The following is a 222,315-nucleotide window of genomic DNA, read 5'->3' as shown; positions in this document are numbered from 1 at the left end:
ACTTGGCATAGAAATGATATGTCTTGAATTGTATGCTCACTTTGTGTAAACAACAGTCTTCCATTAATTCCCTAGACAAGCCAACCTTTATTCATGAACAGGCAATTGTTGAATTCCAATCTTTCATAAGAACATGAATATAACTGTTTGCTTCTAAATATTGCCAACAATTGCTGATGAAAGAGTTTGAATTCACTCGTCCATCAACCCAGTTCATGCAGCTCATTGGGGTCTAGATCGCAACTGCAGTCTAAGCAAGGTAGCCCGCATGTCCGTCTCCCCAGCCATGTCCTCCACCTCCCCACAACCTCGGTATATTCCGAGGCCAGGTGGGATTTAATCCCTCCAGTGGGCTCAGAGTCTCCCTCCAAATAAACATGCTCTGAATACCTCAAGAGGGGGACATCCACAGGGCATCCTCCTCCGAAGCCTGAACCACCACAACAAGTTCCCTCTAACACAAAAGAGCATCAGTCTCACAGCTGAACCCCTTGAATCGGTTAGGACAGCAGCTGGCTGCCAACCTGAAGAGGGCAATCCACCATTTTCCGGCAGAGGACCATGGGCCTTGGGGGTCCTTATGCTCATCACAACCACTTCACACAAGGCATTCTAAAGGTCACTGTCACTCCTTGGCCGCAACCTCATATAGAGATTATCTTAATTGACAATTGGCGCTAATGCACAACCTTGGCAGGTCCCATTAACTAGAGTATGGACACAGCTCTAACTCTGGTTAGAAGCACACTTTATCAACGGCCCTGTCACCCAACAGCCTATATTCCCACAGTCCGCCCCCCCCCCCACAAAAAACCCAGGGGGACACATTCACAATCCTTTTCCAAATCCATAAAACACATGTGGACTGGATGGTTGAACTCTCATGAACCCTCAGTATCTTTGCAATAATACAAGGCTGATCCACTCTCCCATAACCAGGATGAAATCTCTATTGTTCCTCCTCAATCTGAAGTTTGACAATCAGCTGGAGGAACCTTTTCAGCGCCTTGGAGTAAGCTTTCTGATGGAAGTTGAGCAGTGCAATACACCGATAGGCCTATGATGGATGCCTGCTAAATTGGTCCCCAATTTAAAAAAAAAAAAATGGGAACCACAGCCCTCATCTGCCACTCCATTGGCACATTCCACAGACGTTTCTGGCTACTTAATCGGGCAATTTGGTACAAGATGACACTTTAAAACCAACCTAAAGTCCTTCAATGTGTCTGCTGCTTCAAGAGTCAATTAGCACAACCGGCCCTGTACTGTATAGGAGGAGAAGGAAGCCAGAAATCCTTTTTAGCCAGGCGTTTACCACTGTAGTTTAACATGTTTGCATGCATTTGCTAATTTACTCAAAACGAAATACAGCTAAGGTGGGCGGGAATGTCCATAACTTTGCAGGCATCTGGACAAATAAATTCAAAGGATCAAAACTGATGCAACAAAAACAAAGATATTTTCTTAATTATTCTTCATCCCTGTCAAAACCTGGCACCTACATTACCCACAATGCAACTTGACAGACCCAAGTGACATCATTTGAGGCAATTCAACAAGTTTTATGCAACTTCCGCTGGAAACACAAAAGGCTTTAAACAACTTCTTCACATATGCGGTAGTATTCCCCAAGACACGTAAACTGACTTTGATGTTTAAAATCAGAGGTGTTCCCCTTTAAGGGATCGCCAAAGTTCAATTCATCCCCAGGGGGACATTACTGTCTGCATCAAATTTCATGGCAATCCATGTAATAGCTGTTGAGACACTTCACTCAGAACCTCCTATAGGTGAGCTGACCAAGGACAAGATGTGAGCTGACCAACAGACTGAAGGAAAGACGTTGCCAGGTTTTTTTGTTGTTTGCAGCATAGACCTTTCATGGCATTTCAAGCAACTCCACGGTTGTTAAGATTATATAGCGGGCACCACCTGCTCGCACTGAAACTTGTCAGCATTTTTAGACCTTAAGAGAAATGAAACCAAGCAGTTATAGGACACTCGTTGAAGGTCCTTTTAGGCAAATTGTCACACCTTGCAAAATATAAATCAGACAGCTCACTTTATAGTCCCTTGTTTTATGTGATTTAACACCCGCCCCCCCCCCCCCCCCCCCCCACCCCCCACACCCCATGTCAAAAATGAGGCTACCTGACAGGGAGAATATCTGACACGTCAGCCTAAAGCGAGGGGATAAAGAGAAACAGATACATGGAAGCACTACAAAGGGAGCAGAGATGTGTAATGAAAGAATAATGAAGAGAACAGATTAGAAGTGGAGGAGGGGAGAACTTTAATTCCAAAGTCAGGGAATGGGTAACACATAGCCTCGGGGAATAATAGCAAAGTATAGGCGGGGAGAAAGAGAAAGTGGGAGAGATAGAAAGCGAAGGTAAGCTGTAATCTTGCACAAACTCTGATGTCGGGGCCCGGCATTGCAGGGAAGACTGAATGAAAGATTTGCCGAAGCTCCATCCATCCTTCGCATCCCCCCATGATTCTTTGATCTATCCCTTTGTTTCACTCTTTTCGTCTCTCTTTCTATATGTGCCCTCCATCTCTGCCCACTCTAATCTCTCCCTATATCTTTATTCCCCCCCAGGCTCTCACTCAGTCTCCTTCTCTTGCCTCTTGGCCGAGCTACAGACGATCACACAGCTGTTTTCCGGGCATTGATACATAGCGGAGCGTGAGTCACAGGGCAGTGATGTAGCTATTCTCTGGGAAATTGACCCTACCGTGTGTTATGTGGACAGCTGTACATTTGCAGCCAATTGGCTCCGATGATCAATAGAAGTCACTGAAATGAACTAATCATTGTGATTCATCCTAACATCACTATCTGTTTTCTATCCCATTGGTTTTTACCTGCCTTAGATGTAATCGATTGGATCACTCGCTGGGCAAAACAACAATCACTGGTACAAAGCTTTGAGCTCACCAGGCTGTGTGCATTTGTTGTGTTGGTTGTAACAGGATCAAATGAGCTGCTGCTCTTTGTTTTTGTCCCCCGAAGACTTTCCCCGGGACCATATCTTTTACTGTGTGCTTGTGTCTATCGCAGTGGATTGTGCCTGACGGGATGCCAGGCACAATACCACCCACTCTCACAGTAACTCTGTGGGAGGGAATTCTGTCATGCTCACTATAGACGGGGCCATGCTGCAGGAAATGGTGCTGAACAATATGGGAGTCACACACCCGCCTCTGTGCCTATGGAGCGGGTCACTGCATCATAAAGGTTATCTGCGTGGTCAACTGGCAGCACAGTTTACAAGAACTGGGTCATATTCAACAGGAAACAACTCATTTATTCACTCAACTTTCACTCAACTCCGAACACGAAAGCAATGATTAAGCTGGGATATGGGGACGCTTTTCTGATTCACAGCTGTAAGCTCTGCATTCCAATAAAACTCATGTAGCCTAATATCTCAAACAAAAAAGTGTCTGATCCCCTCAAGTCACTCACTAATTCATTGTCATAGAGCTGTCCCCCAAGCCTCGCACAATATCCTTTTCAGCACAGCACAAATAATGCCTTTTATAAATCTATTTGTTCTATATAAATTTGTTTTGTATTATTTGTACTACGAGGCCCAAGACAACAGCTGTAATCCGATGAATATCACCTTTGTTTTCTTCAAAGACTAGCCCAGCTTTATGCATGTTTTATTCTTACAAATCACTATTTAATAACATCAGTGTCAAAACAGTTTGCCATCCATTTTAATACATGGAAATAGATTTGTGATAATATTGTTCAGTCTGTTTGACCCATCCTTGTTATACCAGGATAGCTTTTAATAACGGCTGGTTGATATACTACGTCAACTGTGGATACAGTTCCTTCAAGTGACTTATTCGTTCTGCAGTTGGTCAGAGGCTCATATCACACCATCAACGGACTACATTGTGTCTCCTGGCATAAATCATGATGCTGTGATTGCCAGCCTAACTAAAAACAGTGAACTACTGATGTAAACACCAACTTTGTACTGTCAAAAAAAAAAATCACCAGACGAGCCCAATGTGAATTCAATTTCAAGGAAGATTTTCCCTTTAAACGTATTCAAAAGAGACGAGCATCATTAAGAGGCAGACTGTTGTAATCATCCTTAACAGAAGTGGCTATTTTAAATATAATCTTAATCCACATCTTATTACAATTCAATTCCCTGCCATGTTGGGTGTAGGAATGAAGCCAGATCTTATTTCTTAATTCATTATGCAGTCTTCTCAGTATATTTTGCCAGCAACAATCTGATGTGAAATTACAAATGGAAGCTTATCTGCTTAGCTTACTTTACCGTAAAAAGTAAAAAGACGAACAGTTTAACGAGTTTAATGAGTTTCCTATTCAGTATGAATAGGACTTTCCTACAAAACTCTGAATGAATCTACTTTCATGTTGTTAGTCTTTTTATGCAGCTTACTCTTTTAAGCTCTTGAACCACAGTTGGCTTTTCTTCATACGTCTTTCTGTAATGCATGTAAATGTAGCATTCAGAGGAAAATTAATTAGGAATCAGCTTTTTGCCTTCAAAGTCTCCAACGTCTCTGCACTGCACTTTCTGTTGCTTACAAACACACACACACACACACACACACACACACACACACACACACACACACACACACACACACACTCCTCCATGCCCGCTGGGCTATGTGGACTTTATCGGGCCTACACCAACTCAACGTTGGCGTCGTCTCTGCACTCAAACCTGCAGGCTTTGAATATGAATACATAAATCATTTTATAGAATATTAATCATCTTTCAACCACTGAATGAATTGCAGGCAATTGCATTTTCTCCGTGTCTGCCCAGGGGCTTACAGCAGGAATATGAAAGTGTTAGCACCTCTGTCAAACTTAAATGGTGCGGTTACATGTCAGCCCATTCTCATTTGCATGTTTACTCTATCCGGGTGGGTTTTCTGATGCGACCTAAAGCAATGTTATCCTCTAACCTAAAGCTGCTGTGTACATTCCCAAATATACACGGTGAACATATTTAGCCTTTTCCATTTCTATCCATAATGCCATCTTCAGCATCAGAGGATACCTGCTCTGACAGAAATTGATTGATTGTGACATTAAATTGCAAGAAGTTAACAGAAATTATCTTTTTTTTTACAGATCCTACTATGTTCTCTGAAACAGTGAAAGGAGAAGCTGAATTAAAGCCGCCAGACACAGATACAGTCATATTTCTTTTCTATGATTTTGTAGCTTGTAAGTAAGTCACGGTCAGCAGCTCACTGTCTGTGTGTCTGCTGTAACCAAAGTGATGGGGACCCATCTGTGTGTGTCCAATGGTGCCTGAACCATTAACATCTCTACTGACGTGGCCCCCCCACCCACGTCAGGAGCCAAGAACAGGACGTCCCCCCCCCCCTGAGACGCACACTCCCAGACGGTCACTCTCTCACACTCACACACACACACAAGTCTTTCAATCCGATTGGTCTGCTGACCAGCATTATTAATCCGTAACCAGCTTTCGTTCTTTTCATCTCTGTCAAACTCCAACATCTTGTCCCTCACTCATCACTTGGCATCCAACTGATCTTCTCCCCTCATCCATCTCTCCTCACATCCACTCCCCCCTCTCTCCCTTTGAAACTACCTCTCTTACCCATAATGGGGGGTAATTATGGCATTACAGCCCCAGCGATGTGCAGTGGGGGCTAAGGAACCGTGACACACGCACAGAGTGTTGCCATCGATACAGACTTCTGTGACTCCACAGGAGGGCATTAAGAGGGCGAGAGAAGGAGGAAGGGAAAATTAAAAATGGAGGGGGCCAAAAAATACGAGCGGTTGGGAAGAAAGACAGCAGAAGGTGGCTGTCGGAGGTGTGGAGAGTCAATTAGTGTAAAAGGAGGATGGAGAACAGGAAAAGAGATGTGGGCTGCTCAGAGGTTTTATGGGTGGAGAGAGAATGAAAGACGGAAGGGATAAGGCGAGTACAGCCAGGATCAAAAGATTGAGTGAAGGGAAAGAGAGGGGAGACACTGGTGTGTTTCAGTGCAGCAAATCGACCCGGGGCAAGAGACGGAGAGAGTTAAGGAGGAAGGCGAATGGCCAAAACAGAAGGTTGCTGTCAATGAAAGCAAAAATGAGCACTTGCAAACCGGTGGACCCCTCTGACCGGCCGTGCAGTTTGTCTTGCTTGGTCTGCTGGGCCGGGCAGACCGCTTGACGTAACGAGATTTAATGCAGCTCTGTTGTGGGCTGCTCGGGTTGCGAGGCTGTTTATCACACCGCTGTGGCAGAGCAAGAGGAGCCACCCACGTGTGGAGGGGGGGGGGACTTTCAATTAGATAAATTTCTAGCTGATTCACCCACACAGACAGGGGCATGCCTTTTTATTATTTGTGAATTTAAAAAGGGGCAAAAAAAAAAGTAGTAATTCAAAGACTGTACGATGACAGTCGCATTAAAGATTAAAATAGCCGTATTGTGGTCAACATATTTAGCCACACCTCATTGCGTCCTTATGAGTGAATTAATTCTGCTGCCCAGCTTGCCCGTTCAAATCAATATCAGCTTTTGTAATCAATTGGCAGCAGATGGTTTTTCCCCATAAATGGGATTCGACTGAAACTTGAGTGGCCGGCTACACAGCACTTGAGCAAGAGTGCATTAGGGGCCCCGTCCCACAACAATAACATCAATTAGAGTGCGTGTTCGAGAGTGTGTTTGTATCTGCGCCCCTTATAATGGATGCTGCCAGTGGATCATGTGACTGCGCCAAAGTCCAAAAACAATCCTCCGCATTCACAGATCGTCAGTCCAATATGACTCAGCTTCTACCGCTAAACAGAACTCTGATGTCATCAACAAGGGCCTAGATGACCTCGTGGTCATTTGTCATCACTGTCAGGATATGAGGGAGGGTGACGAAGCACTTGACCGCTGGCAGGAATGAACAGAGATCGTCTCTGATCATAATGTGTCATAAAGCGCACGAGTGAGTCGGCTTCGTTTAATCCTGTACAGAATTGATTATTCAAAAGAAATCATGGTGAAGGTTAAAGCTTCTAAGCACTTTGAATTACAAAGAACACAGAGCTAAAAACATTTTCTGTTCGTCTTATCTACACTAAATTCTTGCAATCAGATTTTGAATTCACACAAGGGCACATTGTAATATTTGATCGGCATGGAAACAGTTTGACTCACTAAGTGAGCAAAATCTTAGCTTCATCAACATGTATTTAAGAAATACTGTAATGACAATGTTTGGTATTTGAATCTCAAAAAGAACTGTAGATAAATTATGTCTTGATTGTCTGGATTGCTATGTTACTGCTACTTCCAAAAAAAGACACAATGCCAACCGCTCTTACGTCTCACACACTGCCCGCCTTACTTTTGTTGCAGCAGCACTGTACTGCTTTACACTACTTTGTCTTGCCATGACCTGACGTTTGATTGACAGACTGCGTTTTGTCTTGTTTTTGTTCTTCTGTGGAGGCTGTTGTGACCCGCTGACACGATTCATCTCTCCCTGTGCACTTGTGTACGGTTGAATGACAATGAAGTTGAATTTTCCTTCGCCAGTAACTGTTGCTGCTTTGCTTCAATACATAATCTTTCATTCTTCTACCTCTGCTGCCCCCCCCCCTTCTCTCCTCCCTCCCCTTCCCCTCTCCTGTCCATCTCTTGTCTGAATGAACATTCTGGAAAAAGTCAACTCTTGCTCATCTGCATGCAGAGCGCCTTGGTTCCAGCTGTGAACAGAGGATTGAAATGGAAATGGGAGTGGGAGAAAGAGCAGATTACACTCCTCAAACGGCATGCACTGCCTCCTGGCTGGCCCACCAGCTGAGTAGAGAGAGAGAGAAAAAGGAATATGGGGGGGTGGGTGTATGATGGAGGCTAAGAGGGAAACATGTAGGAAGCAGAGTTAGGCAGCAACACAGTGAGGAGAGGGAGAGTAAATGTGGGGAGAAGAAGAGAAATGCCGGTAAAATCATTTGGGGCAAAAGTAGAGGATGGAGAAGAGAATCGAAGTGGAATAATTGACTCTGGAAGGACTGCAAAATGGTGTAAAACTAGATCAAGACCATCTCAAAGACACCCAGTGTTCTTTCTCAGACACAAAGGCGCAAACCCTCTCACACACAAGCTCTAATTGGAACAGACAAGATCCATGTGAAAAAACTCAGGCTGACCCTTTGAGATGGCCAGACCTTGAACTTCAGTAGGTGTGGAAAGGCAGACAGACAGCGGCTGAAGGAGATGAACAGCCGTGAGTGTAACATTGTACATTGTGCTACAAAACAGCAGAGATAGGCCACACGTCTGAATACCCGGTTTGTCTGAATGATATTGGAGCTTACAGCACACTTGAGACATGGTACTGAGAAATGTAAAAAAAACTGCTGAAAAGTATTGTGATGGGAAATTTAGAAATTATTGTTTTTAAATAAAGTTTGCTTTACATAATCAAAATATTGAAATGAACTTCAGTTTTACACACACTTCCCAAATGTCAGGGGGCCCGCCAGTTTGGCACATTGCTATTCATGAGATTTCTGTCCTGGTGCCACAGCGGAGTATTGGGTATTGACCTCAGCTGGAACAGCCAGATGAGAGAAAGACGAGAGAGAGAGAGAGAGAGAGAGAGAGAGAGAGAGATGGGGGGGGGAATAAACTGTGTAATGGAAAATGAAAAATGAAATAATGAGAAGAGAAAATGAGACAGAGAGAAACCAGGAGAACAATTTATCTATCAGGACCCAGAGAAGCATGACCCTGTGATTTGCTGCCTGCCCGTATTCAGCAGGCCCAGAGGCTAGTGCATAATGTTATCCTAATGTTGTACCAAACCTCTGCCACGCCAGGACCCGGTCGTCAAATTAAATGCCCTCTTGAAAGACGGGTCCCTGTGGTGTCCCTGGATTTCCACGGAGGAACAGTATGATTGCCGTGACTGTTGTCGGCGGTCAGATGCTGCGTTTGGTCTCAGCTTCCCTCCCACCCTGAAGTCATGAATCCAACAGGTCCCAAACGGCACCTAATCACGGCTCACAAACCAGCACAATACTGTCACCCGTGTCATTATGTGAAAGTGAAAAATAATGTTTCTTTTTTTTTTTTTCTTCTTTTTGCCAAATGTGCACATCTGCATTTTTCACTATTTTCAATGAAGAGAAATCACTTATTCGTGGAAGAAGAAGATTCTCAGGAGATGTGTTGGCAAAGAATTGTGGGTAAAGAGGAGAGGACGCTTTGAAAGCAGCTCAGCAGTTAATAAGATTTCTGCTAACAGCCGCACCTCTCCACCGCACTGTTCTTGCACGCACATTTACACAGGCAGTGTCTAGGGTTCTCCCTCTCTCTCTCTCTCTCTCTCACACACACACACACACACACACACACACACACACACACACACACACACACACACACACACACACACACACACTCTCTCACACTCTCACACACACACACACACACACACACACACACACACACACACACACACACACACACACACACACACACAGAGAGAAGACAGTAGCCCATTGACAACACCGAAGGATTGACTAGTTTATCTCTTCAGGAAGGGAAGGTAACAAAACAAAAGCCCATTGACTGACAGACTGTTTCCTGAGTCCAAGGTCACGTTTTTTGTTTTTTTTGTTTTGAATAATAGTGTGCTTGAAACGAGTAGCAAAGAAAGAAAAATAGAAAACGCAGAGACATGCAGACAGTGAGGGGGGAACAAAATCTGTTACGGGAAAGGAAAATGATAATAATTATATGGCAAGTGGGTGAATATAGAAGTAGAACAGTTGGGTAGGAATGTAGAAAAGTAAAATGAGGAGAGACGGGAGAAGCAGTCAAGACGTTGTGGATGCTGAGAAAATAAGGGCATGTTTGTCCGTAGGGAGGGGGGAGGACATTAGATTGAGACGTGGCGGTCACAGTGTATAAGAGACGAGTACAGCAGCCAGCAGCAGCCTGAAAATGAGCTCCCTGACCTCTGCAGCACAAACACACTCACATGCGTACACACACACAAACAGCACACCAGGGTTTGTGTCATGAATGAAAGTCTGGCAAATAGCACATGCACAGTAACTACAGCCAATCTAGTACCCACTGCTACATCTGTGAAGCTCTACAGCTTCATCTCGTTACTCCCTAAAATTCAATTGAGAAACAGGTTAAGAAAAGTCACGAGATAATCACAATGAAGCCCCACACACACACACACACACACACACACACACACACACACACACACACACACACACACACACACACACACACACACACACACACACGGGTAATGAGTTACTGAAGGTATTATATATAGATTTAGAAAAAAGCCCAAGAGGGAAAGAGACAAGCGCAGTTAGAAGGCTCCAAGGTTTGCCAAAACTGAAAGAGGAAAAACAAGCAACTGTGTTGCTCAAACATCAGGGTTTAAAGACAGACTTTCTGGTGTATTGTACCTGCTGTACTTGTCTTAGTTGTGCAAACATGGTTTTCATGAGCAAAGACAGAATATTTTCACTGCACTTGCTTCGGGTTTCACTTTCGTATAAAGTGATTTATTTAATCTGGCTAAACTGCTGGCAATAATCTTATAATTTACTCCTGTAAAAGTAGCAATACCTCAAGGTAGAAATACTTCATCACAAGTACAATTCCGGCATTTAAAATTTTACAGTCCAAGCAAAGAATTATCAGAAAAATGGAAATAAAGTATCGGAAGTAAAAATGTTCAACGTCAGCTATTGGTGTCATATTATTGATGACTGAAATATCGCTGTGTGTGAAGCCTTTTAAGTTGAAGCTGGTCAAAACAAAGATGCTACTTTTAATATTAACAGTGCAATATATTTAAAAAAATTATCAAATAGCTGAGAACAATACTATCATAATTGTCCAAAACTACAAAAGCCACAGCTAATAATCACAGCTTATATGATTAACTTAAAAGAAAGATGTCCCTGTTAGTTATTAAACGTGTACTGATCCACTCTGAACGAACAATTCCCGAATATCCTTCTGAGACACTTATCACATTTTACTGATGACACTGGCCAATCAACTCAGTTTATGCTTGCTTTCCATGTATTGCTTTTAACGCATTCATGATATCTCTCCATACATTGATCATATCAAGAGAAAACATCTGTATCCACATTGGATTCCATGTGTTGTATGACTTAAAGAGGTGCAGGGATTTGTAGAAAGCAGAGAACCTCTTTAGTCGAGGCAAAGCATGACACCAAGGCAATGCCAGAGGCTCAGGGGTTTCAGCCTCGATAAGGAATGGTAAGGCTGGGGGAAGGGCAAGAGGGCAGTAATGGTGCCAAGGGATAAAGCATGAAGGGTAATAGGGGAATAAGATAGCAGGAAGAGGGGGAACACAGGCATACAATAGGAAAGGTTGAAGGGGGAAAGGACCATTAGAGCGATGAAGAGTGTGAGGGATTGTTTAGATTGAATGAGAGAGAAAGAGCCATGGAGGGGAAACAGATGAAAGGATGAGGGTGAGAAGTCAGAAAAAAGTTTCCTTGTTTAACTGATACTCAAGTCTCAAAAAGTGGAGTATGCTGAATGAAACAAGATTAACCACCATACTATTGACTACAAGACATAGCAAGTCAAATGCAGTATGCCAAAATGACCAGGATGTCCTCCTGCATCCCGTCACATTTTTGCAACACGCAAGCCAGCATGCTTTTAAGGCTATTCTGACCCACAATCCTTTGCACAGCGGAAGGTACGTCACATCAGCTGAACCGCTGAGAGAGCACAGACAGATTGACAGCCTGATGACAACTCATTCATAGAAGCCGCTGGGTATAGAGCAAGAAGGGCAAAGTTCAAAGGCACCATGTCATGACGAAGTAGTTTGTTCCAATTGTGCGCATGCTGCATGCAGCAGAACATACTTTGTAACGGCAGCTGCAGTGCGTACTAAAAGAAAAAAAGCAGAATGCAATATGTAGCGTAGCCTCAAAGTCTACAGCCATGCCAATCGCTTCAGAGTCTGTACTTTAACACACTTACATGCTTGCAATGCATTTGATGTGTAGCATGTGTAATGCTTATCATGTTGGTTTAGCATGTTAGCATGCATAGTTGCAAACATTTGCTAATTAGCACCGTAAAGTACAGATGGAATGTCTGGAGTTTTGCAGTTATTTGTTGATAAATTGTTAGATGAAAAAGTCAGGAGGTCATAGTTACTACAATTCATCCCCAGGGGACTATGAATGTGAGTACCACATTTTACAGTAATCCAATCTAAAAAGATATTCCAACAAAGAGTTTACGAGGTCCACCTCATGGTGACCCGAGAGGAAACGTGAAGAGGATAACCAAAGCCGGCAAAGACACATCCTTAATCCATGAAGTCGATGTTTGAGATTTTTGACAAGATGAGTTCAAAACTTTGACATGTTTGTGGCTCTGGAGTAAAAATCAGGCGATCGCAAAAGTTTGTACTTTGCACTGTGGGGAGAAAATACATTTTGTTGTGCTTTCCTGTGTTATTTTTGGTTAATAACTGACATGTGTAAGCCCTAATGTTTAAGGGCCACAATGATTTTACACACACAGAAAGGTCTAGTGTCTTGTCCACATCATAGGCCACGCTAATTAAATAAGTCTTGGTCTGGTGTGTTTCAGATGACCGTGGAAGTAAAATAATTAAATTACATCTCACTGCTACTAAATTATCACGTCATGTAAGAACCATTCCATTAACTTTAAATCACGCAGTGGCAAATAGCTGTAGACATTGCTTGTAGATAATTAATATGTTGATCTCGATTATTCAATGTAAATGTATATACTTCATTACATTCTATGATCTTGCAACACTAATCTGTCACAATATTGTGATATTTGTAGATATCCTACAATCAATTTCCTCCAGTCTGTCACTGCCACGAGCCTGAAGTGAACAGTTTTCCACTCAAGCGCTCGTGTTTACAGTAAATCCAACATGACACGGAACTCAGCAAAAAGGTCACAGAGTGCAACGTTAGCTCATCTAATCATTGTAAATGGAGCGCGCTGAAGAGGATCTAAGTGAGTCGAGGCGGCTCTGTTGGGCGAGCTCATACGTGGCTTGGCCAGTTTCGGACACCTCTGCTCGCCATCTCTTTGGAGATTTCTCCTCCCTCCACGGAGTGATAGGCGGTAGACTGCGAGAGCGATATAGAGATGTGATGAAGCACAGAGCTACAAACGCACACTTCCTCCTATCTCAGTCTGTCACTGTGTCAACTATCTCCACAGCCAGTCGGTGTCACACTGGTGTCTCGCTGTCTCCCTCTGTCACTCCTTTGTTCTGCGCTGAAGAAAAGCGCAGGGCCGCAGCATCAAAGTGTGAATGACTTGAAAGCTCTGATCTGAATGTGCACACAAGCACGGCCACATCATAGAAGTAATATGGCCCCCACACACACACTACACACTACACACACACACACACAGTGCATTTCAGTGAGTTCGGCTGGCTTTGTAGACTGCATCTGTTCTGGGCCCCGTCATCCTCCCTTTGCACCCCACCCTCTGTGACAGGTGGAGGGGATTCAGAACCACAAGCTATGAAGAGAGAGACACATACACACAAACACAGACACACAGACACACACACACACAGAGACCCAAAAGTCTCACTGACACATGGTTAGTGTTTCGCCCACACACACACACACACACACACACACACACACACACACACACACACACACACCTGCTGAGGGGCCGAGCTACAGTGCCCTGTGGTGCCAGGCAGGCTGAGCGGCACGTCGCATGTTTACACCACCTGCTTCTCAGGCCAAGCAGAGGATGAGGGATTAGCGCTGACAGCACACAGAACAGCAGCAACACATACAGTAGACGGATGTATATGAAACCATTAAACTATCCAGGAAGTCAACAAGGTCAAACATATTCATTATTGCAAACAAACACACACACACACACACACACACACACACACAAACCCATCCAACTATCAGTATTAACCCACCCACTGGGACAGACGAGTGTGTAAAGCAGGCTTTTTGTAGCCCAGGAGTTTTCCCACTTACAGACTCTACTAAAAACACTGACCTTCTGGCCTCAGACTAATTTCTATAAACAAATTCTTGCACACTAGGGCTGACCCTCGCCGAACAGCACCAACAAACCATGCGAGGCCTCTACGCCGCATCTCCTTTGTTGGTTTAACCGCTGGCTTGTACAATAAGACTTAATTAAGGCTTAAGTTTTGCTACAGGACAAGAAATAAATACCCAAGCTCACTATGATCAGTATTAAAAAAAAATTAAAAAAAGAGGATGTAACACAAAACTGAATGATTTGAATGTTGTGATGGTCTATAGAAACAAAGGATCACGGTTTTGCTCAGAAACAAATGTAGTTTATGAGGAAAGCATTGTGTTGTGCGACAGGAAGGGCTGATATTATCTGGGCTGAGCCAGGAGCGTATTCTGTGGGATCAGTGCCAGCTTTTCCCAAGAAAACCCAGTTAATTCAATATGCCAGAGACTGGGAATGCTGGGAAACTTTCTGAGGTGTCTTGTCTTCTGGGGGAAAACATGCCAGAGGGCATGAAGCTGTGGGTTGACAGTGTGTGTGTGTGTGTGTGTGTGTGTGTGTGTGTGTTCCTGATAGTGGTTCTATTTTAGAGAGACTTGTGCAGCAGAGACATTTCTTAGTTATCTGCAGTTTCCAGCCCTGAGGAGGTGAGAGGCAGGTCCGCATCCATTCTCAGTGTGATCAAGCTGAGCTGCCAAAGAATCGGGAGCGCGAGTAGGTGCAGCCACCTACACACACGCGCACGCACACACACGCGCACGCACACACACACACACACACGGCAAACCACTTGGATGTGCATTTGTTAAAGTGGAAATTGTTCCACAGCATTAATTGCCATAGTGCAGCCTGCTGATAATTACGCTGCACACAATGACAAATCGGTGCACAAACAAGTTGACTGACGGGAGTTGAAATCACATTAACACAAAATATGGCTGCAGGAGGAGTGTGTGTGTGTGTGTGTGTGTGTGTGTGTGTGTGTGTGTGTGTGTGTGTGTGTGTGTGTGTGTGTGTGTGTGTGCGCGCGCGCACGCGCGCACGCACACACACACACACGCCAAACCTCCTCTGGCGGATTCCACACATTTCTCTCCACCACTCAAGGACATGTTTATTTCTCCCTCTCCCAAATTTAAAGGTAGAAGAAAAAGAGAGATCATGAAGAGGAGAAAAAAGGGGGGAGGGAGAGAGGGATGGGCCAGGAGAAGAGGGAGCCTGTGGGTTCAGGTGTTTAGGAAACAGCTGGTTTTCAAATGGAAAAACAAGGAGATGGAGATGAGAGACGCGTATAAAAAGACCAGAGATTAATATTTCCTGAGAGACGTGCAGAATAATTGGAGACTTTTGTGCTCAGTTCGCGGGGCAGCTCACCACACTGCATTATGTGTGCCGTGTGTACTGTACATACAGACACAGTGGATGACAGAGTGGCAAACACAGCAGGCTCGTTGTCCAGGGATCTGGCGCAACACACGATATGTTGCAACACAGGACCAAGTATAATCTCACTCTCACACAGTGAGCACAGCAGGCTTTGTACAACAGCTCTGCTCCTGGGTAAACAATGCCTTCCGGTTATTGTTCTTCAAATTTCAACATGTATTGAGTCAACGATATAAAAGCAATCTATATTACCGCAAAGGGGACACATGCGTGAACGCTGCTCCCCCTCTTCTCATTTGGTTGTGCTTGTAGTTTTGCTGCCCCCAAGGCTAGCTGAGGAAGGAAAAGAAGCCAGCACATGAAGCTCCACTTTGCCCAAATTGAAAATGAGAGAAAACAGATTGGATGTTTTACAGTCAATTGGCTCAACGCATTACATTTCGCTGGAACGCTCCTGAAGCCGCTACGATAAACACAATTTGAAGAGTTGTATCCGGCTTGTAATGAAGCTCAACAGAATTGGGGGGGGAGAAACTGCCGGTAGCAGACATTCAAGTAACCCGTAGTATTGTACGCTCCCGTCTCATCTAGAATAAGTGACTCCTTCACTATTCCCTAGAAACGGGCTGAAGCCATTAGATCAAGAAGTGCTACTGCTTTTAGTACATGAGTAGGCACCTCTGAGGCCATCGACCCAAAGTGCATATAGTCATGATAGATATTCTATAGGCTTTGGCACCATCTGCAGGATTTCAGAAGCACCGCCAAATTAAATCAGTCAAATGCTCTCACTGATTGAACTTTGGGCAACAGAACACTAAAGTACATCTCCTTAGATAAAGCACAAGACATTGCATCAGCTCGAGCAAACTGAAAACCAAATATTTAAAGACATTTTAGAAAAGATTTTAGATTAAACTAAAGACCAAATACTTTAAGGTTCTTTAATGAGATAAATTAAGAAGCTCCTGAAGTAGCAGTAAAGGCCTACTGTTAAAGAGAAACACTTTAGAACATACCAACAGCTGGTTTCTTGTGACACCGCTTTCCCAAATATCAAAGTTATCTTGGCAGTGATGGTGAAAATAGTAAAAAGGTAGAGTGTTTGTTAAATGACACGGTCGAGGAGTTGATTAAAGAAGCTGATGTTGGCCGTTTCGGTCTCTAGGTGGCACTGTGGCCCTGAATTAAACTGCTAAATCATGACATCATTCCTTACCAGCTATTGAACCGTCAACGTCGTTGCTTAAGGGAATTTAATCTGCCTTTATTAACTGAACTATTATCCATGGTTGTCATAGTATCACAGATCAGCCTGTAGACCTCATCTGACGCACTAACAGCGGCAGGGCAAGAGATTAACATGGAAGCTGTGTGTTGTGACTGAGGGTCTTGTATGTATTGGCTCAGACTGAAAAGGCTTCCTAGGAGCTGTTCAGCCCGCTTAATGAAACTGCACCCTGTAGTGAGCTTTTACTGCTAGAGGATATGAGGATCTGAAACCACAACCAGTGGTCATTAGCTCCCCCTTTGACTGAATTACACAAGCTGTTTTTGTGGCTAATAAACGGCCTATTTTAACCACACAGACGGAACCCGGCGGAAGATAATTTGAAGCAGTAGCTTGCTTTCCTCAATCCAGCTCAACTCCAAGTGTTCGTATTTTTGCGGAAAGTAGCTGATCAGGTCAACCATCTCCACCTTTTAAATTTTCCATCCCTTGAAGGTAAAATTGGCTCAATAGCAAGAAATATGAGGCCATAGACCCAATCAAGCAATTTTCTTTTCACAGACATGGTGAGTACTTCAGAAATACTGAGCAGACCATTAAAGCTCTACGGTTCATCATCACATGCGTTGGAAACAAAGAGCACACAATGTTTGACTTTCTCCAAAAAAGATTTATTGAACAGTTTTCTTGTTTGCAGCTGCGACCTGTGGAAAAACAAAAACATCATGAGGCATATTCATAAATTAAGTCCAAGAGCAGACGAGGTGTTGCAGTGCCTTTGAAAACTTTTGTCGTCTTCAAAACAAAATCCAATTACTTGCTGTGGGGGGGGAATAAAAATAAAATTCTAATGGTTCATCATGTTGCCATAGCGTTTGTATCAATAGCGATCAAATGAAACTTCCCATCTGCTTAATATTCCATTTTCTTTACTTATAAATTTCTTACCACAATATTGAGTTTGAACAGGAAATGTGCAACTTAAGGAAGTAAGATGCTATCAAAATGCAATTTCATGGGGACTTGAGCTTGGGGGATACGATTACGAGGAGAGACTGTTTTCTGTTTTAGTTGCTGCCAAAAACACCACGAGTAGTCTACCGAAATGACATGCAGACGCCTCGCTTTCAAAAGAAAGCACCAATCTCCTAAAAAGCCGTCAGAAACCACAACACAGAGGGGATTTGTGAGGAGTCAGCGGAGCCACATCAACGTGCTTTGTGCCGGTTTGTGCAGCAGGTAGGCGGGGCCCAGGTCTGCTCATCTGCATGCTGCTCATTAGCATGGGTAAACATGGAGGAAACTGGTGCCATATGGCAAACTTGCCAAGCATGAAATTCCCTCCACATGTTTACCCCCTTTACCCTTGGATTATTTCAACACTGCTGCCACTCTGCTGATTTTTGACAAGACCCAACTGCGATTTGTTTTTAAGTGAAAACGAACAAACAATGCCAGTAGCGTGCCACACAAGACTCATAACTCACTCGGCTGGCAGAGGGAAAATTTGCCCAAGGACAAGTGGTTTAAAAAGCCTTGCATGCCGAAGTGACACCGGGGCTGTGTACTCCCAAAACAGACAAGGTGTCGCATCAAAGCAAAGGGATGGCATTTGTGTGATCACACACGCTTACGGCACAGCCCGGAGTGAGTCTGAGCGTCATAAAATGGCAGTGTGACAAAAAGTCACCGAAAAAAAAACAACAACCTTTGCCTGGCCAGAATCAGGCGGCGAGGATATTCGGTCAACAGCATTTAAATTCTAGCAGTAGGTTAGACCAGGCTGTAGCATACATACTAAGACTCCACAGCACAATGGTTACCATTCAAAGCAGTGGCAAGTCAACTCCTCGTTTTTATTACTGAGACAGTAGGAAACAAGCATAGGCTCAGAGGAGACGGGTCTGGTGGGATTTAATTCTCAGCCAATGGAGGAAAATTGTCTTTACCGTTACCACACAGACCTCAGCTGCATTTAGGAGATGCTATTACTGCAACAAGAACACAACTAAGGCCACAATCAGACTACACATAGCTCGCCTGACAGAAACAACTCAATCTCTTAAATGTACTGCATGAGGGTCAGCGAGGCTCAATGATTTTTGTACACGGGTTACAAATATGAACCGAAAGCAACGCAGTGGCACGTTGAAGGTGCAACAGGACCGAAAATCTGTTTTGTGTTACAACTAACATCCGAAGTACAATAGTTTGTGTGTAAGGATTTGAAGCAAAATACAGGTTCAGTGTATTACCAACCGCATCGCTCGTTAGTATTCATACAGATCAGTAAACGGATTTGTCACGTTTCAGACGCACACAGGTGGAATGACACTGTCCTTGGGTAATAAACATCTTTAAAATATATATTTTACAACCAGATTCTATACCCTCCCACTGTTTTCTGTCAACCGGTATTTTATTTTCAGTCATGCTCAGTTTGTCAGGCATTTTAACATCACCGGGGTATCACAGAAAATGTTTATGTAAAAATGCATATAATAGCAAGCGACACATTCATGCGTTTCGTTCATGTGTTTTTAGGTACACTACTACAACAGCATTAATTACTCATTCATGTGTACTTTGATCAGTACACTGCATCAGCTGATCTACTCAATGGCACTCAAAGTAATGATGTATTCATGACATGCGTAATAACTGAAGTATTAACAACAGGAAAAGTTAAGCCTCCATGTAGGATTTGGCTCAGACTTTTTCCAAATCAAAGTCCTCGCATAATTAAGTTACTTTTTTGAAGTTCAACATAATTATTGGAGACAGGTTAGTTTCTCACCTGGCCAGCAATTCTATCGAGATCTCTGGTTCCCTGGGCGGTAAGTCTGCGACCACTGAAAGAAACAGATCCGCACAAATTACAAACAGGACAATAGAATACTTCAACCTACACAACTTGGTCAAAAATCAATACAAAAATGCTTACACCTCCAATAACTACTTAACGCCACATTGACCACAGTATTAAAGTTAGGAAAAGCCACATATTGATGTACCGTCCACACACGTTGGCAAAATCACTCATCAACCGTGAAACAAAAGCAATTCTAAATGGAAACTCATTTTCTTCTGACTTTAACTAAATAAAAACCAAGCTAATCAATCCTCTACAGGGAGATTACATCTTTACTGCAGACTTGCAGAGAGAAACTCAATCTTATGAATTTAGAGAAGTCACAGTCATCAGCGTTACATCAAATGAGTGTTTTACATCACGGTTCTGCAGAAATAACAGCAGTATTGCCAGCATGAGTGACTGCATGTCTAACGCAGGACGTCAACTACTCCGTGCCCACATTAAGTAAAAACCAAAAAAACACCACATCCAAACTGTTAAACATACTAACTTACAACTAGTTTGATAATTGATTTATCCGTTTATTACACTGATTAATCAAAAAAATATGAATTCTTGCATTTTAACAAACAAAACCTAGTCCTTATCCTTTTGTTTAACACTATTTTACAACAACAAAAAATAAATGAAATGCATGATTACAGGTTGAATTAAAAACCAACGGAGAGAAACACCTTCGGTCTGTTGTCAATGTGTCCTTGAGCAAGACACTTAACCCCAAAATGTCTCCTGTAGCTGCGTCTACGGTGTGTAGATAGATACTGAATTGTAAGTCGCTTTGGATAAAAGCGTCTGCTAAATGACCGTAATGTAATTTAATCTCATAATGTAGCACAATTTATCAAATATGAAATTAACCAACAACCATTTTTAAAATTGATTGTTGCAGCCCTAATCAGAAACAGTTGATTGGCAAGTTACACATACAAGAAATGCGGCTTGGTATTGTATACAAGGCGCAGATTAAAAAATATATATATAAAAAAAAACAACACAAAACCTCTTCAAGGCAATGCTGAACACAACTGTGCGTCTGAACACTTAATTGCCACAAAGTAATTAACCTGACTACCCTTTAATGCCAGATCCTATCTAGTGGATCCAATGAAGAGAGGTACTCACCCATTGGGATCCTTCTCAATCATCTTCAGCAGCTCGAGGGACTGCAGCACCTTACGGGCCACGTTCTTGGATCCTACACTGTAATGGGCAGGGCACACACCGTTCCTCTGGCGACTTCCATAGATCTTGGTCATGGAACCAACACCAGCACCTCCACGGAGGTACAGATGGCGGACTGTGGATGCTGTGGGAGCAGAGGGGACAAAGGTGTTACGATGCAGCGTCAATAACTGTTGCCTCCAGTGTTCCCTCTCAACATGGTAGAAGAGTCGTTTGGGGAAATGGACTTTTTTTTTTCCTCAGTAAGGAATCAGGAAAGGAAAATGAATAAGTAGTGCAGTTTCATATTTCATAAGCAAGGCATTGGAGAATAAAGATAAACTTGTACATCACCAAGCAGTGAGAGTCTTAAGCACAAATTATCTTCCTATCAAAATCTTTTGCTTTTCATGCATCACCTAAAAAGGTCTGAATGCAAAAATATTTTGGAATATAAGCCCTGGTACTGTCACCAGTAGTTATTACGAGTCATGCCTCATGGCAGACAAAAAACTGCAGTAAAAAACCCAAAACTATTTGCATGACTAGACATCACCAGGGAAGAGTGGGGTATCTGAGGTAAGTTAAATCAAGGTATGTTCTTTACAAAGGCTGTCAGTCATTCCAGAGATTGGAAAGGCATTCAAAAAGCCACCATTCAATCGTGTATCAAATCACAGCAGGGTTTGTGCTGACATTTTTAGAGCAAATAAGCCCACGCTGCACTCAGACAGCCATCGCTACCGTGTGAAATCTACAGGCTTCTAAACATCTCTCTAGTGACATCAAATTTAGGGGGCAACAGAAGCTTCCAACACCAGCATGTGAATGAAATGCATTGCTCTAACAAATTAATACTCATTTCCAAATAAAGCTTTGTATTTCTAGCATCAAAGAGAAGAAATGGACAGATGGATCAATTAAGCAATCTTTGGACTTACCGGCTCTGATGTAGTACCAGTTCTCATCACTGGGGGCCAGCTCCTTGTGCTTACCCAGCTTGACGAGGTCCACCCAGTCAGGCACCTTCAGCTTTCCTGACCTGGAGACAAGGAGGGAAGTGTCAGCGTGTACTAAACCACAGAACGGGCCGGCTGTGGAGGAACTCTCAACATACACAGCACTAGGGCTGCAACAACGAATCGATAAAATCGATTAAAAGCAATTATTAAAAGCGTTGGCAACGAATTTCATTATCGATTCGTTGCGTCGCGCGATTATTACGCCACCCAATAAGTCGCGGAGATGTTTGAGTATATAAAAAAAAGTTGAGTCGAGCGCGGAGGTTGAGGAAAGACCATCAGAGAGACCCATAACATTGTTCTGAAACACACGGCGGAGGCAGAGAAATCAGTACGACCTAAGTCATCCAAGGTGTGGGAGCATTTCACACTAAATAAATCAAAAAAGTGTGTTAATTGCAAGATATGCAAAAGCAACATGGCACGGGAGCGCCACGGTGATGATTCAGCACCTAAAACGTAAACATGTTGGAGTCCTTGATGAGGAGGAAGGGAGTTCAACAGCAGGATAAGTCACTACAGAATCCTACTGTTGTTCCGTTAAGTGAGGAACGTAACGTCCCTCCAGTAGCTCTTCTGGTGTTTACAAGTTATCCAGATGACAAGTTAGCGTTAGCTCGTTAATAACAGTAGTAAAGTGAACCACGTGAGGTGAAGATCAACTGTTACTCAAGTTGATGGCAACTACACTCATTACTCTAAGTGCAATTAAACCGTTGCAAGTTGGGTGTCCGTGGCTAAGTGGAGAGCAGGGCCGCCTTTCAATCAGAGGGGCGGCCCGGCTCCTGCTCTGCTAGTCTCATGTCAATGTGTCCTTGAGCAAGACACTTAACCCCAAAATGTCTCCTGTAGCTGCGTCTACGGTGTGTAGATAGATACTGAATTGTAAGTCGCTTTGGATAAAAGCGTCTGCTAAATGACTGTAATGTAAAGTATAAAGCCAATATATCAACACACACTCTAACTAGCATAAACATGTAAAAGTGACATTTTAATCTGCTCTGTCCACAGTCTCTCATTCACAACTATGTTAACACAAGCACTGCACCCTAGATCAGCTAATAGCAACAAGTTACAAACAAGATATTTTGTTGACTTAATTCTTAGTGCACGCTATTTTTAACATTATAGTTTTGTTTTCAGTGAGACAGTCAGTTCATACATTGTTAACACTACAGTTGCTGCTCTAGACACAATATTCAAATCTAATCCACTTTACATGTTGGGGGAAATCAAGTCCACCGAAACCTACATTTACAATATGTTGCCCCAATGTCAATAAAAAGCGTGTAGAAAACATTATACTCACTTCTTCAGGAAGGCCGACAGGGCACGGACAAACTCCTGCTGGTTGACGTCTTTCACCGTGACACCAGGCATCTGAATAAAGATGGGAGACACGTTTCAGTGATGTTAAAAACAGTACAGACACACTGGAATAGTGTGGTGGTTACTCATTAAGTAAAGTAACCGCTGTTTTGTTCTTTCCGGGACGCTGTTCACTGTGCGGATGAAATAACGTGTTGAAAGCTAACATTACACAGAACACGCGAGAGGCTTAACGACATCAGTTGTTCGGTGTTATCACATCCGACTAATACGTGTGGGTAATTACTAACGAGATTACTATAACCGAAATGCCACCAAAACCAGCACCAAACCATCAATTTAGTGCCGATCTAAGCGTTAGGGATCTTGGTTACACGCTGTAGCAGCGTCTCTTGCACCAGGGAAATAAGCGCTACAAGCTAACTTTCACGGACCCGTTGCTAGATAAACCCCATTTAGTTGGGAATACTAACCATTTCTAAACACCCAACTTTGATCACAGTGACGTTACCCTTTGTAGTGATATCAATTTAGGTAATGTACACACTTCGGCAACACATACAATGCTAAATTGGGCCAGCTAGCCACTAGCTAGCGGGCCACAACGCGGTAGCATGGGGGCAGCCATTACAAACAGAGCTACAGTGTAACCGCTTCATTCTAGTAAAATCGTTGTAAGAACAAATAAAAACGTCCAACAACCTCGCGTAAAGCTCAACCGATCTGTTAATCTGTACCTCATATCCTATATGACCACGTTTCTGGGGAAACGCTTCAGATTTATAGCAATTTAGCGTCAAGTAACAGAGGAAGAAATCTAGCGCTTTACCTTGCTTGTGGACAGCGAAGGGAAGAGGGTGGAACGGGGTTTCCAACTGATGTTAAAACGGGCAAATCTCGTTCTATTACCGCGAGACCGGAGCGTTGTTTTTCGCATCGCTGCCGCTCATCACATCTCCCGAACACATGATAATAGTGAATGAGCAAAACTTCGAGAGGCACAGCACAGACCAAATTCGTTAATCTTTCACATTCACTGAAATACAGCTTTTATTATCTTATTACCTTGAATACATCTAGATTTTTAGATATGCTCTTTTAAAATGAGAGGCAAATTAGTTCATTTTGAGATAGCTCACATTCTGGTGCCACAAGTATTATATTTAACCTGAAGGAAACATTCAATGTAACAGTGTTTACTATTGGTTCTGCTTGGGTAATCTGTGTTCCCCCTTTTTGTACTCCTTAGGTTCCCACTTCCACAATCAACCAACAAACATTCTGAAGCTGTATTTCAAATTTGCAGCAGGCAGAGGTTACTCTGCAATTCTCTGTATTTGATTTGTATTTTGGGTTTGTTTATGTGGGGCTAAATTGGGCTCAGTGTGCCGTGCCTGGAGTTTGGCCCCTTTGGCAGACCGTGGGAGAATGATTTGTAGTATGATATGCTTGGGTGATTTTTTGGAGATATATGCACATTCTCCAGGCCATAACTGTCAGCCCTGCAGTTCAATGAAGCTGATTTGCATTTAAAAAATAAAGTGAACAGTTTGAGGATGCAAAATTCAATTCTAAACCGATTTTTAATAGAGTGGCTGCAGGCTTTTATCTCGAGTTGTCAGTAGAGTTTTATACATTTCTCTATTTGCTGGAGAGTATTACTGAATGATCTATCTAAGATCACAGGAATAACATGGATAATGTAAAGTATAAGCCTAAAGGTAGATTCTTGATTGAAGGCAAGTATTCCCCCTGCAGGTACCCAAGCAATATAGTTCATACACCGGTGTCTGCTTATTTTGTTTCATGGAACGATGCCTAAATAAGACTCTTCTTTATCACCTCCAGCTCAAATCCACTCCATCAAAAAGCAAATTACCTTCGGAGTTAAGAGTTACCTCTTATTTTCCTTGTCTCTCTCCAATTAAGAGGAAATGTGAGGAGTCTGAGCAAATGAGCAAAAAAAAAATCGGTGCAAAGAATAAAACTTATTTCTGTGTATTTGTCTATGCTCATATGTGTATATGAGCCTTATTTACATTTTCCCCAGCTGGCAGTGGTGGTGTTGCCCTTTGCACATCCCCGATGGAAAGGGCAGCCATGCTCCAACATTGACACAATTGATATGTTTGCAGAGACAGGAGAGAGAGGTAGAAGGCAGGTGGATAAGCAGAGGTTTATGAATCAGGTTTATACTCTGTCAGTGAGGGCAGACAGTTTAGAGTGAGAGAGTGAGGGATAGAGATCCTGGAGGGAAATAAAAAGGCAGCAAAGTCATCCAGAGGATAGATTACAGAGCTTTGTATAAACTATCTGTGTCATCGTTGGGCTTCACAGCAGGTAACTGTACCTTTTTTTAATCCATAATTTACTTCTTTGATATCACATCAACATCCAGGCACCATTGACTTTTCAGCGCTCTCAAAAGCCCTGACCATGCTGAAAGGCTTGGCCCTATATCTTGAATGTTGTTTCAAAGAGCTTGATTGAATAATTAAGGCAATTAATAACACTGGGAGTGACCAGCCACCAATTTGAATTGAAAACTCACACAAGGTGGATTAAACTCCATTAATTACTTCACTAAATCAATTTTGCTGAGGCCCTTCAAGTGGTGAGGCAGGAGACTACTGTGTAAAGCGATTATGAAGTGGTATAAAGAGGTTATTTCAGCCAGTCACGATTATTATGGAAAAGGGACGACTAACACCGAACGTTCTGAAAAGGTCAAACTAATTACGTGGAATGGACAGGTGTCATATTGCTCTGGCAAATCTGTTATTTCCATATCCATCCAGTCCACTTTATGCAAGACTATTTTGTTTGAAAATGCACTAAAATTAGCTGTCAATCATTTTTTAAACAATTTGCTGGAAATTACTCACTTGGGAGAGTGTGCGCTTGTGTGATTGAGTGCGAGTGTTCGAGTATTTACGTATAACTGTCTAGGCCTATTTGTGTTTCAGAGAGTATGAGTGTGTGAATGATGCATGGTGGGCCGGAGGGAGAACAGAGGCAAAACAAAGACCAGCAAAAGAGGAGAGAAAAGAGAGCGTTAACACTGTGTTGCCACCCAGCTTGGTGCTTGTTGCTCTGTGTTTGCATGGTGCTCACATCCTCAGTGGAGAACTTCTGTCAAGTCTGGTCTGGCCTGACCTTTTCACTCTCCAGGCACGTTTACAGCTCTCCAATACCTATCAAAATATCTACGCTCCCCCTGCCCGTCTCTCTGCCACTAGCATAAACTTTCATCACATTTTCTATCCTTCCACATCTGTGCTTTCTGCCTCTCTTGCTGTGTGTTTTTAATATTCTGTCCCACACCCCGATGTTTAACTTCAAATTTCCCCCAGCCTTTGTCACTCCGCTCTCATTTGTATTCCTTCTATTCTTTGTCCTTCTCTAAGTTTGACCATTCCTTTGACAATGTAAGTTAACGCTGCAGGGGCAGTCTGTTGAAAGTGCCACGTGGGAACATAGGGCAGAAGTGGCAACTAAAGTGGGAGTGAACAAGGTTATATTTGTTAAGCATCGATGCATTTGTTTTGCTCTTTCACATCATTATCAGTAGACATTTTAAACTGTATCCTTTGCCTTTCTCAGTGTCTGTCTCTCTCCTTTTTTACCTCCCCCAGACATGGAATTCATCTGGCTGTACTCTCTGTGCCAGTGCATCCTATCAGTATCTGTAATTGTGGTGAGTGTGAGGTTGTGCATGGCTGTCAGTGGCAGTGGTAGAGCGGCCGACGTCCAGGAGGGAACCCAGGGGGCCAGGCTCCAACCCGGGAGCGTCTCATGCTGTCTTCGGCTGTGCTTGGGCTGGGTGGGTGCTGCGGGGGGTGCAGTCGGGATCCCCGTGAACGTGTTGCTCAACCTGCGAACCCCACAGTGCCTGTACACCTGCATAACCTTGGTGTGTTGCCCCCTGCTGGTCAGGCAGTTTACCATGTTCCTGTTAATGATCCTTGTGCTGGATGCCCACCTGCAGCATCACTTGGCGGACAGGTGAGTGTGGAAGAGGGTTAAATCAGTTTAAGCAATTTAAGCAGAGAAAGGATACAAATCAGTGCAATAAAAATTGGATAGTACATGTCAAATGTTAAGATAGTACCGATTGCATACCTTATATACATACAATATTTTTTTTCAAATATGATATAGCATTACATACTGTCAATTACAATGTACACTGTTTTAATAGTATCTTGTAAATGTGTGGGTGAGGGTGAATATGTGGGTGGCAAGAGTCAACACTTTCAAGCATGCTGTTAGCAATAAAGCAAGAAAATCAATATGATAAAAAAAGCAGCAAACATGTCAAGATTTGCCACTGTATGGCATGCTGTTACATCAATATAGGCTGCTCAGTGATCATAAGGTAGCTTTTTATCACACACTGCTTATAGTAGCCTTCTGAGAGAAACAGGGGTGAGTAAATATCAATAGGCTCTGAGGCTCTTTGATATTTGATAGACAGTGACCTATCCAGCCTTCAGCGGAAGAGAGACAGTAAGCATTACATATTTTTTGAACCAGCTGGTGTAAGTGAGGTGGGATTTTTGTACACCTCGTTCAGAAGCAGATTTCCTACAAAAGTCAGAAAATAATTTCTATTTCGGCATTGTGACATCTTGGTGTCATTGAGAAGCGAGCGCCGAGGCAGTGCAGGACTGTAAAAACTGCTCGTGCTCATTTCATTCTTTAATATGTCCACATCCACATGTTTGTGAATGCCAGGTACTCCTCAGTGATCACCCATCAACGAGCTCTATGCGTGGTTCTGCTCTGCTGGGTGGGCTCCGTTCTATCCTCCTTCGCCCAGTTCATCGGTTCGGACATCCTCGACACCTGGAGAAGTGACGGGACTGAGCCGGGAACAGCTGGCCTCGGGCTGTATGGCAACTGGACGACCTCTTTACCCCATCTTACCCCTTCCCCGCCCCCTAAGTACCACCATGACCGCAAGGTCATCGGGAAGTATCTTCCATACGGCGGCTTCCTGTCAAAGTTTTACGTGGAAGACAAGCACAATTTCACCTACGCTGAGATTCACAGCAGCCACTGGGGAGTGTGTGCCCCTGACATCATCCTCAGCCCACAGTTCCTAGTCTATGTGCATGGGATGACAGTGTTCATGCTCCCCTTGCTTTGCCTGCTGGTCATCTACCTTGACCTGCTATGCATCAAGCCCAGGAAGACTCCTTTTAGTCATGCATACCCCCCTAAACATGACTCCTACCGGGTCCGTTCCCTGGCTTTGTCCCTTTCCCTCTTAGTTCTGCTGTGCCTGCCGCTCCACATTATCCATGCCCTCTTGCTTTTTACCCCCAACACCAATCTTCCTGCCTGGGCTCATGCAGTTGCCATGTTCCTCTTCCAGCTGTATAGCCTCGTGCCCCAGATTCTCTTCACTCCTCCCAAGAAACAAGTTGGGGAAGCAAGGGCATCCTTTCCCCTTTCTGTTGCCCACCTTCCCCCTCCAGCAGCAGCGTCCAGAGGGAAATCTGTCCGTATGGCCCTGTGTGAGGCAGTGCAGGCAGCTCCATGGTCTTCAGCCAAACACTCACTTAAAGCCAAAGTGTTCCCAGAGGTCTGAATTCTTCATAATTGAAGAAGCGGGCTGTTGTTTTCCACATACACTTGTCATCATCTTCAAAACAATGTTCCTTCCGTGTGTTGTGTGCATGAGAAAAAGCAAGTGTTTGAAACAGCTTGTGGACTAAAGAAGAATAAATATAGGCATAACATGTTCCTGTTTGTTGTTTGCCTGTTAACTAATCAGCAACCTTGCACACAGACGCCATGAATAACTGGTAAATGAAAAGACCAGTTAATTATCAGGTCCCACACCAAATGTCAGTGAGAAAATTAAGTCTCTCGGTGATGACTACTATCCTGATCACAGATGTCTGTTTTCTTTGACTGCTCTTCCTGTGGGTCGTATTCTAAGCCCGTTCTAAGTCTCTGCTAAGCCAACCACCAGTGATGTAGATATATGAGTGACAGCGTTTAATTAAACATTCAGTAAAAATGTGGTCCAGAGAGGACGCAGCATCGTAGGGAAAACATCATCAACCTGGTTATGACACAATCTTCATGGCTGTTTTGATTAAACTTGTAAATACAACGTGATGCACTCATGTAATAAAAAAGGCCTTGCTCACTCTAATTGGATTGTTCATCTTGAACCGTGTTGTTGAAATCCATCTCTTTCTGCATGGGACATTGACATGACATTTCTCTTTTCTCATGATTGTAGAGCAGCTCCTTTCTTCTTCTTCGTTTCTCTCCCTTACTCTCAGGGTTTGGATTTGTTGCTCGCAATTTTTGTCAGTTGCCTACTTTCCAGCTCTTGCCACAGATCTTGTGTCTATTTTCCATTTATTCTCAGACTCGTTATGTTACTTTCTGCTTTCCATCTCATTTTTACGTTCTCAAAAAATACACAGAGTACAGTATGTTGAACAAAAAAACAACAAAAAAACCCTGACTGAAAGACATTATTGATAGAGAAATCTGGATAAAAAGATTTTCCCCAGCTTCCCTGGCGTCTGCCCATTCAATTGTTCTCTCTGCCTGAAAGCTCTCTGCTTCCTGATTGTGGGCCTCGACACACTCAAGCACCTCAATCAATGCCTCATGCTCTGCTGCCATGCTGTACACCCCTGCTTGCCTCGCTAGGGTCAAAATGCCAAGACCGGTGAACATAAGCTGCGTTCACCATCCTCAGGTCACCAGGGTTGATTTTACAGATGGATAAGACTGTGTCTAATCCACCATGTAGCCAGCAGAAATACAAAGAGTTTGTGTTTGGATGGCCTGTGATATCTACTGCAACTCGTAGAAATGAAATATGACCGCCATAAAAGGGTCATAAAGCGGGAATTATCTAACGTGAACCCGTTCCAGGACGTTAAACGGTGAAACTAGCATCAGGGAGCAGCCACGTGAGTTATTCATAGACTTCTTGCTGTCATTACTGGCGAGGTTATGCTACATTCCCTGTATGTCATAAACTGGGGAGGAATACGACCAACTGTTGTCTGGCTCGTCCCAATGTCATTCTTGCTTATGTCTAATGATTGGATAATCATCATCTATGTTCACAGTGGTGGTCTGATTATCATTAGGTCTAGCAGCTGAATTATATCATTGTTATGGCCGTATTTCCCAGGATGCACCATCAGTTACGGCGTAAGCAACTACCCTACAATTCTTCCTGTGAAAAGGGATTTGATTGAAATTTTTTTCTTTGTAGAAAACACACAAAAAGTGCTTGAACTAGAAAGTTTACTTTTCTGTTTTTTTTTGTCCTGTGAGGAGAAGCAGAAATAGCAATAGCCTATAAAGCAGCAAACAACACAACCAGAGTGCTGAGAATCGAACAGGAAAACAACACGTGAAACCTCTGTTTGAAGGACATGCGCTTTTGAAGACATTTAAACGGACAATATTCTGGCTTTATTACTCATCGACCACGGTTGGTCCGATAGCAGCAGCTTGCTGCCCTACTTTTGCGTCATCTCGTCATCATAAACTGAAGATATGTCTGGTGTCTACTTGTGTATACGTGTGTATGTGTGTGAATTGTTTGTTGTCCGGAGTGTCAACTCATGCTGGTAGCGCCTGGCAAGTCCATTACTTTGATTGCCGTTTGACAATCTGTCTTTATGACAGGCGACCGTGGAGCCTTGCCATCGATGGTAGAGAAACACATCGATCTATCACCCGGCGACCTCCGGCGGCTTTCAAATCTAGCCCTGTGCACAGATGGACACGTTGAGTGCTTCCCGACAGAATCGGGTATTGATTGTGTGGAAGTTAATGGCAGAGTCATATTTTTCTGTATGCATCTGACTCAACCCTCTTGTCACCCTTTCTTCCCCGTTATCTGTTCTTATGATTCATTAGCGGTGCCACAGAACCTTCTGTTTTGTTTATTCTATTTATTCTGAATGAGCTGCCAGTTACAACTGGCTCAATTTCCTTCATCTTTATCTTCCCCGCTATAACTCCACTATTCCCCATTGATCGAATCATATGCTCCATCTCCTGTTCTCTTTTCACAGGATTTCAAAAACACCACCTGCTAATTACACAGTAAACACACACAAAAACCAGTCCGATCCCAGAGGTTATTTTTGAATTCTTTTTAATTTTGTCGTGCTTTGTATCTTTCCCCTATAAAGAATAGTTAGCTATATATCAACAGTTACACATGGACTCTAAAATAAACAAGAGTGAAAGACAGGAGAAAAGACGACTAGGCACAGAAGACGAAGAGAGAGAAAGACTAGGAGAGAGAGGAAAGGTAAGAGTGAAAAAAGACAGCAATTTCTCTACAATAGAACCAAAAACAAACCATGGGAAGTGTACATTTCTTTAACATTTACAAGTATAATAATAACAACGGCAATAATAATAACATTAACAACAATCATAATTGTTCAAATAATAATAATAATAATTAATAAAAAATTCATAAGACCTCTTGTTTCTCATAAAGACAAATGACATTTTTTTTATTCTTTTCTTTATTTTCTTTAAAGATCACTGGACAGTGGTTTGTTCGGCTTTGCACCTCTATAGGCTAATATTCTGTGTTAGTATATTTGCTTCATAATGCGTTTCAATAGTAAACGTTTTTTTTTTTATTTCTTAAAAGAGTCATTTAATTTATGTTGCTGTTCTTTTTTTATACAAATAAGTAGTTCAGAGATATGTATACTTGTTCTGTCAACATGTTTACTGTACGTATGAATGTGTGCATGTATCTGCATGTCTGGTAGCATTCAGAAAAAATACCCACCCATTTTATTTCCTTATTCATTCACTCCCCTTGCCCTTCTTATTAAGACTTTTAAACCTTTTTATCCTCTTAATGACATTCTAAAATAATTAAGCTCTTCTTTAATGCCGTAGCAAGTCATATTCCTTTCTTCTTTGTCGGGAACGCAGCCCAACACTAATCCTTTCATTAATAGGAGCCAACAAAGGAGGAGCGATAGAGGGGGACAGACAGAGAGAAAGAGAGATATAAAGGAGAGGGGAGAGGATGGTAACAGGTGAACGGAGAGGAAGGAGGAGATGGAGAGTTAATTAAAAGAAAAGAGAACCATTCTCTTCACTGTTGCAGAGGAGAGGAGATAAAATCATGAAAAGATGATTTCTTTTCACAAATTATTGGAAGGCCACCTTGCTGGGATAGCAAAACAGGACAGTTAGCTTGTCCATAAAGACTGGATACCGCCGGGGACTCAGGGCTGAAACACTCCAGTGTTGTTAAAGAATTATAAATGAGTTGCTCTATAGCAAAAATGCTCTGGCAATTTTAAAATTTTCAATTTTCTAGCTCTCAATAGCTCTTGCTCAACCCCCTCCTTCCTCACAAGCAGCTCCCACTGTCTCCATCAGTTATAGATTGAGCTTTGTGAAATAGATGGTTTTCTCAAGGCATGGAATTATAGCAGTCATCTGCCCCTAATTCCCCTTCTACTTTGGCGGCTGCACGGGCAGAGTGCCGATTTTCTTTGTGCTCCCTGCTTCCCTCTCGATCAAAAATAATTATGGCATCATTTCGTTATTGTCTACATTCACCCTCTCCCCAACTCTCTTGCTCTCCATTTTCCCCAGTTTCTCCGACTTACAGTATATGGCACAGTCGTTAATAGCTGCTGGGTCTATAGGCTCTCTTTTTCTCAGTCTGTCACTGGGAGTGTGTGTGTGTGTGTGTGTGTGTGTACATGGAGGACATGAAGCGGGATGGAGTGGGATGGATCGGCTATGTGCAGTATCTGTATACAGTCGTTTTCAGAAGGCCGCCTGTTATGGCGCTTTGTATAGAAGTGTGTGTTGTGTGTGTGTATACTGTATATAAGGTGAGAGACAGGGAGAGGAAGGGATAGGGGGGATGAGGTCAGAAGAGGAGGGGATAAGGAGGGGGAGGGGCTACAGTAGGTACTCCTTCTTGCCCTGGCTGGCGTCGTTCCCATTGAGGAAAGCCTCCTGCACCTCACCATGTTCATCCAACCCACTGGCCTCATGGGTAAGATAGGAACCTGAATGAAAAGAGACAGAGAGAGAGAGAGAGAGAGAGAGAGAGACCAAGAGGGAGATTGGAGGGGGAAGGTTAGGTGGCAAAGCGTCATGAACACTGCAGCGCCATGCAGCATTATCAAACCAACCAGCGCCAATATTATTGAGTTCCATACCTGTGACTGATTAATTCATTAGTTAACTGATTGTTAGGTCAATACCAAGCAAGAATAGGCTCTCGTGTACGGTAGGAGCCTACCGGCGGAAATTAAAGGTAGGAGATGGATGTGTGAATAGAAGAAGCAGAAGAGGAGGGGAAGGTGGAGAAGATAATAGAGAACAGAAGACAGGGAAGGAGGAGAGATTGGCAGAAAAAAAGACGGAGGGAAGGTTAGGTGCAAGAGAACCATGGCACGTTTGCGCCACTCACAAAACCCACCATCAAACACATTTTAACATCCCTCGGGTCCGTATGATTAATGAGTCGTGCAGTACAGGTTACACAGAGTGCAAGAACTGCTCAAGTCATCTTCCTGCTTGAGTGTCCCTTCACTCCAGGGGTGAGTGACACTCTAATTCTCCTTACCGAAGTTGACTGGCATACTGCCAGTCACGTCGGGCCAAAGACAAAGCCTTAATGGCTCTGTCTCAACATGGCTTGGTTGTAATGGTCCTGTCTATGTGCTGATTGGCGGTCAGGCCATACTGAATGCTGACTGACGGCTTGTCTGGCCATAGGGTAAGTAATAGCTGGTTGCCGGTTGCTACACTGCTCCTGGATGATTTCTTGGCAGCTGGGGCACACAGTTGAAGGCTGCCAAAACAGGGGCACTTAAAAAGATAGGGAATGCAGGGAGGCTGCTTTTAATAGATGGACCTTGATACACTAAGATACAGTCATAAAACACGGGGACCACACCTACATTTCCCACCCCACCCTATCTCTTCCGTTATTCTGGCCAAGGTCGTCCATCACGGACAGCGCCCGCCTGGAGAGAGGAGCATCCCATCCTGTCTGCTTTGCACTGACAATTTTACACCTCAGTTTAAGAGATTATTTTCAAGGATTCTGGGTGTAACGGGCCTGCAATGATTTTTTTTTCACAGCTTGTTATGCCAGAGAGTGGCGCAAATGAGAAAAACGCGCCCGTGAAAGACGTGATAAAAATACTATGATTGCCAGACATGTCCGCTTGCTTGTGAAAGAAACTTTTGTGTGCGTGTGCGTTACCTTTCTGTCGAACGGAGCACCAGATGGTGACGATGAGGACACAGATGACGGTGAAAACCAGCAGTGCCAGAACGCCACCTATCACTGCATATGGTACTGCACTGTGAGTCTCTACCACTGCACCAGGATCTGAGAAGGAACAAAAGAGACAAATAGTGGGTGTGGGTAGAGTGTGGGGGTATATCAAGGAGAATATGGAGATGAAAGGAGAGAGAATTGCAGGCAAAGAAATAGAGACTAAGAGAGAACTGGATAAAAAATGAAAGCAAGAGAGATGTAAAGAAAAAAAAGATATAAAAGTGATAGAAAGAAAGCACATTAAAACAGCAGCGTGGGAGAGTACAGGGAGCGAGACAGGAGAAAACAGAAGTCAATATCTTCCAACCAACTTGCATTATCACCTTTCATCACCCCCCACTGCACAGAACGCCAGACAGTCCAAATGGGTGAGAAGAAGGTGCAGAAATGAGGAGAGTGAATGAAAAGAATAACCTCTAAAAACCTACTTCAGCCAAGCACCTGTCAAGACCACAATGCATTTTGAATGAGGGAAACTTTGAGTGTGCTCACACCCTGAGTAGTGCAGCCCTGGGAAATGAAATCAGAAAACTGAGTGAAGAGAGATGAAAAGATAAAAAGGCAAGCTAAATTCTGTGACATTTACAAAATTGCAGCAGTGGTAAGGAATTATTCATCATGTCAACCTCACCTTTTACCAACTTTACACTGCGTAAGTAAAGAACAAATACTAAAAGAAGTGTAGATTGTGTAGATTGTGTTGAAAGTCAATTAAACAAAAAAATATTTTAGTCATTGATTAATTGTTGAAGTCATTTATCAAGCAAAAATGCTAAATATTCACTGGTTCCAGCTTCATAAATGAGGATTTGCAGCTTTTTCTTTGTGTTTTGTCACTTTAAATTGAATAATTTGAGCTTCGAGACAAAACAACCAATCTTTAGACATCGTCTGCGAGCTCTGGTAAATTATGATGACAATTTATTTTGTTGTATTTTCTGACATTTTGAGAACTAAACAATGAATTGATCACTTGAAAAAATGATCAACAGATTAACTGTTTGTCGCAGCGCTAACATACATTATAAGGCAGGTTTAAGGCCAAGCATGTACCTGTGTACAGTTTCACCAGTAAATACTGTCTGACAACAACAAAAGCAGGTGACATAGAAACAGAGAACTAAGTGGTTGGTATAGTAGGAACTTATCTGTACTGCAAAAAAACAGCTCTTTGAGTCCGTATTTACAGTATCTGAGTCGCTTACAATGACAAAAGTTTTTTTTTGTGGATGTAGTGTAAAAGCTGGGAACGCCAAATAGGAGACAAGGACATTGGAGTTATTGATGCAGCTCTTGGACCTTGACAGAGCCGAATTAAAACATGAATCATTAATTGAGTGCTAACACAGAGATCAGGAGAGAAAGAGGAGGCAAAGGAAAGGAAGAGAAGGACGTGGAGCTGGGATTGACAGCTGAAGAAAAGAGGGTGCATTCTTGCACATGCATTTCATGGACAAGCGTCTCATTGGACACTGTGACTGTGAGTGCATCATATTCCTGCGTATGTATAGGATCAAATCTGTGAGACATCGGTGCATCTGTAGGCACAGGGACACGTGTGATTCGACTGTGACTGGATCAAGCAGCAATATTTCACAGTGGGATAAAAAAGCAAGCACTATACCTTTACCTCACGCCACCCTTGTTTTCCACCGCATCCACCGTAGCCCAAAGCTCCACAGGAAATGTATGACAGTGCAATGCGGCGTTTCTCAGAGGAGCCCCTCAGATGATACATCAACATCGACTAAGCGTTCATCAAATTGTTCAACCCGCTGCTTTTCCTACGACTCTTTATGACATCTCCACACACGCCCAGCAGGTGAACAACCTCCACCTGCCACAGACGGCGGCAACGTCAACGGAAGGATTCTGCCGCTCCCTTTGCTTCATCTCTCCTTTTAAGTAACAGACAGGAGACGGATGTATGGAAAGTAAGGAGGAGGAGAAGAAGAGAGTGTGTTTGTGTGAGTCTATGTATGAGATCAATATATTCTGTAGATATAAAGAGAGGGAAACCAGTGGATGGGTGTGCAGTTTTACACACACACACACACACACACACACACACACACACACACACACACACACACACACACACACACACACACACACACACACACACACACACACATGGTAGCAAAGTAGTGCCAAGCTATGGGCCAAAAGGTCAGAGAGGACAAGACGCACTTATCAGTCCGATAAATTACCCAAATAGCTGGATCGGGTGCCGTTGGCAACGGGCTGATCTAGTATCAGATACCATTAATTTAGTAAATAACAATTCAGTAAAATTATATGAATGTATTTATTTGTTATATTTTGTTTTACGAAAATGGAAAAGTCATTTTTAATTTAAGCCCGAGGTTGCGTTATACATAAAAGAAGGATCCCGGTCACTTCCACGCAGTGAGGCATACAGCTTGTTAATTAAACACTGGTATCAGATCGGTACTCAGTGTCGGCCGATACCCAAAGCCCAGGTGGCAGTATTAGGACTGCAGTTCACAACGGTGCATCACTACTCCTAACACACTGGCGTGTGTGTATCTGTCTGTGTGCGCATCCTGCGACTGCATGAGCACACGTTTGACTCTTAAACCAGGTTTCAGCTGCTAAAAGCAAATGAACACTGTTATTATCGTGGCAGGAGAAAAAACAGCTGTTTATCTAAATGTGGGACACATTAACAGCCTAGTTTGACTCATTATTGTTGTTTTTTTCCTGTTTTGGTCATTTATGTAGCTTTCATTTTTAACAACCGTTTTTTATCGCTTCAAGAGCTTCCATTTTTTTTTTTTATATGACAGAAATTATGCTCAGTGTTGGCGCTTGGCCATAGTAACGTAGCAGTAATGTGCAGGTCTACAGAGCCCAATGTCGGCAAGTCAAACCCAGCCTCAAGCATGTTTTCTTCAGCTTCTAAATCACCATTGTCTCATTATATTTCATGCTGCATGAGGACATCATTCCTTATAAGTATGTCGGCTAACTTGTTTTTTTATTTTAATCTTATGCTACAGAGAAAAGAAGCCTGATTAACGGTACGACATTGAACATTAAGCCAAATCCAGCATAGGGTTCACAGGTTCTCTATCAACTAACTGTATATTTCAGCCGTAAATCATAATGGCACCGTCTAATCTGTCCATTAAATGCTTCTCTGAAATTATGAACAATGGGCTTGATGCACAAAACAATAGGATATAACTCCCCGTTATATCCTCCGTGAACCCTTTCCACCCTCCATAGCCAAGCAGCCTTTCCCTCTCCTGCTGTGTAACATCATCATCAGGGAGAATACGACTAGACACACCTTGATCCCTGATCTTCCTCTCTGTCAGAATATATGTGTGTGTGTGTGTGTGTGTTTGCAGATAAATGTGTTTGTGTAGCATCTCCCTGGCCCTGCAGAGGCCAGTGTCAGTCGTTTCCAGTTCCTTAAACTCTTAATGTAGATTCATTAATAGTACCCACCAAGCATCAAAAGACCCACCAAAGACCATACACACACGTACACAAATGCTGACTGGGCAATGTGTGTGTGTGGGGAGCATCAAACAGCCAGTGATAAGAAAAAGGGAGAGAGTGGGAGGTTGTGCTCGGTGCACACCAAAGCGTCTGCAGGCACGTACGCTCATGTAGATGCAGGGCAAAGGAAGGTTGCAGCAGAGGAAGTGTGTATGTGTGTGTGTGTGTGTGTGTGTGTGTGTGTGTGTGTGTGTACAGGCCACCTGAGAGTTATCAAATGACTAGGGTAGTGAAAGACACCAAAGGAGAGCAGGGAAGGACGAGGAGAGAGATGGAATGTAGCAGAGGCAGAATAAAAAGATGTGTGTATGTTACCTTTTGGGTCCGGAGCGAAGCTGGGTGTTAGGAGGGTTGGGGTGGTGGGATGGGAGGTGATTTGTTGGGTGGTGGGAGTGGGAGGGACCGTGGTAGTGACTGACACATTATCTACAGACAGACAGGGAATGGGATAACACACACATACACAAATGCTATTATCTACGACATGCAGTGACATTTCAACAAAGGCGTTGCAGAGTTTCGTAGCAAAGTTACTACAGCCTATAAAACATGACACACACTTTATTACTGTGAATATTAATTGAGTTTCTTGGCTGCTCTACCTCAGCATCCTACTCGATAATCATTGGACGTAGTCTCGGAGACAGTTCGTCTCTTCCAATGAGTTTAGAGAAGGAGGAGAAGATGTACGAGAACTGCAGGAAAGACTTATTTCAAACACGCTGATCAGCAACTGAGGCCGATGCCATTTCGATACCAGAGACAAATGTTACTAATTATTTCCCCCAAATTGGCCGTGTGTGCAAAATGGAATCGATCTCGACCCCTGACAGGCGATAAGGACAAGGACTAATGATGTTCTCTGGCAGGCCTGTATGCCAGCTATGGGGGTTAAAGAAGACGTTTACAATGGTGAAGACATGCTTGAAAACAGAAGGCTGAAGGGAATCATACCTAGCAGACTGACATTCATCTACGAGGCAAAAGGAATATATAGGAACACATTCTCTATCACTGACAGATTTTCTATGGCACAATGGCAGGAGAGACAGAGACATTGTCTGTGACAGATGCATTCCCAATGGAGCAGTGCCATGCAGGGACTGTCTTATTCAATGCAGAACAATAGCTTGGATCTTGACACATTCTCAGAATCAATGGCTGAGACACAATGGTAGGTAGAGAGGTAAAAAGAGACAAGTTCATTTTTGGTTAAAGACCAAAAAATAATGGCTGACAAGAACTAAAAGGGAGATGGAAGAGTGGGTGTGAATGTGTGTCTATGAGTGCATCAGCACTTTAAGAGTGAATAACATGCCACTTCATCAAACAATCTCTATCAAACCGCAATGTGCGAGGTAGTCAATGCACTCCAAGTCTCAGGACACACACACACACACACACACACACACACACACACACACACACACTCACACTCACACTGAATCAAGACTTGTGCGCACACATACCCAGACCACGTTTGTGCACTTTTACACACATATGCATAATTGGCTATGCAAAGTCACATACAACACAAAGGCAAACAGAGGAATACAGTACAAGCACACACACACACATACGCGCACGTGCACACACACACACACGCGCGCACACACACACACACACACACACACACACACACACACACACACACACACACACACTGCCCTTTCTGCTCAGGAGTAATTTATTGGTAAGTATTCCTCTGTCTCTTCTCTCCCTTTCTCCCAGTGGCCCTGAGATCATCAATCTCTTTTTGCACTCTTCTTATGTCAGCACTATACCTCCCCCTCCTGAATTTTTTTTTTCTTCTTCAAGCCCAGCCTTGGTCTCTTTCTCTCTGCGAAGAAATATTACATGATGTGTAGTGTATTTTGCGGGAAAGACAAAGAGATGAGCAGAGTTTTCTGTGAAGTGAAGAGTGAGAGAGAGGAAGGAAAGGGAAACAAAAAACTGGACCAGATGGAGAGAAAGTGACACTTATGTGCGTCTGTTGCCGCTCTCCTGTTTGAGTGCATATATGTTGCATGTGCGTGTGGATACCAGCATGCGTGCACGTGGTTGTCACTTGAGCCCGAGGATTAATGGCCGGGGTTGCTGCACTAATTAACTGGACGCTGATTAATTTCTCTTGGCTTTCACGAATGACCTAAAAAATTGTTCTCTCTTACTGTGTTCAACTTTTTCTTATCGTTCCGCCGTCATCCCTCACTTTTTTTTTCCTTGTTCTTCTTCAACCAAACTCTCCGCCCCTCATTTGCACCCCCTCCCTCCTTTACTATCCTTCATTCGGCTGCCTCTCTGGTTTCACTCCTCTGTGACTACGTTCCCTCACTGCCTCTCCTCAACTTAATTAAGGAGAATGCTATACAGCTGTCGTCCTCTTGGCCGATAGCGTCCTTTTTTTCCCTACATCATATTGTTATTCATTAACACTATATGGCTGCCAATCAGGCACACAGCCCATGTTATTTCCAGGGACGGATGTGGCGGCACTTGGGATAATGACGTTTTCTCCTCGTATCTCATTCTCGCAGAAGTGCGCCTGAGGATACTGCGCCGCCATTTTGGATGAGCCCCGTTATTCTTTCATGTTCGGTGTTCCTGATTATAAGGGCTTCGCCCAGAGCAGTGGTGGCTATAGCTGTCAATCAGTGCACTGAATGCTGGACATTGGTCAGGGGTCCACTGCGGAGGCCATCAAGGTCGACACTGATTGGCTGCGGACTTATTCAACATTCACTTAGACGCCAATAGAAGTGCATTGTCGTGTGTGGAGGAAAACTGCCAAAATGAACTTTGCGTTATCTCCGTCTAGCTTCCTCTGTCACTAGCCCCACACCTTTTTTCACTTTGATTCTTATTCCATGTTTTTTGAAAGTCTTACTTCATTAAATGGAGGACTCTGTTTTTCATTCCAATTATCCTGACGGCTCATTACAACAGCCGAGGAGACACAGACTAATCCCTGGTCACCTAGCTTCCCTCTCTATCTCGCTGCGTACCCATCATTTCATCTTCCCATCACTCCCCTATGCTTTCTATGAAACTTTCTATGAAACCATTAGTCTCTCTATTCTTCCTGTGCTCCCTTCCCTGCTCTGTTTTACCAAAATACACACACACACACACACACACACACACACACACACACACACACACACACACACACACACACACACACACACACACACACACACACACACATTTATATGTGTTACATATATGCAAACCAGAAATGTGTATGTCCTCATCTGTACCTCTCCCTCGTACTTTTTTCTCTCCATCTCCCACACTCTCTCATGCAATTCAATTCTAATGGGTTTTATTGGCTTGGCGATTCATCTGAGTGCAGCAGCTCAGTTCAATTACATAAGGAAGCCCTCTGGGCTTTCACCAGACAATCAGCAACACTTTCCTCCCAGTCACATGGACATTCACGTGCACCTGTGCGTATATACATACATACATAAAAAAAATAATAAAAAAAATCCAATTTCTCCTTAACAATGGTGGCACAGAGATGAAACTACCAACAGAGGCCTCATCCATTTCACATTCCACAGATACTTGCTGTGTGTGTGTAATGCGTATGTGTGTGTGCTCTGTTATTCTGTTCAAAACAATTTGTCACATTTATATCATTAGGGACTTTCTGAAAGTTTCAAAAAGTAAATTTCATCGGAACATGCACTCTTTCTCTAAATCATAAACACAAAAGCGAATGCGCACACACTCACACACAGACTTACATGTACAGTCTGTGTAAAGCATGTAAAGCTCAGGTTTAGCGCATCACGTCTTCGCCACGGCCCCGGAGAGCTTCCCACCTCTCACTCTCTGTTCTCCTGCGCCTCTCCTCATAAAGTGACAGTGCCTAAAGCACCTGAGACAAATTGGAAGGCACGTTTGCCTGAGTTTGTACTCTATGTACAGACCCTGATGGCAGATAACTCTCGCAGAGGGAAGGTTGACACAAAATGAGAAGGAGAGAGTCGATAGAGAGCACTGGTAGTTTTTCTGCATCCGCAATAAAATTGTTTCTTTTCTGCTGAGTCATCCTTTACAACACACATCATCCAGCACGCCCTCCTTGCCCCCCTTCCTCGCCCAGTGCACTCTGGGATTCCCTCTGGGAAGGCTAGGAGCCAACTAAACCGCCATTTTGTTTATCTGACAGGTTATGGTAGTGCATGTTAACCTGCGTTCAACCTCCATCGCCCTTCTTCTCTCCCTTTTCATTCCTCCATCACTTCCTCCCACCTTCTCTCCCCCTTCCCTCATCCCTCCATCTATCCCCATCAACTCCTCACTCAGTTACACTCACTGCTCTCCGTGGCGTTTTCTAAGAAACCTCTGCCTTCTTTGAGTAAAGAGGCTGAACTGCAGCTGAACCGAGAACAGAGGGCAAACTGGTGACAATGTGAAAAACAGCTGAAAGGGTGTGGGAGGAGTGGAGAAAGGAAGAGGAAGTGGACAGTAGGTGTAAAAGAGGTGAGAACGGCGGGCCGAGGAAAGGAGATGACAGACGTTGAGGAAAGGAATGGGGATTGGGAGAGAAAAGGGAGAGACAACGGGGGAGTGAAAATAACCGAAGAGAAGACCACGAGAGATGGACGGAGAGGTCGAACTAGTTGAGAATGAAACAAAAAGAATAAGAAAAAGTTAGGCAAAAGAAAAGCAGCAACGATGAGAGTGTATAATTTTTTCTATCGCAAGTCTTTAGGAATAAGCAAAGAGCTTTGTTACAAAATGAGATATTCACATAAATAAGACACCTACAATAACAACGTGGGTTCTAGGAAGAAAAAAAAAAAGCACTCTGTGTTAGAGTCATGAGTCATCTTAACATATTTTCCATAATGGAATCATATTTATTTTTCAATACTGACTGATGAACCTGGTATTGAATCATCAAAAAGTAGAAGTTCACTAACACCATATTGAACCATCCATATTGGTTTATTTGCATTAGCAATGATGTATCGCAAACACACTGTTTTATAATAATCTAACATTTACAAAGACACACATATCACTGGGAACATCACAGCCTGAATGAAGGAGTTCATCTGACATTTCTTGCGAGAGAATTAACACCACGTTAGTCAGAATATTAGCTGTAGCGTGGAGGAAAATCTAAAGTGACTTTCTGTCGTCTGCAGATTAATATGATGGCTGAATCAACATCTCTGAGCTCTTTGAGATAAGGTTTGAAACAATCTGCCTCGTGGGCGAGTACACTTTTTTTTTTAACTACAGCAAACCACTACTGATACGCGGATACAGCGGGAGGGTTTAAGAAGCTGATTGCTGGAAATCCGTGGCGCAGAGCAAAGGAGTTGAAGCCTGGCTTATGTTGGTTATGTGGATTTTTGGTCTTTTATGGATTTTGATCGAAGCAAGATTCCTTACTTTAAATGTACCCCTTTTTTCATAATAAAAGAGGATAAGAAGAAAAAAAAATAGCAAGATAAATCAAATTGATGACCAGCACAGAGGAACGGCATGAAATAAAAAAGATAAATGACGAAATGTAGGAAAGACGAAACGGCAGACAGAAGATCAAATGAAGAAGACAGCTCAAAAATGGTGAGGGAGGAAGCTGAGGAGGAGGGAGAAAGACAGAACATTTTTCTACAGAGGTGGCAACGCACATCAAAGCTCGACATGTCTAACCTTCTTGGATAGCAGGAGAGAGAGAGACAGAGAGAGAGACAACGAGAGAGGGGGAGTGGATGCGGATGTCACCTTTCATCTTGCCACTGTTGCCACCCTTGATGCCTGTGGAAAGCTGCCATTATGTGTGCTGTTTGATGCTGTGCTTGTACAAGAGTGTGCGATTGTTGTGTGTGCATGTGAGAGAGAAAAAATAGTGTTAGTGTGATAGATAGATGAGGGGGTGCTAACCAGAAGCAGCCCAAAAATGTGACATAAGATATCATGCTTCTCCTCCCTCCATCTGTCCGTTCAGGTGCTTGGGTGCAATGCCAGGAGCAGCCAGAAGGGGGAGAGCAGCCTAAATAATAATAAAAAAAGGTAAACCTGCAGAGTGGCAATAGTGTAATTAGGCCACGGATTGTATAGGAAACAACAGAAGCCTCTAATGATGAGCTAGCTTTGCTGCTGTCCCATTAAAATCTCACAATTCCAATTTTGTCCCTGTTTGACTGCAAGTTTACTCAGTTGTTTCATGAGTGGATTACGCAACATTAACACGCATCCAAAAACCTTGTTTCAAAAATGTGCTTCAAACTCGGGGAGAAAGTTGGCCAATTTGTCACATTTTCTGAAAAGTAACTATCGTGGTAACACGATTTCCAGTGATGTTGCAAGCTCCACTGTCGTCTTCTTTGAGCCACGGTGTGCAATCTATCTGGGTCAACCTTCATTAAGAATTTAGCGAACCACCAGTGAATCGAGGTGCAACATCTTGGAAAACTTGCAAAGGCTGACAACAAAAGCCCACATCTTCCTCCCCGTCTGATACTTCTGCTCAAGCAACAAGCAAAGTTGATTCGCCTGAATCTTAAATGCAACAGATGTTTCAGTGTTTTTTTTTTTTTTTTTTGCCAAATGTTACCATGTAAAATGCAGGGTTCCAACAGATTGCATTAATGCTTCTGTTGTCTTTGTCTCCTTCATATCAGCTTGCAGTGTGAAATTCATGTAGTTGTCAAAACATCTTGAATCTGTATTTATTGCACTTGACTGTTAAAGTTACTCTGAATTCCCGGAAGAGAGGATTGGGTCGCAGGGGACAAGATAAATTGGTTCTTTACAAGCGATAGCCTGAATAATTATGTTGGTGACTAGTATCTGAGCACGGTAGCCCACGTTGTCTTGAGGAATCAATATCTCTATTGAATTGATTCAGGAGGAGGTTTAGCAGAGGTTTCCTGCTGTGTACCGAATCAGGAAAACAAATAAAGCCGAAAGACAGATGAGACAAGCATCAAGGTTTAATGGATCTGTCGCCCAGTGCCAGAATAGCCAGACTCCAAAGACACTGGGAAGATAAAAGGATCGATAAAATTTAAAAGATTTCTCAAAACAATAACATCAAAACACAAGAACAATAAATGTAACAAACAAAAGATCCATTGAACGTAAAATTATTCTTAACAGTGAACAATTACCTGGGATACTAAAACTGGAAATGAAAACAATGGAGAAAAAATAATCAATGGAGCAAACTTTTCAAGCACAAACAAAAACTTATAATCAACTGTCAAGCCATCTACTCACCATACACCAATAGGGTGTAATGATCGGCAGCGCGTCCATAGTTGTTCTGGGCCTGGCACAAGTACGTCCCGTTGTGTGATTGGCTGAGACGGGAAATCTGAAAGGTGGAGCCAGAAATCTCTGCCCTCTCGGGTAAGGATTCATTAATCTTGGACCACTGAATGTTCCTGGGCCTGATGAGGGGACAGAGAGAGGTTTCATGTTTAAAAGCGCTGAAACAATATGTCAATCAATTCCCTTGATTTTTGATAATTGATTAATTGTTGAAATCAATTTTCAAAGAAAAATGTCCAACATTTGCTGTTTCCAGCTTCTCTTTGTACCGCTTTATACAACAGTAAACTGAGTATTTTTGGGGTTTGGGCTGTTGGTTTGACAAAAGGAGTCATTTGAGGACATCATCTTTGGCTCTGGGAAATAGTTATATATTTCTTTTGACATTTCATAACGATTAATTAATCAATTGAAAAATAAATTAATAAATTCGTTGACAATTGAAATAATTATTAGCTTTACCCGTTCAATTTAGAATTACAGTCTCACACATGCATGCACACTCATATTGGCAAATATTCAAACTTACTCCTGCCACAGTATTCAGTTCAACCTCCTCCGTATGCCAATTAAATGCTGCGATATTGTATGTTATTAATTCTACTAGTTTCTGTTTCTGTTATCTCTACAACCACACGTGTTCTGCACTAATGCAATACTTTGTAATGTGTTGACTTTTTACACTAAGTTTGAAATTTAGTTATTATATAATAGTTATCTGGAGTCTGATGGAGGGTTGATAAGTTAAGTCAGGTAAGTTTCAGTGGAGAGACTGGTTTGGTATTGTGTCTCTGCCACAAGGAGACACATGGCTGCCGATAACTACAAAGTTGTCCTATTTACATGTTTTGTCTTTTTACGTGTACAAATGTTACATGTAGCTGCTAACATTAGGTAAACCTATATCTAGGAATCACATGGTTTTGTTCAGAATTGGAGGTGAAGCCTGCAGATCACACAACAACATCCTGTCTAAATAATACTACAGTAGAATAATATTATATATATAATATATATAATATTGTACTTATGTCTTAAAGGAACACGCCACCCACAAAATGCCCATTTGTTTATCAATTACTCACCCCAAAAGCATCCCAAAACGGCAAAAAAGTCTTGAATGTAAATAAATGGGGGAATGCGTTTAACAGCAGCAAAACTATATCAAAACACATGTTTACAAACTCTCATACAAATCAGGCAGTATAATCCAAGTCTTATCTATTAAACCTTACTACCGAAAACACTTCAGACTCACACGGACGAGTAACGCACCTGCCCAAGTGTGAGACCGTGCTATGCCCAAGTACCTAAACAGCGGCCCCCATTTACTTTAATTCATTAAGACCTTTCTGTTATTTGATTCTCCTCCCACCCTGGAGGCATGTGAGAACAACAAAGTTCTCCTCAAGAATTCAAGGTAACGGTTGAGTAATTGATACACAAATGGTAATTTTGCGGGCAAAGTATTCCTTTAAACACATTTAGTAAAACCCGGAGGTGCTAAAGGGTATTAAAAATGTGCAACTAAAAGAAGACAAGGGATCGAAGCACAGGCACCAGGGAATGCTATAAAAAGAAAGGTGAAGGAGCGTAAAGAAGCCCACAGGGGAAAGTTGACATGAGAAGAAAGTATAAAAAGGGGCTTGGAGAAGGAGCCAATGGCAACAGAGGGCTGCGTCCTGACCAATTATAAGGAGATGGATGGTCAGAGGGCGGTGATGGTGTGAAAGAGTTGGCAGAAGGCAAGGGAGGGCAGATGAGAGAGAAATAGGGTGTCAGATGAGCAGAGTGGAGAGAAAAAAAGAAAGAAGAAGGGTGGAAAGAGTGTTGCTAGAGGAGGGAGATGAAGAAACGGTGTGCCGGGAGATGAAGGGAAGGAGCAGGCGGACAAAATGAATTGGTCATGAAAGACGGGAAGGCAAAGGAGACAGGAGGTGTGAGGATTACTGAGACATCCTGGCGAACAACGCTGTGTGTGTACGTGTGTGTGTGTGTGTGTGTGTGTGTGTGTGTGTGTGTCTGTGTGTCTGGCTGAGTGTCATGGCTCATGCCACCCTGGACAGATTAAAATCCTGACTCATCTAGTTTCTAATCCCTAAGGACGTCTAATTAAACCTCTTCCTTAGTCACACACACACACTCCCTCACTTATCCAACACACACTAACAAAATCTCCCTCTGTTTCTCTCTCTCTCTAACACACACACACATATATATAAGTATATGTAAGTATATATATAAGTACTCCCACACATGTTAAGTCCTTCAAACGCTAACAAGCGGGCAATTAAGCAAAATGACAAGACATCATCTCCATCTCTCCTCCTAATAACAGAAAACAATAAGTGTACCCTCCACCAAAAGGAAGTGGCATATAATTGGTCATTAATACTTAACAGGCAGTTAACAGGGCCAGGGAGCAAGCGGGAGGGCGACAATGGGACAGTAAAGTGTGTATCTGTGTGTGTGTGTGTGTGTGTGTGTGTGTGTGTGTGTGTGTGTGTGTGTGTGTGTGCAGTCCAGCGTGAGATAAGGGTCAGAGCCCAGAGTGGCCCGCTGTCCCATCTCTCACTGTCACATACTTGTGCATGCACCGCACACACACACACACACACACACACACACACACACACACACACACACACACACACACACACACACACACACACACACACACACACACACAGTCCCCAACCAGCCGTTACAAAGCTTTAGCGGGGCTATAGCCAATACACTTCTCAGCCAGTCCTCACTGTGGGATTTCACTTAAATCATCACACACACACACACACACACACACCTACACCTACACACACACACACACACACACACACATGCACATACTTTGGCTGCATGCAGCTTTACTGGGGAGCTTTGGTGGACTTGATGCCCACAGACAGACGGACCATCTAGGGGAGGGTTTAAGAGCTTAGGACCCAATACCATTCTGGAAAGTGCACAAAGGGCTGCGAACACACTAGAAAAAGGCTTTATTTCATAGCTGGCTCTTAAAAGTGTTGAATGCTGATTGGGTTTAGAAGCTCTACCATCGCACACAGAGTCCCATACAAGTTTATGATATGTTCACATTTACACTTTTCTAGTAACCTCTCTGCCTTCGTGTTAAGCTCCTTTTCTCTCTGTCCTTCATGCAATAAAATATGGATCAGGTGGTTTGTATCTGTCCATCAAACAATAAATGTCAGGTATGGGTTATATAACTTGATTTAACTTTCTCCAGTGACTTGGACAAGGTGTCAATTGAATATCCCTTCACACCGTTGGTTTGAGCTCTAGAGTTCTAGAGAGATGATGTCTAATAATGAGAGAGTCCATTGGGAAATCTGAAGTTTATGAGAACAGCGTCTGTGACCGGATACAAATGTCCATATCCTTCCCAAGATATGGTCTACATTGTTTCCATGTGGCAGTTTTTGGATTTAACATTTATTACTTTTACTTTATTATCTATTTTCTTCTACTTATATTTGTATTTCTATGTATAAATATAGATACTGCTGATATAAATGTAGGGATCGCCATAAAAGCTTGACGCTTCGCAGTCAGATGGCTCTTAAAGTCCATCAAATAGATGTTATTTTGTATGAAGAAGAATGAACAAAACGTTGTACAATGGTTCAACCAGACTGACAATTGAAAGGGCAGAAAGAGACAAAGATCCCTCTGAGCAACAGTTGAACAAGAACAGAAGAAATCACCCATCACTGCTAAGAGAAACTGGAAGCTTAGCAAATGTGTGCAGTTTTAAACGGAAGAAATATCAAGCTGGAGTATTAGTAGGTGCGTTGCTTCAGCAAAGCTATTCTTAAAATGTGACAATACAAAACAGAAGGTTAGTGTAGGATTAGCACTAATGGAACTGGATCACAGAATATCAGCTGAACATACTATGATGACTGACAAATCACAGCTTAAACCTATTCAATCTAACCACTGAGTAGTCTGCAGGGGACCCAAATAAAAACGGCTACCCAAAATAATTAGAGCCCAAATGCAAGCACTGCTGTTGTTTACAAATGATCGTGGGTCACTTATGCTTTTCTGGACTGGAAATTTTTTTTTTTAATCATTGTGTATTTTGGGGAAAAATGGTTCCGACAGTATTCTCCCCTGGCATGTAACTCTGTGAGGCTGTGGAGTAAACATAAGCTTTAATCATTTAATTCTCCTGCATTTGGGGAGAAAACTATTTGAAATGTAAATAATACATTTGGTTTCTGAATTATTCTTTTATCTATTTTTATAGAAGGAATGGACTCCAGTGTGGTGACTCCAAACTTTGGTGTTTATAAACGTTGTTTATCTCTCTCTCTCTCTCTCTCTCTCTCTCTCTCTCTCTCTCTCTCTCTCTCTATATATATATATATATATATATATATATATATATATATATATATATATTAATAATAATAATAAATATAATATAATATAACATACATATTATTATACACACACACACACACACACACACACACACACACACACACACACACACACACACACACACACACACATATTTGTATTCATGTTTGTGATGCTGATCATGCTGATGATTTACTGTTATGCTCTATCTAATCTTCAGCATTGAAAAACAAAAATGTCAGGTGATACCACAGACACAACTCTTCTGGTTGTGATGAAACACTATGCTGTCATGACTGCAAAAATATCCTGATTGGTTTGTTGATACTGTAAATGTACATGTGATGAATTAAACACCCTTGATTTGACTTCAATTATAGTTCAAGGGATGATGCATTTTGTAATTGAATGGCCCAAAGGGGGCCTTCATCAATTGTGGAGGACAGCATGTGGCCGTACTTCATTTTGATAGTCTATTTCCTAATAATTTCCTTGAAAGGAGATGATACGAAGTAGCTAAGGATGGTGCCTAGAAAGCACCAAGATATCTTGCAGTAATTATAGGGAACACATTGAAGTTGGTGGAGATTAGCAGTACTTGGTAATTACTTGAAGTTTCCAAGGAAGGCCCCTGGAATTATGTGGGACAGTAATTATACAGAGAGAGGTCAACTTAGTGTTCATTGCAACAACACATAATAAAGAGAGACGGGGTAAGATCTCGTGTATGCAGCTGGCTATTTTAAGCTACTTAGAGGGAGAAGCTCTCACTCATTTGTCTTTTTTTTGTAACCTGTGTTGAAAGGCTAATAAAGTGCAGATGTCCTCCTTACAGTGATGTCCTGCTTTACTCTCATACATTTGGTAGCCGTCCAGGAGAAATCACTGTTTCATGCTGCAGCCAGAGAAAAGCTTCACTGGAGCAGCTAGAGGTTACTCAAGGATGTTTCCGCTACAGCAACAATATTTTTTTTGTGTTAAGTGTAAAGTAATTATTGAAAAAACAGTATATGTAATAAAGCTGTCTGTGTGATATTCACAGATCATCTTTCTGATTCATCTCTGTGGTCCATAAATCAAGCGGATGATTGCAGTATCTGTGTTCTTCTGTGTTGAGACTCGGTTCTAAATCTTCCTAACTGCCCCGCTGCAATGATAATGTAAAGAACATCATCATTGGTATTATTTTCATTGTTCTTGAAAATTGCTCTGAGAAAATACAAAGAAACATTACCAGCAGACACTTATAAACACACAGCAGGACTCACAGTAGGACCTTTTGCTCTGACTTTTAAGTTTAAGCTTATTCTACACTTACACTTAAAAAAGGTGCTTTGGTTTCAATGTGACCTGAAACCAAAGCAAATAAAAAGTTTAGCCCAGAATGAAAGTAGAGCCCAGTAGACTAGTATCTGTTGATGTAGCTGCTACTTGCAAACTAAACTAAGACAGAGAACACTGTATCCATCATAATAACAGCTTTATGGTATGGAAATGGTTTCTTTCTTTCATTCAATTTGTGGAGCTGCATGTTATGACTGGTCATGTGGCCATCGTGGTTGTGGTTGTTGTTGTTGTTGTTGTTGTCGTCGTCAAGTGTATAAGCCCATGAAGGCTGTGTACCATACCAACGGTGGATAATACAATAATGAACAAATGAATCAATAAATCAATGCAGTTACCAGCTGTTCTCAAAGCAGCTCAAAACAATTTCCCAAAACAGTTTTAACGTGAATACTTGCTGTCCCATATTATCATTTTGTAAAAATGTAGTGTTTGTAAGAATTGACGTTGAACTTGGCAACCTCCTGCATGCTGCCGTCAATCAAACGCTTTCTGTGTATTCTTAAGCCGATTTGTCAGGACTCGTTGCAGCTTTTCACGCACAAATGCTTTGTTGAGACAAACCTTTTATACTTTCTGATCATTTTGTCAGGAATTCAGAGGAAAGAGAGAACACGCAATAACACATTGCTATGACATACCAAAAAATAAAGCTTCTCAAGCAGCGTTTTGTGTCAGCTTGTAAATGTGCCCTTTCCATTTCTTGTTGAAGGTGAAACTGAATGCATCTATGATTCAATGTTTTTTTCAAACTACAAAAAGCCATCATACCTCCTGAAACCTGAGATTATGGTTTTGGGTTACAATGACTACGCAAGTGGCGTTAGTTGATTACCAAAGTTATGTGACAAATAATTCAACCTTTGGCTTGAAATAACTAATAATACATAATATTACTTATGTATGGAAGTTACTTGACAAATAAATCCATGTTGACTTCTGGTTTCACACCAGCAGTGGTCTCCTGGGTGAAAGTCTGGTGTTTTGGTTTGTCCGTCAAAGCACTTTGTAAACTTTTTTTAAAAGGTGCAATATAAATAAAGTTATTATAATCATATTTTTGAACCCACCCATCCATTCCCAACCTCCTCCGTAAGTGAAGTTTTTAGTGGATTACAAACAAATTGGTTTTGTGGGATATATATGAATTACCGTGCATTACTTTTCATAGGAAGAGCTGCAAAGAGAACATCTTGAACTCGTATATATATTTAGAATAGCAAAACAGGCCGTCCTTCACATTAGAGGACAGCAATGACTTAGAGTCCAGTGAAGTGAGGTTTCCTTTACTGCCAATAGCAATACCAATGATAGCACATGTGCTGTGCGGGATGAACTTGTTTTTGTCTGTAGGTGTGCATGTGGTTGGTACCACCATCTTATCACACCAACACAAAACAATTTAGCACACACACACACACACACACACACACACACACACACACACACACTTACAGAGGGTTCCCAGAGACTGAGCAGGTGAGGCTGAGCGAGTCGCCCTCTCGCAAAATGCCAGAGGGAGGAACAATTCTGACTGTTGGTGCAACTGTGGGGAGAAAGAAAGAGATAAATGAGTGTGCATGTGAGAGATAAAACAAGAAAAGCACAATAGAAAACAAAATGGATTGGAGGGATCAAAATGGAGTGACAGTCGGAGAGAACAGAAAAGAAAATCAGGAATGAGAGAGAGACAGCGAGGGAACAAAAAGGGGGGGGGACAAGGGGAAAGTGAAAAAGTGTCAGGAGGAAGGGTCTTTAACGTCTGTTTCCAAGGCAACCAGCCGACAATCCTACAGTTGAGACACCTGTTATCATAAGCAGCCCACCGCTCCAGCAGATGCTGTACTGCACTTGCTTCAGCAACAGAGCGATGGGAAGCCAAATCCACGCTGACAGTTGGTCATTATTACCAGTTCTCTGGCTGGAGGAGCCACCAGCTCACAGATTGACAAAACAGTTGAATATTAATCGTTGTGATCTATCAACAAACATTCGTAAAGGCTACATGTGGCAAATTAATTGTCCTCAAAGACTGATGCAGAAGTACTCGCTACATATGAATAATATCACCAACGGTAAATATTTATATATGCCTGTGGGATGTTTGACTATCCAAAATTTTGGATGTAATTGTGGATGTGTTATACTGGCAGGAAAACTAATATGAGGAGAGAACAAATGGATTTATTGACTATTTGTCGACTTGTCGAATAGCATCACAGTAACATTGGTGGAGAAAATGATTATGCATACTTTTAGCATCAACTTTCATTGAAAACAAATAGTATTGATGTATCAACTACTGACTGAGAATTTCAATCTGGTGCCTCTCAATTGATGTTACTTTGTATTCTGAACTTCAAAAAGGATTTGCAGACAACACAATAACAATGAATATCATCATTAAATATGAATCATTACTTAATTGTAAGAAAGTTTTGTTTGTCCTCACAAAAAAAAATAGACAGGAGGGTCAAAACTTAAGTAATAGAATTAAACTTGACATGTGTGATGGGATAGAAGCAAACACAATGGATTAACATTTCATATTAATATATTCAATAATGAATTTCATCAGACTTTTCCAAGGATATGGATTAGAGCTGTCTGACTTTTTCAAGATTAATCCCTCTTAATTGTCCACAGATTTGAGAAATGATTGTGAATTCATCTTAAAATAAAAACATGGTTCTATCTGAACTTGTTGCCCTGAGTGAATATTAGACTTAAGCCAATAATACATTTAAATCTCTCAGTATTTTCACTGTTTGCTTTTGCCTGCCTCAAAAGGAGATTTCAAAGCACACCAATTTGTGCGAAAAAAGCATCAATCAATCCCACAAACAGTACTGGGATCATTGTACATAGCCTAGTAACGTGACCCAGGTTTTCTAAGCTGATGTTGGTGAGCTGCTTAAACCACAAGCCAGGACCCCAGCCTGGCCGCAGGCCTGATACTGTCAGCTCTCTGCATGACAAGTTTTGTAGGTATTAAGCTTTAATGAGAGCATGTCTCATACAGGGCATCTTTGAATATCCCTGTAAAAAATCCTGGACTGTGTATAAATGAGCTTCATTCTAAAATTAGACATCCACCATTTAAAAAATGAGGCTGCTACCCTGAAAAAAAAAATCATTGCTGGCATTTAAGTAAAAAACAAAAAACAAATATTTGGCAATGAACATTATGTTCCTTCAGTTGTTTCCAAGATGGATAGAAATTGCTTTGATGTGAAGTGCACACACACAAACACACTTCGCCTGAAGGATAGACTTACAATTCACATCCAGGCGGTAGTGTCGAATCCTCTTCTGCCCGGCGAGTGCTGGGTGGAACGCCTCGCAGCTCAGCGCCGCCCCGTTGTCTTTCCTCTCTACCGGGAGCCGGATGGTGCTGGACACGCTGAACGTCTTCGCGTTGACCTGCTGAGATTCCACACCTGGAGAGAAAAAAAGACAGGATGAAATGATGGAGGGAAAGAAGACTGGTGGGGGTGGCCGAGAAACATGCTAGCAGTGAAAACATGCCCGTTCTTCCTTTTTCCCTGCTGAGACATCACACCTATGGTGGGAGAGGGAGAGAGGACATGCAGGGAGGGAAAAGAAGAGACATTTAGAGGAGAGCACAGATGTAGATAGAAGAAGTGAGCAGAATGAAAGGAAGAAGAAGTTGGTGACTGATGAATGAGCTTTTTTTCAGCAGCACCAGGTACCTGCAGAGAGGAAGATGAGCGGTGGAGGACAGAATAAGAGAGTAAAAGAGAAAGCAATTTCCATCTATATTTCGTGGCAATTATGAGCGGCAGAACTGTTTGTTTGCAGATGGCAAATCAACTGAATAATTTGTGTATGAGCTTGAGTGAAAGAAAGTGAGAGAGAGAGATGGGGGAGAGCGAGGGATAAAAAGAGAGGATATGCATAACCGAATTGAGATGTTAACTGAGCCAGACACAGCGAGAGGGGGGCGTCAAAGGACCAGGGTGAGAGAAGAAAGGCAAAGGAAAGGGACGCATAGACACAGAGAGAGAGAAAGAGAGAGAGAGAGAGAGAGAGAGAGGGTAGCAAAATGGGCATGATTGATAGCGGAGGGAGCGAGACAAGTCCAGACATGAAAGAGGACGATAAGAGTGTCAAGCCAGATGCAGCGTGGAGGAAATATGCGAGAATTGAGGCGGAGGGGAGACAGAAGGAGGGAGGATGAACAGCGGGGGTGACATGGTCACGTATTGGGAGTTTGTGCTTGTTGAGGCAAAACACAACAATATTACTTATATCGCGCTGAGTTTTCAATTATTGCCGGCGAGTAAATGAGAGCAGGCCCAATCGAAGCGTGAGAGAGGACGGCGGTGGGTGCAGATGAGCAGGAATACGGCAGCGGTGGGAAGATAGTGTCTTAATTAAAGAGTGCTTTCCCCATATCTGTTGGGATCTGCCTCTAACCTTTAGTGTCACAGTTCATTTAACTCACGGCCAAAAGAGAGGGGAGGGGTGTGGGAATGGGATGAAATGAGGAAACGGGAGGAAGGGAGAAGAGATGAGAGCAGGAGAAGAGAGGAAACAGGGGGAAGGGAGAAATCTGGAGTAGAGGAAATGAAAGGAGAAGTGAGGAAAAAAGAGGAAATACGAGGAGAGCAGGAGGAAGGAAACAGGTGATGAAAAGAGTGGAGGAGAGGAAACGGGAAGGGAAAAAGACAAGAAGAGAGGAAACAGGAGAAGAACAGAGAAGATGAGACGAGGAAGAGAGGGGAGGAAACAGGACGAGAGGAGAGGAGCGATAGTTAAAAAAGATGAGGCGAGAAGGAAGAAAGTGCGGCCCCTCTCTGTCTCTTTGACTATTAAAGCCCTTTGCGACCGATAACCAAGCTGAGGAGCGTCAAGTCTTTGTCACCAGTCAAATTTAAAGGGGAAAAAAGAAAGGGAGATTAGATGAAGAGAACGGGAAGGAGCAGAGGGGAAGGACAGAGAGGGCAGAGGCAGAATGACGCTGACAGGCATGTTCTGACAGAGAAGAAGGGAAGAGACCGGATGAAAGAGACGTTGAGTGTCAGATAAAAATAGAAAGTAAAAGAGACGACGGCAAAACAGTGCTCAATGCATGTCCCGAAAACTGTTATCTCACACTATTTCATCTGGTCTGTGTGAGTTATTTGAGGGCGGTGAGTGAATTAATGAATAATGCAACACATTTGGCAGCGATTTGTACTTTTAAACTGTCTGTATTTGTTAATAATCTGAGATGAATTGAATAAAAAAAAAAGAATAGCCATAAGCCTGAGTCAGAGACGCTTTGCATAAATTAGTCTCCAAGGTTTTTCTTGTTCGTGCTCAGTCAACAGTACAAGGTTTTTGAGGAATTCTAATCAAAACGTATTATACACATACGCTGATTTAACGACGGAGTGCAAAAAAGTGATTTCTCGGGGGTTAAACAGACTGAAGGCAAGGGAAAGATCGGTCTCAGATGTATTATTGAGTGAAGTGCCCCTTTAACTGAGAGAAGTCAAGGGAGGCAGAAAGTTAGAAAGAAGGATAGATCAAGGTACCAGACTGAAGGATGGCTCATAGATTTATCAGAACCAAAGAAGTGAGGAGAGTTAGATGACGGCGAGTTAAAGTGTCTCTCTGTGAACGAGAAAAGTGTAAAATCTGGAGCGTATGTAGCATCTGTACTTTCATGAAATGGAGTACTTGTCAGATATGTGCGAATAAAACACATTTGAAATAGAATTTTCAAGAGAAAGCGTAGGGAGGGAGATGTATATATATATAGAGAGAGGGGGAGATATGTATCTGTTTTGATAGGGAGAGAGTTTGACTAGTGGACGCATTAAAGACAGAAAAGTCTTTCTAATACTGCCTGTTGTCTGCCTTCTCAACGCATAGATCAACACACGTGGATAAATACTTCCTCTGTGAACTTATGACTCTTTCTCAAAGGAATGGAGAAAGAAAAGTTAACAGAGTTCACATCTCAAAAGGTGTGTATGATCATTTGAAACTAGATCGTCTCCTATAAATATTGCAAAGAACACTTGATCAAAATCATGGAAACAAGAGGAGGGGAGAGGTTTTGGCAGCCCCGCAGCCAAAACCTTAATTTACTCCATCCATCCATCTTAACCTGCTCCCATCAACTCATCCACCATTACCTCTATTTATCCATCAATCACTCAACCATTCATCCTCCTTTTTATTCAGCACTCAATTTGTGATAATTTATCCACCCATTTCACTTCACCTGCCCTGTATTCCCCCATTAGTTTCCTCATTTATCTCTCATAATCATCTAACTGTCCATTAGTCCATTGTCAGCCATGTACCTGGTATCTCGCGGCCGTTACGAATCCAGCGCAGGGTGGCTGCCGGCTTGCTGCGCGGCGACATACAGGTGAGCTCCACCTCGCCGCCTTCCACGGCCTCCTGCTTCACCTCCACCGTGGGCGTCTCCGGGGGCACCGAAACAGAGAGCGTCGCCACCTGGTGGTGCGTGGCGTCCGTGTAGAGCTGGCAGAAGTAGCCGCCCTCATCCAACACGCTGACGTTGGTCAAGGTGATGCGCACCAGCCGTGGCGAGAAGAGCACCATCTGGAAACGGTCGTCCTTCAGGGCTGGGGGGGGGGGGGGGGGGGGGGGGGGCAAAGATAATGGAAAGAGTAGAAGTGAGACGGAGGTGAGCGCGGAAGTGACACAGCATGGGACGGGGTTGTTGGGAGAGGAGGGGAGTGGGGAGAGGAAGCCGAGGCGGGAGGGAAAAGAGAGGAGGTGTGATGGGAGAGAAGAACAAGGAGAGGGAAGGTGAGTACATCAGTCATTGGTAGAAAAGAATCACAATCTGCATGTGAAGTGAGACTTAGGTCAAATAAAAGCTAAATGCTGTTTTCATGTATATAAAGAATAAAACAATGGGGAAACAGCAACACAAAATATTTTACTCTGGGTCAGGATAATCGATTCATTGTTTTCTAATGCTTCAGGGACAGACAGAGAGCATTAAGAATTGTTTTTGTCATGGTGCTTTGCTCGCTTGAAATATATATCAGACACATACACAAGCTAAGACTGACAAAGGCAGTGTCATATATCAACACATTTTACTGGCAGGCTTTTGCTTGCTTTATTTTGAATTTGTTTTCAGATGTGAAGCACCTCAGGAAACGGGTTTTTTACCTCACTCACAATCTCATTTAGCACGCTGCAGGTTCTCTGTGGGGGCTGTTTTCTCACGCTGACAGACCATTCCTATCTGTGCACACCTAGCTACATAGTTGTATTGTATTCTCAATGACCAAAAACACAGGACCAGTCTGAATGGCCAGAAAAATCGTCCATGTGGCCGGCATTTCAGGGGTCTGGAGCCAGGCTAGCGCAAACCTGCACCACCTTTCAGGGAAGTAATATCAGTTAGGCTGACGTTGCCTTTTACGGTCCAAGAAAGTGAGAGTTGCTGTAATTGTTTCCGCTCTTCTTGCCGATATAGACGCAGTGTATTTGAGCTACAGCTCCAAAGTTGCATGGTTGGGTGCTTGCGCTGTTACTCTGTAGTTGAATGACATTGGCTGGGCCTGGTTGCTGGCCCTTTGCATCAATAACACCATGTTTGGTGTTGATTTTTCACACACACATATATATATATATATATATATATATATATATATATATATATATATATATATATATATATATATATATATATATATATATGTGTGAAAAATATAGTACATAAAAAATACATTGACCTTTACACAGGCAGTAATTGGCAAGTGCACAAGAGAAGCAAGGGCTGCTTTAATTGAGTGGTATGACATCAGCTTTGGAATCGTTCCTTAGCCTCAATATAGTTGGCTCTGTTTTAGCAAACAAGAGTTTTTTTTCCCCTCTAATTTGTGATGTCACTCCCATTGACAGCGCTGCAGCGGAAAAACTGCAAAACATGGGAGAAATAGTGGCTGTGACAGCACCGCAGACAATTTTCTGCTCTTGAATTGATAGTGCTGCTAAATCTAAAGCTCAGTTTGATATAAAAAGTTCAGAGAGAGTTTGCAAAGTCAGTCTCGATGGAGCAGCTCCAGGCTGTACATTGATACAACATAACAGATGTCTTGGTTCTCACATTTCCAGCTTTGAGGGAGAGTGTTGTTCATTTTCCCCATCACTGATTGGGCCATCCTAAACTAAAACGTATTCATTCATTCTCTTTGTAACTTGTAGCTTGCTTTATTCCTCTGTAAGCCCACTTCTAATTAGTGTCTGGCGCTTTTATTGTTGATCTTATTAGGTTTTAATCATTATTGTTTTACTTGCTGTGACACACTTGGTAACTCTTTTAAAAACTGCTATGCAAATAAAGCTTATTGCACAACCAAAAAAATCCTTTTAGGAAAGCTATTAAATTGAGTAGTGCTGCCCCTTAGAATCAGCGAGAGACATGCTACATACTTGTACACAGAATACCAAAAATTGGAAACGAGGAGTAAAAATCACATAAGTTTTCTCTCTTGCAGCCGAAATTGGACCTCAGACCAATACGCTACACGCACTAACCCCATAATGCACAAAGGAGAAAGAAAAGAAAGCACAGAGAGGAGTTGAACATGCAACAATTTTCCTTTTGTTCCCCAAGAAAAGAGTATAAATCAATGGTGAGAAAAAATACTGATAATAACAAATAACGCTAAAACAGCCTGGGTGACAGTGGCTCGATGTCCATAGATTCTCATTCGAGACTCACTTTGTATCGACTGTGAAACCTCTCCGTCACTCTCAATCTCTGTTTTATTCTGTCCCTCTCTTCGCTTCCTTTGTGCTGGCTCACGTAGGGAACAGCGCACACATCCCTGATGTAACAACCGGCCATCTCGCTGCAAAATTCATCACAACAAAGACACTACAGTATAGATATTGGCTTTGCGTGCGTGGGCATGTGTGACAGAGAGAGTGGAGGAGGAAGAAAGAATGAGAAAATTGTCTAATATAGCTACATAATGCGGCAAGCGGGAAAAAAATAATATAGATGAAGACAGAAATCCACAGGGGACCGAAAGAGAGCAGCCCGAAGCGATTGAGTCAGTCCACTGTTCCTGGAAGTACACCACACTAATCTCTCCACCCCAACCCACGAAATTTCCCCTCCACCGGATGGCAGCGAGAGCATCGTCAGTGAGCTATTCCCCACAGATAGGTAAATCTTTTTTTCCCCCTCTGCACTAAATGGCAACTAAATGTCAGACTTCTGTTCAAGTCCGAGTTCACCTTTATTGTCCTTTCTCATTTGCATGCTGAGAAGAGTTGGCAATAGGGGGGAGAAAGAGAGATATGGACCACTGAGGAGAAGGTCCATTTGGTTAGTTCCACCTCTCTATTATGGCCATCAGTCCCCGTAATCTCATAAAACACACCGCTGGCTGGTTGCTCACTTGCAAAAAAGGGCAGCCTAATTCACAGCACTTACGGCCGAGCCTCTATCTGTGCAGTTAGTGTGGAATGGCTCGGCACGGAAAAGGCCTTAGCTTGTCGGCCTGATATCTGGGCGCCAGATGGGCAATTGGCAGAAATGGAAGAGCCCTACAGCGAGTGATGGAGTAAACGTGGAGGTAGAGCGAGCCAGAGTGAGATGTAATTTACGCTCCCAGAAAATGTCCCCAATGAGGCCTTTCCGTGCTTACGGGAGCCAAATTAGTTAAGGGAAGCCATCTATACTTTATCTCTTGCCTAACCTTTGGATCATTTCCCGGTGCTGTCTCTCTTTCTCCATCGCATGGCGTTCCCTCTCCTCATTCTGTCTGTTGCTGTGACTTCCTTAACCCTCCACCCGTTCGTCTCACCCCCCCCCCTCTGTTCTCTATTCTCTCATCTTCTCTTTCACTCCAGCTCTGACACCCTGTCTTCCTCCTCACTCTGATTCGGCTTTACGAATAGTGCAAGTCAATGTCTTGGGAGAGAACATACGGGGCGGCTCTGTTTAAATACTTAATCAAACTTACCAGCAGTGCTGATCTGATAGCATTGGGGGGGAGGGGTGTTGAAAGTGAGTTTTCCAAAAGCAGCGACCTCAGCTCCCCAAATAAGGCCACCCCGTGATCGAGGTGTAGAACAAAATTATTTGAATGTTGTTTCAGTTAACAGTGAAGGCATCTCTTTTGTCTTCAGTATTTTAGTCTGATCTCAGCGTACTGCGCAGAACATCCTCAGCGACTCCAACGTTGACAGAGACGGTTCCCGAGGGGAGTGTGGAAGTCTTGCTTGTTGAATCAATGTAATTACAAGCGGCGGATGTAAGAATTTGAAATGTGAAAATGTGTTCAAGCATGAACTTTCATGTATAAAAATATCACGGCCTATGTTTGCAAATATTCATAAATATATATATGTGTGTTTGAGTTTCCAAGATTTTAGCATTTTTGGTGATTAAAAATACCAGTTAAAGTATGCTCTAGCATTTGTTAGACAGTTTGAGCAAATAATGTAATGTAATGTAAAACCCTCTCTTCATCATGTGGAGCAGTGGCATATGACGGGCCCTTGTGCACGCCTGTTACAGGTTATCAAGCATGCACACTGTGGGCTGGCGACTGTTTATAAAAAATGTAATTTAGGGAGCTTTGCTACCTTATCCTGTTATTTTCTGTCTTGTCTTTTCTTGCTGCCTCTTTTATGTTAGAAAGGCACGACGGCTCGCTCTGCTAGCAGGTGTGTCAGCTTGTCTTGACAGATTTTCACCTGAACTAGCCACCATAGGCTTATATGGTATCATCTCGTCACATGATCAAATAGAGACTTGACATCCACATACATATATTACCCAGCAATCATCATTGCATGTCTGTATGGCAAAAATACCAAAGAAAATAAGGAATTATTATTACATTATTTATAGTTTATGTAGAATAAGAATAATTTATTTATAGATTGCTGTATTTTATTAAACATATATTAAAATAAAAACATGATGAAGATAGGTTTGTTTTTGTTGAGAGGGATTATCTATTGCAAATGGCATCATTAATAAATGTGTGTTTCCAAAGTAGCAATATTAATCATTAAGTGTCCTATCTCTGCCATTTACAATGTAGGGACCTTTTTGGCACTTCTCCCTGTAATCTTTGAACAATGCTACTACACTTGAGGATGTCTAGCTACAACACACTCCTACCACTTGAATTTATTCGCCATTTTCTATACTGGAAAGATGATGAATATGCAGCCATGTTGAGGCAGTGTGAGACTGGCACTTGCATGGTCCTTGCAGCTGAGGAGTATCTATCACAGGCTCAAAGCCATGAGGCAAATATAAACAGAAATATTTGGAACTAAACTTCTGGCCGTCTGATGCCGTCGTCAGTTCAACTCAATTGAATACAATTAAACTGTTCTTGAATCACATTTCAAAAATATGGCGTGAGTAACAGCAGCAGATTGAGATTAAAACAAAAACATGTAAACTCTATGTATTGAGTTTTTCAGTGAGGGTTTTATAAGCTACTTTGGAACTCAGCCCCATTCAGCAGCTTGATTGAAGTGAGCTCAGCAAACACTCTCTGAGAGTCTAAATCATGCTGGGAAAATTAGCACCTGACACAAGTGTACCAGCAGAACAATCCTTTTCAAAATCATTACCAATCAAAACTATTTTTGGAGCAGCGTGTCAGAGAGGAGTGGGTTGACCGTCCAGTGAACTGAGAGGATCAGATCTTGAGATGTGGATATAAAATACACTGTTACAAAGTGCCAAGCTTCTCTGATAATAGGTGAGCAGGTGCTCTATCAAGAGGATTTGGTATAACCGATTGAGCTGTCTCAGCTAATGACTATGTTGGATCAATTCAACTGTGTTTTGGGATATCGTTTGGGAAAAACTGCTGTGTGAAGGAACATCAGCGCTAGCATACAATATACGTGTGTACAGATTTGTGCTCTTCCTAGCCTCATTTTACTTACAATTGGTAGCTGATTTGTTTGTTAATTGGTTACTGTTTTTATGCCTATTGCATTGTACATGTTTATTGACCATGCAGTGCCCTTTTTTTTTTTTGCATTGAATTTAACTTCAGGGAATGGGGAGCTCATTCACAAATTTTGCACAGACAGTTACTGGTATAACTGTAGCTGCTAGTGGTTTGCCATGTGGTATAAATAATAAAAAACCCTAACCAAAACATCCGTTGGGTTGTCCGTTGGTTGCCATGGACTCTTAAGCTTCAACGACCGAAACTATCCCCAATATATTCAAATTAACCCCCTTGCCGTTAACTCTAAACAGTTACAAACCACAATTTTACACCATAGCCTTTAGTTTATCACATTACCTAGGGCTTAAATAACAGTTGCTACACAACAAAACTACAAAAATTTTACTCCAATTAAACTGCCCCCACACAACATCCAAAGGCAATATTTAATATCCTGGATCATTATTCTTTTGCTCAAATGTTTCCTAGCAGCACTAGCAGAAAATTAGGCAAAGGTGGCAGCTTTTGCCCTTGATTAGTTAAGAAAAAACAAGTACTGTAGTGTTTGCCCACAGTGAGATATAATATTGGTTACAATGGTAATTTATCATAACACGGCTTTAAAAAACACGTGATTGCCAAGGCCATGCTCTAATTAGGAGCTGTAAAAAGTTCTGATCTCATCACAGGGGTTAAAATTAGATTATGGAGAGAGCTTTGAACTATGCTTTTAAAACAGTTAAAGCAGTCACACTGTTAGGGCAGAGAGGTAAACCATCATCTAAATTAACTCTGGGGTTATTTGACTTTTTAAATGTGGAATCGCTTCAAAGGCAAAGCGAGGACATTTGCAATAAGAAAAATGTAAAGTGCAAGTGTTGGTGAGTCATTGCTAATGTGTTTAAAAGGCTGGCTTCAAAATGGAACTGAGGGCAAATGCGTAGACACAGATAGATTAAGTTTGTCTGCAGGGACAAATGTGCACACACCTCGTGTGCCGTTGAAGAAGAGGGTCTGCCGGCGGGGATTCTGGATAACCACGATTGATCCATCGTAGTTCTGCAGGCGGCAGGAGATTTCGGCTGTACCTCCCTCCAAGACAGTCACATTCTCCGCCTGCACCGCCTGACAATGAGCTGAGGGACACAAAAGATGGACGTTAATATAGTGATACAGAGAGTGGGCGATGGAGAGGGAGAAACAAAAAAAGGGAGAGAAGAGGAGAGGGAACAGAAAGGAGTCAGATGTGGTGAAGAAGATGCTCATTTGCACTGCACTTGAGATAGAACCTTTCAAAGTAAGGTACTTAAAGCATCCTTCATTTACCCGCTATTCATCATATGGACACAACAAGGGAGAAACGGAGAGGGGGGAGGAAAGGGGAGGAGGAGACAGAGTGATGGAGATAAAGAGATTGAGACCAAGAGAAAAGACACTGAAGGACTCAACAAGTAAAAGTGGGTCCTTATGAACAATGTATTGTTATGATTGTAATTACTGCTATTCATCTTTTTACATGCACAAACATTCACATACAAAAAGGCCCATTGCCTCTGGCTAGTCTAACAGAATGTATCAACACACACATTTGAATACATAATGCCTTATTAAATCTCCAAGTGGCTGTCGGTCTTGTATTTACACACGTGCGCAGACACACACACACACACACACACACATGAATGGACACACTCACACAAACAGACCACAGGCTGGACTGCGGCCTTGTCACCACCTGTGTGTACATTAATAGTTTAACATGCGGCCATATCACATGAATCTTGGATCGCCTCAGTGGGAAAAGTGCAGAGCATTGGGACCAATTTGACAGCGGCGAAGGCACTTCACACACTCTCGATGCCATTTCACATCCAGGTGCAAGCTAAACCAATTGATTACACTCCATTATTCTGATGTAATAGTTCTTGTGACAGCTATTTGGAAAGTGCTCAGTGGGGGGGGGGGGGGGTCACCCACCATTTTTGGCAATGAATACGCTCATACACACAGACACCTGTATGAACATTCATGTGTTCATGCACACACTCAAGATGCACAGACACTCACAGAAACGTATGGACATTCTCTTTCAAACAAACCTGTTGGGCCCCTAAACCCAATTAGTTTTTTTTAGACAAGGGTGCAGAGCAACAGCAGGGAGCCTCTTTGATGTTGCAGACAGCCCAAGAGTCAGTAATGAGGAGGTTGATTACACTCCGATTGGACGCGCCCTCCGTGTCTGTGGGTCAGACTGTTGACACGGCTGGGCTGAGTCACACCTCTTACCGAGCTTCGCCGTCCGCAGATTCACGCGCAATTAGCCATAAGTCTCCAGCTAGCAGTGGAACGTGATTGCCTTAAAGAGAGCACCAGCTTGCCAGGTTCCTCAAACTAGTATTTACCAATTTGCATTCCCTCTCTGCCTGAACAAAAATCTTGGCCCCGGGGAGAATTTAGAGAAAGATCGACACCGATACTGAAGCGTGATGATGAAGCAGGCAATAAGAAGTGCAGATAAAGACGACGGGACCATATACATTTCACTGCCGGGTCTAGCAGTGTCTCTGAGCTCTGTAAAGCACCTTCAGAAGGCAGGAAATGAGACAAACAGATGGTGGCTGCCATAGCAGGAGTTGCTGACTTGACTGCTTTGGGCGAAAATGGATGTCTATATCTGCAACCGAGTGTGTGCTGAGCTTCAGTCTGTGTGTGTGTGTGTGTGTGTGTGTGTGTGTGTGTGTGTACGCACACATGCACAATAGGTGTGCATGTGCATTGGTTGTGCATATGCAAGGGCTGGCATATTGCAATTAAGCTGCTTTGACATCATCTGATCCCGCCAACTTCATCCAAATTTAATTCTCCCCTCGATTTTAATCTCTTTTAATGAAATAGTCAAAGCCTACATATTCATCACATCTGGGGTAACGGAGAGACACAGTGGATATTGAACTGAAGACGGAAAGAAACCAAGAGGGGATGAAGACAAAGGGGACTCTAATACTCTGTGGAACAGAAGAAAAAAAATCTTGACAATTACCACTAATTGTAGTCATTATTGCTCCTATTCTCTGCATCAATATTGTGATTCATATCGAGGGCCATCAGAGCCTGCCACTGCCATCCCAATTATTTTTCTAATGGCTGTTATTAATCATCACCATGGCAACCGGGCTAGGTCGCCATTGCTTTAAGCAGTGTTGATTGTGATAGTCCTGCTGTGCATCCCAACCAAGCTGGAGCAGCGTCTGTGTGCGATTAGTGACCCATCAGAACCAAGAGAGAAGAGACGGCTTCGAGTGGGAGAGTGACTGCCGACAAAGAAAGCGGTCAAAAGTTTGGTTCTGGGAGGAGGCCAGAAAAAACGAATTTGCTGTCCATTTGTATACCCACTTCTCCTGACAGCTGTCACCCCTTCAAAGGAAATTAGCTGCAGTGGCGTAGCAGTAAAGTGCGAAGAAAAGCGACAAAGAAAAGTAGAATAAAAAAAAATGTGTAAGCCGCTGTTGCGAGCGGCATGGCTGGCATCCGCTGTCTCCTGCTGAGAGATGCCACCCAGAAACACCTGCTGGCTGCTGGTAGATGATCAGTCTGGGCGAATGGAACAGAGGCATGGGGGTGGTGGGAGTGAAGGCTCTAACCAGGAAATGATATCAGGGAGTGAGTTAGGAAGTGATGGTTTGCGCATAATAATGCAGCTGGCGGGGGCTGGACGAAATATACGAGAGATATGACGCAGATTCTTCCACTCCCGCTCATAACGCAGCTGGGTACAGCACTTTAGTTTGACTGTAGGTTTTATAGGCTGCCATTCGCATCAAGGCCATTCGCCTGTGCTTCTGATCACCAACATAAGTATAGTACAGAGAGGGAATGAGAAGGAGGGGGAGGGAATCAACCTCTGTGACAGAGGTATTAATCTGGCCCCCATTAAAATCTATGCCCATAATAAAATACTGCACAAGCCCCGAATCATATTAAGAGAGAATGCTGAGAGCAATCGATACCGTGGTAGTGCACTGACTGCTATGATCAACGGATAAATAAAACAGGAGGGGGAACAACAACAATCACTTCTCTCTCCAACCAAGCGGGGGCAGTATTTCTTAGCAGTGAATTGGTGCTCCTCATCATTTCAGATGCCTATACCCCCGCTGTCACTGGGAAAAAGGAGCCTTTATTTACTACAGCAATACAGATCCAAGAAGGGCTATCATTTCAAAATACATAAACAAATAAATAAATAACAGGCGTGCAAATTCATAAGACAAGGCTGTTCAGGGGCCCTTCCTAATGGTCCCGCAATGGGGTTGAGTTATAAGCCGAGGGAGGCAAGGGGGATAGAGGGACAGAGGGAGGGGATGAAGGGAGGTGTGGAGAGTTAAAAGAGGGGGATTTGGGAGGCAGCCAGGTGGACTGCTGGCTCACCCTTGGTCACGGTAAATTCTAGAAACTGCCTCACTGGTGCAGGGTTAGCGGGCTGAATTACCGCCTTGCTGCGTCTCTCTCTCCCTCGGTTTCACTCTGCCCTTATTTCTCTCTCTCCCCACGTCTCGGAGAGTGAGGGGAGGAAGAGGGAGAGCAAAAAGACAAGCCACATAAGAGATGAGCCGTCTCCGTTTGCCCCAAACAAGGCCCCATGTATCCTTGAAGTAGTGCAGTCACTGTCTCCCTATTCATTATCTCTCATTATCTTTCAATTGGGAGCGGGCCAAGAGCTTGTGTTTTCTTTGTATGCTGGCCACGTATTTACAAGGGAATCGATGCAGGAGAATACAACCCCGTATGCTATTACTGTTTTAATTAAAACAATAACAGCATCTCATACTTTCCAGTCTTATGGGGTCGTCCGTTGGCAACTTCTCCATCTCTTCCCATCTGGATGTACATTTTTTTCAGTTATCCCCCGAGTCTACGAGGCGAGCCGTTTTCCACAGTATGTATGCAAATTAAGTTTGCAATGTTTATGTGTGTGTGTGTGTGTGTGTATGTACACTCGCTCTAGGTTAATCACAGAGTTTTGCGGTGTACTGACTATAAAATAGCTGACTTTGAGGTTCTTCTCCTCCATACCTCCGTATGCAGACCCACAACTCCATTCCCTCTCCCCCCTTTCTCTTACCAGTCTAAAATTATCACTCCATCTATCTGGGGGAGCCAGAGCCTACCAATCAAATCCAGTGCAAGAAAAAAACTCCCTCTATAAATAATACAAAACCCTTAACAATTCTCACTCTCGTCTTTCTCTTTACCTTCGTCGCTTTCTCCTGTCCTCCTTTTCTTCCCTAATTTTGAGCGAACCCCTCCACCCCTGCTTCCACTTAGTCCACAACTCATAATTCACCTCCCCCCGCTGCCTTCGCGTCTAATTTCATTCTCACCATCTTCCTCATTCTCCTTTTATTTAAACCCACAGTATCTCGATCCCTCTCCTCCCCACCTTCTGTCTGATCTAATCCTTGATTCATCTTCCCTTCATCAGTCCCTTTCACTTTCTTCCCATCTTCTTCCTCCTTCTCTTCTCCCTTATCTATTATTGCATATTATCCTCATCAGCGCTGTCCTAAAGATCCTCTGTCTCCCTCCTGGGCCTCAGGAGAATTGTTGCAACTCTTTTCTATTTCTCTCCCGTTAGCTGCTGTCTCACTCCTGTCTCCTTCTTCATGTTGTCCTCCCCCCCTCGTCTTCAATACTTTCCTTCCAAGCTGCAATAGGCTTTCATCCCCCTTGCAATCTTTCTCTGTCTGTCTCTCTTTCTCTTTTTCTCTTTTTCTGACTCAGTGGGAATTTTTTCCTGCCTCTTTGCTGGTTCTATCTCCACTCTCTCCTTCGCTAAATGTGATTTGTTCTGCAGCTCAAGTCTGCAGCATAATCGCTCTGTTTTTATAGTGTGTCAGGAGAGCGGAAGCGAGGGAGCAAGGGAAAGACAAAAAAAAAAAAAGTGAGAGGAGTGAATGGACAAGAGGACAAAACAAATGATTGGAGCGGGAAACTGAATATCTCCGTTTTTCCTCGCTCTTTCAACTTCTTCACTACTTTTGCTTCTCTTAATTGCCAGTTGTTTAGCTCAGCCCTCTCTCCACTTTCTATCCCTCTTTGTTTCTCTCTCTGCCTGTGCTTCTTAATCTCTCTCTCTCTCTATTGCTCTCTCTCTCTCTCTCTCTTTGGCAGGAACTTCCAACCCTCTCGCCATCACCCAATGGTGTACTGTGAGCACTGCACTGCTAATCAGCAAAATCAGCATAACACGGTCTCCATTCACTCTTGACCTCTCATTAGAAACATTTACTTTCACATATTTATATATTTCACATCCTGTTTTTAACACTCTGACTTTGCTCCCCAGTCACACTGCCTCCATCCTCTGCATTGAATTATGTTTTCTTCTTCCTCTCAGCACCTTTCCCTTTTACCTCCTCCCCTCCCCGCTCCAGCATCTCTCGTTTTGACCTTCGCATCTTTATGTCTCTCCGGCCCTTCGGCGTAGGCCTATTTCAATCACCTCATCCCTCTCTTACTCCATCCCCTCTTCTTTCCTCTCCCGCTGCATTGCATCTCTCTGATCGCTCTCCTCTTGTCCACTCATCCCATTACTTATTCTGCTCTCTTACTCACCTCTTCTTACCCTTCACAAACCGCTATCATCCTCTCTCTTTCCTGTCTCCTCTCTCCCGTTTTCTGACAGCTAAAGCTGGTTAGCGCTATCTACTGTGCAGTGTTTTATGGCCCGGGTCTGTCACAGCCCCAACAACAATGGCCACCACACACACCCCCCAACAGCAGCTTAAAGGAAATTTACAGGGCTATTACGCGGTGGCTACCACACTGGAGATTCACCACAGCCAAAAAGAACTGGCCTTCAAAATCCACGACATGGCTGCCTTCCCTTTTGGTGTGTATCTGCGGCACACTTGTCTGAGTGTGATGCTGATGAATGTGTATGTGGGAGAGCGAGGAAATGCACGGGCGTGTGTGTATTTGAAATTAAGAGTGCATGTGTGCTTGCACGTTAAATGCATACCAGAGTATGAGTGTGTGCATGTGCACATTCAAGGCCCAACACAAAACTGCCCTACTGGCAAGAATTACATTACCACGCTGACTGCCAAGACACAAACTCATTCTTCCTCTGTATCCCGCTCTCCCCTATTGTCACCCCCACCCAGCATCCCCCTCAACATCCTACAAAAACACAATGTCCTTCTGTTGATCTAATATGCAAAAAAAAAAAAAAACGGAATTGAGATTTTGGCTGGCACAGAGGGGAATGAACGATGCACAGCAGCACAACACTTGTTTAGCAATGAGCAGCGGGGGGAAAGAACATCTCCTTGTATTAGATGCATGATAATAATAATGACAGGAGGTATTAATAGCAGCTAGCAACTCTGCCACTGATCCCACTCCACTTCATGTACTGCTTTTTCTCACCGTTGCTGCTTCATGTTCAATGAGTCTTATGACTCTTGGATCAAACCTCGACCTCATACAGCTCTTTTTGAGGCCTAGTCTCTTGTTTTATCTTCGTCCCCCCCCCCCCCCTCCATCTCTGTCTTTCTTGCACACACAACAGGCTGCGTTGTTCTCCATCTCTGTCTCACTATTTTTCTATTTCAGCCTTCGCCGCTCCCTTGCTTACAGTCCAAGTCTAGGTCCTTCTTTGCTCCTGTCTGTCAGTCTGTCTGTCTTTCAATATATATTGGTCTGTTTCACTGCACTCCCCCCATTCTCTTTCTATTTGACAACCTCTCCATACAGCTCCCTGTATCTCTACCACTCTGAGGTTCAACTTTCTTTTATAATATTCTTCAGAGGAGAGCTGAGAAAAATACTTCAGCCACTCTTCTCTCTCTCTCTTCTCTCTCTCTCTCTCTCTCTCTCTCTCTCTCTCTCTCTCTCTCTCTCTCTCTCTCTCTCTCTCTCTCTCTCTCTCTCTCTGTGTTTTCATTTGTGACTGATTCCCTTCAAGTCTTTTGGTCCACTCTCTTTTTCTCCGCCTGGTCTCTCATTCCCTGGTCCTGTCACCTCCTGGGCATATGCTACTCTCTTCCCATTCACCCTAGACTTTATCTTAATTACCAATTCTAACTTAATTACCAGCATTTTGAACAATTCATCTGAAGCTCTCATTTTGTGATTCAATCACAAGCTATTCCTCCCTTGGTCATGGCACTGCGCTGGATCTCATTCTGTATCAATTTACACCAATTAGTATACTTAACACTCTTTTTATTTATAATTTTTTATATGACATCACATCAGAACATCTAGAGAAATATCTGCAGTTTAAATTACACAAAATTGCCACATCCTTTTTTGTGACATATTTGGTGTTTAATGACACCTGAGTTTCCCTCTAGAATCCAAACTGCACGTCTCATTTAATCTGTGAGTGTGTGTGTGTGTGTGTGTGTGTGTGTGTGTGTGTGTGTGTGTGTGTGTGTGTGTGTGTGTATGCACATGTGGGTGTTGATGTGTGCATGACTTACGAGTGATGCAGAGCAGGACCAGGACCAGGCTGCGTAGGGCCAAAGAGAAAGGGGCAGGGAGGAGGCGGCAGAGGACAGAGCTCCGGACAGGCCTCATTGTGTACTGAGAAGCTGTGTGTGTATGTGTGAGCGTGTGTGGATGTGCACGTTTGATCAATGGCTCCTCTGTGACCCTGGCTGCACTGCTACAGACAAACTAGTCCACACACACACACACACACACACACACACACACACACTGATTTGTTCTTAACTGCAGTGCTGCAGACACGTGCACACGCTAACTGCCCACATTTACTTCAGTGCAATCAGACAGAAGTTGTTGTCTGAGGACAAACCTTAAAGAAAAGACTCTTATGTGCTCCACTGCATCACAACACATGCAAAGAAAGGGATTTAGCTGTTAAGTGAGATAGAGATGAATTGTGGCAAGGGCTTGCATGCAATCCACAGACGTTTGGACAAAGCTCTGGGCGCTAACAGAGCTAGCGATTTAGACACTATATGACAATGCACAGATGAGTTTAGAGCAACAAAAAGTTCCACTGTTGACTTTAGAACCATGTGCTACTTAGAAAGAACTTACGACGTGCGTTGTCTTATAGTGTAGAGGCTTTGCTGCTACAAAGCAGTACAGGAGCTCAGTCCCATCTAAGCAAAACGAGAACAAAGCAAACCCTGCTAGGCTAGCTATTTCTACCACAGTGCTCCGAGCCTCCTGAGACCAAAGAATCTCAGATCAATAAACCACAAAAAACTACACCAAGATGTTGCCAAAGCAGACATGCAACACTATGTCCTTTACCAGCAAGAGTATTCAGCAATGGCAGCTATCCAAATAACCAAATAAGAGGCAACTTAATTAGCTCATCAGTAACTGTACACTTCAGTGCCAAATTGGGAGCTAAGCTAGCTCTGAGTGGCGTCCCAACAATCAGCCACACAATTAACCACAACAACAGACTGCTTGTCTCGTATAGGTCAAACCACACTGCTCCAAAGGAACTGAAAACATCAATAATACTATATTTCAGTCAGATACAGGCAGAGAAACTGTCTTCCGAAGCAAGTATCTCTGCTGATGGTGACTGAATGCTACCTTTTGAAATAGAGCTACCTATGTTGTTGTGCCCTCGAGGACAGAGAAAACCAGGGCAACAATGTTCATTCCCAAACACATTGTATTTCAATGAATCAAACAGGGTTTTTTCTGCACTTCTCACCCGACAGATCGTCAGGAAGAATTCGATGTTCCTTTGAGCTATCACCAAACCGGCCAGGCCTCTGGAGAGATGGAGACACTTTCTTACTACAACTCATCTGGAGATAGCAAAGGTTAAATAAAAGCCATTGAGCTTGAGTGCCGCTCTATACTGTAAAGTAGAAGTGCTTGCCCTGTGTAGAATAACCAACCGGCAAGAGGTTGAGCAAACTGCAGTCAGACGCGTTAGTTTCAGATATTACACTTTTTAGTCTGCTTTTTCACCCCAGAGACTTGCACATTGCTCACACAACGTATCTATTATTATTCGCATGAATGCCGGAACTCTTTCGATATGCTATCATGTATACACTGCGGCGTAAATGGACAGTGATTTTTACATGGTCATTTTAGACCCTCAGACTAATAACATGCTATCAGACAGTGTAATCGTGCAGCATCGACCTGCCTTAGTCTTCCTTTCCAACATGCTCCACTGGGTGCACTCCGGATAAACACTCACTCGTACACACTGATCTGAAATCCTGCCCTGTTTAAGATCCGTACAGAGTTCCACTGATTGTCAGGATCTAATGCATCGTTGGTCTCCAGGAGACTGTTGCTCTTGTGTGTCTGTATGTGCAGGAATGTGTGTTTAATGTGTGTATTTGTGTGTCTGTCGTGCAAAGACAAACGCGATGAGCTGCACCACACACCTCACTGAGCCCTACCAAGTGCGAGTGTCATCCTAAGATTACTACACACTGCCCGCTCTCTTTCTCTCACTCTCTGTGCCACTGCAAACACAATGAGCTCTAACGGCGATGGCCCCGACACTTCTGGCAAAGCCGAAAGCGGATCATTGCCAATGTTCCCTACGGCGCCGACTTCACCGGTCAACTGGCTGACGCTGAGAAAATTACTCTGTGTTGGTGTGCACCAGCAACTCAGGTCTGGCAGGTGTGGCGCCTGACAGCAGACGGACTGCAAAACAATATATACTCTATTCACTTGTTGAAATTGATCTCCTCAAATTGTGTTTAGTTTATCCATTCTGCCCTCTTTCTCTCGCCCCTCCTTTAGTCACCCAGTCAATCCGCTGTTAGTTCCTTCGAAGTTTGTCCTCCTTTCGCTTCACTTCTTTCCTGTTGATCTATGAAAATTGCTATAATCCCAATGTGGTGTAGTTGTTGATCACATCCATCTGCCTGTGGATCTGTTTTCTGTGTTCCACTTGTTTATATAACCCTGGCCACCCTCCCCTTGCTTAGAATGTGTGTGTGTCAGTGTGGGATCAGTGTCTGCATATTTTGCATACTATTTTGTGAAGGTTAGAGATGAGTGTGTGTGTGGATGGAAGCAGTGACAATGGTTCTCTTTCAGGTCAACAAACAGTGGCGATGTGTGTGTCTGAATGTGCTCGTCTGTCCAGTGTTGACTGAAGCAGAGTGTACATTTGGCTGCCTGTTTGGCCCAAACACTATCTACTACCCATTAATTTATCCTTGCAGGCACACACAGAGGCATCATAGAGCCTCTTTATGTTAAATGGCCGTTTTTATGGCTGCAGGGATGCACACGGCTGTCTGCTGACAAGAACTGTGTACATGTTTATGCGTGGCATTTGTAATTCAAAGTGGATGTGGATATAGCAGAAACAAACGGGACTATGCCTGTTTATGATTTATGTTGATGTGAACCTGGCTCAATAAAAAGGTATCAGCTCCATATTTTTACACTGATGAAACAGAAGTCATTGCTAACAGCTTGCCCAACTTGTCAGTATATTTTGCATCGACAAATCGTGCATAATGCAATTCCTTTGTACGCGCTCATTGTCACATGTACTAACATTACTGCTGTTGGCAATAAAACTGGCAATACAAAGCCAATGAAGGAAGCTAACTACAGTAGACTCTGTGTCTTTGACTTTCATTGTCCTGTAAAATGTGAAAGGCAACACAGTCTTGCTATTAGAATAGCTCCTCTACTTGTTCTTAATCAACTGATCATAAACTATCAGCTCTAATCTGCCACACGCTGTATTTACAAACATCTTCATGCATTCAATTTGAAACATGCTGTTCCCTATTATCAAGTCAAATAAAGTCAAATTTATTTATCAAGTGCTTTTAACAAAATAGGGTCATCACAAAGTGCTTTATAGAGCAACAAAGGACATAATTACAGACAAAAAGAGGAACACATCACAAACATTGCACTACTGGCAAGTGTGTGTGTGTGTATTTGTGTGACAAAGTCCCTGTGTGGGTAACCCCCCGATGGGTATATTTGTTTTTGTCGCAGTGTGTGCGGAAGGAAGGGAGGTAATGGCAAATTGTGTCCCCTATCCCCCTTCCTTTTTCTCTCTGTCTCTCTCTCACCCTCTCTCATCCAAATCAAATTTTTAATGGGCTTCATTGGTGCCACCGTGGAATAAGTGTTGCCAAAGCACTTAAGGGGCTTAAGTCAGCAGCGTGCTGAAAATATTAAGCACTCAAACAGCCTTACAAGGATCCCTGCCTGCTTAAGTATGCCAAGGAGGTCGTGCCAGCATTTAATACCAATGGTATTAAAGCGCTCCGACATGGGAGAGGAACAGAAATACAGATATATACAGTATGTACCACAACTGGGAATAGATGGGGAGATGGAGGCTGTTGTTGGAGAGAACGGCACGCGGTGGGAGACGAGGGAGATTCAAAAGAGATGGAGGGACTAACGGAGTAGTAGTGAGGTGAAGAAAAGAGTGCAACAGAAGACAAAGGAGAGAAAAGGAAAGTGAAAAGAAGAGTTGAGACAGTCCGAGAGACACAAGGGAGGAGAGGAGAAACAAGCAGTGTAGAGGAGGAGAGATGCGAGGGAATCGGGCCAAGGTGTGGGAGGTAAGGGTTGATGGGATAGCTGTGAACCAGCAGCAGAGGGGTAATGTAGAGATTCTATCGGGAGGCTTATCCAAGATTAAATTTCTCTTTGTCCTTAAGGCGCTTCTTGGGTTAGCGGAAGTGTCGAATTTATTTCTTATGTCTCCCTTGAGGTTATGCGTGTGAGTGGGATGGGAGTGTGCGTGAGCGTGTGTGAGCATGCTGAGGAGGTTGCATGTATATATGTGTCCATGTAGGCGTGAATCTTGAGGGTTTATTAGCTGGCAAAGTGTGAAGGAGGGCATGTGTTACTGAAAGGTAAGGATAAATCAAATGAACATCTCCCCAAGGATGGATCCAAGTCAGCATCCAAGTATTAGTGTGGTTACATTAACGTAGGAATGTGATCTCATATATGTATATATATATATATATATATATATATATATATATATATATATATATATATATATCTATATCTATATCTATATCTATCTATCTATCTATCTATATATATATATATATATATATATATATATATATATATATATATATATATATATATAGATAGATATTCATGAATACAGATTGTGGATATTCTGAGTGCAATTCCAATGGTAGTTTCAAGTTTTCCTTTTTTAATATAAAGTTTGTTTTATGGAGCTGCCACAAAGTCCCAGACTATCAGAAAGTTTAATCACTCACAAGAAAGTATCATCTAAACTGTCCTGATTGAGTAATCTCTTCTGGGATTCTCTCCAGTGTAAACAAAATACACAATACTATACAACTAAGTTATAGATACTTAGATCTTTAACATTTACAAGAAGAACATCATAAATACCCCATAAGCATGTTTTCTTATAGAAACTGCTATTTTGACCCATGTCTGAGTAAATTCCCATCATGCTCAGCCCCTCCCTGGCCCTCTGCTGGGCTTTTCCTCCCATCTTTCTGGTTTCTTGTTTGTCTGACTTGCTGTTAATAGCTAGCCTAGAGACATGCACTAGCTAATCCAACTGGGTTTGCTCTGAACTCTCTAATTAGAAAAGTCACAGTTCCCCGATCTATGGACACTATCAGTGACTGCATTTTCTGGAGGCACAGCTCAGGCTACTTCCTGCTCACCTCACGCTCCCGGGCACAAAGATCAATACGGCCCAATCATTTGGGTACATTTCAAGTAACACCGCCCGTCTTTCTTCACACAATTTAGGATTACAAAGTTTGGATTTTCTTTATTTTTCACAGTCTGTTGACAGCAGAGCCTGGTAAATAAATACAAGCCAATATGGCTGACATCATGACAGGCTAACAAGAATACAAAACAGATATTAGTATTTGAGTCACTGGCTGTCTGAAATTACATGTTGAATACATGAGCAGGCAGGGTGTTTTTTTCATACACTCATACTTTGCCTCGCCTCTCTCTACAGTGGCTTGGCAATGTCTTTTACATGGTTTTACAGGATGGAAGGAGAGGCATTAAGGGCACTGTGGTGGCCATTGCAGACATCCTATAATTAGTCTCATCCCAATATGCATCAACCGTGCATCAAAGTGGAACATTTTGGATCATTCTTTTCGAACATGGCAAAGAACTGAGCATGCACTTTAGAACAAAACAAGTGACAGACTGCAAGAACTGAAGATGGAGAATGCTATAGATTGCCAGGAACTAGTGTAGATGAACAAGCCGGTTAAAGCTCACTACATAGAAAAGAATATAGGAATGCTCCTCATTTAATTCACTGTGTTGAATTCACTGAATCAGAAAGAGCTGTTATATAACAAACAAAGGACTCAGAACCTTTCTCATTTGCTTTCATCCGGAGAGCTACAACAAATGTTTCAGTCTTTGGGTCATACGTGAATGCGAGCCAATTTGTCTCCACAAAAAATGAAATGCCAGTATGGACAAAAGCTTAAAGACTGTCAGGTCAAAAACATAAAAACGAAACACCTACAAATTGCTCACGCAAAAAAATGTCTAGAAATTAACCAACTTGGCCCAAATAAACTTCTTTTTTATTCAAGAATAGGATCACATTTATATTCTTGTAATGCAAAACCAAATCAAACCTTTTCGGAACACAAAAAAAGTAAAAAGTAAAAGTCCTGTGCTTTGTATAACCAACTACCTATTATAACCTCCTCCCCGACTTCTGTGACAAATAAGACTAAATCAAAACTTCCTGGACTGGAAAAAAACAAAAAACTTGCCACTAAGCATAAACCCAGCAGCAATTACTTTTCCTACAAAACGTAATTGGCAAAGCAAATTAGGATATGTATTTTGTAGGAGACGGGGTTGCAGTGTGAATGACTGAGTAGGCCCTGGGACACAGAGGGAATTATACTGAGTCAAAGCTGCCGTTCGGGGGAAATTTTTCCGAATAGTACCTTTAGTTAGTTTTAAAAGTTGCAAAAGAAACAAAAAAAAAAAGGTTATGTGTACCACTGGCAGTCAGATACAGCGGGATTCAAGGTAGCAGCAGGTTTTCTCATTTGCTGTGATAAAGAGAACTCCAGGATACAAGGTGTTAGAGTATATAGACCAACAAGGCTGGAAGCTTTTTTAATGCAGACGTGCCACTTAAATGTGTGCTTGGCCCTTGCCGTTCCCATACATGCATTCATAGAAAGGCACGCAGTTTAAGTATGAGAAGGCATTAGAGGCATATTATGCAGAACCATGCAAGGCCCCCCGATTGGGATTCAACAGAGCGCTAAGCTCCGTCATCCCTTGTTCAGTAAGATAAATGCAAACAGTGTTACCTGCCAAGTCGAGAACGTACTGTTGGAGCTTCCTAACGAGTGTTTCCGTGTGCGCTGTGAGCCACATGCTACACAGCTACCCGCTGGGACTAACACTCATTATCCGTGTGGCATCATACCTCCCAGTGACAGGCCGTGACTCTGCGCTCACTGTTTTCTCTGCTGCAGTGCATGTGTCAGTCTCTCCTCTTTGTTTTCCCTGTGCATGTGCTCCTAAACATTGGCGTGTTACCTGTGTGGGAAAGCTCCTTGATGTGTGTGTGTGTGTGTGTGTGTGTGTGTGTGTGTGTGTGACAGATAGGTGTGACAGATAGGTCGTCACTTTGGTTATATATGCACGCACCAGTTCTCTACTCTTGCTCTTTACTTTCCAGGTATATGCGTCTGATGTGTTACTGATGTGCATATCAACCCGTCAAGGCCGCAGCTTCTGATGTTTCATTTTTGCACCGCTCTGCAGGAAGATGGTTGGTGCATTCCCGTGCAGCTGGAAGCGGGTCGTGGACCAGGTTAGCCGCGTGCTGCCGGGGGTGCAGTGGGGGTGACTGGAATCTAGCGGCTATATGCCACCTCGCCGGAGGTTACGCCGCCATCCGCCTTTCCCCCATTCCGCCAATTCACAAACGCCTAACAAAGGGATAATTTCTCCCCCGCATGATATAATCTTTCCTTTCACCCAATGCCTCAATGGAGTCCTTTATGGGTTTTATCACATCTCTCTTTCCCCTCCCTCCTTCCTTCCCTCCATCTCTTTCTTTCTTTCTCACTCTGACTGTTGTTTTTCCGACCCCTCCCTGCTTGTCTGTCCCTCTCCCTATTTGCCCTCTCTCTGCCTCTGTTGCTATTTTCCGATCCTTTTCTTGCTCTACTCTTCTCTCACTCTGACCTTACAGAGGGTCTTTGCACTGAAGTCACTCTTGTTACTCTCTCTCCCTCTCTCTCTCCCTCTCTCTCTCTCCCTCTCCCCCTCTCTCTCTCTCTGGAGGAAAATCACACACTCATCAGTTTGCCAGCTCTGTTCCTGACGAGCAGGCTCGCAAGGAGAATATTAACGAAGCTCCTCAGCCAATTAACACCTAAAGCACATAACAACCTTTTATGCCAGCAGACACACTCGCATGCACTTCTGTGCACATGCACAGACACAAACACTTGCAGGAAAATACACACACATTGGCTGCCACACACAATTTGGCCTAAACACACTTACTTACGCGAGCAAAGAGGCACACATAAACAGAAACACACGTACAGGTCTCAATGCAAGGACGCGCTTTCACACATATGCACGTGCTTTTGCACACACACACACACACACACACACACACACTAATAGATTGTTCCGATGAGCGTGGGTGTAGAAGGAGGGGGACATTTATAGGCGCAAAGGGATGTAATGTGGAGAGAAAGGAGATGCAAAATAAAGTGGTGAGCAGCGGTGAGGTAGAGAGGGAGAAGGAGAGAGAAAGGTGAGAAGAGGAGAGAAGGTGGGAAGGAAAAATTGTGAGCGCGAGGAGAAAGACTGATTTATGGAGTGTGAAGAAAGGCATAAAAAAGGGGGAAAATCAGTGATAGAAGGTTAACGTGGCTTGGCTTCTCCTGACATGGTTCATGCTAATTTGAAAGATTTAATAGCGGGTCGTTGCACATACACACACACACACACACACACACACACACCTATCGGACACTGACATACACAGTTATCTTCGCCAGGACAACACAATGCATAAAACATGGTGGTAGAAAGGGCATTAGCAGCGAACCTTTGCGAGCACACACACACACACACACACACACACACACACACACACACACATTTCTGGACACATGTGGGGCAGTATCCTCGTATGCATAAAACATGATGAGAGACAGCAGGAGCAGGGGGCGTGAGGGAGACAGAGAGAACAAGTGCGAACGGACAAAAAGCGTATGGTAATGACCCGAATAACGAAAGGCTGCTGCCAGGAGAGGGGAGTCAGAGAGTGTGAGAGGGGGACAAGTGTGAATGTGGTAAAGTAATGGTGAGGAGAGAGAGAGAGAGAGAGAGAGAGAGAGAGAGAGAGAGAGAGAGAGAGAGAGAGAGAACTTTCCTCACGGCCTGCTGCTTTTGGATTGAACGGCGTGCAAATGAAAAATGGAGATGAAATAATTAGACAGGCTGACTAGAGGCGCTCATCTAAATATGTAAATGCACTTAATTTTACTTTGATTTGCTCCACTGCTCCCCTATCACTCTCTCCCACTTCTATCTCCCCCACTTTTCCGCCTTCCATTCTCTCCCTCTCATCTGTTCCCATTCCACTCTCACTTCATGCTTTTCATCTCCTTTCTCTCCCCTCACTCTCCCTCTCATCACTCTTTCTACTCGGTTTTCTCTGTCTGCATATTCGAGCTACAATATGTTGATACATCATAGGTATGTCAGCTTGATTATTCTCCGCTTTATGGACTTGCAGGAGTCAGAGAAAGAGAGTGTGTTTAATTAGTTAATTCACGCCTGTCTGACTCTGTGATGGGGTGTGTATGTCTGTGCATGGTTGTACACACAGTGACATCTATCCGTTTCTACATATTTGTAAAAAAGGATAGATTTGGATAAGTCCATCTTAAATTCATTGCTACTGTTCATACTGGCCATGAAGCAATCCCTAAAGTTCAGCTAAAGATTATATGATGCTTCAGCAGTGTTTCCACGGACACTGTTACCTGCTGAGTGGCAGAGGGATACATCGTGACATGTGGGTTGGTTGCCAGAATGCAACTACGGCAGTTATGGCAACCTAATAGCAACTGCTTGGATGAAGATACCTACTTGATTTGGCTAACTCCGACAACTGGAGCCTCCTTAGATCAAAGCAATTTTTTTTTCTATGTATATATATATATATATATATATATATATATATATATATATATATATATATATATATATATATATATATATATATATATATATATACTGTATATCTATATATAGGTTATACTTAAAACAAACATGTAGCTGTGCCACATATCATATTTAATTTACATGTCGCTTTAAATTGACAGCTTTAAGGCGAGGATTTCTCACTTCGTTAAATGCCTGTTGCCTCACCTCCTCTCTCCTTGTGTCTCTTCCTTGGCTCCTCCGCACACATCTAAGACCCGAGGAGAGAGGCGGCGAAGAAAGGAATTGAGAAGACAAGTTAGCGGAGTGAAAAGCACCCCTTGGGAGCACAAGGGCCAGCATTTCTAGGTGAAGGGCCTAGGTGAGCCCAATCAGCCATTAACCCCTCCCATGTCAGCCAGCTGAGGTTGGCCAGGACACACAACTGTTGTCACAATCTGTGTTGATTCTCCCCAAATTGCCAATATACCAACTGCACAGCACTAGCTGTAAGCCTCTGACTGATCTCAGAATAAACCAGAAACTCCATTATTTGTCATTCCCCCACAGTCTCTCTGTTTTCCTCTCATCTGCGTACATTTATGAAGCAGATCTATAAAACCTGAAATAAAGTGGACATTTTTTGCTCTAGTTGAAACACTTTTTTGAGGTCTTCGCCTATGTTTGCACCGCCACAAGAAAATTTAAGGGCTATTTGTGTCGACACGCAACTGACTTTGTATGCAAACATGCCGCCTCTAAACTTCTCCTCACATTCTGTCTCACACACACACACACACACACACACACACACACACACACACACACACACACACACACACACACACACACGCCTGTTACAGTGGAGGAGGGTATCGCTTCACGACCACTATGAAGTGGATGGATAACTCTTTCAACATACATACAGTGTGACACGTGAGTTGCATTTCAAGTTGAGAAAGATCCAAACCTGTCCTATGTTTGCATGCCTGTGTGTCTGCATGTAGGTATGACTGGAAATAATTTGACACCCATGTTGTGATTCATTTAAAAAGGTGGCTCTTGTGAGAAGTGAGAAGACAAGGAGCGACGCATTTTATTTATCTCATTTTTAACTTTCCTCTCGAAGCTGCCCATGGAGTTCACATCTCCACTGTCTTTTTCAAGTCTAATAATTATGGCAACAGTTCACAGATCCTGTTCCAATTAAACACATTGTGCATAAATTCCTAACATGACTGGTTTCTGCACCTTGTATATAAAACTGGCATCAAAGCACTGTGAAATTAAAATCCCCCCTCCTCTCATATTTTCCAAAAAAAATTAATAATTGCTTTTTTAAGTGCATGTTGACTGAACATGTTATTAAATTACATTGTGCATTTTCATTGATGTATTTGCAGAAATGTATCTTGAAACGGAGATCCAAACCTTAATGAGACCACAGTACCAAAAATAAAATAAGCGAAAAAATGAAAACGTGAGCAGTTTGAGTGTGTGTGAGTATGTGCATGCTTTTGTCTGTGTGAGTCTGCGTCTGGATTATAGATTAGAAGTCACCGCGGAAAAAGGCAGCTGTCCTTCTTAATGACAATCTGTCACAGCTCTTCTCTAGCCGCTCCTCCTCTTTCATCAGCCTGTCTTCTCTCTCTCCAACCCCGTCCTCCTCTCTTTAGTCCGACTTGTACCGAACATCCCTCACTGGGACACTCACTTCCTGTTTCTACAAGGTGACTCAGACAGCAGTCCTCCTCATTTTACCTCTTTGTGTTTCCTTTTTTTTTTCTCCTTCTCTCTGCCAGCTGTTGTCGCTCTATACCAATGTGTATATATGTTTGTTACCAATTTTTGTCAGAATAAATAATAATCGCAGTATTGTGAGTTTTTATTTGGAGATAAGAGCTTTGACATTTTGATCTATGATCTATATTTATTCTATCTTTGGGGGCGACTAGCTCACTAGGCTAAGAGGGTTGTCTGGGAACCGGAGGGTCGGCAGTTCGATCCTTGGCTGGAACATTAGCTGAGTCGAAGTGTCCTTGAGCAAGACACTGTCCCCCTAGCTGCTCCCCGGGCGCCTGTCATGGGCAGCCCACTGCTCCCTGGTACACGGATGGGTCAAATGCAGAGAAGAATTTCCCCCTCAACGGGATAAATATAGTGTAATAAATTAAATATACAGTATATTTTGTATATAACATATATATATATAATAATATATGTATCATGTTTTAATTTAATTTTCTACTGTTTGATCACTCTGTACAGCACTTTGGATGGCTTTTATATTACTTTGTGCTCCACAAATAAAGTGGTGCTTGAGCATCCACCCACATTTCAGCTTCCCACATCACAGCTAAACGATCACATCAGACAAATGATGATCAATGCAGACAAATGACTATCTCTCTAATTGTGACATATGATGAGGCTACCAATTGTGGTTTACGAGACAATGTTTGGTAAATGGATTAAAGTAATGATTGCTGATAGAAAAAAGCGAGTAGGATTTATTGGATCAGAACAAGTTTATCACTTTTCTTCAGGCTATAACTTTACTCTCTTTTCCACCATCTGTCTTTCTGCCACTGCTGTCTCAAGTCGTGGAACATAAACTGTCTTATGGGTTTTGATTTGATTTGATCCCTTTCAGTTCTTCCTTTCTTTGTTGTTGTTGTTTTTGAGGCTTTGTTATTTTCCTATTTTTGTGGGGGGTTTTATCCTCTGAGGAGATAAACAACGGTGACATTCTTTGTGTTCAAAGTTTGTTTCTTTTGTTGAAATCAAAGAGCTAAAGGTATCGGCTGCAGCATATTTTCTTCTCTGTCACTCCCGCACTAGCACTCACAACACTGCCCACATACATCAGTATTGTACTGAACAGCATGTTCAAGGTACCTATCGCTGCCTCCACAAGTGACCCTGACATAGCACAGGTTTTATTCATGAGCCCTTTCCTCCTCTTCTCCTCTCTTCATGTCCTCCAGCTCTAACAAGGGCCACCGACACCGGGGGAACGCCTGGGCCCCTTGACCTTTAATTAATCTGCAGGAATAGTTTCTCAAAAACACATAAAACGGTAAATAGTATTTGCGAGTCAAATAAAAGCTTGCTATTTTCTATCTTCCAAATTGTCCCAGGTCAAAAACAATGTTGGAAATCAGCTTTTCCTGGGCAAAAGCAAGATACTTCTAACTATCCTCAGGCTCCGATTATTCATTTATAATGCGCTGCCACTGTTTTACCTCCGTAATAAGTAGTAACGCTCTCTCGCACTGGACTGAGCAATGAACATAAGGCCGCCCGAATAAATACGGACAGATCAATCTGTGGGGGAATAATTAAGTTGACATCTACAATATATTAATTATACTTTCAATAAGCAGAGACCAAATCAGACCTTAACAAAGGCCTTAAAGGGTAACTTCATGATTTTTCATTGTCCCATGTTTTTGTGTCTAATTGGGTCCAGTATTAAGGGAGTACGCGGCAGACAGCAGCCGCTAAACAGGCTACAATGTAATTATATCGGGCAAATGCACACGGTGAATATACATCTACTGAAAGTGCTTGTTTTTGCCGCTGAAAGTCTCAGATTGCTATTAGAAGTGTCTGACAACATTATGGAAAGGACCCTACAGAGACATAAAAAAAAAAATGTCTTTCCCTTGTGCTTGATTATATCTGAATTGCCGAAATCGGCTAAATATTCAGCCAGATTCAGCAATCTTTTAGATAACACTAAGCTACTGCTTTCTCTACTACAGCACAACGACCTCTGACAACACCAGTGTCCCGTGGCACTCCTATCTCCAACTCTCACTCGTGCTTCCTCCAGGGTCCAGGTTGAAAAATACTTAACACCCTATGACATCTGCTAATGTTTGTCTACCTCACTTTTGATTGATTATTATGAGTTTGACGGTTAAAAATTAAAACTCACATGAATAGCGGTCAAATCTCTACTTCACCCTACCTTTTATAGTGACTGTCTATTCCACACAGCACTCAGCGGATCACAGCCAAGGCCAAGAGGAGCAAACGGTGATGCAGCCTGCATCCCTCTCGTGCCAAAGTGAAAGAAAAAAATTATCAATTCATCTAAGAGGCTTTCTTTCCCTACTTAATTGTACTGCAGGCTACTGAGCACTGTTTGCCTTTAACAAGCAAATACTTGTTGAAACCACTTTAACAAGCCAGTAGCACACCGTGCCTCTCAGAACACAGTGAATTCAACACACAAGCTCGCACACGCACATTCCTCTATTTACTCCTGGACGACTCTGGTCGGAGAGTCTGCAAAGCCACAGCAGAGGGACCAACCAAATGAGCTTGAAGTAGCTCGGAGCAATTAACCAGCATGAATTTTATACACCTCTCACCTCTTTTTAAGAAAAGAAAATCCTGATTTCGCATTTTATTCAGCTTCACTCTAACAGCACGGATGGCTGGAGGGAGCTTGGGGGGGATTTGAGACCTTTTAGAGACTAACCACAAGAAGAAGAATCAGACCCCAACTAGCATGACTAACGCTTGTAACACCGTTGCTATCAGGCGGTGTTTTATCAGTGAGGTTCTCAGTACACCTGTTGGTAATTCTAATGAAGAGAATAACACCCCCAGCAGGGAAGTAAATTAAGCTGCAGCAGTCATAAACAGGCCTAATAAGGCACTATGTGGGGCCTGCACACCCTAGATTCCAAGCTGTGTGTGTATGTGTTTGTGTGTCTGATATAGATGGAGGGGTTCCAATTTTATTTCATGACCTGAGGAACCCCTTCGTAACTACTTGCATAAGTAAGCGTCAGCCCATGGTTTGGTAATAATAGTTATTACATTGCTCTGCCTGCAGGAGGCTATCACAAATACACACACACACACACACACACACACACACACACACACACACACATACACACACACACACTTACACGCCATTTAATTGACACATGCACAATTGTGCAGTTCAATCAGGGGGTTATTTTGGAAGCAACCAACACAGAAAACTCTGCAAAGGCACTCATGCAGGCAAACACATTAAAAAAACACACACACACACACACACACACACACACACACACACACACACACACACACACACAACCCCCCACAGCATCCCACACACAAACACAGGCATAGTTACACACAATCACCCTTTGCAGCTGGTCCTTTCTCCACACCCAGCTCCTCATACTAACATCCATCGCCTAGCAACCACCTATCAGGAAACAGGTTCACCTCCGGACCCGAGTCGCCTGCCTCTGACAGGCAGCCAATCAGGTGAGTTGCTCCACTGGGAAGAACTACAGTGATCAAGAGGAGAGAAAGGGAGGGGAAGTGTGGAGAGTAGTCAATAAGGCTTCAGTGTCACCGGCGCAAACCTTCCTCTTTTTTTCTCTGTCAAGCTTTTCACTTCATTCTGTTATGTTCTTTTGACACAGTCGAAGTACTCAAACTCCATTCTTGCCAGCTCGACTCCTCTCCTTCTCTCTGTGTGCTTGTGTAGGAGGCACTCTGTGACTTTAAACCTATTTTGTAGATATACTGCGTCAGATACACAGCTGAGGATGGTGTTTTCTATTGTGCTCATAGACAGATTAGAGAAAGATGAGATACCACTCTCACAAAAATAAATACTGGTGACAGGTTACAGATATGTATTCAGTTTACATTTTACCAAAAACATTTGCATTGCCGAGAATTTGATTTGATTCACATTTTCTTGTCAAATCTGTCTTGAAATGTGCTCATCATCCTGGCTAATAAAGATGCCTAAAATAACAAGACATGGTTATGACAGTATTTTAGATTGTTGACAGTGTTTGTCTTGCAACATGTTTTGAAAGAGACTATCGAATCCCGCCATCGAATTGTATTTCTTCTTGTTGGTGTCAGGGGATTGACAGTAAGCGGAGCGCAGTGGTATGAAAACACTCGACCTGGGGACTCTCTAGCACAATGAGATAATGATAAAACAGAACTCTAACAAGACCAAATCAAGGCTTCAATTTTTACTGTGATGGATTTTCTGTCTCAGGCAATTTTCAAGTCTGTTGAAAGTTGTTTTTCAAGCAGGGTAAAAAATGGCTGCAAAAATGACATCTTTTGAAGGTGGAAAAATTGACTATTTTGTCTCTTTTAATACACTACTGGTAAAAATAATAAAGAAGCGAGGCACAAACTCAAACAAACAACAATGTTATCCATTGACGATAGAACTGAAACAAACCTGCTGGCTCTCTATGTGACACTGACTTTAGGACCTCTAATCTCTCAAGAACTCATTTGTTCCAATGAAACCCCAATAAAAACAACAGTGGAAGCAAAGGATCAGACTCTGCTTGCTAAGCCTCACCTCAGACAATAACAAACTCTACACTCAGATCTGCCGTTGGACTGAATCTGTCAGAATCTGGGCAGATGTTGAGTTCTAATTATCGGACATGTTTGACATTATTGGGGTGGCTTCACGGGGTTAGCTATAATTGAATCCCTCACTCTACCAGATAAATTTAGTCTGACCACTGGTCTCAATCAAGCCTTTGATCCAATTGTCTGGGTGAGAAAATCTGCGGTAAATCAGCCTGATAATCCTCTACCAGCCTTACTCCATCGCTGTCTTACACCTTTTATGACTCTCTCTGTCTCATTCCATATTGCGCCCATTTTCTTCTTCTGCTCCTGTGTTGAGTTCATTTTGGGTGTCCTGGGTTTTGGTCATACACATCCTGTCCGTCCTCTCCAAAATGTGGATGGACATGGAACGCTCATGGTTGAATAATCATAAGAAAAGAAAAGATTAGCAACTGCTTACCAAAGTATCTGACTCGTTGATAAAAAAAAAAGTCTAAGATACAAATGACATGAATGTGCATGGCGAGAAGTTCGCCTAAAAACTCTCAAAGTACATTTTGGTGATAAACAGCCAATCACTGAACTTAAAATGAAGTTGCACAACTTACAGTAAGTGGAAGCAAAAGATTACACTTAAAAAAAACACTTAAGACACCTAATACTACATTCGCACAGTTTAAATCTGATCACTTTAGGATAGTGGTTACATTTTCAACTGTGGTGTATGCTTCGTTTCCATGATGACCGACTTTTTCTCCATTGGGAAGTAGCCGAAGCTCATGGGTATAATAGTACTTCGAGCCATTCACGATAAACAAAGCTGAAATAATTAAAACCGATGACTATAACACAAAACCTATAATTACCTTTAATTCACGCAGGGCAGTGTTTCTATGTGGAGATCATTAAAAAATAAAAAAACATTTACAGTGATGACGATAACAGACAGCACCTCTGATTTCATGGGTTCCCCGCTCCATTCCTACTGCGGCCCCTAATGCTAATAAAACATGTATCTGCACAAGTGTGAGGAACTCTGGCTACAAGCTGTGTTAATATGTCACCATGTCATCATTGCAGGCAGCAGCAAACACTTCTGTCTCACTCCATCCCTCCCTCTGCCCTCCTCTATCACCGTGTCTCTATCCGTCTGTACCCAGTGCCTCAGCTGCGATCCTTCCATCATTTCTATCTCTCCCTGGTGTGCTGTGCTTTTTCGCCTCATCGCTTCACCAGCCCCTCTTCCTCTCTGCCCCCCACCCCCATTTATTTTGTTCTCTCTCTCTCTCTCTCTCTCTCTCTCTCTCTCTCTCTCTCTCTCTCTCTCTCTCTCTCTCTCTCTCTCTCTCCCTCCCTTCCTCTGTTGTTCTTCTTCAATACCCTAACACCCCTTTCCTGCTCCCCCCACCTCCATCGTGCTACCTCTCCTTGACTCCAACCTTTTTCACCCACGGCCACTCCCTCCTTCCTTCCCCCTGTCCTTCATGTCATCATGCATCATGCCATTTCTTATCTGTTTGTCACATTCTGCTTCTTGCTGTGTATTCATAATCTGTTACACTATCTCTCTCTCTCTCTCTCTCTCTCTCTCTGTCTTTCTTTGTCTGTGTCCCACGTTTCATCTCTTCCACATGACGCAATTATCTGGCTTTCATCACTGTCCTTGTCGTTCTCGTCATGTTGATGCCTCAGTGTGTAATTGCTCCTGAATGTGTAGTGTCCACATCTAATACATGTCAATACAATGCTTGTTGGGGGAGTCATTATTTTAATTTTTTTTATTTTTCTAAGAAAATGATTTCCACATGTTGTTGTTTGTTGTTTTGAATAACAGGAAATATTAAGAATGCAAAACTCTTGGGAAAGAAGCTGCATGTGCAGAATCAATATATATATATATTTCTTTCATTATATTTTTCTTTATTACTTCCAGGGGCTTTTGGAGGGCTGATCTGCAGCATAATCAGCATCTCCTCATTTTCACTTCTCCATCTATTAGCAGAAGCATATTCTGAGTTGTCTTTGCCACAGGAGGACCTTGGTTTACTGTTAACTGAGGTGAACAGTTGCCTCTGGCAGGATGCAGTGCAACTTTTTGGTGCGTGGGAACATAAAATTAAACTGAAAATCAGTTTAAACAGATCTGGTGTTTTTTTTTTTTTCAATGAAACTGTGTAATGTTTTGTTTTTTTCTGGGTGAAAATCAATGAGAACAGGAACTGTTGAGAGTGTGTGTGTGTGTGTGTGTGTGTGTGTGTGTGTGTGTGTGTGTGTGTGTGTGTGTTTCCAGAATCTAATTGGTATGGTCCTTGTGTCCGGCAGTTGTAGCAGTGAACGGTGGAGCAGAGTTCAAAGAGAGGACAGGAGAGGGGAGGACCTAAATAAGATGCGCACGCACACACATACACACACACACACACACACACACACACACACACACACACACACACACACACACACACACACACACACACACACACACACACACACACAGAAGAACCACAATTCAAAGTGATGGCTCCTGTATAATATTGGAGCACAGACACACACAGACACACACACACACACACACACACACACACACACACACACACACACACACACACACACACACATTATAGCCACACATAGATGAAATGTGAAGTCCTGGCTGATGGTACCCTACAATATACTAGAGCATGGGGACATACACTCAAGCACAGGCAGGCAGCAGGCAAATGCAAATCAAAACAGCTCATATCCCTGTGTGGAGTCACAGCATGGACACACCCGCTCACAAACACAAGCTTGCTGCATTACTACGAGAGAGCACTTTGATAATGTCACAGCCCTGAGGCCAAAACTGTCCCTAAGAGATTAACCCCCTGCTGCTTCGAGACAACATCTTTCAAGTGTTGGCATGCAAGTGTGTGTGTGTGTGTGTGTGTGTGTGTGTGTATGTGTGTGTGTGTGCTCCTTTAAGGCCAGCGGTGATGAAAGCGGCCTGCGGTGACAAGACAAGCTTCACCATGACACCAAACACACCCTGCCTTCGAGGACTGTAAACGCCCTGCAGCTCATGGACAGTGAAAGGGAGAGGACAGAATGTCCGACACTATGAGTATCGGAGAAGAAGAAAAAAACGAGCATCTGAATGGGAGATGGAGGCTGACGTGGGAGATGGTGTTGCGCTTAGAAGGAGAGATTGAGAGGGGAGGTAATTTGTGATGACAGAATGAGAAAGAGAAAAAACAGAGGTAGCAAGAGACAGAGAGAGGGAGGAAGCAGGAGAGATATGCGACGTGATGGATAAAAAAAACAACAACAACACAGAAACAAGAGAAGATGAAAGGCATCAGAGAGAGAGGGAATCTTCATTAGAGAGGAGGAAGAGGTAGAAAGAGCATTTATCTAAGCCCTAAGGGGGAGGAGAAAAAAACTGAGCAAGTGGGAGCCAGAGTATACAAAAAAGAAAGCAAAAAGAAAAGCGAGGGATGAACATGAGCAATGAGAAAAGCTGAAGAGGAGCTGCCTTTTGAAAGCTATTTGGTCCTGAGCCCCCATTAATTCAGCCCGCATTTTAGCTCTCTCTGTGAAGTGCTTTGGTAACAATAGATTCATCAAGCAGCCTGTATGATTTGAATTTAACTCCAGGAAGGGAGAAGGGGAAGGCAAAAAGGGGGTTTGAGGGGTTGGGGTGGGTGGGGTGTCTGAGTGGTGGCACAGATGCAGTTAGTAGAAGGAGAGGAGGGACGGGCCGAGTGTTTGGCGCGCCTTCATTGTGCTGAGGGCCATTCATCGTAAATAGATGCTCATGGGAAGGGTGGGGTGTCAACTTTTATTGTCACAAAGATGAGTTATTGTTTATTCACCAGGACAGACACAAAGGGAGGCAGGGAAGATAAGGGCGCCTTTGTGTTTGTGTGTGTGTGTGTGTGTGTGTGTGTGTGTGTGTCTGTGTGTGTGTGTGTGTGTGTGTGTGTGTGTGTGTGTGTGTGTGTGTGTGTGTGTGTGTGTGTGTGTGTCTGTGCGTGCGCAAGTATGTGAATTCTCAAATATGTGGCAGAGTGCAAATGCAGCGATGTATTTATTGCGAGTACATGTGTGTGTGTGTGTGTGGGCAGAATCAAACAAGTGGAAGGAAAATGCAGCGTGATTACTACAGATGGAAAATCAAAATAATTGCAAGCAATTTATTCCATAGAAAATCATGTTTAAATGTCATCGCCACCACGAGTAGGCTACTGTGCTGCATTTTCAGGAGGCCACACATTTGTGACATACCCCATTCCCCACATAATCGACTATCCACTCATCCCCTCCTCTGCATCCTTTCCATTATTCCTGACCCCCCCCCCCCCCCCCCCCTCATCTCCCTCTTCTGGGATTATTAACCATTTACAGCATCATCGGTCACTTCTGTCTCTTGCTCATCTCTCTTTCCCTCACTCCCATCTCACTTGTCAAACACAGAGGTCATTCTTTAATCTTTCCACCCCTCCATTGTCTCCCTCTTCCCCACTTGGCCTGCTCCCATACTTATCTACTGACTTTGAATCCTATTGTGGGACAGTGGAGGCCAAGTGAGCGCCACAGACTGAGATAACGGCACTCAGCTAATACAGCGAGCAATAAACAAACCAGTAAACACTCTGCAGAGTTGTTTATCCATATCACCAATCAGAGCCTCCATAAAGGCCCACCGTTTACCACCTCTGTAGTGCCACTGTTTTACGCATCAATGTGAGAAAAAGTCAGACAAATGTATGGCTAATTGTCATTGGTTCTTAACAAAAAAAATACCCAGAAACAGAAAAGCTCACGCCCATATTTGTATGTACCTTCACAGAAGTTGTTGTGGGCCCTGCGGCAAGAAGACTCTGATCACTGCTGTTTACAGTAAATGAGGTCCTTTTGTGAAGAGACGGCTCGGAGAATGTTCCGGTAATAGAAAGTAAAGAGACAAATGGGTATAGAATGCAAATGAGCTGCTGATTATGCACCAGAGTCCCACTAAGTCATAGACGAATTATGAGATGATGGTCCCCTGGGTATCGGTCTGTAAAAGGCTTCCTAACTTTGGTAGTGCAGTGACCACACAGGTTTAGACTTCTTTATTTCTTCTTGCATAGTCAAAGCACCCATAGTGCACAGTGTGACCACAGAGCAGAAGACCTACTGCAACCGTCCTACAGTAAGCCTGAGGAGACAAACACACACTAACCCTTTGAAGGTATCACATTGCTTTCATTCTTTTGCCAACTTCAAAGAGAACATTTGGATTAGTTATTCAGTTTGTCAGATTGACATTTTGCTTTTTTCACTCTACGATGTGAAATCTTACAGTCCTTTCACACAGAAGCTCTGGCTTATAAGGGTCCCCTGCCTTATTGGCCCCCCGGGCCTACACACAGTCTGCCAGACTGACAATCAATCCATAGTCTAGAGAAATACAAAAGAACAGTAAAAAAAAACCGAGGCAGCAAATGGTGGTTTTATCATCTGAGCTTCACCAGCATTTTATATTAGTGATTCGATTTAAGATAATTTGTTAAAACTTTAAATCTAACAGATTAACTGGTGGAAATAGAGGAAATAAAGAAAACACTACAAATCACTTGGATATATGCATTCAGCATACACACACACACACACACACACACACACACACACACACACACATATACAGATGCACACTAACATGCACGCACACAGCACTACCACAAACCACAACAACAGCATCAATAGAGCTTCTGTACATTAATCGAAGTTGATTGGTCCTTGTTTCGTCAGCCTGTCATCAGTCTTTGTTGACCCTTACAGACACACATACACACACACACGTGCGCACACACAAACACATACACACAGACACACATACACAGATATACACACAGACACAGATGTCTCTGTGACACAAACAGAATTCAGAAAACCCCAGGGAGGGTCAGTGCATGAAAAGGCTCTCCTCCAAATGGCTCATGTATTCAGCCCGTTCCCCCAGTGGATCTGCCCTATATTGACAGAAGAGAATGGTGAAGGCCCTTGTCAAAGTATGAGACAGAACAGTGTGACACAGTTCTCACACTACCTGAATGACACACCAAATAATACAACATTGTGTCCCGCCCTTTGAAAGGGCTATTTCCCTCAATTGTGGCAATGATCTCATTGTGTATGAGGCCAATGTGAAGCTACATTTAAGACCTTCTAAAGGTGAACAAACAACAGTCTATATTTTAAGGGAATGAAGCAGCGTCTGAAATATGGATGCGGTTGGAAAATAAAATCAATAAGGATAACACGGGGAAAGTGAAAAAAGCTGAAGAAGCAGTGAAGTGTTATTCTTACCGTGAGCTTTTATCTTGTCAACCCTGAGAGCCATACATAATGTGTCTGTGTGTCTGTGTGTCTTTTCAAATAAATAAAAATCTGCTTTGCTGCCTTTACTGATTGTAAGTACACTCATTTCATAAGAAAGGTTTACATTTGTTGTTCTCGGTAATGCACTGTAAAAGGTTAAATGTATTTGTGTAGCATCTTTATACAGCGAGTGTCACAAAGTACAACCTGAGCCAATAAAGCAGAACAAATGACAAAGACAGACTTCACACAGTCAAACACAGTCGTCACTAAATGGCCACTTTATACAAACAGCTACAGACGCACTTTAAAACTGACTAACCTAAAGGCTATAAATAAAGACACTGTAGACCCAGGGAGCCACAACAGCAAAGGGTCACTGATCCTGAAACTTGACTATAGAGAACAGCCAGTACAGCTTGTGCAGTATGTGGAGTAGCAGTATAGGCATGAGAGCCTGATTGCAGAGATAAATACAGGCTTTAAACATCTTGAAATCAACATTGCTCTGAACCAGCATTCAGGGACACAAAGTCAGGAATAGGGGTGATACAGTATGTGCCCTGCGGCTGATTCTACATAAAAAGCCTTGCTGTGGCGAACCAGCTGTAATTTCTGCAGCGCTGACAGCCGAGAGAGACCGAAGCATGTATAATCAATTCTAGTAGTTGTTTTGAAGCACAATAGGCTGCAGTTTGGAAATAGAAGAAGTGACTAGATGTTGTGTTAACAACTAAACATTATACTAACAAAAAAAGCAACTTCATTATTTTGAATAATCAATAGTCAGACTCAGCACTACCTTAAATGATAATAAATACTTGTGTTTCTTTCAGTTAAGCTGGAAGGAACTATTGGCTGTATAGTCCTTATCAGCAATTAGTCAGTCGTGTATACCACAGCTGATATGGTTCTAATGAATGCCATAGCACAGTCTCATCTGCATATCATGTAAAAACTGTTGACTGTTTAGGTGGCTAAAATTGTTGTGGTGGAACTAATTTCTTTGGATCAGTAGTTCTGAAAGTGTGGGGACCAGGGGGAAATGTGATGCAGAACTAACAAACAGAACAGTAAACAAATCAGCCATCACAAAAGCAATGGAGTTCATTCGCACAGGTAGTCTGTTGGTTTGCCAGGGACGAAAAAAAAACAAAAACAGACGATACTTTCGAGAAGAACAAGATTACATGCTTAGATTAAATGATGGGCTTTACAGGACATTGAAAATCAAATTATTATTATTTACAACTTACAGAAACAAAAAGTTTGAGAACCACTGCTTTGGCTGAACTAATAAAATGTCGCCTCTTACAAAAAAAAAACAAGTAACCCTGAGTGAGACCTCATTTTGTTTTTATCGTTTGCTCTAAGAGACAGATATGCACACACACTGCCAACGTTTATATGCCAAGAAATGTGGAATATAGCTTCAACAAGAGGTGCAAACTGCTACCTAATAAAAATTGATGCAAATCATGCAGGTTTGAAATATTCCAAAAATGTGTTATGAGGAGCGGAATCAAACACGTGTCTTTTACTGTAGTGAAGAGGCTATACAACAAACACTAAGAGTTAACATATGTGTGACGCCATGTATATCTGGACAAAGTACATTCAGGCCAAAAAAAAAAAAAAAGGTGCCAAAAACAAGAATTACTTCTATATTAAATGTGGCCTGACAAATCAACTTGAGCTCAATAACCTCTTTTTTAATCTAAAGTGTTATTGGAGTAAAATGACCAGGGAGGAGGACATTTTTCCTGTTAAATTTTCAGTCTTTTCATTTGCTGCTGATGGCCAGAGAGAACTGGAGGGGAGCGGCGGGGGCTGTGAGGTGGGAGGGAAAGAAAAGTGGTGCTGCGTTGATGGGACTTTTATGATGTCCTGTGTCGTTGGAGCGTGGAGCTGAAAGAGGAGGGATAAGGGCCAAGAGAAAGGAGTGTCAGCAAGGCTTCTGGAAGGATACGCTACAGAGTGAGCGCCTGGTGGATTTGGAGGGTTTAACAGAGTGAGACAAAGACAGTGAGTGTCTCTAACTGTGTGTGTGTGTGTGTGTGTGTGTGTGTGTGTGTGTGTGTTGTTCTTGTACACTGTTATTTCTCAACATGCAGAGTGACAGTTTTTGCACAATCATTTCTTCAAAAGATTCGCTTGGGTTTTGGCTTTAGGTTAGAATCACTGTGTTAGTTACTGTAGGTACGACGTCATGTTTTAAATCAAAAGTAAACTGAATTTCAATAAGTAACTCATTACAGTTCTTGCTGAAACAATGTTGGGGCTGAACATACAGTACAGTAAGGCAGGAATGATCACAGAAGAACAAGAAATGTCCAAAAATCTCAAAACAACTCTGCATGAAATTGCCTTCTCGCACAGTGAAATAAATCAATTCAAACCACTCATTTGTACATTTGGAATAAATGTAATCATGCCTCAACACACAGTTGTGTCTTGACAAAAAAGAAAATGCATGTACCACGCATTTAAACCCCAGAGACAAGATGAGGAGATGGTTAACTTAGTCGATCCTCTGGATGAGCACAGAAATAAATAGAAATTAAATGTACAATTTCACATTTACGTAAATGAGTCACTTACGACGAGAGCTTCTCATTTCTTTTTAGTTTAAAGAAGAGGCCATTATAACAATGGTGACAAACTATGCAATCACACTGTGCAGCAGTCCTCAACATTGCCAGCATATTACCAAATTCTGCGTCTACAAAAGAAGCCAAAATCATGCCCTGTGACACTTTGAAATGTGCCGTGTCCGTTAAGACACACCTGTGTCAATCAATCACGCATTCACAAATTAAGTTTTGGAAAGCCAGATCAGGAGAGAGCACCGTTTTACCATGTTTCCACCCAGGTTTTCAGGTTTTTATAATGGAGCTGACTTAAATGACATGTTGATGATATGGGCTCATGCCAAATAAAAATTATACATTTTCATGAATTCTTTCTTTTCCTACTTTTTGGTTGCGAAGATGACTGGTTGGGGTTAAGGCTAAGGTTGGGTTCAGGCTAAGGTGAGTGGAAACACAAATTGATGGGAAAACAGCCTTTGACGCAACACCAGCTAGTCTTATGAGAAAGTCAGAGCTAGAAGGAAAGTTTCTCTCAGTCTCATGAGAGAAGACATGTGGTATGTGTAGGGGTCAGTGAATAAGGCGAATCAATGAGAGGTAAGGATGGGTTCACAGACACAACGATGAGCATGCTACCACAATTTACCCATCAAATCATGTTCGTGTGCATCTCTGTCTACCTGTGTCTGCATCATTTGTGTTTGTGTGTTCACCCATGTGTGCATGATACAGTGTTCGGAGGTGCCTGAGTACATCTCTCGCTGTGTGCAATCTGGAGCCGGTCTGCGGTTGTTGTTTTTTTTCTTCTTTTTTTTCTCCCTTCATCCCTCCGTTGGCGCCTCTCAAATGGCAATTTGTAAAACATGGTCCTCTGTTAGCCCTCTCCCTTGCCTCAAAGCCCTTCCCTGCACGACTGCTTTCCCTCCCTCATCTGTCCGTCCACCCCTCTTCGCATCACTCGTTTTACTTCCTTCCCTCACTTACCCTCCTTTCCCCTCTCTCCCTCCTCTCATTTCCATACCTACTGTGTACTTTGCATCCTCGCTAACACCTCTCGCTGCCTGTTTATCTCCTTCCTTCGTTCTGTCTCTCCGTCTTTCTCTCATTTGCCCTTTGCAGTCCATGTGATGTTTTCTTCTTCATTATCTCGACCTCTTTTTTCTTTGTCTATCGTTGCTGCTGCTGAGAGTCATTACCTCCTCTGGCTCACCCTCGTGTGCTTATTTTATGAGGTTTTTTAGGGATCTCAATTGGCTTCTGACTCATAATGTAATTAAGAGTTTCTTTCTCTGCATACAGTATCACATTGATATGCACATAAAGATGCACTCACTGTTGAATCTCCACTTTAAACTGCATACTTTATGAACCGCTGCACACTCTGGCCCCATTCCCAACAGGAAGTGGTTGAGAACAATACAAGCGCTGCTTCCGATTGTCAGGCAAAGACTAAGAGGAGCGGCCTGCAGACTGGTTGGTTGAGACTTTGCAACCCGTTCTCATGCCCAAGTTGTCACATACGGACGCTTGATCATGACCTCCATGGCGCACTGGGTTCCTCTTCATTTTCCAACAAGCAGGGTCTACCAATAGACTTCATGTGACGTAAGTTAAGCATGTTGTGCAAGTAAACTTAACGTACGCAACCTAAAATAAGTCAACGTTGAGACAAACAGCAGTCTCCTGGGTAAAAGTCCTGTTTTTGTTTGCCCCGGATGGAAGGTAAAAGCCTGGTTCATCTCACACAGATGGTAAAGGGTGTCTTATGCGTCAGTATTAGACAACGGCGTGACAAAGCGTCTTTATTTGACAAACTAAGAATGACACAGGAATGGATGTCGTCTGTATATCACTTTGGCCTTGTTTGAAGGAAACACTCAGGGAAAGAAATACTACCTGCAGTTTTGCTGTAGCACTTATCCAAGGAGAAAATAATATATGTGATGAGAGGGACTTGTACATGGCTGCCGGTGTGCATGCACACCATTCACTTCACAGTTACAGCACCTGTTTTGCCTAATGGTGCTTCAACAGAATTAGACACTGTGGCTGTTGAGATTGAACCTTGAGAATTGAAAGAGGAATAGCTGAGGGCTGCTGAGTAGAGAAGGAAGACGATGGAAGATAATGGACAAATGGAGAGGACGCATTACCTGAAGGACGGAAGGCAAGAGGATGATGAACATTCGACATAGACTCTCTTCTCTGAGCCTCGTTTGCATCATATCACTCTCCTCCTCTCCCTCTCATTATCCACCAATAACATCCATTGTTTACCCTCGCCTATTATTCAGTTCAGGTCCATCAAATTTGTTCCAGGTTTCTCAAGCATTTTTGCATTAGCGGCCAGATGCAGCTCTCTGTCTTCTCCCTCCTTTGAGGTAATCAGTCTCTCACTCTTTCATCTTCATTAGCCGCCCGTCCACCCCTCTTTTATGCCCCTCTCCCACCCCTTGACCAATCCATCCATCCAGCCACATGCCCGCACACAAACACACACACACGTGCGCTTCTGTGAGTCACCGGGCATTTCCATGACAACGTCAACATGAAGACCGCCCCTCTCCGCTCGCGGTTCAACTCATTTGCACTTAATTTGCATGTTTCTGGAGCGACCGGCGGCATTTGACTTTGACAATGGCGGGGAAACTGGCATGACCCTGTCTGTTTCTGTCTTTCTCTTTCTTAGTGTGTGTGTGTGTGTGTGTGTGTGTGTGTGTGTGTGTGTGTGTTTCCGTCTCACTTTATCCTCTCACCCAGCATTTAACCTCTCAACTCAATGTCCGCTCATCACTCTTTTTTTTTTTCTTCCCCTCTCTCTCTGTCCATTGCTGTAATAGTCACAATGGCATTCCCTTTTCCTCTCAATTTAGCCTTCTTTAGCTGCTGTTTTGAAAACACATCGCTTTCGCTTGGCACATCTACCTCCTCCTTCTCTGTTTCACTCATTTGTAAATGTTTTCTGCCATCATTTTCCGATACCCATGTGAAAGAAGCTGCAACTATGAGTCTTTCATTGCTTAGCTGAATAAGAGTCACACTTGCAGCCTATTTGCGAATGAACAAAGATCTTGTCATCCATTTCCTTTGCAGACAAACACAGCTGCTGTTAAACACTCGTTCATATACACTTTGCTATTGACAGTGCATCGCGTAAAATTATGCCCACACACAATTACTGACAATGTCTGTAACAAAATAAAATAAATAGTGGCACGTGTGCACAAACAGACACATACATGCACACACTGAGAGGAATCCAAGAGAAACACACATACATCACTCCTGCACACACACACACACACATTCGCAAAGACGTCCCCAAGTAGCTGTGAAATTAAACTTCTTTTTCCGATCCGACATGTTGAAAAATCTTTTGAGTGGTTAACCAGACACAAAAGCACGCGCTTTACTTTTTTCCTTATTTCTTTTTTTTTTTCCATCATGAGGATTTGCAATTAAACAAATTCTCCAAAACTGAGATTAGCATCACTAATTTGCTTCCTCCACTCCACAACAAATTACATGCCAGCCTCAACAAAATGGCAAAGTCACCTCCTAGTCCTCATTTTTTCCCGGAGGGACGAGACTAGAAAAGAACACTCTGTAGAAGGCAAATCTTTTCTGGGTGTGTCCGGGGCACTTCAATATTTTTTTACATTGTCACAAAACAGTCCCAAAAAACTATTTTAACTGTCCTGAAATTAATGTAAACCATCCAAAAAATGTAAATTGCTGCATCTCTACTTTGTTATTATCATTTTAGTTGTTAGTGGCATAAAATAACACCATTAAAGTGTTGAGGAAAGCACAAATTGTATTTATTTTCCTAGCCCTATAGAAGCCCTAAAATAGATAGATAGATAGATAGATAGATAGATAGATAGATAGATAGATAGATAGATAGATAGATAGATAGATAGATAGATAGATAGATAGATAGATAGATAGATGTATACTTTATTTATCCCCAGGGGGGAATTTGTTTGTAGCAGCAGCAAACAAAGTTACACAGTAAAATACAAATATTAAGTACGGAAAATACCGGATTAACAGGATTGATTTTAAACTAATCCAGATTATATCTGAGTTAACTGCTGTTTCTTTTTGTTTTACATGTACTTTGTGTAAAGCTCTTTGTAAACACAACAGATGTAATCGTATGGTTACTTTCATCCCTGACAGAAGTTTAGTACAATGTAACAGCATTGTGCTCTTATTGTGCTCTTATGTCGTAAGAGCTTGGATTAGTTTCTCATTTGTTAAGCGTTGGTTAAGCAAAGACAGTATAAAACCGTCAATAACAAAAGTTTTTAGTAGTTGTTGTTTTTTTAAATGTACCGATGAGTCCAGCAGTATGCAAGATTAGACGTGGACAGACAGATACGCGCACAAGCACGCACACACAACCGAACACATGATCTCCTCACAGGCTTAAGCCTAGAGGAGATAATGATGTGAGGGAATAACAGAACACGACTGCCGTACGGCTCCACCTGTTCACATCCTCCGCTCTGGAGAATTTTAAAAGCCATGCTCAGGATCCCGGCCCTAATTGGTTGTGGTGTTGAAGAGCAGAAACGTTCTCAGACTTCATTACTGGCAAGCCTACATGAGACATGTCAACGGGGTAAAAATTAGACACCATCACCAGTCACTACACTGTGTATGTATTGTAAGAGTGTGTTTTGCCGTCTTTGTGAGAACCAAATGTGCGTGCTCTCATACGTAAAAGAAAGCATTACCAATTATTATGAGTCAACACAAGTATGTGTGTGGGCAATGGAGGATGCGAAGAAGTGTGTGCATGTATGTGCATGTGTGGATGTATGTTTGTGTGGAGAAGTGGAGGAAGCATTCATGTTTGAGTCTGTTCATGTGTACGTACTTACTCGCCGGCATTTGTGCGAAACAGAGAGAGGGACATTGTGTGTGTCAAAGAAGAAAGAAATCACTGCTCTCTGGCTCTCATCTGACATTTCAAATCCAGCCAGCGGAGGACAGAGAAAGTTTTATGAAAACAGATTAACTGTCCAGCAGAGATGACAGACAGAGCGACAGACAGACAGTGTGAAAGAGAGAGAGACGGGCTGACAGAGAGACGGGGGAATGAGTATTCAAAGAGTGAGACGGAGAAAAAGAAAACCCAGCGGGAGGGAGGGAAACGCATTCAGAGAACGAGAGAGAGAACGGTATTCAGAAAGTCAGAGGGAGAGGAAGGGCCTGTGCAGTTTCATTGATTTGAAGCAGTAGGAGGGGAGAGAGCTGGTACAGGGGGAGGCTCGGAGACAGAGCGGCTACTGTAAGAAAATGGCTTTATAATACAGTTAAAGAGCAGCGCAGAAGACACGCAGTCTGACAGACAGACGGGTAAAAAGGGAGAGCATAGAAGTCAGAAAGAGGAAGAAACAGGCCAAACAGATGGAGAGCATTTCATTTTTATATTTGTATGTATTGGACTTTATCTTCTGATCAACGTAAACAGCTGGAACTGTTATAAACGTCTTCCCATGACAGGGAACTCTAAATTAACAACCTGTAGTCTTTCTAACACTCCATACCTCCCACTTATGATGCCTAATTAATGTCGCAATTGCCAAAAGCAATTTGGCAATTGGTGTGTTTCACATTGGTGTGAACTCACAATTTCCACACAAGGATCAACAAACTGTCATCTTCTAAATAAAGGTCACTGAATCTCCCTGACATGCAACGCAGTGAGAGAGAACAGATAGCATACATTTGTATGATTTGTAAGGGCTTATTTATTCAATCTAAATTGAGATGTATTGGTAATGTGATTTGCACATGTGCTTGAGCAATTTGAGGAGGATTTAATCATGTCAATAAAGCATCTTCAAATTCATTTGAATTGATGCAAAACAGACAGAGAAAGACAGAGAGAGAGAGAGAGAGAGAGAGAGAGAGAGAGAGAGAGAAGTGGTGGGTTGGTTAGAGAGTGTGTGATAAAGGAATGGGGGCTGGTGACATTCTGTATTTTTCTTGCTGTAAATAAATTCCATGTATTCAACTAACAAATGTTGTTAGCGTAGCCAGAGCCTTCCTCTGTGGCACTGTTGTCCAAAAACTATTAAAAACACATTAATGAGCCACACCGTTGCACTTTTGAGTCAATAGCACATCCACCATCTTGCTGCTGTACACGCAAGGACACCGAATGTGTATTTATCCACGGCTGAAAATGATCCCTAACAAATCATTTCTTGTTTGAGTAATGTTTGAAAAAAAGACACCCTTGTCTGTTTTAGGAAATGACTTACCTATTTAAAAAATATATATTTTTAATGATTTACGACTTGAAGAGAAAATCGATGAGGCAAATATAGCCTCATATATTTGCATTAGATGTAATTTGCACTGAGAAAAGGATTCAATCAAGCTAGAATAGATTTGAATTGTGGTGAAACAGACATGGAGAGTGGGAAGAGGTTAGAAAATGAGTCAAGAGAAGTGATTTCATATATTTTTAAACAATATGGATCCATAGCTTTTGCATGTATTATCCATTTCCCTGCTAATAAAGACATCATGCAGAGTGCGTCTAACCAGATACAATGCAGAGGGAGGGCTAGGTAATCAGACACCTAAACAGAAAGACGAAGCGGGGAGGAGGTCAGGAAGCTCAGTGGAGAGAGAAACAGAGACATACAGAGAGATGAACAGATGAGCTCAAAGCACCAAGAAGTAAACAAGCCCAAGCTGCACTCTGTGTTGACCTGCGCTGACCCCGTGACAATGTGACTAATGGCCTTGAAACAGACAAGGACCAGGAGACCCACTGCTGATGGACACATAGACAATGTGCCGTATGAAAGACCAGTGCAGCCTCCAAAAGAAAACAGAGCGATATTAGGAGAGTTAGAGTGGGAGAGAGAGAGGGGGACGATTAGAGTGCTGCACGGCATAGGAGTTAGATTTGAAAAGAATATGCAGAAATATGTCTGCAACCCTCGTTTAGGTGAGTTTAAACAGTGTTACATGCACCATCGAACAAGACAGAAGCTACGCACCAGCTTCTAAAGTCCTCTGAAGCAAAGCAAGGGAACATGCTATACAACACAAAGGCTTATTTAGAAATACTACAGTCACTACAATAACAACTGAGGGCTATTGATTAAAATTAATTAATAAAAAAAAAAACATTTAACAGGGTAACCTCTGTAAAAACAACAACAGTGTAAACCCTCTGTTCTTCCAGTGCAAACTGAGATGAAGCTATCAGCGTTTGCATTGTGGCAGATGGCGGATAAACTGTAGCGCTGCAGTTTAGAACACATAATCCACTTGTATTGTGTTGAATCATTGTGTCATAATCGTACCCGTACATTGGATTCTGTCGTTGTCATTACCAGATGTCGACGTGAAGAGAGGGGGAAGAGGACAACAAGGAGGACGTTACCACATCTGGAGTCCATGATAGAATAGAATACAATATGTTTCTAATTGATGGCTTATTGAGTGACTGTTTTTGAACACTTTAAGTAGTGATGAGTTACTGAATACTTTTTTTAGTAACAGGTAGTTAACATGTCGTCCAACCACGTCTTAGTGCAGAAGTGTTTATACCTGTAGTGTCGGATTGTCGGTTTTGTTACAGAAATCGTCAGACGCTTTGTCCCAATACAAACCATGTAAACTGGCTGCTTCCTGTGTTCTAGGGAGCCTGTGGAGTTGCTTAAAGGAACCTTTGACGGAGAAGGGCTGAGTAATTGCAAGTAATTCTACAAGTAATGTATGTTCTGTTGGTATCAATAAAAAATTGAACAGCTGGAAAGAACAGAATAGAAGCAAAAGACAAAAATGAAGATACAATGTGTCGGGGGCAGAAGGCAGCGAGTCGCTATTAAATTCATGGAAAGATGGGGGAAGGATTGAGATTAATAGAATGATTGATTGCCTGAGCCAAAAAAAAAACAAAAAAAAACTCGGAAGTGGCCTATTTTTCCATCATCTTCATCTTTTCTTTGAATTTGTGTCTTTCCTTCTATCGCTCCACCTCTGCATCATTTTGCCATTGGGCTCTCTCGCATCTGTCTTTCTTATTTGTGTAACTTTGTCACTGTGTGTGCGTTCTGTGTCTCTACCTGTCTTGCTGCCTCTCCTTAATTTGTGTAAAAAATGTTAATTGTTATATTTTTCCTTTCTCTGTCTCTCTTTGTATCTCAGCCTTAGTCACGTTGCTCGCTTTCAATCTGTCCGTCACTCAATTTATACAGTACTGTCGGTGTCAGTTAGGGATGTCTCGCTCATCGCCCACGCTCACAAACACACCGTTAGCTTAGCGAGCATGGATTGTTGGCGTGCACTTACACACGCCATCAGTGGTGATCCCAGTCTCTTGACACACTCTCAAAGACACACTCACAGGGGCACGTTTCAAGCCGGTTCATGTCAAAACACGCTTTTTCAACATTTCTTCAACGTTCAAATTGCAGACAAACTCCTCCCACTCCACAACTTTCTCTTTCAGTCTTTTACAGTGCACGTTCTCCCTCTAGGCCTCCGTCCTCTCTCTTTCCCTTTGTCATTCCCCTTTACTCTTGGGAGGCAATTACAGTTTTCCCCTGGACTCAAACTAATTAGCTTAAAAACTCCCACAAATAAATAAAGCATTCTCTGTGTGTGTGTGTGTGTGTGTGTGTGTGTGTGTGTGTGTGTGTGTGTGTGTGTGTGTGTGTGTGTGTGTGTGCTCTCACTGTTTGTGCACCTATGTGCTTGCGCTTGCGTGTAAACGTGTGGAAAATGAAGTTGAATATATAAATACTAATATGGCACAGATTTAGGCGAAGCAAAAAGCCGCTGGAGTGTGCCTCCTGAAAAACGGCACTAATGTGCTGTGCATGCACACACACACACACACACACACACACACACACACGCTGTCATGGCTGTTAAGTATCGATGAAAAGTATGCATCCAAGAAATACACATCTCTGACAGCTTAATGTTGATCAAATGAGAATTGTGTACACAGCCTTACACAGAGCAGCCCATATATACTGTATCTGACAGCTCATTTTTCGCCACATGATTCACTCATATAAACACTCATCTTTTCCATCTACACACAGATGAGCTATACATATAATTGAATAATTATACTGATAATAAATTAGGTTGCAAACAGCTACACACAAACTCAGATGCACATTGAGCTCTCTTACAACAAGGCCAACCTATCACCGTGTGCTTTGGTTGCAGCCAGTAAATTGAATACATGTAAAGTAGCTAATCACACTGCTTATTTAGGCCGAGGTATGAAAAATTCACCAGCAAAAGTGTCTGAATTTGAAACCTGACATACAGCAATGAGGGAAAACAAGATTTCCAGGGTTGTATTTCCCTTGCATTTTTGAGCTTTTTGCAACAGTCAGCCCACGCAAAAGAAGAACACATATCACACACACGCACACACACATACGCTAACACAGTAAGTAACGCAAGCAAAAATAAGCACACCTATTTCTTGGAGCTTTAAAAGAAGCACTTACCCACAGGCAGGCACATACACACAGCGAGCCACACAAGTAATTCTTGATTCATTGATTCCTCCAGGGGAACACTGGGTTACTCTTAGTAATAGCACTGTCTCTCTGTAGTCAAATTGAACATCAACACACACACACATTCGTACACACAAAAACCCGTGGCACCCTGGTGGCGAGGGAAGCGTGTCCCATTTTTTAATAACAAAGAAGCTCAGGGGAGCCGTGTGTGTTGATATCTAAATGACACTTACAGGTTGATGTGCTGTGGATGTGGCAGGGAAAATAACAGGCTGCCAGGCACAAGGGGAGGGAGGCCAGGCCTACACAGGGAATTCATGCAGCAATGAGGAGCTGATTAAAGTGCTTGGCAGAAAAACTGGCAGAGCTGCAACTAGACACACTAGTTCAGGGCTAGCCAGGGAGTCTCAGTTCGCAGGGTAACAATACGAATCCATGCAGGCACAAATGTTGTGTTTTAACAGCCTGCGCTTCCACTGAGAGTCTAAAATAACATTTTTAACTTCAACAGTTCTGGAGCAATTAGAATGATAAACTAATTATAACTTGTGGGAAAAACTCTTGTTTAACTACCTGGCTGGTAGCCTACCCTACTTGTAAATTACATTTACAGCTGGTACAACAAGCATACAAAGTCAATTCTAGGTGAAAGACAATGATGTGGCTTTATTTTGTTGTTTTATTTTGTTTGTTTCACTTGTAGAAATAAGTCTTTAGGGCCCAAAGACTTATTTCTACAAACACTTGTAAAATAACCCTAAAGTTTAGGGTTATTTTATAGGCAAAGCAGTACTGAACGCGAAACCAGTGTGAACACAAGTTACTTTTAGACAAAAAAAAATGCACACTACACTCAGATACAGAAGTGAAAATGCCCAAATGTGCTGACACCCTTTCCTGTAGCTGAAAGCAGAAGCGGACGACCTCCACTCTCGCCAACATCATAGGAAATTAATACCCTTATATAAAATCAGACCTGAACCTGCGGGGGAGACAAAAGTAGAGGTGCTGCTTCACACAGCAAAAGGCAATATAGTTAATGAGTGGGGCGATTGTTTAGACTTCCTCCGGTAACTAAATTGATCACAGCAGACGAAACGCCATAAGGATCTGTCAGGCTCGGCGCAGCAGATGACAGTGATTGATCAGTCTTGGACATGATACAAATGCTTTCAGGTAATTGTTAAAAGCAGCACGTAACAAAAGCAGAAAGCTGAATTTACTCAAGCCAGGAAATGATGAGGTAAATAGTTCAATCAGTCACAATCATCTGGGGATGTGTGACGAATAATTGATTGCACGTAGTTAATTAAGAACTCAACAGCCCTGTTGGTCAGACACAAGTTATTATCAGAGTAATGGTGACTTCTGGTGACGCTGTAGAGCAATGACGTAATGAGTCAAATTGCCATTTTTATATTTAACTTATCAATTCTGCTTATCAATTTTTTGGGACCCTGAATATATTTATGTTTTTGGACTATAACAGGATTGTAAGCCTGTGAGTGACAAAAATACTGTTAAAACCTCCCAGCACAATAGCTCCCACAGCTAGTTGATCATGTTAGCTATTACGTGTATGTGTGTGTCTATTAGTCTCACTACATATGCTTACGCCGAGAAGCAGAAGGCTCAATAGAAGACTTTAACAATATATACTGCACCATGTTGGGCATTGCAAGAAACCCCAAAACAAGCATTATCAGGTTTATTGGTGCGGAGAATCAAATGCATCGCCTATGTCGAAGTGGGGAATGAGAACATGTACAGTGTGCGTGTAGATACAATGTGTATGTGACGACTGCGAAAAAGAGAGCAGGAGCAGACTTTGCTCAGCAGTGACAATGTGTATTACTCGCATCTGATTACAAGAGAGAGAGGGCAACGTGGGAGTTGGTAGAGATGGAGGGGTGAAGTGAAGCGGGAAAGAGGGAATAAAATGAAAGAATACAGAAAAAATATAGAGAAAAAAATCAAGGCTGTGTGTGAATATGTAAATGTGTGTGTGTGTGTGTGTGTGTGTGTGTGTGTGTGTGTGTGTGTGTGTGTGTGTGTGTGTGTGTGTGTGTGTGTGTGTGTTCTACTATCTTAGCTACAGGTAGTAAATCATTAGAGACAGGAAGACAAGCGATCCTTACTTACTGCTGCGTTGTCACACATACATGAACACACACACACACACACACACACACACACACACACACACACACACACACACACACACACACACACACACACACACAAACTAAGAGAGCTATTAGTCCAAAGAGGATTTTTTTGCCGTCGGTCGAACAAACACCGCTGGAATTAGCCACGTAACTGCCAGTATGGATGTTAATCTCTGTCAACATCATCATTAAATTTAACAGCATTATTATCTCACCTTGAAAAATGCATTTAATAGAGGGACACATATACACAGCGGCCCCTTTCCCCTTTCTCTCCTCCTAGCTCCACCCACGCCCCCCCACCATATACATCTCCATGGAGACTGCCGCCTGGCAACAGCTGGAGGAGAGCCAGTTGCCGCGGCGACACTAACGCCCAACGCCCTACAGTAGGGAGAAGTGATGTCACCGGGAGGTCGGGATGGACCGACCATTAGAGGCCGGCCAGAGGATGACCATTACGAGAGAACACTGTTCTTGTCCTTCAAAGCCGCCATCTATCAGCCATCAGTCCTCTTCAATGACAGACTCTCTCTGTTCGTCTTAATTAGACGTGTTTGTTGATCTCTTTGTCATTCAGTCGCTCTCACTCTCTTTCTGTTTCTCTCCCTTAATCTGTCTCTCTGTTCTGTTGTCTCTCTCTCTCCATCTTTGTTTCCCTCCTCAGGTCAGTTCAACTCAAAAAGCTTTAATGCCTCTTAACACGATTCTGATAAAAATGCAAAACGCAATGCCTGTATGCATCTCCATTTAGATTAAAACAGGCAAGGTTACATGTCTCGTATTATAAAATCATCATTATGATAATATATGCACGAGTGATAGTGTTTGTTTTACTGATCTTCACAGGCTGCGAAGGAGCTTTACACTGACTATACGATTATAGGCAAATTATTTAGATGAAAATAAGCAATGGAGAATTTCGGTCAAAAACATTGAAAAAACATTCTAATCCTTTACATGCGTAACAGTTACAATACCACACAGGTAGTGGTGGATTCTACATTTTACTCAGTCTTGTCTGCATTAGTTACACAATATACTCAAGTATCATCATTCATTCATTAATATACAAGCAGCCTTTTAATGGTGCGCCGGAACTTCATGTACTGTTGGGCAGTTTTAAGCTACAACAATACCTAATATACCTAATAAATTGAACACAATATTACAATGTAGTAGTGCTTTGCCAGTGTTTAATATGCAAAGTAACTGGTAAATAGTTCTTACTAAATGCAGTGGAATAAAAAGTAGGTATTATAATAGTGATATTTCCCTGGTCAATGTAGTGGGTTATGAATATAGAGTAGCAAAAAAAAGGAGGTACAATACCTCAAAATTGTACTTTATGTACAGTACTAAATCTACTTATGTATTGCTTCGTCTGGATTGTGTGTGTTCTAACGTGTGCGTCACCTGGCAGCTCCCTGGATCGCCTGTATGTGCTGACTGAGTCTGTGTGTCCCTTCAGCTCTGAAATGTTCACTTATGTTCAGCGTACTGCCGCCCTGCATGTTGCAAACAGGACTCCTGATATCAATCACGTTCACCACTAACATCTCTCATGTACACCTGCAGAGGACGGGACTGGGTCTATACTGTTTGGACTTCTGCTGTTCATAAAATGCACCTGCACTTGTTTGCTTTCTCCTACTCTGTATTCACCTTTGTTTCTTGTCACCACTTGTCACCACTGGCCCTGCCACCCATCACTCTCCTCAGTCAGACAGCTGTCCTACACCCAGCCTCCAAGTTCCCATCCCACCCTCCACTTTATCATGTCACCCACTCCTCTTCTCATCTCCCTCCCTGCATTCATTCAATCAAAACTGAGACCCACATCTTATTCCATGCACATGAGTTTATACACACACACACACACACACACACACACACACACACACACACACACACACACACACACACACAGAAACACAAACCCAACTTGCAAGGGTAAACACTGCAGATAATAACAGAGACAATCTTAGTGTCTAAAGCACACACAGCTGGACATTCATTACCCAGGCCCGAACCTTTTTACCAACCTTTCACTCTGTCTCGCCCTTAGCTTAGCCTCAATCTGATCCTAAACTCGAGCCTAAAACAGAGCCGTAACCCGAACACATGTTCTTATGACAAGGGTCTAAATCTCAATATAAGGTTCTCACACGGATAGAAATTCAGCACACAGACAGCTCTCTTCTTTGTCATGGTTGGCCAGTGACCCCAGGAGAAAATGAGAGCAGGCAAGGCAAGGAGACAAAGAAGTAAAGGCAGAGAGGAGAAACAGGCGTGTGATGAGAGAGGCAACAAGGCAAGACAGAGTGGTCCTGCCTCAGTTAGCGCGCTGACGTGATCTGAAATACGCCGCGCCGAAAACAGACTTAATTAATAGGGCGGCGCAGAGCCTATAGCTAAGCTAATGTTAAACGTAATGAAGAAATGAACACGTGTGCTAATGCTAGTGGAAGTGCTGCAGACAGTATAGTGTCTAGTTACTTGGGTGGAAGAGATCAGTGCTAAATGGCCTGTGAATTAAGTAATTTGCTCTCGAGTAACTAATGTCCTTGTCTCGCTGCAGCAGTGGAGTTCCTGGGAAAACAAATAGCGGCAGATACTGTCGGTATACATCAAGGCATGTACTGCACATACGCAAAAAGACACTCAAACAGGCTTAAAGACCAGTTTCTAAGCAAACATGTTCAAATAAAATGGAGGGATTTAATATTTGTCTCTCAAATTTATTCCAATCCAATATTTCCAATAGTGCAGAGAATTCTTTGAAACAGCCATTATTAGGCCGTAGTAGGGAATTAAAAGTGAATAAATAAAAACTCTTTTTACATAGTTGTTTGGTGTCTCGTCGAATACTGGGGCTGCACTGGGGGATGTTTGGATTCCTCAGTTTTTCTTCAATCCCTGATACAACCATATGTCCTTGTTCATAAAGGTCACAAGGTGTGCAATGGAGAAAACGTTTGGAAATAAACAATACTACGTGAGAAAACAGAGACGCCGATGTTTGAGGGCTCAATAGCATTGAGTGGATATCAGGGTGAACCTCAACATGTGATTTGCATGATATTGTGTGTGTGTGTGTGTGTGTGTGTGTGTGTGTGTGTGTGTGTGTGTGTGTGTGTGTGTGTGTGTGGTCGGTAACTTGTAGCGAGGCTGATTCCTGCCCCGCCTGTGAGCCGTCTCGAGGATTAAACGCTGACTTTGACTCCTTGGCCTTCCCTGACACTTCTCTCATCCCATTTTCTCACTCCGTCTCCCCCTCTCCCATCTAATCTGTCCCTCTTTCTTGCTGCCACGGGTCTTGTTTTTCCTTCCACTCCATTTGTTTTCTGTCCCTTTCGGTCGGCTCTCCCGTTCGTCTCCCATCTTCCTCGCTCTCTTCTCTCTTCTGGCTGCTTTGCGAATCTAAATGGCCTGACACAAATTAACAGAGAGAACTGCCTCCCCCACCCCCACCCACACACACACACACACACACACACACACCACCAACGGACACACACAACCTTTTCTCTAGGCTGCTGCTAATGGTGTAGTTGGACGATTGATTGCCTCCCATCACCAACATTGGTTATATGTAGATAATGGCGCAAACAATCAAGTGCAAATAACAAATACACACAAAAGCACGTAAACAACCGTCCAACAGGCACATTTGTTTTAGACACAAACAAACCGCCACTATTTGCATCTTTTTCCATTTCTAATGTCAAACAACTGAACGAGCAAAAAGAAATGATTTGATCAAAGCGCATGAATGTGATTCCTTCTTTGTTTGTCAGATCACTATTTTGTGATGGAGGAGTAACATAAAAACAGTATAAAAACTGTTTTGAGAGGCTAAGTTGACATTTACAGCGCATGATGGCAGAGAAAGTTGGAGGCAACCAAAAGTCATGTTCTTAACTTTGCTACCAGACCCCATACACGTCTAGGCGAGTTTCTGTCCAGCTACATTTTCCCTGACCAAACGAAAACCTGACGCCAGTGTATCTGTATTCATCCACACTGGAGAGCATTTTTAAAAGCTCAGTTTTTGGGTGTGAAATATGCCAACTTACGGTGGAAATAAGGCCAAAATGAAGAGACAAAGATTTGTGCCAACTTCAGGGGCCAGTATACTCTGGCAGAACTGCTGAAGGTAGGAAAGTAGCCATGGTTTCAGCTTCTCTCTCTAACTTTCTTTTTATTAGTTACACAACTATTTCTGTTTTCCTGTAAATCAAAGAAAAAAAGAGTGAAATGTGCGTAGTTATCTCCATATTTAAATAATATGACCTCTCCCCCTTTCTATAACGGTCAGCTTTTCAATTTGCCTTCCAGTGAGACCATTCGCAACCACTAGAAACACTTTTGTTTCAGACGTGGTCGGACAACACAGTGTTCAATTTCGTTGTGATTGAGCATAACCCGACCCTTATGGTGGATGTAGTTTAGCTCTGTGCTCCTCTGGTCCAAAGGTTGGCATCTGGGTGAGAACTTGATGGTTTGTTGTGCTGTGATGTCCCACAGGGAGCAAGTCCAAGGGACTGAGAGAGCAAGGCGAGCCAATCCATCTACTGTGGCCAAACACAGACACAGAGATAGTTGACTGAGAGCACACACACACACACACACACACACACATCCGTGGCTGGGCATGAAGAACGCACATACACGGCAGCACACGAAGCAATGGCATTCAAGCTTAGTTAAAGTACAGTTGACACATTATTGGAGATACAGGGGTGTGCTTAGCAGCTCTGGCGTGTGTGTGTGTGTGTGTGTGTGTGTGTGTGTGTGTGTGTGTGTGTGTGTGTGTGTGTGTGTGTGTGTGTGTGTGTGTGTGTGTGTGTGTGTGTGTGCGTGAGAGAGAAACAGTTAGAAAAAGAGAGCTGTGGATTATGTGGTGTGTGTGCACTCAATCTGTTAGACTGTTAATGTTTGAGTTGGGTGAATACACATGGGAGAGCCAGCCTGTGTGTATAGGCAAGGCTTGAAGAGCTCATTACTGCATTTGTGTGAATCAAACGATCTCTGAAAGGATGTTTGACTCCTGTCCGGCTGGGACTTCTGTGTGTGTATGTGTTTCTCAGTGTCTTTTGGGGGTGTCCCATTATTTATGAACTGATGATTTCTTTTAGTCCATTATTGATGAATGATCTTTTTTCTTTTTTCTTTTTTTTACACATGGTTTTATCTTTGTAGGGACTTCTTTTTACGGTGTGTATGTGTAAACTTCTCTTCTTCCACGGTAGCTCTCATAAGTTGTGAGTGTGTATGTTGTCATGCTGGGTAGTACGAAGGTCAAACTCAAAGCACACACACACACACACACACACACACACACACTGTTCCTGAAACAATTTTCTAATTCAAGCTCCTCTAAAAAAAAAAAAAACGCCTCGCTGTCTGTCTTTCCCCTCCTGCTCTCATCCGTCCTTTTCCCCGTCTCGTCTTCCCACTCCTCCCTCCTTTGCTTTGCTGTCTGACTGTCTTGACAGGAAGACTGACGGATGCACAATGACAAGACAATCCCCTCTGCACATTTCAAAGGCCGCACACAGACAGGCTCACAAACACACACAGACAGGCTCATGCGGACATGAAAATACACATACTGTAGGCAATGGCATGCACACGAATACAAATCGAACTTCAAGGAAGAACGCCGGGCTTTGAAGCAAATTTTACACAGAGGCCAAACTGTGGAATCACACCTTCTGGGTCCATCATGTGATGCCATTGGGCCCGAAACATTGTGAAAGAGACATCTGTTTTTGAGTCAAATTAACTTCTCAGTCTGAACACTTGACTGCTCTTACTTAAATCATTAGGTCGTAAAAGTTGCAAAATGCACTTACAGCCGAATCCACAGTTATTCATTACTCCCTTCACGTGAATAAGTCCAAGACCACGGCTGGACCGAGGGCTGGGAGGCGGGGTCAAAGGAAACAATAGTGCACTTCCTCTATGGGCCCCAATGGACGCTTAAGATCCGGGTACTTTTATCACACACATATTAAACTTGACACACACACACACACACACACACACACAAAACCTCCCACACATGCATACACACATACCATGTGGCCAGACTGAAGAAGCAGGATGAACACTGGTGGGTTGCCTACTGTGTGGGTTGGTTGGAGCGTCAGAATGTAACAGCTTTATAAACTGACCAACATGACTCGCGAAGATGAACCAACTGCTGACCGTCTGTGTGGTTTTACCAGCCGTCTCCCTGTCTCTGTGTGTCAGACAGCTAGCGGCACACACGCATGAAAATGAATGCATCAATTACTATTGTTTGTGAAGGTTTTGAATATATACGTTCATAACATCTGGCAATATGATGCAACACACCACAACAACACCAGAGAGTACTAAAAAGCCTAAAAAAATAAGCATAGAGTTGAGAGAACACGGTCTCAATAAAGATCTACACTACAGGCTTCACAATTGAACGGTCATTGAACTGGATTGCTTGTATTTCAATGTTTCCGGTACATTGCAGCAGAACACAACACCTGTATTTCTACAGTGCATAATGTTGCTTTAAATATCGCTATTTGCCAGACGTCACTCAAATTGTCACAGCAGGAGACCCGCTGGTTGTCTGTTCTGCTTTGTGCATTTGCAGCGGTAAATGAATGGTACCGCTGATACAAGTTCAACATTGTGTGCTGCACAATAAATCCAATTTGTTTGTGAGGAAAAAGGAAGTGAAAGATGCATGGGTGAAGTTGTGAGATGAAGATGTGCAGAGTTCAAGGTAAACCTTTAACATAATGCAATACCTTGTCCCTCCCTCCTCTATCTGCCCTGTGGACATGGAGAGGAAAGTGTTGCTGCAGCATCTGCTCACAAAAGATCTGTGCCAATTCTAAGGTCTGTATCTGCACACAATACCAGCAATCTTACAGGAGGAGAACATTGATTACAGGAGTTGGCCCATAGCTCAGTAAAAATATATCTGGCGATTTATCTGGTTTCTGAAAAAAAATCAAAGTGGTGTCCATCTGGCTGTGTCAATTATTTGTACATACCTGCAGTCCTGTTATCATACCATAAGAAAACATCTACCCATGAACAAGGAATATTACTCCTCAAGCACTTACTCAAGCACTGGTATCGGATTGGTACCCGGTGTCGGGTACAGCTTTGGGTATCGGGACTAAAAACAGTTGGATCGGTGCATCCCCATACCCTCCTGATAAAGCCTCCGGCAGAGCTACTGTTATTGGTCAGATAATGACTAAATGCAAAGGAGAAATACGTTTAACTGATCAAAATGTGCGATGTGCTCGGTAGCTGGCAGCCAGAAGATAGTAAATGATGATGCTGATGATGCTTAAAGTGATATCAGTGGGCCAAAACTAAGAAATATGGTATTCACACCATTGCATAATGGTATAAGTGCTTTGTTCATAAAGGATTCGCTGTTCTGTGTGCAGTAAGTATTGGATTTTAAGTGCAGAATTGCAATACCTGGCCTCCAAAGCTAATGCATGCCAGTGAGCTTCCAAAGTCATTATTGGCCCATGTCGTGTTATGCAAGAATCTCATTTACTGTTGTACTTGAGTCTGCCAGTAGTTATTGAGTAGCAAAGTAATTGATGAGGCAGCGCCGGGAGAATCCTTGAGGACATTGACAACTACAGTTGTGCTCTCTGTTAAACAGTATGCAAATTGCAACGACATATATTTTAGTACCACTGCTGCTACTACTACTAGTGGTACCATTACCAGCTCTATGATTTTTGTTTTTATTGAACAGATTTAAAGTGCAGAAAAAGATTCATGGAAAGGGGCAAAGAAGGCTCATGTGGAAACATTCCGAAAACTACCCTTGTAGACTAATTTCACAAACAATTAACACAAAGTAATCTGATCACACTGAGAGTAAGGCAATGCAAGGCAAGTGTATTAAAGCACATTTCCTACACAAAGGCATTTCAAAGTGCTTTACATTATGCATTAAAACACAAGAACAAGAAAGACAAACAATGAAATGATAATGATAAGAATGGAAATTATCAAGGAAATTACAGCGTTAAGAGCAGAGACATGAGATGGCTCATGGTTGGTATTTAAGGTTCAGTCACAAACAGTGCAGTGCCTGGATGGAAAGTGATCAACGTTGGTGCAAGTCTGATATCATTTGGAAGTTTGCTGCAGCTCTGTGGTGTACAGTAACTAAATGCTGCTTCTCCATGTTTAGTTTGCAATCTAGGAACAGTTAGCAGCCCTCTTCCCGATTACCCGAGAGCCCAGGAGGGTTCATATGGGGATAGACAGTCTGAGATGTATTTGCAGTGCTTTGAACTCTATTCTCTGACACACTGGAGGGCAGTGCAGATCCCTGAGAACTGGAGCGATGTATTCACTTTTTTTTTTTTTTTTTGAGCCAAAGTTGTTGTTTTTTTCAGGGAGAGTTGAGAAAAGACCGTTACAGTAATCGAACCCGCCGGAAATTAAAGCATGGATTCGTTTCTCTAAGCCCTGCCTGGACAAGAAAGCATCCAGTTCTTGCTATGTTTTTAACATGGTGGAATGAAGACTTTATAATTGGCATTGATGTGGCTATTAAAAGGTTTTTGGTTTTTAAAGACAGAAAGTGTAGATGAGCACTAACTCTAAGCATTCCTTCTTTTGTGCTAAAAACAATTAGCTCATTGCTGTCTGCATTTAGCTAAAGAAAGTTCAGGCACATCCCATTTATTTATTTCTTTTGTCCAATGCTCTTGCAGAGAGAATTTATGGTCGCTTGGTCACAGAGCAAGGTAAATGGGATTGCTTTCTGCATAATTATGTTAGCTGATGTTACTGTTTTGTATAATGTGGTCTAATGGAGGCATGTAAATGTGAAAAAGAAGAGGTCCACGGACTGAGCGTTATAGGGTCGGTCCACTCAGAGCAGTTTAGAAGGTGTAGAAGGTGACTCATGTTACATGTGCTTTTTATTTGTTTTTGCAACATTAAAGATAAGGTCACATTGGCTTAGTCGACATGCGTTAAGTGCTCACATGCCGTTCATGCTGAGATTCTCCGTGTGTGACTACATCAAGTTGTATGTATGAGCTACTAAGTGCTGCTTCCCCCAAGAGAAGCACTGTGATATTGCAGTCACTTATTCTCACCAGGACACACACATGCAAGCACATGCACAGAGGGGCCCACCAACTCATCACAAAAGCATATAACCCACTGCCTAAGCCTCGCTCTCTCTCTCACACACACAGCGTTGAATCCACCTATATTTTCCCATCTAGATAGAGTAACGCTACAGTAGCCTCCAATTCCATTTTCTCTCTCGCCCAACCCCTCCCTTCCACGCTGTTCCCGTCTCTCACTCCTTTTCACTTTCTCTCCCTTTCCCTCTCTACATCTCCTCCTCCGCCTCTGTATTCCCTCCATCTCCTCCCGTGTCATAGGCCACCTCCTTATTTTCTTCCTTTTTTTTTTCACTCTTCATCCCAGTCTGTTAACAGCTCCCTTGTTGCATTTACTCCCTTTCTCACTCTCTCTTTCTGTTTCTGTCTGGTCCAGCGGGGCTGTTGACAGTAACCACAGTACAGTAGGTTGCAATTAATCTTTCAGATAATTCTTTCTCGCCACAGACAGACAGACAGCGGACACATGCGGAGAGGCAGGGAGCTGAGGGAAGGGGGGGGGGGGGGGGGAGTGTGGAAGGAAGCAGAAATGCGAGATAGATGGCAAAACAAAAGCATACACCAGAGAGAGCAAGTTCTACTCGTACATTATAAATGCAATGGGAAAATAAACTTGCTCCCCATGTGTAAATGTAAGCCCATTTATTTTCTTCCTTCCATAATATTCAGAAGAGTGGAGGGGGCACAGTCGCTGGTTGCCAAATCAGCTTCAACACGTCACAATCTCAGAAGGGATAATTAATCAGAGACTGATGCATTAAACATGAAGTCCACATTTTTTAATACACACCACGGCTCCATTCTGACTTTCGTTGTTTAATACAGTGGCAGTCAATATACTTTGTTAAGCTGTTGGTGAAATAAGACATTCAAAAAAAGCTTCAATTTGAAAAAGGCATTTTTTGCAGTTCAAACAATGTGCTGATTGACAGTGACTCGAGGTTTGCCAGTTCAAAATTCTCCTCCACTGTAGCTCCTTTATTTTTTTTTTTTATTGGTTTCTGGGTGTTATTTTTACAGCATTGTTAGCAATCCTTTGCAATCTTCTGAGTGGGAAAGACAGCTGTACGCATTTGCTCGTTAAGTGTTATTCTACATCTCACTCTGGAAGTGATCGAAGGTTATTCTATAAAAATACACATTCAAAACGTCTTTATTTATCAGGGAATTGTCGACATGGCGAGGCGGTGTACTTCTACAGTGAGTGAGGTAAAGTGACATTATGCACCACGCTGCATCACAGCATGTCTGTTTCTGTCATCCCTGCTTTCCAACTCATGTACATTTGATTTGATAACTGTCAATATTATGAAGTTCAACGTCAACACCACTCACTCACTCCCCACCCACTACAAGGTTCATTTAGTGGCTTTTCTGGAGCTTTCAAATCATATAACATGAACTTCATCAGTAGAATCTACAATATCTGGCCAAGGAGGAAGTTAAAAACCTCAGCTTTTAAGCAAAGCGCTCACAAAAATATGAATCAGTTGAATGCCTAACTATTTCTTCAGGTAAAATTTAAAAGGTATTCATAATGGAAATGTGTATTTATATAGATCGCATGTTTGGGTATAATTTTGCCTGGTACGGTGTGACTTCTGATAAACTTCTGTGAAACTTGAAATAAGTCACAGACACCAAACAACACAATTCAGATGAATGTCATTCACAGAAGCTCTGAACAAACCTGCCAAACTGGGGTTTGGTGGCATGCTGTGCTAAATTGTGCATGACCATCTTCCCAAGTGTCTTTTAATCACACTATTTAATTAGTGTTCATCCCCTTAGACATATTGCGTGTCTTGGCTTTTTGTTGCACGAGTGAAATATGCCCTTGTAACATGAAGTCATTTTCCATGCTTGCAAGTGAAGCAAGAGTAATTAACTCTAATTTTTATTCATTTAATTTAATTGGAGAGGTAAACATACAGCCAAGAGTGGATCTTGTAAAAGGCTACATGGGATGAAAGTAAAGAAGGGAAGAACGGAGAGGACAAAGGGATGGCGAGATGGGGAATCTGGCTACTGTAACAAGTCAAAAGGGATTGGAAATGAGGAGTGAAAACAGCATGTTTGGCAAAACAAGGAGAGCCAGAATGAAAACAAGAGGCGAGACCCAACAAAACAAAAATGAGAAAGAGGAAAAACTGGGAACAAAGAAGAGAGGAAGAAGGAGGGGGGGTGAAAAAAAAAGAGAGGAAAACAAGGAAACAGATTAGCAAAGAAAACACTGACAACAAAGAAATCAGCTATAGGGAACGGAGCAGAACAAGACAGGAACAGTGGAACCGAGGAGTGTGAGGAGAAGCAGGTGTAGATGAGGAGAGGCAGAGATGAGGGATTACAGAGAGATAGTGTGAGACCCAGAGATGCTGCAAGAGGTCACTCTTCGCTCTTATTGTCTGCAGAAGACAATCATGGCTCACAGCAAGTCTGTATGTGTGATGGTGTAATGTGTAAACATCTGTGTGTGTGTGTGTGTGTGTGTGTGTGTGTGTGTGTGTGTGTGTGTGTGTGTGTGCTGACAGCTCCTTTCTCATCACTACAAGGAATAGTAGGCATGAGGTCGTACAGAGGGGAAAGGCCAAGAAACCATGACGCCAGCAGGCAAGGAAAGGAACAATCTGGTGTTGTACATCAGCTGTATATCAGAGAAAGACATTTAGATTTTAGGCATCTGATCAAGGCTCTTGTTCGGAGTAACTTACAGTGAGTACACTTGATTGCCAGAATTCAAAACATCCAAGTATAATCCGATGGAAGGAGGCCAACGGAGCGAGACAGACGCATTGTTTGCTTTTCGGTGGCATCAATTTGGTGAAAAATAGGCAAAAATCCAACTCGAGCTGAATTTTGTCTGCTGTAACAAAGTGAAAGACAGTCGGTGCCAAACAGAAAGCTTTCCAGGCCTCCATATATTAAAATAAAATCCATTCAGTTTGTACTGAATATAGCAGACATTTTTGAAACTGTGAGGAGCGTCTCCCCGAGGGAGGCAAAATCTACTTTGACTGTGAGGTGAGAGGGACAGGTGCATCACAATGTTCTGAAAACAAATGGATTTTAGGTACTGTAGTTTGTCCAGCGGAATTGGTCCATATACCAACACAGCAGTCAGCAGTTGGAGCTGCAGCAGTGGCCGTGACACAAAGATCATGGAGGAAATTAAGGCCTGACTGCCACAATTTGCGTCACAGAATTTATGCACTTATTTTTAGATTCAGCGCGACTTACACTTCCAAAGAATATCACCTTTATCCATTATGAACAAACATAAAACATAAAATTCTCCTTATAACTCCAGAACTTCCCTCAGAGTCATCACGTTTTAATGTTTTCTTCATTTTAAAAGTAATCCAGTGGTAGCAATCTGCACATTCACGAGTACATCGCAAAAAGAAACTGCTTCAAAAGATAATTCTGCATAATTTTTATGGTGCAAAGTAAAACGGTGTGAGGAGGTCCCACAGTGCCATACTTGGTATGCAGTTAGAACAAAGGTAGTGCACAGTTGCTGCTCATAGGTGGATCACTGATCAGGCCTATGGGAGGTTAGGGGGCCCCTAAAATACAAAATTATACTTCTCATGTCTGCATAGCTGTGAGAGTCAATGTGATTTACTGTTGTCCTCAGGTTTGAAAAATGTATTAATTTCCTGAAGGAGACTTTTAATTGTGGCTGCCAACCTGACATGAAAGACTGAAGCTTAATTTCAAGCAGTTCTAATTAACCTGGCATAAAAAAAGCTGCGACACTAAAACACTATTCTTATTTTCAGATTCATAATGCAAGTAAATTCTCACCTTGATTCCTTTGTGAATGCTCAGTGAGGTGTGCAAAGGCCAGAGCCACACTGACCTCGCCAAATATGGAAAAATAATATTCTTGTATTCTTTGAATGAATTATAGAAAAGGTGCAAAAGGTCTTCTTCTTTTCTTTTTTTTTTTAAAGGCAGAGCCAGAGACGTTAGACAGAGAGAGACGGTCTCGGCAACAGTATGTGGATTGATTAATTAAAGATCTTTATCTTTCATTCCACTGACGAAAAGAGAAAAAGGAGGCCGCGCTCCAGAAAAAAAGAGAGGCGATTGGACAAAGTGAGAGGGAGCGATGAGGTAAACCAATGCAGTAACAGGAAAAACATGAAAGAGATGGCTATTCCGGAGGGGTAGATGGAGAGAAAGATAGAGCTTTAAAAAAAAGAAACGTGACAGTGATGGAAGCGAGGAGGGCAGATGTGAGTGGAGAGGGAGGAAATGAGGAGACAAGTAAGGACGAGGGTAACTGTAAAAAGAAACAATGAAGGTGTAGAGGGGAGGGAGGGGGTGGGGGGTCAGGGTGAGAGGGATTCTGTTTTTTATCTCGTTCCCATGATGGAGTGAAGAGAGGTGGGAGGAGGAGAAGAGAACGGAAGCTGTAATTAATGGAGGAGCAGGAGAGGGCTCGCTAAAAGAAGACAAATCTTCACCCTCTCCCAGTGGATGGAAGGTAACTTACTGCACGTGCATTTGAAAGCAATGCCATCTTATTCCAATTTTACAAATACAACCTGCAAGTTTTCTTGCATTTCCATCGTCAAGTAACAAGTGGTTATAAATTATCCTCATTTGCGTGGCAATTTGAGTCTTCACTGTAATTCTGTTTGCATTAAAGTAAGCTTGTGTGCCTATGCAGTCAGGTAAATGGCTTCATGGGCACAAACACTCCATATCATTACTACAATTATCGCCTTCATTGCTTTGGAGAACAAGTGGATATTCCTAGTTTATTTATACAAACACCTGTTAATGGCCGGCTTCTCATTCTGGCTCGCAATCCTCTGACGTTTTATCCACAGTTTCAATTTTAGTCTGCTTTGGGTAATAGTCGGTGCTAATTACTATACGCAGGACGTAATGTAGCCTAACACCTCCTTATGTTATTATCAATTGCACAGCAATCTTGTGAGCCACGTTTTTTCACGCTGCCATCACCCGCCACAGATTTTTCCCTCCAATGACTCGACGCTCTACATCAACATTGTGACTACAGTCAGCACTTTTTCAAATTTGCACTTACCTGTGCCTCAGCCCACAGGACTGCAAAAGACATTTCCGAGCATCAACACCATGAATCTCTGTGCTGCTACTGGCTGACTTCGCTGCCTCAGAAGCGCTCGCTCAGCAGCTGAGAAAACACGGTCGTACCAACAATCAATGTCCAAACTGATGTTTGATCCTGCTGGCTTGAAAACGCTCACCTGTCAGAGATTTACAGTAACTTTGCAGACTGTGGCATCTTTCTACAAGCATCTTATGTTTTCTGAGTCACTTGCAGCTGCAGTACAATATGTTCTCCTTAGCCGAAGTATATGAATGCATAGTTGAGGCCGTCAAATCGCTCTCCGTTACCTCCACCATCGCTCTCAGTGTGCTGGTTAATGAATGGCTTTGTGAGAAGGGTCCAGAGGTGCTACAGGAGTACTTAGGATTCAGGTCAACTTCACTTGACCCACATGGACAGGCTGGCTGAATAGCCCTGGTGATAACAATGGGAGTAAGAAAAGTCATTATGAAGAAGTAATTCGCAGGCAGAGAGAGAGATGTTTTGATACTAATGCTGTGTTCACACTACGAGCGACACAGCAGCACTCATTCTCAGTGGAAGCCGGAGACATGAAGCCAAAAACTAAGGCCCGACACTTGCCGCTGCGTGACGCGCCTCAAGTCGAAGTTGAGCTGGTCTTAACGCGGCAAAGTGTCAACCAATCATACGTCTTTGTTTCCACCTGTTCAGTTCCATGGAAGAAAAATGCTGTTGGTCGGTTCCCAGTGCTGTATAACGACATAACTACGTCAACAAATGCTTTAGCAACACTTCAGCACTTGACTCGCCGACAAGGTAGCTGACCACGCTTGGCCGTTTTGTTGCTTTTGTTGCTCGTAGTGTGAAAGCATTAGATTCTCGCTCTCCTGTCAGCTCGTTACTCCTCCCCGATTCACACCGTCATCCACCTCTGGCATCACTTGACTCACTTAACTTTACTCCTTTAATCCCACTCCCAGTAGCTCCTGTGTTTTTGTATTTTTTAAGACCTCAGGTTATCTCATTTCTCATGTTCTATCTGCACATCGAAAAGTGCACTCGTTTACTCTTCATCTTTATTTTCCTCTTTGCTTTTTCTCTGTTCTCATTCTGCCATTCATCAATCTCTTTCTCCTGCTCTCTCATTATACTTCTCTCTCATCATTTCATTTTCTCGTCCTCTCTCTCACTACACTTCTAGCCAGGAGCCATTTTTTTTCCCCCATCTGCAACTGCAGTGCTGACTCCTTCTCTCTTACTAAAAATAATTTAGTAAATCAAAGGATGTTTTGTAGTGGCATCGGCAAGTATAGGAATGTGAAAAGAGAAAAGCAGAACAAAGATGATTATTGAAATTGTCACAATATCTGTGTAGCTGAAATGCATAATCATCATCTTGACTCATCCTTCCCTCCCTCCCTTCATCCCCTCCTCACCTCCCTCTCTTTCTATCCCTCCCTTCCTCCCTGCTGCAGGGCAGGTGCCAGGTCTCATTAGAAAGTGTTGGCTGACATTGCCTTCTCAGCTGAGCTCACCTGCTGTCCCCTGTACCATCATGTCCTGACCTTTCACCTGTCACAGGGAGAGAAAACACTGCTCGCACGACACGCACTACATTACCCACGAGCGCCGATACCGGTTTACAAGAATGTACACGTGGTCCCAAACATACAAAACCTATCCATGCTTCATTTATAACCGCTGCTTGAACCCTGTGGTTCAGATAACGCAACACACAACACAGCAGCATCACCTGCACACACACACACACACACACACACACACACACACACACACACACACACACACACAGTAAACTGAACAAACCGCTCATCCGAGATCACATAAACACATGTGCAATCCGCTCAGCACACAAACACACACAAAATCTCTCTATACACCCCGAGACCACAGCTAATGCTCGACCCCTGGGGCTCAGACAGTGCACCACCAACAACCTCATTCTGAAAACTGGTCGGAGATTCGGCACTGCTGCCTCTCTCCTCGCTCCTCTCACTGTGGGCCACTGACTCAAATTGGAAGCCTGCCAGCAGCAAGGTCAGGGTGGGTGTAATATGATTACACAGGCGCAACATAAACACACCATATCGGCCCATTACAGCCAGCCAACCCCTAACTTTTTTTCTGAGAGCTTCATTTTAGGTCTGGGTTCCTTAAATGCATCCTTGTCCACTTCACTGTTTAAAAAGGTCACAGTAGGATTAAAACAGGACTACTATCTGCTGGCCTGCGGTTCTGAAACTTCGGGATCTTCTCCCTTGAGATGCTGCTTGGTGAACGGGAGATTGTTGGTTGGATTCCCCAGATCAGACTTTCTTCTGTATCTCCCTGAGCTTGGACACAGTTGGGAGTTGCCCTTTTACTGGACCAATGTACAGATAGACTTGAAACTTTCAGAGAAGTTTGATTTAGTTTTAAGAGGATCTGGACAATAGCGCTCTTGCCCAATGTCTTTGCCTCTAAATATATTGTTTTTACTTTATTTTGATAGTTTTGTATACTCAGCTCAATATATGTTGCAAATATTAATGGAACTGATCCGATCACATATTCTGATATGACGGGCTGAGGTTACGGACCCACGTACCTATCCATATAAGTATGTAATCATTGTGGAGAATGTCCCTTTAGCCATTTTACAGCCGCAAAGAAGCTAAGTTAGCTATGGTAGCATCTTTAGGAGGTGGAGTGGCTGCTCCAGAGCAGGAGATGACGAGGGATAATGGTAACAATTAACAACTCATTACTATACTTTGTATTTCACAACGGTTTTCTGGCTTTCAACGGGCAAACATGGCCCGCCTGCCTGTTTTTTTTTTTTTTTTTACACAGTCAGAGTCACTGTGCTCTCATAACATTTAGGCTAATTCTAGCAGGTAATAATAGTTCAGTTTGTTTTATATGTACCAATATTCCAGCTCTGAGTTCCTAATCCGCATGATAACCATAGCAACCTCTCACCACTTCCTCTATTCATTACCCAACACAAACAGAGCTCTGGCCTCGCTTTTTATTCCTTGATCAAAACATGTGATCACACCACACACTGTTTTGTAACAAAGTATCTTAAAGAAGCAGCCACACACATTGTTGTGTTATTTGATAGTGTTTTGACAGTCTAGATTGTACGATTTCTCGATGCAGTTCTTCCAATTTAATTCCAGAGATTAACTTTGAAAACCTTACGGAGGAGTTGTTAATTTCCTCTTTCACTCCTCTTAGAAATTCTCTCATTACTTTGAACTCATGTCACACACTAGCTGATGATTGCAGTGCACTTGATTTGTTCAGTTTTTTCCAAACATTAAAAGGAGTTGCCATAGTAATTTGCACTCCTACACCTCCTTGTTTCAGGTAAGTATACTTAACCTACAGTTCAAAAAAACTGATTTGGAATACTTGTACATGTAGTGTAAAATTGTAATGCAATGAAGCAATACAGTGTAACATTGTAGCGCTATCATACTGTGGAAATTTGCATCCGAAAATCCTGTTTAGCTTTTCAAACTTCCAATTTAAGTCTAAAAGGTTGTTTTCATGATCACGACTGGTTTGAATCCAGCCAGGGACCTTTGTTTGATGTCCCCTTGTATGTACGTTTTACTGTCGCATAAAAGGTGAACCTCTCTACTCTATTTTTGTTTTCTTTTTTATGAAGATGGCATATACAAAAAAGACACTTTCTCTCAGAGCAAGAAAGGCTCTTGTTACCACACAAGTTTCCTGTACAAAGGAGAACCAGTTTTGTTCAGGCTTTTACTCAGGGATACCTCTTGTTGTTTCCTTCTCCCCAAGCAAAAGGAGAACGAGTCAAAAACCTTTCACAAAAAAAATGTTTCAAATATTAACAATGTTGCATGGTTTGAGCTCTTTACTCCAGGCTTACATGAGCTGGTGCATGTAGTCAGCGTGAACGGTCTATTTCAGAAAAAAGCAGGCCTGCACTTGGAGAGGCTCTTTGGGTGCAAAAAGCATTCATTTATTTCATATACAGAAGCTGACAAAAAGCATGAATGAAAGGTGAGTCATAAATTGACCATGTATTCTTAGAGATGAAATAGGTCAGCAGACAAACAGTAAGGGTCAATTAAAGGAACTATGAAAAGATGTAGAAGGTGTATACAACATTTTTCCTTTCACTAACTCTCTATTACAGTCTCTTTCCTTTTTGCATCTGAAGCCTTTTCTAGTTTTTATTCTAGAGCATGCGCCCCATGATGGACTATTTTTTCCCAATGCAATTTTTATTTGTATCTCAGTTTGTTTCAGTGTTGTTTTCTTACTACTACTTCCTAAATCGTTTATTTTCCTTTACCATGATACCCTTGGTGGGTTGACATTGTGCGATTTTTGATTTCTTAATTATACCTTGCATGCATTCTCGCTTTTTAACATTAACATCTATTGATTTAAAAAAAAAAAAAAAAAAGATTACAGTCTTTGAGTCTTGCAACAAAAAAAAAAAGGTACATTTTTTTAAAAGAATCATTTTTTTGTGGCAATGTGAGTGCAGGTGGGAGATTTCTAGATATTCTAGTGGCCTGAGGCGTCGGTGTTAGATTTTTGCGACCTGATTATAATGGTCAAAATGGATGTGGTGCTGGTTAGGCTGATGGGCACGATTTTGGGCCTATGAGCTTGTCTCAACCCGAGGACTGGGTGGCAGCTCTTTCATGCCGTCCTCTAACTGTCATCGTCACGCACCCACTCACGCGGAACCCAAATTATAACAGCACGAAGCCATGTGAATGCATGGATTTGTGCGAGAGTGAAACAGAGAGTGAGAGAGTTATCAGTGTGTGCCTTTTTAATGTGTGTGTGTGTGAGAGAAAGAGAGAAAGAGAGAAAGAAGGGGAAAGAGAGAGAGAGAGGAAGGAGAGAGAGAGGAAGATGACGAAAGGTTAGGGCTAAACCGCATCTCTAAATTTGGCATGAGCTCAGATCAAAGGACTGCGATGGAGAAAGAGAGAAAGAGGAGGGGAAACGATACCCGAGCAACAAAGCTCCAGAGTTCTCTGCTCTCCATTCCATCTTTTCTGTACTATAATTTGTTCCTCCTTTAAAATTCATTGTTTTCTTCTCTTAGAGTATTAGAGTACCATGGCCATATTTAAAAATGCATCTCTTGTTTTTTCTTCATGGTTTTGACCCTCTGTCCAAACGGAAATGGAGTATTTTCCCACCTGAAACAAGATGCTTTTTCAAAACAAATCTGTAAAAGGCTGGGAGATGCTTCTCTTTTCATTTTAAACCCACCACCTGACAAGATATAGATCAACTAATCAGCTTGCTTGACGCACAGGTTCGCACAACGCATTGTTGCCATTTAAGAAGCCTTGACGTCTTTCCCTGCATAGACCCGCAGTGAAGCTTATGAGCATCTTTGGAGAACAATAACACAAGCTTTTGTACGATCTGGGAAAAGTGAGCTATTACATGTTTCGGAGTGCGGGTGCCTGTCCTCGTCACGCTTAAACAGTATTTTCAATTTTGGCTGGCGACGTCGTCACAATTTGTGTCTTTGCTCTTTTCTCTCTGTCTGCCTCCCTCCATCATCTCTCTCCCCTTCCAACCTTTCTGCCCCACATCCCAACTCCCCAATGGTTATGTAATTCATCACACTCCCGCTGTCTCTCTGTTTCCCTCTTTTTCCCTCTCTCGCTCTGACTCTCTGACTCTCTCTACATGGGTGGAACAAATGGAGATCAGTCGGACTAATGCTGAGTTAGGCCCCTCGTCGCACAGACAAAGCTACTGCATTACCCCTCTCATTTAACCAGCACTCTGATCCACAAGCTTACACACACACACACACACACACACACACACACACACACACACACACACACACAAAAGAGAACAATTTATCTCCATTTCTCTCTTAAACAGTCTTACACACACACACACACACACACAATTCGCATGTACACACATGTCCAGAGCATTTCATGCATTCCTTTCATGCATAAGTGACATATTTGCTCTCTGTGTTTCCGATGCTCAGGTCATTTTGGTTTTATAACATTTTGGGTGTTATTTTTATCAATGTTTCTAATGGTAGAAAATGACTGTGATTACAGGTCAAGAAACATCAATCTTGAACAGTAATAAAATGATTATCCACTCTGGATGTACTGAAAGTTTTATCCAAACTGTCTGTTTTAACCATCAAGATTTACAGACCCTTCATGGCTCAACTTTGATGAAGTATTGTACTTACCAGAGTTGTGTGCGCACTCAGTGTTCCTGCATGATGCCGTTTTGCCTCCAAATAAAGCGGGATAAGAACTTGTTTAAGGCTTGTTTACAATCTGTTTGATCATCTTGTGTTCATCGCAATGTCACCATGTTCCCAGATCTAAGCAAGTTGAGCACAGTGTCATTATCATTGTCAAACTGGTAGAAATTATAAAGAGGAGACCCAAGATGTAACAAACAGTAATTCTCCTTTTAGAGCATTCAGCGTGTCTGCACACACGTAACAGGATTTACACTCATTATCACCTCTAGCACCGCTTTTCTTTGTTTCTGCTCCAAATCGTGTCCTTTTCTAACACGGATCAAGTGTAGGAAAAGGCACACACCCCCTCAAACACGCGCACACACACACACACACACACACACACTCATACACAGTCACACGTTACAGCACAAAACAGCGTTAGTAGGTCTTGTACTTCAATCAGCCAATTAACCTGGAGCAGAGCAGAACAAAACATTTGGCATTTGCCAATAGGGCAGCAACCTTCCAGTGATAATTACTCTTTGTAAGAGAGTACACACATGCATACATACACACACATACACACACTCCCCCAGCGCTGCATCCATCACATGTCATGTTGGAGACAATGGCGGCTATACTTCCAGCATAATCAATTATTTATCCTTGTCCACACATGAGTGATCTCAAAATGTCCACACATAAACACCCACAGACACACACACACACACACACACACACACACACACACACACACACACACACACACACACACACAAAGTGATGTGTTGTCAAAGTTGACAGCGGCACGCAGACAATATGAATTGTGTGATTCTGAGCAAATGCCGAAGGGCATCAGAGTACTTCGGAAAATTCAAAGCTTACACACATTCTTGAATAAAGGCTGGGTAACGCACAAACACACACACAAACTTGAATAAGACCAACATCATGTGTACAATTGAGACAGTTATTTTTTCCCTTTTTTTCTGGAGAGCAGGGAGCGCCTCAGTTTTGAAATGCCAAGATAAAATGCTGTGAGAATGGTGGAAGAAAACATGAGCGAATGTTTGGCAGAGAAAGAAAAGGGAGAAAGAGAGGGAGGCCTCCAAAAAAAAAAAGCCCATGTATATTTGATTGAGAAAGGAAATGCAGCGAGATGAAAAAGGAAAATGAGGAAAAGAGAGAAAAGATGATGGAGAGTTACAGTAAATTGGCAAGGCCGCTTCTGTAGGCACGCTTTAGGGGAGAGGGAGGGAAATAGAGTGAAAGACAGAATAAGAGGCAGAGGCTAGGGAGTCGGAGAGGAGTGCAGCAGCAAGAATGGATTGTTAGCTGGTAAACGACTGTCACTTTCTTTAGAGAGATAAACAGATTTGACACCTCCGCACTCTTCCTTTCTACTCTTGTCCCTTCTTTTCTCTGACTCTGACACGGCCTGACAACCCTTCAAAAAAGAAATCACTTTCTGACTCTTTCTCATTCTCTGTCCCACGCTGTTTTGTACGATCTCTCACTCCTCCGCTGTGCGTTTTTCCTTCGTTTTTTTCCTCTTTTCTCCTCTCAGATGTGTGCGACAAACTCGCCCTTCCGGCAAAAAAAGCAGCTTATAAGAAGAACAAAAGAGGGAACTACACGAATAAAGATCCCATTTTCCATTTTCCACACGCTCCTTTTCTGTTCCTCACTTGCCAGGGCCTTGTGACAAGATTAGATGAGGAAGGAGGGGGGGGGGGATGAAAATCAAATGAAAGACAGATTCCTTTCTTGACATCTGGAAGAGCAAGAAAGGGATAGAGAATAGAAGGGAGCAGGCGAGATGGAGAGTGTAAACGACACAAAGAGGAGGATCAGAGAGGAGGGACGCACAGAGAGTCGGAAAGACGGAGATCAGTGGAGAGATGAAGGACCGGACTAAAAGGAAGACATGCGTCGATGCAAAAGGCTTGTGATCAGCCGTCACTTGGGATCGGTGGGCCGAGCACGCCTGCACACCTGCCCACACACATCGTCCCTGCTCACAAAAAAAACAACTTAAATACTTTAAAAAAGCTTTGAGACACACACGCAAAGTGAGTTGTTAATCATTCCCATCATGACCGCTCCCTTTAGAGGGAAAGCAGTGTTGTGGACTGGCATTGACCAAAGAGACAAACACACCAAAATAGATGGGAGGAATAAACAGAGGCTTGTTTTATCAGGATGAAAGGCTGGAGATAGGAGGGAAGAGGGGAGGGAAGGAGAAACAGAGACAGCAAGGGCAAAAAGATGGAACAGCAGCAATCATTCAAACAGAAGAGAAGATGGAATAAAGGAGGTCTGAATGCATTAGAGCGGTATGGTTTCTGTGTTCTCTTCCTGTGATGAAGGAAGTTGTTCTGCTGTGATAGTGAGGCCTCTGGAGGAAAGATGGGAAAATCTAAACAATGTGGGAAATTAGGCCATGCAAACACTTGCAGACATGCGCGTACAAACACATGCACGTGTGCTCTTTTTTTTGGTGCGCACAACACATGTTACCCACTCAAATGGGATCGCAAGAGGCACACAGCAAGCCTCCACTTGTCGACAAGTATCTCCACTCACCACTCACCGCCTCACAGACACATACATTCACACCCCGGCTGTTTATGCAGGCAGTGGCAGGAATAAATAAAAGGCAAGCATCTAACAAATAAAATGAATTTTTAATCAATGGAGCCATTTGAATTAGCTCTGTCATTAAGTAAACAGGAACAAGGCAGAGTTTGAAATATTCATGTTGGGCCCCGAATTCATCAGGCTATTAGGGGGTGTGGTCCCCCAGGGGGCCCCATTCAGATCTGGGACAACACCAAGGGCCAAATGATTTACATTCATAGAGATACAGATGTATGTATACTGTTATAATGAAGGGGAGCAAAGGGATGAAGAGGAAGCAAGACTGAGAAAAGAGAGAAAGGAAGCAAAAACCAAACCGTTCTAATACACTCAGTGGGCTTTTTATAGATTTTTAGGGAGAGGGGGTGGTTAGCAGGAAGATGAAGGGAGAGTGTAGAGGAAGCCTGGAGAAATTGCAAGAATGACAGAGAGGAGAGTAAGGGATTAAAAGAGGAAAAGAAAACGAGGGGGAGAGGAGGGGGATTAAAAGATGACGAGAAACAAAGTTAGTTGAAAGGGAGGAGGAAGCGCAGACGAGGGACGGGCGAAGCAGAACACGGCGAGAAGCCAGCAAAAATCAAAGTAGCAGGTACGGGGGGTGAAAATGGGAAGAAAGACAGCTGGAGAGAGAGGTAATTCATAGTGAGATCATAGGAGATATGGATAACAGATAGGAAAAGGGTTGGGGGGGAATGTGTTGTGCCTTAATCTATGGAGAATAGAACAGGATTTACATGTACATCCAACGTTATTAAGGCAAGCTGCGCACCGGGAGGGAGAGGCAGAGGAGATGGAGAGATTATGATGTGAAGCAGAGGAGGGGGGGGGTGTACAGAGAAAAGGAGGAAGAGACAGATTCATCAGAGAAACAGAAAGTGAAGGAAAAGGGAGGCAGTGAGACAGATGAGAGTGATGGAAACAGATTGAAACGAGAATAGAGATGAGTTTGAGAGGGGAAAACTGAAGCAGGAGCGCGAGGAAACCAGAAAGACTGAGGAAGAAATAAATATATCACATATTTTTCTTACGGCATGTGTCAGACAGCAGCGAGCAAGGAAGTATGGCAGGTAAGCAGAAGAGAGGGAGAGAGAGAGGGGGGGAGGCAAGAGCAAATGAGTGAGGAGAGGAAGGAGCATGGGCGATTGCGTAATGACTTTAATGAAAGCACTGAATCCCCAACGGACACTTTAGATACGACTCCTAGGGACCGACGATGGAGAAAAAGAGACAGCGGGAGGGGGAGGAAGAGGGAGGGAGGAGGGGGAGGAAGAAGGAAGGAAGGAGAGAAAGTCCTGTGAATATCAGGGAATAAGAAAACAAAAGCTACAAAACACAACAGCACGTATTGGGTCACATTATTTTAGAAACAAATTGAACAATGCTGGAAATGGTCCATGAGTGTGTGTGTGTGTGTGTGTGTGTGTGTGTGTGTGTGTGTGTGTGTGTGTGTGTGTGTGTGTGTGTGTGTGTGTGTGTGTGTGTGGCTAATACAACAGACCATATTATAGAATTTTAATATGATGAAAGCTCCAGGGGGTTTGGCACTGTGTCTTACAAATAAATCTTCCATCGCCTCAAGCATTTATGGGAGTGTATAAGGTATTGTATTTTGCCTCCGCTTTTATTTACGAAAGAGAAAAAAAGGAAGTGTTTTTGTGTCCATGAGTGTACTTGTGTCTGTGCTTTTTGGGGATGGAGTGATGCACAAAAACATCTTGTCATCTTATTTCTAATCTTATGACAGCTCTTTATTGATTAAATAATTCCATAAACCTGGCCTATTAGGTCAAACTGAAATGTTTTTAGTCCAAAACTAAACACTCGGCTTCACCTAAAGCCATTTCTACCACTTTAGTCCCCATCTCGCATTACAAGAGCAATCCAACAATTAATACTTATTAATGCTGACTGTTTGGTCTGAGTTTTGCGGTAGATGCTAATCACCAAACAAAACTGGCATAGTGCGCAGGCATCAACACCTGGGCCTCAGCATGATACGACGTTATTTGAACCCTGCTACAACGCAATGTTGTGAGGCCAATGAATGGCACATTGTAATGTGCTTTGGGTTAAAAACATCCATTTCCAAAATGTCTTTTCATATATCTACTCTGGAAAATCTACAAAAAGCATCAAATGGTAGTTTTGCCGCTCAGACTGACCATATTTTTAAACCCCCAAACCAGGACCCTCATGCGCTTGTCCACAACAGGCATTTTCAGGATAGAGGACAATTATTTCAGAGCTTAGCACCCCTACCGAGCACACCGCCTTAGCAGAAAAATTATGCTTTGTTGCCCAAAATCCATTAAAACATAATTTATTTGAAAACTGAATAATAACACTAGTCAACACAAAACAGAAGGATTGCATTGGTGCAATATAGTTATTGATGATCAGATACCTTTTGTACTAAACACAAGGTATTTGTCAGTGTGCACAAGCGCCTGGCTACCGGCTCAAAAGCCAACTGTGACACATTCTCTGCCAGCTATTGTATACCGCTATCTGGCTGTCCATCTGGCATTTTCACTGCATGCGACCGACTTTGTACTCCTGCAGTGGGTGTAAGCAGAGTTTGTGTTGCCGGGTACTTTACGAAGGAGTAAGCCTGGAGCTCTTTAGAAAAGACAGACTTTCTCTTCGGTGTGACAGCTAACAGTTAGCGTACCTGTTCTGTCAGAAAGAGCTACAAGTGCCATAGCAGCAGCCTTGACATTGGCACATTGATTGATTGACAAACATACAGATGTGTTTTTATATTGGGTTAATTAATAATGAGTGGGACAGAACATGATGAATGTCTATAAGTGGTAAAAAAAAAAAAAAAAAAAGTAAGTAGTAATATTATTAGTTTTATTTTAATTGTGGTGAAGCCGGGACAATTTTTTTTTGTTTCACAGATATTTTTCGGGACTCTGGACACCCAGTTTGAAACCGTCACAATACCGACAAAAACCGGGACGTCTGGTCAACGTAATACTGTTCACCATAAACTCAAGACTTTATTGAAGTGGAGGCTGAAGGTCTGGAGTTCAGACTGGTTCAGACAAGGATAGAGGCACAGCAATACACACACACACACACACACACACACACACACACACACACACATACACACACACACACACACACAGAAACTAAATAGCATGGTTTGAAATCCTTGGAGTGTCTCTCTCCCTCATCTTCTTTTTCTCTCTTTTTTCTCCCCCTCCACCACTGACTGAGGGAATAAGACAGACCGACGCAGACAGAGGCAGACTGGAGGTTAGACGGGGGTTAATTTAGTCTTTTAAACAGGACAACTGATTGGATTACCGGCCCGGCAGACCAGGCAGCCACTCTTAGAATTAAAAAGGACACACCTCAAATACATGGACAACCCAAATTAGACTCCCACTCTCTCGCAGCCCGATCACTATGCAGATCATGGAGCCGAGTGTTTGGAGGCGCACGTAGGGAGGCCAAACTGGGGTTGCTTTGTTTTATCGGCCCCTTCCACCTTAAGCAAATACCAAGTGATTTGTTTTTAAAGTGGATGGGATTGAGCCTCCCAAAAAAAACAAGCGAGAGCTCGAAAGAGGAAGAATGAAAGAACCACCCCACCGCACGTCACGACAAGATGAAAGAGGGGGAGACAGGACGGAGGGAGTGATTGATTTTCATGAAGCTCTAAAGCGGATCCCTCTGGAGGCCTGGATAACGCGTGCGTGAGAGAGAGAGAGAGAGAGAGAGAGAGAGAGAGAGAGAGAGAGAGAGAGAAAAAAAAGAGAGGGAATTGTGAAACACAGAGAAAAAGAGAATATAGAACAAGATACTTTGCCCTACTCCAGTTACCGGCAAGCCTTATCTCCCCCTTCACTCCCTCGATCCATCTTTATTTAGTGTTTGTATTCTTTTTTTCTTTTGAATTACATGGAGCTGTCTTTATTTTGACTGGAACCCTAATGGAACCTGAGTGCTTGCTGAAAGAAAAAGAAGAGAGAGAAAGAGGAGGAAAATGACTGACAAAGAGAGAGAGAGAGAGAGAGAGAGAGAGAGAGAGAGAGAGAGAGAGAGAGAGAAAAGTGGGATGATTCACTGCATGGAGGGAGAGAAAGAGATGGGGCGGAGAGAGTGAGAGGAGAGGTGTGGTGAGTGAAGTGAAAAGTTGGGGGATGAAAAAAAAAAAAAAAAGTAGATCAGAGGTTCCAAAAATCACCACAGAGATTGGAAAGGAGGTGTGTGTGTGTGTGTGTGTGTGTGTGTGTGTGTGTGTGTGTGTGTGTGTGTGTGTGTGTGTGTGTGTGTGTGTGTTTGGCTGCCTATCACTCTGTGCGCATGGTGGTGGACAGAGAGAGCTACAAAGGAAAAGAGAGGTGTGGGGGGGTGGGGGGGGAGGGTCTGCTGCCATGAATGTCCTCCAGTCGGATATTGAGGTTCAGCCTGTGAGGTGAGAAATGACATGTTAAAAAAAAAAGAGTAGAAGAAGGAGAGATAAGAGAAATGGAGAACAGATGGAGGGAGTGGTACGAGAGGGGTGAAAAAAAAATGGCATCACTCAGACTGACACATTCACACAGCCACTAAAACTTCCCCAGGAAAAGAAAGAACAGACCGAGACAAAGGAGGTGAGAAAGTGAGACAGAGGGCTATGGAGCGATTAGGGAGGTGTGAGGAATGAAGAGGGCAGAGAAGTATGGGGAAAAAAAGAAAAAAGTGCATGCGGGTGAGCGAGGGGTATAGAAGAGGAGGATGAAGGTGGAAAGAGAGAGGGGGGGGGGGGGGGGAGGGTGTTGTGGTGACGGAAGCAAAAGAGAAATGCGAGCAAGGCAGAATGAATGTTTGTTGATATCCTATTTTCCAGAGGAGATGAAAGAGAGAAGGGGGGAATAAGAAAAGCGTGGGCAGAGAAGAAGAATGAGCTGGTGATGTGGAAAAAGAGTGGGGGGGAGACACAGGGAAACAAAAAATGACAGGAGAACAAGCGACGGAGGGTTAAAACAGAAAGAGAGAGACAGGGGAGAGCTTGATTCTGCTAATCAGCAGCATGGGGGATGTTAGTGACGTGGGAGAGTTATCATTACTGCCATCTAAAAATAACATTGGCATTGGGCGGCTGCGGTCTGAAAAATGGGGTGACAGTAGAGGAAGGGGTAATTACAGCAGGCCTATTAACATGCGCGCAGCCCTCATTAAATATTCACACAGGAAACTGGGACTAAGGAGTAATGCTTCTGGGAGAGTGTCAAATAGACGGACAGACAGCCTTCCAGCCCAGCAAACTATTTGGACATGCACACAGCGACAGAAGCCCTTTTATTCGACAGCAGGAACGTTCCTCAGGGACTTTTGAGGAACTTGTTGAGTTTCAACTGTGGGGATCAGGGTACTGTCTGCAAATACAGGAACTTCCAGGCTGGGGTTTGCAGGGATGACTGCTGCCGTTTGGTCAAACGCACACAAGCGCTGCAGCTTCGACTTGTGTACCGGTTCCTTTTTAAAACAAAGAAGTATCGATTCAGGAGAGCATTTCTCTTTGTTTTGTAGCGTTAAAAGTAAAGTCAGGCTTTCCGCTTCTTTTAAAAAGGCCGACAAAAAAGAGAGAGAGAGAGAGAGAGAGAGAGAGAGAGAGAGAGAGAGAGAGAGAGAGAGAGAGAGAGAGAGAGAGAGAGAGAGAGAGAGAGAGAGAGAGAGAGATCGTCGACCTAGCTGTCAGGCGGTAGGAGAGAGCTACAGACATCCAGTATGTTCTGATGAGACAGGCGGGCACGCTGAACTATAGTCTGCAGATTGTGTTTACCCCGACGAGCACAAGCAACTCTCCTCAGCAGGTCTGTAGATCGCCATGGAAATGCAGACAACAATGGGCTGAAGGAACTTTTTAGTGGAAACGTGGCTAAAGACAAGAGGCTTCCTACTGTATCGCTATCAATTCAACCACTCATTCATCATTCAACTCAGACCAAAGGTCCACGAGTAGTAAACCGGCTCTTGTTTTTTTGTTTTTTTTAAATGATAGCAATCAAGAGACAAAGCTGAAACCAATTGCGCCTTTTTCCATGGAACTGAATGGAAATTTTAAACTGTACATTAGCAATATAAACAAAGACGGAATTGTTAAGGGACATTAAGTTCAATTGCGTTTTGTAATGCAGACACAATTAAAAAGATGTTTATTGTACTGGCGGTCCTTTTCTCTGTTACTCCTCCGGAATAAAGAAACTGCATAGGGAAAGATAACGTCTCTAAACTGAATTGAATCGAGGACGTTTTCATTTAGTCAATTAAAGGTATTTTCAGGCTTTCAAGCACCCAGAGACACTGTGATCCGAGCAGCCAACAAGCCATGAAGCCTATTAGCGAAGCAGACAGACACATAGCCAGACGGAGAGACCGTCTATTGAACAGCAGGGAGAAACATGGCTCCGAGTCTGCTGACGGAGCCTCATGTACTAATCTACTGATTCACTGAGGTGGTGTTGCTGCTGCAGTGGACAGGCATGTAACAAGTGCACTGCCTCACATTTACATGGACGCGCACACGTGCAAACAAGCCTCTCTCTGGCTCACACACAAAGACAAACAGATGACAAGTGAAACAAATTACATTGTTGCCATACACGTGCAGTTTAAAAAAAAAAAAAAAGACTTAAATGAAGACATTAATCTCAGCAGACATTTTCACACAACATTTCACTGACACTCAAAGCCATCTAAGCTAACAGACACTCACCCGCACTGTGCTTAAACAGTTGCTAACTCAATGACGTTAATCCCGGCTGACGTCTTGACACGAGCGCAGAGCAATATAAATAAACATACGTCCACAACACATCTCACACCCAACACAACACCTCTGGCACTGATCCGAGCAGACAGTCTGACACAAAAACACACATTACACTTTCTCTTTGGCTTCACAAGTAAGACACACACACACACACACACACACACACACACACACCCTGAAATACACAGAAAGAGAAACACACGCACATGCCATTGCGCATAAATAAATGCATGACGTGCTTTCACACATTTAGCCTTTACTGCACATGAGAAAGCACAATGACATTTTCACAATTCCTTTTAAGCGTCCATCAGTCTGCCAATTTTCACAATGAATCATAACTTCAAAAAACAGCGATCATAACTTTTCACAGCCCAAGATGAATATCTAGTTTAATCTAACCAAAAGCTCAAAGCTATTCAGTTTACACTTATACATGATAAAAAAAACCCTGCAAACTATGCCATTTGAGGAGCTGGTACCTAAGAATGTGTAACCTTTTTTTTTTTTTTTTTTTACTATTTTTGCTTAAAAAAATTACTGAAGTTAATAATTGATAATCAAATTACTTGTATTGCCGGTATAATTGCTGATTATTTATTTGTTAATGAACAAATGACTTAGTTGACTCATCGTTTCAGCTCTAGTTGATCCTGAGCGTTGGTAAATCAAATACACTGTTTCTTTGAAATGATTTACATTATAATAAATAAAACATAATATTGCATCATTATTTTCAAGCTGCACCGATCAGTTTTATTTCACCAATAGAAAAGCTGATTGTTATGAACAGAGATACGTATCACCTGACTCTTTAGCTCTACGAGGTATTATAGCGTCTTTCAGCTCATTGTTTGGCTCATCTCCGTAAGGCTTTACTGTTCCGGTTCTGTATCACTGCTCTCATCAACCTAATTTCCAGACACACCAGGTAGCTGTTTTCAATGAAAAAAAACATAACAAAAAAAAAAAACCGGAACCCTGGACACAACCTGCACACTACCAAACAACAAGTTAGCGAATCAGTGTGTCACCATTTAGCAGCTAAAGAGCCAGAGATTTCCCTCAGGAGTTGCTGGAGTCCGGAGCTAAAACAGGGGTAATATACAGCAGGATTTATTCGCCAGTTGGCCAGATCCAAGTAAATGCTAAAGTTGCTCCGTGCTTGCTGGAGGCAACTGTTCGCTAACATGGCATAACAACGTTTTAAAGTTAATAATACATCAATGTTGTGCTTGCAGCCTGTTAAGCTGCCGCTGAGTCCGCAATAAAATCAATTCAATCGGGATTAATAGCATGACAAGAGCAAAACGGTTCCAGTCCAAAGTGGCTCTTCAATAGGGGACCGATTGGATTCTTCTGCACATGACGGAAGCAGCTGCATGACTTCTGAAATGGTTTACAATCTGTTAATAGTTCTGTGATTTAGATGCTGTAAACCTAATGCACTGTATATTTTTTGTAAAAAGGAGTTTAACAGCTCTGGTGGTGTATGAACTGTCACATTAAGTTAAGATAAAATGTATTCACATCATTATTGTGGACGTTTTTACAATCTTAAATCAAAACGGTTGTATTGATAAAGTCCAAAAAATGTTCAATGACAACCAGTAGTGGCTGGGAAAATGTAATTGTCTTCTGCTTAAGCAGAAACAGGAAGAGACAGAAATACAGGAGACGACGACAGAGAGACAGACACATGTTGTCAATAAGTGAGACAGGCTCAAATACTAAATTACCCAGAGTCACACATAGGCACACACTCACAGCCGGCTTCCCGAAACTAACAAGCACAAACATGACCTAGCCTTGTCCCCGAGAAAAATCACACTGGTGAGCTGGCACGCAGTGAAGCCGCTCGGTGCCAAACATAGACACCCACACACGGTACCTGCATGCAGCACGGTGACACCAACATGCAAATAGAAGGTGCTAGGAAGAGAGCGCTGGATATGAACAAACTATCGCTGAATACAGTTGAGAGTCCACATTGCAGAAGTGCGATCTTGACTTTTGACTCAGCTGCACGCATACCAACACAAAGACCGTTCACACACACAATGGTCATTAGCTGACTGACTGGTTTTCATTGTGATACGTGTCACAACATCCTTTTGAATTCCTTTTCAACCCTTAAGCACCATCCCTGACCTCAGCATGCTTTCAGGGCATGTTCGGATGCCAGCGGTTTATTTGTACTCTGCATCATAACTACTTTTTCTTTGATCCATTTGTGTAGGCGACAACAAAGCCGGTTTAGCTTTGGTGCAGCTGAATAAGTGCACTGAGAGAACAGGAAAATGTTGGTCTCAGTATTCATCCAAAATGAGCAGTGCTGCAGACTGCTACGAGAAGCTGAAACAGCAAATTACCCGTGGTTGGCTTTATGTACAGTATATACAGATAAGGGTGCTGGTATCTAATAAGTAGTTAGTTCCTAACTTGGAGAGGCCACTGTAAAAGAGTGACCTACTGAAAATTCATTTATAATTCATGTTCAGTTATTTGTTTGAATGTTCTTAAAGGAGAAATGTAACAAATCAATTTATTACTGTTAGTGTAAACACAATTGGCTATGTGCCTTGTATTTCAGAGTTTGCTTTGTTTGCACATCACTCTTATTCCCATAAACAAGCGGTCAAATCTAGATTGTGTCGTGTCTTTTAAGAGACAGTCGTACTCAGTGGAGGGCTGAGAGTTTGTAGGGTTCATTCAAAACAACTATGTACTATGTATTTTATCAAACTCCTGCCATCCTCTTTACTAAAACTGTTTTAATAATTTAGATAATTATTGCCTCTGGATATTACAATAAAAGACATGAAACTTTTCCCACTGTGGTTTTACAAAATAGGAAGAACTTCAAGTCCAAGAGCTCCTCTAAACAAGTGTCTTTTTTTACACACACACACACACACACACACACACACACACACACAGACGGACAGAACTGCTACAGTCGCAGACATCGATTACGTAAATCTTACATAAGAACTCGACAGTGTTTGTTTGTGTGTCGCCTGAATCGGCGAATGTGCAGTGTGTACATGCAGGACAGCCGTATTATGTGAGTAAGTCCGTGTGCGTGTGTGTGTGTGTGTGTGTGTATGTTATGAGTGTCTGTGTGTGCATGCTTCAATTGTTCATCTACTCTGTGTGTTTTTGTGTGTTTCCACATTTGTGCTGGAAGTCACAGACAGCTGCATCTCAAATGTCAATCCGGTACAAGTGTAAAGGTGCTTAAGCTGGAGGAGCGTAGAAGGTCAGTTGTATGTATTTGGAAAATGTTGAAAAAACAAACAACAAAAAAAGCTGCACATGAATTTTTCTTCTTTCTACTTCATGAAACCCCATCAGGGAGAGAAAAATGTGGTATGTTCTTTCAATCTACTGAACAACAGCATGGCTTGTTCCCCCCAGTTGGTGCAGATGCACGCAATGGCTGACTGATGGTTTGAAAGGACAATGTAATTGGGTTTTGGAAGCGTCTCTCTCCTGGGGAATGGCTCCATGTCTGCCTCTGTGATATTTGTGACACAGAAAGAGTTTCCTGTTGCAAAACCACTGACATTTGAGATGAGAACAACAACACGTACTGTAATCAGCACTGTGGTAGATAAAAGATGGGTGAGCTGTGACACCCACCCAGAGATTGTCAGAAGGGCGGCATTCATCAATACAAAAGAAATGAATGATTTGTTTCCAGGAAGTGTTGATTTCTCCCTTTTATTTATGCATTATTGGTAAATGGACATGTACTTGTATTGCGCTTTTCTAGTCTTTTAAAGTCCTTTCACACTGCTTGTCATTCATCCATTCAAACCCATATGTTGATGGCCGGGGCTACCTAGCAATGGTGCCACCTGCCCATCAGAACTAACTAACATTCACACACCGGAGGCACCGCACCACAGGAGCAGTTTGGGGTAAAGTGTCTTGCCCAAGGACACATCGACATGGACTAGTGGATCCGGGGATCGAACCACCAATCCTCTGATTGAAGCTCTACCACTGAGCCACAGTCGCCCCCTCACTTTGATGCTTCTTACTGTAATTCATGCTCGCAGTTGTGCAGATAAGAGCAAGTAGAAAAAAGTGGAATAAGTTATTTGAGAATAAGCTGAGTACAGCATGTACTTGTAGTATTTACAGAGGTGAAGCTGCAGTACATTCATTCACATTCACAGTTTCACACAGGCACACCAGGGAGCTCCCCAGTACAACTGCACTCTTCTAGTATAACACCAAGCAGGTCCACAGGGGCAGCTGAGGGAATGTAACCTAGGTGATGTTTTTTTAAGAGGTGAGGACAGCATTTGTCTTACTTTCTCCACTTGGATTTTACATAAACCATATAGTCAGATAATTTAAAACAAGTCAGATTAGTGCAAAAAAAATAGAATCCCTATATATGGAAATCAAACACTGGAGCTGCAAGGTTTTTCAAGCTAAAATAGATGCATTCATTTTAGCATTCAACCACCTGCTGTTCATTAGATTAATGGTTAAAAGCAGCCCACACTGGTGTAATGGCAAAATACTATAGTTATCATATCTGGTCATACAAAACGCATGGTTGTCGCCTTTTTACTGCTTTTTCGATAAAGCCGTGGGGCGTTGCAACGGCCAGGGGTAGCAGCGGAGAGAGAGAGCAACACGAGAGGAGAAGAAAAAAAAATCATGGAGAGAAAGAGAGAGAGTGTGAGAAGCCCCCAGATATACTGAGAAGTGGTTGTGTTTGCACGAGATAAGGCCAAGGAGCTAAATCACATAGTGAGCAAGGAGGTATGCTATTAACCAGGACAAATATGCCTATTCAAACAGCAACTTTCACAGCCCAAATGAAAATACGTTAGGGCAAGAGACGGAGGGAAGGAGGAGGTAGGGAGCAAGAGACGGGAAGGGAGGGAGACGGGAGAGAGACAAGAGAGAGAAGACAGGGAAGGGTAAAAGGGGCAACGGGAGGAAGTAGCCAGAGATGGATTATGCCCAGCAGAGGGAGCGCAAAGAGAGATAAAACAGCAAAGACGCTATTTCATTTGTCTAATTATATTTATCTATCTCTCACTCACAAACAAACAAAAGAGACAAATGGTCCTGACTGAATAAACTAATGCTGAATGGGTACAAATAGGCGCGCTCAAACACACAAGCACTGACACATATAGAAACCAAAAGGAACGCAGCAGCAGCAGCAACAACAGCAGCTACAGCAACAACAAAACAGATCCAAGGGGAAGAAACACTGAGAGTGAGAGGCAAAATACAGGAACTGAGAAAAGTGGGGAAGAAATGAGAAAAGCTGAGAGCGGAGAAGATAGTAGGGCTAAGGGCACAAGCCAGATTGACACTGAAAAATTAATGCGCAATTGCAAAGAGGGACGCACAAGACTGAGATGGGAAGAGAATGTGTGAGTGACACAAGGACGGAGGAGGAGAATATTGGCCTCAATGCTGACAGATTTAAGGTTATGGTCTATGCACTTCTCAACCACACACACACACCCACACACACAAACACATACAAATCTTCACTTTCTGCCACTCGTTCTCCTTTCATTTCCCCTTCCCGCTTTTCTCTCTTTCCATTCCCATTTCTCACATCCTCCCACCCCCCTACTCTCTTCCTCCCACTTTACTCCTTCGCCATGCATGTGTGTGGTGATGTGGCTATTTGTCTTCAGTATGTCACATACAAGCATGCGCATGCACTCGCACGCACGCACACACGCAAACACACACACACACACACACACACACACACACACACACACACACACACGACCGACTGTTCTTCTTTGTGGATCTGATTGTGTCAATTTGTCTCTGTGTCACGCCACTCTCCAATTTGCCATCTGCCTGACAGGATCTTATTGATTGGCCCACACACTTGTCATTCTTCCAGTCTCTCACCCTCCTGTCCAATCTCCACATCTCCATATGAGAATAGTTTTCAGACCCCCCCCCCCCCCCCCCCCTTTCCTTACACCCCCATATATCCCTGCCTCCATTCTTTCATTATCACACCACCTCCAACACTTATATCTCTCCACCCTTCTCAACACCATTCCCCCACCCCACTTCACTTTTTCTTCCATTTTGCTCCCTGAGCTTTATTGCGCACACAAATCAGGGCTATAGGCTTTCATGCCGTGATCAGTAACCCAAATGGAAACGCAGGCATAATAGTGATTACCTGTCATAGCATGGCTTAGCTTATAAGCAGTGCAAGAGCATCCATCGCCGACTTGAAACGGCAGACTAACAGTCTTAACAGCCTCTGTAATTCAGCAGAGGTTGCCGGCAGTCAGAAACTGTGTTGCTCTCTTGTACGCGCGGCTTTAAATGCCCAAAGAAAACTTTGGACCCATTGAGAAGTTTGACTTCAAAAGATGAGCACGGCAAAAAAGAAAAATCAACTTGAAGGAAAAACACGGGGGTTACTGAGTTTTCTTTCTTGTTTAGCTCCGCCATGTTTCTCACTACTTTTGACCCATCTATACGCTCTCATTCAGTGCCGTTCATTTCTTTTATATACTGAAATGTGTTTGTGTGTGAGTGTAGGATTTAAATTCTACTGGGAATACACTGAATTTAAAACTCCATCAAATGTCCTGCTGACAGACAATCTTGTCAATCTCCACCTGCAATCCATCAATGCAGCGTGTTCATTTTATTCAGGAGGGAAAAGGTTCTTTTTTTTCAATTATTCATTTCAGGCAATGCCTTTGATAACTGGCAGCGAGTTTACAGATAAGTGCTTTGAAAGAATGTGCTCAGCAGGAAACCAATACCATTTGTTTGTTCAGACAGACTGGTACAAAGACCATATTGATTGTCATTTCCTAATATAAAAAAAACAAAAAAACAAGCCCACTTAACAGACAAGCTCCTTGTACTGTATCTTTGTTTTAATTTGTATCACTAAAGAAAGCCCTGTGGTAATTTGGAGAAGGAAAGATGCGATGGTTAGAGAGACTCTACCTTCAACAGAAAGTCCACAGGTTCAGATCCCAAAACATCTAAGGTGTCCATCAACTGCCATGTGTCTTATCGATGCGTTTCTCTAGCAAGAGTCAGACTCGCTCACTTTAACCTACTCATAGATAATGCATGAAAAATGTAAGAAAAGCTCTAGTGTTCACAACGGGATCCAGAAAATGAAACACGCACTGATGTTTTTCCTTCCGTTCCTTAGTTTGTGAATATGCCTCCTGTAATTTCTTCTTGGTTAGGCTTTGTTGTCATTTACTTTCCTCTACCCAGTTCAGCAGTGCTTTTGTCATTTGGCTTTTGTGGTCCATTAGTTTTGAAGTGTGCTGCTTTATAAGCCCCTTGCCTTTTATTATTTTCATTTTCTATTAATGTTACCTCCACAATCCTTTTTACCACTTTGTTCCCCGTGCTTTGTCATATATATTTGCTGAAATAAAGCTTACCTGAAGCTCAAGCTATTTCCAGGAATACTGGCTTTTACAAGCCAGAATCTCCTGCCATGATGCAAGCACGCACCCTTTGACTCTGACTGCAGCTGCCATGAAGCACAACGTAACCACACAGAGGAGACACGCAGGAGAAGACATGTCATCATGATCAACCAGAGCCGGGTGAGACAGGAGAAAACTGATGTAGGCTCGCATAAGGCTGTCAAGGCAATGGAGTCAGATGAGTGCAAGCGCTGTCTGCAGTCAGAGCTCAGGAGCTGTCTGGGGACTCTTCAGACCTGGACCGACTAACCAACCAACACTTTCTGCCTCCACACCGACCAATCAGTGCTTTCTCTGCCTCTGGAGCAACGGTTCATCATTCTCTCTGACAAACCCTGTTGTTTCCATTCCCCAGACATGTGAGGTGCAGTTCATTGCATCCACGCACACAACACAACCTGAGTTTATTCCAACCAACTGTTTCCATGAAAGAATAATTACCACTGTGCCAGAAGATAATGCTTGCAAACACACTTCCTGCACTAATACACCTTCCTCCCCCCTCAGGTTATTACAAGATTGGCAGCGAGGTGTCTATTTAACACAGGCTAGACCATCAATGTATGTACTTTGATCCAAACATTCATAGTGCGTTTGATTCATTTGCAATCATTCTGTGTAAGTGGTAAATGAAGGCTTAACCCCATTCAGTATGTAGAGCCATGTCCAGGTTCCTGGCACAAACTGAGAGTCTACATCAAAAAGAATTCAGAATTGGATAACCACAATATCTTGAAATTACATCTGTTGAAAAATATATCTTTTTTTTTTGTGAGATGGAACTCCGCCTGCAGAATCTGCACTTCATTACATTATCTAACCCGACATCCTCTCCTTCTGCTCAAACCTATTGAGCAGTTACTCTCAGAGTAACTGCTCAATAGGTGACGCCGCAGTTTTTTAAAAAGGTGAAATAAGTAAGACCTTTGCTGATCAATAAAATCAAATCAACAAACTTCTGCAGGGGTATCATAGGGTTGATCAATACTAACGTGTCTGGCAGTGAGTTATGTGATTTTCAAAACCCTTTCTCTTTTTGAGTTAAAAAAAATCTCCCCACTTGTAATTTGGAACCACACACAAATATTTCCTTTGTTTTCGCAATCTCATTTTTCAACTCGGCTCTTCTGAGATTTTTCCAACAATCTTCTCTGACTTATCCTTGGTTTGCCGAGCATAATGGGAAACACTGATTTTTAGAGAGGAAAAGACACAGCTGTGCATCTCTGCGCTGATCCATCAGCTGCACGTGGTGAACTGCATTTGATTTGGAGGGCAGCGAGTGGAGATAATCACACATTCTTCTGCTAAATGTTTTTAAAAAAAGAAAGAAAAAAAAGCTTGGAACATTCACAGGGGTGTTTAGGTCAGTGAAGGGGGGGCTTTAATATGAAAAGGGGAGGGCTGCGGGAGAGTGGGAGGGAAATAAAAGATTAACTTCATCGTATAATCAATCACACTTGTTCCCTACCATTAATCAGCTCTTCTCCACTCCTCAAGTGCCTCGTTCTCTCCTTCCAAATTCATTTCACAAGTTTTGCTTTGCACGAGCCTACTCTGCCCTTTGGTTCTAAACAGATCAAGCTTTTTCATAATATTTCATGATCTGCTATATTTCATCGCATGCCATACAAGTGAAAGCAAGAACTAAGAATAGACTGACATATAATGAATTGTTTTCTACCTGCTGCTGCCAGATTGGATCAGGCGCAATAAGAGGAATTCTAAATCAAAGTCATCCTCCACAATATGGATGTATATACTTGGCAATGGTCAAAACCAGTTAGCTCAAGTACCTCTCACTGAGCACAGCAACTACACCTGAGATAGCTGACTTTGAACTGAACGTCATCTTTTTGCCAAAAGCTGCTATTTATAAATCACATTTGCATGACTGTCCAGAAGCACCCTCATCCTATGCATAATGAATAGGCTCCTTCATTCTAACCTATAAGAGCACCTTACCAGCAGCAGAAAGGGATACTAAGTGGACAATCTGGAGAGTGAAGAAGTCTTCAGCTATACCAAGAAATAATAATAATAATAATAATTTATAGTTGAAAATCCTCCTTTGCTTAAATTGCTTGCCTATGCGTTATCAATATCAAAATCTAAAAGTCTATAGGCCCTCTCCTCCTTTGGGATCCTTGAAGGTTCATGTTGTCAAATCTGTTGCCTCTTGTTCCTCACAAGACAAACAGGACTTGACTTGGTTAAAATTGGCTTGAGCTCTGTGCAGCAGATTTCCTCTCATTGTTAGTGCGGGAAATGTTGCCCAAGGCAGGGCAGGGGATCAATATTATCAAGGTGTATCTTCCAATGGAATCAATCACATCTGACGGCTTTCCAATAGAATGGCAGAAATGAAATTGTCCTTTCTCCTGTGAGAAAGTGATGAGAATCATAGCGGTCACTAATGTGGCTGTGTCAGTGCCTTTTCAGGTCAACGGTTTGTACTCAAACCAGGGTTATGTGTGCCTATATTTCCAAGGTTGATATTAAATTATAAAGACTGCTGGTAGGGTTTTTTTTCGGATTTTGTTTGCTCCAGTTTTGCATTTTCAGAGACTAAACAGTAATGATGTTTTCATGAATTCCACTCAAAAAAAACTGTGTAATGCAGTTTTATCTAACTCTACCCTCAGGCCAAAGAATATTTCATATTTCACACAATGAAAAGAGGAATTATCACTGAAGATTTCAATGCTTCACTCCTGCCCTGAAAAGCAACACCTAAGGGCTTTGATTGCTGCCTGTAATCATCCACAACTTTTTCTTTCTTTCCGTACAAACGTCCCACTTTCAGGCTTATGATGAAACAGCAGGCTTTCTAATTTGGCATGTAATGTGCCAGCAGGTGGCAAATGAGTCTCAAAGCCCAGGATGGCAGCTCCACCAGCATGGCCACCCACTCTAAAAGAATGACCATCTTTGATGTAGGCAGCCAGAGGCCTTGCCATTGACCTGCACTGAGTGTGGAGTGGCCAAGATTGGCCGGCTCATGATGCGAGCTGCGTTTGATGACAGCAGCGCCATTAAATGGGTGCGGCTCCAAATTATGCCTTAACTACCTCCTTTATCATTACCCAACCATCCTTATCCCCCACTTCTCACTTCCCACAGGGCTCTGCCAGGATGAGGAAAGAGCCCGGCCAACCGTGAGGCTCGAGCATGTCTGAATTCTGTATTTCTGTGTGTGTGAGTGTGCATGTGTGTGTGTTTGAATGCACGCAGGTGTGCGTTTGTGTCAACCAGGCTTCCGTTCGTCACTGAGCTCGGCTCTTAGGGCACTGCTGGAGACATAGGTTGTCTCGGAGGACACTGATTGGCTCAACAGGGGACAAGGAGCTTGAGGTAGATGGGGAGGAAATGTACTAAACCTGAACTGTCGTGCAAGTACACACAGTCTCGCTAGCGTGCACACACACACACACACACACACACACACACACACACACACACACACACACACACACACACCATCAGTGGGGTTTTTTTTTTAAATACACAAACACCGACACAAAAACACTTCTACACATAAAAGCTTCTCAGATGTTCTTTGATTCAAAATTTCATTTACACTTAAATTAAATGCACACCGACCCAAATCATCTGTACATAAATGTATTCCACAGCTTGACGACACCACATGATGGCTCATCACGCTCATGTTTGTATTCCCTCCGGTGATGCTATGTATATGTGTGATCTTACATTCTTCTCTTAATTCTCTACATCTCACTGTGTACATGCTTAGCAGGTTCACGTTTCGGTTTGTAATTTCTGTATTTCAGCGGTTCCATATGTGTGTCTGAGAGATGTTTTATCTTTCCATGTCCCACTGTGTGTGTGCCCATTTTTATCCATCTGCGTTTGGCTTAAGATAGCAGTGCGCTTTGATGTTTATGTATGCACGAGTTTGAATTATGTGAAATATAATTTCTGCCTATATTTGTGTGTGCTGTGTCCCGTTGTGTGTGTGTGTGTGTGTGTATTTGTCTTTCTGAACCCCTCACAGGTCTACCATGCTTATGACAGATAATTTTTAGCACCCTCCGGCTTTGCAAATACTGGGACGTTATGTCTATCACTTACATCACCAAGACTAAATTCATGCCAGCACAAAACAAATGTGGGTACCTTGCCAGTGCTATTAAGAGCGCCTGCACACAACACAGCTATACAATGTGTAATAAAGCACAAACATTGAATTTGACAGTGTGGTTACGGCACGTTACACTTAAACATAATTTCCGTCCTTTCTGTTATAGCATGATTAATGTAGAGCCAGTGCAGGAGTTAAATACTTGGTTTACCCTGCTTGTACTTTTATAATTGAAGCTATCATAGATCAGAGATCTTTTTTCACCAAGTGGGAAAGTCTAGAGGGGATTTTGTTTTGTCTCGCCTCTGGTTACTCCAGTGGCAGAATTATTTTTTTCCTCTAAGCAGTGCAGGAAATCCTCGCAGCTACCTGTCTGCTGGGAGAAAATTTTAATTCAATACGGTTTATTGTCATGACATTAAACTTTATGATTTTGAAATACAATTAAAATAAAATAAACTAAATAATACAGACACACGAACTGTGGAAAAAGACAGACATGACGTTTGTGAGGATGTCTGAAAAGTTGTCTGTATTGAAGATGGCTATCTTTGGCACTTATTTTGTATGCCAGGACTATGGCAAATATATAGAACATTCAAGTATGACATCATCAGGGTCATATATTTGGATTGCCAGAAATTTCTTCGTAAAAGAGTTAGCAACACTGATTCCAGACTCCGACAGTCTGTACATTTGTGTTGGCCTAATTTGAACGAAACTCACTCCTCAGACGAAACCTTTTTTTTTTTTTTACTTGTATAGTGAAAACAAGCATTTCCTTTCAAAAAGCAGATAATTTTAATATCAGGTCACTAGCTGAAGAGAACCTACTGAATGGATAGTTCTATTCTCAGAGAAACGGATCACTAACAGCAAGAAAAGGCGCAATAAAGGACTAAATCCTCAAAATGAAAAGAAGCCCCCAAACTTGCCCACCATATGAAATCATGAAACCTCTGTGACCATTTCATATTTTTTATTTTCTTCACCCAGCTGTTTTATATAATAAGTGCAAACGTCAGGTGTGTCTGAACTGGAAGTTTATTAAAGGCAGATTGCTACATTGCCTATTCATTGTGGCTGCAATTAATCATCATTTTCATCATTGATTCATTATTGGTTATTTTCTACTTATTTGGTTAATAAAATGATGGAAAAAAGAGACAAATGCCTATTACAATTTACCCGAGCCTAAGGTGACATCTTCATAAGGTATATTTTATCTGACCAACAGCCCAAAATCCTATTAGACTAAGAAAATAATAAATATTAATAATATAATAATTGCGCAATGGACTAATTGTTTTAGCTCTAGTATTCGTAGTTAAACTAATTTTGCAGAACATCTGTTGATAGTGGATAGATCATCAGCGAGAGAGCTGACCCCATGAACGGAGAGGATAAACCATCCGTGCCCTTTGATGCTATCAATCCCTACGGCCACCAGCCCTTCACAGCCCATCGTCCCTCTTAAACTATTGATCACACTGAAGCGGAGAGAAGAAGAGGAGTGATGAAGTGAGCAGATGTGGCGTCGAGGTGAAGGTGAATAGTCAGCTGAGGTGAGGTGAAAAAAAAGCTCAGGGCAGCGGAAAAAAAAATAAAAAATGGGGATGACATGAAAGATGCAGGTAGTAAACCAATAGGCAGACCAATACAAATCCTTGTAAGGGCCAGGAAGCCATAGGAGAGGGTGATAAAGACGAACGGAGGATGAAAAAATGAAAAATGGGGGGAGAGAATGATGCGCGTCCTGCGGGCTCAGAAAGGCAGAGAAGAGAAACGCCATCAGGCACTGAAGGAGAGAGCAATTAGATTTATCTGCTCATTAACAGAAGGGATAATTGACTACAAGAGTCTGCAGCGATACACTAGGAGACAGGGGGAGAAGGAGAAAATGAGCCGGGGAGAGAAATGAGAGCAGGTGGAAGGAGAAAAGACAGGAGGCAGGCAGGGAGGGATTGGGAAGAAAAGGGAACAAGGCAGAGGAAATAAACAAGGGAAAAGTGAAAAATGAAAAGAAAGAGGGAAAAGGAGAGAGAGAAGGATGGAGGGGGGGGAGAAAATCGGCCCGCAGAGAATGCTGAGAAAAAAAAGGATTAGTGAGGGGAGAGGCAGAGTAGGAGGGGGAGGCAGGAGGAGTAAATGAGGATAAATGTACAGTGTGGTGTTTGTGCTGGAGTGTGTGCATATGTTTGTGTGTGCGCGTGCGTTTACATTTCTCATGTTTCTGTTTTCAGGCATCAAGGCAGGTTCTCACACATCCTCGTACGTTCGCATAGTCTAATGAGGAGTGTAGGATGTCACAGAATGTGTCGAAATGACAAATGACATGGTTTTTACAGGGCCGGTAAGAAGTACCTCCATTCTGTGGTACAGGCAGAGTCACCCTAAGACACACATGCACACACACACACACACACACACACACACACACACACGAACACTGTAAATCACAGCCGAAATAAAGCCACATCATAATCCACCTGCTGATACGTACCCACTTTCAACGACAGTTGCAATCAATTCCCGACACACTGCTCAGAAACGGCACAGTGGCCTGCATATCGGTATGTATGTCATTAGCTTTGTGTTCGCCAATCAGTCACGCAGGCCTTTATTAATGAATGAAGTTAGAATAGCGCCTGGTGATGGATAACACCTTTTATCTCTTACACAATTAGTTGTTGACAGGCTGAAGACAAATCTAACAGCTTTTATTTCTGTTTCATCAACTGGCCATGCTTTATTTAGGCACTTCAAACCTGCAATCTTGTCTTCTGAAAAATGCATTCATAGACTTATTTTCTTTGCAAAATATTAGCTGCTGCATGGATAACATTCACTGGTATCCTGTTGAAAATTGAGGCCTTTGACACCAGAAACTGAGGATTGCATCCTGCATCCCAATTGTTATTTGGTTAAGGCTACTAAAACTCTTGGTTAGAAAACGATTGCGTTTTTAATATGTCAAAGTCAAAACGTCCCGTCTTGCGCTTTGAGTCAGCATTAACTTTTTATTAGCCCCATACTGCCCCTAGCAGTATGGCTACTCACTCCACCACTTTGGTCCAGACTGAAATATCTCAACAACTATTGGATGGATCAGTGTTCCAGTCAAGGCCACCTCAACCGAGACAAAGTCATGACCAAGACCAGTGTGAGTCCCACACCGCATGACACGCTTATAATAAAACATGGAACATGTAAAATATAGGCACTCCTCAAATGGATCTGAAAGATCCACATTTCCATAAAAATCTCTCACTATCTCAATTTGGCATGCTAAGATGCTAAATTGAGATAATGAACATGGTTGTACTTGCTAAACATCAGCATGTTAACAATCAAGCACGGCCACAGTGCTGCTAGCTGCTAGTATACCCTTCGCCTTGTTCAATACTTAACCAGGACAACAATCCTCTCCTGACTCGTGCTTTGAGTTGTCTACACATGACCACAAAACTGTTAATCACACTTTAGTTGACAGTACCAGATGTTGTAGGAAAAACAAATGACATATGTTGACAGTGAACGCTTTGCAGATATGATCAGTTGAAAAGTTTTCTCATTATGTTGATTAAAAACCTACTTATCTAAATGTAACATTATATTTAAAAAAACGTGCTAATGCAAATTAGATCATATAATGAATCATGGTAATCATACGGGCCTGTCCATCCATCTATGTATTTATATTCAACCAGCTATCAATCTATTTATCCATCCGTTTGTTCCTGCAGAAGAAGACACCCACCAAAAAATCTACAGCCGCCCTCAGCCATCCGTGTATTCTATCAACAGCTCTGTGGGATTTAGGAGGCAAAAGCTTCGAGCATTCGACTCCGTGAAGCGGAAGCCTGACTCTGAGCCAAAGAAGTTTTTCTGGGATGGCAAGACACGAGTCAACATGTGACGCGCCATTAATGCAACATCACGTCTTTGATCCTGAACTTGATCCTCACAAATTAAGAGGGAGAGACAGGGACAGAGAAAGGGGGAGGAAAACAAGAGTGAGAGCCACCCTTCGTCACCTCCTTTATCAGCCCTTTCTTTATGCCTTTTCTGATGATGATGATGATGATGACTCAATGAATCTCGAAGTAAAGCAGCTATTGCCCTCAGTTGCATCATGGATATGGAAAAGATGAGAAAGAAAGAAAAAAAACATGAAGGGAGGGCGGTGTGGGGGGGGGGGGGGTAGGCGAAGAAAACTCTTGACTCTTCACCACTCCTAAACTTGCACAGTTTCATTTTTACTTTTGCCTCCCCTCTTGTTTTCACTCACCTTCTCGCTTTCTCTCTCTCTTGCTTCTCTTCATCCCTCAGGCTCTAAAACTGTGTTGAATTACTCTCTAGTCTGGTGTTCGTATGTTCATTCATTCTGAATTAGAAAATGGAGTTGCATCACTCTACTGCAGAGAGTGTGTGTTGTGATGGCAGTGTTGCATGAATTGGATTTATCCCACTAATGCAATTGTGCATACTGGTAATCAAGTGTTATTTATGGGCTTTTTATTGTGAGAATATTCCAGCATTTAATTAAATACATTCATATTGTATTATATTAGTGTTTGAGCCACACTTGCACACATACATGCAGTGTAAAAGGGTCATACATTACATTTTACATTTATTATATCTTTCTTCATCCTTAGTTTATAGACTTTTCAATGCATTGTCATTCACTCCCATTCATATCCAAACTGCACAGAAAACAACTCAGGAAACATCTTATTTAGTCTGCATAGATGATTCATCACTGGACACAAGGACATCAATCACGCTTTGCAGAGCTGTGTAATACATAAAAACTATTACAATTTGAAAGAAATTTCCCTGTTTCTTATGAATCTGAAAAATATACTCCTACTCTCTTCATTCTCTTTCTGATAGTTCCACATTTCGGCATTTCCCCACTTCTTCCAGCAATGCTGCAGTTTAAAGCTTTTACGAGAAGTGTGATTGTGAAAGTGAAATCCAGCTTCCAACTGTTGGCCTGCTCTCAGCCTATAAGACTGTGAAACTGCCCGACAACGGCACTCTCCATCCAAACACGAGCGCATGCCACAGACGTGCATGCACAAACACATACATGCACACGCTAGTATACCTCCATGCTTGACAGGAAGAGGAAATGGCTTTTTTCCATTTGGAGAGCCACAAACAAGAGGTGCTGCCGGCCCATTTCAGATAGCAGCCCTCTTAAAGAGCCCCTCTGTCTATGAATATGGAGATGAGGATTTAGGAGAGAGGGACAGGAGGAAAGGGGGGGGGGGATCGAGGGAGTCAGAGAGGAGATCAGAGTGAAGAAGTGGGAGCAAGAGAGAGATTTGGTGTCTCTGAGGTGCTTTTTCCTGCCTGCCCTGTGGCCCTTGGCTGGATTTACACTCTGGGTTTAGAGTGTGTGTGCGCGTCTGTTTGTGTGTGTATGTGGTGCAAATGAGCGGGTCTATGTAGACACAAAGCCAGAGGCGACAGGTCAGAGAGTAATCACACACAGACAAGCCCTATAATCACAGGACACACTAACGCTCACACCTTAAACAGTTCCCCTCTCATCTATTTCCTCTTTCACACAATCCCCCCCTCTGTTTTCTCCACTCCGTTAAACGCATCTGCAACCGCATACAGAGCGCGTACAGCAATGCATCAGCTGATTGCACAGCGCTTCACTTCTCCACCTGGCTCCTTCCCCTCTTTCTGTTCATTTCTCCCTTCATTCACTCCCGAGCCAGCATTCGTTGCACCTTAGATAAGCCTATATGAGTTTCCTCCCCGCCTGCGTTCATTTATATGCAGCTCTCCAGCAAAACAAACAGTCGTCCGTGTACAACAGATAGCATCTCGGTATCATCATCCAGCAGCCACGACACAGCACATGAATTATGGAGTGGTGTAAGTGTGCGGAGCAGGTCAGACAAGAACGGCAAAGGGCAATCCCTCGGGCCCCGTTTAGATGATTGCGACAGCGAATGCGACACTTCATTTTCTTCATCATCATTGTGGGCGCTGTGATAATGATACGAACACTTAACATGGTAACATCACTGTTAACATGTGCGGGAAAACAACCTTCAAACGGCTGACCGATGACCTCAACTAAATCAAATTACACACGTGTGTACGGGCTTTGAGTTACATCGTTGTCATCATCACAGGTTCCCACAGCACTGTCGACCTCATGAACATTACTGTAACTGATCATTGTCGCAAACACCCTGGGCTTTACGTAGGTCACCTCCCTCATCACGACTTTCACCATTACTTAGTTATTATATGCATCATGGAAAATGTTGTTTTTGCCATTGCCATACACAGTAATTAGCAAATAAAGGAATCTATCTGCTGACATTGTCCTGCTCCTTTCAAGGAGCAGGACAATTTGGAGTTCCCTTCCCAACATGATTTCAATAAAAGTGATGAGAGTCAAAAAATATATTACAACATTTTGCAAAAGCGACTATGGCTGCGAGAACAGCACACACCACATGGAATGTGATCTATTCAGATCTACATTTAAGCCATTTTCACATGTGGTTTGAATTACATACGGGTCAGATTTTTTGCAATGCGACTTCAGTCTAAACAGTCTGAATTCCTGCGACTCCTCCGTCACTCTTGATCGACATTCGTCACAATGTCGGAATGTGATGGGAAGCCATTCACATCACAATCCCACCAAGTAGCAGTCATTGCGCTATTAAAAAGCCATGATTCAAAATTTGGCTCTCTTATCATCTGCTCACTAATTTGCCGACTACCACTGTAAGTCATCTTATGAATGAAACCGTAAGCGCTGACTTAAGTGGCCTCCATGTTTACTTCCACGATACAATAGCGTTCTTGCATCTGATACATTTAGAAGATAATGTGAACAGCCAAACAAAACAAAAAAAATCAGACATGAGCAAATATTTCGAGCACTAAGGCTTGCAGTGTGAGACTCTTCAGTAAGTAAAATAAATAAAATTCCCTCCAAGACAGCCTGGTGGCCTTTCAGTTTGAGGTGTTGTCCATGTTGTGCAATGTCTTCTGTTTGCATCAGCGCGGGGACTTTTGGTACATGTTGTTCCTCTATCTCTCTTCCCTGTCAACTCTCTAATAAAGGCTTAAAATAACCAAAAAAAACAAAAGTGCCTCTGGGTTACAATGCCTTCCCTTCAGCTCAGCAGGGAAACCCTGTCTAGGGAAACACAAAGAAGATATTTTGCACTAAAAAGGCTAACTTTTGAAGATATCACTTGAACTTTAGAATTTATTTTTGGACAGAAATAGGACTGTCGATTTTGTCCCCCTTGTTTTAAAGGGAGGGAATCTTTCAGAGCCAGAACGGACAACTCTTCCAATGCATATATGGGCATTGGAGTATTGCAATAACATCATGCACCTGTCCTTTAGTATTAAGCACATCATATTTTTCAAGATCAACATAAAATACAAAATCAGGCCTGAAATTATCATTTGCTTAACTGATTAGCCGACAGATGTCAACATTTAAACTTGAATCCAAATGCCAAATAATTCTTAAATGTGAGCATTTGCTGCTTTTATATAATTGGAAACAGAAGTTTTTGGAAGGTTTTGAACAAAAGCAATTTGCTCTGGAAAATTGTGACGGGATATTTTTACACTCTGACATTTTATAGTCTAAACAAAATGTCATCACCACATACAAGCTGAGGGACTCCTGTAACCTTTTGTTTCCTTTCTCAGTTCTGTGCAGGTGGGAAAATAAAAATGCTTGGACACTGCATTTCAGACTTCTGCTCAGTTTGTACTGAACGCAGAGAGCACACTGACTTCTCAGACATTTATGTGGAACAGCCGAAAAAACTTTGTTTAAATTTAGCTTACAATGGTGAGCAGAGCGAGTAGCACAGGTGATCCAACTCTCTCCAACAGTCCAGTTCAGATACAGTTCAGGTTCATTTAAGAACTCCAATGGCGTTAATGCGTGTGCATGACTTTACTGTATGCGATAACCCTCTCATCTCTCACCTAATGCATGCTGGGAAAGGCTCCAGCCTTCCTGTGACCCTGACAAGTGGAAATAGAAACTGGATGGATGGATAATTAGCAGAACTGACAGCACTGGCAATCATGACACTGTGATCACATTTATCATCTCCATTACTGTAATCATAATTCCAACCGTCATAATCATAATCCGCATTACAGCGGGATCTTCATCACCATCATCACCGAGCCAGGAGGATGGTTTTCTCACATTATTACCTCCACCGTCATCATCGCAACGCTATAACCGACGTCAGCGACGTGACCGCCCGCAGCTTCATCATCCTCCTCCTCGGTGGTTACACAGACCATGTCAGGTCTCATTTCTTAACAGCGGCACCATATAATGAGAGCCATAACCATTATTGTCCAAAGGTCTCCTGTTCCAATCCTTTACTTTACCAAATGGCTTTCCCTTGCCCCGGCTCTCTCGTCATCTCTATTTCCCATTCCCCTGCTCTAATTACACACTGTTTGTTTGGCCTCCTGGCTGCCCTCTAATGCAGAGGAGAGACGTCATTAAAATGATTTACAGATGTAATCCCCCCTCCCTCCACTCTCTCTCTCTCTCTCTCTCCCCCTCCCTCTGAATTCCCGCCCCCTGGCACCCCCCAAATATAACTCACCCTAATATCACCGGCGGGATTAAAATCCGTTTCGATTAATCCCTTTTGCTCACTGCCTCTCTCTTTTCATGCTTTCTCTTTTACTGCCCTTTCCACCTCGGCAGCTTTCTCCACCTCGCTCCCCATAACTCCCAACTTTCTTGGTTAAAACCCGTTTTTATGAGCTGACATTCTGCCTCCTTCATACTTCCTTTCCTTTCCTCCTTACCCTTGCTCCAGCTCCCTTTCAGACACATAAACATTTTTACTCTCAGTAATTATTTCACGGTCAGAAACTGCAATCATCTCGGGTGCCTGACTCAAATGTTATCTCCTTCCATGTACTCGGCTTCATATATGAAGAAAAGAAGTGAGGCAGAAAGTTTTCTTGACTTCTTGATTTCACCGTTTCATGTTTTTCTTTGCCTTATTAATCCTGGTGCAAGCCCAAGATCAGTCACACAGCAGCCCACCCTTTGAATCTAGGTATACAATGTATACAACAAACAGCAGGATTAAAATCAGATTTAATTAATCTCCTATTCCCATTGCCTCCTACTCAGCGATGCTCCCTTTCTTGCACACTTTCCACATCACTAACTCGCTCATTTTATCCCTCAACCCCTATCTTCTCAGGGTAAAATGGGTTTGTGTGTGTGTGTGTGTGTGTGTGTGTGTGTGTGTGTGTGTGTGTGTGTGTGTGTGTGTGTGTGTGTGTGTGTGTTGGCAGGTAACTAATTTTTCATTCAGCTCCCTGGCTCCATGTTATCTCTCTTACCTGATTTTCCCACACCTCCACTCTCTGCTTTTAATTAACACTCTTTATTTCACAGCTCTCTTTGCTAATCTCTCCATCGGAGGCCTATAGCACTAGAGGCTGAGCTTTCACTCCCACCGCAGGCTCTTTGTACTCTTTCAAAACAGAAACGGCAACAAACACAAGTCTCTGCACGCACAAGCAGATAAATCCCACACACACTTACGCACCCACACACACACACAAACACACACACACACACACACACACATCACTTGAAACGCATTAATACACTCCAATGAAAAAGCAAAAGTAAAGATGCACAGGCGAAAGTATCCGTCATCTGATTTATAACGAGAAACGTACTCTCTTTCTTCCCTTGTGCTGTGCGTTTCAGGTGGTGAATAATGCTGCTGTATTAACAGTTTGGGGTGATAACTGATGCGTTTCATCTGTGCAGCCTGAGTTCCATACTGATTACTTAATAGTTTACAGAGAAAGAAGGTTATAATAGTGATTTTGTGTGTATGTACCAGTAGAGTAGAGTGGTCGTCCCTAAACCAGAAGGTTGGCGGTTCGATCACTGCTTACTGGCTAAGTGTCCTTGAGCTAGACACAGAACCCAAAGTTGCTCAGGGGCCTGTAAAGTCCAACAACGTTCCAACATCGGATAACAGGGCCAACAAACTAACTTTACGAAACGGAGGAACCGACGTTCTCTCAGTGATTCAGCTGTGCGGATATAGTGCGGTGTTAAAGTATGCCAAGTTAGAACATCTCTTTCTAGCGCTTTTTTTTTTTCTTTTGTACATTATTAATGTGAATTTGTGTGACGTGAATTGAATAACTGTCCTCCTGGAGAGAAAGTTTGAAAATTTGAGCCATTATCCCCATATTTTATCAATATCGCATCTCCACCAGTTCTATACCAGCTTTTCATTCTGCCTTTGAGTGTGGCTGTTCAACTACAGAACTCCACCACACTCTTCACCAGAACTTCAGATCACACGATTCCCATAAACAAAAATATGTGCGTGCACAGAGAAGAGCACATGTGCTACTTTCCATGCATGCATTCAACAGAAAGCCCTCTAGGCTGAAGCAAACCATTATTTTCATCTGTTCATTTCATTTTTGATCAATTATTAATTTAGTCAATAAATGTGAAAAATCATAATTTCTCAGCATCAAAGGTGCCATCTTAAATAAAGCCAAGAAAAACAGCAACTTATCACATTTGACGAGCTGAAACCAGCAACAGTTTGACATTGCAGCTCAAAAAAATTACTCAAGACACCAATCTTGCACAAGAATGTCTTGTCTTGTCGAGCCATGTGAATAATATTTACAAGGCTCGACAGGCAGGTCAGTGTACTCGCCATGGTTAGTACAACTCAGCCTCAGATAACAACTGCATAACGTCTTATGGGTCTATGAAGGAGCTTTGTCAAGTGTGAAAAAATAACCCCTCGTGATGTCATAGTGATGTCACCAGGGTTATCTCAGCTAACAGACAGCCTGTGTTCCAAACTGGGACCAAAGGTCAGGATATCTCGGCCCCTGCCGCTTCAACTTTAAATCACTCTCTTGTGAGTCCTCCAAGTGTGACACAGAATCACAGGCCTTTAAACATTTAATTTCCAAAAATAATTGTCGATTAATTTTCTGCCCAATGACTACTTGATTAATAAAGTAATTGTTTCAGCACTAACCTCCACACATGCATTACACCGTGCTTACAAAGACCTTCACGAGTGCGCTGACCTGACTGCGAAATAGCAAATGTAGCCCAGAGAAAGATAATATCAAAAAGGAAATTTGGGCTTTGGGCTACATTTTATTTGGAGCCTTAATCTTGCCAGCACATCATGCTGTCGGCCTCAACACATTCTCAACACAGCTCGACATAACATTCAGAGATGAGTGCATTAACTCTGATGAGTTTTATTCTTGTGCAAACATTTATGTTTACATACATCATGTTCAAACTGTGCTGTACTAACATGCATTGGATTATAGAGTGCTACGAGGTGCACACGCGCCATGAATTGGCTATTAAGGCTCACAACATATCAGTGTGTAATGGATGGATGTAATTACAGAAAGGACTAGTGTGACGCTGTCAGAGGAGGTGCCAATGCCAGATTGAGGACAAAACAAGCCTGGTGTATGTCCAAATAAGGTCAAACAGGGATTAGCTGCCATTCATTATTGGATAATTGTGTCAACAGGCAGTACATTCGTGTGTCGTTACACAAAATTGACTGACTTGAGATGGATCTGACAGAGGACTGCCTGCACAGGAGTTAATACATCTGGCAGAGAGTTTGCACATGTACATTTCTGCTTTTGTCTGTATTCACAGACTTTTAGTTTTGAATCGTCTGTCTACACCTGTAAACACCTGCAGGCCAAATTCAAAGCTGACAGTGCTTTGCGCTGCTTCGGCTCAACTGACTTTGTGTAAAATGAGCAGCATGATCTCACACTTAGGGAACTCAGCTCGATGTACTGCTCTCAGGTGTGCTTGACAGATTATGTTACCAAGGCTGTGGTTTGACTATTCTTCGTGACAGGTGTTAAATATCACATGTTTCTGTTGTTGGTGCTTTATCGGGGCAAACTTTGTGAAGTGCAATAATAACCCATTGTCCTGGATGTGAGAAAACAAAGGCACTACTGGTGCTTTCTTTAATTAAAATGAAACATATTTGTCTCATAGGATACTTCCATTGCCCCAACCAATTTATCTCACACCACTTGACTATTTGCTTTCACAATATTCGTTATTTTGACATTATTGCTGCAGCGGTTTGTTAGGGATGTGCATTTCCTTCTGTTGCCTGCGTAGTGCAGTGTAGATTTCGTATTGTTCCAGTTACTGGACTGTTTTCCAATAAAATGCCACTGAGCTTTTCTGTGCCAGAATGTAATAAAAGTGTCTGCCGGTCATATAGTCTTATAGTCATTAATGTCTATAGTTTTTAAGGCTGGCTGAGGGAGGCCAGGGATGATGTCACCACATTTGGCTTCTTTTCAGAGAATTTTCATTTATGGGTAGTGCATTTTTGTCCCATGACCAGTTATTACAGCAAACAAATTATTGCAGCAGCACAATTGTTACAGAAGAGCCCGTCTCTAACCTGCATCTCCACTGCATGTGTCTGTAAGTCACATGTTGGTCTGATGCTACAAAGGGACTGAAGGCTACTTACTGCTGTGATCATGAAATAAATCAAATGCTGGATTATTTAGGCCATAATCTGTACTTTAATTTGTTTGTTTTATCTGATAATGATAAATTGTATATTCAATATTTTCTTCCATAAACATACGACATAGACAAAAATACTCTTTGACAAAAATGCCTTACATTTCATAAGGTGATCCTAATGAAAGTCTTTGGCAATTTTTGTTGTGCAATTTCTTGATAATTATCAGCCAAAGAATTCACTGCTGCCAATATAGCTCTGCCAATATAATGCTATTATCAGTCTAACTCTAGAATAAATGTGTTTCTAGTGATGCACATACACACACACAGAGAGAATGTTCACACTGTTAATAAGTGTCACCATAGCACATGTTTCCGAGTGTGTACATAGGTCTAGGCGTTGGCATGTGCCATAACAACTCATGACATATTAATGAACTTTTCATTATTACAGCCAGGTTTCCAAACTATTCTGTTCACATATAACCAAACAGCATTTTATGTATCACAAATAGGTTTCTAACAAAAGTCTGCGGAGGGACTTATTTTAATTTACTTCCGTAACTTAAATAAACTAAAAAACATAGTTATTTTAACCCAAACCGGGATGTTTTTACGAAACCTAAGTAGTTTGGTGCATTTTTGTAAATCACGTGTGTAAAACTGCGACCTAAAAAAAAAATTAATAATAATAATAACAATATGAGGGAAAATATGTTTCCTTCAAAACATAATTGAAAATGTTTAGTTCTATGGGGAACATCACTATTATTGGAGATAGGGTGGCATTAACATTATATTCCAAATATATTGTTTTATGAGTAGAGGTGAAAATAAGAGCAGACGGAGAAAAATGGAAAGAAAAGGTGGAAGTGATAACCCGGGCTGAACTAACACCATGCAGATGAGGTTCTGTGACTGGGTTGATCTATCTATCTCTGTCGTACACCCTTGAGATGTCTTTATTGCAGTGAATAACATTACACTGCTGTGCTATGTTTACACAGGGGAGACACATCACATAATTGAACGAGCGTCACACTCAGATCCAGACAATTGTTAAATGTAAATATAGCAATGCCAAAGCGGGCCCTGAAACCCATGTTGCATTCATAACAGTGAATAGCTCTATATTTGAGTGCAGCAGTTAAGCACAGCTGATATCCTGGAGTTCTCCTCAACTCTAATAGCGTGAAAAAAACAATGTTCCATCACAGGTGCTTTGATACGATGTTGAGGGGTAAGCGGCGGTGCAGAGAAAATCAGCGCTACTTTTGAGTGAAGACATCAGGTGTGTAATGTCATCATATTCTCTCTCTCTCTCTCTCTCTCTCTCTCTCTCTCTCTCTCTCTCTCTCTCTCTCTCTCTCTCTCTCTCTCTCTCTCTCTCTCTCTCTCTCTCTGCCTTTTAACACCCTGTTCTGAAAGACGGTCCACTCTTTCCAATCAGGCCTTTATTGTCCTGTAATGAATACATTTCCCATAAAAGAAAGCCGCCGGGGGAAAAGGAGGAAAAAGGAGGGAGGAAGAGGGATAAAGAGAGACCCAGAGCAGAGAGAGGTAGATGAGGATAAATGTGGAACGGAACGAAACACACAAGCAAAAGTGATTTGGAGGGGGGGGGGGGGGGATTTAAGGGTGAACAGGCTGGAGGGTTTGGGCCAAGTTCTTTGCTTTTTCCGGCACCTTCATATTTCACTCTCATTGTTTTCAGTTTTGTATAAAAGGAGTCTTGTCAGACTCTGGTTTGCATTTGCTGTTGCAAATCAGCATTCAGTTTGCTGGTTGCTGTGTGTGTGCGCCTGTTTTCTGGCCTGTTAAATAACCCTCATTAAAGGGCACCAGCAACTAATAACTATGTCCGACTGCACCAAGTTTGTCCCTGTGCCCCGTCCCCTTCTCTCCTTGTTTAATTTCCCCTCAAGCCAGCTTATTGATTTTAGCCCCTCCATTCCGTAACTCTTTTTATTAATAATACAAAAGCAACAACAAGAGTGTCACAACCCCGAGTTTTGCACAAACAATTAATAAGATTAATCTAGAGCAGGCGTGTATGTGTTTCGCTGCTCTTTACAGAACGGGCATCTCCCCGACGGTACGGCACCTCCCCTCTCCTCTAGACTTTCCCTCCATACATCTCTGCCAAATCAATCTTCTGAAAGAAGGTGCAAAGTGAGAGACAGACAGAGAGGAGCAGAGGTTTGGGCCAAGCACAAAAGAATGGGATTTGATACCGAGACCGAGCAAAAGAGACTATAAAAGGGTAGAAAGGGAGGCCAAGAGTAAGTAGACACAGAGAGTAGAAATTGGGGAGGAACTGCCAAAAAGGCAAGCCTTGGTGGTGATTTCAAAAGCGGACAAGGTGGTAAGAGAAGGAGGCAGGGGAGAAGGCAGAGAGAAACACGGATGTGCCGAGGGAAACAGAAAATGAATAGAAGATGGAGGGAGACAGATAGGATCGAAAGGTAGCTGTGCTGAGTGAGAGAGCTGCCTGAACTATTAGATTCTCAGTAGGAAGTCGCTCCCTCTCTCTACCTCTCCTGCAGTTGTCAAGTCGAGCTTCGTGAGATGCTGTTAATGCAACTTATAAACTGTCACAGCGTGACGTGTGTGCAAGTCCAAGTGAGTGCATGTACAGTATATATGTGCAGAACTTTATCTGTTGACTTAAATCACTTGTGTGGGAACACGGAGCATGAAAGAAACTTTTCCGAACTGTATGTGTGGGTGGGTGGATGGCAGAACATCACCAACTACAAGAATGTGGAAGTCTGTTAGACGCATCAACAGCAACAGATTGTCTGGATCATTCAGGGATATTTTAAATACTTTACTTGAATACATTTCAGGGAAAGGGAGATTTACTGCAGGATGGATGATCATTATTTGACACTTGGGTAAGAAACCATCACCAGTGCCACACAGACAGGCTACCTGTTACAGCTGAGATGGGGCGCAATTGTTAGCTGTCGAGCCATTTTGTTGATTTCATATTTTTGGTAAGCCTGCCAGGAGTAACCCACTGACTGTCAGTTTGTGAACATGCCCTAGGCTGCCAAATATCAGAATCACTAATGCATTTGTATCTTAGCTCAGTGATATCTGCAACCAGGGAACGGTACTTCCAGTTGATAATTCCAGCCTATTACAGCTTGGATGTTATTTTTGTAGCTTTGCCCATAATATACATCGGTTATGATAATATTGTACTCACCGAAGTAAGGAGCAAGAAACACAAATGGTGAGATGGTCAGACAGGTTGTAAACCAACCAGATAATCCAAATCACAATGTAACAGTAAAGTAAGGAATCTCTTTCTGTGGGTATGACCCTGCATATCTCCAGAACCATTCATCTGATCTAGTTCACACTTGGTGGATGTATTGACCCTTTACTAAGTCCCGCCCTCAAATGCAGACTGGCCAATAATAGCTTAGTTTTGGCCAGCTTTGAATAGGGTCCGACGAACCAAAGTAACATGTGACACATGTTCAATTTTTAATAAACTTTGAATGAGCAAGCGAACAGCGCCCTGTGCAGCAGGAGCGGCGGGGCTCAGGGTTCTGCAGACTAAGTTCAGCAACTGTTGTCCGCAATGAGCAGACTGCACCTCATTGACTGCAGGTTACTTCTGATGCTGGATATACAAACAAACTCTTCTTCAGCGCCCTGGATTCAATAAGCAATAAGCGGTTCTTGACAACTCTGCAAGCAGCACTCCCTTGGAGCCAAGCAATCAGCCCGCTTCAAACGGCCACGCTCTACCAACAATATAGTAGTATAATATAGTATAGTAATAATCCTTCGATGAACAACTGTGTGTATGTACAACCACGGTAAGTTCAGTAGGTTAAAGTTCATGCAGGGAAATATGCCTACCCTGTCGTCCAATTAAGTTTGGCTAACTTGAGAGTTGGTTTTCAATCTGTATGAGCAACTGATTGCTCTTTCTTTTTTGCCCCATTAGACTTTACAGCGAGGGCGCCGTGTTCCTCGGTCTCAGCAATTAACTTGTACAATATTATTATAACCAATAGAAATGATGGTCAAGACCACTTAAGTAAGATCCAAGTTGTAATAAACTAGAATAATCCTTCAATTTAACAGAAAGAACGCTTCATCCACGTTGAGGTAAAAAGCACAGCCCATCTCTGAGACCCGTCTTTGAAAAACATCAGCAGGGTCATGAATTCATGTAGACTGCTTCACCGTGAGGTGGTTAGCAGTCACATGTCCATATAATGTCGAGCATATATTCAAACCACTGCCTTACTGATGGCAGTAACATCAGGCGAGGTGTTTGTTATATCAGCCTAACACATAAACCCACACACGCTAGGGACAACAGATGCATCCTGGGCAAATGATGCACTGTTTTGTGTGATTGTGCTGTTGGTCCTCTCGTGTGGGTGGGTGACCAAATTGTGGAGCTGTGCAACAGTGCCAGGGACGGTCAAGTGTGAGTATGTGTGTGTGTGTTTACAGAATATTACTCTATGCGTGTGTGTATGCTGAGGGCTGAAATGAAGGTGGACTGTTAACATCTCCCACTGCAGTCCTCCCTGCATCCATTCCACCTCTGTCCTCTCAGTGGTAGGTCCATGCAAGTTGCAGCCACATAATTTTCACGAGGGTCGGATGGCAGCGCTTTCCTCCCTCTACACCATCCTCCCTCCCTCCCTCCCTCCCTCCCTCCCTCCCTCTCTCTATCCATCCACCACCCCTGGACATTCTCTGCACTTCACAACCGGGTGAGCAAAGCGGCAGCGGCTACCTACCTGGCTCCGTGATTGACTGCAGTGCTGCTGAGCGCGCCTCACTGTATCTGTGCCGTGTTTATTGCTTCTTTCACCTTCGCCGTAATTGAGTCCCTTCCCCATGCGAAATATATGCACCGTCAGACGGGCAGATGTGTGTGTGGAAGGAATCTGTCAGGGGTGTGTGTGGGAGCTGGGAGTTGACTGACAGGCTACATAACTCAATTCAGAAACTCTGAGGGAATCTGATGGCTGTTTTCTTGCGCGCGCGCGTGTGCGTGTGTGTGTGTGTGTGCGTGTGTGTGTGTGTGTGTGTGTGTGTGTGTGTGTGTGTGTGTGTGTGTGTGTACGCAAATCTGTGTGTGGCTATCTGACAGACAGTGTCACCTGAATATATGTAGAAGTACATTAGGGCTCCTATATGCAGTTTACCTCCTAGCTGGAATTTTACAGATGAGAACTTAGCATATCTCTTAAAGGAAGGTGCGTTTAGGTGTGTGTATTGAATTTGAGAACAAATTCACAAACTATTTAAAAATATATATTCTAAGAGCACCTGCTCGCTTACACACAATTTAGGCTGAGGCTGAGCCAGTCAGGAGTGTGTTTGGCATGACAAAAACGGCAGAACAATGATGCATGTGTATGTGCCTGCATGTGTGAGCAGAATACTACTCAGCCTCTTTCAAACGCACACCTACACAACAGCACACACAACTGTATGTGCCAACATGCCAAGAGCAGGCCAAGATGAAACGATAAATCGCGATATATGATGGATAAGTGAGATGAAGTGCCACAGAGGTGAAGGCCAAGAGATGGGAAAAGTAGAAGAGGAAGGTGGAGAGTGATGAAGTGCGTGTTTGTGTGTGAGTGATGGCCTGATCGCAAGAGATTGGTAGGAAGAAGATGAGGGAATTAAATATGAAGACGGTAAACTCTGCTTTGCTGCAAATAATAGAGAAAACATAGTTATGCACAGGCTTCAGGGGAATATAAGGAGTGAGAGGGGGTGAGAGGAGGGGGAGATAGACAGATAGGATTGGTTAAAAACAGTGATGGAAGCAAGAGAAGGTGGGTGGGAGATGAATGGAGATGGTTGGGGGGACAACACGGTCTCTGAAGTGCACGTACAGTGAAAATAAGCCTCCACCTCCAGAATATTGCGGTGCAGCATATAAGTAAAATGCTCAGTTCAGCAAGCCCAGAGCAAGGGAAAAAGGGAAAGAAGGTAAATCTGGAGGTAAGGGAAAAAGAAGAAAAGAAAAAGGCGAGGGAGGGGAGGGAGAGGAGGGTGGGGAGGGGGTCAATTGTCTATAAAAAGAAAACAGAAAGTTAAAAGTAAAGGAAGGCAGTGAAAGTGAAACTTATTCTGAGAAACAACAACAGCGGCAGAAGTTGCGGGGAAGAAACAGAAATATTATTGGAAATGAATCAATACGCCGTATGTAAATAGCATGAGAGCGCAAGGAAAATAAAGTCAGACAGAAGGGAAAAAAAAAAACACATTTTGTATATGCAAATGAGAAGGAGAAAGCAGAAGCACAGGCGCTAAAGCTGGCCACCTGGGCCCCGTCAATCCTCTCTCTCTCTCTCTCTCTCTCTCTCTCTCTCTCTCTCTCTCTCTCTCTCTCTCTCTCTCTCTCTCTCTCTCTCTCTCTCTCTCTCTCCGTTTCTCTTCCTCTCACTGTCTACTTCTCCACACCTGGCCCTGGCATCCCAAACGCCTACGGCTACAGTATAAGAGTTAGAGGAAGAGGAGGCAGGAGCGGGGCGCAAGCAGCAGGGAGGCAGGAGAGACTGTTAGCCAAAAGATCCATCAGCGAGCGATCCTGGCAGCGAATATGCCCCCGCCTTCACCAAAATCTGTCTTTCAAAATATCATCGAGTCTCCCTCTCCTTGCAAACTCTCAGTAACAGTTGGAGCGGACTCATGCGGACACATGCACCTGGAGCACATAAGCGCAGGGAATGCACGGACATTGTCATTTAAGTACTAACAAGGTTAGAGGTAGAAAAGACAGGCACACAGAGAGGTGTTAGAAGTGGGAGGGGGGGATAAAAAAGCTTTTTGGGTGATCATGGTGAGAACAAACAAAAAGACACTAAGTCACCGCTGAGTCGCTTGAACATGCTTCACGCTGCGGGAGGATTGGGAGTGAGGGAACAGAGAGGAGGGAGGGGATGAGGGGAAAAAAGACAGACAGAGGAAAGGAAAAAAAAAGGTATAAAAAAAAGGCAGGGAGAGGAGAACCAGCCCAGTGAGGAAGAATACATTTTTATGCTACAACAAAAACCCACCATCTAAAAGCACCATCTATGTGCATTTGTGAATATGTTTGTGAAACAGATCACCAGGTATGTCCCTCTGTTTATCCAAGGGGAGCTCATAAAAAGGATGCCAGAGAGGGTACATGGCATTTAAAAAGGCACAGAGCATCAAGACACAACACGCTGCAGTAAATAAGTTTGGAAACACCAAAAGGTCTCTCCAGTCTCCTGAGTGCAGTTAATGTTTCTATTCATGCATATGTAAATGTGTGTGTGTGTGTGTGTGTGTGTGTGTGTGTGTGTGTGTGCCAACCTGCTTGTCTGCTTTGCCGCAGATTTGCGCACACTTCTGTAACTCGGCCAGAGGTTTATATACAAGTCATCATTTGGGATCAACCTGCTTTTTAATAACCCATGGTTTATGTTTGTTTTTCATTTTTCCCATAAGCTCGTAAATCTATTTCCCCACAGCACAATTCAAATTCATCTCCATGGTAAATAAGCATCAGTTATAATTGCATATACAAGTAGTTTGTGCGGTCGCAAAACTTTTTCTTTCCCAATGCGGTCACGGTGTGAGTGAATTGGTTTTGAAGCATCACTTATTTATGTGATGATAAATATATGATAATGTTGATGGTATTACAATTAATCTATACTATTGATCTAAGGTTTATGATTTTGAACCTAAAAGCCATTGTAGAAATTAAGGACACATTTTGCTGATATGTAACTTCACCGACTTACTGCATAATTAATCTGTTATTTAATCACCTGGACCATTATTTACGGATTGAAATACAACAATTTTCAGTACATTTTTTATTAATTATCTTTTCTTTTTTTCTAATTTTCATAACAGTCATTAGAAGGTCAGCATAATTGAGTGCAATCTTGGTACCACAATATTATTTTAGTATTTGCATTCTATACAACATATGAACATTGGTGTTGTGAAGAAGTGAGCTGTTTTGTAATGAACTAACATTTTTTTGTTTTTGTTGAAATTGGTCTTTCTATACTTCCTCAAATCTTTTAAAAATCTTTTATCTGAGTTGATGAAACTTTCAATTATCCAAGAAAGTTGTCCAAAATGTCTAATTATGCTTTGCTCCACATTTGGCAGCCTTATCTAACCAACAGTGACACATTAACCAGATATGGGCAACGTCTCCTCTGTTATCTCAGTTGACCGAATCCTGACGTTGATAAATGAATTTCTGCAGACTCACACTTCCTCTTACAATCTTCCCTCAGATTGTTGAGCCTTCATCTTTGTTGGCAGCCTCAATTTCCTGCCTTACAAAGCATACATCAAGTTGTGCTTCATAGTACCAAGATGTAACCACAGATCCGTGCAATGTATAGTTTACACTAATGTTACGCAATATTCATGGTACGATGCCTTGCACTTGCAATCATGACGTCTGTCGTTTTACGCTTTTGACACTGAATGAAAGTCGATACATTTTAGACTTTTATGTAAAATGCATATTTATTCTAATGGCAGGAAAAACAAATGTATCATTTTGGATCAGAAATAGAGGAAACTGGAAGCTCTGTGATTAATACAGCGGACACAGTTGCTCGGATAAATGTTAGGACAGGTGGCCGCCATCTTGGCTCTTGGGAAGAGAAAGAAAATCATCAGGATTGAAAGAACATTCCCCCACAGCTTTCTTTGATTAATTTCTCTTTCAATAAAGTATGTTACGGCTCATGCAGTCGAGAGGCGACGGTGTCGTGCTGTGTGTACGGTGCCTCTCCAAACTGTAGGATCTATACTGCAGACACAAAAAAAAAAAAAAAAACACTTGCAGTCCGTGGCTACAGAGTCCACATAAGTGAAAAATGACTTTGGTACCGACCACAGAACCCCACTGGCCTCTGCAAGCTGCTTCACAGCTCAGTTCAGCAGTATGGCCATGGCCCCAGCGGGTGGCGGTTGCTATGAACCACCGTTTCTCCGCAACTGTGCCCAAACGCCCAAGGCCTGTGTCAAGCTCATTCAGTATCACAGACTCTACGGCTGTTCCACCGCTCCACTGCAATGGCCAGGAAGGAGAGGCACGGCACTTCTGGAGTCCATGATAACATTATTCAGTCGACAGATGGACATGGAGATAGGAACGCGTCTGTGGACACGAGTCAAAGCACCGCCTCAGTCTGCTGGTGCACTTTATGGGAGGTGAGGGTAGAGGGGTTTACCTGTTAACAGCCATAAGGTGAATCAGCCGAGAAAATGAATCCTGGTAGAGAATCGGCCAGAGCTTTCTTCAAGGTTGTTGGTGCTTGGCCACTTTTTTAAGTGGCCTTGCCAACTGTAACAATCTCAGCAGAAACAATCGTAACCAATCTAATTTGGCCCGGCTTCGGTGCAGAAGGCTGCATAGCCTCACTTTTGTTTTGCCCTGCTGAAAGAAAGAGCATGAATTGATGACCTTATGACTCTCAAAAGAGCCCGGCAAATGATTGCGGTAAATCTCGCCCCAGCACATTAATGCATGGCCGCAGGCTCATTTCCCTCATTTCTTTTTCTTTCTCCTTTCTTTGTCCATCTCTCTCCTTCCTACAAGCACTTTGGGGTCTTTGAGAGCGGCCAATTTCTCGAGGATTGTTTTCATGTGCTGCTAATTAATTGCCTATAATTAGTGGTTGTTTAAGGTTTGCTAATGCAGTGGCTCAAAACCTATTACTCCTGATGTTGTCTCAGGCCTGAGAAAGAGATGAAGAATAGTCAAATAGAGACAAGCGGCAGAGAGAGTGTAGGATTGTGTCTGAGAAGTATTGTGTAAACTGCAGTAGATTTTTTTTTTTTTTTTCTCCAGTGGCTGTGTCAACAATCACTTGGCATGCGTCCAGAATGGAGTCGGCCAATCGGAGTTTGATCTATTGGCAGCTGCTGTTATCACTTGCTTTTCTGTGAGTGATAGCATTTGGTTTTTAAAGTGCATACAGTGAGGCAGAATGTGCGCTTTTCTCTGACATTTGGGAAGATAATCTGTGATCGTCTTTAGCTTACTAAATACATTTACCAAGTCCCTTTTTTCTCCCAACTTAAAACGTTAATTAAATGCTTTAAACACTCATTAGTATGATCTAATGAGTTCTGATAATACTTGAATCATAATAGAGAAACTGTCCTAACTGAGGTTTCTGTAAATGACGTTGCCACTTAATCCATGTCGGTCGTGATCACAGCTCAAATGAATTCGCCACTCGTGGGAGAGACATTTTGAGAGTTCTCTGAGATAGAGACCTCATCTGAGACCTCTTCAGCATTGTTGTGTCCGCCTTCTGAAAATCTCCATCTGATTTCCCAGTAGATAGTGTGCACTGTTTTGACTGGCAATTTTCAGCATTCGACAATCTTATCAAAAGCCAACCTATTAATGCCGATGATACGAAGGATTCTAAATGGCAGACAGATGAATAGCCCTGTGCGTGTGTGGGTGTTTAATTCGCAGAGCCGAAGCCCTGTGCAGCTACCAAGTGGGAGGACTGGCCATGAGCTGCTGGGGAACAATTTTAATACTCGTTTGGTTGTGTGCATGTGGGTGTTTGTGTGTGTGTGTGTGTGTGTGTGTGTGTGTGTGTGTGTGTGTGTGTGTGTGTGTGAGTGTGTGTATGTATGCCGTGACCTCATCGATCATGACACCTTGTCTCTCTGGTGTGGTCACCTACACAGTGCTTGCCCTCTCTCCGTCTTTATCTTTGTGTATCACCATCCATCTCTCTGTCTCCCCCTCCTCCTTCGACTCCTCACCCGCCATCCTCTTCTCACACCAGCACCCTGTACTTTTCTGCTTTGGTCCCACATTCCTAATATCACCCTTCCCTCCTTCCTCATTTTTTTGTCCTTCTAAATCAGTCATTTGGCACAGCAGGAGTCGCACACTCTGTCGCTCCCTTGTCTTTCTTCTTTTTTAACATCCTCCCATTTCAGAGCTGAAATCCTGCAATCATTCACTTGTTTGTTGGACTCCTTTCTGCATGACTCTCTGCTGTGCTCCTGCCTGCTTCACTGGTCTGTGACGCATGCCCGTGGCGCTCCCTTCCTTCTCCTCGCTTCCGTCCTACGCTCTTTTATACACTGTGCAGCCAGCCATCTCTCCCCCACTCTGTTTCACTCTACCTCTCTGACCCCATCAGTCCCTCGGTGCCCCGGCTAAGCCTGGTCACTCTTCATCAGCTAGCCTCCACTGGACACAGAGACCTCCCAAGGGTAAAGGGAAACGGGGTCTTGTTGGCAACCTCCGTGCCCGGCCTTGACAGTTTCACCTGAGTTTAAGTCCTTAACTGATCCTCCTTACCCCTGGACGAGCACCTCATTACCAGCCTTCCCCCTGCTCTTGTCTCAACATCAAGTCTTCCAGATGGGATGTGTATAAGCCTCCACACCAGCAGTCTCTAGCTCTTCAATTTTAGGCACTTGCCCTTTTCAGTTCAATCAGCCTCTCTGGTCCAATCCGCCGCAGAGTCTGAGTGAGGATGATCACCTTGGTTACCGGCGCTACTGGAGGCCGTTGTCTGGCCAAGTTAGCTCGTGGCCCTGCGGGAGCTTCAGAGACAGGTGTCGCTGCAACAGGGGAGGGTGTTAAACAAGCCTAGGGCCAAGCAGGAGGTATAAATGTTTACTCTTAGTCATGGAGACTGTCACCAATAGCGAGGAATGCTCGCCCCATGGCGTTAAGTGTTTTCATGGTTTTTCAGACTCAGGATCCCCTCTTTCTCCCTCCATCTGTGTTCCCTTGACAGCATTCAACTATGACTAACCTAAAACACCTTGTACACCCAGTAGAAAGAATACATAGCAACTGCCTTTTGTATTTGGTGCCAAGAAGCAGTGTGGAGGGAGTCGCTGTTTACTGATTTCACACTCCCGTGGCAAAGACAAATATACAGCGAGGGGTCAGCGGCTGGAGAAAAGCTGCTGGCTCAGGGGACATCAGGTCACAGCATGGAAAGCTGCACCCAAGGAGGGGGGGGGGGGGTTTCGCTTTCATACCGAGCCAATCAGATCAGATGGGAGTTAATAAATGCGCTGGATTGATTGGCAGGCTTCTGATGCCAACAAATGGAGGAGACGTCCTTGGCATCCGACACAGCATTTAAAAACTTCAGCGACAAAGTTGGTGAAACGCCAGTTGCTCTCAGAGAGCGACACGTAAGGACGACATAGATCACCATTATGATAATCACAAGCGCCACTGTCTGGGGAATAGTAATGGGAAGGAGATGAGGTGGCAGCTATAAAGAGTGTTTCTACATTAGCGCTGGGCTGATTAGATTGACAGAAAGTTTCGCTAATGGACAATTAAACAAATGGTCAAATGAGATATAAGGCTTCAATTACCAATTGGTGTGTTTGTGTGCCCCTTTCAATCATTGTCCCTCATGCATTCTGTTTGTACATGAACCCCTCGATGAGGACAAAACACAGACAGAAACCGGTGAACAGGAGTGCATGCAGTGGAAACAAAATGAATTGTCGCGTCTTCTTTCCCTTTGTTTCTATCTCAGTGGATGTAAATATAAAATGCTCTCTGGACCTAGTCTATAATGCTGGAGGGAGTTATTGAGATGCAATCATTGCGTGAAACAACAGCAGTTCAAAACAAGGAGTTATAGATCGCATTGAGGACTAGGAGGCGGATTAGGAGATAATTACTGTAAAATACATCACCTGCACTAAACGGTGAGCCTAGGAACTTCTTCTGCTTCTGAGTAATGGAGCCATAAAAGCCCAGGGGAGAATAAAAACAGCCCACACTAAGCTCCGTAACTCTCTCAGTCATGACTTGCCCAAAGAGCGACACAGTCCAAATTGTTTATGGAGCTTATGTGTGAGCAGTTGCTCAGCTGAGATAGTGGGCCACCCTGTCAGGACCCTTTAAGACTGCATCGGTTGATCAAACAGGGCCGTACACGACAGCAGTAGGCAGCGTATTAAAAAAAAAAAAGGCTAATTTCAGCTTCTCGTGTGTAGACGGGCATGCCAGCATCGTCTGCCAAGTTCAGCTTGTCCAATTATTTAGACCTACAAAAGACAGGGAATCACAGAGGAAAAAAAGGAATGGAAGACTGAAATCTGATTGTGCACTGAGCTCAAATTTACACCGTGAACCGGCAGATGGCAGGCCAGAGAGCAAGGAAGGGCAGTCTCGCTCTTTTTAATTAAACTGTCGACAAGTTTATTTTATTTTGGGGGGTGAATTATCCTCCGAGGTTCGGATCAAAGGATAAACCTTGGCTCACTGTGACGACTTTCTCAGTGCATTAGAGAACAAAGAAAGGAGCTGAAACAGCAAGCACTGTGCAGTGTGAAAGAAAGTAAATAGGCAACCTTAACTCTGACACAACGCACAACTGCGTCTGACAAGCATCTAAAACTGCAACGGCTCGGGCAAACTCTGGTATTAGCAATCCTATTCTGATGTTCAAAGGAAACTCGAATGCACTACGTAAGCTGTCTGTATAGGCAAGGTCTATATGTGTATGTGCACACGTGTGTTTCTGCACCTATGTGTGTGCTTAAGCGCGTCCCTATTTTTTGTTTCTGTGTGTACAGCATTTCCCTTGATGTTTGTGTTTACACGCCAGGCCTCTCTTCTGTGACTCACAGCGACATTGATTTATGCATGGCCTGTGTGTGTGTGTGTGTGTGTGTGTGTGTGTGTGTGTGTGTGTGTGTGTGTGTGTGTGTGTGTGTGTGTGTGTGTGTGTGTCTGTGCCTGCCTGCACACATATACCAGCTATAATTGGTATTCAAATCTCCTCCCACAAGTACGTCCAACTGCTGCCGTTTTTCAACCGCCAGAGAACCCCAGCCAAGGTCCAAACAGCCTGATGAGGAACAAGCTCAAAACGGATGGCTCCCATTGCCCACATTGGAATAAACAAATGGAGGTGATTTAATGCACACGGCGATAAGGCAGGTGGTAATGGAGGCATGGGAGAGGAATAGGGAGGAGGAAGAATGGACGTGATGGAGGCAAGCAGCTGAGGTGGAGTTAACAGCATTTGTTACTGTACGTGGGGTTTCGTACAGTAACCGGTATCCGGCTGTGGATCAGCCACCCCCACAAAGCCATGCACCAAGCGCACAAACACACAGCACTGACTCTGTGTGCGAGTGATTTTGTGTGTGTGTGTGTATGTGTGTGTATGTGTGTGTGTGTGTGTGTGTGTGTGTGTCCCGCAGGCCTGCCCGTCAGACACACTGTGAAGTCTTTCTGCCTTTCTTCTCCCCGCTCTTCCTCTCCCTTTCCTGCCTTTCTCGCTCCATCCATCTTCCCATCCCTCTGTCTCTCCTTCGTTCTCTAAAGGAGGGCCAAGTCTCCCAGCCTCGCCATCTTCACAGCACCCTCTCAATCTATCTGTCCGCTCATCCGTCTATCTGCCCAATCAATCTGTCCATCGCTATCCTGGCATAAAAACAACCCCCATCGCCTCCCACCTTTTCTCTCTTTTTTCCCCCCTTTCTACAAGATTACTTTTGTCAGTTTCCTCTGTGGACGAGAAATTACCAAGACGTACTGATTTGTTATCAGAAATACAGTTTTTCTTTAACACGTGCATGTGCATCTGTGCGGGGTGTTCAGAAACAGACTGTCTCTACACTTCCTTCTCTCCCTCCTTCCTCCATCCATCCACCCGCCTGCCTGCAACACCCCCCTCCACCCCTGCTGCCCCGTCTCTCCCGGGCCCCTGTCAGTGGCTAGATTAATGACAGTGATCAGTGAGCAGCCCCCAGCAGAGGTTGCCTGCAGCTCAGGCAAAACCCGGCACTGTAAGCAGCGCGCACACACACACACACACACACACACACACACACACACACACACACACACACACACACACAAACATGAAGCACATTTACATGCAGGACACAAGAATGTTAATAAATGGATGACCAGACACACACACACACACACACACACACACACACACACACGCAAAGCTCTCACACAGTACTCCAGTTAGACTGACATAAGAACGCCTACGCGATTATGCATAAAATCAACCCTCCACTGCTACAGGAGCAGACATACAAATGGATCCATGCAAACATACAAAAGGGAGGGGGGGATCAATACGCAGGCCATGTTGAGGTTGCAGCCAGACAAATGGCTATGGAGCTATGGAGCTATGGAGCTATGAAGCTATGGAGCTATGGAGTTATGGAGCTATGGAGCAATGGAGCAATGGAGCAATGGAGCGCTGCCTGTGTAAAAAGAGACATCATCACAACGGCACTGTGACAATCCGACCTAGCACTTAACCCTTTCACTGCCCCAGGACAACGTAAACAAAAGCCCCATAGAGCACAACGACCGCAGGACACACATCAATGAGGCAACACAGTGTGCTCTTCCTCGTTGCCATTCCTGCTCCGTCAGGCTTACTGACGCTTTTGGTGGACTGTAATAAGGTCCGTTATGAATCTGTGATTTTTACAATACCCAAGCAGATGGCACAAAATACCATGAGGCTAAAGTTGCTCTGAGTCATGATTGAGCCAAATCCAAATCCCTATTTTTGCAGCAGATGCACTTGTTATAGGATAGTGACCATGAAATCTATTGTGTCCATAAGGGAGCAATGCAGGACTATCCCAGACTGAGAGGTTCCAGCGGGGAGAGTAAACACAACGAAAGGCACCGCAGGTGCCATTACATGCTTTGCAATTGATTGTTAGATGTTATTGTATCTGATAAGGTGAGGTCTCAAAAGTCCTTTCAGTCCCTCACACTACTGCAGCATATAAACCGCTGGGTCTGGTGTGTGCCACACGTCTGGTCCACTGCGGGCATTTGTTATGAGCTCTCATCATGTTCCTGTCAGAATATTCAATCGGAGCTCTCTACATGAATGTCTGTATCCACGTATGTCTCCCGGGGATCCGGTCCCAGCTCCCCACAATAAGTCCCAAACACGGTCTGACCAGGGGAAAACAAAATAATCATAAATGTCTTGACGCACGCGGGTCAACAGAGCATGGGATGATTTCACAAAATATTTCTGCGTGGGCAAAAAAGTGTCTTTTCTTTCCTGCACCCTTTCACTTTTGTTTTCATTCTGAGGTCTTTTGGGGTCTTTCCAGCCTAACAGTTTCCATAAGTGGTCATCACAATGACTCATACCCAAATAGAAATACGCACGTACCAGACTTGCGCAATGGGCTTTGATTCTAATCACCCTGTGGTGATTACCAACAGTAGTCCGCAGGACGATTGTAAACTGGAATAACTGCACGTGTTCTTTTTTTGTCCCACGGGGAGCGACTCCTTCCCTTCTCCCCGCCTGACAAGTCAGAATAAACTCGGTGCATTTTCAAGCTTCTTTTCAGAGGACTTAGGCAAACTTGCGCGGAAAAGCCACAACACATCGAGGCGGCTTACCACTCTTCTCATTCGCATCACACTCATTCACTCCCTCTCTCGAGTCTTACCGGTGCGCACCAGGCAGGCGACTGTGACGATGGTGAGAGGGACGCAGTAGTTCCACACGGTCGCGAAAGCCATCGTTGTCGCTGATATTCCCCTCTGATCTCTTCCTCGGTATTCCTCTTCCTTGGAGAAATCAGAGTGACATGAACCCGCAGGTTCACTCTCCGACAGCGCCTTCAGCGTCTCTCTGTGTGTATGTGTGTGTGTGAGAGTGAGTGAGTGCGCGCGCGTGCGGACTGCGTGAACGAGTGTGTGTTTTGTCAAGCGCTCAGTGCGTGTAGTGGCAGGTCTTTACATAGTAATACTCCTTCTCACACACACCCACATACACTTTCTCTTCCTCGGAATGCCTGGATGTGACGGCTCGGCCGGTTTTTCTTGGTTACTTTACATTGTAAATATATTTAAAAGCTGCCAATAGGGCGGGCCTGTGCGTGTTTCCGACCAATTGCAGAGAGCCGGAGCAGGTGGAGGGGTGTGCGGAGGAGAAAGAGGGGCTGGGCTTTCAGAAGAAATCGGCTCTGGGCTTGCGGGGGGGAGGAAGACGGGACGCGTAGTCCAATTAATTGAAATCAATTCGCCCTAAATGTGATTGATAACCAACATTAATTTCCCGACGCAAATAACCAATTTATTTCATATTCAGTTCCACGGGACCGAAAATGATCAGTGTGGCACAATGATAAAGATGACAATGAACCAGATGTTTACTGTTTGAAGAGACAATAATGTTGCAGGCATCAGTCTATTGTGAAGTCAACTGCAATGGCATTGCGCAGATTAATCAGCACATATGTCATGTATTCGGTATTTTTCAAAGTGGACCCTATTTGTCTATGTGTTTGTACTAAACACTTTTTGCAAATGGACAAGTGTTGAGGGATAACTGTTTCCCCGTCGATACGTGCTTCCCCTCCTTACGCCTGAACAGACCCGTATCCCTAACCACCGAGGGGGGCGCTGTCATTTTCACAGGAGGTAAACACTATTATATGGGGGAACAGTTTAAAAGAACACTGCAAGCCGAAAAGCATTTCGTCCACAGGCTCAGATTATTATTATTATCGGACAACACAATGGAAAGAACCCTACAGAGAAATAAAACTCACTCACCTGTCCCTTGTTGTGTTTGTTATTGTGTCAATCAGAAGTCTTTTTTGTGAAATGTGATTATCGGGGTAGAGACATGGTCCCACTCTTTACAGCATTGTTCCACCGTGGGCCTCATTGGGTCACAGCACCCACAGGAACATCACCAGTCTGACGAGCTTCCCGGCCCTGTAGCAGCTGGTTCACCCTCCTCTGCCTGTTGTAAACCCTCTTCAATTTGTTCTTCATCCATATACTCTGGCGCACACAACATCTAATGCAACAAGAGGGGATCTACCCAGTTGTTGTCAAATATCAAGTAGGGGTGGCACCATGGTGGCACACGCATTTCAACCCGTTGTCTTCCCGCAAAACGTCAATTTACGTGGAGAATGTTGCCCCAATTTAATTACGGTGCGGCCTGAGGGCAGCTTCTGTCTGCAGCACTCTACCTCAATACTGGACTAACTTCAGAAACTGTTGTCCCTACTAGTTAACACATCAATGTGGGGACATGGATGAGAATCATTCATTCGTGCCTTATTTATATTTATTGTAAACATGTATTAAGTCTTTTAATACAATCCACCATGTTTGCAAATACAACGACAATAAAGTTATTGATTGATTGAAATACCAACGTTATCCTTTAAGGCAGAAATGGGGGCAAACTGAATTGTTTTCTGTAAGAATAACTGTATTTATTAATGATTATTCACCTACGAGGCGGAGGAAAGGTTATATATTGACTCACTGCCAAATTATAATATGTGCAGCTGTCTTCGTATGTCTTGAGATTAGGGGACATTGTGTTGCAGAAGCTGCTTTGTCTCTAAAGTACGCATATGACTCATCAAGGAGAGCAAGGAAGGGACCTGAGAGCATTCGGTTAAATCACCGTTTCGCAATGACGGTAATGGCCCGGAACAAAAACTTGAGCAGCGGACGAACCAGAGTTTCTCCTCATCTGTAGTCAGGGCCTATTAGGCCCCTCTAAAGAGGCTCTTTAACTTTGCCCTCATGCTGTGGCCACAGTTTGCCCATGATTGTGTTTTCCAGTCAGAGCGCACTGCTCCATTATGAAAATTGTTTCTCTTTCCACAATCTCTTTTTTTCCCCCTACTAATCTAGTGTTGTGCCATGTGTTTGAAGCCTCCTGGACGTTTTTAACTATCTTTGGCGCCCCCTCTAGGTAACTTTGGAGATAGCATGTCATGGATTTCAAATCTGCTTAGGCCTCTCTCTCATCTGACACAAATCCTGACACTTCGGTCAGTTTGGTTCAAACAGTGAGAAAAGTTCAAACAGGCAGTAAAGCATCAAAGCTGTCTATTAGCATTAGTATAAATATTCCTACCCTTGACTTCCATGAAGTTGCTTTGAACTCTCGGCTCACATCTGACCTCTTTTGCGTAGATCTGTGTGAAATCTTTAAGTCTCCGCTTCGGGCTCTCTCTCTCTCTCCCCGCTCTGTGAATTTATTTCATGACACAAGCTTTAACCTTGTTGTTTTGGCGAAGTTAGTGTCTACCCAACTCATTCCCCCAATTCCCATCCCATCCCATTTTTCCCTGTCAGCCTCTCTACGAGTGTTTGTTCCCCAGTTGGCAGGGAGTCGGTGGCAGGCAGCGCCCGCCCCCCTGCACCAGATGGGGCATTGTCAGAAAGTAATGAGGGGAAAACACCTGCTTCTCCAGCGAACTCCACTCCTTCATTTTCAGCCATTTGACACAACATATGCAGGAGGCACATACAAAACCAAGTGACCGTGACGAGAACAGCAGTGGGCAATGGCTACAAATATCTGGCACTTTGTTGCATCAGTCAACGAGGTGACATGTCTGGTATAATTCACCTTTACTTGTAGATCAGTGTACCGAGGGCTGTCAGGCCATTTGCCTACCTGACCAATTGACACTGGTGTTGCCATGTCACAGATCTGCATCCTGCCTGGACTTTGCGCTAATACTTTTGGCTGCTCTCTGTATTCTCTGCACAGATCCTGCCTTGCCCTAAGCCGTTGTCCAGTGGTTTATCCTCGAGGCACTATCAAGGTCAAAATGTCTCTGTAAACTACTTCTCTCCCTCCCAACCAGAACCTTGTACCTCTGGGACAGCTCCACTGTGTGAAATTCCTGATACATAATCTTGTCTTTTCTGGCCAACCAGTTGAAGCCCCAGGACCTAAGCCCACTAGGGAGCACACAGCATTTCACTCATGACTGACTCAAAGGCCAAAACGAGATGGTGCTCGCTGGTATTTCACATGCAGGAGGGCATTTTAAATTTACAACATTGTATTTTTTCCAACAGAGCGTGAAGATTTTGTGAGAAGTCTTTCTGTTTTGGTTAAAAAAACACCCCATCTGTTTTGCTCTTTATTCCTGTTGAAGACATAAAATCAGCAGAAGTTTGTGGAGTTGGAAAAAGAAAAACAAGGAGTCTGTAAAATTCCTGACAAAGAGTGGCTGCAGCAGAGCCGAGCTGTACAGGGGGCTTGAATAATCAGTTTAATAACATTATCCTGGCTGTGCTCTGTGGCGCATGCACCCGTTAATGGAGTGTCATTGTTAAACTGCCGCTTCGCCTATTATTAACGACGGCCTACGGTCAACCACACACCGATAATAAAACCACATAAAGCCCAACATAACTTCAACAGACAAGTGTAATGAAATTCTTTGCGTTATGAGCACGGTTATGGTAATAAGCGATGGTGCTGTGGCACGGTATTAAGGGTTACAAGGCAACAGAGGAGAAAATTAAAAAGATGAAGTTGTAGTCTATGATGGTTACTTTGGCGGGGAATCAGAATAGGCTAAATTCATATTGAGGTAGAACTACCGAAGGCTAACCCTGCCTATTCTTATAATGGGCGGACAAAGTTTCAAAGTTACCTGACTTTACTACTATTCTCACTGTGTTGAAGTGTGAGTTTTTACTTCATGAGTATGTTTGTTAGCTGAACTGGCTGAAAATGGGTTTGTGCCTGCAGGCGGATTGGGAGAAACACAAGCATGCACAGGCACAGTACTTTGAGTAAAGGTCACTGCTTCAGAGTAAGGGCTTGCACACTGAAAGTGAAGGTTGGTAAACAAACTGATGCAAGCTTGAGATGGCATTGGATGGAGAAGATGTTCGGCCAAGCGAGCATGCAGCTTTCACCACGTTGTCAATACTCGCCAACCTCTTTTGTCACGCTAAAATGGAACAAAATCAATGGCGCACACACAGGCTATTTTCTGAAAGCCATTTAATATCAAAGAAATCCAGAATACAGTAAATAAAATAGTAGAGTGCGATGTGCCCAAGAGCTGTCACAGTAAAAAGATTATTATAACCTTCTCACAGAAGATGCTTCTGCTCTGGAAAAAGAGGTTGAAAGGGAAACAAATCAACAAAATAAAACCTTGTTCTATCACCCAAATGGCTCATTCAATAATACGCAGTTGAGCAATTATGTTTGTGACAGAAAAGAAGGAGAATTGCATATGGAGTCTTTACAGCTATTATAGTACACAAGATTAATCCCCCATCATTTTGCTAAGAACGGAGCTCACCGTTTTCCACAGTGCAGAATAAATGAAGAGAAAATTGCCCACCTCTCTGTCCAAGACGCACAACTTCAGCCTACACACACAAGCAAAGCAGCACCCGTGCCTCTAAAGCAATCATTTGCCCTTATGTTTCTATGTTGTTTTTCTCACACCCAGCTTCGCTCTGCCTTCCCTTCAGTCTCCAAATATCCCTCTTTTTGTCCCCTTTCCTCCCCCTCTCCTGCCTCGATGTGACCACCCACCACATCCTCCCTCTTTAAGTATCCTCTCCATGCCATCCCTCATTTTCTGGTCACCCACTCCATCTTCCTTGCCTTTTGCTCCATCTCCCCTCCATCCCCCTCCTCATCCTTCCACCTGCCTGTGCAGTCAAACCAGAGGTTGTTTGTCTGCACAGGTGGAGGGCAGAGACTCCACACTGGCTTTGTAGATGGGCTTCTTCTGAGACCGGTCATCACTGGCGAGAGAAGAAAGAGAAGGAAAGACGGAGGAGCATTATTATCAGTATATCGACCTCCCAGTAGGCACTAGAAAATATATAAGTGAGGAAATTATAGACTAGGACCGAGCGATGTAGCCATGATGTGAAAGTCCATTTTTCTCTCTTTAGCTCTCCCTCTCTTTTTATTCACACATGCTCACATACACATATTGCAGAAAATGCTGCTATTTCTTCTAGGCCACCACAAAGACACAGCGATCATGTATAAAGCATGCACTCATGGAAATTGTGTCCTATGAAAATATTTTTTTTCAGCCCATATGGGAAAGGAGTTAATAAGAGAAGCAGCATGGGGTCATAGTGCACATTAACATGCTGTCAGCAATAGGTTTAATGGGACTTCGCTTCTGCTCTTATCATCGCTGTCGCCTTTATATGTACTTTAAATACTATCATGAAATTGAAGCTGCTGCCATTAGTTCAGGCTCTCCACAAGCAGAAAGTGTGGAGAAACACATGGGAGAGGTGGGAGCATGAAAGAGATCAAGGACGGGGTCAAGTCGGTCAGAGCAGCTGAGATTGACTTTAATATTCAACACCGATAACGCCTTTTAAAACACATAAAAGCACACAGACACTAGTCTGCACATGTGTGAAAAGGTTTTCCGCAAGATCACTTGGCAATATATAACACGCATACACACAATGTGAAGTATACACCAAGGTGCACACTGGCACATGCGGCAAAATACACACACTGTGACTGTAATGGCCTCGGTTCTATCGCATGAGACAGAATGAAATATTGCAGCAATAACCATAACCGTAATATAAAGTCAAACTGCAGGAGGAGAGACCGAGGCTGAGTTAGGGAAAATGGGAAGGTGAGTGTGGACGAAGCGCAGTAAAAAAAAATAAAAAAATAAAACAATCACGCGGGCGCGCACGCATTCCCTCGCACTCAGAGGCACTTTATCAATCAGATTTAGATTACGATTTAAAAGATCAGATCACAAGTAAAGAGAAAAGTGATTTCCTTTTATGAAAGAGGAGCAGATGCACACACACACACACACACATTCAAACAGTTGTTTCTTACATGGGTCCCTTGCAGGTCTTGGCGCGCTTGGCCCTGCGGCACAGGAATACACTCATGGAGAGGATGAACACCAGGAGAGAGAGGGCCGCCGCCGAGGTCATCAACATGAGACGGCCATTACTAGACTCATACCAGCGGGCATCCTCTGTGGGACAGATCAGTCAGACATGAAGGCAAACATGCATCACGCAGACTCTGAAATCAGCAAAACTACAAGTTTTTCCTGCCTCCAGGCAAAGCATCTAAAGGCAACCTCCTGTTTGTTTGTGGAAGAAAAGAGTGTCTGTGCAGAGCTCAGATGGCCATTCTGCCGCTCACCGCACCGATCTTCAAGAAGTCTGCTCTTTACAATTTGAAAATGTCTAATTATCCCCAACAAAGTAAAAGATGAAGAATTATGGTTAAGAGGATTTGGAGCAGCAACAAACGCATGCTTTGCCTGTTCATATACAGTAGCCATATTCCATAAGTTAAGTGAATTTCTTGGCACCAGGACTGTTTGTTTAAGGTTTGCACTTCTATTGTAGTGCAAATTCAAAGCAGCAGCAGTGACATGCAACATTTGCTCGCCATACCCCAACCATTATTCAAGCATCTAGAGTTTATTACTTTTTTTAATTACTACATGTGCTTCAGAGAAAATACTGGAGAAACTGTGGAGCGCAGTGACCAATGAGACAATTGAAGAAGTAATGAGTTAACTCTACCATAATAAATAACATGCATTGGCTTAATTGCATTTTTAGAGGTTGCATAATTTCAACGAATGAAATTTCAAGGCTTATGAATCTTACTGGGTGAGAGGATGGTGTTTAAAAACGGCATTACATTACAACAGTGCAGTCATCTCACAGGTCAATGATAAAGATGATGAAGACAGATGAAGTGCCATAAATCGGATTAGCTATAATGTTGTAATGAAATTAGTTCTCCACTTGAATACAACCATGAGAAATGATAGTTTGTCGTTCACAAAGACAAAGAAAAGCCTGCACTCCGTAGACATCGCTATCACACACTATGATGCACTGTATACGTTCGCATGGTGTTAGAAACACCAGTTGGAATAAGTAACAATAAAAGAAGTAGCAAAAACCCTAGCCTGCTCCCAAATGTCAGTTTCTAATGTCTCTCGAGTATTTCTAACTCATTTGTAAGACTGTCTCCTCGCTGTGTAGTCTAAAGCAGCTGTGGTGGGCATCAGAGCGCCATCTAGTGGAGGAACGTTAATATGGTTAGATCAGAATAAAAATATTTTTTTTTGCTAACATACAAATGCTGTTATTTTGACTTACCTTAGTTTATTATTTTGTTATTGTCCATTTGTGTTTATTTACCTTTTAGTATTAGCCAATCCTCACCTATTTTGTTTTATTAATTCTGTTTTTGTATAATGTTGTTTTGTGTTTGTTTTTGTTTTTTTGTTTTTTTTTATTCAGTAAACGTCAAACTAGAACTCATCATTGTATTGACCTATTCCGTTTAAATAACCCCCACACCGATCACGACCCATCATCAGGTAGAGACGTGTTTTGCCACTGTTAGCTAGCCAGTAAAAGCTCCAAAGCAAGTGGTGAAGAAATATGTGTCATAGCAATTGTGGGTTTTTTGTATTATGGTGATCCATGATTTTTAACAATCAAAAGTGGGCTTTAAGTTACAAAAGGTTGAGAAGCCCTTCTCTAGAGTGCACTTATGTTTGACTTGACATTTCTGTCAAAAGAAAAAAAAAATCAAAGGTCAGGAGAAATCACTGCTTCTTTCACTGTTTGAATAATTATCCTTTAATCCTTAAAGTTGGTGCAGTTTAGTCATTGCCATTATTTATTTAAAATGTATTAATGTCCTCTGGTATCATCTTACCTATTTTCATTTGACATTTTAAAGGTAATTTCATTACGGTCTTCTTTGTCACCTTTATGTGTGAGGTGTTTTCATAAATGTCCTAACCTCTCTTTACTACAGCATTACGGTCTTTTCTCTACTTTTTATTATCATTCTAGTGTGCAGATAAATTAAACCTTAACCCTGAAGGCTATTTCTTTAGAAATGTAAGGCTTTAAAGGTTTCCCACGCACTTTCGCAAATGGCAACTTCTGCATATGCTCCTGATGACGTAATTACACACTAACACTTTCTTCAAGCAGCTGATTGAAAAAGGAAGTAGAACACAATGTTTTTTTTGTTTTTGTTTAGAGGATGTTGAGAGCTGAAATCCCCAGCATTTACAAAGAAAGCCCAAACCGTTTTTTAGAAAGAAGAAGCGGGAAGCAACCTTTCTACACTCAGTCAGTATAAAGGACAACATGACTTTTCCAGTTAGATCTATAGTCTTTTCTTACTTGACAGCACAGTGATACTGATGGTGCGTTTCTTGCTGAGTGACTCCACAGAGGGATGCTCGGCCATGCAAGTGTACTGTCCTTCATCCATCGCTCTGATCTTCCTCAGTGTCAGCGTGGAGGAAGGCAGGATCCAGTCGTCGCCCTGAAAGAGAAAGATGGAGATTTACAAGAGAGCGTAAGAGAGTGCAACAAACAGAAAGCAGGGCAGAAAGTCAAAAAAGAAATATAGGCTGGATTGTTTGCAGCCCGAAGAGAATCGACAAACTCCCACAAATTAAAATTGTGCTGAGCTTAGAGCGCAAGAAAGATGGAGAATAGACGACGCTAGTTAGCGAAAGAGAGATGCCGAGAAACAGAGGGTTTCAGACAGACAAGAGGAGTGTATACGAGGGAAAGAGAAAGAAAAGGGAGTGAAAGTGTTATTTTGGCGGATTTGTGTGCAAGCGATAGAGGGACAAAGAGAGAACGAAATAGAACACGAAAGGGAGAAACAGAGAGATTGGCAACGGCAGTGGGGCGCAGACAGGAAGACTGCTGGTGCACGGCCACCAGAGAACAGTCCCCAAAATCCCAAATGAAGTGTATTTACCTGAGTAGTAATCCCAACGAATGAACACACATCGACACAAGTCAATAACCCAGATAACACCATCATCCGCAAAGAATGAAGCCACAACAACAGACTGTTAACACAACACATAATGAGATGGCGAGGGAGCGGGATGAATTGTTGACACAGAAATAGCTGCACTATTATGAGATAGAGCTCGACATGGGAGGAAACAAATAATAGGCCAAACACAAGGATTGGAAAACAAACGAACACAGGGGATGAGGTAAAAAAACAAAAACAAAAAAAAAAAGACATTACACCATGCAAATGATTTGGCTCCTGGGAGCTGAGGCTCCTGCCAAGAAAGTCCATTTCAATTTGAATGCATCTGAATTAAGAGGATTTCCCATAAAGGCCAGGTCTGGCCAAAGCAGCATTTTGTATGCAAATCCACTGGCTTCCTAAGCAGTGGCCCGTTTCTGCCTCTGTCCTGCTGTCATTACCGGGGGCCAATGTGCCCACGGCGGATGTCTGTCAAAGTGGGCCGTTCTGATGCCGCTCTTTGCCCCACATCCACTCCTGTCATACATACAGTAGACTCACAGATAGAGAACAAACACAACCACCCAACATTCCATCTCATCTTATCATTTCCTTGTCTCATTTCTCTTTTCCAAAGGTTTTGTGACTTATGTAAATGGAGTATGAATAAGATATACAGGTGAATCATGAGTGGAGGTGCGCTAAAGGATTCGTCATACAGTGACGGACCTTTCTGTCACGCTGACAATAATTCTTCTTCTTCCTCAAAGTGCTGTAGATTTAACAAGTAATGAACAAAAAAAAATCCTAATAAACTCATATGAATATGTGGAGGACAAACAGTATTAGCAGTATAAAATGTCCACTGAATTGGATTTGGACTTGTAAGCCCATTTAAAACCCGGATTAGCAGTGACCCTTTAACAAGCATATTAACCCTGAGCCCACTTATCAAAATGAATAACAAAAGGGGGAACTTTCCAATTACGTGTGCCTGTTCCCAAGATGTCGTCCTGGTTGCGGAGCTTCATTACACCTGTGGCTTTCTGATGGTGGTAACGGTGATTTTGATTACAAACTAGAAAGTGTAATACCATTTTCTCACCACAAGGGCACAGAGTATCTCCCAGCTCATCAACGTCTTCTTGTTCTACATGCCTATTGTCACTTTGGCATTTTACACAAGAGATGTCTTAATTTCCCTCGGGTGAGGGTTTCTTAGCTCAGCAAAGAGTCCAGTTGAATAATTCAATTCTGGTTAACCAAACACTAAAAAAAAAAATCATTAGAAATCTATACACATAATTGTTTTCAGGTTGACTGGCTCTTGTCTAGACCTCATTAAACTATTAATCCTATGTAAGTGGGAAAGCTGCAATCCCCAGCGAGCGGTGGGCCTAAGCCAACCGGTCACTTAAATACAGAGCACTTCTTCAGAAGAGGGGATGGAAAGACGACAGCCGAGGGGAAACGAACGGCTTGAGAAACTCAGGGAGAGACATGGTGTAAGAGGAGGAGGGAAAATTAAAAGAACCATGTGAGCAAAGCCAAGAGCGAAAGAGGGAACTAGAAAGCCTGTTCTCATTCCTAGGACGGCAAATACAGACGCTTTGTAACATCCCCTGGAGTCTGACGCCGTCACACCCTTTAGCGTCTGTATGAGACGCACCGCCATTTTTTTAGACGTTTCGAAAATATGCTCTGGAGAGTGATGGGAGGTGGATAGGTCAAACAAACACAGGACTTTCAACAGGGACAAGACCGGTGTTCCTATCCCAAAGAGGTGTTGAGTCATTTCGAAGTAACATTAGTGATGTTTGTGACATTTTTTACAAACTTATGTTACGTTGTTCACAGTTTTTACTAAGTATACGCAGCTACTTTAAGCCCAACCATGATGTTAACCACGTGTTCACTGCGACCGAGCTCTGCGCAACCCAGCGTGTTAGAAAGAGACGACTAAGGCTCTGACAAAGTCAGTACGGGACGAGTTTGGGAGCGTCAGTACTAGGAATGAGAATGTGTTGGCCGAGACAGACTGGAACAAGACAGGAAAGAAATAAAGAGGTCATATCGACAGTGGAGGGAGGGAGCTGGAGAGGGAATGACAAGTTCACAAAAGCATAATGAGAACACTGCCAACGTGCAGAATCCGGAAGCTTTCTCACGTCTTTATTCCAGAAGTAGCTTGGCTCCTCTGACGAGCTGGCGGAGCACCTCACCACCACATCATCCCCGAGTCGCACCTTCAGCTCCTGTGGGACACTCAAGTAGCTGGTGTAGCCTTCTCTCGTCAGTGACAGCTCCCCCATGTCTAAAGCCCAGCGGGAATGAGGAACAACGATCGAACGTTAATGAAGCGGGAAATTTCTCCAAGAGACGTGACTGAACACATGTTTGCAGTGGTAGCAGCTGCTAAAACACTCGGATCTTTTAAGTATACAGGCTCAAGTTTGAATGCCTCCCAAAGGTACAGACTGTCTCAAGCGATCAATAATAATGATAATAGGCTTCATCTTATCGAAGTCTTTAGAGAGGCAGTGTTGTGAATAATGGCTCATCTTCCATCTCAATAGATGGCCCACGTCCATCGAGCTCCTGGCTTCTCTCCCCCTGCGTCTCCTTCGGCCCTTTAGTCCGTTCTAATCTTTGCCTCTTATTGATTCCTCCCATGAGGCTGAGGAGCCTATCAAACAGCATTACGGTCGATTTGATGGCCACTGAGAAGATAGAGGACACTGATAATCTGACTAGCAAGCCATGGATGCCGTTTTATGCAAATATGTATCCCCACACTGAAAGCTTCAAACTTGAGCCCCACCGGGAGAATGCCTTTTTTGTTTGCCTGGAGTGCTGAGGAAAAAAAAGAATGAAATGAAATGTCGTCAACCTATCATAGCAACACCGTGTTTGCACTGGATCTGTGCTTTTTGCAGTTATTTTGTTGTACACCTCTGCAGCTGCATTGCATAGATGTGTCTTGTCTTATTAACTATTAATGTGTTTTTCTATCCCTCTCTGTGAAGAAAGCTGTATCCACAGTGTCTGAAAAATTGTCTCTCCCTCCTGCTGGTTGGAAATTGCAAGGCTTCAGACTTTCTTTGTTCCGTCTTCTCACCTAGACTGTTTACCGTTGTACAGTCATTTTTTTTATGCTTCCTTCTTTGTCAGTAATGTCAGCATTCTCGGTTATGCCACGCATTTCCTTATTAGAAAGGGAAACTCAGAAGCTGTGTATCTTATTTGTAAGTCACAGTTATATATCGTATTGTCTGATTCCTGCAGTAATCTATTTTCCAACTGCGGGAGGCCGACAATTTAAAAAAAAACAACATCTAAGGTTGCTTTATTTATCAAATGGGAAATACAGTGTCACAGAGTCATTGTTCCACAGACATTTTCAGCAGACAGATCCTACCCATAGCAACCCATGCACTCACAATGCACTTTGAAGTCCAGCAGCGGGGAGGAGATGTACGTCTCGGTCACATTATCGGCGTCGGACACACAGCGGTAGGGCCCCTCATAGAACCTTCCTGCGTGGGGGATGGACAGGACTAGACTGTCAGCAGTCCGCTCGATCTTCATCGAATAGAAGCACCAAGATCGCTCCCAAACTGGACGCCAGCGCTGCATGTACTGAAGAAAGAACTTTGGTTAAAGTTGACATGGAAATATTTATAAGAATAGAATCACATGACGTTACTGTGAGGAGTATTCTGATGGGTTATGTTTCATGTGTTGCGGTTTTTGTTCAATTCTCCACCGTGTTGGACTACACAGCAGTCAGCTGCTCGACGGTGTGATATTTACATAGAGCAGTTGATTGCCCATGTAGGGAGAGTCATAGCAAATACAGGATATAAATGTTATGACATGGGTGACAATGTCCATAACATAATTAAGTGATAAATCTTTTGTTTCACATTTGATAATTCAAACGATAGGAATTAAACACTTGAGCACTTTGGCCTTTCTCATCAGCACTACAATGTTGTAAGCATAGTCAAATAATGGTGAGAACTTTTAAAATGTACCCACTTCTCTCCCTCCCACCCACCCATTTGTTCCCAGGCTCACCTGGGAGAAGACCTCAAAGTGGACCTGGCTGATGTTGAGTTCAGAGTCTGAGGACAGACACTCCAGCGTGATGCTCTGTCCCTCCAGGACCGGCTGGGTCGGCCCTTTAATGAGCAAAGTGGCTGCATGTGGACAGAGATTACACATGCAGGTTATTGATCACAACATGAATAGGCAGGGTGCTCGCTGGGGAGCTCGCTGCTGTTCGGGCAACACTTTCAAAACAACCGCTCCCTCTTCCTGACATTTGCTTCAGACTCCTGTGGGGAAACTGCCAATACTCTCAAAGTCACCGTGGTCACATGACCAGCAACAGGTTCTGCTGCTTTATGGACGCTATAGTTGCAACAGAGGCTATTTGTCTTTCACTTCAGGCAAGAATTATTGCACAACACAAACAGTTTCATTATTGTCAAACATAAGCTGCGAGTGTTATATAGACGGCTCTCTGTATACAGTATGTATTAATAAAAACGTATTTAACTGTTGTTTTCGTCGTTCCCTTGATAATAACATCCACATTTTCTGTTTGAGTCTGAGTCTTGTAACCACCAGGGGAAACCCATCAGTGTGACAGAAGAGAAACTCGCGCATTTCCTCTAGAGGACATACGCACTCAGAAACAGACAGGCGAGCAGACAAGCAGGCAGGAACACACAAAAACAAAACAGAAACGGAATATATTTATGGAGAAGAAAAAAAAAACCAGAATCACACTTTCACAAGATTTAACCAATAGCTAATTACAGAGCAGCAATACAATTAAATGTGTTACGGTGATTGTAGCTATACAAGCACATTAAGAAAATAAAACAAATATTTACCAGAACTGCCATGAATCAGGGCGAACACTGCAGCAACTAGAAGTAATTTCATGACTGCGGAAACAAAAAAACACCTTTACAAGTTTAGAAAAAGGGTGCGCACTACTGTCCAGTTTCTAATCTGAAATGAAAGTTTGCTCAGTATTTATGCATAACGAGCTGGAGGTGTGGCGTGTGTTTTCAGGAAGTAGGATCAAAATATAGTCTGAAATCTGAACGCACAAAGAAAAACACATCCAAACCATTATACTGCCGACAATAAATTGCTCAATACGCCTTATTATATTTCTGGTGTTTTCTTTTCTGAGGAGCATACACGCCTGAATTGTTGTTTATGTGAACTGTAAAAGAAGAAACTTGCTGCTGCTGTATAATCAAATTCACTGTCAGTGCGTCATTAGTCTCTGGGGCGAATCGCGCCTATCAGGTTTTCAGTCTGAGCTTGTTGTTGAGGGCAGTAGTTTTTCTGTGGAAGTCCACCAGAATGTGAAAGAAGTCTTGACATGTTACCGCAGAGCTTCGCAAAATCCCCGTGTGATATGTAATGCCGAACAAGCAAACATGTTAGGCTTCATTTGCTGGGACCTTTGATACATTGGCTGTTAACCAGAGCCGGACATGAGGCGTAATCGAAAACAATAGTAAAGAGCGTCTCAGAGAGCGTTTGCTGTACTCGGACTTAAAACGCAGAGTCATCGTTAGACTCGTGATCGACATATACCGCCAAGATATTCGTTTTTACGCTTTCAGTTAGATGTGGGCATATATGTCTATTGCATCCACCCCAGGTCTATACAATAGTATTGTTGAAATTAGAATATCTAGAGGAAAAAACAATAACATATTTTCAATAACTAGTAAATAGAGCAAATGCCTCGGTTACTTTGTGTAAAATATGTAGGGATTTATGTATACAAATTCTTAAACTATATTTAACCATTTCAAGTTCAAATTAAGGACCCCTCTATTCTTGGGAGAGTAGTGTTCCAAACTATGTCTGTACTATTATCTCCTTATGTAAATGCCCATCACTACCAAGGATATGTACTACTGTCTATGAATATATTTGAAAGAATAAACCACATTGATTAAAAATAATGTACAAAATCTTACATCGCTCTGAAGGTGGTTTGGAAGTATTTCACTTTGTTGTTTTTTTTTTTTTTTTTTAATGTAAACTGGCTTTAAGACGTCTTACTGAGCATGATTTCTTATTATAGGTCATTCCAAATATTCATAAATGTCGGTAGTTTAACGTTTTTGTTGCATTGTGATTAGTTACCAGAAAAAAAAATGCATTTTGTTATTTCATTTAATTTGTTGAGCCATGATTTAGTTCTACAAAATATCCAGCAGGTGGCGGAATAGAGGCGACATGTTACCACCGGAAATAGACCGAAACAAAGCGGAAGTAGTGAAAGATAACCTCGCTAATTTTTCGAGCTGTACCGAAGCACTTTGAGGGAATCTGTTGGCATTAAACTCACTCATTGTCGTCGCAACGACGCCGAAACATGGACAGATAGGGTTTGTTTTATTGGGTAAGTTGTCAATTTAACGCGTGATTTCGTGATGTACCGTTGTACGAAGCCGTGGCGTTAGATTAGCAGCTAATGTTAGCCTGTTCAGCTAAATTCAAAGCTTGATAGCTGCTATTGTTTTTAGCACATAACGTTATGTTAGCGTCGGTTTTTACTTGTTTGTTTCAGTTGTTTAAGCTGCACAGTCGCTGAACAGTTTCCTGTGTGATCTTATTATTTTACTAGTGCGGTGTCATCGCTCTAAATCTGTTAATATTTGTAATAACGTTAGATCCTACAGCGTTTTACGGCCAAGTTGCTGCATCTTGTCGTGAGGTAAAACAGAAAATTAAAGTAGAGTAAAATAAACAAATCGAGCAGAGAATACATCACACATACAGCATAAGGCTTATATAAATAAAAGGCTGTTAAAAGGCTGTTTCGTATAGATTCTCCAAGCAGGTTAAGCGTGATTATCAACCTATTAGCTTCTGTAATGCTGCGTCAACTTGTTAACACGACTGTTTTCTCCAGATTTACGGAGTCCCTGCAAACGATAATCTATCACATCTGTGCCCACCTTGGACTGTGATTCAGGACTCTCACACAGACGAACAGTTTTGCTCACAGTTAATAAAACACACCAGAGTCCCGCCTCTCCTCCTGTGGCCACCAGCATGGCTAACAGCACCGCGACAGCATTAAAGGCTGTTGGGACCCCTGGCCCTGCTGGCAGAAGTAGTCCGGAGGGATCTCAGGTCAGTGTTTTGTGTTAATTCACCAAACCCATAGACGTTGCTGCACCAACATCCGTACGGAGGTCTACTGACTTTCATACACAAACGTCAGGTGTGGGACTGTCCCACTGTGGAATTTGTATTTTGTACCCTTTTGAACCTCAATGAATTGATACATTTGCTGTCTCTCCAGGTGCTCAGTAAGAAGAAGCTGCAGGACCTGGTGAGAGAGATCGATCCCAATGAGCAGCTGGATGAGGATGTTGAGGAGGTCTGTCACTGGTTTTGATTTCAGTTTAAAATAAACTCTGAACTCACATTTCACAAGTGTAGACATTAGGGATGAGCTACAAAACCCAGTATTAAACTGGCATTGGTAACACATTATTAAACACCATAGTATTCATCAGCTCAGACATTTAATCAACGCTAATGATTTGATGTAATTCAGTATTGCAATGCAGCATATCTCCTCTGCTCTCTGTGTTGTGTCTGAGCGCGCACGCACACACACACACACACACACACACACACACACACACACACACACACACACACACACACACACACACACACACACACACACTCTTATAAGCTTGTCTACTGGGTGGGACAAACCAACACAGGGAGGAAAGACTGACACTTACCATCGTCTGTGTTCTTCATTCTTTACATTTAATGTTGATATTTTAGATTTAAATCCAGTGACATATTACTGAGTTTAGTTACTCTGCTCTTTTAAAATTACTTAATATTAAATGTTCTGAATTTATTCCTTTATTAAATGATTTATTGAAAAGCAGTTATTTGGTGATAAAACCCATCCCTGGTAAACATAAGCAGCAGCGGAATGTTCGGTGTGAGTACCACTTGCATCTTGCAGGTTCTTGTTGCTCTATAGTTCCCCAACCGATGGCCACATCCATCATTTGGAAATGTTATTCTATTGAAAGCCTGGCTGCATGAAAAATGGTGTCAGCAGCAGAAAATATGAGGGATTTGTCCAGCCGTTGTGGAATGTTGCTTTACGGAGCACGATTGATGGTTCTCACACTGCCTGTCTCTTCTCAGATGCTGCTGCAAATTGCCGATGACTTTATTGAGAGTGTAGTGACAGCGGCCTGTCAGCTGGCTCGCCATCGCAAGTCCAACACCTTGGAGGTGAAGGATGTTCAATTACATCTTGGTAAGTTGATTTTTTTTTTTTTGTTGCAGGGTTGTGAAACCTCATATTGTCACGAGGATGGGTTCAAGCAGCTGTGATATGATGGTTAGCCTGTAATGACTGCTGGATAATTGCTTTCAAAACACTTGCCTCAGGACCTTTAATTATTCCCCTATATATCATGTCGTGTGTGAATCATTCATTCCTTAAACCAAAATGTGATGTCTTTATTTTTAGCCATGACAGTTACTTACATTTGCAGATTCATTCTTTATGAATTTTTACCAAAACTTCCGACACTTGGCATCTTAAGAAGAAGCCTTCGTGGATCCATGTGCTGAAAACGACAAAATACAAAAACAGAGATCTTTGAAAATGTTGTGCCAAAAAAAAAAAAAAAAAAAAAGAGCGTTGAAAGTAATTTGTGCTCATCTCTTTGGGTGACTGCAAACAGTCAGTCACAAGAGCTTCCTGAGAAATCTGCAGACAGTTTTAGGGTATATTGGTAACCAAATCACTGGCAGGTAAATTGTCTCCCGTTTTACTGTGTTCAGTTAAAAGCACACACAGAATGTCACAGTGTAAGGATGGTCAAGGCTGTCGCGGAAGTTGAATTATTTGCTTTATAGTCCTGACAATATTATTCACACTTGTTTCTCCGCCGAGGACGTTGTGTTTTCGGTTTGTTGAAAAACTACTAGCCTTTGCGTGAGAGTTGTAACGTGAGCTCAGGAGGAAACTGCTACAATTTGGAGCAGATCTGAGTCACATGAATTACTTTTCGTTAACACAACATTGCGAGATGAAGCATTTGGCCCTGGTGGAGGTCTGCGCTTCGAGTGCCCTTCTAGTTTGAAATTAGATCTTGAGTGTGACACTATGTCCCATGTCCTCATTGTACTGTAATGATAACGTGTTGGAAGTCCTGAGTAGTTCATACAGCGTCCTGCTGATTGCTTTTCTCAGAGCGCCAGTGGAACATGTGGATTCCTGGTTACGGCTCAGATGAGATCCGGCCGTTCAAGAAGGCCTGCACCACAGAGGCTCACAAACAGGTAAGCAATAAAGGCTTATGTTGGACATACTAGAATATTCCTCGTCATGGTACATCTAGAGAAAACACGACAACTGTTGGATAATAATCTAGTACTTGTCAAAATTGATTTTTATTATAACAGAGTGTGCCTAACTGTTTACACTTGGTTTCCTTACAGAGAATGGCGCTGATCCGCAAGACAACCAAAAAGTAGCGAGGCTGTACACGAATATGTTGTACCCACTCTGTGTATTGTCCTCTTTTTCTTTGTTTTGATTGAGGAAGAGAGAGAGGTGGTTTTGGTGTTTAGTTTTTCATTAGATAGTGTCGTTGTCATGTCTCCCTAACTTTTGAGTGTTTTGCCAGCACCATCACACAATGTAATTCGTGTCTCTGATTCTGTTTTGTTGCTATTAAGTTAAGTCTGGCAGAACTCTGCATTTTTGTCAATAAACATTTACTGGAATACTTCGTTTGGATGGTGTGACCACTGCTGTATCCGATTTGCCTTTTGGGACTTTAGAGCATTTGGAAGTGAATGTTGAAAGTTATGTTTGGTGTTATCTTACCAATAGTAGGTAATTCTAACTTGAGGATGTAAGAGATCATAGCTCCCCTGTTTACTCACTTCACTCATATGCTATTTATATGTTTTTTGGTTTTTTTTTTGTTAATGGAGGGAGGGTCTATAATACAAAATTCCTACTGCAAAATGGTGGCTATAAACACAGTAAATTCTGTTATTGGACTTGTTTATGCTGTTGTGAATTGTTACTGATTGTTGTAGGGGTTATTACTTTAACATTTATTTTAACTATCCTTGTAAATTGTATTTTTACTTTCAGCAAATATCAAAATGATGGAAGAAATGGTGCTCAGATGTTGACTTTTCACGATGTCAGATTAAAATATAAATGACTGATCTGTTATCAAAAAAAGAAGAGATTTTGGAGGATGGCATCTCTTGCTAGACTCAACTTAAAGTTAAGGTTTCTTTATACATAGGAAAGGGTTAAATCTGAGTTACGGAAAGGGCTTTTGCAGCTTATGTAAAATCCCTACGGACATAGACCGGCATACAGCCACACTGTTCAACCCGTCACTGATCGTCTTCAATCTGAGTGTCTTTAGTAGCAAAATAAATTGTTTTTTGGTTGCCGAAACACAGGAGGCTGTTTATCAGTCATGGACAGTAATTGCTATGGAAACATCAACATTTCAAAAGAACAATATCCAAATGCACTCGAGGTGTTTCATTTAATTAATTTCTACCACAGCACCTGGAAACAATCGCTCACACTGAGCATGCTGCTCAATTATTGGTGATGCAACAAAGCCTTTTCCAGATAACTACTTAAGCCCAAAGCATTAATTCACATCGTCGTAGGGGGAACATTTCCAAACTCAACCTGGGCACTCTGTACCTTAACTGCTGCCAGAACAAGCAAATTAGACAATATCACAGATTTGAGTGCAGAAGATAAAGCACAATAGATTGTACAGTTGGCCTAGCATCTCACAGAAGGTAGTATAGACCTGTTTTTTCATATTAAGAGAAACATTTATAGACTTAGCAAAAACACTAGCCGATGCCAACATGCTGATGTTAAGCAACTAATCTTTACCATGTTCAACATCCTCCTCAAACCTTAGTTTAGCTCATTAGCATTGGTTTTCATAAGCCAAAGCATTGGGCAAATTGAAATGACCTGATGAACACCTTTAGCAAATTCCACAGCAATCTCTGCAATAGTGGTCAAACACCACACATGTCAACCTGCTGGTGGTGCTAGATGAACAGTCAGGGGATCCCCAAACTCAGGACGAATTAATCCTCGGAACCACGAATGTCTGTGCAAAATGTCATCGCAATCCATCAAATAGTTTTAGGTACTTCAGTCTGGACCAAAGAGGCGATAACCAACATTGCCACACTGCCATCATGGCAAAATATCAGTTACAAACACCTTTATTTCTAAAGTTAAATCTTAAGCCATTTCAGGAATGTCAAAGCTTTGTACATACAAATACAGAAAATGTTTTCTCAAATCAGTCTGACATTACTAAATGGTTAAGATTGTATCTTCACAGCAAAGGTGCAAACATTAGTTGTTTTCATGATGGTCACGTTATTACAGTAAACCACAGATCCAACTTCCTGGGGGCCGCTTTTAGGTTCTACAGTAACACGAGTGCACATGGGTGATCGCCACCAGCCCACAGTTTAAGGACAACACTTCTTGGGTGCCGTGTTGGGCTGAGCCAGGCTGGTTCTCTGCAATTGCAGCGCCCGTGGTGCAGTGCACTTCACTCCATCCCAGCCCTCCTGCAGCTCCACCTCTCCACTCAACAGACCCTGGTAGATCCGCCGAGTGAGCAGCTCAAAGGCTTCCCTCACGTTCTGACCCGTCTTGGCAGAGGACTCCAAGTAGGGCATCCCGAGCTGCCCGGCCAGTTTCTCAGCCTCCTCCAGACTCACCACCCTCTCCTGCTGATCACCACGGTCACTCTTTTGCCCCACCAGGACGAACAGAACCTTCTGCGGCTGCACTCGCTCGCACACCTCGGCATGCCACTCCTTAATATGGTCAAAGGAGGCTCGGTTGGTCATGTCAAACACCAGCAGACCTCCGACTGAGTTGCGGTAATAAGAACGGGTCACTGACCTGAGGAAGGAAGAGACACACAGGGAGGGAGGGGGGGGAGACATGAGGAAAAACATGAAAACCTCTCAAAGCCCTCACTGGGCTGTGCAGAGTTCAGACTTTGGTACCAACGAATTTCCTGTTCCAGTAAGCAAATAATCAGCTGATTCTCTGCACTGTTTGAGTTGATCTTTTTTTAAGATAAGCTGATTGACAAAGGATCTGTTTTCTTTGTAAGGAATTGATCATCACTGTTTTTTCCCCCCACACCCTAATCATGAAACTGTCGAGAGGCATGTGGTTCCCCCATGAGACACTTAATGTTTAAAGCAAAGGAAAGGCACGGTGAACGGTCCTCCCAGCAGCAAGTGGGTAAAAACGTACTTCTTCAATCCTTCTTAATGAAAACAATCCTGGGTTTTCAGCTGACTCGGGTAGGATTAGCAGGCTACAGATATCATGCAGAGAGGAGCATAGTTTGCAATTAGCTACAGTTCATTCATCTGGAGAAGAGATATAATGAATTTAAAGACAGAATAAAACACGTTACTGCTTTTTTTTTGGGTAAATGCGCTGCTCGTGAAGAGTGATGCCCTTTCAAAGATCTGCCTTTTCCACTTTAAGCATTACCCATACTGCCTCCTGTGAACGTTGCACACCGATCTTGTGAGGGTGACGGGGTGGACACACAGTCATAGCTGAAAGCAAACGCTGATGAACAGCTCCGGTGTGAATGGAATAACCAGTGATAGTTTATTTGTTTAGTATATTTGCATGAATGAGTCATTTTTGGAATATGCATAATTAGTGCGTTACACAAAGAGGCATAGTGCGACGAGGTCTGGCGCATCCTCACCTGAACCTCTCCTGTCCAGCTGTGTCCCAGAACTGAAGCTTGACACGGACCCCCGGCTCCACCTCCAGGAAGTGGACATAGAAGTCTACTCCCACCGTCTGGTTGATAGACTCCAGGAACAGGTCTTCAGTGTAGCGCTTCAGCAAGGAAGACTTGCCCACTGTGGAGTCCCCCAGCATGATGATCCTGAACTGGTACTGCCACAAAGTCAGGTCCATTGTTACTGGTAGTGGAAAAGAGGCATGATTGTAAATACAGCTTGTGGGGATACAGAAGCGTATAGAAGTTATGGGTAAGACAAAAAAAATAAAATAAGATGTAGACTGCAGGAATTATGAAAGCTGTTGTAAGGTTAGAAATGGTTGAAGAAGAATATATTGATGTACCATGGGGGATGGAGAAAAAGATAAAAAACAAAAAAACAAGATGAAACTTGTAAGAGACTAGCAATCCCACATCAGCTTCCCACCAGTTGCTTCCCTATCTTTGACACTCAAAATGTTGAGAAACAACCACAGCAGCCACTCCTTATAAATCTCACTATCAGTAGAGCAGGCGGTGTTGACAGTCATCACAAACTCCTATGCAGTTGATGATTGCATCACAAGTCCCTCAGCCTCATTCCCACGGTGGCTCATCAAAACCTCTTCAAAAAGCAGGTATCTGGAGAAATATGTCCCACAAAGTAGATCCCAGTACAGCTGCAAGTTGTGATCAGAGTTGCCAAACGTAACTGCTACTGTAGGCATGTGCATGAGTGTGCCGTGCAGGGGTGTGGACTTGTGAAGTTTGCCTGTTGATACTTGACAAAAGGCGGGGCGGCATAAGGACACGGGGAGGGCTGTTGTGGAATGGGAGGTCCAGATGCACAAGGAAAGGGGGGCATTAGAAGGAAGTGGCAGTTGTATTTAGTACCATATTAAGGCAAACCAACTGCAAGTCATCATTGACAATCATAGACGGTGAGGATGAGTGTGGGCAACTGTTTTCCCACACAATTTTGCAGCAATTCTTATCACTTTATGGTCTCATCCGTACAGTGTACACCGCCTCCTAAAACGGGAAGTTAAAGACAATACAGTTTTACATTCAATGGGGGAAACAGGAGGAACGGCTCAGGATATCCAATTCCTTTTTCTACAATAGGGAGGTTTAACATTATTTTTAGAAAGGACAACAGGTCTACTGTCTTTAATCTCATCATGTGGCTATTGTAGTTTTGCACATAGGGGTTAGTAAAGGCACAATCTGTGGTCAAAATAAAAACATTAGAGAATAACTATCTAGCCATCTACTGTATATATATATATATCACTCCCAAATTGACTTGACAGCAACTGTTTTGGGTCTGTTAAAGGTTTGTTAAAACCGCAGTTGAAATCTTTTCATATTGTGGGATGTAATGAATAGGACAGCCTCCAGTGACTGCTAGAGCACTTAAGACTTTTAATTGTGTTCATAACTACAGGAAACAGACCAGTGGTTTGTCTCTTTAAGATGTGTGGGATTGTTGATGCATGTCCTTCTACAATTTTATAGTGACTGGTAAAAAGCAGAACATGCTCGGATTCTCAGGTCCACCAGAATAAAAGGCCAGATTGTCAAGAGGAATATATTATAAGTATATTTATTCAGAGTGTACACATATCACGTCACACATGCAATTTCATAAATATAAAAATACTCCTTGTTTCTCATATATTTGGGTCACCTGCAGATAAATGAAGGCATAACTATTCAGGTGCACTCAATGCAACAAGACTCAAAGCGAAAATGTAATCTGAAAGCTTGACGCTCATCATCTACATTCAGCTGCTCCGGTTTTCAGATCAAATCTTTAGTTTTCTTCTTTCAGTTTGAAGACATCAGTTCTCATATGCCAAGCTTTCTTTTTCAGTTCATACGTTATCTGAAGTGCCACTGACGGCTTGTCAGATGACTGCATCTTTATAGTTCATTTTAGGAAGTTCTGGGTCAGATAGTGCAGTAAAAAGGCAATGGAGTTTAAAATCATGTTTGTCGATGTAAGCAGGTAGAAAGGTCTCAACCATAAAAACCATGCACGCAGAACTAGAGAGTTCAGGTTTAAGGCATAAAAACACCCCAAAGTGCAATATCCATTACAACTTTCATGAAGAAATGAAAATCCAGTGTCCTTGGGATATTGGCTGATACCAAAAACACAACTTTGTGGTCCAGTTTAATATCATACCCTTGTGGTTTTGTGCTTTAAAAACAGAAAGGCATGTAGCTTACTCACTTTTCTGCAGTAACCGTTAATGAGAGTTATGATTTGTAAGCTGGTATTAAACCTAAAAAGGAGAAAAACAGCAACACATTAAATTGTAAAACAGATGATAAAACATTTGTTAACCAAGCTAATGATATGTCTAACTGTCACGATAAACAGGCAAAATTCTGGCAATACAAGTCACAAACTGTCCCAAGTAATAATGTTTCTTAGTTTTCATACATTAGATTGGATGAATTTGCAGAACAGTTGCCCCAAAAACAAATATGCAGACCCTGACATTTTGACACTGCTGCAAACTAATCTGCATATTCTGAGCGCGTTCCATTTTTTCTATACTTCACTTTCCATCTCCTCTCGTGTTCGCCCAAGCATCATGATCTTAAAGTTGCAAAAGTTACACAAGCCTCTGTACTGACAGGCTGATGATTTACCATTCAATCTCACTCTGTTCGTTTTCATTCCTACAGAGGTTTTCTGTAAAAACCTGCCAACATGTCTTTTCTTACAATTCCCCGTAAAAACACTTTGTCCCAGCTTCTCCTTAATGCAGCAACTCAAAGCCCCACAGAGTTCACAGCAAGACATCCCTTCACCTTTATACAATCAGTGACGACCGAGTTTAAATTGTAACAACAGTTTGTTGCATCAGTTAAGAGTAGACCTGCCTTTTTTTCTGGGCCTTGCATTTATCTGCACGAATGACACACAAACACAACAACTACATGGGCTTTAGTCTCAGGACAAAGAGGGGAAGTTCAGCTCAGACATGTCTTCTTCAGGAGAACTGCTGCCACTGCCGTCGCTGTAAGTGTCCCTGTAATATAGGATGAATGCATTAAATGACTTATAGAGCAGGAATGCCAGACAGGGATTGCTTTATTGTGATTGCAGATGCAATGACGATAGTGTCACTGTAAACTCGCTGTAGGAGAGTCAACTACATTGCCGGAGCATCATACAGTCATTTTATTCTAAACTTACCGTGGAGAGAGGCGACAGCCTTTGTTCAGGAAGCCCTGGAGTTTTCCTGCAGCAGCCAGCAGAAGACCAAAGTACGGAGGAGAAGGTTTGATGGGTCTGGAGGTGAACTCTGGATGGTACTGCACTCCAACAAAGTAACAGTGGTCTGAAACAACAAAGACCAGTCAATTAACACGGACATATTTACCTGCTACACGATATTATGCTCGGTTCAGTACACCAGTTAGAATATGACTTGCATAAAACACACGGCTGATATATTCACCAAAGAAGGACAATTTGAGGTAAAGCATGTTTAGGAGACAGTGAGGCTTCAGTGTACGTGTCAAACTGTCTTTTGGCAAGATACTGAAGCCCAAACTGCTCCCATGCGAGTGTGCATGTTTATTGCTCCTGATGAGCAGGTGGCACCTTGTCTGGCAGCGTCTGCCAGTGTATGAATGGGCGAGTACGTGTTGTAAAGCGCTTTGGGTGGACACTAAGATTAGAAAAGCGTTACCACGATCATCAGCAACAGCAGGTGGATACTTGTTTTCAATAACACTTTTCAATAACACTTTTCACTCACTCTCCAATTCAATGACTTCCATTCTCTCTCCTTCCACATCCTGGCCGACAAACTGAAGACCCTTTTTTTCAAAGTGGTGCTTCAGCTCAGGGTTCACCTAGAATGAGCAATGGTTCAAGGATTCAAAAATAAAAACGGATTTTTAATTAAAATGAAGCCTGAAGTCTCTCTCTGCAGCATGTGCAGATGGAATAAGATTACCTCAGAGTATGCATTTGTTTTGCACTCTCATACATCAAGGTCTTAGAACCTCGTTTTACCTCAAATCTATGCCTGTGCCTCTCGTCAACATATTCCACGCCTCCGTACAGTTTTCCTAGAACAATGAGATATCAGTCATCAAAAACACAAGCTGGAGTGATCAAACAGTCCACCATTAATTCTACGAAGATACATACTCAGTACACTCGTGCTGGACTTGAAAATAGTCCGCCTCTTCCCCAACCTCATAGTCCCACCCATCTGCCCTGGGTTGTGCTCCGGCATGTCAATCACCTGTCGAGATCAAATAGGATGCTAAAACCATTCTGGTAAAGACTCGGCTGGTATGATGGGATATGAGCTCAAAAGAGAAGATAACATACCACAGGGTAAGTGGATTCTGGATTGAATTCTGTGGAGTTGGCATCTGAAAAAGATGATAAGAGAAACTCATCCATGCTCAACGTCCCACCAGGTCTATGGTTCTTTCATCATTAAATTAGAAACCATAAGAACACATTTTAACAGTGTCACCAGCTGATCTGTGCAATTACTCACCTTCCCATCCGAGAACATTGCGGGCGAACTCGCACACTGCCAGCTGCATGCCCAAACATACTCCTGCACAAACCAAGAGCAGGACGATTGCACAATGAGAGCTTTTGTAAGGAGTCATACATTCAGACACACAAAGGTTTGCACAGCGGGGGTCTTGTTCAGTCCAACATGACAGTCTTTGAAAGTGATTATTTTAAAGTGGTTATGTGATGTTTAAGTGGATGCAATTTAGCTTTGTTTCTCATCAATGAAAAAACATTTTTTGACAGATTTTTTTTGTAGAGATTTGTTCCCATTTTGACATTGAAGAATCTGAATTATGTACAAATATAAAAACACACAAAGTAGCTAATTCCCGCTTTGAATCACATATAAAGTAAGTTCCTGTAACATTTTATAAACATGTTCTCAGTTGGGGGTTTGAGTTCTGGATGTGCCAATCAAATCCACAATTTTCATTCTGTGTAGCTTTATATTGCAAGAAAATACTTTGTATCCCAAGTCACAGTCCCCTGGCAGACTGTTCCTTAAGATTTCACTGAACTTATACTGATAAGATTAAGTGAAGATTAAGACTAAGTTCATCAAAGGAAGTACTTATGCAATCAATCATATTTTTAGTTTTGTATTTGTACTTGTACTTTAGCAGACGCCTAGTTAGTCCCGGACACACCAAAATGACAAAACTAGAATAACCGCCTCGCACATGTGTCCCTCCGCCAACCATTCAAGTTGCAATTTACATCCATGTGCGTCCAAAATGTCATCACTTATCCCATCAGACATTTGTGTGAAATTGTCATAATTAGCGTGTCGATACTTGAGTTAAAAAAAAACGTGTTCAGTGGCCTTGTCTATAAATCTATTCAGTTCACACTTATTCAAAGAAAAGTCCCTCAAGAAAAGTCCCTTTTAGCACAAGACTTACTTTGTTTTTTTAGCAAAATCCTGCAGAGCAAACCTTTAATATCAATTGATGAGGTTTCAGTTTCGTAAAACAAAAGACACATTAGCTATTCACGTTGTTGTCTAATCCACAGTGATGCAAATATGAAGCTGCATACCAAATGTGAACATGTCTTAAGCAACAGTCGACACACTTTAAGGTCTAGCTTTCATCAGGTTTGCATTATAGCATGATTTTACAATAGGATATCACTTACCCAGGAAAGGCTTATTCTGTTTCCTCGCCCAGTTAATAGCGTGCATCTTGCCTTCCGTCCCTCTCACACCAAAACCTCCGGGTACCAACACACCACTGTGGGGTGGAAGGAAAGAGTGACAGCCTCGGGTCATTTTAGAAATCAGTCCAGATTATCTTTCAGTCAAACCTACACAACATAAAAACACCTGCATACCTTTAGACACATTATTGATAACAGTGTTCTGACTGAAAAACTAAAAGATAGCCCAAGAGGTAGAATGTAAGACGAGTTACAGCAGATGTTGTGAATCACATTTATCATTTGACTAGACAGCGAGGACAAAATTGGGATTTTTTTTGCAAAGAAAGACAATAAGATGTGATCTATACAGTGTAATAAAACACTGTGAATTCCTACAAAGCAAAGAAGTCATTGACCATTTTATAAAGCTGCTTAAGCCACTGGGCCTTACAGCACTCTGCTGCCATCATGTGGACTCCTCAATTAGAAGCTTTATAGTAATAGTTTGTCTACTCACTGAGCACTGCAGAGTTTTTGCCAGGCCTCGTGGTATTTCACGGGCTCATCTTGCAGAGTGGCAGCCTCTAGGTCTGCAGAGTCTATGTACTGCAATAAAGACAAGCAGCGTGTTGGCCATGATGTTGACCGCTCTCCGTCAAAATGATGCAGACTCCTCTTTAAATACGGGTAATGGTTAGGTATTATGCCAGTTTTACAAGCGTTCTGTGACGACTGTTAATACATTCTGCAAAGCAGTGTTGCAAAATCCACAAATCAATTTACAAAACATAAAAAAAATTGTATTGATTCCATACCTTGACCTCTAGTTTGTGATTAACTGCGAGGGCCGAGTGCTCTAGGGCCTTGACGACGGAGGTGTAGGAGTCGGATAACTTTGTGTATTTCCCCACCAGGGCTATAGAGACGTGCTCCAAGAGACGGGCAGATCTGAGGAGAGAGCAAGATGATTTACAAACCGACTGTTCCATAACTGTAAAGGTATTTGTGTCCCATTTCCTTACAACCCTTGAGCAAGACAACGTAGGAAACGGTTAACGTCCTCACCTGTCAGCCATCTCCTTCCACTTCGTGAGCATCTTTCTGGGCCTCACCTCGATGGGCAGGCTCAGCCGCTGACAGAAGTAGCTCACAACCCCCTGGTCCTCCAGCAGCAGGGGCACTCTGTAGACCGAGGAGACGTCATGGACACAGATCACCTGGAAGGAATGACGAAACATGTCATCCGTCTTTATGTTTTAAATTGATAAAAAGGACGAGCAATGTGAACATTTTTAGATGAAAAAGTCACACTTTACCTGTGTGGGCTCTACGTGACAAAACATGGAGATCTTCTCCTTGACGGATGTTTCTAGAGGCGATGAACAGCGGCACATGATCTGCAAAGGACCAATACGTTTGTTTTTAAAACTGGACAAGGATATAACAGGCATGCAAACTAATCAGGGATGATCATCGGGATTCAAAACAGAAAATTCAGCTGAAAGGAGTCACGTTTGCATGACTGGTTTGGTCTTAAAAGGTTCCTATAAATACTGTTGGAGCCATGGTGTAGTTTGTTTTATTTTAGGTTTGAAGGAAACACAAGGTGAATTTATACATGCAGTTCTGACATTGAACACAGGGTTGAGCATTAATGTAGAAGAGAATATAGGCACGGTGTGTGGGACGAGAAGCTAACAGCTTCTGACCGTGTCCTGTCCTGTCCTGTCCTGTCCTGTCCTGTCCTGTCCTGTCCTGTCCTGTCGGTGCGAGAGCGTGACTGGCATGCTCAGATTCATTGGCAGGATTAAGATTAAACAATGCTGATTTAATGCTGTGGCGACAATGTGAAACTGAATGAATGGATCCAAAGAGATAAAGCACACTGAGCAGTGATTTGTTTGTCCGAACAAGTTCTCCCCTCAGTGGCTTACAGATAACATTAGATATTTTAAAAAGTCACTACAAATACCGTCTTAGATTTTATGTCCAATATGTCAGATTGGATTTGGCTGTGTACAACATAGGATGATAGAATACATAACCGAGAATTATTGGATATGGACTTTCTACACATACAGGGACAGGAGAGGCACTGCCTGTTTAAATCTGTGCTGCAGAAGGGAATGCCAAGTTTTAAGAGCAAATTTGAATCTAACTCACCAGATCTGGAGACAAGCCCAGCCCTCGGAGTTCTCGAACACTGTTCTGTGTTGGTTTGGTTTTCTGCTCTCCTGTGGTATTGGGCTGAGGGCACAAAAGTCAAATTGTAGCTTAAATGCGAGCGACAGATAAACCAGTGGGTATTCTCTAACCCCTTCTCCTTCAATTGAAACAAAAACACACAATAAAGCATAGACTTAAAACTACTTCACTTGAAATAATATTAATCACGACATGCGTGTGCCATACCTGTGGTACCAGGCTCACGTGGATGTTGCAGAAGTTCTCCCTCTTCACTTTGAACTGGAACTGTCTGAAGGCCTCGATGAAGGGCATGCTCTCAATGTCCCCCACTGTGCCTCCCAGCTGTTGACACACAACACCAACTCAGACCATAGAACTCAATGCACAAACAAACAGGTTGGTTCTCATCAACTTGTATAACCGCCACACCCGTAGAAAGTAAAAATGTCATTAGCTGTACTGAGCTAATAAAACCGTCAGAGCTGGTTTTGATTTATGCCACGAGAGAATAACGACTGGAGGCCGGGTAATAATTCAACTCTATTTATGAAGATTTGATTAATTTCAACAGCAAATACACTCAGGATGATATTATTCTATTGTATATGTTGTCAAACAAACCTATTGGAAATAAAATACTTTGTTTTACTGTAGGGCTAGCAGAGGACTATGGATTTACAGACTCCACAGTAAATCCATTTGTTATCCGCAAATTTTTTGTTTTTTTCTAAATATTTTTTTCTGCTTTGCTGACAGACCCATTTCTGCAAGTTCAGCAATTTCTCTGCTTGCCGAGTGGTGCTATTATTTTCTATTGCTTCAGGCAACATATTTCAACGAATTGTTATTGTTATTTCTCTTAAACACACTAATAATTGGTCACAAATCGCTTAGGAGTTGCCAAGATATACGACACTTGACGAAGAATGTTTTTTGTGTCCTTTATGCATTGAATGCAAAAATCTTGTTTGGCCATTTAATTTAATGCATTTAATAATTTCAATTGAACAAATCCCGCTTTGATGAGAACAGATACAAGTACCTACAAGACTGACTTACCTCAATGACACAAACTTGAGGCTCCACACCATCTTCATCTACGGAGATCCTGGCCTGCTTCATCACCCACTCCTGGATGGCATCTGTGATGTGGGGCACCACTGAAAACAGATTGACAGAATAAAAGAGATATAAAACTGATCACCGCTCATTGAACATACTTGTGTAGAAGAATACCGCAAATGTGCTGCTCTGCCGCCAAAAGAGGGGACGCTGAATTTAGGGTCCTGGGGGGGCTTCCATGTTGTACTCACTCACCTTGTACAGTCTTGCCCAGGTAGTCTCCCCTCCGCTCCTTGTTGATGACCGACTGGTAGATCTTTCCAGTGGTGAGGTTGTTGTCTCTGGTAAGACAGATGTCTAGGAAACGCTCATAGTTCCCCAAGTCCAGATCCACCTCACCGCCATCATCGAGAACAAAAACTTCACCTGCACCACACAGACATTTACCTTAGGGTTAGTGAATACTAGTGAAAACTGACAATAACAACCATCCAGGAAACAGCTTGACCCACTCATTAAACAGCAGATGATACCTCAAACAAATATAAAAGCTCGTCGGAATCACTCGATCGCTCACCGTGTTCATATGGCGAAAAGGTGCCGGCGTCAATATTGATGTATGGATCGATTTTGATGGCTGTGACATGAAGGCCGCAGGACTTGAGGATTGTCCCCACGCTGCTGGCAATGATGCCCTTTCCAATACCTGATATAACACCACCAGTAACCAGGATGTACTTCATAATGGCATGTGATGACTGAAAACAAGACAACAAAAAAAATGTGAATTAGTACTACACCTTCAGGCCATGTGCCCATGCTTCAACTTCAACCACATGAATGATGCAACACAGACAGTGAGAGTGCTCCATTACCAATCTAAAACTCTGTTTTACTCCTTGTATTCCTCTGTTGTAACATTACAATAACATGCATCAGCAATAGAAAACATTAAAAGCAGTCAATATGGCGGAGGAGACATGTTACATTAATGCGTTTTCAAACTTGGGAGAGGTGTGACTACCGCTTTGTTTACGTCTGCATCGCGCCCTCACGTTATCCAGACACATAACACAAGGTGACATTGAACGGGTAAATCCCACTAAAAGCATAAAGGAGGTGCGTTTTAAAGCAGATCTTACAATTACTGCACGTTTAACATTGGAGATTAACCACATGATCTGAAACGCAATGGCGGGAAATACCAACAACCCAATAGGCACGCTCATATGAAGGAGGAGACTTCTGTGAGCTTCCTGCGAGTCCAACCATCTTGTCATTGCGATGCCAAAACGTATTTGTCAGTAAAGTAATAAAGCATATCATTAAGCTCATACAACGCTGCTGATCTGGTGTGGACGGGGAATTTTGACGTAGCCTAACAAACAAACTGCTGCAAGGACTGCTTTGACTACCAGTTCTGCAGACTGACTGTTCACTTTGCGTCGTTGATGTCTAAGCGAGATGTTGTTAACAACAACAACAATGGCGTTAAGTTAATATGAACCGCCTGCGTGACTTATACAGCTAATACGCTACAGTTACACTAGCTAACGTTAGCTAAATGTGACCATTTTATAGACGACACACGTCGCAGCATATTAAACTGACTATCTGGCACACCGCGTAAGCCTGGTAATACCACACAAACTTACCTTACGGTAAAAAGACGTTATCGTTTCGTATCAGTAACTGTTGTGAATTCAACTGTCTCTACTTTTGTTAACGAGTCTCCACGTTCGCCCTGCAGTAGAAACACGTGTAGCAGCCTGACAGACAGACAACCAGATCCACTTGTTCTGGAACAGTTTGTGTCCCACCGTTTCAGCATTCTGTGGGTTATTTATGCCCTAGTCTTAGCCTCTCAGGCAGATCATCGTCGGCCACCCCCACAGGATCCACCAATCAGGTGGTGGTGTCAGGGTTAGGTTACCGAGGGAGGCAGCTCTGTGGGAAATAATGACCCACGGTGCTTCTGTCACAGAGGCGTTTTGCACCGTATGACGTCACACGTATTGAAGTGAACGTAATTCAAGGTCAATGTAAGCGTAATATATTGTAATAAGATGGATATGGAGAAATACTAATACTTTCTGTACTAACCATGTAGTCTTACACTACATTTACTTCAGATCTGATACTGTGCACACAAGCAATCCACCCTAGACTGATCCCGACTACATATATAATCTATATATTGTATTTATTTTTTGTGGTTTACTGTTTGCCTTACATTTTGGATTTGTACCTTATATTTTTACCTTATTGCTAATGTATCTATTATATTATATTGCCACTCCCACTTTGCATTGCAACTGCTGCACAGCAATTTCGCTCGGAATTAATAACGTTTTATCTGCCTTATTGAAACATTATGAATAATTAAGTTGTCATTTTCTTGGACAGTTAGCTGACATCTTTGACATCTTTATCCATGACTGTTCATGGACATATCTTATAATATCATCTTGTATATATATATTTCATTATTCTAATTTAATTTTTTTTGTTTTTTTACTTATACTTTAAAATATCTCAATCATTTGTCATAATCATTCTTATCATAATTCTGTCACCTCCTATTCTTGTATTTGTTCATCAGTTAATTTGTTAACAGCTTCACCACTAGATGGCATATAAGTTCTATGTTGCATTTTTAGCATATGTCTGTGCCAAATTGAGCTTTTAACATAGTTATTCACAAATATTGAACCTTGTGACTTTGAAGGGGTAAATAAGGCATCAGATATAGCAACACAGAGATTGATACCGTTGTGAGCAGTGATACCCTTGCCATTTCCGGTTTGGCCAACTAAGGCAGTCCCAAATAGAGCAATGGTCCCTCGTATCTACATTGATGCAGTAATGCTGTCTGTGAGATATTAAAGTTTTTCTTCATGTATTCACTGTCGCACTGCTCCAGTTTTGCTGTAGGTAATGAGAGTGGTGATTCTAATTCCTTTCTGTCCATGATCTTGATCTAATTAAAGACCTCATCCCTGCCACCTCATTTTCATAAGCTGTTCCCTTCAATTACATCTGACAAGTGAGCACAGACACACATTAACCTCCTGCATGAAGAGGTACTGTGCTTCCCTCGTCTCTCTGCAATATTGAAATCACAGAGAGGGCAATTCAAAGGTACTTCCAGCTCCTTGAATACACATTTTTGTAAAACACGTGAGTGGATGACAGTGCACGGTATTAACCACCTTCAATATGTTTTAGTTTTCTGATACAGTGACAATATAGTGCCATGTTCTGCAGTGTTTCTTGGCAGTTAATGATTGTCTATACAATGCTTTTTTTTTTTTTCCTTCCACAAAGAGCAAGATAAGCCAATGAATGGAGAGATATGAATACTGAAATACATTTGGAGCTCATACAAGACTGGTTTACTTTGCTACTATCAAAATGGACATAACATCTTGCACAGATGTGTCAGTGACTGCAAAGTGTAAATACAAAGCGACGTGTTTATGGGTTCTTGAAAAAAACAAACACATTTTGACGTAATTGTTTGTCATTTTGTGAAATATGCTTATTTGCTTTTCTTTATGAGGGTTGCTGCTGCACTTGGCTGCTGTTTGCCCTGAAATATTTCTAAATAACATTTATTTTTACAATCAACACTTGAAATGAGGAAGCCACTTGCAAATGACAAGGTAGTTCAGAATGTAAACCAGACTGTGGTGTTTCATTTTTACCTCTTTACTTAAATATTTGACATATTTAATTCCCCTTGAAAAGGCAAAAAAAATAAATACTTATTTTCTGTTACCATAGTCTATAATAATTGACTTTGCTGCAGATTATCAGCAGCACAAATCAGAAGACAGGCGATGTTGACTAATATTTCCTGGAAATAATGCGAAGGAGTTCTGTTAAATAACTCTAAAATATCTTGGCTGTTTTCACTCACATTTCAATTGACCTTCCTTTTCTTCTCTCTTAACTAATTATTATGTTTTAGTAGTAGTAACTGAACACCTGTACTACTCTATATTAAAATGTAACTTCACCCCAAGATCTGAGCCTGAGAAATGAAACCACGCCCACTTCCATTTGACTAAAGCCTTGACGCATCAATGACAAATATGACAGCTACAGTAGCATGGAAAATAGCAACATGGCATGGGTGATTGCATTTTGATGAATGCACTGTTTAACATGACAAGAATTTACCCTGCGGTCGCTCCGCTTCACTCCTTCACTCCTTTACTCCTTCACTACTTTGCTGGGAGCACCAGCTTTGGAAACAAACAGGGACCCATTCTGCCTTTGGCCCCCAGCCTGTAGTTCCAGTGATTTTCTGCAACATTAGCATGAAACATGGTGGCATTAGCAAGCTAACATTAGCTAGCTAACTAGCCAGACACTAAATGAGAAAAATTAAACAACTTAATGCTTCACACTCTTTTATCTACTATTTTATTTAATGACATAGATTATTTCCTAAAGGTTGAGATTAGGGGATATTCAAAACAATAGATGGCGTTTTAATCCATTTTTGAAATGCAGATTTTTTTTTCTGTACAAACATTAGCATTGATGTGTTTCATCACAGCACAGTCATATCATTAAGTCATAGTTTAAAAAACACCTTTTATATTGCAGTTACTCTTTAAAATAAGACCATCTATTGCATGTAATGTGATGGTATAAGAATAAACGAACCACAAAATAGAATTTCCAGGAGGATAGAAACACTACTAAAGTAAAATATCAGTTTGTGTTGGCATATTTTCTTTTTCTTCACCTCCACCCTATGAAGTTTGATAGCACTAGGGTCAGATGTCATGAGCCGCTTCACCCTCCCAGCCCTCCAGTAGGCTGGAGAGGTCCAAATCCCGGCTCAAATAGACACACAAAGAAACAGTAGCCCACATCCCCCGCACCCTACACATTATTTATGAATGGGAGTGGTGCCTTTCCCTGTCCTTTTGTAGTTTTGGAATGTGCAAGATGGATCGATTTGAGACGGGAACACAGATGGCTCTAAAGGCACAATGCAGTACACAACCACTCAGAGGAAAAGTGAGCTCTTGGGCAATTAGTGTCATTATGGCTGCTCATGTGCTTGGTGGGCTGGATAAACAGTGGCTGTGGCGGCAAATGGTTGGGCATGTGGGTAGCATGGATAATGATGATCAGTGTTGCAGCAGAGCAAAAGCACACTTAACCAGGTGATGGACAGAATACAAAGGGTTTGTCTTGATCAGATATACCATAAGAGGCAGGCAGTACACTAGGTGCTATAGGGCTACAAATATGTCAATATTTTCAATTACTCTGCTTTCTTTTGTAGTTATTAAATAATTGTGTAGTCTATAACATGTCAGAAAATAATAGGAAATGTCCATCACAAATTCCTAGAGTCCAAAGTGCTTGTTATTGTCTGGACAGCAGTCCAAACCCCAAAAGTATCCAATAACAAAAATAACTGCCTAATAATTTTCTGATGATCAACTAATCATTTCAGTACTAGTGTTAAAAGATGAATTTGAGGCAAGGAATGGATCTACTATTATTCATTTTTATACAATGCTTAAATTATAAGCATTGTATGATAATAATAATTGTATAATAAGAACCAACACTAGAGATAAAGTGTCACACACACACACACACACACACACACACACACACACACACACACACACACACACACACACACACATTTGAATTCCCTGCCAGCTACAGTGACACACATGACAACAAGGACAGGTGCGGTTGTAAACAGGAGTGAGACAATAGTCTCACAGAGAAATCCAGCTCATAAAGACCTCTGGGGAAACCCACACTCTAAGTTTGTTGTCATTGCCTTAAACCCAGTTGATACTCTGTTTACTCCACACACATTCACGAGTGTGCGCGTGTGCGCGCGCGTGTGTGTGTGTGTGTGTGTGTGCGTGTGTGCATGCGTGTGTGTGCACGTGCCTGTGTGGGAGTGTGACATCTACCATTCTCTTCTCATTGCCTAAGACTAAGTTATTGAGAAAACAAATGTCAGTTGAAGGGCGTTGTCTGTTTGGTGTCTGCACTGAGGGTTAGTCTTTCCTCCCACTACTTGGAGCAAAACTAATTTGATTATGAGCACCAGTGAAGAAAGGCATTGACTTGAAGAGTTTATTTGATAACATGGGACTAATGACAATAGAAAGATGAGAGGGAGTGAAATAGAGAGAAATAGAAATTGAGTGATATTGTGAGAAAGGGAGAGAGACACTTCGATAGAGTGAAAGAGAAACTCTGGATCTGTGCCTGGTATGCCACTGCACTGTCATCTGTGAGCTGCCTTTGTACACGTGTGGAGGCCAGCATTTCCCAGGATCCTCGGCTGTTATCCCGACCCAACTCCTAGCATGTGGCCTCCTGCTCTGTCCTGTCTGTTCCTTTCATCCCTGCTTCCCTCGACCTCCCTCCTCCTGCACCTCGAGGGTCTCTGTTCTATCTTTCCTCTCTCCTCTAATCCATACTCCTCCTTACCCTCATTTCACTCTTCCTCTCCTTATCTCTCTCTTCTTTCTTCTAGCCAAAGCGCAGCTAGAGGCTGGGCCTCAGCCACCGCCATGAAAACAGATGACAGTGGGTTTTTTTTGTTTCCCTCCCCACTGCCGCAGACCCCCCTCCAAGAGAGGTCTGTCTGCCTGGGAGGAGAGGGGGAAATGAGAAGGATTGATTAATTTAAAATGCATGCTCTCCTCTTTTTTCTTCAACGAGCCCCCCCTTCAGGAGGACATGCCTGCTCAATGAGAGATTGAGAGGGAGATCATGGGAGCCCATTCATCAAGCCACGTATTTCACTATAAATAATGTGTGTAATGTGCAAACAAGCCCCCAGTATTAGGGTTGTGGCCTTTGACCGGGACTGCTATGTTCTGTGAATTGTTTTTTCATGCTGGAATGGTGACAAGATCGATACGTCAAAGCCAGGACAAACAGAGAGGGATTATTTTGTTGTTCTTAGAATCAAAACAGCTCCATTTTCTTTTATAGTTAAAAAGTACATTGACGGTGTATTTTTTTAAAAAGCAGGCATGAATGAAAGGCCGATGATTGTCACACAGCCACACAAATGTCCCTTATTTCCTGTAAAAGATGATGATTCAATTCCGTAGTGTGACGGTTTTGTTTGTGTCAAATCAAAATAAACTGAGAAATGATTTCACTTTTCCGTCTTAAATTAGTATCATATTCAGTGTTGCTCCGCAAAATAACTGTAGTAACTGAAGTGGCATTCATAACACCCTGGACATCGAGTCTGATAACAGATCATACCAAAGATAAGAAAGAGATGCACCCTGATGCCTTGTGACCACGTGCATTAGCACTTCTAGACCACATGTCATTCTCAAGTCAGATGCTAGGCCGGGGTGAACAAGCAGTCCTTTTATCACTAACTCAGTTATTCAATCATTTCAACCTCTTCATGCACCGAAGACTGTTCAGCTTGCTTACAACACTTGGATGTGGCAGCATCCTTTACAGGCTTTACAAGAGAGGTGTGACTGGCTGCTGATACTTCGGTTGCCATCAACTTCGAAATAGTTCATGGCCATAAAGTTTGGTGTCGTTTAAGGTTATTTCCTTCCTCATGTTGCTGAATAAGACAGGCAAATGTCCCCAAATCATTTTTAAGATGCTCTAACTCAGTGAATTAAAGGTTTAATTTGGACCAAACCACAGTTGGTGATTGTTGGAACAGTGCGAAGACTAACCAAAGGAGGTGTTGATAACTTCAATTTTGTTTATTCTGTTGAATTTGAATGAAGTGTGTTTTGATGATCAGCAATGTAAAATTACTGTTGTCTGACTGGAATCTGGTGGCGTTGAAGTGAACATCTTAATTAATATGTTTTGTACGTTAATAAATTATAATATTGTCCAAATCCCTGTTGATTGTCTTTATTATGTATTCACAAAACGTCACGCTGGAAAGGTGCAAATATTCCACACAGGTTTCATGTTTAATTAATGACACAAGCCTGATGTTAGTTTGTGTTAGTGGGCTTTTTTGGAAAGAGGCTCAATATTCACTCTTCTTTTAACGCTTTTTTTTGTCTTCACCAACTCTTCAGAGAAAGTGCGTCCTGAGTCTTTAGCTGCTAAACACTCCACCATATTCATGAGCTACCTTTGTCTGAAAAGATGCTGACAGCAACAAACGTCACATTCCACATTACATCGTCTTTCGACCCATTGTTGAAAAAAAATATTGATTACTGAAACTCAATTTCCAAATTACAAAATTGGTGGAAAACATATGAGTAAAATTCTACATGTGCCCCAGTACTCTTCCATTGCTCTCATCTTTACCCTGCGTGATAGCTTTCCATAACCATGAAATGTCCACAATTCCATGGCTGTCTCCATTTCAGTCCCATACCTCATGTGCACTTGCCAGTGTATTATGCCCACAAACGAGCTACAGTATCATACAATGAACTGTTCAATTGTGTTCAACAGAGGATCTTTCTCCGTCAGTATCACAGCCACTCGCTTTGCCTGTGAGAAGTCTTCATGAAGAATTGCAAGGACAATGAATAACTTCATTAGAGGACACATCACTTTGGATCACGCGTACAGAAGAAAGCAGGAACATGACCCAGCCAAAACCAATGTGGTTGGGCCCTTGTGGATTGTGTACTGTTTAGTAACAAGCCTGGATGTAACGCCGACTTTCTACAGAGACCAAAGGTTTATTAAAGTCCACCATGAGACTGCTCTTCAAAGATTTCTTTGGGTCATTCCAGGCAAAAAAGACTGAATGTGTTAGTTGTTGTCCGAGTGCATGAAGCATCTGAAACATCAAAGCTATTGACAGACATTTCCTGTCCCTCTGTTGTTTCTCTGTGGCAGATCCCCTCCCATATGTGGTGCTTGCATGCTCTCCTTCCACAGTGTGCACTGTATACGGTGCCAGTTCTGCTTATTTTAATCTCTTCCTTTCCAACGTATGCTGGAATAGATTCCAGCCCCCTGTGACTCTGTACGGAGTAAACGGGATCTTTACTGCACACACTACCTCCTTATCTCTTGGTCAATGTTTGTCAAGGAATCCTCAGTGCTTATGCTGAGGTGCTGAGGTTAAATCTGCACAGAAATAATCCACTTAAGATGGTTGGCTCTAAGGCGTCGTGGCAGCTCAGCAGGTGCGCTTGAGTTTGAATCTGACTCATGACTTTCGCAGCATACTTACCTCTCCTCTGTTTTACCTCTATCTTCATTGTAGACCCTCTACTGAAGCATGGCTGCCATAAAAATAATCATTAAGGAAAGATTATCTCCCTCTCACCTCTCTCACAATTTCTCTCCATCTTTCATTGAGTTTGGAATGCACCAGTGCAATCTCCCCCACTGAGAATAACACTTGTGTTGGGTAATTTTGTCTTACATAAGGGAGACTATTGCACACAACAAGACATGTAAAAACAACATCAGGCAAGGCCAGAGGGAGAGAATGCAATCCTCAGCTATTTGTAATGGAGAACAGGGGAGGGGTAGAGGGGTGGAAGATGGATGTGATTTCACATTAATTGTGTGGGTTCACAGGAGTGTGCGTGTGTGTGTCCACATGGGGTGGGAGGTGTTAGTGGAATTTCTGAGAGCTATGCTGATTTTACAGGCACAGCAGGGATTGTGTGAGTGTTTTTGTGTGTGCACATGTAAGTCAGCATGAATGCATGTGTGGGTATGTGCCCGCATGTGCATTGAGGAACATGTGATTTTGTGGCTACATGTGTGTATGTGTGTGTTTAAATGAGTTGTCATTTGTGTGTGTGTGTGTGTGTATGTGTGTGTATGTGTGTGTGCGTTGTAGGCCTCCACACTTGGCTGGGGGTAGCGAGTGGAATCTTCTGAGTGTGATGTTACATTTGCAGAGTCTAGAGCCAGAAACAGGCTGGTGAATCTTCCACAAGTCAGTTGCTGCACAACAATGTTTTTGCTGCAACGAGCAAAAACAAGTCACGCGGGGAGGTAAATTAGCTTCATTAGCTCATGTTCTCGCTTTATTGCATGCTACCTGCCCTGCACAAAGACAGCAGACAGACTGGCTGGTGAAGAAAAGTCAAACATCTACACCCAGACATTTTCAAAAACCGAACTGGAGAGTAAATATTGGACTTTATTTACATTAGTTAGGAAGCAAGAAACACTACTTCAAATCCATGTTCTTTGTCTGCTGGACATGTCAGAGATACAAGGCCTCTATTTACCTCCGTTTATTGAGGCCAGCCTTTTCAGATAGGTTAAATAGGCTGCCTACAGCCAAGCCTAGGCTAATATTTTTAGAGTACCCTACTAAGATTTGTGGCACAGAAAATGTGTGCAATGGCACACGCAACAGATGAGCAATGTTAAACGTATGGGCTACTTTATTAATGCACAAAAATAGCAAGGTTTGAAGAGCAATTTTTAGGTGCTCCTGGTTCCGGAAGTTAAAGTCTCTTAAAAGTAGAAAGAAAAAGTATACCATTTGTAACGAAGGGAATATTTTGAGTTTCCCAGTGTCACATGGACATTAGAGAGAGACATTATGACTTGTTTTAACAGCTCTACACAGCTTATAATATATATTTAAAACTATTAATGCCAAAATAAATTACAATCAAACCAAGTATTTAAATTACATTACAAATCCAATCATGTGAATTCCAAATCATTTGAATTGTATGTTTTTATACAAATAATATCATAGATGACAATAACGAAATAAAACGATAACAATTAGAATTTTGGATGGTTTACACTAACTTTGGGATAGTGTAAAAGTGAATCTGGCACCTTGCTGTCAATTATAGTTTTATAATCTTTTTATAATTATTATATATTCTTAGACAGAAAATCTGAATCGGCAAAAATCTGAATCGGCTGGTCAGACTCAAAGAATGGGCCAAGAAATTTGCAATTGGTGCATCTCTACTATTAAGTATGCCAGGAAAAAAAAAATTGGAACGTCCCAATACATAGTATGTCAATGCAGTAAAAATATAAAATACCAGAATGTTCTGCATTTTGCAGGATGCAAGCAAGCATGCTTTTCTAGCTATTCTGACCAATCATCTCTGTGGGGCAGACATATGAGCATGAGGTCAAATTTCATTGTTCAATGTTGTAATAAAGTAGGTTGTCCCAATTGGATGGATACTGTGTGCAACAGTACGCACTTTGTAAGGGCAGCTACAGTATGAACTAAAAGTAAAAAGAAAAAGTATGTGATTTGGAATGCAGGGATTATTTTGAGACTCCCAGTGTAAAACACAGAGCTGCCAGCTCGGTATCATGCTGGTCATCAGCTGGTTCAAAGATAAACAGAAAGAAACAATCATTGAAGAAGAAAACAGAGCAGAGACTTCTGAGCAAGCTCTTACAACTGTTTATCTATGACAGGTTATGTAACAAGGTTGTTTGACATGGTATGTGGTTGATATACTTGGCTAGATAGAGGATCTTCATTTTGCCTGACCTTGTTGTTATCACTTAATAACATATTTTCACATATCCACCCACATTATGAAATGAAAGGATGACATGGCCCTTTTAATGCCATGTGGGCGGGATTTGTCATATGTGGGTTGTAACTCAATTAAGTATAGTTTCATATAATTTATTACCATATACCTTAACTCTTGCTGACACGTCAAGCTGGATCAGCCACAACACAAAAATCTGTTTACCCAGGTTGACTCAAATTGTTTTTGAGCCATTAAACACTGACACATTTTTGGACTTTGACGCCTCTGACACCGGCCTGGCAGATATTCTGTTCCTCTAACACCCATAAAAGGGCTATTCTGGACTCTAAACATTGCTGCTTAACCGAACTACAGGAAACATGGAGTCATTCCTGGAGTTACAATGTATAAACTAAGCTTGCTTGGTGTTTTAGAAAACTGAAATCAACCCAACCCTTAAAGTTTTCCCTGTTTTAGCAAATAATTAGCGTTGTTCCACATATATACGGTTGAGTATAACTTTGGTGCTGCTACAAATGCCAGATCCCAACTTTAATCTCTTGATTTCAAAACGCTATCTTGTTGCTTTGGATCAAACTCATCCAACTGTGCATGGTGTACTATTGCAGGCCTGGCATAATCTGTCAGCATTCCCTTTAGATTTAATCTGCTGTCTCATGAGATGATTGCGACAAAATTTCAACCCTGCTCCCTGAGAAATTATGAAAGCCAATTACAATTGATCATGTTTTCACTTTGTTGTTCCCCTCTCATAGTCTCCGTCTCTCTGTTTATCCTCCTATCACACGATTGCCTTTTCTCACCCAGCATTTATTTCACTTTCCAAGCCAGAGGTGGATCAAAATGCCCAGCCCTGCATGCATAATCACACAACACTGACCTGAATTCCCCTCTTTTTCCTTTGCTTCCTCTGCTTCACTGTTCCTCTGTCACTGCCGCCCCACCCCTTAATTTCCTCTCTCTCTCTCTCTCTCTCTCTCTCTCTCTCTCTCTCTCTCTCTCTTTCTGTCCTCTCTCCAGCTGCCCTTCTCCTCAAATTGAACCCAACACATAAGGTGGTTTTGTGACTTTTTTTCGTGTTGCTTTGTGTGTAATCATCACATTCACAGGACTTCACCTATTTCTCAGGATCTCAATTTTGTGAAAACACTTGTATGCAGGGTG

At 42.6% G+C, this 222,315-nt stretch overlaps 7 protein-coding genes across 12 annotated transcripts; 2 read left to right on the top strand and 5 right to left on the bottom strand.

The window, feature by feature from the left end:
• Positions 1-17,361: 17,361 nt before the first annotated feature.
• On the bottom strand, positions 17,362-23,961 carry rps19 (ribosomal protein S19). Its single transcript, XM_068736066.1, has 6 exons — positions 23,929-23,961; positions 23,080-23,150; positions 21,690-21,790; positions 20,710-20,893; positions 19,510-19,564; positions 17,362-17,416 (listed from the first exon to the last, which is right to left on the bottom strand). Exons 2-6 carry the CDS (start codon positions 23,148-23,150, stop codon positions 17,384-17,386), a joined length of 444 nt encoding a protein of 147 aa, XP_068592167.1. The 5' UTR covers positions 23,929-23,961; the 3' UTR covers positions 17,362-17,383.
• A 1,464-nt stretch (positions 23,962-25,425) lies between these two features.
• On the top strand, positions 25,426-28,695 carry LOC137891032 (adenosine receptor A1-like). The gene is made up of 3 exons (XM_068735441.1): positions 25,426-25,439; positions 26,735-27,104; positions 27,837-28,695. The coding sequence occupies exons 2-3, from the start codon at positions 26,737-26,739 to the stop codon at positions 28,693-28,695; spliced, it is 1,227 nt and encodes a 408-aa protein (XP_068591542.1). The 5' UTR covers positions 25,426-25,439; positions 26,735-26,736.
• A 2,539-nt stretch (positions 28,696-31,234) lies between these two features.
• On the bottom strand, positions 31,235-179,061 carry cadm4 (cell adhesion molecule 4). Of its 5 annotated transcripts, XM_068736564.1 has the most exons (10): positions 71,441-73,861; positions 63,941-64,087; positions 57,327-57,614; positions 54,285-54,446; positions 52,462-52,552; positions 45,223-45,395; positions 38,290-38,400; positions 34,366-34,494; positions 33,311-33,389; positions 33,069-33,157 (listed from the first exon to the last, which is right to left on the bottom strand). In XM_068736564.1, exons 1-9 carry the CDS (start codon positions 71,535-71,537, stop codon positions 33,349-33,351), a joined length of 1,239 nt encoding a protein of 412 aa, XP_068592665.1. In that variant the 5' UTR covers positions 71,538-73,861; the 3' UTR covers positions 33,069-33,157; positions 33,311-33,348. The 5 variants fall into 5 exon arrangements, with proteins under 5 accessions (XP_068592664.1, XP_068592663.1, XP_068592667.1 ...); XM_068736563.1 differs by lacking the exons at positions 33,311-33,389; positions 71,441-73,861 and adding an exon at positions 178,707-179,061 and having other exon boundaries at positions 31,235-33,157; XM_068736562.1 differs by lacking the exon at positions 33,311-33,389 and having other exon boundaries at positions 31,235-33,157; positions 71,441-73,860.
• A 3,968-nt stretch (positions 179,062-183,029) lies between these two features.
• si:ch211-79k12.1 (uncharacterized protein LOC568891 homolog) lies at positions 183,030-192,864 on the bottom strand. Its single transcript, XM_068735374.1, has 7 exons — positions 192,736-192,864; positions 191,912-192,033; positions 191,272-191,470; positions 190,000-190,145; positions 187,234-187,378; positions 184,892-185,036; positions 183,030-183,807 (listed from the first exon to the last, which is right to left on the bottom strand). The coding sequence occupies exons 1-7, from the start codon at positions 192,785-192,787 to the stop codon at positions 183,720-183,722; spliced, it is 897 nt and encodes a 298-aa protein (XP_068591475.1). The 5' UTR covers positions 192,788-192,864; the 3' UTR covers positions 183,030-183,719.
• A 1,256-nt stretch (positions 192,865-194,120) lies between these two features.
• Positions 194,121-197,664, top strand: taf12 (TAF12 RNA polymerase II, TATA box binding protein (TBP)-associated factor). Its single transcript, XM_068735377.1, has 6 exons — positions 194,121-194,276; positions 194,790-195,013; positions 195,186-195,263; positions 196,064-196,178; positions 197,124-197,212; positions 197,372-197,664. The coding sequence occupies exons 2-6, from the start codon at positions 194,933-194,935 to the stop codon at positions 197,405-197,407; spliced, it is 399 nt and encodes a 132-aa protein (XP_068591478.1). The 5' UTR covers positions 194,121-194,276; positions 194,790-194,932; the 3' UTR covers positions 197,408-197,664.
• A 1,480-nt stretch (positions 197,665-199,144) lies between these two features.
• Positions 199,145-201,473, bottom strand: rab42b (RAB42, member RAS oncogene family). Of its 2 annotated transcripts, none has more exons than XM_068735376.1 (3): positions 201,081-201,473; positions 200,695-200,917; positions 199,145-199,859 (listed from the first exon to the last, which is right to left on the bottom strand). In XM_068735376.1, the coding sequence occupies exons 2-3, from the start codon at positions 200,910-200,912 to the stop codon at positions 199,418-199,420; spliced, it is 660 nt and encodes a 219-aa protein (XP_068591477.1). In that variant the 5' UTR covers positions 200,913-200,917; positions 201,081-201,473; the 3' UTR covers positions 199,145-199,417. The 2 variants fall into 2 exon arrangements, with proteins under 2 accessions (XP_068591477.1, XP_068591476.1); XM_068735375.1 differs by having other exon boundaries at positions 201,236-201,473.
• An 832-nt stretch (positions 201,474-202,305) lies between these two features.
• Positions 202,306-211,493, bottom strand: ctps1b (CTP synthase 1b). Its single transcript, XM_068735373.1, has 18 exons — positions 211,327-211,493; positions 210,249-210,429; positions 209,927-210,097; positions 209,669-209,769; positions 208,835-208,951; positions 208,586-208,669; positions 207,739-207,819; positions 207,488-207,639; positions 207,238-207,370; positions 206,940-207,028; positions 206,420-206,514; positions 205,257-205,319; positions 205,082-205,125; positions 204,896-204,992; positions 204,758-204,813; positions 204,498-204,594; positions 203,930-204,074; positions 202,306-203,762 (listed from the first exon to the last, which is right to left on the bottom strand). Exons 2-18 carry the CDS (start codon positions 210,412-210,414, stop codon positions 203,684-203,686), a joined length of 1,770 nt encoding a protein of 589 aa, XP_068591474.1. The 5' UTR covers positions 210,415-210,429; positions 211,327-211,493; the 3' UTR covers positions 202,306-203,683.
• Between the last annotated feature and the right edge of the window lie 10,822 nt (positions 211,494-222,315).

Source organism: Cebidichthys violaceus, unplaced genomic scaffold (assembly GCF_023349555.1).
Source record: "Cebidichthys violaceus isolate CVI_PGR_0920_01 unplaced genomic scaffold, fCebVio1.0.p SCAF_7, whole genome shotgun sequence".
Taxonomy (NCBI): domain Eukaryota; kingdom Metazoa; phylum Chordata; class Actinopteri; order Perciformes; family Stichaeidae; genus Cebidichthys; species Cebidichthys violaceus.
This window is presented reverse-complemented; position numbering and strand designations above follow the sequence as displayed.

What these genes read in the sequence shown, in the direction of transcription:
- rps19 (XM_068736066.1), bottom strand. Translation starts at nt 23,150, where the DNA reads ATGCCTGGTGTCACGGTGAAAGACGTCAACCAGCAGGAGTTTGTCCGT. An exon ending in CTGGTACTACATCAGAGCCG is followed by an intron (nt 20,894 to 21,689) that starts GTAAGTCCAAAG and finishes CTGCTCCCACAG; the next exon opens with CATCCACAGTCCGCCATCTG. An exon ending in ATTGAGAAGGATCCCAATGG is followed by an intron (nt 19,565 to 20,709) that starts GTGAGTACCTCT and finishes TGTTTCTTTCAG; the next exon opens with TGGTCGCAGACTTACCGCCC.
- si:ch211-79k12.1 (XM_068735374.1), bottom strand. Translation starts at nt 192,787, where the DNA reads ATGAAATTACTTCTAGTTGCTGCAGTGTTCGCCCTGATTCATGGCAGT. An exon ending in CCTGATTCATGGCAGTTCTG is followed by an intron (nt 192,034 to 192,735) that starts GTAAATATTTGT and finishes GTCCACATGCAG; the next exon opens with CCACTTTGCTCATTAAAGGG. An exon ending in ACTTTGAGGTCTTCTCCCAG is followed by an intron (nt 191,471 to 191,911) that starts GTGAGCCTGGGA and finishes TTCTTTCTTCAG; the next exon opens with TACATGCAGCGCTGGCGTCC.
- rab42b (XM_068735375.1), bottom strand. Translation starts at nt 201,266, where the DNA reads ATGACTGTCAACACCGCCTGCTCTACTGATA. An exon ending in CACCGCCTGCTCTACTGATA is followed by an intron (nt 200,918 to 201,235) that starts GTGAGATTTATA and finishes TTCCACTACCAG; the next exon opens with TAACAATGGACCTGACTTTG. An exon ending in GCTGGACAGGAGAGGTTCAG is followed by an intron (nt 199,860 to 200,694) that starts GTGAGGATGCGC and finishes TTCCTTCCTCAG; the next exon opens with GTCAGTGACCCGTTCTTATT.
- cadm4 (XM_068736562.1), bottom strand. Translation starts at nt 71,537, where the DNA reads ATGAGGCCTGTCCGGAGCTCTGTCCTCTGCCGCCTCCTCCCTGCCCCT. An exon ending in GGTCCTGCTCTGCATCACTC is followed by an intron (nt 64,088 to 71,440) that starts GTAAGTCATGCA and finishes TGTGTCCCTCAG; the next exon opens with CTCATTGTCAGGCGGTGCAG. An exon ending in CTTCGCTCCGGACCCAAAAG is followed by an intron (nt 34,495 to 38,289) that starts GTAACATACACA and finishes GTTCCTTCTCAG; the next exon opens with ATCCTGGTGCAGTGGTAGAG.
- taf12 (XM_068735377.1), top strand. Translation starts at nt 194,933, where the DNA reads ATGGCTAACAGCACCGCGACAGCATTAAAGGCTGTTGGGACCCCTGGC. An exon ending in GTAGTCCGGAGGGATCTCAG is followed by an intron (nt 195,014 to 195,185) that starts GTCAGTGTTTTG and finishes CTGTCTCTCCAG; the next exon opens with GTGCTCAGTAAGAAGAAGCT. An exon ending in GGATGTTCAATTACATCTTG is followed by an intron (nt 196,179 to 197,123) that starts GTAAGTTGATTT and finishes TGCTTTTCTCAG; the next exon opens with AGCGCCAGTGGAACATGTGG.
- ctps1b (XM_068735373.1), bottom strand. Translation starts at nt 210,414, where the DNA reads ATGAAGTACATCCTGGTTACTGGTGGTGTTATATCAGGTATTGGAAAG. An exon ending in CAAAAACTCTGCAGTGCTCA is followed by an intron (nt 206,515 to 206,939) that starts GTGAGTAGACAA and finishes TCCACCCCACAG; the next exon opens with TGGTGTGTTGGTACCCGGAG. An exon ending in GGAAGTCATTGAATTGGAGA is followed by an intron (nt 204,075 to 204,497) that starts GTGAGTGAAAAG and finishes TTGTTGTTTCAG; the next exon opens with ACCACTGTTACTTTGTTGGA.
- LOC137891032 (XM_068735441.1), top strand. Translation starts at nt 26,737, where the DNA reads ATGGAATTCATCTGGCTGTACTCTCTGTGCCAGTGCATCCTATCAGTA. An exon ending in CAGCATCACTTGGCGGACAG is followed by an intron (nt 27,105 to 27,836) that starts GTGAGTGTGGAA and finishes TGTGAATGCCAG; the next exon opens with GTACTCCTCAGTGATCACCC.